The following is a 247017-nucleotide window of genomic DNA, read 5'->3' on the forward strand; positions in this document are numbered from 1 at the left end:
AAGTGAAAAATCACACAAACTTTTCTCTTTAACACAGATCCTTTAGTCTTCATATTCTGTTAGTTTTCAGTGTTATGGGTTAATTGGTTATTCAGTGGTTTTGTTAAAGCACAAACTATTTTTGAGAAAACATTCCACTCACACAGCTAAACAGACCCTGAATGGGTACTGATAGTGACCCTATCATTTAAAACAAGCAGGATCCACCGAGGTACTACGCTAATGTTAGCAAAACAACACAAAATAACCAGTGAGCTGAGGAGAAGAGGAACCCTGAGAATCTGTGAGATTCTTCAGTGTGAGCACGCTCACTTGACCTCAGCTGGGCTTCCTGCCTGATATAAGGACGGGGCTGGCAGTTCACACAGCGTTTGATTCGTTGGGTGCTCCAAACATTGATGACTTCTTTGACCAGATTTCAGAGAAATGACTTTCTGCCTTAATGGATTTTTCCTCACTGTGTTCCTCTGCATTATTATGCAAAGTCTTCCAAATGACGAGTCCAGATATTTTAACAGTAAGTCAATCTTTTTCACTGATATTTAACGTATAATATGTGGTGAAAAATGTATTTCAGTGACTAGTTTTCATTGCAGTCATGTAATGATGGAGGAGAGCAACAAACAACCATTTCAAAATAGAAGCAAAATTTCTTATACATTTCCAGGAACTACAAAAATGTGGGAATAGATAAAACCATGGAGAGGTCGACCAAAAAGTTGATCATTTTGTTTCCATTTCCATATTGTTTCAGTACTCAGTGTACAGTGTACAGTACTCATACCACAAACACTCAATCTAAATGAACAGGTATTCATGCAGTAAACTGGTTTGGCTCGTGTGAGTGAAAATGTCACAGGATCTAAACTTTGTATAAAGCAATGAAGCAACTAATCCAAGAGTGAGGTGAGGTTGAGTTAAGAATAGAGGAAATAGCAGGTAAAAAAAACTTGTGCAAATTATAATTATTTCTTTTGAATATGTTCAATTTGAAGCATTTAATCAAATTCAGTATGTAATTTGCAAGGCCAAAAATTTAGGGGAACATTGTTTTTCAATGTATATTCACGTTTATACCATTTATATTGGGACCTAATCTATAGACCACTGGTAAACTTATTCAAGGGTGTTTTAACCTATTTTTTCCTATCACTTTTTTTTTAAAATCCTTCTTCTTTACCACTGAATATCAATCTATAGATATGAAAATTAACCAAGTGCTTTTAACAACCATTGTACACAAACAGAGAGAGTGATAGTTGTATACAATGACAAAGTATTGAAACACTGAGTTAAATTATACAGTTGTAGTTGTCTCTGGTCCAATCCTGATGGTTTTCATTAAGTTTACAACTGGTTCCTCTTTACTTCTAATTGATAAAGGATTTTTTTTTTTTTTTTTTTTTTTTACCTTTGAATGACTTTGCTGTGCTTTTGGAGGTCTCATGATGTCATCCTGAGGTTGCTGAGTGACATTCAACCGAGACTAACGGTCATCCCAGTCAGAGGGGAGACATTTTTGACCTCAGCTGGTCTGTAGCTTTGTTGTCCTCCGCGTCTGCTGCTTGATATTGTTTGTAGGAACTGCAATCTTAGAAGTTTGAGGGATGAAAGCAGCCTGATGCTCATTATGTCCCTCTGTCAGTAAACCCAGTAATAAACCGGTTTCTTTTCTTTGTTTTCTTTCTCATTGTTTTATTATTACAAATAATCTTTAGGGTACAACTACAACTGTTCTTGCCACCCAACTGGTCCTGTCCCAAAAGACTAAAGCAGTGTTCAATCTGGACCACTTTGTCAAAATAATGTTAATTAACTTGCACAGTTTTATTTGGCGGTATGGTTCTGTTCTGGGACTCCATGCTCTTCCACGCACTTGAGTGGAAAGCCTGAGGCAGGAAGAGCACACCTTCCTGCCCATCATAAGCCATCGTGAACTGCATAAGCAGGGAGCAACAATAAAAACTTACGTAGAATGAGGTGTGCTAGAGTTCCACAGACACTGGATTAGAATGGCTGTAAAATGTGTAGAGATGGTGATTAGGGAAAAACACTGTGGTCTCTTAGTTTTTTTTCCAGAGCTGTACCAGGGTCCATGTTGACTGGAGGGAATGTTAAACATTATGAGTAAAACGTCAGTCATATTTCGATTCTATCTGGTAAGAATTAAATCATATTTAAGTTGCACAAGCTGATTAAGAAAATGGTCCAAGCTAGTAAAATAATTTTCCTCATCCCTGTCAGATCATACTTGTGAAGGGCCGAGAAAATCCAATGAAAAAGTGACTGTTTTTATGCTAGTGTGTGTGTGTGTGTGTGTGTGTGTGTGTGTGTGTGTGTGTGTGTGTGTGTGTGTGTGTGTGTGTGTGTGTGTGTGTGTGTGTGTGTGTGTGTGTGTGTACATCCCCAGCCACAGCTGTTGGAGAACTGCTTCTCTCCTCGTATCAAGAAAGCCTTCAAACTGTACATGAAGCAGCTCTGGCCCACTCAAGGCGACGGTAACAAGTCTTTACATAGAACCTGCTTCTTCTTTTGAACTGGAGTATTTATATTCAGAGAGGACAGAGGACACTAAAGCTTTACATTTGTGTGGATATTTTTTTTTATCCAGACGAAGCCCGTCCACAACTCCAGAAATGGTGTTTACTTTCTTCAGACAAATGGAGACGGAGACTCTGGAGATTTCTCAAGCCGCAGAAATTTTCCAGACAACTCTCCAAGTCTTAAAGAACAAAGCCAAACAAAGACGTGTAAGAAATGCCTCGCCACCAGGTAGGATTACTTTCCTTTATTAACCCAAAACATTTATATGCAACTGGACACCATACAATTACACATTTTATAATTTCTGGTCCACAAATAGCCTTACAGGCAGACAGTATTTACTCATCTACTTTAAATCATTCCAAATGAGTGATAAAGTTTTTATGGAGCTGAGTTCATAGGAACTGACTCATTCTCTTGTTTTTTCACCTTTTCAGCTCTGCTCTCATGGAAAGATGTGGAGATGATAGCAGAGCTGTCACAGTGTCCTCCTGTAACACACCCAACGATCTGCCAACACAGTCACCTCAACAACTACCGCTCCATGTCTGGTCTGTGCAACAACAGGTAGTGGAGTGAATCATAGGTTTTATAAATCAATAAAGATCACACTGACAGGGTGTAACTGTGAACGGTTTAAGGAGAAATCATTCAAGTAAACTTTGACTTTTACTATTCTCTCCTTATTTCTTCTCCTGAATTACATCAGCCATGCCTGTCAGTGGGTCATAGCTTCTTTGAATCAATCATCCAAGACTTTGATTTTAGGTTTATATTCTGCTAACCTGAAATGGAAGTTTATTTATTCCTTTCTGATGTAACTGCTAGGGGACACTTTGTTTTTTTAGGAAGTGTTTTTCATTGGGTAAGTTTACTTCTTAATTTCAATTTCTGCGGTGGAGATGCAATTTTAAAAATCTAAATTTATAACATTTTGTCTTGGAAATTGGGGATGTATACTATCTGATTCATTATTTGGTTAATGAATTAATTAATTTGTCGATCAATAAACAAATAGTTAACATGAAACCCAAAAAGTTCTTTGGAATTGTTTATTGAATGTTTATAAATGGCTTTTTTTTTTTTTTTTTTTTTTTTTAAATCATTTCACTGAACATTTCCACGGACAGTGATTTTAGACAAGGTAAACTGAACTTGTGATAGAAAATTAGCTTTTTTCCTCATTTAACTCTCCTTATCAACATTTTGCATTGGACACAGTTAAAATAAATGTTAAAAAAAAAAAAAAAAAAAAAAAAAAAAAAAAGGAAAGTTGTAACTTTTAGCACTGCTGCTATCATTACCACTACTCGTGCCATTTTCTTGGTAGCGTTTGATAACTTAAGTATGCACAGCAATTATCACACTAGCTTGGGTACTCTTGTCTGAATTGTGTATTAGGGTCTAACCTTACATTTCTATGCTATATTATCTAGAAAAATAGCATGCTAACAGAAACAAACAACTGAACATAGTTTTTTTTCTTCAATGCCAATATGTTTATTCAAACAGCTCAAAAACCTTTGTGGTTGAAACAAGCAAGGCCTTATCCTGATTGTCTTTTGGTTTCAACTGTGGCACCCTAAATGATACCTTCTGACAGGCAAAATCCTCTCTGGGGAGCAGCCAACATCCCTTTGGCCAGATGGCTTCCAGCTGAATATGAGGACGGAGTGGGAGAACCCAAGGGCTGGAACAGAGGACGACTTTACAATGGACATCAGCTTCCTCTGGTAAGCTACAGACTGCTGGTTCGATACACTCAAAAATCATTGGGGGGGGCTCTTCTGCAAAAGAAATAAATAAATGAATATAAAATGAAGTGCCCACTATCTCTGCAGTAAATTAAAAGTGAATCAGTCATAGAAATAATTTCTGCTGAATCAGAACAGAAAAGATGATCTGTGAAAGACATTTGTACTATTTTTTTGGTCCTGATTTTGTACTTTACACAGCGTGACTTCAACTGCAGAAAATTATATAAAAATAACAGTCTGTCATTGTTGCAAAAAATACTTAGAGCACCTCTAAGACTTTTTTTGCAGGTTATGTAACTGTCTGAAAATAATACTGATGCCTTAATAAGATAACTAACAACAAGAGTGAGTCTGTAGTTATTTTAATACATTAGTTTCCTGCAGTGTTATACAAGTTTTCTACAGGGGCTTTCTAAAAATATATTTTTTTGCACTTGATGATTATTTCAAGTTCTCATGACCCTTTGTGCTACACACTGTTGTTCCCTCTTTTTCACCAATGTAAAACATATATGTATATATTTCATGTAGTGCCATGTAAGGCATGTTTGACACATGTTAATGTACTAATAGCAGTGGGTTAAATTTGGAGTCCAGTATTATCCCTATAGTTTCAGTCTTGACTAGATTTTGTGTTGTATCATTTTTAACCAGATGACAACTTTGTATTGGGGGCAATTAGGAAATGAAAGAACATGTTTTGACAGAGCTTAGTCTTTTATAAATTCATGGAAATTTATGATTTTTTTTTGGCATAACTTGTTCATTGAATTACATATCAGCTCACAAAGTCAAGAAGCGATCTATTATACTGGCACTGGGACGTGATCAGCCTTGACCAGATTACATGTTACATGTTTAAACTTTCAAAAACAAGTCTACTGATATTTAAAAATCTCCACAGTGATAAGTAGGGAGAAATTAATGTTATGTTGTAAAGTGTGATTCTGTTATAATCCATATTAACCAAATCACTTGTCTCAACAGCCAAGAGAGGTCAGCATGAAAGTAATGAGGAGCTCGTCCACACAGGATGATGAAGCCTATTCTCACCTGCTGGTGGAGTGGGGCCAGTACATTGACCATGATATAACTTTCACACCACAAAACACTCAGAGTGCTGCCTTTTTGACCAGCGTGGACTGTTTGATGACATGTGAAAATATGCACCCGTGCTTTCCCATACTAAAGGTAAGTCACGAATACAATAGCAGATGGCTATTGAGATATAGCGCTTCTCTAGGCTTCAGACCACTTAAAGCGCTTTTATGTTCCAGGTCACATTCACCCATTTAACAATTCACACCACATCCATACACTGATGGTAGAGGATGCTGTACAGCTCCATCAATATTAACTAAACCCATTTACACACTGATGGCACAGTACTGGACAGGGGGCAGTCTGACTTTCTGAACTCTTCTCATATGGAGTTAAGAGACGACTGATTCTTCAAAATTTATAAAATGACACATATTTCAGAAGATCACTTATTCCCTTTCTTCTTGAATGCTAATGCTTATGACCTCATAAGTTTTCACTGATGTTGTTGATTTCCTAACGTTGCAAATGTAAATACTTGCCCATGTAAATCCAAACAGTTCTCTTCTCTATGATATGGCTCAGGAAGAGGGCTGCATGCCATTCGCCCGCTCCATCCCCGCCTGTTTCACCAATCTTGGGTCTGATATTGAACAAGCTCTGCAGAGACAACAGATGAATTCCATCACATCCTTCATCGACGCTTCAGTTGTGTATGGCAGCTCTCCAAAACTGGGTAGCTCCCTCCGTGACCTCGATGGTCGCAATGGAAAACTTGCTGTTAATACCCAATTCAAGGACCGCAGAGGAAGACCCTACCTCCCTTATGTAGCAATGCTTCCATCAGCTTGTCGCCAGGGCCCAGACGGGCAGAGAGTGGAGTGTTTCAGTGCTGGAGACAGTCGGGTCAACGAGGGTCTGCCCCTGGCTTCTCTACATATTTTGTGGCTGAGGGAGCACAACCGAATCGCAGAGGCACTGAAATACATCAACCAACACTGGAGTCCAGAGACGATATACCAAGAAACTCGCAAGATTGTCGGTGCTCTGCACCAGGTGAGTGACTAATTACTTAATTAACTTACCACTTGTGTTTCATGAGCACACTTATAAAGCCTAACGTATATTAATAGGGGCCCCTTGTTAAAGGCCCCATGTTCTGCTCCTTTTCTGCAGTTTAATATGGATTATTGTCATAGTTGCTATAGTCTTCATGAAATGGTAGTAACATGTTTTGGTCCAAAAAGTCAATAAATCAAGCACAGCAGCATTGTTTCCAGGCTCTCATAGCCCCTCTCTTCAGTACGGTCTGATTTAGTGGGCGTGGCCTTCATATGTAAATGAGCCACCTGAGCGGCACCACAAGCTCCGAGTGCACAATGTTTAGAAAACAGCGAAGCTCGTTTATCGTAACATTACAGGCTAAAACAACAGGCTAACCGCAGCTAAAGTTAGCATCCTGAAGCTAACACAGAGACAGGGGGGTCACTGAGGAAAAGCTCTTCCATCTGCTCTACAGCACAAGGCATTTAAAATACTCACATTTCCAGGGTCTGAGGTTTGTTGGCGGATGGTTGGTAATGCGCCTGGATTTAGGACCAGTCAATTCGCTCCAAAGTTAGTAAAGCAGTCGGCCGTGAAGTGACTAGCACACAAATGCACAGTTTTACTGAGTGTAGCTGGCACATTTCCTTGATAAACGAACTCAAGCCACTCAGACTTGTCTTCTTCCAAGATGGGAAGCTATGTGGCTGTTTACAGCCAAAAACAGAGCAGTGATGGCTTTTCAATTTTGGCACTCTCCTCCCCACTGCTGAAGAGATTTGTCTCTAGCAGCAGGGAGGGGCTTCGGGGGAATATACTCTGGTGGATCAATCAGGTCAGACTTGCTCCTGATTGGTCAAAAAAGGGAATCATTGACGTCGGCAAATCCCCAAAATCCAAACAGCTCGTTTTAGGTCAGGACTTTACATTCACAAGCACTAGTAAATACAGGTTTTGTCATTGAATATCACATTTTGTGGGCTGGGAGGAAAGCCAGAGACCCACAAATTTCACTAAAAGACTTGATAAAGTAGTTTTTGCATAATATGGGACCTTTAATGTAGGGGAGACTTACATTCTTTCATAACAACTTTAGCAATGATTATGGCGCAGTATGAGCAGTGAAAATAATCCCTTATGTGAGTTTTCTCTATCATGTAGTATAAATTAATGCAAACTAATACTTAATCTGAGTTTCAACAAATTTTAACTCCCACTTTGTAAGAAGGGGGACCCCTGGTGGTGAATAGTGGCCTGTGTTAACAATGATGAGGACACATAGGATTCTTTGCAGTGAGCTTCGAGGATCCAAATGTAGAATCACGTTATTGAACAATAATATAGAAATACCCATATGCACCTTAATATACAAAGGTTTATGAAAGACTGTCAGTGATTTCCAAGTACAGTCACAAGCTGCTGTCACAGTTTTTTCTTTGGATAACTGGATACTTCTTTGACATTTCTTGTCAAAAATATTTTTTCAGTCATTTAATGACCTCCTCTATTGTCCCTTACTTTTAGATTATTACCATGAGAGACTATCTTCCAAAAATTATTGGACCAATATCATACGAACACTACATTGGACCCTATCATGGATACGATCCCACCACTGACCCATCAGCGTCCAATGTGTTTGCCACGGCAGCGTTCAGGTTTGGCCATGCCACCATCTCCCCGATCGTCAAGAGGCTTAATGAGAGCTTCCAGGAACATGAAGAGTTTCCTTCTCTGAGACTCCATAACTCTTTCTTTAGTCCATGGAGGATAGTCAGAGAAGGTTAGTGTAATCAAACAGTTTTTCTTATTTGAGTCATCAGGTTTTTTTCAAGCACAAGGACTATGCTGTAAAAGGATATAGAACGACTGTGTTTTGGTCAGATTTCGTTTTGTCAGGTCTGTGCCCTAGAAGCATTTGTTTCAGTTCAATTAACCGGACATAAGGTAGCGTAATAGACTTTTTCTTTCTGTAATTTATGGACGAGACAGGCCGATATCAATATGCCTTGTTCCTTTTTTTTTTTTTTTTTTTTTTAAGAGTGGTTGTTTTCGGGCTTTTTATGCCTTTTTTGGGGGGAGTACAAGACAGTATGAAAAATAAAGCAGAAAACAGGTGGAGTGGAGAATAACATGCAGGAAACACAGGCTGGATTTGAACCCAGGCCCGAATCTCATGGGGGCAGCCAAGCCATCTGTGCCCGTGGGTTCCTTTTTAAAAAAAAAAAAAAAAAAAAATCAGTTAATCACTGGTTTTGTCACAAAAAGAAGCATATGGACTAAATTCTAATTCCCCGCTAAATAATTTGAGAGAGAAGCATTAAACCCTCTAAAATGCAACATATTGTTTTTGTGTTTTTAAAACCATCTGTAGTTCAGATTCACAGCATTCTAACTGGTTTTGTTGTGGTTTCGTTTAGGAGGAATCGAACCAATCCTGAGGGGTGTCATTGGAACTGCAGCACAGGCAGCGAGCCCGGACATGCTGCTGACAGATGAGCTAACAGAGAGGCTGGTAGTCCTCAGACTGCCCCCACAAATGGACCTTGCATCACTGAATCTGCAAAGAGGACGAGACCACGCTCTCCCTGGTAGGAAGTCCGTCAAATTAGATCCAATGAAATCCCAAATCCTTAAAAGCAAGGCTATTGCTGTCATTTCTTTATAAAGCTATCCAACAAGCGCCAAACATGGTTTTGTTTCAAGGAGCCAATCGCAAATTTTGTGTATTTACTCTTTGAAAACATGTTACCTGCAAGTTAACAGTTCAAATATTAGGATCCTACATATAAGACAGAATTATTCAAAGCCTTTCAGCTGCTTCTAAAACTGACCCACTTGTTGGGATACACTGCACACTGAATAATGTGGTGTCAGGGTTTGACATGGAATGAAAACAACCACATTCCCTGATCCAATGCATCCACTCTGATCCTTGTTTGAACTTGCATCACAGGCAGCTTTTATTCACCAAAACTGACATGCATTGTGCAAGCACTTCTTAAACTTGAGCAATCTTGTGGTTTCATGAAAAAATTAGGCACCAGTTAGTGCCTGTAAAAGTTGGAAAGCCTTTTTTTTCCTCAAGAGATTTCAAAACTTCAGCTGTGAGCTCACGTTGACTGGATGGCTGCTGTTTTCTGTGTGTGTGCATTCTGTTGGAGAATCAAGTTTGACAGGCACTCTGAAGGTGTACAATGTTGTCCTTGTATAACTCTAGTTGAAAAACTAAATGCAAATGTGTTTATTTTTAATTTTACTGTGTTTGAATTTACTTCTTAGGATTTAACGACTGGAGAGCGTTCTGTGGCCTGCCAACCATAAAAACACTCAATGATCTGAAGGAAGTCGTGGGCAATGACAAAATTGCTCAGAAGATCCTAAAAATATACAAACATCCTGATAATATCGATGTCTGGCTTGGAGGACTTGTTGAAAAAGTGTTGCCAGACTCAAGAACTGGTTCTCTTTTCTCCTGTCTGATTGGAAAGCAGATGAAAGCACTTCGTGATGGTGATAGGTAGATGTAATGTTTGTCAAAGTTCAGAAAATCTTTCAACCAGTTTTGATACAGTGGGGAAAATAAGTATTGAATGTGTCGACTTTTTTCTCATCACATTTATTTCCAAAGCTGCTATTCAAAAAAAATTTCTACCAGACATTGGTATTAACTCAAATAATCCACACATAAAAAGAAATCACAACGTTTAGGTTCATAAACAATGATTATGTAGAATTAAGTACAATAACACAGGAAAAAAGTATTGAACACGCTAAATGAGACTCATCTAACACTTAGTGGAGAAGCCTTTGTTTGCAATGACAGCTTCCAGAAGCTTCTTGTATGTTTTAACTAATGGCCTGCACTGCTCAGGTGTGATTTTGGCCCATTCCTCTGCACAGACTGTCTTTAAATCTGGAATATTCTTTGGTGCCCTCTGGTGAACGCTTTTCTTTAGTTCTTTCCACAAATGTTCAATTAGATTTAAGTCAGGTGATTGACTGGGCCATTCTAATAGATAGATTTTTTTTTAAAACCATTTGAGAGTCAACTTTGCCGTGTGCTTTGGATGGTTGTCCTGCTGGAAGGTCCAGCCATGCCTCATCTTCATCATCCTGGTAGATGGCAGCAGATTCATATCAAGAATTTCCCCATACATGGCTCCATTCATTGCTCCGTCAATTATACGAAGTTTGCCAACACCATGAGATGAGAAACAACCCCATGCCATGATGCTTCCACCTCCAAACTTCACTGTTGGTGTAGTGTTTTTTGGGTGATGTGCAGTGTCATTTCTCCTCCAAACGTGGTATGTACTATGACAGCCCAAAAGTTCAACGTTGGTCTCATGTGACCAGACAACATTCTCCCAGTATTCTACAGGCTTGTCAAGATGCTGTTTAGCAAACTTTAAACCAGCTTCAACATGCCTTTTCTTGAGGAATGGATTCTTGCGGGCTGAGTGTCCATAGAAGCCATGGCGGTGGAGTTTTCTCTGTAACAATTGTACCTGCTGCCTCCAAGTCTTTCTGGAGCACATTCAGGGTGGTCCTTGGCTCGTTGAGTACTCTTCTGACTATCTTTCTGACTCCCTGGTCAAAAATCTTGCAAGGAGCTCCTGTGCGTGGCCTGTTGATGGTAAGGTGGTGCTCCTTCCACTTGTGAATAATGGCCCTAAAGGTGCTGACTGGAATATTCAGGTGCTTTGATATTAGTCTGTAACCAGTTCTATTCTGATGCTGAGCAACAAGCAGGTTGTGAATGTCTTCAGAGAGCTCTTTGCCTTTACCCATCATGAGGTGTGTCATATTTAACTGCTTGGTGAAAAAACAACCTTTTTTATAGGACCATCAATTTGCTGTAGCCCAGCTGATGTTGGTTTGCACTAATGCGAAGTTCAAGTAATAATTACTGACAGATTTCAGGTGGTATGGTGTATTTCCTTGCCAAAGTATACAGCCTTTACATGGTGTGTTCAATCCTTTTTTTCCTGTGTTATGGTACTTAATTCCACATAATCATTATTTATGAACTTGAATGTCTTGATTTTTTTCATGTGTGGATTATTTGAGTTAATACCAATAGCTGGTAGAATCTTTTTTTGAATTGCATCTTTGGAAATAAATGTAATGAGAATAAAGTTGAGTTCAATACTTATTTTTCCCCACTGCTTAACCTTGTATAAAGAATGAAACACATTTGTCAGTTTACCTGTATAAAGGTTTACCTGTGGAATAAGATGTGGGTAATTTTTTTCTTTTTTCAGATTTTGGTGGGAAGCTGAAGGAATGTTTAGCCAGCAGCAAAAGACTGAGCTTCTAAAAGGATCTCTCTCGCGTGTCATCTGTGACAACAGCAACATAAAGGAGGTTCCTGCTGACTCCTTCAGGTTTAGGAAATATCCCATTGATTACATCCCTTGTAGATACATTCCATCAATAAACCTTGAGGCTTGGAGAGAGGAGAAAAGTCCAGGTGGGTTTAAGGCACTGTCAGCCTGTTTGCAGCCCTGATATTAAATTTCAATCCATTTGAAAATCGTCATCATCATTAACTTGTACAACTTTTATCGTTTAACCACAGACTTGAGACGATGTGGCTCTCCAAGGGAGATCCAGAATGGGGATTTTATTTTGTCCTCTGTTTCTGGTAAAGTGGTTGCCCTTTACTCTTGTTACCATGGCTACAAGATAAAGGGTGCTGCTGCTATAGCTTGTGAGGGGAATCAGTGGAGTGGTCAGCCTCCACAATGTACAGGTGAATTATTTTCTTTAGACATGTATGACTCACATGTTTGTAATGAGCTCTTTATTTTTGAAAACATAAACAAGAGCATTTGTTGAAAGGTATACAGGTTGTGGTTTTTATGGCTTTAGATGTGCCAGACACACATCTATTCTTGAGCATACTGTGCAGTTTTACATAGGTACTACTGGAACTTGACTGCTATTCAATGACATTTATAGAACGGAGGAAAACATGTACAACTTTGATTTTGACCTAATTGAAACCAGTAGATGATTTTTTAAAACCTTATCTTACACAAGAAGCAAAGGGTTAGGTGTACTTTTAATTCTTTGAAAGCACTTATAAAACAACAGCCATAAAAATATGTTTAAGAATAAATTTGAAAAAATAAAGAAACAGAATGGTGTAGTTTGTAGTTTGAGACTTTAAAATGACATTTTTTCTTGTGTGGGAGTGAAGGAAACAGATTGTAGTGTTCAAGTCAGAGAGCAGTGCTTGTTTGTTTTAACGTTTGCAATATTTGTAAATGAGCAGTAAACCAAAAAAGGCACTTTGTACTGATTATGGAAACCTCCAGGGTAAATAGACATCTATAGAAACTAATCAGATAAAAAAATGTGATAAGCATCCCAGTCAGGAAGAAGCCATTACAGTGTGGCAAGATCTCACTGCTAAGGCAAGAACTCCACCTGTTGGGACTCAGTACTTTTGTAACAACCCAACCTCCTTACACTGTTTAAATAACCGAATGAACTCTCAGACATGACAAGCTGTTTGTTTGATGTAGTTTATGAAACTGCAAACCCAGAACTTTTTTTTCTATCATTTTAATTATGACAAGGAAAACCCCTGAGAAAACATTCAACATGGTACTGAGTTGAGTATTAGGTCACTGATTTCCAAGATGAAATCACTATGAAGTCATTAATAAGAACAAAGCTGTTTTTACAACAGTATGCAAAATTAACTATGCTTTCTTCTTTTACCTTTTACAGACAATCATCCCTAATTCATCGACCAAGCTGGAGGTCCTGCTGCTTCGCACTCTTAAAACCAAGCACAGGGAGATAGTACTTAACTTCTTGATTGTATAGGTGCTTTTTATTTTGAACATGGAGACATTTGAAATAAAATTATATGGTTGTACATGTAATTCTTCAAATTCTCTGATTGTTTTTTCTCCCCTTTTTCGGACTAGTGTTAGCATTTCAATTCTGTCCTGTAGTTGTAGCTGTATTGGTGACTCAACAAAGTAGGTGGTAAGGCACCTAAAACTGCAGATGTTCATAATTCCTACAGTGTCAACAGTCAGTGGAGGCATCAGGAGTGGAGCTGGACTGCAGCAGAAGGGGGAGGGTGGATGTGTGTGTAAGAGTGTGCGAGCAGGCGGGACGGGAGACACCACAGGAGAAGAAAATAAGCCAAACATTCAGTCATTCTCTCTGTAACCCGTTGATGCCTGTCATCACGAATTTGCAACTAGGAATGGGTATTGATAAGATTTTATCAATGGGTATTGATAAGATTTTATCAATACCAATGCTCTTATCAATTCTGCTTATCGATCCAATTCTTTGTCAATTCCCTTATCAATTCCTCTTGTGAATTTTCTCTGTAAAAAAAAAAAAGACTTTACAGGTTTTCTGGGTCAACAACAGTACATTGATTTTATAATTGAATAAATATGTAATTGGTCACTGGATCTGGATATATCTGGACGTAAATATACAGAAATAAGTACCAATAGTTTGTCATGTGATATATATATTGTTGACTGAAGTAGGCCATCTAGTATCTCAAAGTGGTTAAAGCATTATTTTAAGTTCCTGTGAGTATTTGACATTTGGGGTTGTCAGTATTGTTTATATATTGGAAATTTAACACATATTGACTGTAGTGAATAGGAATCGCCTGTGAGAGAGTAATGTACATTTCTTTGTGAGTTCAGTTCTCTAAAATAAAAATCCTGAATCAGAGTTTTATTAGTAAAGTATTACAATTTGCTAGGCTAAGATAGCCGCGGCAGACTTAACATAAGGTCCTGCAGCTCTGCATAGTGTAAAGAATTGATAAGGGAATCGTTAAGCACAACGGCTAATGATATCAATGGATTGAACCATTTCTTATCGATTGAAGCAGTTGATTTTCGATTCCCATCCCTATTTGGGACATACCCTGTCAGATCCTGATGCAGCTGAAAAGACCTTGGTATCTCATTATTACCTGTTGATTCATGTTCTAGACATACCAAGAACTGTATCAAATGTACTATGTCCCATTATATTGGTTAAACAGTAAACTTAGAAAATCTACATACACAACTTATTTTCAACTGTTGTATGTGCTTTATTTAAATGTACAATCTCCACTGAATTTAGCAAGTGTAAAAATGCAAAAACACACAACACCATTTTTTTAATGTAACTGTAAATTAGTTCAGGCAGTGATGGGTTAACTTTAAGAGCTTGGCTGGGTGATGATTTTAAATGAGACTTTAGTTCAAAAAAGGTTAGTTAGCCCTCGACTTAAAAAAACAACAACAAAAAACCCAAAACTATATCTATATATATTTGTGTGTGTGTGTGTGTGTGTGTGTGTGGGGGGGGGGGGGGGGGGGTTGTTTGTATATATCTTCAGAGTGCCTCACAGTGACCAGCTTACAAGCACAAGTGTGGGTGGAGGGTATCACGCTCTATTTCCTGTGATTCTTGTTTTGGCCTTTCCTGTGTTTAAGAAAACTCCGGAAATGTTGTCTAGGCTAACACAAGTGTTCTGGGCTTTCAGCACTCAAAAACAAAACATCACGGCTTCTTCAGCATTTATAAAAAAAAAAAAAGTTATTCAAAATCCCTGAAGTATATACAAATATTAGTATTCTGAATATATTTCAAATAAAACACTTTTCACTTTTACTTCAGTGGATTAATAGACTGGCGGTTTAAGTGAAATATTTAGATAACCTTTTTTTACTCGACATATTTTTGTATTCTTTCAATCCCTGTTGAAATATCAAAGTGCTGTAAGACTGACCTCTGCTTGTGCATGTATTGTGCGGCACCACAATTTAGGGAGTCACTAATGTGCAGGGAACCTTTTGCGACCGGAGACATCTGGAGAAGCAATCAAAACACAGCAGAGTCTGCCATTGTTTTCTATTTCAAAACGGAACCAGTCAGCACAGTTGAGGGAGCAAACTGCTAGCAAACATGGTTTCCGTCTTCAGTTTGCCAGACAGGATACAAGAACATAAATGTAGGTTTCAGACTCACACTTGTTCTGGACATTGAATGGACGAGCACATAGAGGAGACCTTTCACCCAGAAGTCCCAGGAATCGTTTGGACATCGGCTCTTTTTTTGATACCAATGGCGGTTATGTTTGTGGTTTTTGTACTCCTGCTAATGAAAATCATTGAGGGTCTAACTGGAGCTGAACATGGGACGCTGTGCAGCTCTGATGCTTGCCTCACACTGCATATGGACAGGGTCAGCTTTGAGATGGCCAGTCAGAGCTGTATCGACAAGGGAGGTTATCTGATGTCCATCAGAGACAGAGATGAAGCAGATGTGCTACTCCTGCTCCTTTCACAGATCAAACATCTGGACAGGTCCCTTAAACTTTGGATTGGATTAAAATTGCATCGAGGGGACTGCGTGTTAGCCGATAAGGCTCTTAAGGGATTCAAGTGGGTATCTGGGGAGACAGATTCCCATTACGCCAACTGGGTAAAAGAACCCGTCACCACATGCACAGAGGAGAGATGTGCAAGTGTTCAGTTTACTTCATTAGGGCAAAAACAACTGGAGTGGACTGCTGGATCTTGCAAAACCAGAGCTTTTTATGTATGTAAGTTTTATTTTCAGGGAATGTGTAAACCTTTAGCTCTGTTGGGGTCTGGACAGATAACCTATACAGCACCATTCTCAGAAGACCCACAAAACAGTGAGATGGAATTATTTCCTTTTGGAACATTTGCCAAAATTGTGTGTGGTGACCTGAAGTCTCACTTCTCTGTGTGCAAAGGGGCAGACGACATCTATAGTTGGACTGTCCCGGGTCCATTTTGCAAAGCAAAAGAGGAAAACTGCACGGTAAACAATGGAAAATGTGAACATCTGTGCTTTCAGGATGCTGATGAGACGCGCTGCATTTGTGAAGAAGGATACATCCTGGATGAGGATGGACTCACTTGTAAGAAAAACGACTTGTGTGACTCTGAAATCTGCGAGCATCAGTGCGTTGTCGGGGAGTCTGGATATTCCTGCAAGTGCCCTGATGGCTTGAGACTGGACGTAAACCAGCACAGCTGCTCTGACATTGACGAGTGCCAGTCACAGATCTGTGAGCCTCATTTGTGCACTAATACTCATGGCAGTTACAGCTGTATTTGTAAAGACGGTTACCAAATGATCAAGGGTGAATGCAATGATGTTGACGAGTGTGCGCAGTCAAGATGTGAACACACCTGCTCCAACAGTATTGGATCCTTTTCTTGTGGGTGTAATGAGGGCTTTAGTTTATCTGAGGATGGCTTTTCCTGTGTGGATATAAATGAATGTGACAGCAATCTCTGTCATCACCAATGTGTCAACACTGACGGCAGCTTCTTGTGCACCTGCCAGCATGGCTTCCACCTGGAAACCAATGGTGTCACTTGTTCTCCAGATTACAGAGAAACATCAGAAACACCATCAGATGACCAAGCCGAAGACGAAACACAAGAAAACTTCACAGACGTTTTAACTATACACCAAGATGAGCTCCAGCACCAGTCCCCTCAGTCTTACACACCAAAGCCTCCAAACCTGTTGAACGTCACCGACAGTGATCAGCAGAGCAGCAACATATCCTTGGTGACAAGTTTTGCCAAGACGGCTAATTCCAGAGTGATCATTTGCGTCCTGGGTTCACTCATTCCACTGCTACTTTTGGTGGCGGTAACCATAGCGATTGCTATCTTTAGATGCAGTCACTCACAGAAAGAACTGAAGAAAAATACCACCACAGATGGCTACTGTTGGGTGTCTCCTGGTTTGGATCCACGTTTGGAGAAACTGTATGAATCGATCTTGACTGATGACCTATGACACGCCAGTGGTGGAAAAGACAACTTTGATAGTTATGCAACTTTTTAAGTGTTAATATACAATTTCTCTGGGATGGACCATGCAGAATTACTTTATGTGTGTTCATATAATTTGAAGGGTTTTGCTATTGTTAAGGGGCTGTTCTGGTGACATGAAGGCCTTTTTCTTATAGGATAGCATTTCATAAAAGACAAACCCCTCCAAGCGTATTTTACACACCGTTCACCACATTTTATGCTGGTGTGATTATGATGTAATGATAGGCATCAAATGAATAGGCATGCATGTTAGTTAATAAAATCAAGTTGTATGATAATTTTATTTTTTTCTCAAGAAGTTGTTTGCCATTTATTTGGGGAATTGTGAATATTGCCATTACTATCCCTGGAGAAAAATAAGTCCAGCTTTATCTGGTTTCCTTCCTGTCTTTGTCTGAAAGGGGTGTTGCCTCCGGAGTAGGCTGTCACAGACTAAATCCCCCATTTGTTTTCTCTGCTCACAGCATGAGTCTTTACTGCACTACATCACCAACTGCTTAAAACTGACCCTGTTTTTCCCAATGACGACTATCACAATGGTGATTTGGATTATCTTTTTGTTGTCTGTGAAGACGGGATCCAGCCACAGGCAGAGAAACATTTGTAGACCTTTTTGTTCTGGGAGTGACTGTGTTACTTTGAACCAAGAAAGGGTGGATTTTAAAGCAGCTGAAGAGGCATGCCATGACAGGAAGGGAGAGCTGGTGACTTTTCAGAGTGAGATAGATGAAAACATCCTTCTCTATTTGAATCAAGAATTCAATGGCAACTTCTGGATTGGACTCTATTTACCTCCTGGCACCTGCAGTAACCTTTCAGCTCCACTGAGAGGTTACACATGGACCTCTGGTAGTACGCAAAGCAGCTCTATCCCATCCCTCTGCAACTGGAATGAAGGCTTAATAGTCTGCTCCTCACGGTGTGTGTCTCTTTCACATGATCTAAAGTTGATAGAGAGGTTGTGTACCGACAAAACCGATGGGTATTTGTGCAAAACGAAGCACAAAGATGCATGTCAGGTTCAGAAATCTACAGATTCCAGTTTTTTCCAGAGCTCTAAAGGCTGCTCAGCTGGTCCTTGTGAACATCTGTGCACAGATGTTACAGGGGGATATAAATGCTCTTGTTTCCAGGGATACACCCCAGACAGTGTTGACCAAAGGCGATGCAAAATACACTGCTCTGAAGAGAAATGCCCTGCAGTATGTCTAACAAACTCTGATAGCGAGTGTTCCTGTCCTGTTGGCTATATAGCTACCGAAAAAGTCTGTGAAGACATGGATGAGTGTTCGATGGATGGGTGTGATCAAGAGTGTAAAAACACGTTTGGGAGCTTTGTGTGCTCCTGTAGAGAAGGATTTGTGCTTAAAGATCAAGTGAAATGCGTTAAAGAAGCACACAATAAAAAATTTATGGTTGCAACCCCTATAACGATAAATTTTGTTAAACCAGTTTCTAAGAATAACACGTCCAAGAGTTCTGCTACTGCTGGTGGTTTTCTGTGGATATGGATTTTCCTCGCTCTGGCTGTAGTAGCCTTTATAATTGTTATAAGATTTTATGCAGTCAAGAGGGGAAGAGATCAAAATTTAAATCAACAATCTGCAGCTCCTGTGGAAAATATTGAGTGCTAAAATAAATTTCAAATGAGGATGTATGCCTGTGCATTCATACTTTGAGATGTATTTCTAATTCCTTTGGATTTTTTCGGAGTTACACACAACATAGGGGAGCTTCTTAAAATTAGAAAAAATCCTCAATTTTGAATTTTTAATTCCGCATTTCTTAATACTCCGACACATTTTGTAAGAAAATTCTTACATATTTTATCACTTATTACAAAATGCAGGCTCCCGCATGTAATGAGTAAATCAAACAATTTGTCACAAAATGCGTCCTTAATACATAATGAAGTGAAAATGTATTACTTTATTACCTAATGTGGCGTTACAAGGTGTAACTAACACCACATTATTACTATCAGGGCTGTCATTATGTTAAAATGCTGAGTCAGCATTTCAACATATTGTTTTTCCACTTGTAAAAACAAACAAACAAACAAACAAACAAACAAACAAAGAACAATAAAAAAAAAAACAAAACAACAAAAACATTTTCTTACTCAGCAAAGATATCCTGCTACAAGCTGTAGCTTTTTTGTCGTATTGGAGTAGGGGGACTGGGGCACTCAGTTTCTTTTATGAGCAGAAATAAGGAGAAAATTTACCTTAAAAAAAAAAAAAATCTTAATTCAATTTATATTCAAAGAACTTAAATGTTGTTTTAGTCACAGGTTGAACAAAAAATTTTGTTGACTGATTTAAAATGACAGTCATTTGTTTGTTTTGACGGGTATAATTAAAAAAAACAACAACCAGCGAGTTAATCTGTCAGATGAACTATGCTCAGTAGATAAGGATTAAGTATGAAGTTGAAAATTCACCCAAATAACACTGGCAAAACTGTTTACTTCTTGTAATGTTATTTCTTGTTACAAAAATGTTGATTTTTTTTTTCTATAAAGACATTGATGTTTGTACAAATATTAAACAAACTGCTTTGTAAATGAGTTTCAAAATGAGAGTGATTTGTATTTTTCCATTTGCTGTAATTCCTGAAACTTGGATTTAAATTTGTTCGTTCTTGTCCTTAGAGTGCCACCTAATGTTCATTTGAACAATTTCAGGGAAGGCACGTGGCTCTAAGACTTTCAACTCATTTTCTGTAGGTAAACATCACATTTATGCACATATTGAGGCACGTTTTCAGTTAATACATTCCCAAACAGAAAATTGCCAGGTCAAATTTAAAAAGAAAAAGAAATTAAAATAAGTCTCATGAATCAAGTCAGAGCTTACCTGAGAGGAAAAGAGCTAGAATGCATGGCCAAAATAATAAAGAAAATTGCCCTCTTGCATGCATTCTTTTAGTATTTTGGTTTTTGTTTCTATATAAATAAAAAGATCTAGTGAGAGACTTTGAGAAAGTTATTAACAATTCTGTCACCTGTTGCACGTCAAACCTATTTTGTTCTTAAAGCAGATTATCTGTTGTTATATCCTAGCATTATCCAATAATGGTGCTGACAGGATTAACTGTAGCTGCAGGCAGCAATTAAAACTGAAACTAAAACAATAACAAAGTTACAAAGCTTGTTTAATGAATAGTTTGGGAAGCCAAGTCAGCGAAACAATAGTAAATGATACATATGCATTTTGGTTTAAGGTTTATTTACAAGCCCAGGCCTTGGACTCTGCCCTGCACTGAGTCGACTCATTCACTGAAGATGAAGGGTAAGAAAATTACAACCAGTTCAGCCTCATATCAGGCTTGTTAACCCCTTGATGGCGGTTGTTGTGAATTTGCAGCATTTGTGACATCAGTTCTCAATGCTGCTGAAATGACCTTTGTATCCCACTAATGCCAACTGATTCATATTCTGCATACAATATCACTTATTTATATCTGTTGTATTTACAAACGCCTCTCAATTAGTATCTTTAGATCGCAAAAACACACAAAAATATGATGTTATCCATTGGTAAATTAATTCCGGCAGTAATGGGTTAATTAAAAGTGTTAAGGATAATGATTCTGTAAGGTAATGAAACAAACCATAGTCAAACATTGACAAACAAGCAGAGGAGTCTGGGAGAAAAAGGAGCACAAAAGGTGAGGAGGCTGGCCTCCTGGTTCCACCCACCAGGAAGTGGGAGAGATGTAGGTGAAGCTTTGTTTTTCCTTTCTTAGGTAATCTGAGGTAAAGGGACAGCTCACTGAGGGGATTTTCACAGTAAACATATAAAAGTGTTGGTGGACATCTATAAGACAACACAACACTTGAAGTAAAAAATGCAACAACAAACTGCACACTGCTTCCGTATTTGTGATGATCTACGAGCTGCATAAGGTTGAACTGTCTGATCTTCTTTTCAGGGCAACAATCAATTAAGAAATTAAGGAAATAAGTAAAAAATAAAGCTGTATGCCAGTTTTCTTTAACTGTACGCTGAAACATTTTTGGGTCTGTTTAATCAGGTTTATGTGTTTCAGTTACATGACAAATTTCCCTCTAGTTGAGTTCAGTCATTGTTATAAAAAACAAAAAACAAAAATACACTTCATCTAATGGAATCTTAGAGATTTTATGAGAATTTAGCTCATAAGTTTACTAATTTTACTTTAACAGCTTTTTGGTAATACTTCAAATAAATTAAGTATATTTTGATGTAAAGTTTCATTACAACTTATCAAACTTAATATGTATAGTCATGCAGATTAAATTGCAAAAACACACACTTTTCAATCAAAACTCATTGATGACAACCCAAACAGTTGAAGACATTCATACACATTTAGCTGCTGAGCTGTAGTTTATTATATGAACTAGGAAAGCTGTCAGCATGGCCACAGAAAAGGAGGAAAATCTGTATAATTTCATAAACTGTAAGACTCCAGTATGAAAAAATCTCTCTATAGACGGTGAAAAGTTGTTTCTGAGCAAGACCCTGAGGTCTTCAACAGGAGATCCGCTGCCCCTAGTGGCCCATGGAGGATCTGCATGGGGTCTGCAAGAAGTTAAAAAGAAGTGGTATGTACACCCACGCATACGTTGCACTACCCCACTGGGCCTAATGATACTAAAGGTTGGTAAAGTGGAGGCATAATGTGTATGTGTAGCTGATTAACTGACTGTGATTTTGGTTCTCCTCTTCCTCACAACAATCCTGAATGGACAGGGGAGAGTACGATAACCATCATCTCTGTCTCCCACAAAGCAGTCACACACCTTTCTGACCTCAACAGTCCACCACCTTGACCTTTGAAAGGACTTGGCCCATCAGGAAAACACAGGACAGTGCAAACATGCTGGCCAAACCAGCAGTAGTACAGTGTGTTCATTTCCACTGCTGCGAGGCTGCTTTCCTGTTTTTTCTATCTACCAGTTTTTTGTGACGATTTTTAGTGGCCCCATAAATAAATGTACTTTGTTCAATAAAGCTGTACTCTATCTTTTATTAGCTAATTGAGAATGTATAATTAATGATTTACTGATAGTAATAATTAACATAACACAGATTATCCAGGTGAAAGAGGGTTTGTACCAGCACACTCTGGTTTTGTCTGACATTTGATAGTTAGGGTCCCTGCGGACATAATCAGCCAATCACAACAGGAGGAGTTCCCCATTGATAGGTGACCAAAAGATACAATAAAGGTTGCCCTGTAGTTGAACATGTTTAAGTGACTGATAACCTCTGGTTACACAACGACATGAGTGCATTTTTTTTCTCAGCGCAGTTTATCCTTTTATTTTTGTACACCCCGTCCTGTCTGGTTTTTGGTGACAATAATCCGTAAATTTTCCATTTTTAAATCTTCTTTCAACTTCCAACAACCATTTTTTCCCCTTTTACTTATAAATGATATTGCAAGTATTAAAACTGTATTTCAGAACAAATATCTGCAATAAATATCTGATAAAATGAGAGATTAAAAATGCAAAGGGTGGAGAGATATGTGCCACATTTTAAGTGAAGCTCCCTGGATACAGCCTATCACAGGCAACAATTTTGTCTACGTGTGTTAAATTCGTCTGTCTTCGTAAAACACTCTTCACCTGCTTCTGTAAAACCAATACTGCACATTTCTGATGTAACAACGTTTTTTCAGCATCAGAAACGTCTGCAATCAGTAAACACGGATGCGGGGCGTCTTCCTGTGCCCGGTCCAATCACAAAGAAGGCGTCAGTAAATTCTTTGGTGTGATTGGTTAAAAGTTTGCCCCACCACTCCCATTCACACTACGTTGCATTAAAACCAAGCATAGAGAAGCAACACCTGTCGAAGAATCAGCCACATATAGATATTAGATAGGAAACTCAGTTATTTTTTCAGTTTGTTTAATAAGCTGAAAATAACGGTTTTCCCCTGACAGTAAGCAGCAGCATGTCGGTCGACAGTGTCTTCAGGACCCGCTCGCTTGGTGTGGCCGCCGAAGGTCTGCCTGATCAGTATGCCGACGGCAAAGCGGCGAAAGTCTGGGAGCTGTACATCGGAGACACGCAGAGCAGGACGCAGGAATACAAAAGCTGGGTGGTGTCTTTGCTAAAAGAGCAAGGAGCACGGAAAGTCCTGGATGTTGCTTGCGGAACAGGGTAATGTTATCGGTTGTTGCATATCTGGGCTGGCATGGCAGTAAACGTCTCAACCAAACTTCCTTATGAAGCACGCGTTGCTATTGAAGGATATAAAACAGCAGTCTGTCCAATCAAAATAATAACAGAAAATGAGTGACTAGAGCAGCTCCACGTCGGAGGTTAGAAATCCGCTAGTTAATCATACCACATTGACATTTACTTTCTGCACGTTGCCACTTTTGCCAGTGGCCGAAAAAAAATATGGTTGAAGTTAAAACGTACACAAGCTAAACTGCGCTGTTTCAATCACAACGTACTGTTATAACGGTACGCTTATTAACTGTTTACTACAGTAAGAAAAAAAAAAAGAAGTATTTTAAATCAGCAGTAGAAACAGAAAATTACGTCCGCTGACACTTCACAATCTTAACAAAACCCGGATTAGGCTGGGGGGTTTGGAATGACAGCACAAAATGTCACTGTGCCAGCTCAGCTTTTAGCAGTCTGCTAATACCATGGTTGATAAAATCGAGAAAATAAATTAGGAAAGCAAATTGTCTACTTTTGTGCAGGTGTGTTGAATGGTTGTACGATGTTTGGGGTTGGTTTTCTTGCTTTGGGTTGCCTGGGGGTAGTTTTGACTGGTTCCCTTCAGTTTGTTTACCTCTGCTGATAGTTTATCTCACTGCAGGAATGGCAGCAAGGACACAGGCTGAACTCTGCAACTTCTTGTTTTTCTTAAGTAAATGTTAGATTAATATCTCAAAGAACACTAGCAGCAGGGATCATCCTTCACCAGCATAGTAGACCACATGGACTCTGACCTATTTCCAGTCTGTATAAGTGACAGTTGAATGGGGTTACAAATAGCCTCACTATTTTTGGCTATCTGTGTGGGCGAGACCAAGTTTTGCAGTAGTTTTGCCAAAGAGCCTACACTTAATGTGTGTGTGTGCATGTATATATATATATATATATATATATATATATATATATATATATATATATATATATATATATATATATATATATGTGTGTGTGTGTGTGTGTGTGTATTATATATATATATATTTATATATATATATATATATATATATATATATATATATATATATAGAGAGAGAGAGAGAGAGAGAGAGAGAGAGAGAGAGACAGACATTTCTTTTTAAGATTTTTCTTATCTGCTTCATCGTTTTGTTCTTCTCTTGTTCCTGCAAATAATAACAACAATAATAATAATAATAATAATAATAATAATTTTATTTAAAGAAAATCCAGAACTTCCATAATTAACTCCATAATCCTACTTTTATTTTATTTTTTTTCTCAGTTTGTTCAGATGATGTCATTGCATACACAATGTTTTACTTGTATTTCAGAAGTGCATTTCTTGGCATTGTAAATAAACTTGCACTAACCAAGTTTTTAGTGAGTGATAACTACCTTCTTTTTTAATTTTCATCTTTTTCTCACTCCTATGGTCCCTAAGGGTTTTAGCATGAGAAAGAACCAGGGCAAATTTGTACAAGAGACTAGATTAAAAGTAGTGTCCAAACAAAAGTAATCATCCAGGTCAGGTTGTGCTGATGTTATTTTCCCCTGATGTCATGTGTGTGTGTATTTTCAGAGAAATTATACACAGAACCCTTTGACTGCTGCAGGGGTTTTTCGGTTTTTCTCAAGTTCAGGATCATGTAATCTTCAATCATTTTACTGATAATTAATCCCAGAGCTTTTTTTCCCCTTTTTCTTCAGTGGCAATTAGCAAACAGATTTTAGATGTGCTACTGCCACTCTCTGGTAGTGCTCCTACATTACAACAAGGCAACAGCTTAAACTTTTGAGAAAAAAAAAGTCAAATGAACTATTTTTTATGAATGAATGAATGTTCAGAAATTAAAGTCCTAAAAAAATCCTTGGCTTATCAGAAGATCTTATTGGGTCTTACCTTAATTGAACTCCTGTAACATGGTATATATCTTTTTCCTTTATAGAGTTGACTCCATTATGTTGGTGGAGGAGGGTTTTAATATGGTGAGTGTGGATGCCAGTGACAAAATGCTCAAGTATGCACTGAAGTCAAGATGGGAGAGGAGAAAAGAACCGGCTTTTGACCAGTGGGGTACGGCCTTTTTCATGATGAGATCAAACTGTAACGTTTGTAATGCTCAGAACTTGGCATATTGATTGTGTATTATTAGACAAAATGTCCAAACCATGATTTCTTGTTGTGTTCTTTCTTTGTTTCCCCACTAAAGTGATTGAAGAAGCCAACTGGTTGACATTACCAGAGGATGTTCAAAAACCAGGAGCTGGTTTTGATGCTGTTATCTGCCTTGGCAACTCGTTTGCCCATTTACCAGACTTTAAAGGTAGAGTAAAGAACAAAGCTTTTAACCATGCTCAATGTTACTTTCCCCCTCTGTGTGTGTGAAGTATACATTTAAAGAAACACTTTCTACTTTTGAATGTCAAATAATATTATGCAATGCATTACGACAGTTTTCACTGTGATGATCTATAAAGTTATATTGTGCTGCTCTCAGGGGACCAGAGTGATCAAAAGTTGGCTCTACAGAACATTGCTAGTATGGTCAGACCAGGTGGGATCCTTATCATTGATCACCGCAACTATGACTACATCCTAGAGACCGGCCAGGCCCCACAAGGCAAAAATATCTACTATAAGGTACTGAGGTTTCTCAACACAGAAAGGACTTGTTTGCAAACTGTACTCCTTGTGCTTTTGCTGCTACATTTTTTCCCGACGGTTGTACGTGTTCTCATGTACAGTATAGTACTTGCACATTAATGCTGCATCCAGGGCCTTGTGATAGCATAGTCGGAAAGGTTTAACTTAAGAGTAAAAAAAAAATATCACAAGTATAAACGAATACTTATGACTGTGAACAGTGGCCTTATAGTTCATGATTCATCAACACATTTATCATAACTGCCTTGGTACATTTAATTATGCAAAATCATGCACATTTGCTGTTTTGGATCCAAAATATGTCATTTCTGAGAATCATGTAGATCTGCAATAAATACACCTCCTGCACAAGTTTGGATGTCATTAGGGTTGTCCCGATCAGGTTTTTTGCCCCCAAGTACAAGTCCCAGTCATTTCATTCTGAGTATCAGCCGATACTAAGTCCTGATCTGATACTTCTACTCCAAATAGAAAATACTGAGCTGTTATTTTTTCCATTCATGGCAATATGTTTCCCAAGCTTTTTTGGCCAGCACAGAAGCTTCTTTTAGTCTTTTTTTTTATATATATAGTGATGCCCGCATCTCTGTTAGTGCTCTGTTAGTCATGCTGATGTTGCATGACTGTGTAGTTCCCACTCTAATCCATTTAATTACTTCATCTCTTTAGTTCAGTTTGAAGAATACAGTCTGAGAACCCTCAATTGACACAAGAGACCCCTGCATGTAAAGGGACAGTAACTTCTGATTGATCTTTAACAAAGTCTCAAAATGAGCTTATCAGCACCAAAGTAAGTTACTCCTATACTATTTCTCAGCTTCCTGATCAGGTCGGACAGGACCGGGTTGATTTACAGCACATCTAAGTCTCTATGACAACTCGACGCAGGCCAAAAAAGTTTTGCCGGGGGAAGAAAGATCTATGTTTTTCTATACTTAAAATGAAAGATGGGATTTTATTTGAGTTGAAAAATGACTTTATCTCTTGCGTAAAAAGCATCCTTTGTTCTAGAGTCTCCTTAACTTTGATTTTAATCTGCAAACTTTTCATTTTCACAACCTCCCTTCGTATCAGGCTTTAACTTAAGCTCTGCATGTACTGATGAAAATAAGAACTCATCCACATGTTGAATATGTTTGTGCCAATGTGTGTTTCAGAGTGATCTAACTCAGGACATCTCCACCTCAGTGCTTTGGGTGAACAGTAAGCCTCATATGATCACTCTGGACTACACCATTCATGTGCCAAAAGCATCGCTGCACAACCTTCCTGAAGTGAGGTAAGTCTGCACTTTAGAAGCATTTAACATTTCCAGGGTACCAGGTTTGTTGGCAGATGGTTGGTAATGCGCCTGGATTCAGGACCAGTCTATTCTCTAGCCCTCTGTTGTACTGTCCAAAGTTGGAAAAGCAGTCGGCCGTGAAGTGACTAGCACACACATGCACAGTTTTACTGAGTGTAGCTGGCACATTTCCTTGATAAATGAACTCTAGCCACTTAGTCTTGTCTTCTTCTGAGATGGGAAGCTTGTGCATGGAACTCTGTGGCTGTTTACAGCCAAAAACAGAGCAGTGATGGCTCTCCAACTTCAGCATTCTCCTCCCCGTTGCTGGAGAGATTTCTCTCAGCAGCGGGGAGAGGAGTGGGCAGGGAGGAGTTTCGGGGTGTTCTGCTCCGGTGGACCAATCAGGCCAGACTTGCTCCTGATTGGTCAAAAAAGGGAATCCCTGATGTCGATTTTACATTCATAAGCACTACTAAGTACAGGTTTTGTCATTAAATATCACATTTTGTGGACTGAGAGGAAAGCCAAAGACCCACAAATTTCACTAAAAGACTTAATAAAGTGATTTTTGCACAATATGGGACCTTTAAGAACTACTTCTTAATATTTTAATCCCTACTGTCAAGGTTATTGAACTTTATTACATGTAATGAAAGGTACAATCTTTTGCTGAGTGTTTGGAGGAGTTATAATTAGTGTATTCTTGTGTTTTTCTCATCTGCAGTAAATTCCGTCTGTCCTATTATCCTCATCGCCTGGAAAGCTTCAAATCTTTGCTGAGCGAGGCTTTTAACAACAAACTGGAGCACAGTGTGTATGGAGATTTCAAAACATACACTCATGGCCAGACCCAGGCCCCGTGCTACTTCATCCATGTTTGCAAGAGGACAGCCTGAGAGCAACGCCCTCCATGGACACAAACACGCTTTTAAGAAAAAGGAAGCTCTCTCTACGTCTGTGTCGTAACGTGCTCCTACAATCTTTCAAATTGAGCCAAATTTGTATTTGAATGTTATGTTTAAAAGATATCAACATTTCTTGTATAAAAAAAGATAGAAATTTTATTCTCAGATGCTGGAAAGTTCATGAAAACATGTCTGTGTTTGTGTATGTACACACATACACACACACCGTGAGTTTACATCACATACTATTGCTCCACTCATACCTTGACCTTACAGATGTGCTGCTGCTGCTCTCATTTTCGCCTGTTACCCCCTGCTCTCTCCCCCTGCTCTCTCTCCCTGCTTTGCCTCGCACTTTCCTGAATTTTGATATCTACACTATCTTTGATTTATAAATGACATTGCCAGTAAAGTGCTCAGATACATTCATTGACAACGGTACTTTTTAGTTTACCTTTGAAGTCTTATTAACATAAACAAAGCATGTGTTTATTGTCAGTATGGTAGTTAGTTAAGACAAAACTTTCACAGTCCAATTCTGAAACCTTGAAGTGTCTTGACTACCTCGGCAAAGTTTGTTTTTAACTTAACCAAAAGCTTTTTTGGAAGCTGAAAATGATTTCTGGGTATTTCTGCTTGAGATTGCACACTTGAAAGAGCTTTAATAATTGAAAAGATTTTTTTTCTATCTGTACCTATTTCATGTTGCATTTTCTACAGCTGTTCTAATGTGTCTTAATTTGTACTTAATAAATCTTTCTCGTGATTATCACAGTAAACATAATCATAACAAGAAATGCTTCTGCAAAAAAAACTGACAGATTTCAATCCAGTGTTTTCAACCAAAGAGAGTTTAGTAAACTGAATTAAGAAAACTGACCATGTTCAAACATGTTTCTCTCAATTGTCAAACATGACATATTTTGTTATCTTTTTTTTTTTAATTTTCCTATGAGAAATACTAAAGAGAATGAATTTGGAAAAATCCTTTGCAAATATGTGGAAATGCTTGTAACCTAAAATAAAATGATCAAAGCTGCTGACATCCAATGCATATGATTAAGTGCTCCGCTTCTTCTCATTAGCTCCTGAACACACAGTCTTCTTAGAAGGGAGAGCAACTCACTGTGTTGTGAGCATAAGCACCTTGCATCAGATCAGCATCACCACTTTTTAATCACAACAGAGCATCTGGTGATCAATCTCCAAAGCTGAAGTCTAAACAAACCTCTCCTGGTATTTTTCTTCCTTGAATTAAGCTGAGGATATCTTTCTCAGGAACTCGCCCCCTGTAGGTTTCCTCTGCAGTTTTTCTTTTTAATGTAGTAGCGTTCTCACTGGGTGTCAAAGCTCCAAACCTTCAACACAGATGAAAACACTCTTCTTCTGCCAATCTGTAAAATACATTGCTATGAAAGAGCAGCAGCGTCACCTGTCAGCTCATTTCTTCCCTGAAAGAAAAAATGTGCTTCCTCTATCAGTTTACTTAAAAAAAAAACAAAAAAAAATAGGGATGCTGTTATCAGTTTTTGATACACTCTCATGTCCATGATAAAGTCTCTGCAGAGAGACGAAGCTGGATCAAACTTTTAGCCTGGATTTTTTTAAGGAAGCTGTATTAATTACAGGATTTACTGTGAACATTATTTCACTCCTCACAAAAATATCACATAAATGTGAACTGTGTGCGAAAACGTGACAGTTTCATAACAAAAGACGTTCATTTACATGAGATCACATCCCATGTGCTCGCCTCGTGGTACAAATAATCATAAAACTCTGGTCTACCTGTGTGTAATTGTGCATGATCAATACACATCTTGGTCAGGCACCAAAACGACCACAAATGAAGTTGATGAGATCAATTTATAGGTGAACAAGTTTGCAATATCAAAAATGTTTTATCTGTATCTGACACAGAGCAGGTTGGTGTGTCCCTCTGTCACTTCTACGTGAAACTGACGCAGACCTGGAAACAGCTCCACTCTTCCTCAGTCTATGACAGGTTCAGGCTTGAGTCTGCAGCTTCTTTCAGAGCTCAGACATATTTTATAAGCCAACTTTCCACGTTTCTGAACCTGAATGGAAAAAATTAATAATATTGGGGCTTCTAATAGTCAGACACCACAGTCAGATTAATTAATCACAGTATAAATGAAGAATGTTTAAATTACATATTTCAAACTCTGCTGTATTTTAGTTTGTCACATCCACACTGCTGAATCACTGCAGTGATTTCTTAAATAATAATAATAATAATGCTGCGCCATATCTCTCCACTGTTACTGTGGCGTTGTGGATTACCAGCATGGAGAAGTTTCCTTTTTCCCGTCAAGTGTCCCTCCATGTCGTAAATTCCCTGGGTCCTGCCAGCTGAACCTTGAATATTTCGGGGCGTGTTGTGTAAATTACGATTGTTTTCTGTTGCCACATTTACAAACACCATAAGCTCGTTTTTACACTCAGATCCAGGGGCGTAGCTACAATTAGGAAAACACAGGCAGTTGCCTGGGGCCCCAAGATTCCCAGGGGCCCCCAAAGCATCTCTTAAAAACCGACTTGCGAAGTTCTCTTCAATTGAAAACATTTCTTTTTTTTCTAAATCTTACTTCACATGCTTCAAAATACATCAAAAGGCTTAATCTTTAATGATGGTTTTCGGTACTCCCCCTCCCTTCTTATTCAATGGGCTATTCCATGTTACAACACATCTGACAATTTGATTCAGGAAGAAAGTAATAAAAAACACTTCTTTCTCCCCATTTTTTCTTATTTTCAACCAAGTTGGAAATCAAAACAATGTTGCTCTGAGATCTGAGATAAACATATAAGACTTTTAGGATTTTAAGGACTTTATCTAGCCCAAGAAATAGGATCATTTTCTCAAAATCAAACTTTTTGAGTTGGTGATACACATTATTGTACAAAATCTCTTTTTTTGGCTACATAACTCACTGGACAGGGGGTCAAATAAAAAAACATTAGCTTTAAAATAATAGTACCTAAAAGTATGGTAACTGTAAATATCACCTCTTTCAGTAGATTTTTTTTTCCAGTTTTATGTTGTGCTTTAAAATTACATATTTTTCTTTACTTAATTATTATTTTTTTCAATATTTACCTATTGTAATGTTTTTCACTTTATACTTTCTTGTTTGTTACTGTTACTCAGTAAATTCCTCACTGTGGGACAAATAAGCTGTCAATTGACCATAAACAATTTCAAATCCAGAACAAAGTGGGCTAAATTATGTAATCACTTTTTTCAAAATCAAACTAAAGTACAGAACTTGAGGAAATACATTTAGTTGCGTTATGTTACCATGTACAAGATTAGCACTGTCTCATGCCTTGATACTCGGACAGAGACAGTGGACCCAGGGAAGGCCAGTCTAGCTCAGAGGAAGATGAGTTACAAGGACATGGAGGGCCCCATTGACTGGGTTTGCCTTGGGCCCCCAAACCACTAAATACACCCCTGCTCAGATCTGAGCCAATTCCCACGCACGATTGATAAGTCAGATTCACAAAATTATCCATCCATATGTCACTCTGATGTGTTATAAAAGTCATTTTGGGGCTAAATATTCTTTGACATACAATCCCAGAGGCATGAATCAAGTGAAATAAGCTGATTTTTACATTGTAATGTCACTTTACTCATTTACCAAACCATATTGTGTTGTTTGGAATCTGTTTGGAATCTAATTAACCTGTTGAGGATCTAATGTAATTTTGGTGCAGAAAAAAGGGAAGCGCCCTTGGTGACAGGTTCAAGTCAGATTAAATTCACCAACTAGCCTAATAAACAGCAATATAAGACCCTGCTCTGATTTGATCCACTATTGAATTGTAGAGTGGCTTTTCTTCTGATGATGTATTGAAGCTTAAATGCGTGTGGTAAAAACTGTAAACCAAACATACAGATGTATACATGTATAGACATACCTGACAGAGAGACTTTTATTGTGAAGGGCACAGCACTGCCTGGTTTCAAAGCCCCGCCCACTAACAAAATGAAATATGAGGTGGAATTTTCATTTTTTGTGTGAAAACAGAAAAAAAAGCGGGCCGTTTCTTTTTGCGCAGAACACAAAAACAGATAAACGAGCCGTTCCCCCCCCCTTTTTTTTCTTTTTGCACAAAATGGAAAAACAGAAAAAATCTTGATTTCTCATTTCTGCTTGTGTCTTTCATACCCAGGACTGATCAAACAGACCTTGGTAGGCAGGTAATGGATTTGAATTTTTTTTATATTGAAATAATTCATCATGAACTGTAGTGTGTGGTTAAACTGTTTAGTTTATGGATTCACCCAAACTGTACCTAGAAATAAATAATTCATCAATTTTTATCTACATAACATCAAATCATGACAAATACAATCTCAGGTCGAGTTCTAAGATGAACAGGTCCAGGCCCATTAACATTTAAAAAGTAAAATTTTATTAACAGAGACCCATCATCAAGAGAAGAAAGTTTTATCTCATCTCAACCCACCAAGAGCACAGAGCTTTGCAGCATTTAGCAAGTTACAAAGGAGAGGAACAGCTTCCCTTTAACAGACAGAAACCTCGGACAGAACCAGACTCCATGTCAGTGAAGAAATGAGAGAGCCAAACTGTTTCTGAACCTGTAATCATGTTTATTTTTGCTTTACAATCAGACATCTTATCTGAAAACTGCTCTGTGTGGACACATGGGGAACTACAGTTTTTGCCCACTGCACTGGCTTCATTTTTCAACATGAAAAGTTCCAACATGTGCATAATTCAAAATACTCCAAATCATTTCACAGAGATTATAAAATCATTGTCAGATGATGTTGGGTTATACATTCAGGTATTTTTGGATTTAATCTATGGATTTCATCACACACACCTTCAGACTCATACAGTCAGCCATGTTGAGTCACACACACCTCTTCAGCAGAAATCTTCAGGTAATTAACAGCACAAAAGTCTGGAAACATCTTCTCAGTGAAAGTGTGTGTGAAGGTATGTATGTGTGTGTTGGTATCAGGATCAGAGAACGACAGCTCCCCTCTGTCGCAGTCCAGACTCACTCTGATCCTCTGGAGACGGTTCAGACCTGGGAAAGGAGTGTTTCGGTCAAATGGTGTGTGTATTGCCCATTTCCCTTTATTGCAGCTCATCCCCCACGTTCCTAAACTGTCCTTATCCCTCCTCGGATCAAGCTCTGAGGTCACACCCAGTAACCAGACTGTAGTGTCCTTAATCTCAACAACCCAGCTGTGCCTTCCTGAGGTAAAGCCTTCAGAGCCCAGGACACCAAAGTGTGTCTGTCTCTCTCGGTTTTCAAGAAACTCCAGTGTCTCTCCTCCGCTCACAGAGGTCAGATCATCAGACAGGATCAAAGATTGACCAACGGTGTTTGGGTCCAGGATCACAGGCCTGTAGGAGACCACGTCCTTCATCCTGATCCAGATGTTGTAGCTCAGGTTGCCCAGGTGTTTGGCCTGCTCTATCAGAGCTCCGAAGGGCAGCTTTGGATCCTCCAGCAGGGGGCGCTGCTGGACTCTTTCCACTGCAGCCTTGTAGTTTTTCAGGAGTGAAACGTCTCCGGCTCTCAGCTGCTCCTCTGTGTCTCTAACTGTGTCTGACAGAGCTGCTATCTCTCTGCTCAGAGCCTCCATCTGCTCCTTCATCCTCTGACTCTTCTGCTCCTCTTCCTCCCTCAGTGCAGACAGCCTGGCCTCCTCTTCCTCTTCTAGAAACTGATGAAGCTTCTTAAACTGCTCCTTAATCTGCCTCTCTGTGTGTCGGGCCTGGGCCTGAATGTGTTTTTGAGTCTTATCAAACTTCACTTGGGATTGTTTAAAAACCTTTAACCTCTTCTTTAAGGGCTCCAGACTTTCCTGCAGGATCTTTCTGGGCTCTCCAACAGCTTCATCCATGGGTCTGAATCTGTGGTTGCTGTGCTGTTTTGAATCTCTGCAGACCAGACACACTGGCTGCTGATGGTCCAGACAGAAGAGTTTGAGTTTCTCCGAGTGCAGACTGCAGAGGTCCTCTGGAGGTCTCTGGCCTCTCTCCAGTAAGAAGGACTCACACAGGTTCTTCAAGACCAGACTAACTGGAGGATCGGTGTCCAAAGATCTCTTCTGACAGAGTGGACACTCTCGTGTTGGTCTCTCTTTCCACCAGGTCTGCAGACAGACTTTACAGAAGCTGTGGCTACATGACAGAACAACAGGGTCTCTAAAGACCTCCTGACAGACAGGACAGCAGAGATCGTCTTGAAGTTTTGAAGCCATTTAGTCTGCCAGTGATTCTGAAAAACAAAGGACAGGATGTTAGAACAGGTAGTTGTTTATTCTCCCTGATGAACAAAGTTTCATTGATTTACCCTGACGGTGAGTCTGACAGGGTTCAAGTCCCAACAGTCCCCACTGAAGTCTAACCTTTGACCCTAATACTAATGTGTCTCATTAATATCATCATATGTAATCTGGATGTGAACTCCCCAAAGTGAACTGTGGAGTCCCAGCTCATGCTGAGACCTGCTGCAGTTAAAAACATAATTCAAACAATGAATAAAGGTTAATAAAACTACAGCAACACTACTAAGTTGTGTTCGTTTTAACATCTCAAGCAAGCAGTACTAGTACTGGAAAACTGGTTGTACTACCAGATACTTTGAATGGTTTTTGTTCAATGAATGTGTGTGTGTTCTATAACTTAAGCAGAAGAGTTGATCTCTTTTGAACTGAATATAGACCGAATATAGAGTGTGTAAATATGATTAAACATTCAGTGTATTCACAGTCATACAATATTACTCATCAATCATAAACATTAAATGATGATATTTATTGTTTATCTATAGCAGTAAAAGTGGAAGGTTCCCCACCCCAGATGTAACACAATAATCCAGAAGAGGCCAATGCTGAGTGAATTGCTAACCATTCACGGGAGATTTAAGTTTAGGCACTCTAACTGTTAAAACGGATAGGTCTGGGGAGTCAAGCCAATCAGATGTAGATGTGATTTTCATATACTAATGAGCCATTCACAGCTCTGCTGACGCGTAATGATACCCTGGAACTAAAGGTAAAAGACCTGCTAACAGCTCTGGTTTTTGGGAGTAACTGGCACAGGATCGTTAGAGGGCGGGACCAGTCACACACATGCAGAAGGTGTGGCATTCTGAAAGTGTGTTTGATGTGAACCCTGAGACGCTCCATTACCACAGATAAGAGATGGGTTAAATAAGATTTTATTGATACCCATGCCCTTTCCAACGAAAAGGGACCTTACAAGTTTTCTGTGTCAGCAACATTTGGTTGACTTCATAAGTAAATATTTTTGAAACTGGTCACTGGTATGGATATCTCTGGACATAAATAATAATAAGTAAAAAAATTGCACGTCTCGTGATGTTTATGTGCTGTTTGGTTATACATTATATGATATTGACTGAAGTAGTCCATCTAGTGTCTTGTAGTGGTTATATTATTACTCTGACTTGTTTGGAGTTATGAAATAAGCCATGGGCCTGCATATAGCCTTTCTTTTGTTTACCTGTTAGTATTTGGTTTTTGCTGTTTTCAGTTTTGTTTTAAAAAAACTACATGTAGTACGTTTCTGTGTTGAAAGCTGGAATCCTATTATGGAGTTAGTATCAAGCGAGCGCTAATTTGTGTATATCGTTATGGTAAATTCATTCATTCATTCATTCATTCATTCATTCTCTGAACCGCTCATCCTTTTCAGGGTCATGTTGGATGCACTGAATGGGAATCTTGGGGAGTAATGTTCATTTCTCTGTGAGTTCGGTTCTTCAGTAAAACTTCAAGCTGAAAATCTTGACACAAAGTTATCTCGGTACCTGTTATCTGCTAAGATAAAAGAGCTGCAGCAGACTAGTCGACGTAAAATCCGGCAAAGTGTACAACAAAGTGTAAAATATTGTTAAGGGAATCGTTAAACATAAAGGCTTATAATATCAATTCTCAATCTTAAGTGCCCTTCTCTGTGTTTATGTGGTTTTGAAATCCAACACGTTGCTCTCCCTCTCGAAAACTCACTGCGCCTTACTGGTTGCTAGATTTGAGGCTGCTGTGAGCAGAGGTGGAAACAGCCGCTCCGGAGTGCTCTGCTCCAGCTTTTTATCTCTACATGAACACATCAACTTCTCCCTAGTCTGAATGTATCTGAAAGGAATCTTACCGTCTTTCTGCCCCGGTGCCGTCCTCAGAGAGTCAGGGAATGGGCTCTATCCTTCAGCCTGCAAACCGTCTTCACTGATCCAGAGGAGAGCGCTGAAAGTTTTTATTTTCCCGCTTCTTCTTCTGTTTGATTCATTGGCGGTTGGCTAAGCAGATTAGGGCGCGTTAGCGCCACCTACAGGATTGGCGGATGGCAACGAAATAAGGCAGAAGAGCACATAAATTATCAGATCAGATCAGATAGATACATGGTCCTGGGAAGACAGCTCAGGGCTCTGTTGCCCTTTTCTGTCCATTTTTTGAGGGGGAGGGCAGAGGAAAGGGAGGCAGAGGACTCAAAAGGATAATGGCATAAAACAGCAACAATGACTTGCAGACACGAGGACCAAGGCACCAAAACACAATTGTTTTATAATCAATGTTTTAAAAAATCATGGAGAGAAAAGAATAGTTGACAGGTGTCTCTGTACAACTAGTGATTCTTTGGTTCTTTTTCTTTATTTTCATTATTATTATCATTATTTTAAATATTTGTTTTGTCAGTTTCCTAGTGTTTTTGGAATGATTTAATCTATTTTATTGTTTTGTTTTTTTTTTCTTTAAATTGATAAATAATTAAATAGGTATCTTAAAGGAAAGTCACTGAAAAATTAATAAAAACAAATAAATTAAAAATAAACTAAAGTAGAAAACTTGACACATAAATTATGTGTTTGTGTGTGTAAATTTGTGTGTGTGTGTGTGTGTGTGTGTGTGTGTGTGTGTGTGTGTGTGTGTGTGTGTGTGTGTGTGTGTGTGTGTGTGTGTGTGTGTGTGTGTGTGTGTGTGAATGCTATATGTGCTATAACAGAGTGTCAAAATTAAAACATTAATCAGGTAAATCAATTAACTCATCTGCTGTGCAGAACAACTCAAAATCCCTAAAATGTGTCTGGTGACGGATTTTGGGCAATTTGTTCAAGTAGATTTGAGTACAAATAAATAAATGAAAAAAATAAATAATTCAAGAATAGTCGACCAACTTAAAGTATTATGCACACTCTGCTGGAAGAAGCTCTCTTAAATGCTTTGGGGTTTCACTCAGACAAACTGACACAATTGCAAAGTGGTTTGCAACAAATTCAAGACTTATTGACATCGTCAAGGACGTGGTTTTTACAGAGCTTTTGCAAGTTGCTTTGCAAGATTAACAGTGTTTAAGAAAAACATTATCTATTTAAAAATTTATATAGTTATATTAATATATAATTTAAATTATCTCACGTGATGTAGTGAAATTAAACTATCACCTCTTTATAGTTTATTCAGTAGTCTAATTTGTACCATGTCCTGACACCTCACAAATTGGCACCATGATTGATATACCAGTCTAGGACCACAGTCTGTTTGCCCAGTTTTTGGGGACTATGGTACACATCTGTGTCATCTGTTGCCACCAAATATGTGGTGGGGACAGGCTCCTGTACAAGCAGGCTAGGAACACGCTGACAAAAGAAAATCAGAGCAGCTAAAAGGAGCTACTCTGAGAAGCTGAGAAGACAATTCTCTCAGCCAACGATCCTGCTTAGGTGTGGAAGGGCCTTCAAGAGGCCATCAGCTACAGGAGACCATCCTCCGCCCTGTCTATCTCTCTTCTGTTTATCTTTCTTCTACTCTTCTGTCCTTTTTCAGTCCAAAGAGTCCACCATCACTACAAAATTAATTACAGAAATCGTTTTCAGCAGATAAAAACACAGGTTTTCCTCTCACTACAAAACTCCTGGTGTGGTGTCACAGAGACTTCGACGTGCCGTAAATCAATCCAGACCTGCTTGACCTGATGGGGAAGCTGAGAAATAGCAGTTTGGAATAACCTTTATTGGTGCTGATAATCTAATTTGACATGTGGATAACGATCAGGCATACATCTAGAAGGGAGACTGTAGGTCAAGATCACTTATAGAAACTCCTCACAGCCCCTTCAAGGAAAGAGCTGCATTTACGTTGTCCCATAGTAGAAAAACTATATGCTCCAATCTCTGACAAAGTTTTGTCTCACTCTGCCGTTGGCTGCACCTCAATTACTTAAAGGGGAAGGTACACAATCATTGTTTACTCCTTGTGCACCAGATGTTTTATCTCTTTAACATTTGAGACATCACTTGACATAATGACCAAAAATTTACAAATTATGAATTAAGATCTGCATTTCATTCAGCCATTTATTCATTTTCTTAACCGCTTATCCTGTTCAGGATCGCGGGTGGCTGGAGCCTATCCCAGCTGTCATTGGGCGAGAGGCGGGGTACACGCTGGGCTGGTCGCCAGCCAATCACGGGGCTGATAGAGACAGACAACCATTCACTCACACATTCACACCAATGGGCAATTTAGAGCAACCAATTACCCTAATGAGCATGATTTTGGACTGTGGGAGGAAGCAAGAGTACCTAGTGAGAGAACCCACGCATGCATGGGGAGAACAGATCTTCATTTCAGTTAAACTTAATCACTCTTACTGTAGGTTTGAAAAAAAAACCTTTGAACTTGCTAAAATTTTGAATGGAAGAGAAAATTTCTATACATCAGAGACAAATTGTAAACCAAGTTAAAAACTTGCAATATTTTCTGTATGTATTAAAAAAGTACAGACTTGAGAGATGCTTAATAAAATATGTGCATGATTAAATGAAACCACACACTAGTGTTGAATAATAGACATCAGAGCAAATTTAATTTCAAAAGAAGTTTTCAATTAGAAAGTATCCAGTTACTTAAAAGAACATGGCACTTACGGGTCACGGTTGAGATGATGATATATAGAAAAAATGCATTAGGCTCTGTTAAAACCATACCACAAAAATGTTGAATCAGATATAATAAAGCTTATACAACACTATAAATAAATAAATAAATAAATAAATAAATAAATAAATAAATAAATAAATAAATAAATAAATAGAAACCTCAATAATTGGGGTTGCAGTCAGAATCGGGGAGAAGAAGAACTTCCACAACTGTCCGTGCAAACATAGTACTGACTTAGTGAAATAAAAGTGCTTCTTAAAAAAAAAGAGGTCCATTCCCAGGGACTCGAAGAGCAGATTTGATTATTTCTGATCCTGTTAAAATAACTCTAAAGCGAGCTGCTTCAGATGGAGGTATATTTTCAGTTAAAGAGTCGGGCAGCAGTCGCAGTTCAGCTCATTCAGCAGATAAAAAGGAGAGAGCCCTCCAAAGAAACTCAAAGGTAATGGAAAGTCATGAAACAAATGACCCAATATTACAAGCTGTACAACAAATAAATATTTGTTAGAACTTTCCAAACACTGCCACAAAAAAAAAAAAAAAACAGCATATAGACTCTGGGCATGGTTTACAGAAGAATTGCGCAGCTTTTGCATCTGCCAACCGTGTGTGAACGAGCCATAATGGCATTGTCTAAATGATAAAGCATGTGCAAAGGGTTCAATGCTGCGTAAACTGTGCTGCAGATTAGCACCACTGTGCACCAGTGTTGTTAGCATACATTGAAATGTTTCTTACTCGCTGAATGTGGCCAAGTAAGAATGACAGATGACCATGCACCTCTGTGCTGCACGGTGTTGACTTGATTGTGGCTTATCTTGGTCACAGACAGGTGCAAAAACTATGGCGTTCTTGTGCTTCAATATTATTTAAACAACTTGAATGGATTAGACCTTGAGACAGACTGGCAAACGTTGCACAATCCTTGGTGATAAATGCAGCCAGGATACACTATTAGTGATTCCCTCCTCTGTTGATGTTGTTTTTTTTGTTTTTTTTTTGATGATTACATTTTTTCATGAACACTGTCCTGTCCTCTGCTTTGCAACTATCAAACCAGTCTCCTCTCTAGTGTTTTTTTTTCAGCTAGGACTCCAACAGAGTGTGCCAGCGGCAAACCTGCTCTCCTTTAGACTCCTTCATGTGGATCCAGTGGGTGAGCTCCTCCTCTCCAGAGCTGTTGAGGCCAAGTGAAATCCAGCCAATCATCTCCTTGCGCTTCATGCTGCGCTTGTTGTAGACAGAGAAGATGAGAGTGACATCTGAAAGCTGGAAAAGGGCTACCTGGAAGACAAATGTCTCTTTGTAGGTTGGGTTGGTCTGACCTTTACAGATAGAAGTCTTGCACTTGGACATCTCGTGGCCCATGGAGTTCAGCAAGGTCAGCTTAACAAAAGTATCTGAGCAAGAGACATAGAAAGTAGACAGTAAAAAAGTCAGTCTTTATGTAAGTCTTTCTCTTTATTAAAAATGTGTTTTCAACCTTTGTTAAATCTGGAATCTGTTAAGTTTTATAAAGTTTTTTTTTCTTTTTGTAGTCACAAACAAAAACAAAAAAAAGAAGGAAACTGATTTAAATGAGATATCATTTGTGTAAACCTGTTTTATTTGTGTTAAAGACTAAGCCTATAACTTTTCATTTAAATTAAATGGTTGATGTTTGAGTTTATCAAGAACAATGTGACTGACTCCCTGGTGACAAAACATAGTGTTCAATTTAAAACAGAGTGAACTAATGAGGTTAAGTTTGGTTGCTATGCAAATACCATAGGGCTAACATATAGATGTACAGTAGGAGAAAAAAAAAGAAGCAGTCAGCCATAAATCAGCCAATGGGTCTGAATTATGACAAAATAAGAATTAATAAATGTACAAGTATGATTATAATCCAGGAATAGCAGCCCCCCCCCAAAATAAATAAATAAATAAATAAATAAATAAATAAATAAATAAATAAATAAATAAATAAAATGAAATCAACAAATAAATAAATACACAAGTAAGAATGTAAAAAATAAATATATAAATAATATCAAATTAATAAACACTATGCACACAAACACTTTCATGAAACAGCTGAGAATATGTACACATGGTTCAGCCTTATATCCTATGATTTCCACACCCACATTAGACCACTGATGGTGAATGAAAATGAAGGTAGAACTTCTCATAGTGTATCATTACAAAGTGGAAGGTGGAGAAATGTTGCATTTACATGTGTTTCTGACTGGAACTTTACCTCTTGGCAAGATGTCTCTGTGAGTTTTGCGTGTGTAATGTAGTTTTTGTTGTGATTACAGTCAGAGGGAGGTGTGCGTATGTGCATCCCTTTGAAAGTTAAACAAGAAGAAGCCTTATGAAAGCTAAAGTTGTAAAAATAGACCTTGCTGCTTAAAAGGAGGAAGAAGACTCATTAACTCGTGATTCCTGTTCAAATGCAACTCCTCTTTTCCTTTTCTGAGAGTTTAAATATCCCAGAATGAGCCATGCTGAAGTAACAACTCTCAAACAAGTGCTTCCATTATAGGGCTAAGTGGCTAACAAGTAGTAACACATATCCATGAGCAGTGCAGTGTATTAAAAGCTAGAATAAACAACGATTTGGGTGCTCAAAATGCCCATGGAATGAATAACCTACACATCTGGGAGTTAAACATTGATGCTGAATAATAGATTCACAGTTTGAAACACAATATGCTACTAACAAGACAGCTTTTTGGTTGCTTATTTTAGCTAGATAATGACATACCAAATTCTGCAGACCCAACTTGTCACCCATTGAAAACATTGTCATCATAAAAAGAAAAATATGAAATTCTGAAATGCTGAGCATCTGATATCATGTATAAAGTCAGAATGAAATAATATTTTCCTCTCAAAACTCCAGGAGCTGGTCTCCATGTGTCCCCATGCAACACAATGGTAAACATGCCCCTGCCCCAACTTTTTAAAAAAATGTTTTTGGCAAAACATTTAAAATGTCTTTTGAATAAAAAATGTAGTTTTGGGTTTTCACATTTGGTATTTTGTCTTAGTTCTGTTTTAAGATAAATAAATAATGGATTCAACTGCTACACACATCTAATTGTAGTTTTATTCACACTTAACACAGCGTGTTAGTAGAATAGGATAGATAGAAATGAATAGAATAGAATAGAAAGAATAGAATAGAAAAGAATAGAATTACTTTATTGATCCCAAACTGGGGAATCATGGTATCAACCCAGCAATTATCAGACCCGGTAGAACAATATGAAATAGACACATAAGCACTCAATGCATAAAAAATAGAATTGGAAGAGATATATATACCATAAACGTTACTGTTTGTAAAATTTAAAAATCTGGTTGCTATCTTCCCATAAATACAGTGATTAAGAAACACAGCAATAAGTATTTGTGTTGCTTCAATATGGATATTTATGCTACACTTTGTTATGAAGATTGATGATGGTAGAGGTATTGTTTCTGGTGATACATGCAGAACTGGACAATAGAAAATTAAACCTTTAGCATGCAAACTTGAACCACCAGTCAATTTTGCTCAGCACTTCCATTAAATTACCATAAAGTCTTTGATCAAACCAAAGTATTTCATCTTTTGGCAAATAAATAAAAGGTGGCCAGGCATCATTGACAAAAAAAAAACACAAGACAGGTTTGTAAGAATGCATGCATAATAGGACATACACATCCAAAAATCAAAGTAGTAAAACTCAGAAGCAGCATGCTACTATCTTCATGGATAAAATCTGCGTGTCTGTAGGAGTTAGAGGGGAATGGGAAATGTGAACATGCTTCTTTCTCTATAAAATTATTTTCTGTACAGGGCTCTACATTTCAGAAAACAAGCCTGTTGAATTTTTTATCAGGGATTAGATTTTAAGGATACTTAAGTCATGTCAGCTTTTTCTAAAATAAAACTGGAGTCACAAAACTGTCAGAAAAATGTTAGAAAGTGCTCGTCTTGTGACTATTTAAAGCATTATTTCCCTGTATGTCACATTCCTCTATTCATGATTGCAGAGGATACTGTGTAAAGTGCCTCCAAGTTCTTATTCATTCACATGTCACTGGCTGTACCACTCAGGGAAAGTGGGGGTGAATTGTCTTACTTAAGAACACTGACTCATGGACAGTAGTATCTGGGATCAAATAACGCTTAAAGTAACAGCTTTCTGCTTGTTTTGTTTTAAATTTCTCACTCTTACTTTCATTTACTGCGTGTAATGTGTAGTGATGCTTGTAGTGATACTAGTACTTCTAAGTACAAACTAGATGTGTGAAAATGTTAATTAAAAAAAGCCAACTAAAGGCAAAAAAGAGATGCTTTGCTTAATCCATGGAGATAGTTTGTAAAAAAAAAAAAAAAAAGTGAGGTCACGACGTGTTGAGGACAGAGACTCACCTCTAATTATATAAACCTGTCCACCTATCAAGTGTTTTAGACAACAGAATAGCCCATCTGTCAAAAAGGGTTGGACAGCAGGGAGAAAAAGCAGTGGATCGAGATGTAAGCAAGGCTGTAGAGTGACAGAAGTTTCTGAGCAGATAAAAAGACTCACAACAAGGCACAAAGTTTAACAACACACAGGTTTTGTTTGAACTTGCTGGTCTGACATTTTGAAATAGACTAAGTCCAGACCAGAAAATAAGCTAAAGGTTCCACACACAACCTCTCTTGTTTAAGAGGTAACATTATATTCCTGAATTCTTTCTAGCTTGATTGTGGTCAAAAGATGAAAACAACAGCACCCCCTGCTGCTGTGCAACCTGTTCAAGTCTGTGTGAGTCAAGCCCTGAACAGATCTGACAGTGACCTTTATGGCTTGGTGATTAGAACTGGAGTTCCTGAAAATTGACAAGTTTATTGCACAATCTTACTGGTTTCTATAGAAGCTGATTTGAGTACATAAAATCAGACATGCCTCTCCTTTTAAACATTGTTTTTTATCTCATTTGCACCTTTGGCACATAACCAGACAACACCAATTCGGAGTACTTACTGGGTGGCTTGTTGGCAGCCAGATTTTTGAAATGGATACCTTTGATGACCTCCACAGAGAGACGTCCTGTTGTGGCATTGTACACCAGGCCAACAAGGATCTCTGGTGCAGAAATCTGACTGACTGACTGGAACGACGAGGCGCTTTCACTGCATGTCAAATCTGACAGGCTGACCTGGGATTCACCACCCTGAAAATGTTTAGCAACAATCGGCAAATTTACTTAACTTACTTAACCTTGTGGTTCAAAATATGCCTCAACCATAAGACCAATTTCTTTCAAATTAAGTTTATATTTTCTTACAACTCAGTGTCTTCATGTTATAGAAAATGAGAAATGGAGAAACAAACAACCAAAGAAAATCAATAAATGTTCAAATGTAAGGAGTGACACATCTGTTTCTTGTAGGGGAAAATGGGGTTAGTTGTCACACTTTTTACTCTTGTGCGGATTGCTTATAAAAAAACATATTTCAATTGCCATTCCTAAATTAAATAAGAGCTCAAAGTGTTAACTTGAAATGCGTATCCCTTTCATTTTAACTCATTGTAAGAAAAAGGTGACACATGGGATACATATGTATTAAACAACCAAGCCCTAAGAAAATGTGACAACCAACCCCAACTAGAATTTCTTGCTAGCATCCAGGCTAACAACTGTATCACAACAAGTTATCTAGCTAATAACAATCTAAACTTTAGCTTTTCCTCTCACATTTTTTGAGGTTAATAGTTGTTTTGTAATTAATTAAATGTGTAAAAGCCGAGAAAAAAGTACCAAGGGGGGTTGAATTTTAAGAATTTGACATGAAAACACAAAAATTCCTTTCAACTCAAATTCAGCTGTCTTTCTTTATGTAGGTGAGTTCTGATCCCAATTCTGTAAAGTTCCATACCACAATCTGAGAGACAGCACCCTCTGGTGGCATGATGTACTAAGTGTGACATCTAACCCCATTTCCCCTAAATACCACAACATAGCAGATCCTGATTTGGAAAATCAGGTTATCTATATTCAAGCTATTGATGTACTGTCCATCTCAAAATTCTTTCCAAACATTGAAAAATCAGTAGATATATAGGTACATTTAGTAGTTTTAGGAAGGAGTTTAAGCGCCTGCTTGATCGTACTTACCAGGAGAGCACAGCAGGGGTCTAGTATGACAGGCACAGACACCCTGCCCTGAAGGTTGAGCTTGGTGAGGTGGAATATCTTTTCTCCGAGTGCCGCCTCTTTTTTCATCCGCCGTATACTATAAAGACGGAATCGGATGGCATAGTTACTTATCATCTCTGCCTCCACATGGCTAAATCGAAAGGTCTCTGTGAAGATGGGGCATGGGCCTTTGTGAATCCCTGTCTTTGCCCTCTGCTTCTTGGAGGGCAGCATCACTAGATGGACCTGCCAAGTCATGTTTCCAGTGTGTTGTAGGAGTGGGAGATCTGACACTGCCATGATTGTGACAGCTAGCTGTTGGTCCTCTGTATCATAGTCAAACACAACATCCAGAGTGCCATGTTTGGCAAGTGGATCTATGCCATATCCTTTCAGTAATTGAGCTGCTGACCCACGGGCTGACAAGTCCTAAGATACCAAGGAGATGGTTAATGTTTACTCCACAGCTCAACATGCATTTCAAGCCAGATCGTGTTTAACCACAACTTAATTTACCTCTGGACTGAGGACAGCTGTACTGTCACTGGGAACATCCTCCTCATAGCCTTTGTTAAGGTAGCTCTCAGTATCATCAGGATCATCACTGTCTTCACTCGGACACTTTCCAAAAGAAAGGTGTGGGCTTCCACTGGTATAGGATAAGTAACACTTGGTGTCCCCCAGGTCTGACAGTGTATAAGACATCCTCGGAGAGCCATTCTCATCCTGATAGGGAGGCGGCTGAAGCTCATCCAGTGGGGGGGTTCGCCTTATCCTTTGAATGCAGTTGGCTGGTTAGAGGAAAATCAGAGGAGTAAACGTGTAAATTCTGGTTTCTTTCTTGATTTTTTTATTCATTTACTTACATGAAAATATATTGAAAAAAGTTAACTTTGTCCTTTCCGTCTTTCTTCCAGCAGTGAAAACCAAAAAAAAAACCCTAAACTGCAGCCCTTTGAAAACGCTTGATAATTTTGTTTTTTTTACGCTGCAAAAATCTAAAGTCTTATCAAGTGTTTTTGTCTTATTTTCAAAATATGTGTCTTTCTAGACTGCTTTTGTATTTATTTGCATAATTTAAACAGCTCTAAATTAAATTATATACATGCCAATTAAAACAATATTTGTGTTTAGTGTCTACAGAACCTAAAGGATGAGGCATTATGGTCCCTGTATGTTGCTGTATAACTTACTATATCTTGCTAATATAACGTACAGCTGGAAACAAGTGACATTCCAAAATTTGTACAACTTACCAAATAATCCCGCCTCTTCGCTCACTTTTCTCCAAGTGAGCTCATATTATTTATGTTATGACAAAAATTCAAGCTCTTAACCTTAAGCACAGGGAAATCCACTAAATTTGTTCCAAACAAGCCCCTGCTGGTCTGTTTGTCAAATCATACACAGAACGGGGAAATCTCCATACCACCTGGCTATTGCAGTGAAAATGATCCACTGAAGATCAAGTTCTCAATTCTTACCTATGAAAGCTGTTCTACATATATGTTTTTTTTTCTCCTGTTTTACTATGTTGAAATGCTAAGCTTTATTATTTGTGATTCACCTAAACCTAAGGTGAGCTTACGTTTGCAAAGGCAGGGCCTCAATATCATCAAGAGGCAAGGGCTAGTTCATTATTTCTTGCACTAATTGATTATTTATATCATTATTTTTGGTTGTTTTTTTCTTGGTAGTTGTATTTATTATTTAGTATTACTTTGGCTAGACTTTACTTCCAATGAATGAGGGGGATAGGGTTGGGAAGTTTTATTACAGGGAAGGGGCATGAGATTATAACAAAAAATAAGACAATAAAACGAAATCTTTTATTTTCACAGATAATGTGTATGGAACTTAAAAAAAGTAAAATAAATCAACAGCACACAATTTCAACAAAGTGTTGTTGACTTAACAATGACAAACTCATCTCTGTCAGTATGTTTTCATTTTCCTGTGACTTGAAGCTATTTTTTTTTGAAGATTTGCATTCCTACATCGTAACTGTAAGTGTGGAAGATGGGAAACAGAAATATGTTCATTGAAAAAAAAGAAAAATAAAAGTGTCAAGCAGTGGCTGCATGGACTTTACAGAGTGTTTAGTCAGGGAATTCCTTTTTTTTTTACTTCACTGGATTAAGTGTAATTTGTGTCTGCTGAATTTGTGATTGGTGGTAAATTAGTGGAAGGTGCAGAAGAGTCTTTTTTTCTGTTCAATGCACTGGTACACTCAATCTGTGTTAATGTATTCTGTGTAAAGCTATTAAATGAGCGTAACTCGTAGTTGTACAATGACAATGAAATAATATTGCCCTCAGGAAAAACAAAACAAAACAACACAAAAATAATTGCCTTATTATATAATAATAATCTGGCTACAACAACATTGCAACAAATTCATGAATGCAAAACATACCATTGTCAGCCGAGGCTTCGCTGCTGTAGCCATCAAACTCAGCAGTCAGCAGGCTGTACTCCTGCAAGCTCTGCCAGCTGAAACCACCTGCAAGCTTCACATTAGCAGCTGTCTTGGCGCCTCCTCTGAGGCCTTGGGAGCAGCTAGCTGCTTCTTGATGCTGACCCATTAAGTCATCCTCACTGTCTGAAGATGAACCCTGCGGATTGGCGTCAGGATAGGCCACACCTGTTCAGGTTTGAGACATTTTTCTGGTTACTAAATACTTAAATAAAAACAGCACAAGCACTACAAGCCAACACTGAACTTAGTCCTGCATTTTATGTTTGTTTTCTTGCACTTGTAGGGGTGGGCTGAGAAACTTAAGTATAACTGTTTGTTTACATAATGAAGAAACAGTAATGGTATTAATTGCAGGTATTATGCTTATCTTGTGCACCCCCTCTCTGATGGTCATGTTGTCATCTTTCATAATTCACAACTCATTATTCACAATTTTTATGTCAACCTCGTATTTTAAACTGGCAATATATACGGAATGTGATTTGTGTCGTAACATTTTTTTTTTTTCAAAAAAGCATACAATTTACAAATATTAACCTTTTCATATGAGTTCTTTTGAGACAGCTCTTCCACTGCCACCCTCCTGTGACATTAGACAATTCATGCCTGCCCCAGATGTCGCTGCTTTTCCTACAGATGGCAATGTCATGCCACCTCCTATTCAAACCACGCATATATAAAGTTGTGCCTCAGTACAACGGCCTCAGATTTGTAGTGTTTTGAGATACTGTGTTTGGTTTATCAAACAATATTTAAATATTGTAATTCACTTTAAGCTAAATATCCATTACTGGTTTCACAATGATCCACTAGAGATTCATATTCACAGTTAATATATGTATATATGTGTTACATTATATTACAAATGCAAATTCTGTTTTATGAGACACAAGTCACAATTCACAGATACTAATTCAGATTAACACAAAATCATGCTGTACGGTAGAAAAACATGTTGCACTGTAGAACATTCTCAAAAGAACTGTCATTTATATGTTCATTAAAAATTCTAAGAGGACATACAAAGTCTGATTTGTAATATAGAGGCACTGATAAAAACTTTTTTTGTGACACAAATTACATTGCACAGATACAGATACAGAATTACAGACACAAATCACATTACAGAGACACAAACACTGAGTTACAGATACAAATGGCAGAGACACCTTACCCAAGATTTTACAGCTAGAAAAAATGTGTCTAATTTTTACATATAAAAGTGTCTGGGATGATTTAATGCAAATTTTATTTAACTGCTGTAACCAGCGTTGTAGAATAAAGTTATACCCCCCAGCACCTCATTACACAAATGTTTATGGTGAATAATCAAGTTTATTTCTTTGTCTGTATGTGAAACATGATTGGAGTGTTGTGACAAATCATGGAAGGTTAACCGAATCATCATGTAGGGAAGTTTAAGAAAAAAAAAAAAAAGTCCAATATTTCAAATCTTTACTGAATGTACTGCTGTCACAACCAAAATGATGCACAATGTAACAACAACAACAGCAACAACAGCAGCAATAATAATAATAATAATAATAATAATAATAATGATAATAATAATAATAATAATAATAATTTCTTTATACAGCACTTTCAATACAGGTCACATGACAGGCAGTAAACACAGGTAAAAATGAACAGCAAATAATAAAACCAGTCAAAAAAAGGAGCCAGGCAATAAAGTGAATGTATAAGTATAGATGAAAAAAATAAAATAAAATAAAATCACAGTTAAAATGAGATAATATCACAGAATAAAAGCTTTTCTTTTTTTTTTTTTTTTTTAGCAGTGAAATAAAACAAGGGACTTCTTGTGCAAGTCTGATCTCCCCTTTCATGCTGTTTCAGAGTTTGGGAGTGCTCACAGAATAAGAAGCCTTGTCACACTTGTTCTTCAATCTGGACATTATGAGTTAGAATTTCGAGCCACTCTGACAATTTATGAGCCCCAACTCTGGTCCCTTAGAAGTGGTACCAAGTGAAACCTGACATCTGTCATACTTCTATCTCATTCTCAACAGTGCCACTATCATCCGAAGCGCCACTCAAGCTGTCTCTTTGCTGTTGTTGTTTTTTCTCCTTTTTTTCCTTCTCTTTTTAGTCATCTCTGTTTGGGGTCTGTCATTAATTTAAATGGCTCATTTGTTGGCAATTGAAACCAAACTGGTTAGGTCTGCAGTGGTGTTTCTACCCTTTTCTTTGTTCCTGTGTGTGTCCAGAGTTCCTATCTGTAACCCTGGTTGCATTGTTTACACATAAGGTCAGCTGTTCGCAGCCTGTAGCATGTGGACGCTAACTGGTGCTAGGTCCAATGTTCCCAGCGGGCTAAGGAGAATGAGGTGAGGACAATGTGCTGGTGCTGAGGTGTGAGCTAAAAAAAGATGACAATAACCTGACCTTCTATCCTTCGATATGGGGAATGCAAGATCTATCTCCAAGCTAGCGGTGCTAACCCAGCACTAGAGGGAATACCAGAGGGCAGAATCACACTATTCAAAGAGACGTGGCTAGCAGAGCTAACACTGGACACAAAAACCACACTGGAAGGATTTTACTAGCTGTGAGCAGCCAGGATAAAGGAGAGTGAAACTGATCAGACTGGTGAAAGAGGCCAGCTCAGTCCTGGACCCTGTGGAGGTGGAGGCTGACTGGAGAATTATCTCCTCTGGTAGACATTTTCTTAAGCTGACTCTTATTGTATAATTCTATTTATATATTCTGGATTTTTTGCACTAAACACTGTCTTGTATTGCTGCTGTGACTCTAAATGTCAATAAAGTACAACTAATTCTATTCCATTTTATTCTCTAGTTACTCACCAGCTGTTAACATGATTAGTTGAACACACTAATGCCTCTATGTTGGACTCCTGCTTATGCTTTGAATGACATTTCCAAATATGGAGCCTGTTGTATTAATGGAAATTGTTTCAGACCATACAACTCAATGGTTGTCTGTTCCTCAGTTGCAGATGAGCTCTGTCCAAAACTGAACATCAGAATGGGGGAGGAAGGTAATTTAACTGACTTTGACTGTGGCATGGTTTTTAGTGCCATACAGGCTGGTCTGAGTATTTCACAATCTGCTGGAGTTTCTTCTTCTGTCAGACATGAATAGGAAACCCATGAAACCTATGAAAGCAAAAAGGCCCAACCCAATACTAGAAAGTTCAGAAAATAAAGTGGCCGTTGAGTAAAACTTTGTGGTAGAAAACTGTAAATCAGACAGCACAATAAATAAAGGAGTAAACTAAAGTTATAAAAAATAAATTGGTATTTCCCAATGCAAAAGAATTCTACAGAACATTAAACTGTATGTTTTGAATAACCTTACTACTGCTGGTTGTAATTCCATGTTTGTTCGTTCAGGTTGCAACCTGCTGGCTTTGACTAAACAGGAAGTACTGTATTTATACAAAAATAGATACCCTGTGCACAGCACTTTCAGTCCCTATAACCTGATGCAGGTGAAAGTGGGAATCATTAAACTTGTCAAAAGTTAGGGGATCTACTTTGCACAAGAGAAATGAGAAGCTCCTTTGTTTCATTAAACCCTCATTACCACACAAACAATGTCATAGGTGAGACAGCTTGAGTGAAAATAAGGACTGAAAAAAAGGGGAAGCTACTTAGTCCTTTTATGCGCAGTGAGTCTCCCCATTTTTTGTAAAATAGTTGATTGTGCAGTGATGTATGTTGAGTATAGATTATTATCTGAATTGTAGCATTCACTCAAATGCCCTGAAGTGCATTATCTATGAAAAAACGACAAGAGTCGCATTTAATGTTCAGCATGTAAACAGACTTAGACTTAGCCTTCCTTTTATTTGTCATTACACAAATCACACAGTGTCATCGTGCATTTGGAATGAATTTCTGTTGCATTTGGCTTCCTGAAATGTGAACAATGCAGTGTTTGAAGGTAAGTAGTTAAATTGGTAGCTTAATACTGTTGAAGGGAATAAATATGTAAGTTTATAGAATAAATACAAAGAGCTATACATGGATGGTGGCAAAGAGCTATACATAGACAGTGATAATAGAGTGACCTCTGACTATTGACCAAAATATTTACATGAAGTACTGCACTGACTGAAAGTGATACTCCGGGATGGAACAAGTTGGGTCCTTTCACAAGGTTTAGGGCAGAAATTACCACTACAGCAGTGTTTTTGTGCAGCAGAAGCCCAGAGCGCTCGCACCAAACACCCCCTCCCTGCTCCTCTGCTGGTTTCCTCTGCACTCAGACGGGGCCATTTTTTACTTGACCAAAAACACAAATAAACGGACTCCTACTGAAAAAATCTGATAGTCTGCATTCACGCTTTATTCAAAGTGAACGGCAGGTCGTCCTCGCTCTCATTATCACTCATCTTTACGTTGTTTTTGCATTATTTGTCCTGGCAGACTACCTGCGTTTGTTTATATATGGCGTGCGCGCGGACTGATACACTAAGCGGCGAGCGCCTCGTAGCCAGCTGTGGCTCTGCAGCGGAGGTAGCGCCGTTTTACGCCACGATGAGAACTAGAGCCTTATTTAGCGGTGTTTTTGTGTGAAAGTAACGCATTGAAAATTCTCTAAATAAAGCGTGAATGCAGACCGATATCAGATTTTTTCAGTGGGAGTCCGTTTATTTGTGTTTTTGGTCAAGTAAAATATGGCCCCGTCTTAGTGCAGAGGAAACCGGCTGATGAGCAGGGAGGGGGTGATTGGTGCGAGCGCTCTGGGCTTCTGCTGCACAAAAACACTGCTGTAGGGGTAATTTCTGCCCTAAACCTTGTGATAGGACCCAACTTGTTCCATCCCGGGGTATCACTTTAAGTAGCAGCGCTTGAGTTTAGTTATAGTAATTAAATGGCAGTTTTGAATATGAATGGATGTATACAAGAAAATAAAAGAAAATATTGTACTGACAAGACAGGACAGTATGAAATGCAATGATCAAGTATTTTCCATATATTTAATATATTATCAGAACTAAAAAAAAACAATGTCCGTGTAGAATGTGGGGTTGGATAGATGGAAGGGTAGAGGAAGAGAGGGTTATTTCTGATTGTTCTGAGGAGTGTAGTGTGTGTGACAGATTCAGTGTGTGTGGGGGGATCACAGCAGTGTATGTAAACATATGTGTGCACTTAGCAGTCTTCAAAAAGTCTTATCTGGAGGGGGTATTTGGCATTCAGCAGTCTGATGGCCTTGGGGAAGAAGCTGTTCCTGATGTGGCTGTTCTGCAACTGATGCTGCGGAAGCTTCTAGCAGACACCAGCAGAGAGACAGACCTGAGATCAGGCCCCTTACCTTCCAATTTGGAGGTGACAGACCCTACTACTGAAGCACAGTGGCCCTACTATGAAAATGTAATCTGAAGCAACTAACAGCCTACAAGTGGTAAGCTTTTTCAAATTTAGTTGTAATATATTTTGTTATATTAACGACACAATACTGATACTTCTTTGGCATTTAAGTTGATCTACCTAAGGTGATGGGATGTAATATTTCTGACTTTTTTGTATGATTAGAAAAATGTTGAGCAAATGTAATATGGAATATGGAAGGTGACCGTTCTTCTAAGTGCCAGTCCAAATGTAGGTGCATGCAAAGACTTGACATTTTCAGTGACATTTCAAACATTCTATGTTTATGAAATGCAATGAAATATGTGTGGAGTAAAAAATACATGTAAATGCTGGCTTACTTTGTAGTTCTGGTGTTTTCCTTAAATCATCGAGGCACTGAAAACTTCCCGGATTCTCTAGTGCCAATTTATTGTTGAAGTACCAGAAGAGGAGGGTCATGAGCATGATGAAGAGTCCGATTGCTGTCAGGAACCCCAGCACCTCTGGAGAGACTGTGACAAAGACATTTAAGCATGAGTAGTTTTTTTTCCATTTGGAGCATCAGCTAAATACAGCCAAACAACGGAATCAATTTAGCAAACAATAAAGACAAAAGGCCAACATGTGTGTACTTTCTATCCAAAGCCCTTTTGTTCTGCCAATTAGAGACAATATCTACACAGTAGGGGCACATGGAAGGATTGTTTTTTAACTTATTTCTGTCTTGGCTGCTGCCTGTTTTTTTTTTTTATATTACAACAAAAGAGAACAGCTACTGAGACAATATGATGAACTGAACTTGAAATACTCACCACAAACTGCAACAAGATTTTGACACTAAGGCGGGAAATGAAAAACTGAAGTTTGACTGCAAACCAACGTTTGGTTTCACTAGTGTGTATATCCACCAAGTGCAGCATTTTACAATTGATATTATTAACCAAGCTCACGCAAATCTCTGTATGGCTCATTAGAAAATCACAAGAGTTTACCAAAAGCTGTCTCTTGAGGACTATCTTTTGGCTGTATTGATGAAATTGATAGGCCTAAGCAAATGCTACAATGTGCATTTGAATACCTTAGGTAGTCACAATAAAAGGATTCCCTTTATTTTGCAAAAATAATTCAATGAAACATATTTGGTGTATGCTTTGATAGACTTAATACATAAAAACAAAAAAAATATCTTCTTTTTTTTAGAACTAAAGCTTTTTTAACACTCAACTGTCCATCTCCCCCTTTCTACAAGCAAACACAGTCCCTCAGGTATAGAGGTGCTCTGACTCAGGTGCGCAAACATCTCTTGCTCCTTGGCGTCTGATGACTTGCTGGATCTCAGAAGTGACTGGGGCTGTATCCATATGCAAGAGGTGCAGCTAGACACGCACCAATCGATTGGTGCCGATTTCTTAATTTTGGGGATCAGTGATCGGTGATTGGCCCAACCCAACCTTACATATGAAACTGATCTCATATACCTCCAGGAAGGTCTGGCAGCCAGTCATTGTTGCTTTTTGCTCTGAGACCTAAAATTAAGGACACTTTATTGGTTGTTTAAGTTAAAAAATAAAGACTTTTACAGGTAGTGTTCAATGATTTTCAATAAAATAAGATTGGAACATTGAAGGAATATGCTGCCAGTTAAAATAAATAAAAAAATGGTATCAGCAGGTCAGGCTTTTTAAAGATGGTGATTGGCCAGAAAATTGTGATCAATGCACCCCCAGGTGCAGCATGATAAGCAATGAAGGCAAGGTATGGATGCAGGACTAATATTCTGATGCTTCTGATGTTTTAAAAAATATATATGTGTTGCATTTGTGGGATGACTGTTTTAACAGCAAACCGGCACAGTGCAGAGAGACATTTCACGACGTGTCACAAAAGCTTAAATGCTAACTACCCACGGGCAGCACATTAAAGACTGAAAAATCCCGTGGGTGAATGGCACATTCAGTCAAACAATGGTCCCTTTTCATAAGGCCAGTAAAGAAAATCACAAAAAGTGCAGAAGCTGCAGTGCTAGAGCAGCCATCTTGCCCAGCAGTGGCGTACTCAGCCCTCTCACAACAGAAATGTCCTCCTGAGTGCTGAAACTGATTTTACTGAGAGTGGCTGTGAACATGGCTCTTACATTTAGACGTGTGTCTCCAGCTCCCTGTTCTGCTTTTAAAGGCTTCACGTGTGCCAAACTGACCCTGGATGTACTGTGTTTCTGGGGCTGCTGTTACGTCTGCTCCTGTCTCAGTTTTAAACACCTCACTTTGACTATATGCTAATTTAACTTCAACATCATTGTCTTCAGTCATGGTACCAGCATGCACTTCATATTATTTTTTTCTTCTGCAGTCTTGCATAATGTCTCTTCTTTTTGTAGTTCTTACGCTCTGCTTCTCTTGCTGGTCATAGTCTTCTCCTGCTGTGCCTTCACGTCTGTCTGTGTTGCAGCTCAGTTAGTTTGGGCTGCACGCCACTCGTGCATTATGTAGAGCTGAATCTTGGAAATGTCTGGCTCAAAGTTGGTCTTAAGCATTTCTTGTTGCTTCTTAACCTGCTCACTTTGTGTTTGCGGCTTTCTCTAGTGCCAATTCAGAGTCTACACACAACTGTTCTAGAGATCTGTCTCTCAACATTTTGTAATGCAGAGCTCTGTATCCACAGTATTCCATCACACAGTGCTGTGCTGTATGGAAGCTGTCAGCCGTCTCTCCCATCCCTTTCTGCCGCTGGTTTAACTTTGCTCCCTTAAAGTGATACTCCGGGATGGAACAAGTTGGGTCCTATCACAAGGTTTAGGGCAGAAATTACCCCTACAGCAGTGTTTTTGTGCAGCAGAAGCCCAGAGCGCTCCCACCAAACACCCCCTCCCTGCTCCTCTGCCGGTTTCCTCTGCACTCAGACGGGACCATTTTTTACTTGACCAAAAACACAAATAAACGGACTCCTACTGAAAAAATCTGATATCGGTCTGCATTCACGCTTTATTTAGAGAATTTTCAATGCGTTACTTTCACACAAAAACACGGCTAAATAAGGCTCTAGTTCTCATCGTGGCGTAAAACGGTGCTACCTACGCTGCAGAGCCACAGCTGGCTACGAGGCGCTCGGCGTGCCAGATATGAACAAATGCAGGTAGTCTGCCAGGATGAAGACACAATGAGAACTAGAGCCTTATTTAGCTGTGTTTTTGTGTGAAAGTAACGCGCTGAAAATTCTCTTAATAAAGCGTGAATGCAGACCGATATCAGATTTTTTCGGTCTAAGTCTGTTTATTTGTGTTTTTGGTCAAGTAAAATATTGCCCCGTCTGAGTGCAGAGGAAACCGGCTGACGAGCAGGGAGGGGGTGATTGGTGCGAGCGCTCTGGGCTTCTGCTGCACAAAAACACTGCTGTAGGGGTAATTTCTGCCCTAAACCTTGTGATAGGACCCAACTTGTTCCATCCCGGAGTAACACTTTAAGATGATGTTTCTGATGACATTTGATTGTACACTTGTACTCACTTGCTTCTTCTGGGCTTAGATGTAGAAAAACTAGTTTGTCCTCTACTTCCTCCTCCATGGTGTAGAGCCCGTGTAGTGCCTGATACTACATGTGTGTGACGCACAGACTGATGTTTCAGCCGATGGTAACAATACGAAGGGAGGGTCATCAAAAATAAAATCAACTTAGAAGGTTGATTTTACATTTTTTTCAAAAGCAATAAATACAAAGCAAAAACATAAACACCAGTGGCACGACACTGGGCAGTAGAGCGAGAGAACAAGGACTTATATTGAAAATTAAGAAAATATCTTGTATTACTGAAGGGGACAGACTAGGACAGGGGTCTGCAACCTGTGGCTCTGGAGCCTCATGCGGCTCTTTGACTCCTTTGCAGTGGCTGCTTGTTGCTTTAAAAATATCATTAAAATGGAGGTCTTTTAATATTTTTCTTGCAGAGGGTATTAATAATAACGACACAGACACTAAGTAAAAACAAAATTTTTTTTTTACTAAAAATGCATCACCTTTTGAAATTAGTTGTAATTTTTTGTGATTTTTTTTGCAGTTTTTTTTTTATTTTTTATTTCAATTTTTTGACATTTTTGCAAATTAAGAAAAAGAGTTCCACATTTTTTTAAGATTTAGCATTTTTTTTTTAAATAAAAATCTCTCTTTTTTGCAATTTTAGAAAGTTTCACAATTTTGGGAAATTAAGCAAAATTTTGAAATTGCATTAATTAGGTTTTTTTTTTGCAAATTTATGACATTTCAGCCTTTTTTTTAAAAAATGTTGCACATTTTTTAATTACATTTTTTTATTTTGCAATTTCTTTTTTTTTATTTCCAACTTATTGAAATTTCATACATTTTGCAAATTTATAAAATGTATGACACGACAATTTTTTTCTTTTTTCCCCTAAATTTGCAAATTTATTAAAAAGAAAAAACTAAGAAATCACCTGTACAAATTTATGAACACAAAAACTTCTCGTTTAGATAATTCTTCTCCTGATTATACACTTTTTTGTCTTGATGTGAAGATAAAGCAGATTTTGTGGATCCCGAATGACTTTTATTCAGGAGAGCTGAGGCAAAACAGCTCTTTGGAAAGTAAAGGTTGCAGACCCCTGGACTAGGAGAAGTCTTGTTAAGGCAAAAGGTTAACCTGATCTGCCCTACCTTTTCGGACACAGATCAGCTCATGTACTCCACAGTTTCGATCACCACCTGGAGAGACAAATCAGTTTCAGTGAGCTGTGCTGTGATAAAATAAAAGGATTATTTAACATTTATTTAAACACTTTCATAAGTGGGAGTATTTCATTTAAACAATTAGAAAATAAGGAGGACATGGATATATTCTGCTGACAGAGTGTATTCTTGATCTAAGACATGGCTGTTTTTTTTGTTCTTTGGACCAGGGGTCTTCGATGTTTCTTCGGATCAGTGCTTTCAGCTCACACACGCTTCTCTGTGTGCATCAGGGCACAGGAGGCTTCTGTTTGTTAGGAGATCCTAACTTTAACATACAACCGTCTTAACGTAACAAATACAGCAAGGCAGTGTCAATGTAGGCAGTGTTGGGGAGGGTGTGCTTGATTTATTCACCCAGTCTGCCCTGTTTGTGGAATAGCTCTGGATGGCATCACTTTTCATTAGGATAGGCATCAATTTTGTCAGTAAACGCTGCAGTATTAACTGTACTGTAATACAATAAATATGGTTGTAAATCCTAATATTACACCTATCTTTATTCTAAAGATGAGTGCAAGTAATGTCAGTCAGACATGAGAATAAATTCTTTGAGTAAATAGTGAAAAGACAAACGTCAAAAAAGTGCTGTGTTTTGCAATGTTAATCATTTCTGTGGTTTGATAAAAAGAGTGTTTTGTATCATGAGTATTCTGTATCTTGAGCCCTATATCGTATTTCCTTTCGTATCGTGAGTTGACTATTTCTGTACACCCCTGTCATTTACTTCAATTCAGGATAATTCTTTTACATTTAGATAAATCAATCTCAGCCCATGGTTAACATGACGTATTGAAGATAGTGTCAGGTGTAATTCAGTCTCTGAACGAGACAACCAACGCAAACTCTGTGAAAACAGTATTTCCAGAGCTGCACACAGACTGTAGAAGCTGTTTTATTCTGCATTTAGTGTTTGCTTTTGTGTCTGTGTGTGTTTAGGGTAAGGGTTCATCCATGCAATTCAAAACCCCCCGCGGTTTATGTAGATATTACTTTGAAAATGTTAAATTTCAAAGTAATTTTAACCCTTAAACTAAACGATAGCTCTCATATGCTCGTGTTTTCACTGTGAAGTCATCTGTATACCAACTCGTTTAAACATCATTCCGTTATATAAGCTATAACTGAAGTTTCTGATTAGCATACACCCCTAACATCACCGAGGATACACGAAAGCCCAGTCGTCTTTTAAGAACCAAATAGTAGCGTTTTTACAGTAAGAAAGCGTCAAGCAGCCATACTAACCCATGTTTAAAAACCAACGATTTAACGGAGGCGCTGTCCATTCAGCACCAGTGTTAAAATGGAGCAAGCGTCGAGTCCTCCCTCCCACACTCACACGGGAAAGAAAACCACCACTTGATATGAACGTGAAATAAACGTGTCTCAGACTTCAGTAAACACCGTTTACTCGTTCCCTTGCAATTAAACACCGTTTGTGTTAGCAAAAATTAAAGGTGTTATTTCAAGCGTAAGGTAAATAAGTAGGAAAAGAGAGACGTAATCAGCCCACTTACCATCAATCGCCATGATGCATTACTTGAGGCTTCGTCAGAGCAGGGGTGTAGGGAACGGCCTATTCCAACTTTAACGGGGGGCAGGGGGTTTATAGTGGTACCGTCCATAGTCAGCTTCGGAGAAACTGTTTGTCGTTTGATGAATATCAAAATATAAAAATTCGCACTGAAAGAGCCACATATAATAATTAATGATCATTTTATTTGTACAGCATCTGTGAATAAATCAGTTTACAATGTGCTTGGACAGTAGAGTCCTAGAACAAAAGAGATAACATACAATAAACAATCAGCAAACAAGCATTGAATAAAATACCTAGTCGGGAAAAACAAATTGATATGAACACGTTCATATCAAGGGGTGGTAAAACAAAATGTACAATGCAGAAAAACCTAACGGATGGAGGAGAAAACCCAGACAGCCCAAGAACCAAACATATATTGAAACCACAAGGACCAGAGGCAAGAAAAAGTAGAAGGACAAAGAAACGGTGAAAAACAGATGAAACAACATGAATGATAAAGTGGATATATAGATAAAGAAAGGTAAATGTTATGATAATTATAGTAAAAGCCACACGTTGAAATAGCTATATAATGTTAAGTTCATTTAAGTAATGAAAGACAAAATAATAATAATAATAATAATAATAATAATAATAATAATAATAATAATAATAATAATAATAATAGTAATAATGATAATGATGATTAATATCATCAAAAAATAATTGTAAAGATGAATAAATATATAAAGGGCCAAATTGTGACATTTAGACGACTAGTTCAGAGCATCTCCCAAACTGCAGCTCTTGTAAACCGCAGGATTCAGTAGGGGAGAGTGAGGTAAGATGAGCCAGTGGGTAAGCTGACCCACCCCTTGTATCTAGGAAACCGTGCACATGTTTTGTCATGTGACCATAAATTCAGGAAGCACCCATCATTTCCATCTTGCTGTGATGCAGAGAAGCACATGGGAGAAGGGGTAAGTATAATTTTACACAAAAAACTGTTTTTTGCTTGTCAAAGTAAATTTTTTGCATATCAGGTAAAATGACTGTGATGTCAAAGCAAATTTATCCAGGTCTAAAATTATATATTATACATGTTGGTGATTTGCCAACGTATAAACTCATGTGAATCACTTCACTAAAGATAAGCCTGAATTTCTAAGCTAGCCCATTTTTTCCAAAATGGTGGCTATGGGGCAAAATGAGCCAAAGGTCATGGGGTAAACTGAGCCAATGGTTGAACTTACCCCACTATAAGGCACTGAAATTCAGTTAAGTCTCTGACATATAAAATGGTATTTTAGTTGAGTATACTCACCTGGTTTGGTGTGTTTGTCATATGTTAACCATTGTAGAAAAGGTATCATGCCGAGGACCTACAAGAGGAAAACAAGCTGGGGCTCCACACCCCTTGAAGAGATGGAGAGAGCAGCCAGTGATGTCCAGGGTGGAAATTCCATTAGATCAGTGGCAAAAGAGAGAAATATTGACAGGTCAACATTGAGGAGGTACATTAAAAAGAGAGGGGCAGAGGGAGTAAAAACAGTAGGGTACGGTGGAACAGCAGAAGCAAAGAGAGTCTTCTAAGAGGAGGTAGAGAAGGAGCTAGCAGACCACATCAAGAAGCTCGCGGAGCAGTTCCATGGCCTTACTCCAAAGAAATGCTGTGAACTGGCACTGGAATTGGCAGAAAGAAACAATATTCCCACCCCCAGCAACTGGAGAGAGAAAGGTTTAGCTGGTAGGATGTGCAAGAAATAACATGACTTTAAAGGTTGGCACAGACTCGTTTATTTTTTGTAGTTCAATACAGTACCATTACTTTTTTTTAGGTAAAGAGTGGTTCAAGAATTTTATGGCACGCCACCATCTCTCCTGCCGTCTGCCTGAAGCGACATCTTTGGGAAGGGCTACAGCATTCAATAAAACTACAGTTGGGGAGTTTTTTGACAATCTGGCTAATGTGATGGACAGGTAACAGAATTCATATATTTGAAACATGAATAACTATTTACAACAGTTAAGTAAATAAAGAACAAACTGGCACATGTTTACTTACCATGGTATATTAAGGAATGTGTACTTGCTAATATTTTTTGCATCACTCAAGGTTTAACTATTCTGATTATCATCATTGCTCTTTTCTTTGTTTTACAGGAATAAATTCCCTCCAAACATGATTTATAATGTTGACGAAACAGGTGTAACAACAGTACAGACACCAAAGCAGGTAGTGGCAGAAACCTACCTACTAAAAGTGGTTTAAAGAAAAAAAACTGAACAAACAACATCATTGATACAGGAAGGGCTGTGGGATCTAATTTTGCACAACTCGCCTCGGTTTGAGATGTGAGCATGTGACCAGACTAAGACACTGTCAGTAGCTGCTTAAGAGCTGCAAACCTCACACATTTCTGAACAGCGCAGAGGTCATGAAAGAAGTTTTTTTTTTTTTTTGTAGCTGTTGTTATTGTTGATATGCAGTCCTGCAGTTTTCTAGTGAGAGTAGATTTCTTACCTATTCTCATTTCAGAAAGTCCGGATGATGATGGCTCTAACAGTGTACTGCTCAAACTTGCCTGCACCCTTTGCCCAGCCTCCCTCACTGTTACACCATGATCGACCACATGGTCAACCACAGTGGCTCAGATCTCAACAGAGATTATGGTCCTGGGCATTCCCAGTCCTCCTCCTCTTACTCTCACTCCTCTGGCTCTGCCTCTGTTTCCAATGTTGGCATGATTGCACCAAACAGAAAGCTCACCTGTTGTCCTTTAATGCTAACTGTGACAGGTGTTTGACCATGGGATGAGTCAGTATGCATAGTAGGGCAATGAGCTTGTGTGTAGCCTTTTGAGAATGAAAAGTGTGTTTTAGAACTGCACTTTGAGTGTAATGCAGGACTTGTGCTTGTAGTTTACCAGAATTGGTTTCAGGGGCTTAAGGGGCCAGTGCATGGACCATAAATGTTGTGGTCATTGTGTCTCATGTTCCAGGAAGTGTTTCAATCTGATGAGTTTGGTTATTGCTTTGTCATTCTGTCTGGTTAGAAGTTTTGGATCATCATCATACAATTATTGGACATCACCAGTTACAAAAGCTCCCTATGTCTTTTTTTTTGCGTGCCATATTGAAGATGAGTGTCCACTCTTCTAATGATGATTAACAGCATTAGCATTAGCATTAGGTAAACAATGTTACTAAAAGAAGCATGTCCATAACACAATTTATTCTACCTGTTGCAAACAATGGGAGGTCAATCTGATGAGATTATTATTATCATTATTATGGCACTAACTTCTCTTTCTTAGTTTTTGTGAAATGTGTTGAAATGTGAGAGTGTCGTCATCACTTGAACACAAAGTCAGTAAAAGCTGCTTTCCAGTTTAAAACATTCCTGAACAGACAAAAGCAGAAGTCATAAAGAGAGGATTTTTTTGGAGCTGCTTTAAAAACAGAGCAGGATATAGAAGAAAATATGAGCTTATGATTTAGTTTCCTGCAGGGCTGTGATGGTGTGAAACTCTAAGTGTCATGTAAATTATCATGTTTCCTGTTTGTCAGTGGCTCTGTGAATAACCACTCTGTGTTTTTTTTACTAAGAGGAAGTCTTTTCATTGGCTATTGTCTGAAGGGCTGAACTCTTTGACTCTGATAAACTCCTCTCCTGTTTCTATGCTTTTGTTATTCTGCTCTTTCTTCAGGGGTGAACTCAGACGGGGATCTGCTGTTGTCTCATCTGTTTCTACTGTTGGTGAGTAAAACCTTCATAATACAAAAGTAGTTTTTTCCTGTTTAGTTAACCTGGGAGTTATTTTAATAATTGCAGCACTTTATTTTCCATAACTGATAGAAAATACTCTTCACTGTGAAACTTCTTCTCTACGCACAGTTTTCAAGAAGCACCATGGAAAATCTGTTTTCAAGATCAGTTGACCCAGAAATTAGAGAAGCTCTACTAAACAATGATGAAGCCTCAGCTGCTGCAGTTCTACAGCAGTATTTGCAGGAACAAGAAAATATCCCTCTAAATATTGCTGTAACAGGAGATACTGGCTCTGGTAAATCCACCTTTGTTAACACCATCAGAGGGGTAGGTGATGATGCTGAGGGAGCTGCTCCAACTGGTGTGGTAGAAACCACCAAGGAGGTCACACCGTACCCCCATCCAAACTTTCCCAACATCACCCTGTGGGATCTTCCAGGTATTGGCACCATGAAGTTTCCTGCTGCAGAGTATCTGAAGAAGGTTGGGTTTGAGAGGTTTGACTTCTTCATCATCGTCTCAGCTGATCGCTTCAGAGAAAATGACGTGAAGCTGGCGAAGGAGATTCAGAGGATGGAGAAGAAGTTCTACTTTGTTCGCTCAAAGATCGACAACAACATAAGAGATGAGAGGAGAAAAAGGGACTTCAGTGAAGAAAGGACCCTTAAACAAATCAGGGACAACTGCACTCAGAGTAAGTGATGTATCCAAATGAAGACAGTAAAGAACAAAGTGTCTGTTTTTACCTCAGAGCTTACAAAGTTTATGTAAAAAAAAAAGTAGCTAATAGAAACTGACTCAATGTTTAACTTTGTAACTTTATGAACTTACAGCCTAAAGCTCCAGACTCAGAAATATTTGTAAAATGCATAAACTTAATGATCAAGCACCCTGACCAGTCAAATATAAATCAAAGACTGAGCTCAGGATCTGTTTATACTGAATGAAGTGTGAGTGTAGAGACAGTGCAGAGTTAATGTTCTGACAAAATAATGTGTTTTCTCATTTCTGTGTTTCAATGCATATAAATATCACAAACAGAGAGGTTTGATGAGACACTTAAGGCTGCAGACCAGGTTTTACTTCTAATGGTTCTCTGTTTAGGCAACACATAGGTGCAGTGAAAAAACTTGAAATTTAACCAAGTGTTTTTTAACAGGTCTTCAGGATCAAGGGTTCAGGTCTTCTCAGGTCTTCCTGGTGTCCGGCTTTGACCCCCACCTCTATGATTTCCCTGACCTTTTGAGGACCCTGGAGAGAGAACTTCCTGAGCACAAGAGAGACGCTTTCATGTTAGCCATGCCCAACACCAGCCTGGAGATGATTGACAGGAAGAAAGAAGCATTTCAGTCCAAAATTAAATATGTTGCTTCTCTCTCTGCAGCTGTAGCAGGAGTACCAGTTCCTGGTATCTCTGTGGCTGTTGATGCTGTCCTGCTGGTTAGTGTTTTCACTCGATATGTGTTTGGGTTTGGTCTTAACATCTCTTCACTAAAGAGACTGTCAAAACGCACAAATATTCCTTATGAGGAGTTGAAGAAAGAGATCATGTCACCATTGGCAGCAACAGAAATAACTACAAATCTTATTTTGAGGATACTAGTTCAAGTTGCTAGCCTACCTGTCCTGATGGCAGCAGAGGAAGTGTGTAGATACATTCCCATTCTCGGGATCCCACTTTCAATGGGCTTCTCTTTTACATTCACCTACAAAGCTCTCAACTTTTTCCTCAACGTACTCGCTGAGGATGCAAAAAGGGTGTTTGAAAAAACTGGTTTAAACAGCAGAGAGTGATGTTGTTGTTCTAAAGTGATGGTAGTTGTTCTAAAGTGATGGTAGCCTGGTTTTCTCAGGATTAAAAATATGAAATGAGAGCACTGATACATCATACATGTTTTAAAGATACTTAATTAAAATAGCATATATATATATATATATATATATATATATATATATATATATATATATATATATATATATATATATATATATAATAATGCATATATATATATATATATATATATATATATATATATATATATATATATATATATATATATATATATATATATATATATATATATGCATTTTTTTTATCTACAAATCAAAGTCTTACTTTTCTGAAGCTTACTTCTTTATTCTGATTAAATTGCAGGAGTAGTGGTGTAAAGCCATTATAGCTACGTTTAATAGATGTTCCTGAATCCTTTAAACAAAAAAGAATGAAAATCCGATGAGCTGTTATTTTTAATGCTTTGAGTTAACTGTACATCTTTCATGGGTAGCGTTTCATGTTTTTCTCTTGTACGTGTTGTAAATAGTTACAATGATAAATATATTTTTCCATGTTGATGTTGTAATTTGTTATTGTTTTCCTTCTTCTTCTTCCTTTTCTTCTTCTTCTTCTTATTATTATTATTCAGTAATAATAATAATAATAATAATAATAATAATAATAATAATAATAACAATAATTCTAAGCTGTGACTCTGCTTTGTCACGGAGCACCCTAACGCAAGGTTCACACAGGGCGGACAGGGCGTGACCGGTGCACTTTGCAAGTTTCCTGCAGTCCCAAGAGAGGGGCAGTCAAGGCGCAGAGGAGCGCAGAGCTGTGCGTCCACGCCACCCTCCGTGCAAATGGCAGAGAGGGAGGAGAAAAGCCGTGAGTGGGTTTAACACAGCCGAGCGCTGTTTCGCGGTTTCACCAATCAAAAAAGCACCTCTCCTCACCTTCAAATGCCCCGCTGCCGCGGCGCAGCGTCTGATTGGTCTGAGTGATTCCCAGCACCGCGGAAGGTATGCTGGAAAGTGGTGATGGTCAGAGCCGCCGTCCCTGCAGCAGGAAAATGGACAGCGGGGCGCATCGGAGGACACAGAGCGCGTCACCGTGTGGGCCAGCTCCCGGGACAGATTTAATCTGTTCCTTTGTCATTAATAGGAGTACAAAATGAAGAGACAGTTACACAGCTGGCTTATCCATTCAGAATACTTTTGATCCACCTGCACTCCTGGTTTGTCATCGCCAAGCAGAGCCTTTGGTGATATACTGTATACTCTCCCAGTGTCTCCACCTCATCCTCCTTACAATAATGTACTCCATCTTTTTAGATTATGTTAAAAATAAAGACTAAAACAGAGAAATATGGGAAATCACAGGTAAATCCTGAGTGACATACATTTAGTTTGTCTCTTTTTTTCTGCGTCTTTTCTCTCCCTCTTTTCTTTGAATTAAGTGAAATGAGAGAAGCCAGATATTTACTCTGTATCAGCTGTTAAGACTGTTTATTGTTTAATTGTAAGATGTGCATCAAACTTCCAGCTGCCGTCAGGTTAACTTTCCATTATGACAAACGGCTTTAATCTGACATCAGATGTGACGGGACAGTTAATATAGATATAAATATATATGCTGGTTCAGACAGTTACATTAAATAGTGATTGCTGTGATTGTTTACTGCATCAAAATGTGCCTGACACTCTGGAAACCTGCCCCTGAGGCTTTGTTGACATGTGCGCACATGTGCGCCTGTCACCAAATTACAGCTGCGGAGGGTGTGCTCCACTTTGTGCCGAGAATAGACCAGGTTGGAGCTGGCGAGCTTTCAGTGCACTTTCTGCGCTGTTTTTGGCATGAAATTGTCACTGCGCCAACATGAATCTGCTGACACCTCCCCCTGGTGCGCCGTCAACTCCCCCTGGCGTGCAGTCACACCCATCTCTGCGCAGACAGTCTATCAAATTGTCAAATTGGCAGCGCACGGCGGTGTGCTGCATGAAATGAACACTGCGCAGGGTGTGCCAGGCTTGCGCCCCCTGCGCTGTGCCACGCTATTAGAGCCCCCAGTGGTTGTTCCTAAGGACAAAGGTTTTTAAAATTTCTTACACCCAAAAAAGGATTTTGGCTTTTGTTTTTTCAATAACAATGAAAATTTGTGTTGACACATCCTACTGTTAAAACTAACCAAAAGCTGATCTAGCCATAATCAGCAGTCAGTTTTGACAGTAAATGGGATAGTTTCAAGTGAAATTCACTTTTGAAATCAAATTTTCATTGAAACATTTGTTATGTAAATTTCACCATCTTGATTTACTTGAACGTTTTCCCTTGGGGTTTTAGGGTGGAAGTTAAAACCAGTGGCACTATATTAATAACTAGAAAAGCACTCACAGAGCACAGACCTCCACCAAGCATATTGTGATCGTCAGCAACGCTTTTGTCCTTCTTAAATGTCATAATCCCTTTCAGCAGACTGTCTGCTACAATTTGGTGTTGGTTGCAGGTTTGTATGATAATTTGTTTCCTGACAGTGTTGAAAATGATGATGCCACAGAACACATTTCATATTCTGGATCTTAGTATCCAGAATATTGCCAGGATCTGGATCGTACTTTTACATCTGTCAGAAATGATGGAGACCTTGTCTTGTTTTGCAAAGTAATTCAACCATTTATGGTGGAGTTATATACACTTATGGTGAAAACGGCCCTATCTCAGTTAAAGAATCCTTTAAAAAAAATCCTGGATCCAGACAGTGATCCAGATCACCTCCAAAATGTAATCACTTCTTCCTTATCCCATTTTGAACATTCCCTAAAAATTTCATCAAGATCCGTTTGTTAGTGTTTGAGTTAGGTTGTTCACAGACAGACAAACAAACAGACAGCCAGACAGACAAACTCTCTCAAAAACATATCCTCCTTGGCGAAGGTAATGACAGTGGGGGATGTGTGGATGCAACCTAAAAGATATTTTTTTCTTCTCCTGAATTATGTCAACTAAGACTTCTTGTCTATAATCTGGTTATACCAGACATTGGAGCGATACTTAACAGGCCGGGGCAAAACTTCACACCCACTAGAAACGTCATCTTTGAGATGTTTTTGGCGACCTTGTTGCTAGGTGCCGCCCTGTTGGTTATTGCTGCCTTCTGCAGCAGCTCTCTCTTTTTTGTCCGTTTCTTGTAACTTTTTCTGTCTCTTTTTCGTAATCTTTGTATTTGGAGTGGAACATTACTTTGTTTGGCTCATTTGTTGGTCATAGACACCAAACTTTTTTTTTGTGGCTTCAGTGATATTTTTACTACTTTTTCTCCTGTGTTTGTCTGGAGATCCTACATGTAACCATGGCTGCATTGTTTACATGTGAACTCAGCTGTTAGCAGCCTGTAGCATGTCAATGCTATCTGGTGCAAGGCCTGATGTCTTCCCACAAGGTGAGGAGAAGGAGGTGAGGATGACGTGCCGGTTCTCAGGTGTGAGCTAAGAAGTGACGACATGGACCTGTCCTTCCATCCATTGTCATTGGGAACGTAAGATCTATCTCCAATAAGATGGACATGCTAGCCGTGCTAACCCAGCAACAGAGGGAATACCAGAGGGCAGAGTAGCATCATGCTATTCACAGACATGGCTAACGGAGCTAACATCTGCTGAGAGCAGACAGGATCCAGGAGACAGAGACTGAACAGACTGCTGAAGAAGCTCAGTTCTGGACCCTGTGGAGGTGGAGGCTGGCTGAACCGGACAATGATGGACAAGCTGTCAGCACCTATGTTCTTATGGTGTCTAGCTTTACCAAGCCCCTTCTCAGGGCACCAAAGCATCTGCAGAGCATGCTCCTTATACTTCAGAACTACTGCCTGTGGTACAGTGGTGTGCAAGCCAGGCCCTGAAATAAGTAACATGCTCAGCAGGCCCACCACCCCATCACAGTCTACAGACTCTCAGTACAGATGTGAAGTGGTAGAGTGCCAGACTATGTAAACATCACCAGCCAACACACGGATTCTGTGTTTGAAGACACACAGAAGAGGATGTGTGTCTTCAAACACTCAAGTCAGTTGTGTTGGGGGGAATGGCCAGAACACAAAGAGGAGAGTCCAAAAGTAATCAGAGATTACTGGGCCACCAGAGATGAACTTAGCGCTCAAGACGGTGTGCTTTTAGACGCCAGCATTTCATTGTTCTGAAAGCTATGAGTCCTGAGATGCTGGAACAGATCCACTACAACCATAACATCTGGCACCTCCCTGCAGGCAACAAGTGGAACTTTAAGAAGATAGTTAATTATCAGGAGATGCTGTACTGGATCAGGCAGCAGTGGCCTAACCTGGAAATGCTTCAAACTAGACAAGCTGACACAACCAAGGTTGGTTTAAAAACTAAGGTGTTAACCATAGACTGTATAAAACATGGACGTAGTCTCCCCGACATCACCCGTCTGTTTCTGAAACGGAAAATGAACCACATCGGCTATATTGGTAGTGGCAAGGGGTTTGTGAATAGCTAGGGCGCCTGTCAGTCACCTGACCCTGAGCTGTTCCTCTGATTGGGCAAGCTTGTGATCTTAACGTCCTCTCCTCTAATAACACCCCCCCCCCCCCTCCATACAGTTTGTGCTGATAGTAACATTAGTGACACAGACAGGAGACATTTTTTGAACCAGGCTTCAAGTGGACACTCGAGAAACAACAGATTTCAGCACGTCCGCATTGTCTCATATTTTTAGACCGGAGGTTGCTGCTTGGTATTAACACACAGATTCTCCTTTAGCTCTGTGTCATTGGTTTAAAGTCTTTTACAGAGAAGATCGCTTTACATTAGTTTGTTTGGCTTCAAACAGAGATTCAAAGTGCCCGGCTTCAAAGGTCAGGTCAGCTTCATCACCTCCATGTCTGACCACTTCTGGGGTTTCTGCAACAAATGCATCACAGCTCTGTTTACTTTACATGGCTAATAATATATATATATTTTTTAAACTTCTGGAAAAATATCTTAATGCCATGTATTTGAAGACAAAATACCGCTTGAGTTGCTTGCAAGAAACTTGACAAACAATTTTTTCCCTGTGCCATTCATTTTTGTCTTTTAATATCTTAAAATCAGGAATTTTCTTGACTTGTCAGGCAGCTTAAATAAAAGGCTCTAATTTTGTGGCGCAGCGCAGGGGGCGCAAGCCTGGTGCACCCTGGGCAGTGTTGATTTCGTGCGGCGCACCACCGTGTGCTGCCAATTCGACAATTTGGTAGACTGTCTGTGCAGAAATGGGTGTGACTGCGCACCAGGGAGAGTTGACGGCGCACCAGGGGGAAGTGTCAGTAGATTCATGTTGGCGCAGTGACAATTTCTTGCCAAAAACAGTGCAGAAAGTGTGCTGAAAGCTCGCCAGCTCCAACCTGGTCTATTCTCGGCACAAAGCGGAACGCACCCTCAGCAGCTGTAATTTGGTGACAGGGGCACATGTGCGCACATGTCAACAAAGCCTCAGAGGCAGGTTTCCAGTGTGTCAGGCACATTTTAATGCAATAAACAATCACAGCAATCACTATTTAATGTAACTATCTGAACCAGCATATACATTTATATCTATATTAACTGTCCCGTCACATCTGACGTCAGATTAAACCCGTTTGTCATAATGGAAAGTTAACCTGACCGCAGCTGGAAGTTTGATGCACATCTTACAATAAAACAATAAACAGCCAACATAAAGGAGCAGATTAAATCTGTCCTGGGAGCTGGCCCACACAATGACGCACTTCATGTCCTCCGATGCGCCCCGCTGTCCTTTCTCCTGCTGAGGGGACAGTGGCTCTTACCGTCTCCGCTACCGAGTCTTTCCAGCACACTTTCCGCGATGTCGGGTGTCAGTCAGACTAATCAGACGCTGCGCCTCGGCCGCAGCGCATTTAAAGGTGTGTAGAGGCGCTCATCTGATTGGTGAAAACAGCGCTCGGCTGTGTTAAACCCACTCACGGCTTTTCTACTCCCTGTCTGCCATTTGCGTGGAGGAAGGCGTGGACACGCACCTCTGCGCCTTTTGCGCCTTGACTGCGCCTCTCTTGGCACTGCAGGAAACTTGCAAAGTGCGCCGGTCACGCCCTGTCTGCGCAGCGAAGGCCGGCGCAGGGCAGGTGCACCTGCGCTTGCGCCTGGTCTACAAAATAAGAGCCCTATGTCTCAAAAGACACTTGTCCTAAAAATAAGACATGAAAACTTAGATTTCAGTTCAAGCAGTGTAAGCATATGAGTGACTTTAAAAGGGCCAAATTGTGACATTTAGACAACTGGTTCAGAGCATCTGCAAAACTGCAGCTCTTGTAAACTGCAGGGTTTAGTACCTACTAAAAGTGGTTTAAAAAAAGAAAACTGATTAACAATCAACAACATTGTTGCTAGCCAAGGTTCAAACTCCTCTGCGCTAGAGATAAAACCAAAAGACTGCCTCAGAAAGAGCTGACTGGCACTTGTGACATATTTTAGAGTCAAGGCAGAATCAAACAAAAGAACTGCCATGACGGTAAATACATCAACATTTTTATATTACAGAGTTTTGGTTTGTTTGTCATAACTTAGAGGGCAGTCACAAATGGGAGCTCTTACAGTTTTGGCTTCACTCTAAGAGGCTGTTGTCTGAAATGAGGTGCACCAAGTGAGGAGCCTCAAGCATTTTCCAGAGGGCACTCATGCATTACAGGAAGTAAAGAGCAGCCTGAAGCACCTTCAACTTTTTGAACATGTATATTTATTTTGGTACATAGGTATGAATTTTGGAGATGATGAATCTAGATTGAAGCCCAGGTAGACTTGTGAAGCTTGCAGCATTCTTTACTGCTTTGCTGCTCAGCTGCTGTGAACTGAACTGTTATCTGTTATGTTGTGTTTTCAGGGGGTTTGATAAAGCAAACTGTGAGTGAAACAAGTTGCACACACAGTGAGCAGGAAACAAAGAGACAAAGTTGTTTTGTGCATGAAGAGAGGTTTTGTGTGTTTGTGTTGATCATTGATACAGGAAGGGCTGTGGGATCTTATTTTGCACAACTCGCCTCGGTCTGAAATGTGAGCGTGTGACCAGATTGACACACTGTCAGTAAGAGCTGCTCAAGAGCCACAAACCTCGCACATTTTGAACAGAGCACAGACAGAGGTCATGAAAGAAAGGGTTTTTTTTGTAGCTGTTGTTATTGTTGATATGCAGTCCTGCAGTTTTCTAGTGAGAGTAGATTTCTTACCTATTCTCATTTCAGAAAGTCCGGATGTTGATGGATGATGGATGCTACAGTGTACTGCTCAAACTCAGCTGCACCCTTTGCCCAGCTTCCCTCACTGTTACACCATGATCGACCACATGGTCAACCACAGTGGCTCAGATCTCTATAGAGATTACGGTCCTGGGCATTCCCCATCCTCCTCCTCTATCTCCCACTCCTTTGGCTCTGCCTCTGTTTCCAATGCTGGCATGATTGCACCAAACAGAAAGCTCACCTGTTGTCCTTTACTGCTAAAGCTCTGAGAGCAAATTGTAAAACTGTGTGACAGGTGTTTGACCATGGGATGAGTCAGTGTGCATAGTAGGGCAATGAGCTTGTGTGTAGTGTTTTGAGAATAAAAAGTGTTTTAGAACTGCACTTTGAGTGTAATGCAGGACTTGTGCTTGTATTTTACCAGAATTGGTTTCAGGGGTTTAAGGGGCTGGTGCATGGACCATAAATGTTGTGGTCATTGTGTCTCATGTTCCAGGAAGTGTTTCAATATGACGAGTTTGGTTATTGCTTTGTCATTCTGTCTGGTTAGAACTTGTGTTTTACAGTATCTGAATATCATTGGACATTGCCAGTGACAAAAGCTCCCTATGTCTTTTTTTCACGTGCCATATTGAAGATGAGTGTCCACTCTTCTAATGATGGTTAACAGCATTAGCATCAGCATTAAGTAAACAATCATACTGTGTGAAACACGTTTATATCACAACTTATTCTACCTGTAGCAGACAAAGGGGTCTCCAATTTCGTGGCACAGCGCAGGGGGCGCAAGCCTGGCACACCCTACGCAGTGTTAATTTTGTGCGGAGCACCGCCGTGCGCTGCCAATTTGACAATTTGGTAGACTGTCTGCGCAAAGATGGGTGCGACTGTGCGCCAGGGGGAGTTGATGGCGCACCAGGGGGAGGTGTCAACTGATTCATGTTGGCGCAGTGACAATTTCTTGCGAAAAAGTGCGCTGAAAGCTCACCAGCTCCAACCTGGTCTATTCTCGGGGCAAAGCGGAGCGCACCCTCCGCAGCTGTAATTTAGTGACAGGCGCACATGTGCGCACATGTCAACAAAGCCTCAGAGGCAGGTTTCCAGAGTGTCAGGCACATTTTGATGCAATAAACAATCACAGCAATCGCTATTTAATATAACCTCCTGAACCAGCATATACATTTATATCTATATTAACTGTCCCGTCACATCTGATGTCAGATTAAAGCCGTTTGTCATAATGGAAAGTTAACCTGACGGCAGCTGGAAGTTTGATGCACATCTTACGATTAAACAATAAACAGCCTTAACATCTGATACTGAGTATATCTGGTTCTCTCATTTCATTTAATTCAAAGAAAAGAGAGAGAGAAAAGACAAAGTAAAAAGAGACTAAATAAATTTACCCGTGATTTCCCATATTTCTCTGTTTTAGTCTTTATTTTTAATGTGATCTAAAAAGATGGAGTACATCATTGTAAGGAGGATGAGGTGGAGACACTGGGAGAGTATACAGTATATCACCAAAGGTTCTGCTATTTGGCCATGATAAACCAGGAGTGCAGGTGGATCAAAAGTATTCTGAAAGGATAAGCCAGCTGTGTAACTGCCTCTTCATTTTGTACTCATGTACTCATTTTGTACTGCTGACAAAGGAACAGATTACATCTGTCCCGGGAGCTGGCCCACACGGTGACGCGCTTCGTGTCCTCCAATGCGCCCCGCTGTCCATTTTCCTCCTGCAAGGACAGCGGCTCTGACCGTCTCCGCTGCCAAGTCTTTCCAGCACACTCTCTGAATCACTCAGACTAATCAGACGCTGCGCCTCGGCCGCAGCGCATTTAAAGGTGTGTAGAGGCGCTCATCTGATTGGTGAAAACAGCGCTCGGCTGTGTTAAACCCACTCACGGCTTTTCTACTCCCTGTCTGCCATTTGCGTGGAGGAAGGCGTGGACACGCACCTCTGCGCCTTTTGCGCCTTGACTGCGCCTCTCTTGGCACTGCAGGAAACTTGCAAAGTGCGCCGGTCACGCCCTGTCTGCGCAGCGAAGGCCGGCGCAGGGCAGGTGCACCTGCGCTTGCGCCTGGTCTACAAAATAAGAGCCCTATGTCTCAAAAGACACTTGTCCTAAAAATAAGACATGAAAACTTAGATTTCAGTTCAAGCAGTGTAAGCATATGAGTGACTTTAAAAGGGCCAAATTGTGACATTTAGACAACTGGTTCAGAGCATCTGCAAAACTGCAGCTCTTGTAATCTGCAGGGTTTAGTACCTACTAAAAGTGGTTTAAAAAAAGAAAACTGATTAACAATCAACAACATTGTTGCTAGCCAAGGTTCAAACTCCTCTGCGCTAGAGATAAAACCAAAAGACTGCCTCAGAAAGAGCTGACTGGCACTTGTGACATATTTTAGAGTCAAGGCAGAATCAAACAAAAGAACTGCCATGACGGTAAATACATCAACATTTTTATATTACAGAGTTTTGGTTTGTTTGTCATAACTTAGAGGGCAGTCACAAATGGGAGCTCTTACAGTTTTGGCTTCACTCTAAGAGGCTGTTGTCTGAAATGAGGTGCACCAAGTGAGGAGCCTCAAGCATTTTCCAGAGGGCACTCATGCATTACAGGAAGTAAAGAGCAGCCTGAAGCACCTTCAACTTTTTGAACATGTATATTTATTTTGGTACATAGGTATGAATTTTGGAGATGATGAATCTAGATTGAAGCCCAGGTAGACTTGTGAAGCTTGCAGCATTCTTTACTGCTTTGCTGCTCAGCTGCTGTGAACTGAACTGTTATCTGTTATGTTGTGTTTTCAGGGGGTTTGATAAAGCAAACTGTGAGTGAAACAAGTTGCACACACAGTGAGCAGGAAACAAAGAGACAAAGTTGTTTTGTGCATGAAGAGAGGTTTTGTGTGTTTGTGTTGATCATTGATACAGGAAGGGCTGTGGGATCTTATTTTGCACAACTCGCCTCGGTCTGAAATGTGAGCGTGTGACCAGATTGACACACTGTCAGTAAGAGCTGCTCAAGAGCCACAAACCTCGCACATTTTGAACAGAGCACAGACAGAGGTCATGAAAGAAAGGGTTTTTTTTGTAGCTGTTGTTATTGTTGATATGCAGTCCTGCAGTTTTCTAGTGAGAGTAGATTTCTTACCTATTCTCATTTCAGAAAGTCCGGATGTTGATGGATGATGGATGCTACAGTGTACTGCTCAAACTCAGCTGCACCCTTTGCCCAGCCTCCCTCACTGTTACACCATGATCGACCACATGGTCAACCACAGTGGCTCAGATCTCTATAGAGATTACGGTCCTGGGCATTCCCCATCCTCCTCCTCTATCTCCCACTCCTTTGGCTCTGCCTCTGTTTCCAATGCTGGCATGATTGCACCAAACAGAAAGCTCACCTGTTGTCCTTTACTGCTAAAGCTCTGAGAGCAAATTGTAAAACTGTGTGACAGGTGTTTGACCATGGGATGAGTCAGTGTGCATAGTAGGGCAATGAGCTTGTGTGTAGTGTTTTGAGAATAAAAAGTGTTTTAGAACTGCACTTTGAGTGTAATGCAGGACTTGTGCTTGTATTTTACCAGAATTGGTTTCAGGGGTTTAAGGGGCTGGTGCATGGACCATAAATGTTGTGGTCATTGTGTCTCATGTTCCAGGAAGTGTTTCAATATGACGAGTTTGGTTATTGCTTTGTCATTCTGTCTGGTTAGAACTTGTGTTTTACAGTATCTGAATATCATTGGACATTGCCAGTGACAAAAGCTCCCTATGTCTTTTTTTCACGTGCCATATTGAAGATGAGTGTCCACTCTTCTAATGATGGTTAACAGCATTAGCATCAGCATTAAGTAAACAATCATACTGTGTGAAACACGTTTATATCACAACTTATTCTACCTGTAGCAGACAAAGGGGTCTCCAATTTCGTGGCACAGCGCAGGGGGCGCAAGCCTGGCACACCCTACGCAGTGTTAATTTTGTGCGGAGCACCGCCGTGCGCTGCCAATTTGACAATTTGGTAGACTGTCTGCGCAAAGATGGGTGCGACTGTGCGCCAGGGGGAGTTGATGGCGCACCAGGGGGAGGTGTCAACTGATTCATGTTGGCGCAGTGACAATTTCTTGCGAAAAAGTGCGCTGAAAGCTCACCAGCTCCAACCTGGTCTATTCTCGGGGCAAAGCGGAGCGCACCCTCCGCAGCTGTAATTTAGTGACAGGCGCACATGTGCGCACATGTCAACAAAGCCTCAGAGGCAGGTTTCCAGAGTGTCAGGCACATTTTGATGCAATAAACAATCACAGTAATCGCTATTTAATATAACCTCCTGAACCAGCATATACATTTATATCTATATTAACTGTCCCGTCACATCTGATGTCAGATTAAAGCCGTTTGTCATAATGGAAAGTTAACCTGACGGCAGCTGGAAGTTTGATGCACATCTTACGATTAAACAATAAACAGCCTTAACATCTGATACTGAGTATATCTGGTTCTCTCATTTCATTTAATTCAAAGAAAAGAGAGAGAGAAAAGACAAAGTAAAAAGAGACTAAATAAATTTACCCGTGATTTCCCATATTTCTCTGTTTTAGTCTTTATTTTTAATGTGATCTAAAAAGATGGAGTACATCATTGTAAGGAGGATGAGGTGGAGACACTGGGAGAGTATACAGTATATCACCAAAGGTTCTGCTATTTGGCGATGATAAACCAGGAGTGCAGGTGGATCAAAAGTATTCTGAAAGGATAAGCCAGCTGTGTAACTGCCTCTTCATTTTGTACTCATGTACTCATTTTGTACTGCTGACAAAGGAACAGATTACATCTGTCCCGGGAGCTGGCCCACACGGTGACGCGCTTCGTGTCCTCCAATGCGCCCCGCTGTCCATTTTCCTCCTACAAGGACAGCGGCTCTGACCGTCTCCGCTGCCAAGTCTTTCCAGCACACTCTCTGAATCACTCAGACTAATCAGACGCTGCGCCTCGGCCGCAGGGCATTTAAAGGCGAGGAGAGGCGCTCATTTGATTGGTGAAAACAGCCCTCGGCTGTGTTTAACCCACTCACGGCTTTTCTACTCCCTCTCTGCCATTTGTGTGAAGGGAGGCATGGATGCGCACCTCTGCTCTTCTCTGCGCCTTGACTGCGCCTCTCTTTGCACTGCAGGAAACTTGCAAAGTGCGCCGGTCACGCCCTGTCTGCGCGGCGTAGGCTGGCGCAGGGCAGGTGCGCCTGCGCTTGGTCTACAACCTTAGAAGTCAATCTGATGAGATTATTATTAACTTTTTAATTATTCTTTTATTATTATTTGCATCATGAAAAACGGGAAATACCTTTTTCCTGCATTACCACACTTCTGTTTCTTAGTTTTTTTAATGAAATGTGTTGAAATGTGTGGGTGTCATCATCACTTTAACACTAAGTCAGTAAAAGCTGCTTTCCAGTTCAAAACATTCCCGAACAGAAAAAAACAGAAGTCAAGAGCAGAGATTTTTTTGTTGTTGTTGTTTATTTTATTTTTTATATTTTTGGAGCTGCTTTAAAAACAGAGCAGGGTATAGGAAAAAATAAGAGCTTATGATTTAGTTTCCTGCAGGGCTGTGATGGTGTGAAACTCTAAGTGTCATGTAAATCATCATGTTTCCTGTAAGTCAGCGGCTCTGTGAATTACCACTCTGTGTTTTTTTACTAAGAGGAAGTCTTTTCATTGGTTAGTGTCTGAAGGGCTGAACTCTTTGACTCTGATAAACTCCTCTCCTGTTTCTATGCTTTTGTTATTCTGCTCTTCCTTCAGGGGTGAACTCAGACGGGGATCTGCTGTTGTCTCATCTGGGTCTACTGTTGGTGAGTAAAACCTTCATAATACAGAAGTAGCTTTTTCTGTTTTGTTAACCTGGGAGTTATTTTAATTAATTGCAGCACTTTATTTCTCATAATTGATAGAAAATACTCGACAGTGTGAAACTTCTTTTCTACTCACAGTTTTCAAGAAGAACCATGGAAAATATGTTTTCAAGATCAGTTGACCCAGAAATTAGAGAAGCTCTACTAAACAATGATGAAGCCTCAGCTGCTGCAGTTCTACAGCAGTATTTGCAGGAACAAGAAAATATCCCTCTAAACATTGCTGTAACAGGAGATACTGGCTCTGGTAAATCCACCTTTGTTAACACCATCAGAGGGGTAGGTGATGATGCTGAGGGAGCTGCTCCAACTGGTGTGGTAGAAACCACCAAGGAGGTCACACATTACCCCCATCCAAACTTTCCCAAAGTGATATTTTGGGATGTCCCTGGTATCGGCACCATGAATTTTCCAGCTGAAAAGTACCTGGAGCTGGTTGAATTTGAGAGATTTGACTTCTTCATTATCATATCTGATCGCTTCAGAGAAAATGACGTGAAGCTGGCAAAAGAGATTCAAAAGAAGAAGATGAAGTTCTACTTTGTTCGCTCAAAGATCGACAACAACGTACGAGACAAGAGAAGATCTCAGAGAGAGTTCAGTGAGGAAAGGACTCTCACACAAATCAGGAAAACCTGCATCCAAAGTAGGTGTGATTTATCCTGGAACACACACACACACACACATACACACACAAAGACACACACACACACACACACACACAAAGACACACACACACACACACAAAAGACACACACACACACACACACACACACACACACACACACACACACACACACACACACACACAAAAACGTATTTAGTTTGTTTGATTTTTGTTTCTTTATGTGTCACAGGTCTTCAGGATCAAGGTTTTGAGTCTCCTCAGGTCTTCCTGGTCTCCAGCTTTGACCTCCACCTCTATGATTTCCCTCTCTTAGCTGAGACCCTGGAGAGAGAACTTCCTGATCTCAAGAGAGAAGCGTTTCAGTTAGCCATGCCCAACACCAGCCTGGAGATGATCGACAAGAAGAAAAAAGCTTTCAAGTCCAAAATTAAATACTGGGCCACTCTCTCTGCAGCTGTAGCAGGAGTACCAGTTCCTGGTCTCTCTGTTGCTGTTGATCTAAGTCTTCTGGTTGGTGTTGTCACTCGATTTGTGTTTGGGTTTGGTCTTGACATCTCCTCACTCAAGAAAATTTCCCACTACACAGGTGTTCCTTATGAGGAATTAAAGGCCATCATTAAGTCACCTCTGGCAGCAACAGTAGTAACTCCTGCTCTTGTTTTAAACCTTCTAGCTCAAACAGAAAGCCTTGTTGCATTAATGACAGCAGAGGAAGGGTCTAGATTCATTCCCATACTCATCCCAGTAACAATGACTCTCTCTTTTCTCACGATCTACAAAGCTCTCAACATTTTCCTGGACGTGCTCGCTGATGATGCTCGAAGAGTGTTTGAAAAAACTACTTTAAACTGCAGAGGGTGATACTAAAAATAAAAAGAGAGAGATGACACATTTAACAAGCTGTCCCCTCTAAATCAACAGTTCATATGTTCTTCAAAAACACATCAGTGTTTTAGCTCAGTCTTTTAGAAATCATGCATCATGCCTCTTACATTTTTTTACACACGTCAGTTTTACGGAATAACCTGAAGCTTAAAATCATACATAAAAATGCACTTTTCTTCTTGTCATTGTTATTGTTATATTTTTGTATAGAGAGTTCAGAATAGGAAGATCTTGAAGTTTTTTATTTTCAAATCATTGATATTCTTTCTGCTTAAAATAACCTGCTAATTATTCCTGTAAATATGAATACTGTCTTCCAACTTAAAAAGATTTTAATCATGTTCAAATAAAATCAACGTTATGAGCTGAATTTGGTTCTTTTGTCTTTTTTACGAAACACTTAATTTATGTTCATATAGGGGAGAACGGGGTAATGTGAGACAGTTTTTACATTTGCTCCCTCTTAGTGAGTTGAAATGATGTATCAGTAAAATTTTCACATTTCCCATTAAATTAGGCTGTGGTCTCATGAAGCCATCATATCTACAAAGAACAAGTGGAGTGATCTGAAATAAAATGTCATAAAACTCAGAGTCAGTTAGTGCGTCCCAAATCGCATACTTCCATACTCAAATACTCAAAATTTTGAGTATACTGCGTCGAAATGAAAAACAGTATGCATAGTATGCGAAAATTGAGTTTGCAAAAATACCAGGATGATGTACTCAAATCGTCCCAGATTTTGAGTATGCAGCTGTGGACACTTAACACACTCATTTCCTCCTCTGACAGCAATGTATAAATGTAACTTATTGATGTTGTTTTTTACACGTGTTGTTTCCACCAAGCACCATCAGCTGTTGACGTTGTGTATGTGGTGTAACTTGTTTTTGTTTGTTTTGTTCTGCGAATGATAGGCTATGCCAGTGTTTCCCAATCCTGGTCCTGGGGGACCCCCCTGCCCTGCATGTTTTAGATGTTACCCCACTCCAGCACACCTGATTCAAATGAATGGCTCGTTATCAGGCTCGAGCAGAGCTTGATGTCGAGCTGGTCCCAAATAAATGTAGAAGAACAGTTCGACATCATGTCGTCATTCCCGGTTAGTACGGCGCTGGGCAGTATGCGATTTGAGACAGCACTACACCCTCAATATTTGCACACTAAGCCAGTAAGTATGTAGTATGCTTAGTACTCTCAATTTGAAAATTTTGAGTACACAGTATGGAAGTATGCGATTTGGGACACACCAAGTGTCTCATCTGGAACTGTTTTTCATTTGTTACACAGAAACTCTGTCTTTTTTTTTTTGTTTTGTTTGTTTCAGTAATTTTTTTTTTTTTTTACAAATCTGAAACACTGTCTATACAAGCTGCCGCCATCATTTTACTAATGAAACATCACAGCTAAATTATTAAATGGCTTTGAAAGGTGGAGGTGTCACACAAAACATTCAATATTTAACGTTTTTAAGCCAGCAGGGGGTGAGAGTGTACAACTTGAACTGTTTCTTCTAAATCAGGATGTTTCTTGTAAGTCAGCTGCTCTTCAACAACCAATCAGAGGTCTTTAACTGACAGAAAGACTTCTGGTTGGTTACTGCTCAAAGGGCTGGACTCTCTGATAAAATTATGTTGAACTAAATCTCTCTGTGGGTGTTTTTCTAATAGTGCTTTGGTCTGATCTGTTTCTCCGTCAGGACTCCAGGGTGAGGAGCTTCAAATCTTCAGCACAAGTCCACGAGCTGCTGATCACAGTGAGAAACAGGTACAGGTAGGTCAGAGATGATGAGGATTCATGAGACTTTAAATCAGCTGATTATTCTGATGGCTCAGCTTTTTACAGAGAGGAGGAATTTATGTCAGTCTGCACAGATTTGAGTTTAATGAATCATCGTGTAAAACTTTAATGAAAGAGAAAATTTTATTCTTTCTGGTTGATCCTGGTGTCATGTAGTTGAAGGCTGAGCCTGCAGGTGTCTCTGCTGATATCAATGTTGAACTTGTTTTTCAGGAAGCTTGTATGAGCTGTTGTACCACACACTTTATTTATAATGCAATCATAAATTTTCAGTGCAAGTCGTCAGATTATCACAGAATGATATTTCTGCATGTTTACCAGAAGATAACAGTGACTGTTTGACTTCTCTTTCACTCACAGTGATCAAGAAGCTTCTTGGAGAATCTGTCTGATCGTGAAGGGAGACAAATAAAGAACCTCCTCCCGTTACAGCTGCTTCAAAGAGTCAGGAGTATTTGGACATGGAGGAAAACTGTCCTCTAAATATTGCTGTGACAGGAGAGCACGGCTCTGGTAAATCCACCTTTGTTAACGCCATCAGAGGAGTGGATCACAATGATGAGAGAGCTGCTCCTACTGGATCTGTAGAGACAACTGATGATGTCAGATCATACCCCCATCCAAACTATCCCAAAGTGATATTTTGGGATCTTCCTGGTGTTGGTACCTCCAGTTATCCTGCTGCAGAGTATGTGAAGAAGGTTGGGTTTGAGAGGTTTGACTTCTTCATCATCGTCTCAGCTGATCGCTTCAGAGAAAATGAAGTGAAGCTGGCGAAGGAGATTCAAAAAATGGGGAAGAGGTTCTACTTTGTTCGCTCAAAGATTGACAACAACGTACGGGACAAGGACAGAAAGCAGAGAGAGTTCAGTGAGGAAAGTATTCTCACACAAATCAGGAACAACTGTGTTCAAGGTAGGTGAGAAACCATCAAAAGAACAGCTCTGTGTGGTCAGGGGTTTAGATGAAGTGTTTTATTAGCAGAGTTTGTTTTTGAATATCAATAACTGATATAAAAACATGACTTTTAAGATTATTCAGGACTTTAATCTGGTAGAATCAGATTAAAAGCATGTTGTTTGATCTTTGTGGGTAATATTTATCTCCATCTTTCTGTGACACAGGTCTTCAGGATCAAGGTTTTGAGTCTCCTCAGGTCTTCCTGGTGTCCAGCTTTGACCTCCACCTCTATGACTTCCCTCTGATAGAGGAGACCCTGAAGAAAGACCTTCCTGATCTCAGGAGAGAAGCCTTTCAGTCAGTCATGCCCAACACCAGCCTGGAGATGATCGACAGGAAGAAAGAAGCTTTTCAGTCCACAGTAAAATACTTTGCTGGTCTGTCAGCACCTGTGGTAGCTCTACCACATCATGGTTTCTCTGGTGTTGTTGATTTAGGTTTGCTGGTTGGTGTTGTCACTCGATATGTGTTTGTGTTTGGTCTGAACCTCTCCTCACTAAGGAGAGTGTCCTGGTACACAGCTGTTCCTTATGCAGAGCTGAGGAAAGTCATCTCTCCATCTCTGGCAGTGAAAAGACTAACTCCTGTTCTTGTTCTGAAGGTTTTAGTTCATTGTGCCAGCTCAGCTGTTTTAATGAGAGCAGAGGAAGAGTCCAGATTCATTCCACTGCTTATATCCTCAGCAGCAGTACTCTTCTCTTTTCTCACAACCCACAGAGCTCTCAACATTTTCCTGGACATGCTCGCTGACAGTGCTCAAAGAGTGTTTAAAAAAGCTGTGGTTTAAGCTCCGCAGTGAGACACTGAGAGAGTGTAAGAGGGACAGAAAGTCATCTTCAGGAAAGTTTTTCAAACTGCAGAATAAATAAATAAAAAAAAAAAAAATCTTAAAGATATTTTAATGTTTAGTTGTATTTTTTACAAACAGCCTTAGGTGATCTGTGTTTGTCTTTTATTTGAAACACTAATGTTTTTTGTCCTTTATATGAAACTGTTTTTTAATCCTGGTCAGAGGATTGATCCTCATTAAAGACTTCGATAAAATTCAAATAAAATCATCACAATGAGCTGATTTTGGTTCTTTGTCTTAGTTTGTGATTTATGTTCACGGTGAAGGTTTGAGTCATTTTGAACAGCTTTATTTCAGATTTTAAAGTAAGCAGAGGTTTGTTACCAGCTCTTTTTTGCACCTGTGTTATTGGTGAAGAGTGTTTCCTGCCCTTTGGTGGTCACAGTACAGAGTTCTGTCACACCATAATTCAACAGACATGTTTAAAGCACAAAATCTCAGTTTTTCAAGATCCAAGTTGATCTGTTTATATATATATCTATATCTATATCTATATATATATATATATATATATATATATATATATATATATATAGATATAGATATAGATATATATAGATAGATAGATATACATATATATATATATATATATATATATATATATATATATATATATATATATATATATATATATATATATATATATATATATATATATATATATATACATATATAGATACATAAATATATATATATAGATACATACATAAAGGTGTGGAAGTAAGAAATTACAAATAGGGGAGTTCCCACATTTGTTGACTACAAATGGCACCAGTTCAAAGCTCTGCAAGAATATCACAGACCTCACTAGGTGATGTCAAATACATGGTGGTCCTTTGCTACAACCATACCACTTCTAGGGTAGGTTGTAAAAGTTAGACAGTAAAAGCAAAAAAAGAGATCACTTGCCTCAAAAAGAGGTTTATTGAAATAGAACAATCCAGAACAATGGGCTCTAATTTCATGGGGCAGCACAGGAGGTGCAAGCCTGGCGCACCCTGCGCAGTGTTAATTTTGTGCTGCACACCGCCTTGCGCTGCCAGTATGACAATTTGGTAGACCATCTGCGCAGAGATGGGTGTGACTGCGCGCCAGGGGGAGTTGACGGCGCACCAGGAGGAGGTGTCAGCATATTCATGTTGGCGCAGTGACAATTTCGTGCCAAAAAAGTGCGCTGAAAGCTCGCCAGCTCCAACCTGGTCTATATAAAGGGGAGCACACCCTCCGCAGCTGTAATTTGGTGACAGGGGCACATGTGCGCACATGTCAACAAAGCCTCAGAGGCAGGTTTCCAGAGTGTCAGGCACATTTTGATGCAATAAACAATCACAGTAATCGCTATTTAATGTAACCTCCTGAACCAGCATATACATTTATATCTTTATTAACTGTCCCGTCACATCTGATGTCAGATTAAAGCCGTTTGTCATAATGGAAAGTAAACCTGACGGCAGCTGGAAGTTTGATGCACATCTTACAATTAAACAATAAACTGCCTTAACATCTGATACTGAGTATATATCTGGTTCTCTCATTTCATTTAATTTAAAGAAAAGAGGGAGAGAAAAGACGAAGAAAAAAGAGACAAAATAAATGTGTGTCACTCAGGATTTACCTGTGATTTCCCATATTTCTCTGTTTTTGCCTTTATTCTTAACGTGATCTAAAAGATGGAGTACATCATTGTAAGGAAGATGAGGCGGAGACACTGGGAGAGTATACAGTATATCACCAAAGGCTCTGCTATTTGGTGATGACAAACCAGGAGTGCAGGTGGATCAAAAGTATTCTGAATGGATAGGCCAGCTGTGTAACTGTCTCTTCATTTTGTACTCCTATTAATGACAAAGGAACAGATTACATCTGTCCCGGGAGCTGGCCCACACGGTGATGCGCTACGTGTCCTCCTATGTGCCCCGCTGTCCATTCTCCTGCTGCAGGGACAGCGGCTCTGACCAACTCCTCTACCAGGTCTATTAGCACACTTTCCGCGGTGCTGGGGATCACTCAGACCAATCAGACGCTGCGCCTCGGCCGCAGGGCATTTAAAGGCGAGGAGAGGCGCTCATTTGATTGGTGAAAACAGCACTCGGCTGTGTTAAACCCACTCACGGCTCTTCTCCTCCTTCTATTTGCGCGGAGGGAGGCGTGGACTCACAGATCTGCGCTCCTCTGCGCCTCTCTTGGCACTGCAGGAAACTTGCAAAGTGCGCCGGTCACGCCCTGTCCGCATGGCGAAGGCCGGCGCAGGGCAGGTGTGCCTGCGCTTGCGCCTGGTCTACGAAATTAGAGCCCAATGTCTCTCTCTGTGACTGACCATAACCCACTTCCTGTTTGACTCAAGAGTTCAACCCTTACAGTTTGTATGCTCAAACACTACAATGTAGTTGAAACCACATAGGTCTAACAAAAGCAATGTTTGTGTGTGTGTGTGTGTGTGTGTGTGTGTGTGTGTGTGTGTGTGTGTGTGTGTGTGTGTGTGTGTGTGTATTTTTAATCAAAGTTACAATGGTGACAAATGGTTGTTTGTAACCCTGAGTGGTGGTTATTATTATTCTTTTTTGAGGTGTAAAATCTCCTTGTGTACCTCAGAAAAAAACCTTTCTGTTTCTCCAGTAACCTACACTTGGACATCATTGGGTCCAGTAACCTACACTGGGGTATCACTGGACCCTCAGCTTCTGCAGTGATTTGCAGGAACATGGCAGATCCCTTGTGCCATTGTGACTGATCTGACTGGCGTACTGTACTTTGTGACTTCATCAGATGCTTTTTTAAAAACATCTGCAGGCACACCTGTCAGTCCTTTTTTTTCTACCACTGCCTAGGCGTAATGTAACGTTATCAAAATCAAGAAAATGTTCTTAGTTGTACATTGAGGGATGATTCTGACACTTTTTAAAGATGTATTACGACCACCCCCACCCCTGTCAGCCAGTGTTTTGCTAGCTGTATTAGCATAGTGAACTGAAATTAGCATGGAAAAAATGCATCACATTTAGCCTTAGAAACCACAGTTTATTCTGACACAAGTCAGAATTAGTCAGTCATGGTTTTATCTAGAATAGTATAAAGACCAAACAAAATATAATCTTAGTCAAAAAGTTTACTTTGTACCTCAAAATCATTGGTAACGCTTTATAATACAGCCCAGTAATAGTGCTGCAATAGCACTGCAATAGCGGGGTAATAGCGCTGCAATAGCGGAGTAATATCGCTGCAATAGCGGGGTAATAGCACTGTTATAACACTGCAATAGCTCTGCAATTGACTGAAGTCAAGCCAGCCCACAAGTTTTTTTTGCGATGCGCGCACATATGGCACGTTACGATAATAGCCACAAATACCCCACTTTAAGGTAAAAGAAACCTTCCACACAAACAGAGGGGACCTCAGATAGTAGGTGACCTCACTCTTATGTGGGATTTCAAAATAAAAGCCCTAATATTATATATTTAATATTTAAATTCCACTGTATTTGTCATTATATATTTATATATATATATATATATATATATATATATATATATATATATATATATATATATATATATATATATATATATATATATATATATATATATAAATCATGGTAGTTATTACTGGACCATTCCACTTCAGACTGATAGTAGTTGACCCCAGGATGACAATCAGGAAAATTCAGCTCATTTTGATGTGGAATTTCAAAATAAAAGCCCTTGAAACTTTCAAATTTCACTGTATTTTATCAATAATTACATTAATTAAAAAACCTCTCATCATAATTGGACCATTCCACTTCAGACTGATAAACTTGATCTCAGGATGACATTTAAAAAAAATCTGATGCAGAATTTCAAAAATAAGGCCCTCTAATCTTTCAAATATCACTTTATATTTTCAATATATAGATATGTATTTAATTTTTAAAAAAGAGTGAGATTTGAACGTTTAAAGGGCTTTTAATTTTAAAATTAAACATCAGAATGAGCTGTTTTTTTTATAAATGTCATCCTGAGGTCAAGTACTATCAGTCTGAAGTGGAATGGTCCAGTAATGAGGACATGTTTTTTAATTAATGTAATTATTGATAAAATACAGTGAAATTAGAAAGTTTAGAGAGCTTTCATTTTGAAATTAAACATCAGAATAAGCTGATTTTTTCTGAGTGACATCCTGGATCAAGTACTATCAGTTTGAAGTGGAATGGTCCAGTTATAATGACAGATTTTTTAATAATAATTTATCTACATATTCAGGAAATACAGTGAAATTTGAAAGTTTCAAAGGCTTTTATTTTGAAATTCCACATCAGAATGAGGTGAATTTTCCTGATTGTCATCCTGAGGTCAACAACTATCACTCTGATGTGGAATGGTCCAGTAATAACTTCCAGTTCTTTAATACATAAATCTATATATTGACCAAATATAGTGAAATTTAAATTAAAGAGAACTTTTATTTTGAAATCCCACATGAGATTTAGGTCACCTACTATCTGAGGTCCCCTTGGATTGTGTAGAAAGTTTCTTTTACCTTGAAATGAGGCATTTGTGGCTATAACCCTAACGTGCCAAATATGCGCACACCACAAAACAGCATGTGGGCTGGCTTGACTTCAGTCTATTGCAGTGCTATTACAGCGCTATTGCAGTGCTATTGCAGTGCTATTGCAGCACTATTGCAGCGCTATTGCAGCACTATTGCAGCGCTATTGCAGCACTGTTGCAGCGCTATAGTAGCGCTATTACCCTGCTATTGAAGCACTATTGCAGTGCTATTGCAGCTCAATCACAGAGCTATTGCAGCTCTATTACAGTGCCATTACCCCCATATTGCAGTGCTAATTCAGCGCTATTGCAGTACTATTGCACTACTATTGCGGCTCTCTTGCAGCGCTATTAAAGTGCTATTGCAGCGTTATTGCAACCTATTGCAGCACTAATGCAGCACTAATGCAGCGCTATTGCAGTGCTTTTGCAGCGCTTTTGCAGCGCTATTGCAGCGCTATTACCCCGCTATTGAAAAGCTATTGCAGTGCTATAGCAGTGCTATTGCAGCACTATTGCAGCGCTATTACCCCACTATTGTATTGCTATTGCAGCGTTATTGCAGTGCTATTGCAGTGCTTTTGCAGCACTATAACCCCACCATTGTAGTGCTATTGCAGCGTTATTGCAGCACCATTGCAGCGCTATTACCTCACTATTGCAGTGCTTTTGCAGCACTATTACCCCACTATTGTATTGCTATTGCAGCGTTATTGCAGCGCTATTGCAGTGCTTTTGCAGCACTATAACCCCACCATTGCAGTGCTATTGCAGCTCTATTACCTTGCTATTGCAGTGCTACTGCAGCACTCTTACCCTGCTATTGCAGTGCTATTGCAGCACTCTTACCCTGCTATTGCAGTGCTACTGCATTGCTACTACTTGGCCATATTATAAAGTGTTACCTCATTGTGTTTCCTGTTATAGTTTTCATTATAAGCTTGTGTACACCAGAGAATTATCCTTGACACCATGAGATAAGCCAGCTTTAACAGACACTCTGAGGAAACAGCTGTGATCTCATGAAGCCATCATATCTACAAAGAACATGTGCAGAGCTGTAATGATAAGGCAGGCAAACCAGGCAATTGCCTGGGGCCCCCTGCCGGCCTGGGGCCCCAAGACAACAACTGTTATGAATAAAATGCAACGACAAACTGTGTGCGTGCCCCCTGGCAGCCAAGGTGCACTGACACTGTTATTGGGAGTCGGGATCCCCCCTCAAGGGGGCCCCTCTCAGTAGTAGCTAACAGCACACAGCAGCCAGTTTCATGATCCCTGCAGCCAGTAACTTTACACAATGTGTGTGTAGTTTTTTTTTATATTGTACTATTAAATTAATATGCAACCTGCACTTTTTCATGTTGTTTTGAACAATGTGTCCTATTGCACGTGATGCCTGAAACGTTAACCGTACTGTATGTGTGTGTAATTTTTTTTATTTTTTACCTGCACTCTTTACATGCTGTTTTTGAATAACGTGTCCTTCGCAGTGTTTTATTCCAAATGTAATGATTGTTGAATGAAAATTTTGTATTTAGTTACTGTACAACTGTACTTATTGGTTGAAGTTGTTTTTGATATAAAGTGTGAGTGAACTGAAACCGTAGGGCTGGACTGATCGGCTCAGGGGGGGTCTCAATGTCCATCTTGCCTGAGGCCCCCAAATTCCTTGAAACGGCCCTGAACATGTGGAGTGATCTGAAATGAAATGTCATAAAACTCCGAGTCAGTGTCTTATGTTTTTCATTTGTTTCACAGAAACAAGTTCTTTTAGATTTTTGTTTCAGTTATAACATTTGTGAAAATCTGAAAACTGTTTCTTCTAAATCAGGATGTTTCTTGTAAGTCAGCTGCTCTTCAACAACCAATCAGAGGTCTTTAACTAACAGAAAGGCTTCTGAGTGGTTACTGCTCAAAGGGCTGGACTCTCTGATAAAGTTATGTTGAACTAAATCTCACTGTGGACGTTTTTCTGACAGTGTTTCTGCTTTGCTCTGATGTGTTTCTCCGTCAGGACTCCAGGAGCTTCAAATCTTCAGTACAAGTCCATGAGCTTCTGATCACAGTGAGAAACAGGTACAGGTAGGTCAGAGATGATGAGGATTCATGAGACTTTAAATCAGCTGTTTATTTTGACAGCTCAGCTTTTTACAGAGAGGAGGAATTTACGTCAGCCTGAACACATTGGTACAGTGCTCTGGTCTGTTGAGTTTGAATATAATGAATCATCATGTGAAACTTTAATGACAGGGTTAACATATATATTTCATGTGTTCTGAAGATGGTTTGTCTGTGTGATGATATATTTTTTAGTTGATTGTGGTGTCTTATGGACAGAGGAGAACTCATGTCTGCCTGTGCTAATATTAGGCAGGCAAGGCAAGTTTACTTATATAGCATATTTCAGCAAGACAATTCAATGTGCCTAACAGAGAAAACATATTAAAAGGAAACAATTAAAACTCAACTAAAAAGCAGATCAACTGAACTCAGAACTGGACTGATGTGATCCACTTCCTTGGTCTTAGTGAGGAATCGAGAAGCAGCGTTCTGAACCAGCTGCAGCTGTCTGACTGATTTTGTATGGAGAGCTGTAAAGACACTGTTACAGTAATCAATCTAACTAATATTAGATTCATAAATTAACACCAGCTCTGCTGTGCAGGCAAGCTTGGTGTGTTGCTGTGCTAACATATTCTACTGTTTTATTCTGTGATATTTGTTTTTGAACGAGATATTTAGCAGTTAAATATCAATAGTTGAGAATAATCTCAAACTGCCAAACTGTTTTTATTCACAGTTTTCACAAAGCATCATGGGAAATCTGTTTTCAAGGAAATCACTTGAAGATGAAGTTAAAGAAGCTCTAGAGAGAAAAGATGAAGCTCTGGCTGCTGCAAAGATCCAGGAGTATTTGGAGAAAGAGAAGAATGTTCCTCTAAATATTGCCATTACTGGAGAGACTGGATCTGGTAAATCCTCCTTTGTTAACGCCATCAGAGGAGTCGATGATGATGATGAGGAGGAAGCTGCTCCTACTGGTGTTATAGAAACAACAAAGGAGGCCACACCGTACCTCCATCCTAACTTTACCAATGTCAAACTGTGGGATCTTCCTGGTGTTGGCTCCTTGAAATATCAAGCTGCAGAGTATCTGAAGAAGGTTGGATTTGAGAAGTTTGACTTCTTCATCATCATCTCATCAGAGCGCTTCTCAGAAAATGATGTGAAGCTGGCAAAGGAGATTCAGAAGATGGGGAAGAAGTTCTACTTTGTTCGCTCAAAGACTGACCAGGACATGGATAATGGGAAAAGAAAAAGAGGCTTTGATGAAGCAAGGATCCTTGGACAAATCAAGAACAACTGCACTCAGGGTAACTGACTCAATGTTTCAATTTGTAACTTTATGAACTTACAGCCTAAAGCTCCAGACTCAGGAATATTTAAAAAATAAATAAACTTGGTAACCCTAAACAGTCAAATATAAATCAAAGACTGAGCCCAGGTCCTGTTTAAACTAAATGAAGTGTGAGGGTAGAGACAGTGTAGAGTTAATGTTCTGAAAATTTAATGTTTGTTTTCATTTTTTTTTGTTTCAACACACATAAAAATTAAAAACAGAGAGGTTTGATGAGACACTTGAGATCCACAGATCAGAACCTGGTTTCAATTCCAGTGGTTCTCTGTTGAGATCACACATACAGAAAAGAAGTTAAGTTGTAAAAATAACCCTTCAGTCTATTTATTTATTTATTGTGACAGGCCTTCAAGATCAAGGTTTTCAGTCCCCTCAGGTCTTCCTGGTCTCCAGCCATAAGCCCCACCTCTATGATTTCCCTGACCTGTTGAGGACCCTGGAGAGAGAACTTCCTGAACACAAGAAGAACGCCTTCCTGTTAGCCATGCCCAACACCAGCCAGGAGATGATCGACAGGAAGAAAGAAGCTTTTCAGTCTAAAATTAAATATGTTGCTACTCTCTCTGCAGCTGTCGCAGCTGTACCAGTTCCTGGTCTCTCTGTTGCTGTTGATTTGGCCCTGCTGGTTGGTGTTGTTACTTGATATGTGTTCGCGTTTAATCTGGACATCTCCTCACTACAGAGAGTGTCCAACTACACAGGTGTTCCTTATGAGGAATTAAAGGCCATCATTAAGTCACCTCTGGCAGCAACAAAAATAACTCCTGATCTGATCTCAAAGATATTATTTCAAACTGCTGGCATGGCCCTACTGATGGCAGCAGAGGAAGGGTCCAGATTCATTCCCATACTTGGGATCCCAGCATCAATGGCCCTCTCTTTTACCTTCACCTACAGAGCTCTCAATATTTTCCTTGACGTACTTGCTGACGATGCAAAAAGAGTTCTCCAGAAAGTTGTCTTGTACAGCAGAGAGTGATACTGATGTTCTGAAGGCATAAACTTTATTTAAAAAACTTGTAGTCATAGCAGCTGTTTTTTCTGTTTTTTCCCTCCTTTTATTGAGCTTCAGCACTTTTAAATTGTACAAGATATATATATATTTTAAAGGGATAGTTCAGTTTTTTTGAAGTGGGGTTGTATGAGCTCTATGTGACCACTAAGGACATTAGATACATTAGAAAGTTGTCTCCTCTCCCTCAGTAAGACACAAACTGTAATCGCTGGTGACAAGGAAATAGGCGCTAACAGGGAAATACCGTACTAGATTCAAAAGCTATTTTCTCTGCCTACAAGAACTAAAATCAAAAAGTAATACCACAGTTTAAGAGTACGCTACATAAAATATTTTTTAAGTGCATCAAGTCTTCGGACCTAAATAACTGGTCATGTATCCTTCCACGCAGCTCCAGTGCGCTCCGTCCCCCCTCCTCCTTTCAGCTGTAGGGACTGTAAACAAGCTATGCTTCGGGCGTCGGTTTTAGCCTCGTGTAAGTTTGATCAAGTATCGTAATTCTTTTGTTTGTACTCTAAGGATTGTGAGGCAGCGTAGGAAATTCAAAATGAGTGACTATGACAGCGACGATGAAGTTTCATTCACTTTGGAACCAAAAGGATACCTGTATGAACCGGAGCACACAGAAGAAGAGCTGCTACAGATGGCGACTGAAAGGAATACAGAGGACACATCCATGGACACTACAAAGATACAAAGAGTGTTTAAAAAAGCTCTGGTTTGAGCCCCACAGTGAGAAACTGGGACAGTAAGAGGGATAGAAAGTCATCTTGTCAGGGCTTCTAGCTCTGCTTAGTGGCAGCCTCCTTTTTTCCCCCCTCCCTTCTCTCTTTTCCTTTTCCCAGGTGGGCGTGAGTGAGGTGTGTGGAGTGCAACCAGGTGCAGGCAGTTGGTAATCACCAGCAGTTCCCCTCCTCTGCCTTAAAGTCAGTCTGCAGTCACCACTCGGAGCCAGACCGTTGCATACCCCGGTCAGTTAAGCTTGTCGCCAGTTTTCCACATTACGCTTTGGAATGCTAACACTTGTCTCCAATATCACAGCTTCTGGACCCACTCTGCCTGAATCACCTGTTTTGGATCTCTCTAACCTGGGCCCTGTTCTACGAAGCAAGTTCAGCCTAGCGAGATAGCCTTGGAGCTACCTCGCTGAACTGAACGCGGTAGCCGGCGGTCTCGCCACACAGTTTTACGACGCTGGTTATCAACCTCATAAGTGGATCCTGCTAGGCAATGAGCGCGTGCACGCATATAAGGCGGAGCCCGCTGCATCTGACCAATCGCGAACATGGAGCAGTCTGGAGCGTCAGAGCAGGCCGGAGACAGAAGGACCGCATACTTCACACAGGAGGAGCAGGAGGTGATCATGAGGAAGTATGACGAGGTGAAACATGTAATTAACGTAAAAAGCAACACCGTCGCCGCTGCTAAAGCACGGAAGGAGTGCTGGCAGAAAATTGCTGACAGTCTAAATGCGTAAGTGTAGTGGTGTAGTGCAAAAACAAAAATCTATTGTGCCATTATCATCCTGAAATAGCACTGTTCACCATGCACTTTTACTGTAACATGCAACACACTTCTTGGATGAATTTATTCATTTGTTCATTCCTATCGTGTTAACATTTTTTTGTGAGACATGTAGCCCACATGAGCCCTACATGAATTCCTGTCACAATTTTAATACGGGCAATAAAATATTGTCATGGAACAGAAGTGTTGGCATTGAAGATCTTATTACGGCATTGAGAGTTCTTCATTCCCTTTAACTACCTGTAGAAAGTGTCATGTACTACCAACCCCTCCCTGGAAAAGCGGTAACTTTCATAAAGGTGGTCATCAGAAAAAGAGAGTGGGTCGGGCTCCGATGTCCACGGGATCCTCTAAGAACGGACAAGCCATTTTTTGGTGAGGGCTCATTGGTCAGTGGGCGGGGTTTTAATAGTCCGCGAGTTCGATCTGGAACCTAACCTGCCCCGGAGCAGGTTAGCCGTTCAGCGTACATTGCCATGGAGACTCGCCTCGCTGAGGAGTGATCCTGTGTCGTAGAACAGGGAATCCGGAACCTATCCTCAAAGCTACCTCGCTAGGCAGTAATTCTGCTTCGTAGAACAGGGCCCAGAAGCCTCTCCTGCCTCGCCGCACACCTCCTCAGCCTGCCTCCCCTCAAGCTCTCCTCTCGGTCAGGCTGTCCTCCAAGGCTGCCCCTCTCTTCCTGGGTCGGCTACTCTCTCGGGAGAACTCAGTAGTGAGGTAGTGTAGTTAGTTTTGCCCCAGTTTGGCTTTTATCACGCAGGTTGCGTGCTTCTTTCTTTAGCTTCATTCTAGTCTCAGTTTGGGTTCTCATTTAATCTTCTTTTGAATCTCAGCACAGCCTCAGTTAGCCAGTTAGTTTCCTGTGTAGCTTCTTAGTTAGCCTGACTCCTAAGTTGTTACCCTCTAGTGGCCAGTGCCTGTTTTGTGTCCTCAGTTTTGTAAATAAACTTTTTGTTGTGGATTTTCTGGTCTGCTGTGTCTCCTTGTTGTCCTGCATTTGAGTCTCTGATTTGCTCCGTGACACATCTTCAGGAAAGTTTTTCAAACTGCAGAATGAATATCACAAATAATGAAATTTTCTTAAAGATACTTCTATGTTTATTTGTACTTTTTTTTTTACGAACAGCCTCAGGTGATCTGTGTTTGTCTTTTATTTTGAAACACTGAAGCTTTTTATCCTTTATATGAAACGGTTTCTTTCAGGCTCAGTAGCTGGTTATTTGTTTCTCCTGTCTGTAGTCATCTGTTCAGTTGTTGTGGTTGTTCTCTACTGTTGTTTTGTTGTCTCTCTCTCCCCCCTGTCTAGTCTCTTCTCTACAATCTTTTCCTTTTTCACTGTTTCTTTCCTGATATCACCTTGTTCTGGTTAAGCAGTAATCTTCAAACTTGGCAATATACGGGAGGGAAACTGTATGGATACATGTATGCGTATGTATATATATGTGCATACATACGTATGTGTGTGTGTATGTATATATATGTATGTGTATTTATGTATAAAATATATATATATAATTTAAAAAAAAAAAAAAAAACACTAATAAAGAGTACCATTTTAACACTCAAGGGCAGCTCTATACATTAACGGCTCCCTTTGGAAAAGCAAATGTGTTCTGCACAATACGGCAGCCAGACCATAATTCTGTTGTCGTGACGCTGAACAGGACAAGGGAAAAAAAAAAAAAAAAAATATGAAACGGTTTCTTAATCCTGGTCAGAGGATTGATCCTCTTTAAAGACTTTATAATATTCAAATAAAATCATCACAATGAGCTGATTTTGGTTCTTTGTCTTAGAAATATGAACATGTTCATATCAAGTGGTGATAAAACAAAATGTACAATGCAGAGAAACCCATGGAGGATGGAGGAAAGAACCCAGACAGCCCAAGAACCAAACAACATATGAAACCACAAGGACCAGAGGCAAGAAAAAGTAGAAGGACAAAAAAACGGTACAAAACAGATAAAACAACATAAATAATAAAGTGGATATATAGATAAAGAAAGGTAAATGTTATGATAATTACAGTAAAAGCCAGACATTAAAATAGCTCAATTATGTTAAGTTCATTTAAGTAATGAAAGAAAGAAAGAAAAAAAATATATTATTAGTATCAAAAAATAATTGTAGAGATGAATAAATATAAAGGGCCCAATTGTGACATTCAGACCACTAGTTCAAAACATCTCCAAAACTGCAGCTCTTGTAAACTGCAGGGTTCAGTACCTACTAAAAGTGGTTTAAAAAAAGAAAACTGATTAACAAAAAACAACATTATTGCTAGCCAAGGTTCAAACTCCTCTGCGCTAGAGATAAAACCAAAAGACTGCCTCAGAAAGAGCTGACTGGCACTTGTGACATATTTTAGAGTCAAGGCAGAATCAAACAAAAGAACTGCCATGACGGTAAATACATCAGCATTTTTGTATTACAGAGTTTTGCTTTGTTTGTTATAATTTAGAGGGCATTCACAAATGGGAGCTCTTACAGTTTTGGCTTCACTCTAAGAGGCTGTTGTCTGAAATGAGGTGCACCAAGTGAGGAGTCTCAAGCATTTTCCAGAGGGCACTCATGCATTACAGGAAGTAAAGAGCAGCCTGAAACACCTTCAACTTTTTGTACATGTATATTTATTTTGGTACATAGGTATGAATTTTGGAGATGATGAATCTAGATTGAAGCCCAGGTAGACCTGTGAAGCTTGCAGCATTCTTTACTGCTTTGCTGCTCAGCTGCTGTGAACTGAACTGTTATTTGTTATGTTGTGTTTTCAGGGGGTTTGATAAAGCAAACTGTGAGTGAAACAAGTTGCACACACAGTGAGCAGGAAACAAAGAGACAAAGTTGTTTTGTGCATGAAGAGAGTTTTTTTGTGCGTGTTTGTGTTGATCATTGATACAGGAAGTGCTGTGGGATCTTATTTTGCACAACTCGCCTCGGTCTGAAATGTGAGCGTGTGACCAGATTGACACACTGTCAGAAAGAGCTGCTCAAGAGCCGCAAACCTCGCACATTTTGAACAGAGCACAGACAGAGGTCATGAAAGAAGTTTTTTTTTTGTAGCTGTTGTTACTGTTGATATGCTGTCCTGCAGTTTTCTAGTGAGAGTAGATTTCTTACCTATTCACATTTCAGAACGTCCGGATGTTGATGGATGATGGATGCTACAGTGTACTGCTCAAACTCAGCTGCACCCTTTGCCCAGCCTCCCTCACTGTTACACCATGATCGACCACATGGTCAACCACAGTGGCTCAGATCTCGATAGAGATTACGGTCCTGGGCATTCCCCATCCTCCTCCTCTATCTCCCACTCCTTTGGCTCTGCCTCTGTTTCCAATGCTGGCATGATTGCACCAAGCAGAAAGCTCACCTGTTTTCCTTTACTGCTAAAGCTCTGAGAGCAAATTGTAAAACTGTGTGACAGGTGTTTGACCATGGGATGAGTCAGTGTGCATAGTAGGGCAATGAGCTTGTGTGTAGTGTTTTTAGAATAAAAAGTGTTTTAGAACTGCACTTTGAGTGTAATGCAGGACTTGTGCTTGTATTTTACCAGAATTGGTTTCAGGGGTTTAAGGGGCCGGTGCATGGACCATAAATGTTGTGGTCATTGTGTCTCATGTTCCAGGAAGTGTTTCAATCTGATGAGTTTGGTTATTGCTTTGTCATTCTGTCTGGTTAGAACTTGTGTTTTACAGTATCTGAATATCATTGGACATTGCCAGTGACAAAAGCTCCCTATGTCTTTTTTTTTTTGCATGCCATATTGAAGATGAGAGTTCACTCTTCTAATGATGATTAACAGCATTAGCATTAGCATTAAGTAAACAATGTTACTAAAAGAAGCATGTTCATAACACAATTTATTCTACCTGTTGCAAACAATGGGAGTTCAATCTGATGAGATAATAATAATAATAATGATGATAACAATAATAGTAATAATAATAATAATAATAATAATAATAATAATAATAATAATAATAATAATTATTATTATTATTATTATTATTATTATTATTATTATTATTATTATTATTATTGAAGACAGGAAATACCTTTTTCCTGCATTACCACACTTTTGTTTCTTAGTTTTATTTGTGAAATGTGTTGAAATGTGAGAGTGTCGTCATCACTTGAACACAAAGTCAGTAAAAGCTGCTTTCCAGTTTAAAACATTCCTGAACAGACAAAAGCAGAAGTCATAAAGGGAGGATTTGTTTTGGAGCTGCTTTAAAAACAGAGCAGGATATAGAAGAAAATATGAGCTTATGATTTAGTTTCTTGCAGCGCTGTGATGGTGTGAAACTCTATGTGTCATATAAATCATCATGTTTCCTGTAAGTCAGTGGCTCTATGAATAACCACTCTGTGCTTTTTTCTTTTTTCTTTTTTTTTTTTTTTTTACCAAGAGAAAGACTTATTATTGGCTGCTGTCTGAAGGGCTGGACTCTTTGACTCTGATAAACTCCTCTCCTGTTTCTATGCTTTTGTTATTCTGCTCTTCCTTCAGGGGTGAACTCAGACGGGGATCTGCTGTTGTCTCATCTGTTTCTACTGTTGGTGAGTAAAGCCTTCATAATACAAAAGTAGATTGTCTCTGTTATGTGATCCTGGGAGTTATTTTAATTAACTGCAGAAATTTATTTCTCAAAATTGATAGAAAATAGTCTTCACTGTGAAACTTCTTTTCTACTCACAGTTTTCAAGAAGCACCATGGGAAATCTATTTTCAAGATCAGTTGATCGAGAAATTAGAGAAGCTCTACTGAACAATGATGAAGCCTCAGCTGCTGCAGTTCTCCAGCAGTATTTGCACGAACAAGAAAACATCCCGCTAAATATTGCTGTAACGGGAGAGACTGGCTCTGGTAAATCCACCTTTGTTAACGCCATCAGAGGGGTAGGTGGTGATGCTGAGGGAGCTGCTCGAACTGGTGTGTTAGAAACCACCATGGAGGTCACACCGTACCCCCATCCAAAGTTTCCCAACGTGATATTTTGGGATCTTCCTGGTATCGGCACCACGGATTTTACAGCTGCAAAGTACCTGAAGCTGGTTGAATTTGAGAGGTTTGACTTCTTCGTCATCATATCTGATCGCTTCAGAGAAAATGATGTAAAGCTGGCAAAAGAGATTCAAAAGAAGAAGAAGAAGTTCTACTTTGTTCACTCAAAGATCGACGACAACATACGAAATGAGAGAAGATCCCAGAGAGAGTTCAGTGAGGAAAGGACTCTCACACAAATCAGGGAAACCTGCATCCAAAGTAGGTGTGATTAATCCTGGAACACACACACACACACACACACACACACACACACACACACACACACACACACACACACACACACACACACACACACACAAACACACACACACACACACACACACACACACACACACACACACACACACACACACACACACACACACACATTTCATTTGTTTGATTTTTGTTTCTTCATGTGTCACAGGTCTTCAGGATCAAGGTTTTGAGTCTCCTCAGGTCTTCCTGGTCTCCAGCCCTGACCTCCAACAATTTGACTTCCCTCTCTTAGCTGAGACCCTGGAGAGAGAACTTCCTGATCTCAAGAGAGAAGCGTTTCAGTTAGCCATGCCCAACACCAGCCTGGAGATGATCGACAGAAAGAAAAAAGCTTTCAAGTCCAAAATTAAATACCTTGCCACTCTCTCTGCAGCTGTAGCTGGAGTACCAGTTCCTGGTCTCTCTTTTGCTGTTGATCTCAGTCTTCTGGTTGGTGTCATCACTCGATATGTGTTTGCGTTTGGTCTTGATATCTCCTCACTCAAGAAAATGTCGTACCACTCTGGTGTTCCTTATGAGGAATTAAAGGAAGTGGTCACTTCACCTCTTGCAGCAACAGTACTAACTCCTGCTCTTGTTTCAAACCTCTTAGTTCAAACTGCAAGCCTTGTTGCATTGATAGCAGCAGAGGAAGGGTCTAGATTCATTCCTATACTTGGGATCCCAGTATCGATGATTCTTTCTTTTGTCACGATCTACAAGGCTCTCAACATTTTCCTGGACGTGCTCGCTGATGATGCTCGAAGAGTGTTTGAAAAAACTACTTTAAACTGCAGAGGGTGATACTTAAAATAAAAAGAGAGAGATGACACATTTAACAAGCTGCCCCCTCTAAATCAACAGTTCATATGTTCTTCAAAAACACATCAGTGTTTTAGCTCAGTCTTTTAGAAATCATGCATCATGCCTCTTACATTTTTTACACACATAAGTCTTACAGAATAACCTAAAGCTTAGAATCATACATAAAAATGCACTTTTCTTCTCATCATTGGTATTGTTATATTTTTATATAGAGAGTTCAGAATAGGGAGATCTTGAAGATTTTTATTTTCAAATCACTGATATTCTTTCTGCTTAAAATAACCTGCTAATTATTCCTGTAAATGTGAATACTGTCTTCCAACTTAAAAAGATTTTAATCATGTTCAAATAAAAATAATGTAATGAGCTGAATTTTGTTCTTTTGTCTTTTTTATGAAACACTTTATTTATGTTCATATAGGGGAGAACGGGTTATGTGAGACAGTTTTTACATTTGCGCCCCTCTAAGCGAGCTGAAATGATGTGTTAGTAAAATTTACATATTTCCCAATACTTAAGGATGTTTCCTAGCAATAGAAATCATCAGAACATATTCAGGATGAAGGGCAGGGAAAATATGATTGTTTTTTAAAAAAAAAACGTAGTGACTTTACCTCAGCTTAGGGGTAAACTGAGACAGACCAGAGAAATCAAGGGCGTAAAGTGAGCCAGCTGGGGGTAAACTGATCTACTGACTTTTCCGCTCTGAAACAACGATAACAACACATGTTGTAATAGTAAGAATCCTGACAGTTGGCTTGACAACCACACATTCTACAACTAATATCAGACTAGTAACAGAATCATGGGGTTTGGTCAAAAAAGTGTGTGTTTTTTCCTCAATACTTAAAAGTAACTCTGAACAAAATCAACTACAACATAATATAATTGCTGTGAATGCAGTAATGCATTCACAGCATATGTTCTTCTGTGTCAAAAAAATTTATTAGGGGCTCGGGCTTCGAACGAGCCCCTCTCCTGCATAGCAAGCTATGCAGGAGAGGGGCTCGTGGCGAAGCCACGAGCCCCTAATGCTCTTCCGTTCGCCTCTTTTTTTTTCTTCTTCATCTTCCGGCCAAAATTTCGGCTCGCTACTCCTCCAAGGGCTTTGAGAAAACCCACACAAATCATACATCAAAATGTGCGGCTCGGCCGGGAATGGTGTGCTATTATTTTTTTCAGCGATTCGCCAAATTTTGGCCGACTTATTGGCCAAAAACGGCAAAAAATCCCTCATAGAGAATGAATGGGGAACCTAGGAATCTCTCCCTCTCGCTGCCCAAAATTTCCACTTACTTTGAGATGCTAAGACTTTGGCATACTTCCACTTACAGGCACCATTTTTGCTTTAAAATGTTCACTGATCTTTCAGCTCTAAGAGTATGACTGTACTTGTTTGATATCTATTACAGTTTTTGAGATTTTACTGTTGAAGCAACATAAACTTTTTGGTTTTTGCCCTGAAACCTTAGCTCCTCCAGTGCGGAATGTCTGAAAGTAGAGTGAGCGAGGCGGCTGATGACAGGTTGCAGCATTCTCCAATGAATTGTCATAACTTCCAAAATCTTCACAGCAGATAAATAAAAACTACATTACGAAGTTCCCTGACATCTCCTGCTTCTTACAAAGGGAGTATTTTACCCCAAAAATGTACTGTTTTGCCAAAAAACGCCTCAGTGTGAGTGAAACCGTCAAATCCCTGTAATCTGAAGTAATGTTAAAATCTGACCTATATTTCTCATCAACTTGATTCCTAACTACTTTTATACATCACCCTCCTGCGGTCAGTTCTAATCCTACCAGCTTGTAAAGCATATCATCTTGTTCATCAGAGTCTCCAGATTCTCACAATGTTTTTGTTTTTCTTCTAGCCCTTAGGGTTTCAGCGTAAATGCAGTTTGTTCGGACCTATGTCTAGCCAAAAAATCCAGCTTAAGATCAGTGGATACAAAGGAGTTCCAAAGTTCAACTGCCACTTCACACTCATTATGACATCATGATGATCACCATGGTAACCACACAGCTGTGGGTAATCACTGATTAGGTCTTTGAGGGACAGTGAAACACATGTGTTTCTTTATTATGCCTAAACAGCCAACCCAAACTTTCTTCTACACACATACACACGTACAGCCAACCCATACACACACACACACACACACACACACACACACGTGCGCGTGCGCACAAACACACACACACACACACACACACACACACACACACACACACACACAGTTTTTTTTCTGGGATTGTAAAATATGTCAGGACGTAGAGTCAAGAAGTGATTAGACTCACAAAAGAAAAATGAAGTTATTAGTTTTGATACCTAGCGCCACTCAGATTCTCCCAGAATCCCTCACAGTCTGTACTGCGCAGACTCTGGCTGCACAACTGCTGCCAATGGCTGCGCCTTTGACGGAGGTATTTTGGCTTAAGAACTGTGCATTTGTAAATGGCGGAGCCACGCTATCCACTATACAGTCTATGTTTGTGACGTATTGCTTTGAAACTAGAACAGTTTAGATATGAAAGTGTACACACACACACACACACACACACACACACACACACACACACACACACACACACACACACCCACACATGAACCCCCTTTCCTTTCAATACTCTCTTTCTCTCTCTCACCCTCGCGCTTTGTCTCCCTCTCGCTGCCTCTCGCTCCCTCTCGCTCCCTCTCTCCCTCACACACACACACACACACACACACACACACACACACACAAACACAAGTACTCTAACAAGTTCTTAAGAGCTTATTTGGGGTTAAGGCTTTATAACCAGCCACTCTCCCATGTCTTGTGATATGTAGGTGTATGTTTGTGACATAATGTTTTGGGGCTTGAACAGTAAAGATATGAAAGTGTGCGCGCAAAGCGCGCATCACTGTGCATGAGGTTATTTGATACCTGTTGAATCAGAAACAAGAAATGTTAAGAAGTGTTTTGCTATGTCAGTCCGAAACAAGATCTGGTGACATCTGTGTTTCTGAACATTTTCAAGATATGAAAGTGTGCGCGCGAAGCGCGCTCCATTGTGCATGGGATAATTTGACACCTGTTCATTCAGAAGTCAGTACAAAACAAGGTCTGGTCATATCGGTGTTTCTAAACTATTTAATGACTGCAAAAAGCCCAGCCGCCGCCCGAGCCCCTCTCACGATTTCCGTGGAAATTGTCTAGTTAGGGGCTCGGGCTTCGAACGAGCCCCTCTCCTGCATAGCAAGCTATGCAGGAGAGGGGCTCGTGGCGAAGCCACGAGCCCCTAATGCTCTTCCGTTCGCCTCTTTTTAGGGGCTCGGGCTTCGAACGAGCCCCTCTCCTGCATAGCAAGCTATGCAGGAGAGGGGCTCGTGGCGAAGCCACGAGCCCCTAATGCTCTCCCGTTTCGCCTTTTTTCTTCATCATCTTCCGGCCAAAATTTTGGCTCGCTACTCCTCCAAGGGCTTTGAGAAAACCCCCACAAATTATACATCAAAATGTGCGGCTCGGCCGGGAATGGTGTGCTATTATTTTTTTCACCGATTCGCCAAATTTTGGCCGACTTATTGGCCAAAAACGGTGAAAAATCACTCATAGAGAATGAATGGGGAACCTAGGAATCTCTCCCTCTCACTGCCCAAAATTTCCACTAACTATGAGATGCTAAGACTTTGGCATACTTCCACTTACAGGCATCATTTTTGCACTAAAATGTTCACTGATCTTTCAGCTCTATGAGTATGACTTTACTTTTTTGATATCTATTACAGTTTTTGAGATTTTACTGTTGAAGCAACATAAACTTTTTGGTTTTTGCCCTGAAACCTTAGCTCCTCCAGTGCGGAATGTCTGAAAGTAGAGTGAGCGAGGCGGCTGATGACAGGTTGCAGCATTCTCCAATGAATTGTCATAACTTCCAAAATCTTCACAGCAGAGAAATAAAAACTACATTTTGACGTTCCCTGAACTCTCCTGCTACTTACAAACTAAGTATTTTACCCCAGAAATGTACTGTTTTGCCAAAAAACGCCTCAGTGTGAGTGAAACCGTCACATCCCTGTAATCTGAAGTAATGTTAAAATCTGACCTATATTTCTCATCAACTTCATTCCTAACTACATTTGCAAATCGCCCTCGTGCGGTCTATTTTAATCCTACAATCGTGGGAGGCACATTATCTTGTTCATCAGAGTCCCCAGATTCTCACAATGTTTTTGTTTTTCTTCTAGCCCTTAGGGTTTCAGCATAAATGCAGTTTGTTCGGACCTATGTCTAGCCCAAAACTCCAGCTTAGATCAGTGGATACAAAGGAGTTCCAAAGTGTAACTGACAGATCACACTCAGTGTGACATCATCATGATGATCACCATGGTAACCACACAGCTGTGTCTACGGACTGATGAGGTCATTGAGGGACAGAGAAACACAGGTTTTTGTTTACTAAGCCTAAACAGCCAACCCAAACTCTCTTATACACACACATACACACATACAGCCTACCCATACACACACACGCATGCACATGCGCACGCGCACAAACACACACACACACACACACACACACACACAGCCAACCCATACATACCGACGTGCACACACACACACACACACACACACCCACCCACACACACACACACACACACACACACACACACACATAAACCCCCATCTCTTCTCTCTCACTTCTCTCTGTCTCTTTCTCTCTTACTCTCTCCCTCCCTCTCCCTCCCTCTCCCTCAGGCACACAGAGGTGCATGATTTTGAACATATAATTTGGCTGCCTTGTATTTAAGTCTTTTTTTTTCTTCTGAACAGTTACATTTCCATTAGTTATGAGAGGTTAAAAACAAGGTACTATGTCACATTTTATGATAATTGACAGCTGCCGTTCTTGTGTATTTTTTTCTGGGATTGTAAAATATGTCAGGACGTAGAGTCAAGAAGTGATTAGACTCGCAAAAGAAAAATTAAGTTATTAGTTTTGTTACCTAGCGCCACTCAGATTCTCCCAGAATCCCTCACAGTCTGTACTGTGCAGACTCTGGCTGCACAACTGCTACCAATGGCTGGGCCTTTCACAGAGGTTTTTTTGCTTCAGAACTGTACAATGGCGGAGCCACGCTGTGACTCTATACAGTTTATGTTTGGGACGTATTGCTTTGGGGCTAGAATAGTATAGATATGAAAGTATGTACACACACACACACACACACACACGGACCCCCTCTCATTTCAATACGCTCTTTCTCTCCCTCACCCTCTCTCTTTCTCTCCCTCTCTCTGGCTCTCTCTCTTTTCTCTTTACAGCTCTCCCTCTGTCCCTCACACACACATACACACACACACACACACACACACACACACACACACACACACACACACACACACACACACACACACAAGTACTTTAACAAGTTCTCAAGAGCTTATTTGGGGTTAAGGCTTTGCAACCAGCCACTCTACCATGTCTCATGACATGTAGGTGTATATTTGTGACATAATTTTTTGGGGCTAAAACAGTAAAGATATGAAAGTGTGTGCGCGAAGCGCGCTTCATTGTGCATGAGGTAATTTGATACCTGTTGAATCAGAAACAAGAAATGTTAAGAAGTGTTTCGCTATGTCAGTCCAAAACAAGATCTGGTGACATCTGTGTTTCTGAACATTTTCAAGATATGAAAGTGTGCGCGCGAAGCGCGCTTCATTGTGCATGGGATAATTTGACACCTTTTCAATCAGACGTCAGTCCAAAACAAGGTCTGGTCACATCGGTGTTTCTTAACAATTTATTGAATGCAAAAAGCCCGGCCGCTGCCCGAGCCCCTCTTACGATTTCCGCGGAAATTGTCTAGTTAGGGGCTCGGGCTTCGAACGAGCCCCTCTCCTGCATAGCAAGCTATGCAGGAGAGGGGCTCGTGGCGAAGCCACGAGCCCCTAATGCTCTTCCGTTCGCCTCTTTTTGCTGTGAATGCAGCAATGCATTCACAGTATATGTTCTTCTGTGACAAAAAAATTTATTGCTGTGAATGCAGCAATGCATTCACAGTATATGTTCTTCTGTGACAAAAAAATTTCTTCTTCTTCTTCTTCTTCTTCTTCTTCTTCATTCTTCCGCCCGCTTTTTTGGACCGCTAAAACTCAGGCAAACTTCAACCGATTTTCACCGTTCAAACTTCAAAACGTGTGTTTCAGTGGGGACAAGGGGGCTATGACTTTTCAGAAACTTTTCACGAATAATTTCCGAGATATACGACGATTTACGAAATTTTGGTCACATAGAGATGAATGGGGAATTTTCAAAATTTTCTCCCTTCAGGACATTTTCTCAGCCTGCTTCAAACCCTCCTCATTCAGTCATACATTCAGCTACAAACTCCATTCAAACTTCAAAATATTCAGCTATCTTTTGGCTTCATTCAGTGGGTTTCAAATGTTTCCTAGCATTCATAGTTTCTTCACAATGACCCTTCAAAGGTCATGATGCATTTCAGCTCTTCGAGCCGTTTAACATTGGTGTGTATTGGACGGAATGTTTTGGCTCAGAGTGGGAGATTCAAACGACAGAGCAGGGAGAGGGGGAAACAAGACCTGAGAAACTTCTGGGTAAACTGCTCTCTTGGCCATATTTTTTGAGCTATCAACACAAATAAGCCCTCAGCATGTAAGTAGTCTTGTCCTGCTTCTGACAAAGTGGTTTTTAAAGCAAAAGGATGGAGCACTTTTTCACAAAATGGCCAACTGTCATGAGAAGTTCAAAAAAATCCCCATATACCTCCATGTTAATTCCTGAGGGGTTTTCTCAGAGATCAGTAAATTTTCCCTCATCTATCTATCGCTCTCGTGGGTTTGTTTCTTGACCTCCATGCATGAAATTTAGATCAACAGCTTCCTCTGGGTCTCAGGATTCCTACGGTGTGTTCATTTTTATTCTAGCCCTCACGGTTTTGGCAAGGTGACAGGAGATTCGGACTCTTGCTTTGCCACAAAATCTTCATAAAATTACTGTAACAAGGGCAAAGTTGTGCACCTGCACCTGCTGCCCTTGACGAGCTGGTCACCGTGGAAACCTTTCATCTCATGCAGCTGTTTTTAGTAACTCATCAAAACATCCAGGAACAAAGACAAGCATGTGTCTGTTAATTTATCATTGATCACCAATATAAAATCTGGCTTCAGATAAGCCTCAGCAGACAGGTTGACATGATTGAACACACACACACACACACACACACACACACACACACACACACACACACACACACACACACACACTCACACTCACACACACAGGGCAGAAAGTATCACACTTTAACAGCATTTGACTTCCATTTCCCTGAGTCAGCTCCTTATTTTCCTAGATTTTTTTCTTTAAATTTAAATTCCTTCCTTTAATTTCTGAATTGATTCAGCCATTCAAACTTTTAAATCCAATTTTAGATTACACTGATTCATGCTTCATGATCATTCTTTTTGTCAGAATTGCAAGCACCTTTACACCCTGATTTCAAAAGGGGTGTTGGGAATCAACCGACTCCACCAGCTCTCTGATGGCAGTTGGTAAACAATGATCACCATGGCAACATCTGGCTTCAGATGGGCCTGAGCCTACAGGCTTACATGGTTAAAAAACTAACACATAGGACACACAGGATTACATTTTAACAGGGTTTAAGATAGCAGACTTACATTTTCCCTCAGTCAGGTCATTATTTCCATAAATGTTCTTTAAAATTTAATTCATTCCTTTAATTTTTGAATACACGCAACCATTTCAACTTTAAATTCCTTCATCCATTCCATTTATTCGACCATTTATTTCCTTTCATCCAACAGTTCATGGCAGGCTAATTCAGCATTCTGCATTAGCAGTTGAGCACAAGCTTTTCAAGACTTCATTCAACCATTTTAAGACAAATCTTCAGTCATTCATGTTCAGGGTTCTGCATTAGCATTTCAGTGAAAGCCTTGCATGACTTCATTTAACCATTTTCAGACACATCTTCAGTCATTCATGTTCAGCTTCTGCTTTAGCATTTCAGCATGAGTTATTTAAGACTTCATTTAGCAATTTTCAGACATATCTTCAGTCATCCATGTTCAGCATTCTGCATTAGCAGTTCAGCGCAAGCTGCTTCAGCATTCTGCATTCACAGCGCAATTTCTTCAGAAATTGCTTTTCTAGTTAGGGGCTCGGGCTTCGAACGAGCCCCTCTCCTGCATAGCAAGCTATGCAGGAGAGGGGCTCGTGGCGAAGCCACGAGCCCCTAATGCTCTTCCGTTCGCCTCTTTTTTTTTTTTTTTCTTCTTCATCTTCCGGCCAAAACTTTGGCTCGCTACTCCTCCAAGGGCTTTGAGAAAACCCCCACAAATTATACATCAGAATGTGCGGCTCGGTCGGGAATGGTGGGCTATTATTTTTTTCACCAATTCGCCAAATTTTGGCCGACTTATTGGCCAAAAACGGTGAAAAATCCCTCATAGAGAATGAATGGGGAACCTAGGAATCGCTCCCTCTCACTGCCCAAAATTTCCACTTACTCTGAGACGCTAAGACTTTGGCATACTTCCACTTACAGGCACCATTTTTGCTTTAAAATGTTCACTGATCTTTCAGCTCTACGAGTATGACCTGCCTTTTCTGATATCTATTACAGTTTTTGAGATTTTACTGTTGAAGCAACATAAACTTTTTGGTTTTTGCCCTGAAACCTCAGCTCCTCCAGTGCGGAATGTCTGAAAGTAGAGTGAGAGCAGCGGTTGATGACAGGTTGCAGCATTCTCCAATGAATTGTCATAACTTCCAAAATCTTCACAGCAGATAAATAAAAACTACATTACGAAGTTCCCTGACATCTCCTACTTCTTACAAAGGGAGTATTTTACCCCAAAAATGTACTGTTTTGCCAAAAAACGCCTGAGTGTGAGTGAAACTGTCTCATCCCTGTAATCTGAAGTAATGTTAAAATCTGACCTATATTTCTCATCAACTTCATTCCTAACTACATTTATAAATCACCCTCGTGCAGTCAATTTTAATCCTACAATCGTGGGACACACATCATCTTGTTCATCAGAGTCTCCAGATTCACACAATGTTTTTGTTTTTCTTCTAGCCCTTAGGGTTTCAGCATAAATGCAGTTTGTTCGGACCTATGTCTAGCCCAAAACTCCAGCTTAGATCAGTGGATACAAAGGAGTTCCAAAGTGTAACTGACAGATCACACTCACTGTGACATCATCATGATGATCACCACGGTAACCACACAGCTGTGTATACTAACTGATGAGGTCATTGAGGGACAGAAAAACACAGGTGTTTGTTTACTATGCCTAAACAACCAACCCAAACTCTCTTATACACACACATAGACACATACAGCCTACCCATACACACACACGCGTGCACATGCGCACGCGCACAAACACACACACGCACACACACACACACACACACACACACACACACACACACATACAGCCAACCCATACAAACCCATGTGCACACACACACGCACACACACACACATACAGCCAACCCATACATACCCATGTGCACACACACACACAGACACACACACACATACACACACACACACACACACACACACACACACACACACGCACACACACACATAAATCCCCATCTCTTCTCTCTCAATTCTCTCTGTCTCTTTCTCTCTTACTGTCTCCCTCCCTGTCCCTCACGCACACACAGGTGCATGATTTTGAAGATATCATTTGGCTGCCTTGTATTTAAGTCTTTTTTTTCTCTTCTGAACAGTTACATTTCCATTAGTTATGAGAGATTAAAAACAAGGTATTATGTCACATTTAATGATAATTGACAGCTGCCGTTCTTGTGTATTTTTTTTCTGGGATTGTAAAATATGTCAAGGCGTAGAGTCAAGAAGTAATTAGACTCGCAAAAGAAAAATAAAATTATTAGTTTTGTTGCCAAGCCCCACTCAGATTCTCCCAGAATCCCTCACAGTCTGTACTGCGCAGACTCTGGCTGCACAACTGCTTCCAATGGCTGCGCCTTTGATGGAGGTGTTTTGGCTTGCAGTCTATGTTTGTAACGTATTGCTTTGGAACTGGAATAGTAAAGATATGAAAGTGTGTACACACACACACACACACACTAACATGAACCCATTTTCCTCTCAATACTCCCTCTCTCCCTCACCCTCTCTTTCTCTCCCTATTTCTCCCTCTCTCTCTCTTATCTCTTTACAGTTCTCCCTCTCTCCCTCACACACACACACACACACACACACACATACACACACACACACACACACACACACACACACACACACACACACACACACACACACACACACACACACACAAGTAATTTAACAAGTTCTCAAGAGCTTCTCTGTGGTTAAGGCTTTGCAACCAGCCACTCTCACATGTCTTGTGATATGCAGGTGTATATTTGTGACATAATGTTTTGGGGCTAGAACAGTAAAGATATGAAAGTGTGCGCGCGAAGCGCGCTTCGCTGTGCATGAGGTAATTTAATACCTGTTAAATCAGAAATAAGAAATGTTAAGGATTGTCGTTATGTCAGTCCGAAACAAGATCTGGTGACATCTGTGTTTCTGAACATTTTCAAGATATGAAAGTGTGCGCGCGAAGCGCGCTTCATTATTCATGGGATAATTTGACACCTGTTCAATCAGAAGTCAGTACAAAACAAGGTCTGGTCACATCGGTGTTTCTGATGTTTGATGACTGCAAAAAGCCCGGCCGCCGCCCGAGCCCCTCTCACGATTTCCGCGGAAATTGTCTAGTTGCTGTGAATGCAGCAATGCATTCACAGCATATGTTCTTCTGTGACAAAAAAATTTATTCTTCTTCTTCTTCTTCTTCTTCATTCTTCCGCCCGCTTTTTTGGACCGCTAAAACTCCAGCAAACTTCAACCGATTTTCACCGTTCAAACTTCAAAACGTGTGTTTCAGTTGGGACAAGGGGGCTATGACTCTTCAGAAACTTTTCACAAATACTTTCCGAGATATTCGACGATTTACGAAATTTCGGTCCCATAGAGATGAATGCGAAATTTTCAAAATTTCCTCTCTTCAGGACATTTTTTCAGCCTGCTTCAAACCCTCCTCATTCAGTCATACATTCAGCTACAAACTCCATTCAAACTTCAAAATATTAAGCTACCTTTTGGCTTCATTCAGTGGGTTTCAAATGTTTCCTAGCATTCATAGTTTCTTCACAATGACCCTTCAAAGGTCATGATGCATTTCAGCTCTTCGAGCCGTTTTAACATTGGTGTGTATTGGACGGAATGTTTTGGCTCAGAGTGGGAGATTCAAACGACAGAGCACGGAGAGGGGGAAACAAGACCTGAAAAATTTCTGGGTAAACTGCTCTTTTGGTCACAATGTTCGCTCCACATAGGCATTTTATATATCAAAATGGAGGAGGGCTTGTCCTGCTTCTGACAAAGTGGTTTTTAAAGCAAAAGGATGGAGCACTTTTTCACAAAATGGCCAACTGTCATGAGAAGTTCAAAAAAATCCCCATATACCTCCATGTTAATTCCTGAGGGGTTTTCTCAGAGATCAGTAAATTTTCCCTCATCTATCTATCGCTCTCGTGGGTTTGTTTCTTGACCTTCATGCATGAAATTTAGACGGACAGCTTCCTCTGGGTCTCAGGATTCCTACGGTGTGTTCATTTTTGTTCTAGCCCTCACGGTTTTGGCAAGGTGACAGGAGATTCGGACTCTTGCTTTGCCACAAAATCTTCATAACATTACAGTAACAAGGGCAAAGTTGTGCACCTGCACCTGCTGCCCTTGACGAGCTGGTCACCGTGGAAACCTTTGATCTCATGCAGCTGTTTATAGTAACTCATCAAAACATCCAGGAACAAAGACAAGCATGTGTCTGTTAATTTATCATTGATCACCAATGTAAAATCTGCCTTCAGATAAGCCTCAGCAGACAGGTTTACATGATTGAACACACACACACACACACACACACACACACACACACACACACACACACACACACACACACAAACACACACACACACACACACACACACACACAGGGCAGAAAGTATCACACTTTAACAGCATTTGACTTCCATTTCCCTGAGTCAGCTCCTTATTTTCCCAGATTTTTTTCTTTAAATTTTAATTCCTTCCTTTAATTCCTGAATTGATTCAGCAAGTCAAACTTTTAAATCCTATTTTAGATTACACTGATTCATGCTTCATCATCATTCTTTTTGTCAGAATTGCAAGCACCTTTACACCCTGATTTCAAAGGGAATGTGTTGGGAATCAACAGACTCCACCAGCTCTCTGATGGCAGTTGGTAAACAATGATCACCATGGCAACATCTGGCTTCAGATGGGCCTCAGCCTACAGGCTTACATGGTTAAAAAACTCACACACAGGACACACGGGATTACATTTTAACAGGGTTTAAGATAGCCGACTTACTTTTCCCCTCAGTCAGGTCATTATTTCCATCAATGTTCTTTAAAATTTGATACATTCCTTTAATTTTTGAATAGACGCAACAATTTCAACTTTAAATGCCTTCATCCATTCCATTTATTCGACCATTTATTTCCTTTCATCCAAGAGTTCATGGCAGGCTAATTCAGCATTCTGCATTAGCATTTCAGTGCAAGCTTTCCAGGAGTTCTTAAAACAATTTTCAGACATATCCTCATTCATTCATGTTCAGCATTCTGCATTAGCAGTTGAGCGCAAGCTTTTACAGGAGTTTTTAAAACAATTTTCAGACATATCCTCAGTCATTCATGATCAGCATTCTACATCAGCAGTTGAGCACAAGCTTTTCAAGACTTCATTCAACCATTTTAAGACAAATCTTCAGTCATTCATGTTCAGCGTTCTGCATTAGCATTTCAGCGCGAGTTATCTAAGACTTCATTTAGCCATTTTCAGACATATCTTCAGTCATTCATGTTCAGCATTCTGCATTAGCAGTTCAGCGCAAGCTGCTTCAGCATTCTGCATTCACAGCGCAATTTCTTCAGAAATTGCTTTTCTAGTTGCTGTGAATGCAGCAATGCATTCACAGCATATGTTCTTCTGTGACAAAAAAATTTATTCTTCTTCTTCTTCTTCTTCTTCTTCTTCATTCTTCCGCCCGCTTTTTTGGACCGCTAAAACTCAGGCAAACTTCAACCGATTTTCACCGTTCAAACTTCAAAACGTGTGTTTCAGTGGGGACAAGGGGGCTATGACTTTTCAGAAACTTTTCACGAATAATTTCCGAGATATTAAACAATTTACGAAATTTCGGTCACATAGAGATGAATGGGAAATTTTCAAAATTTTCTCCTTTCAGGACATTTTTTCAGCCTGCTTCAAACCCTTCTCATTCAGTCATACATTCAGCTACAAACTCCATTCAAACTTCAAAATATTAAGCTACCTTTTGGCTTCATTCAGTGGGTTTCAAATGTTTCCTAGCATTCATAGTTTCTTCACAATGACCCTTAAAAGGTCATGATGCATTTCAGCTCTTCGAGCCGTTTAACATTGGTGTGTATTGGACGGAATGTTTTGGCTCAGAGTGGGAGATTCAAACGACAGAGCACGGAGAGGGGGAAACAAGACCTGAAAAATTTCTGGGTAAACTGCTCTTTTGGTCACAATGTTCACTCCACATAGGCATTTTATATATCAAAATGGAGGAGGGCTTGTCCTGCTTCTGACAAAGTGGTTTTTAAAGCAAAAGGATGGAGCACTTTTTCACAAAATGGCCAACTGTCATGAGAAGTTCAAAAAAATCCCCATATACCTCCATGTTAATTCCTGAGGGGTTTTCTCAGAGATCAGTAAATTTTCCCTCATCTATCTATCGCTCTCGTGGGTTCGTTTCTTGACCTTCATGCATGAAATTTAGACGGACAGCTTCCCCTGGGTCTCAGGATTCCTACGGTGTGTTCATTTTTATTCTAGCCCTCACGGTTTTGGCAAGGTGACAGGAGATACGGACTCTTGCTTTGCCACAAAATCTTCAGGAGATTACAGTAACAGGGGCAAAGTAGTGCACCTGCACCTGCTGCCTTAAACGAGCTGGTCTCCGTGGAAACCTTTGATCTCATGCAGCTGTTTATAGTAACTCATCAAAACATCCAGGAACAAAGACAAGCATGTGTCTGTTAATTTATCAGTGATCACCAATGTAAAATCTGGCTTCAGATAAGCCTCAGCAGACAGGTTTACATGATTGAACACACACACACACACACACACACACACACACACACACACACACACACACACACACACACACACACAAACACACACACACACACACAGGGCAAAAAGTATCACACTTTAACAGCATTTGACTTCCATTTCCCTGAGTCAGCTCCTTATTTTCCTAGATTTTTTTCTGTAAATTTAAATTCCTTCCTTTAATTCCTGAATTGATTCAGCCATTCAAACTTTTAAATCCAATTATAGATTACACTGATTCATGCTTCATGATCATTCTTTTTGTCAGAATTGCAAGCACCTTTACACCCTGATTTCAAAGGGAATGTGTAGGGAATCAACAGACTCCACCAGCTCTCTGATGGCAGTTGGTAAACAATGATCACCATGGCAACATCTGGCTTCAGATGGGCCTCAGCCTACAGGCTTACATGGTTAAAAAACTCACACACAGGACACACAGGATTACATTTTAACAGGGTTTAAGATAGCCGACTTACATTTACCCTCAGTCAGGTCATTATTTCCATCAATGTTCTTTCAAATTTAATTCATTCCTTTAATTTTTGAAAAGACGCAACCATTTCAACTTTAAATTCATTCATCCATTCCATTTATTTGTCCATTCATTTCCTTTCATCCAAGAGTCCATGGCAGGCTAATTCAGCATTCTGCATTAGCAGTTGAGCGCAAGCTTTTCAGGAGTTCTTTAAACAATTTTAAGACAAATCTTCAGTCATTCATGTTCAGCATTCTACATTAGCAGTTGAGCACAAGCTTTTAACGAATTCATTCAACCATTTTAAGACAAATCTTCAGTCATTCATCTTCAGTACTCTGCATTAGCATTTCAGTGCAAGCTTTTTCACACTTCATTCAGCCATTTTCAGACATACCTCCGGTCATTCATGTTCAACATTCTGCATTAGCATTTCAGCGCAAGCTGCTTCAGCATTCTGCATTCACAGCGCAATTTCTTCAGAAATTGCTTTTCTAGTTCTTCTTCTTCTTCTTCTTCTTCTTCTTCATTCTTCCGCCCGCTTTTTTGGACCGCTAAAACTCAGGCAAACTTCAACCGATTTTCACCGTTCAAACTTCAAAACGTGTGTTTCAGTGGGGACAAGGGGGCTATGACTTTTCAGAAACTTTTCACGAATAATTTCCGAGATATTCGACGATTTACGAAATTTTGGTCACATAGATATGAATGGGGAATTTTCAAAATTTTCTCCCTTCAGGACATTTTCTCAGCCTGCTTCAAACCCTCCTCATTCAGTCATACATTCAGCTACAAACTCCATTCAAACTTTAAAATATTCAGCTATCTTTTGGCTTCATTCAGTGGGTTTCAAATGTTTCCTAGCATTCATAGTTTCTTCACAATGACCCTTCAAAGGTCATGATGCATTTCAGCTCTTTGAGCCGTTTAACATTGGTGTGTATTGGACGGAATGTTTTGGCTCAGAGTGGGAGATTCAAACGACAGAGCACGGAGAGGGGGAAACAAGACCCGAGAAACTTCTGGGTAAACTGCTCTCTTGGCCACATTGTTTGAGCTATCAACACAAATAAACCCTCAGCATGTAAGTAGTCTTGTCCTGCTTCTGACAAAGTGGTTTTTAAAGCAAAAGGATGGAGCACTTTTTCACAAAATGGCCAACTGTCATGAGAAGTTAAAAAAAATCCCCATATACCTCCATGTTAATTCCTGAGGGGTTTTCTCAGAGATCAGTAAAATTTCCCTCATCTATCTATCGCTCTCGTGGATTCGTTTTTTGACCTTCATGCATGAAATTTAGACGGACAGCTTCCTCTGGGTCTCAGGATTCCTACGGTGTGTTCATTTTTATTCTAGCCCTCACGGTTTTGGCAAGGTGACAGGAGATTCGGACTCTTGCTTTGCCACAAAATCTTCATAAGATTACAGTAACAAGGGCAAAGTTGTGCACCTGCACCTGCTGCCCTTGACGAGCTGGTCTCCGTGGAAACCTTTGATCTCATGCAGCTGTTTATAGTAACTCATCAAAACATCCAGGGACAAAGACAAGCATGTGTCTGTTAATTTATCATTGATCACCAATGTAAAATCTGGCTTCAGATAAGCCTCAGCAGACAGGTTGACATGATTGAACACACACACACACACACACACACACACACACACACACACACACACACACACACACACACACACACACACACACACACACACACAAACACACACACACACACACACACACACACACACACACACACACACACACACACAAACACACACACACACAGACACTCACACACACTCACACTCACACACACAGGGCAGAAAGTATCACACTTTAACAGCATTTGACTCCCATTTCCAGCTCCTTATTTTCCTAGATTTTTTTCTTTAAATTTAAATTCCTTCCTTTAATTCCTGAATTGGTTCAGCCATTCAAACTTTTAAATCCAATTTTAGATTACACTGATTCATGCTTCATCATCATTCTTTTTGTCAGAATTGCAAGCACCTTTACACCCTGATTTCAAAGGGAATGTGTTGGGAATCAACAGACTCCACCAGCTCTCTGATGGCAGTTGGTGAACAATGATCACCATGGCAACATCTGGCTTCAGATGGGCCTCAGCCTACAGGCTTACATGGTTAAAAAACTCATACACAGGACACACAGTATTTCATTTTAACAGAGTTTTAGAAAGCCGACTTACATTTACCCTCAGTCAGGTCATTATTTCCATCAATGTTCTTTAAAATTTGAATTATTCCTTTAATTTTTGAATAGACGCAACCATTTAAACTTTAAATTTCTTCATCCATTCCATTTATTCGACCATTCATTTCCTTTCATCCAAGAGTTCATGGCAGGCTAATTCAGCATTCTGCATTAGCAGTTGAGCGCAAGCTTTTACAGGACTTCTTTAAACAATTTTCAGACATATCCTCAGTCATTCATGATCAGCATTCTGCATCAGCAGTTGAGCACAAGCTTTTCAAGACTTCATTCAACCATTTTAAGACACATCTTCAGTCATTCATGTTCAGCGTTCTGCATTAGCATTTCAGTGCAAGCCTTGCATGACTTCATTCAACCATTTTCAGACACATCTTCAGTCATTCATGTTCAGCTTCTGCTTTAGCATTTCAGCGCGAGTTATTTAAGACTTCATTCAGCCATTTTCAGACATATCTTCAGTCATCCATGTTCAGCATTCTGCATTAGCAGTTCAGCGCAAGCTGCTTCAGCATTCTGCATTCACAGCGCAATTTCTTCAGAAATTGCTTTTCTAGTTAGGGGCTCGGGCTTCGAACGAGCCCCTCTCCTGCATAGCAAGCTATGCAGGAGAGGGGCTCGTGGCGAAGCCACGAGCCCCTAATGCTCTTCCGTTCGCCTCTTTTTTCTTCTTCATCTTCCGGCCAAAATTTCGGCTCGCTACTCCTCCAAGGGCTTTGAGAAAACCCACACAAATCATACATCAAAATGTGCGGCTCGGCCAGGAATGGTGTGCTATTATTTTTTTCAGCGATTCGCCAAATTTTGGCCGACTTATTGGCCAAAAACGGCCAAAAATCCCTCATAGAGAATGAATGGGGAACCTAGGAATCTCTCCCTCTCGCTGCCCAAAATTTCCACTTACTATGAGATGCTAAGACTTTGGCATACTTCCACTTACAGGCACCATTTTTGCCTTAAAGTGTTCACTGATCTTTCAGCTCTAAGAGTATGACTTTACTTTTTTGATATCTATTTCAGTTTTTGAGATTTTACTGTTGAAGCAACATAAACTTTTTGGTTTTTGCCCTGACGTCTCAGCTCCTCCAGTGCGGAATGTCTGAAAGTAGAGTGAGAGAGGCGACTGATGACAGGTTGCAGCATTCTCCAATGAATTGTCATAACTTCCAAAATCTTCACAGCAGATAAATAAAAACTACATTACGAAGTTCCCTGACATCTCCTGCTTCTTACAAAGGGAGTACTTTACCCCAAAAATGTACTGTTTTGCCAAAAAACGCCTCAGTGTGAGTGAAACCGTCACATCCCTGTAATCTGAAGTAATGTTAAAATCTGACCTATATTTCTCATCTACTTGATTCCTAACTACTTTTATACATCACCCTCCTGCGGTCAGTTCTAATCCTACCAGCTTGTAAAGCATATCATCTTGTTCATCAGAGTCTCCAGATTCTCACAATGTTTTTGTTTTTCTTCTAGCCCTTAGGGTTTCAGCATAAATGCAGTTTGTTCGGACCTATGTCTAGCCCAAAAATCCAGCTTAAGATCAGTGGATACAAAGGAGTTCCAAAGTTCAACTGCCACTTCACACTCATTATGACATCATGATGATCACCATGGTAACCACACAGCTGTGTCTGCTGACTGCTGAGTCATTTAGGGACAGAGAAACACAGGTTTTTGTTTACTATGCCTAAACAGCCAACCCAAACTCTCTTATACACACACATACACACAAACAGCCTACCCATACACACACACGCGTGCACATGCACACGCGCTCAAACACACACACACACACACATACAGCCAACTCATACATACCCACGTGCACACACACACACACACACACACACACACACACACACACACACATACAGCCTACCCATACATACCCACGTGCACACACACACACACACACACTCACACACACACATAAATCCCCATCTCTTCTCTCTTAATTCTCTCTGTCTCTTTCTCTCTTTCTCTCTTACTGTCTCCCTCCCTCTCCCTCACGCACACACAGGTGCATGATTTTGAAGATATCATTTGGCTGCCTTGTATTTAAGCCTTTTTTTTTCTTCTGAACAGTTACATTTCCATTAGTTATGAAAGGTTAAAAACAAGGTACTATGTCACATTTTATGATCATTGACAGCTGCCGTTCTTGTGTATTTTTTCTAGGATTGTAAAATATGTGAGGACGTAGAGTCAAGAAGTGATTAGACTCGCAAAAGAAAAATAAAATTATTTGTTTTGTTACCAAGCGCCACTCAGATTCTCCCAGAATCCCTCACAGTCTGAACTGCGCAGACTCTGGCTGCACAACTGCTGCCAATGGCTGCGCCTTTGACAGAGGTGTTTTGGCTTCAGAACTGTACACTGGTTAATGGCAGAGCCACGCTGTCCACTAGGCAGTCTATGTTTGTGACGTATTGCTTTGGGGCTAGAGTAGTATAGATATATAAGTGTGTAGACACACACACACACACACACACACACACACACACACACACACACACACACACACACATGAACCCCCTTTCCTTTCAATACTCTCTTTCTCTCTCTCACCCTCGCTCTTTCTCTCCCTCTCTCTCTCCCTCTCTCCCTCTCTCCCTCCAACACACACACACACACACACACACACACACACACACACACACACACACACAGACACACACACACACAGTACTTCAACAAGTTCTCAAGAGCTTATTTGGGGTTAAGGATTTGTAATCAGCCACTCTCCCATGTCTTGTGATATGTAGGTGTTTATTTGTGACATAATGTTTTGGGGCTAGAACAGTAAAGATATGAAAGTGTGCGCGCAAAGCGCGCTTCACTGTGCATGAGGTAATTTGATACCTGTTGAATCAGAAACAAGAAATGTTAAGAAGTGTTTCGCTATGTCAGTCCGAAACAAGATCTGGTGACATCTGTGTTTCTGAACATTTTAAAGGTATGAAAGTGTGCGCGCGAAGCGCGCTTCATTGTGCATGGGATACTTTGACACCTATTCGATCAGAAGTCAGTCCAAAACAAGGTTTGGTCACATCGGTGTTTCAAAACTATTTAATGAATGCAAAAAGCCCGGCAGCCGCCCGAGCCCCTCTCACGATTTCCGTGGAAATTGTCTAGTTTTTTCTTCTTCATCTTCCGGCCAAAACTTTGGCTCGCTACTCCTCCAAGGGCTTTGAGAAAACCCCCACAAATTACACATCAAAATGTGCGGCTCGGCCGGGAATGGTGGGCTATTATTTTTTTCACCAATTCGCCAAATTTTGGCCGACTTATAGGCCAAAAACGGCGAAAAATCCCTCATAGAGAATGAATGGGGAACCTAGGAATCGCTCCCTCTCACTGCCCAAAATTTCCACTTACTTTAAGAGGCTAAGACTTTGGCATACTTCCACTTACAGGCACCATTTTTGCACTAAAATGTTCACTGATCTTTCAGCTCTATGAGTATGACTTTACTTTTTTGATATCTATTACAGTTTTTGAGATTTTACTGTTGAAGCAACATAAACTTTTTGGTTTTTGCCCTGACGTCTCAGCTCCTCCAGTGCGGAATGTCTGAAAGTAGAGTGAGAGAGGCGGCTGATGACAGGTTGCAGCATTCTCCAATGAATTGTCATAACTTCCAAAATCTTCACAGCAGATAAATAAAAACTACATTACGAAGTTCCCTGACATCTCCTGCTTCTTACAAAGGGAGTATTTTACCCCAAAAATGTACAGTTTTGCCAAAAAACGCCTCAGTGTGAGTGAAACCGTCACATCCCTGTAATCTGAAGTAATGTTAAAATCTGACCTATATTTCTCATCAACTTGATTCCTAACTACTTTTATACATCACCCTCCTGCGGTCAGTTCTAATCCTACCAGCTTGTAAAGCATATCATCTTGTTCATCAGAGTCTCCAGATTCTCACAATGTTTTTGTTTTTCTTCTAGCCCTTAGGGTTTCAGCGTAAATGCAGTTTGTTCGGACCTATGTCTAGCCCAAAAATCCAGCTTAAGATCAGTGGATACAAAGGAGTTCCAAAGTTCAACTGCCACTTCACACTCATTATGACATCATGATGATCACCATGGTAACCACACAGCTGTGGGTAATCACTGATTAGGTCTTTGAGGGACAGGGAAACATGTGTTTCTTTATTATGCCTAAACAGCCAACCCAAACTTTCTTCTACACACATACACACGTAGAGCCAACCCAAACACACATACACACACACACACGTGCGCGTGCGCACAAACACACACACACACACACACACACACACACACACACACACACACACACACACACACACACACACACACAGTTTTTTTTTCTGGGATTGTAAAATATGTCAGGACGTAGAGTCAAGAAGTGATTAGACTCACAAAAGAAAAATGAAGTTATTAGTTTTGATACCTAGCGCCACTCAGATTCTCCCAGAATCCCTCACAGTCTGTACTGCGCAGACTCTGGCTGCACAACTGCTGCCAATGGCTGCGCCTTTGACGGAGGTATTTTGGCTTAAGAACTGTGCAATTGTAAATGGCGGAGCCACGCTATCCACTATACAGTCTATGTTTGTGACGTATTGCTTTGAAACTAGAATAGTTTAGATATGAAAGTGTACACACACACACACACACACACACACACACACACACACACCCACACATGAACCCCCTTTCCTTTCAATACTCTCTTTCTCTCTCTCACCCTCGCGCTTTGTCTCCCTCTCGCTGCCTCTCGCTCCCTCTCGCTCCCTCTCTCCCTCACACACACACACACACACACAAACACAAGTACTCTAACAAGTTCTTAAGAGCTTATTTGGGGTTAAGGCTTTATAACCAGCCACTCTCCCATGTCTTGTGATATGTAGGTGTATGTTTGTGACATAATGTTTTGGGGCTAGAACAGTAAAGATATGAAAGTGTGCGCGCGAAGCGCGCTTCATTGTGCATGAGGTAATTTGATACCTGTTGAATCAGAAACAAGAAATGTTAAGAAGTGTTTCGCTATGTCAGTCCAAAACAAGTTCTGGTGACATCCGTGTTTCTGAACATTTTCAAGATATGAATGTATGCGCGCGAAGCGCGCTTCATTGTGCATGGGATAATTTGACACCTATTCGATCAGACGTCAGTACAAAACAAGGTCTGGTCACATCGGTGTTTCTAAACTATTTAATGAATGCAAAAAGCCCGGCCGCCGCCCGAGCCCCTCTCACGATTTCCGCGGAAATTGTCTAGTTTCAACTTCTTCATCTTCCGGACAAAACTTTGGCTCGCTACTCCTCCAAGGGCTTTGAGAAAACCCCCACAAATCATACATCAAAATGTGCGGCTCGGCCGGGAATGGTGTGCTATTATTTTTTTCAGCGATTCGCCAAATTTTGGCCGACTTATTGGCCAAAAACGGCGAAAAATCCCTCATAGAGAATGAATGGGGAACCTAGGAATCTCTCCCTCTCGCTGCCCAAAATTTCCACTAACTATGAGATGCTAAGACTTTGGCATACTTCCACTTACAGGCATCATTTTTGCACTAAAATGTTCACTGATCTTTCAGCTCTATGAGTATGACTTTACTTTTTTGATATCTATTATAGTTTTTGAGATTTTACTGTTGAAGCAACATAAACTTTTTGGTTTTTGCCCTGAAACCTCAGCTCCTCCAGTGCGGAATGTCTGAAAGTAGAGTGAGAGAGGCGGCTGATGACAGGTTGCAGCATTCTCCAATGAATTGTCATAACTTCCAAAATCATCACAGCAGATAAATAAAAACTACATTATGACGTTCCCTGACATCTCCTACTTCTTACAAAGGGAGTATTTTACCCCAGACATGTACTGTGTTGCCAAAAAACGCCTCAGTGTGAGTGAAACCGTCACATCCCTGTAATCTGAAGTAATGTTAAAATCTGACCTATATTTCTCATCAACTTCATTCCTAACTACATTTGCAAATCGTCCTCGTGCGGTCTATTTTAATCCTACCATCTTGTAAAGCACATCATCTTGTTCATCAGAGTCTCCAGATTCTCACAATGTTTTTGTTTTTCTTCTAGCCCTTAGGGTTTCAGCATAAATGCAGTTTGTTCGGACCTATGTCTAGCCAAAAACTCCAGCTTAGATCAGTGGATACAAAGGAGTTCCAAAGTGTAACTGACAGATCACACTCACTGTGACATCATCATAATGATCACCATGGTAACCACACAGCTGTGTCTACTGACTGATGAGGTCATTGAGGGACAGGGAAACACATGTGTTTCTTTATTATGCCTAAACAGCCAACCCAAACTCTCTTATACACACACACACACACACACAGCCAACCCATACATACCGCTGGCACACACACACACACACACACACACCCACACACACACACACACACACACACACACACACACACACACACACACACACACATAAACCCCCATCTCTTCTCTCTCAATTTTCTCTGTCTCTTTCTCTCTTACTGTCTCCCTCCCTCTCCCTCCCTCTCCCTCACGCACACACAGGTGCATGATTTTGAAGATATCATTTGGCTGCCTTGTATTCAAGTCTTTTTTTTTCTCTTCTGAACAGTTACATTTCCATTAGTTATGAGAGGTTAAAAACAAGGTACTATGTCACATCTAATGATAATTGACGGCTGCATTTTATGATAATTGAAAGCTGCTGTTCTTGTGTATTTTTTTCTCGGATTGTAAAATATGTCAGGACGTAGAGTCAAGAAGTGAAGTAGAAGTGATTAGACTCTCAAAATAAATATGAAGTTATTAGTTTTGTTACCAAGCGCCACTCAGATTCTCCCAGAATCCCTCACAGTCTGTACTGCGCAGACTCTGGCTGCACAACTGCTGCCAATGACTGCCCCTTTGACAGAGGTATTTTGACTTCAGAACTGTACAATGGTAAATGGCAGGGCCACGCTGTCCACTATACAGTCTATGTTTGTGTCGTATTGCTTTGGGGCTAGAGTAGTATAGATATGAAAGTGTGTAGACACACACACACACACACACACACACACACACACACGAACCCCCTTTCCTTTCAATACTCTCTTTCTCTCTCTCACCCTCGCTCTTTCTCTCCCTCTCTCTCTCCCTCTCTCCCTCACACATTCACACACACACACACACACACACACACACACACACACACACACAGACACACACACACACACACACACAGACACACACACACACACACACACACACACAGACACACACACACACACAAGTACTTTAAAAAGTTATTGAGAGCTTATTTGGGGTTAAGGATTTGTAATCAGCCACTCTCCCATGTCTTGTGATAAGTAGGTGTATATTTGTAACAAAATGTTTTGGGGCTAGAACAGTAAAGATATGAAAGTGTGCGCGCGAAGCGCGCTTCATTGTGCATGAGGTCATTTGACACCTGTTGAATCAGAAACAAGAAATGTTAAGAAGTGTTTCGCTATGTCAGTCCGAAACAAAATCTGGTGACATCTGTGTTTCTGAACATTTTCAAGATATGGAAGTACGCGCGCGAAGCGCGCTTCATTGTGCATGGGATAATTTGAGACCTTTTCAATCAGACGTCAGTCCAAAACAAGGTCTGGTCACATCGGTGTTTCTTAACAATTTAATGAATGAAAAAAGCCCGGCCGCTGCCCGAGCCCCTCTTACGATTTCCGTGGAAATTGTCTAGTTCTTCTTCTTCTTCTTCTTCTTCCGCCCGCTTTTTTGGACCGCTAAAACTTCTACAAACTTCAACCGATTTTCACCGTTCAAACTTCAAAACGTGTGTTTCAGTGGGGACAAGGGGGCTATGACTCTTCAGAAACTTTTCACAAATACTTTCCGAGATATTCAACGATTTACGAAATTTCGGTCCCATAGAGATGAATGCGGAATTTTCAAAATTTCCTCTCTTCAGGACATTTTTTCAGCCTGCTTCAAACCCTCCTCATTCAGTCATACATTCAGCTACAAACTCCATTCAAACTTCAAAATATTCAGCTATCTTTTGGCTTCATTCAGTGGGTTTCCATAGTTTCCTAGCATTCATAGTTTCTTCACAATGACCCTTCAAAGGTCATGATGCATTTCAGCTCTTCGAGCCGTTTAACATTGGTGTGTATTGGACGGAATGTTTCGGCTTAGAGTGGGAGATTCAAACGACAGAGCAGGGAGCGGGGGAAACAAGACCTGAGAAACTTCTGGGTAAACTGCTCTCTTGGCCACATTTTTTGAGCTATCAACACAAATAAGCCCTCAGCATGTAAGTAGTTTTGTCCTGCTTCTGACAAAGTGGTTTTCAAAGCAAAAGGATGGAGCACTTTTTCACAAAATGGCCAACTGTCGGGCAAAGTCAGCTCCGGCACCCATGTACTCCAATGTTAATTCCTGAGGGGTTTTCTCAGAGATCAGTCAAATTTCCCTCATCTATCTATCGCTGTCATGGTCCTATTTCTGCATCTTTAGACATGAAATTTACACAGACAGCTTCCTCAGGGTCTCAGGATTCCTACGGTGTGATCATTTTTCTTATCGGCCCTTTGGTTTAGTCACAGTTGCAGGCAGTTTGACACCCTGATTTCGGTGAAATGTGTTGGGAATCAACAGACTCCACCAGCTCTCTGATGGCAGTTGGTAAACAATGATCACCATGGCAACATCTGGCTTCAGATGAGCCTCAGCTAAAAGGCTTACATGATTAAAAACTTACACACAGGACACACAGAATTTCATTTTAACAGCGTTTCAGAGATGAGACTTGCATTTTCCCTCAGTCAGGTCATTATTTCCATAACTGTTCTTTAAAATTTAATTCATTGCTTCAAATTTTGAAAAGATGCAGCCATTTCAACTTTAAATTCATTTATCCATTTAACTGATTCATCCATTCATTTCCTTTCATCCAAGAGTTCATGGCAGGTTAATTTAGCATTCTGCATTAGCAGTTGAGTGCCAGCTTTTCATGAATTATTTCAACCATTTTCAGACATAAATTCAGTCATTCAGGTTTAGCATTCTGCTTTTGCAGTTGAGCACAAGCTTTTCAAGACTTAATTCAAATGATTTCAGACATAACTTTAGCCATTCTTGTTCAGAATTTTGCTTTAGCAGTTCAGCGCAAGCATTTTAAGACTTCATTCAGCCATTTTCAGACAAACCTTCAGTCATTAATGTTCAGCATTCTGCATTAGCAGTTGAGCGCAAGCTTTTCAAGACTTTTTCAACCATTTTCAGACATATCTTCAGTCATTCAGGTTCAGCTTTCGTTGCATTAGCAATTCAGCGCAAGCTGCTTCAGCGTTCTGCATTCACAGCGCAATTTCTTCAGAAATTGCTTTTCTAGTTCAAAATATTTTACAGTTTTTTTCAGTTGCTTTGGTTCATTCCTCAGATCAGAATTGAAATTCTCAAAACTACTTGTTCAATCTTCACATTATTGTGTCACTTGTGCTCATCAAAAAAGCAGTTTCTCATTTCTTTGAACGAGTTGTAAATGGTTTGGGACATCTATGAAAATGATTATGTACAATTCTCTGCTGTTTCCTACAGTATCTACTGCTTTTGTCATGTTGGTCAAAATGGATTATCATAGGTCTCTGTTGAATAGTCTCACCCACCACAACATTTAGTCATGAGTTAATCTTATAAGTCTTTACATGCAAAAAAAAAAAAAAGTTGAACAAGTTACCATAATATGCCAAACATCTCTCCACACAATTCCAGTAGAGGTTTTTTTTTTTTTTTTTCTAAATCTGTCTGGATTGGTTAATTACTCCCTGTTCAGCCTCGACTAATTATAACAAATGGAAATGTGTGAAGTGTGAGATCAACCAATGATCAACCAGTTTTCTGAAACAGCTCAAAGCTTCATCTCATGAACCGTCAAATGGGAGTTATGTGTGTGTGTACTTTCCTTTGCACAGACAGTGGCATCAAATTTCCTGTAAAGGACAACGAAGATCAATCACACTTGTGGACCATGTTCTCAATCACAAGCTTGCAATGGCCCAAAGAACTCCCCAACTGTAGTTTTATTGAAGGCTGTAGCTCTTTTCCAGGGATGTTGCCTCTGGAGCTCAGACAGAGAGATGTCCTGGGAAGCTGCCAAACCAATCTCTACCTACAGTTTAGGTTTGTGGTAAGATCAGTTGGCCTTAGTTAACCTAAATAATTATGTGATCACTGTCTCACTTTACCCCACTGCCACAATGTTTGGAAAAACAACCTTTTTTAGTAATTCAGACCAATCTTCAGCAAGCATCATCACATGGTTTTAAATGCTGATAGTTCATCAACACATATGATATAAGTTTTTCTACCTGAATCAATTTGCTTTGGCACAACAGTTGATTCAGTTGATAGCAAGAAAATTACTTTTACACGCAAAAAAAATTATTTCCTTAAAAAAAAAATCATGCTTAACACTGCACCATGAGGTCCTCTGCTTCATGGTCAAGTGGAAATGAAAGGGGATTGAAAACATAATGGTCAGATGACCATGACCATGACCATGACCATGATACAGGGGGTGTCTCACATTACCCACTGTCCCACACTGCCCCATTCTCCCCCTTTGTTAAAGTATTTTCTGTTATAGTTTTCACTCTAAACTTATGTAGTTATCAAACAGTGACCAACTAGACAAACTACTGCATTCTGAAGAGCTCCTCTGTTCATGTCACTGCTTCATAAATGAGCTCTGATAAAAGTTAGCTGCAGCAACATCTCCAACAACACAAACACATGAAGAAAAGAAGAGAAACAGAGTGTGAGGAGAGAGCAGCACTGAGCACATCAGAGAATCATCCCTGACACAAGCAGATAAACCAGCTTCAACAGACACTCTGAGGAAACAGCTGTGGGAAGTCATCATATCTACAAAGAACATGTGGAGTGATCTGAAATAAAATGGTATAAAACTCAGACTCAGTGTCTTATCTGGAAATGTTATTCATTTGTTTCACAGCAACACTTTCTTTTAGTCTTTGTTTGTTTCAGTAAAAAAATGTGTGCAAATCTGAAACACATTATATTTAATAATAATAATAATAATAATAATAATAATAATAATAATAATAATAATAATAATAATAACAATAATAATTTATTTATATATTGCTTTTCAGGAACTCAAATACACTTTACAACTGTTAAACTCAATACAAGCAAGGAACAGAAGTCAAACAGAACAAAACAACAGTACAATCATAAATTAAAAGCTAATTTGAAAAGGTGAGTTTTTAACAGAGATTTGAATGTAGAGAAGTCAGAGCAGTTTTTGATGTGCGTGGGGAGAGAGTTCCAGAGAGTGCGTGCTGCTATGAAAAATGCTCTGTCCCCCCAGGTTCAGTGCTTGGTTCTTTGAGGGGAAGACAGGAGGTTGGTGTGTGAGGAACGAAGGTTACAGGAGGGAATGAATGGTTTGAAATGCCTTTAAAAGAAGGTGTCACACAAAATAATTAATATTTTTTTAAGCCAGCAGGGGGTGAGAGTGTACAACTTGAACTGTTTCTTCTACATCAGGATGTTTCTTGTAAGTCAGCTGCTCTTCAACAACCAATCAGAGGTCTTTAACTGACAGAAAGACTTCTGGTTGGTTACTGCTCAAAGGGCTGGACTCTGATAAAGTTCTGTTGAACTAAATCTCTCTGTGGGTGTTTTTCTGACAGTGTTTCTGCTTTGGTCTGATCTGTTTCTCCGTCAGGACTCCAGGGTGAGGAGCTTGAAATCTTCAGCACAAGTCCACGAGCTGCTGATCACAGTGAGAAACAGGTACAAGTAGGTCAGAGATGATGAGGATTCATGAGACTTTAAATCAGCTGATTATTTTGACAGCTCAGCTTTTTACAGAGAGGAGGAATTTATGTCAGTCTGCACAGATTTGAGTTTAATGAATCATCGTGTGAAACTTTAATGAAAGAAAAAAAAAAAATTCTTTCTGGTTGATCCCGGTGTCATGTAGTTCAAGGTTGAGCCTGTAGGTGTCTCTGCTGATATCAATGTTGAACTTGTTTTTCGGGAAGCTTGTATGAGCTGTTGTACCACACACTTTATTTATAATGCAATCATAAATTTTCAGTGCAAGTCGTCAGATTATCACAGAATGATATTTCTGCATGTTTACCAGAAGATAACAGTGACTGTTTGACTTCTCTTTCACTCACAGTTATCAAGAAGCTTCTTGGAGAATCTGTCTGATCGTGAAGGGAGACAAATAAAGAACCTCCTCCCGTTACAGCTGCTGCAAAGAGTCAGGAGTATTTGGACATGGAGGAAAACTATCCTCTAAATATTGCTGTGACTGGAGAGCACGGCTCTGGTAAATCCTCCTTTGTTAACGCCATCAGAGGAGTAGATCACAATGATGAGAGAGCTGCTCCTACTGGATCTGTAGAGACAACTGAGGATGTCAGATCATACCCCCATCCAAACTATCCCAAAGTGATATTTTGGGATCTTCCTGGTGTTGGTACCTCCAGTTATCCTGCTGCAGAGTATGTGAAGAAGGTTGGGTTTGAGAGGTTTGACTTCTTCATCATCGTCTCAGCTGATCGCTTCAGAGAAAATGACGTGAAGCTGGCGAAGGAGATTCAAAAAATGGGGAAGAAGTTCTACTTTGTTCGCTCAAAGATCGACAACAACGTACGGGACAAGGACAGAAAGCAGAGAGAGTTCAGTGAGGAAAGTATTCTCACACAAATCAGGAACAACTGTGTTCAAGGTTGGTGAGAAACCATCAAAAGAACAGCTCTGTGTGGTCAGGGGTTTAGATGAAGTGTTTTATTAGCAGAGTTTGTTTTTGAATATCAATAACTGATATAAAAACATGACTTTTAAGATTATTCAGGACTTTAATCTGGTAGAATCAGATTAAAAGCATGTTGTTTGATCTTTGTGGGTAATATTTATCTCCATCTTCCTGTGACACAGGTCTTCAGGATCAAGGTTTTGAGTCTCCTCAGGTCTTCCTGGTGTCCAGCTTTGACCTCCACCTCTATGACTTCCCTCTGATAGAGGAGACCCTGAAGAAAGACCTTCCTGATCTCAGGAGAGAAGCCTTTCAGTCAGTCATGCCCAACACCAGCCTGGAGATGATCGACAGGAAGAAAGAAGCTTTTCAGTCCACAGTAAAATACTTTGCTGGTCTGTCAGCAGCTGTGGTAGCCTTACCACATCATGGTTTCTCTGGTGTTGTTGATTTAGGTTTGCTGGTTGGTGTTGTCACTCGATATGTGTTTGTGTTTGGTTTGAACCTCTCCTCACTAAGGAGAGTGTCCTGGTACACAGCTGTTCCTTATGCAGAGCTGAGGAAAGTCATCTCTCCATCTCTGGCAGTGAAAAGACTAACTCCTGTTCTTGTTCTGAAGGTTTTAGTTCATTGTGCCAGCTCAGCTGTTTTAATGAGAGCAGAGGAAGAGTCCAGATTCATTCCACTGCTTATATCCTCAGCAGCAGTACTCTTCTCTTTTCTCACAACCCACAGAGCTCTCAACATTTTCCTGGACGTGCTCGCTGACGGCGCTCAAAGAGTGTTTAAAAAAGCTATGGTTTAAGCTCCACAGTGAGACACTGAGAGAGTGTAAGAGGGACAGAAAGTCATCTTCGGGAAAGTTTTTCAAACTGCAGAATAAATAAATAAATAAATAAAAAAATCTTAAAGATATTTTAATGTTTAATTGTATTTTTTACAAACAGCCTTAGGTGATCTGTGTTTGTCTTTTATTTGAAACACTAATGTTTTTTGTCCTTTGTATGAAACTGTTTTTTAATCCTGGTCAGAGGATTGATCCTCATTAAAGACTTCGATAAAATTCAAATAAAATCATCACAATGAGCTGATTTTGGTTCTTTGTCTTAGTTTGTGATTTATGTTCATGGTGAAGGTTTGAGTCATTTTGAACAGCTTTATTTCAGATTTTAAAGTAAGCAGAGGTTTGTTACCAGCTCTTTTTTGCACCTGTGTTATTGGTGAAGAGTGTTTCCTGCCCTTTGGTGGTCACAGTACAGAGTTCTGTCACACCATAATTCAACAGACATGTTTAAAGCACAAAATCTCAGTTTTTCAAGATCCAAGTTGATCTGTTATATATATATATATATATATATATATATATATATATATATATATATATATATATATATATATATATATATATATATATATATATATATATAGATAGATATATAGATATATAGATATAGATATATATATATATATATAGATCAGAGATGTCAAACTCGTGCCATGGAGGGCCAAGAGGCTGCAGGTTTTCCTTCCAACCAAACACTACACCAGCTGATTCCACTGATTACCTCACCTTCAAGCAGAGAGCAGGGACTAATCAGTGAAACCAGCTGGTGAAGTTTTTGGTTGGACAGAAAACCTGCAGCCACTTGGCCCTCCATGGCACGAGTTTGACATCCCTGATATAGATAGATAGATAGATAGATAGATAGATAGATAGATAGATAGATAGATAGATAGATAGATAGATAGATAGATAGATAGATAGATAGATAGATAGATAGATAGATAGATATATATATATAGATACATAAATATAGATATATAGATACATACATAAAGGTGTGGAAGTAAGAAATTACAAATAGGGGAGTTCCCACATTTGTTGACTACAAATGGCACCAGTTCAAAGCTCTGCAAGAATATCACAGACCTCACTAGGTGATGTCAAATACATGGTGGTCCTTTGCTACAACCATACCACTTCTAGGGTAGGTTGTAAAAGTTAGACAGTAAAAGCAAAAAAAGAGATCACTTGCCTCAAAAAGAGGTTTATTGAAATAGAACAATCCAGAACAATGGGCTCTAATTTCATGGGGCAGCACAGGAGGTGCAAGCCTGGCGCACCCTGCGCAGTGTTAATTTTGTGCTGCACACCGCCGTGCGCTGCCAGTATGACAATTTGGTAGACCATCTGCGCAGAGATGGGTGTGACGGCGCGCCAGGGGGAGTTGACGGCGCACCAGGAGGAGGTGTCAGCAGATTCATGTTGGTGCAGTGACAATTTCGTGCCAAAAAAGTGCGCTGAAAGCTCGCCAGCTCCAACCTGGTCTATATAAAGGGGAGCGCACCCTCCGCAGCTGTAATTTGGTGACAGGGGCACATGTGCGCACATGTCAACAAAGCCTCAGAGGCAGGTTTCCAGAGTGTCAGGCACATTTTGATGCAATAAACAATCACAGTAATCGCTATTTAATGTAACCGTCTGAACCAGCATATACATTTATATCTATATTAACTGTCCCGTCACATCTGATGTCAGATTAAAGCCGTTTGTCATAATGGAAAGTTAACCTGACGGCAGCTGGAAGTTTGATGCACATCTTACAATTAAACAATAAACAGCCTTAACATCTGATACTGAGTATATATCTGGTTCTCACATTTCATTTAATTCAAAGAAAAGAGGGAGAGAAAAGACGAAGAAAAAAGAGACAAAATAAATGTGTGTCACTCAGGATTTACCCGTGATTTCCCATATTTCTCTGTTTTTGCCTTTATTCTTAACGTGATCTAAAAGATGGAGCACATTATTGTAAGGAGGATGAGGCGGAGACACTGGGAGAGTATACAGTACATCACCAAAGGCTCTGCTATTTGGTGATGACAAACCAGGAGTGCAGGTGGATCAAAAGTATTCTGAATGGATAGGCCAGCTGTGTAACTGTCTCTTCATTTTGTACTCCTATTAATGACAAAGGAACAGATTACATCTGTCCCGGGAGCTGGCCCACACGGTGATGCGCTACGTGTCCTCCTATGTGCCCCGCTGTCCATTCTCCTGCTGCAGGGACAGCGGCTCTGACCAACTCCTCTACCAGGTCTATTAGCACACTTTCCGCGGTGCTGGGGATCACTCAGACCAATCAGACGCTGCGCCTCGGCCGCAGGGCATTTAAAGGCGAGGAGAGGCGCTCATTTGATTGGTGAAAACAGCGCTCGGCTGTGTTAAACCCACTCACGGCTTTTCTCCTCCTTCTATTTGCGCGGAGGGAGGCGTGGACTCACAGATCTGCGCTCCTCTGCGCCTCTCTTGGCACTGCAGGAAACTTGCAAAGTGCGCCGGTCACGCCCTGTCCGCATGGCGAAGGCCGGCGCAGGGCAGGTGTGCCTGCGCTTGCGCCTGGTCTACGAAATTAGAGCCCAATGTCTCTCTCTGTGACTGACCATAACCCACTTCCTGTTTGACTCAAGAGTTCAACCCTTACAGTTTGTATGCTCAAACACTACAATGTAGTTGAAACCACATAGGTCTAACAAAAGCAATGTTTGTGTGTGTGTGTGTGTGTGTGTGTGTGTGTGTGTGTGTGTGTATTTTTAATCAAAGTTACAATGGTGACAAATGGTTGTTTGTAACCCTGAGTGGTGGTTATTATTATTCTTTTTTGAGGTGTAAAATCTCCTTGTGTACCTCAGAAAAAAACCTTTCTGTTTCTCCAGTAACCTACACTTGGACATCATTGGGTCCAGTAACCTACACTGGGGTATCACTGGACCCTCAGCTTCTGCAGTGATTTGCAGGAACATGGCAGATCCCTTGTGCCATTGTGTAAAAACATCTGCAGGCACACCTGTCAGTCCTTTTTTTTCTACCACTGCCTAGGCGTAATGTAACGTTATCAAAATCAAGAAAATGTTCTTAGTTGTACATTGAGGGATGATTCTGACACTTTTTAAAGATGTATTACGACCACCCCCACCCCTGTCAGCCAGTGTTTTGCTAGCTGTATTAGCATAGTGAACTGAAATTAGCATGGAAAAAATGCATCACATTTAGCCTTAGAAACCACAGTTTATTCTGACACAAGTCAGAATTAGTCAGTCATGGTTTTATCTAGAATAGTATAAAGACCAAACAAAATATATTCTTAGTCAAAAAGTTTACTTTGTACCTCAAAATCATTGGTAACACTTTATAATACAGCCCAGTAATAGTGCTGCAATAGCACTGCAATAGCGGGGTAATAGCGCTGCAATAGCAGAGTAATATCGCTGCAATAGCACTGCAATAGCGGGGTAATAGCACTGTTATAACACTGCAATAGCTCTGCAATTGACTGAAGTCAAGCCAGCCCACAAGTTTTTTTTGCGCTGCGCGCACATATGGCACGTTACGATAATAGCCACAAATACCCCACTTTAAGGTAAAAGAAACCTTCTACACAAACAGAGGGGACCTCAGATAGTAGGTGACCTCACTCTTATGTGGGATTTCAAAATAAAAGCCCTAATATTATATATTTAATATTTAAATTCCACTGTATTTGTCATTATATATATATAAATATATATATATATATATATATATATATATATATATATATATATATATATATATATATATATATATATATATATATATATAAATCATTGTAGTTATTACTGGACCATTCCACTTCAGACTGATAGTAGTTGACCCCAGGATGACAATCAGGAAAATTCAGCTCATTTTGATGTGGAATTTCAAAATAAAAGCCCTTGAAACTTTCAAATTTCACTGTATTTCCTGAATACTTAGATTATTTATTATTAAAAAATCTACAAGTATAACTGGACCATTCCAGTTCAGACTGATAGTACTTAACCTCAGGATGTTACTCAGAAACAAATCAGCTCATTCTGATGTTTAATTTCAAATTAAAAGCCCTCTTAACTTTCAAATTTCACTGTATTTTATCAATAATTACATTAATTAAAAAACCTCTCATCATAATTGGACCACTCCACTTCAGACTGATAAAACTTGATCTCAGGATGACATTTAAAAAAAAATCTGATGTAGAATTTCAAAAATAAGGCCCTCTAATCTTTCAAATATCACTTTATATTTTCAGTATATACATATGTATTTAATTTTTAAAAAAGAGTGAGATTTGAACGTTTAAAGGGCTTTTAATTTTAAAATTAAACATCAGAATGAGCTGTTTTTTTATAAATGTCATCCTGAGGTCAAGTACTATCAGTCTGAAGTGGAATGGTCCAGTAATGAAGACATGTTTTTTAATTAATGTAATTATTGATAAAATACAGTGAAATTAGAAAGTTTAGAGAGCTTTCATTTTGAAATTAAACATCAGAATAAGCTGATTTTTTCTGAGTGACATCCTGGATCAAGTACTATCAGTTTGAAGTGGAATGGTCCAGTTATAATGACAGATTTTTTAATAATAATTTATCTACATATTCAGGAAATACAGTGAAATCTGAAAGTTTCAAGGGCTTTTATTTTGAAATTCCACATCAGAATGAGGTGAATTTTCCTGATTGTCATCCTGAGGTCAACAACTATCACTCTGATGTGGAATGGTCCAGTAATAACTTCCAGTTCTTTAATACATAAATCTATATATTGACGAAATATAGTGAAATTTAAATTAAAGAGAACTTTTATTTTGAAATCCCACATGAGATTTAGGTCACCTACTATCTGAGGTCCCCTTGGATTGTGTAGAAAGTTTCTTTTACCTTGAAATGAGGCATTTGTGGCTATAACCCTAACGTGCCAAATATGCGCACACCACAAAACAGCATGTGGGCTGGCTTGACTTCAGTCTATTGCAGTGCTATTGCAGCACTATTGCAGCGCTATTGCAGCACTATTGCAGCGCTATTGCAGCACTGTTGCAGCGCTATAGTAGCGCTATTACCCTGCTATTGAAGCACTATTGCAGTGCTATTGCAGCTCAATCACAGAGCTATTGCAGCTCTATTACAGTGCCATTACCCCCATATTGCAGTGCTAATTCAGCCCTATTGCAGTCCTATTGCACTACTATTGCGGCTCTCTTGCAGCGCTATTAAAGTGCTATTGCAGCGTTATTGCAGCGCTATTGCAGCACTAATGCAGCACTAATGCAGCGCTATTGCAGCACTTTTGCAGCGCTATTGCAGCGCTATTACCCCGCTATTGAAAAGCTATTGCAGTGCTATAGCAGTGCTATTACCCTGCTATTGAAGCACTATTGCAGTGCTATTGCAGCTCAATCACAGAGCTATTGCAGCTCTATTACAGTGCCATTACCCCCATATTGCAGTGCTAATTCAGCGCTATTGCAGTACTATTGCACTACTATTGCGGCTCTCTTGCAGCGCTATTAAAGTGCTATTGCAGCGTTATTGCAACCTATTGCAGCACTAATGCAGCACTAATGCAGCGCTATTGCAGTGCTTTTGCAGCGCTTTTGCAGCGCTATTGCAGCGCTATTACCCCGCTATTGAAAAGCTATTGCAGTGCTATAGCAGTGCTATTGCAGCACTATTGCAGCGCTATTACCCCACTATTGTATTGCTATTGCAGCGTTATTGCAGCGCTATTGCAGTGCTTTTGCAGCACTATAACCCCACCATTGTAGTGCTATTGCAGCGTTATTGCAGCACCATTGCAGCGCTATTACCTCACTATTGCAGTGCTTTTGCAGCACTATTACCCCACTATTGTATTGCTATTGCAGCGTTATTGCAGCGCTATTGCAGTGCTTTTGCAGCACTATAACCCCACCATTGCAGTGCTATTGCAGCTCTATTACCTTGCTATTGCAGTGCTACTGCAGCACTCTTACCCTGCTATTGCAGTGCTATTGCAGCACTCTTACCCTGCTATTGCAGTGCTACTGCATTGCTACTACTTGGCCATATTATAAAGTGTTACCTCATTGTGTTTCCTGTTATAGTTTTCATTATAAGCTTGTGTACACCAGAGAATTATCCTTGACACCATGAGATAAGCCAGCTTTAACAGACACTCTGAGGAAACAGCTGTGATCTCATGAAGCCATCATATCTACAAAGAACATGTGCAGAGCTGTAATGATAAGGCAGGCAAACCAGGCAATTGCCTGGGGCCCCCTGCCGGCCTGGGGCCCCAAGACAACAACTGTTATGAATAAAATGCAACGACAAACTGTGTGCGTGCCCCCTGGCAGCCAAGGTGCACTGACACTGTTATTGGGAGTCGGGATCCCCCCTCAAGGGGGCCCCTCTCAGTAGTAGCTAACAGCACACAGCAGCCAGTTTCATGATCCCTGCAGCCAGTAACTTTACACAATGTGTGTGTAGTTTTTTTTTATATTGTACTATTAAATTAATATGCAACCTGCACTTTTTCATGTTGTTTTGAACAATGTGTCCTATTGCACGTGATGCCTGAAACGTTAACCGTACTGTATGTGTGTGTAATTTTTTTTATTTTTTACCTGCACTCTTTACATGCTGTTTTTGAATAACGTGTCCTTCGCAGTGTTTTATTCCAAATGTAATGATTGTTGAATGAAAATTTTGTATTTAGTTACTGTACAACTGTACTTATTGGTTGAAGTTGTTTTTGATATAAAGTGTGAGTGAACTGAAACCGTAGGGCTGGACTGATCGGCTCAGGGGGGGTCTCAATGTCCATCTTGCCTGAGGCCCCCAAATTCCTTGAAACGGCCCTGAACATGTGGAGTGATCTGAAATGAAATGTCATAAAACTCCGAGTCAGTGTCTTATGTTTTTCATTTGTTTCACAGAAACAAGTTCTTTTAGATTTTTGTTTCAGTTATAACATTTGTGAAAATCTGAAAACTGTTTCTTCTAAATCAGGATGTTTCTTGTAAGTCAGCTGCTCTTCAACAACCAATCAGAGGTCTTTAACTAACAGAAAGGCTTCTGAGTGGTTACTGCTCAAAGGGCTGGACTCTCTGATAAAGTTATGTTGAACTAAATCTCACTGTGGACGTTTTTCTGACAGTGTTTCTGCTTTGCTCTGATGTGTTTCTCCGTCAGGACTCCAGGAGCTTCAAATCTTCAGTACAAGTCCATGAGCTTCTGATCACAGTGAGAAACAGGTACAGGTAGGTCAGAGATGATGAGGATTCATGAGACTTTAAATCAGCTGTTTATTTTGACAGCTCAGCTTTTTACAGAGAGGAGGAATTTACGTCAGCCTGAACACATTGGTACAGTGCTCTGGTCTGTTGAGTTTGAATATAATGAATCATCATGTGAAACTTTAATGACAGGGTTAACATATATATTTCATGTGTTCTGAAGATGGTTTGTCTGTGTGATGATATATTTTTTAGTTGATTGTGGTGTCTTATGGACAGAGGAGAACTCATGTCTGCCTGTGCTAATATTAGGCAGGCAAGGCAAGTTTACTTATATAGCATATTTCAGCAAGACAATTCAATGTGCCTAACAGAGAAAACATATTAAAAGGAAACAATTAAAACTCAACTAAAAAGCAGATCAACTGAACTCAGAACTGGACTGATGTGATCCACTTCCTTGGTCTTAGTGAGGAATCGAGAAGCAGCGTTCTGAACCAGCTGCAGCTGTCTGACTGATTTTGTATGGAGAGCTGTAAAGACACTGTTACAGTAATCAATCTAACTAATATTAGATTCATAAATTAACACCAGCTCTGCTGTGCAGGCAAGCTTGGTGTGTTGCTGTGCTAACATATTCTACTGTTTTATTCTGTGATATTTGTTTTTGAACGAGATATTTAGCAGTTAAATATCAATAGTTGAGAATAATCTCAAACTGCCAAACTGTTTTTATTCACAGTTTTCACAAAGCATCATGGGAAATCTGTTTTCAAGGAAATCACTTGAAGATGAAGTTAAAGAAGCTCTAGAGAGAAAAGATGAAGCTCTGGCTGCTGCAAAGATCCAGGTGTATTTGGAGAAAGAGAAGAATGTTCCTCTAAATATTGCCATTACTGGAGAGACTGGATCTGGTAAATCCTCCTTTGTTAACGCCATCAGAGGAGTCGATGATGATGATGATGAGGAAGCTGCTCCCACTGGTGTTATAGAAACAACAAAGGAGGCCACACCGTACCTCCATCCTAACTTTACCAATGTCAAACTGTGGGATCTTCCTGGTGTTGGCTCCTTGAAATATCAAGCTGCAGAGTATCTGAAGAAGGTTGGATTTGAGAGGTTTGACTTCTTCATCATCATCTCATCAGAGCGCTTCTCAGAAAATGATGTGAAGCTGGCGAAGGAGATTCAGAGGATGGGGAAGAAGTTCTACTTTGTTCGCTCAAAGACTGACCAGGACATGGATAATGGGAAAAGAAAAAGAGGCTTTGGTGAAGCAAGGATCCTTGGACAAATCAAGAACAACTGCACTCAGGGTAACTGACTCAATGTTTCAATTTGTAACTTTATGAACTTACAGCCTAAAGCTCCAGACTCAGGAATATTTAAAAAATAAATAAACTTGGTAACCCTAAACAGTCAAATATAAATCAAAGACTGAGCCCAGGTCCTGTTTAAACTAAATGAAGTGTGAGGGTAGAGACAGTGTAGAGTTAATGTTCTGAAAATTTAATGTTTGTTTTCATTTTTTTTGTTTCAACACACATAAAAATTAAAAACAGAGAGGTTTGATGAGACACTTGAGATCCACAGATCAGAACCTGGTTTCAATTCCAGTGGTTCTCTGTTGAGATCACACATACAGAAAAGAAGTTAAGTTGTAAAAATAACCCTTCAGTCTATTTATTTATTTATTGTGACAGGCCTTCAAGATCAAGGTTTTCAGTCCCCTCAGGTCTTCCTGGTCTCCAGCCATAAGCCCCACCTCTATGATTTCCCTGACCTGTTGAGGACCCTGGAGAGAGAACTTCCTGAACACAAGAAGAACGCCTTCCTGTTAGCCATGCCCAACACCAGTCAGGAGATGATCGACAGGAAGAAAGAAGCTTTTCAGTCTAAAATTAAATATGTTGCCACTCTCTCTGCAGCTGTCGCAGCTGTACCAGTTCCTGGTCTCTCTGTTGCTGTTGATTTGGCCTTGCTGGTTGGTGTTGTTACTCGATATGTGTTCGCGTTTGGCCTTAACATCTCCTCACTAAAGAGAGTGTCCAAATACTCAGGTGTTCCTTATGAGAAATTGAGGGAACTAATTGTGTCACCACTTGCAGCAACAAAAATAACTTCTGAACTTCTTGTAAGGGTAATTTCTCAAACTGCTGTTCTTGTAGGATTAATGGCAGCAGAGGAAGGGTCCAGATTAGTTCCCATACTTGGGATCCCAGCATCAATGGCCCTCTCTTTTACCTTCACCTACAAGGCTCTCAACTTTTTCCTTGACGTGCTCACTGACGATGCAAAAAGAGTACTCCAAAAAGTTCTGTCTTAAACAGCAGAGAGTGATACTGATGTTCTGAAGGCATATACTTTATTTTAAAAAAAACTGTAGTTATAGCAGCTGCTTTTTCATCCTTTTTTTGAGCTTCAGCACTTTTAAATTGTACAAGATAAACATTTTATTATAAGCTAAGTAACTTTAAGCTTAAAGTGATGGATGGATGGAACAAGTTGGGTCCTATCACAAGGTTTAGGGCAGAAATTACCCCTACAGCAGTGTTTTTGTGCAGCAGAAGCCCAGGGCGCACACACCAAACACCCCCTCCCTGCTCCTCTGCAGGTTTCCTCTGCACTCAGACAGGGCCATATTTTACTTGACCAAAAACACAAATAAACAGACTCCCACTGAAAACATCTGATATCTGTCTGCATTCATGCTTTATTTAGAGAATTTTCAGAGTGTTACTCTCACACAAAAACACTGCTAAATAAGGCTCTAGTTCTCATCGTGTCTCTTCGTCCTGGCAGACTACCTGCGTTTGTTTATATCTGGCACGCCGCACGCGTGGACTGATACACTAAGCAGCGAGAGCCTCATAGCCAGCTGTGGCTCTGCAGCGGAGGTAGCACCGTTTTACGGCACGATGAGAACTAGAGCCTTATTTAGCCGTGTTTTTGTGTGTAAGTGAGTAACGCACTGAAAATTCACCAAATAAAGCATGAATGCAGACCCATATCAGATTTTTTCAGTAGGAGTCCGTTTATTTGTGTTTTTGGTCAAGTAAAATATGGCCCCGTCTGAGTGCAGAGGAAACCGGCAGAGGAGCAGGGAGGGGGTGTTTGGTGGGAGCGCTCTGGGCTTCTGCTGCACAAAAACACTGCTGTAGGGGTAATTTCTGCCCTAAACCTTGTGATAGGACCCAACTTGTTCCATCCCGGAGTATCACTTTAAGGCTGATTAAAAATGCATTTTATTTTGTTTGAAGAAATGAATTCATAATTTTTATGTAAAAGATTTGACGATACAACATAATTATGATAATAAAAATGTGTTTAAAATAGCATTCATTCATTAGTTCATTTGTTTATTCGATGATCTTCAACTACTTATCCTGATCAGGGTTTCAAGTGGATGGAGCCTATCCTGGATGTCAGGTACACCATGAACTGGTTTTGTTTTGGTTTTAAACAATTTACATTTCATGAGTTTATATCGAAGATTACTATGGTTTCTCTTTATGTGTTTTAACAACAACAACAAAAACATAACAACAACAAAAAAAACCCAACAATAATAATAATAACAATAATGATAATGTCATATTTTCTTTCTTCTTATGATGCTGAAGTTACCAAACCAACAGATCATTGCAAAGGTTAAAATGGACTTGATAAAATAGAAATAAAACATTTTAAGAAGCTTTTAGTTAATTTTAAAACACCTCAGTTTCCTCAGATAAAACAACCTCTGATTTACCTTTCTGATGATGGCATCTGTGTTGGGCTCAAAAGTCTTTTTTTGTCATAAAAGATGGTTCCTAGATATTTATACTGCCTGACGATTCAACTGTTTTACTGTTGACAAAAGTTTGAGCTGCCCCAAGTGGATTCCCCCGGAAGTCAATAATTGTGTTTTCCGTTTTAGACAAGCTAAGTTGAAGATAAGAATCCTCACACCATCTTAGAAAACTGTCAAGGACCATGTCCATCCTCATAATCCTGCAGGAGGCTAACAAGCACAGAGTCGTCTACAAATTTTAAGACGTGCCGAGATTCTAACATGCTATTGCAGTCATTAGTGTGTAGCATGAACAGCAAGGGTGACAGGACACAGCCCTCAGTTAATGTGCAGAGCTGTCACAGCTTAATTGGACTGCCTTGCCACCTTCTGGGCGGGAGTATCACGCACACAGTTGTAAAAATGTGGCTTTTAACAAGGTGTATACAGATTACAGACTGTGTACAAAAATATGTTTTTTTGCAGTGATCTAAAATTTGTTTTCTCTTGACTTTATACAGTAATATATCTACAAAGTAAAATCAAATTGACAACTCAGTCATACAATGCTGAACAATCAAAAATAAGCTGAAATTGTTTCCCTGGTTGAATGAGTTTTTAAAAATCTGTTTTCCTTCAGTGCTAATGGCAGAGATGTGATGAAGTAATTTTTGAACATGATGTTTGATAGTTTACTTATTTCCACAGAGGAAATATCCATCAAAGACTGAGCAGCACCATGAATTCAATCTGGTAGTAACATCTTGTCCAAGCAGTTCAAGTCTTCTACACACACACACACACACACACACACACACACAAACATATATATATATATATATATATATATATATATATATATATATATATATATATATATATATATATATATATATATATATATATATATATCCAGGAGACAGAGACTGAACAGACTGCTGGGGAGGCTCAGTCCTGGACCCTGTGGAGGTGGAGACTGGCTGGGCTGGAGAGTGGTGGACGAGTGGTGGACGGGACGTCGTCATCTAATTTCTTATGGACCTTTTTGCACTTTCTATACTCTTTCTTACTTTTGTTTTCTTGACTGCTGCTGTGACTCCTGAATTTCCCCTCGGAAATAAATAAAGTATTTTTCTATTCTATTCTATTCTGTTCTATATATATATATATATATATATATATATATATATATATATATATATATATATAGTTAGGGGGTATAAATATTAAGGCACCATCTTGATGACAAACTGTCTTTTGAGCCCAACACACAGGCTGTAAGTGTCATTTTTAAGAAAGGTAAACTCGCTGGGGAGCAATAAAGCCTCCGGATCAGTCCAGAACAAGTAAATGTAGAACTCAGAAGATGCTCCTGTGGAGGGTCATACTACAAGATCTCTGACTGGCTCATTTCACTGTCAATCAAAAAGGGATTCGGCCTCAGACAGATCATCCAATCATCATGCAGAAGCCCAGCGTCCAGGCCAGCCCACTGCCTCATAGACCCCCAGAGACGCTGAGCGTCCGATGGGCAGGACAAAGCCCAGCATTTATCCAATGACCGTCCAGTTTCCACAGTGGAACAACCCACTCTACACTTCCCCGCTGAATTCAGAAGACGCTCAGCGTCTGACTGTGTTAAAGCGCTGAGACGCTGTGGGGATGAATGAGAAGGAGGTGGAGCCAGTTACCTGTGATAGGAGCTGATTCTGAACAAAAGATGAAGGAAGTCAAGCTCAGATTTTGTCAATAAAATGTACACACAGCAGTAAATATCACCACTTTTTTGGGGACATTTTAGGGGAAGCTGAGCTTAGAGCAATCCCCAACTACACAAGACCAAGTATGTTTAAATACTTCTAATTAAAAAAATACTTTAAATATCCTTTTGCAACAAAAAAAGGAAAAGGGAGAAAAAAAGGTGTGATGATTTTTTCTCAGGACCATAACCCTTTTTCCTGTATGAAGGAAGCATTTTAAATTGAATAAATTTGGTTTAATGCTTATTCATTGTGTCTGGGTACAAACCACAGAAACACGGACAGTTAATTTTATAAAAATTCCCCGACATAAGTTTCCCACCAAAAAAGGAAGACATGTCCGGGCAAAAGAGGAAGCATGGTCACCGTAGTCAGCACTAAAGACAGAGCAGGTTACAGAAAAACAAATAAGTGAGCTTGTGATTTTAGAGACATTTAGGGGGTGTGATGGTGTGAAACTCAACGTTTCAAACAAATCAAGAACTTTATTGTAAGTCAGCTGCTCTCTGAATGACCAGTCTGTGGTTTTTCACTGACAGGAAGACTTTTCATTGGTTAGTGTCTGAAGGGCTGGACTCTTTGACTCTGATAAACTCCTTTCATGTATCCATGCTATCATTAGACTGTTTTCCCTTCAGGTGCCAACTTGACAGTGATCTGCTGTTGTCTCATCTGTTTCTGCTGTAGGTGAGTAAAGCCTTAAAAATACACAAGAACAGTTACAGTGGTGATGTCTTTGGTCAGTGGTGTACAGGGCGTTTATGTTGATGAAATGTCTTGAGTTCACCCTCACTCTGCTGGGAAGAAAAGTGTTTTTTTTTGTTTGTTTGTTTGTTTTAAATCCAGCTTTTTCACTCAGTCTTCATCTTTAAATTATCTGGACTATTATTGCACTCTATTTTTTAGACTAACTGGTGAAAGTTCACTGTGTTGCTGTTCTACCACACAGTAATGTTTTTTTTCTGTTTGTAGGGCTTTATTTTCCATATTTGCTTAAGAATGTTCTTTATTACCAAACTTCTCTTCTACTCATAGTTTTCACAAAGAACCATGGGAAATCTGTTTTCAAGATCATTTGACACAGAAGTCAGAGAAGCTCTACTAAACAATGATGGAGCCACAGCAGCTGCAAAGATCCAGGAGTATTTGGAAATCCAAATAAACATCCCTCTAAATATTGCTGTTACAGGAGAGACTGGCTCTGGTAAATCTACTTTAATCAACGCTATCAGAAGAGTAGGTAAAAATGATGAGAGAGCTGCCCCTATTGGTGAAGAAGAAACCACCATGGAGGTCACACCGTACCCCCATCCAAACTTTCCCAACGTGACATTTTGGGATCTCCCTGGTATCGGCACCATGAATTTTCCAGCTGCAAAGTACCTGAAGCTGGTTGAATTTGAGAGGTTTGACTTCTTCATCATCATATCTGATCGCTTCAGAGAAAATGACGTGAAGCTGGCAAAAGAGATTCAAAAGAAGAAGATGAAGTTCTACTTTGTTCGCTCAAAGATCGACGACAACATACGAGACAAGAGAACATCTCAGAGAGAGTTCAATGAGGAAAGGACCCTCACACAAATCAGGGAAACCTGCATCCAAAGTAGGTGTGATTTATCCTGGAACACACACACACACACACACACACACACACACACACACACACACACACACACACACACACACACACACACACACACAAGTATTTAGTTTGATTGATTTTTGTTTCTTCATGTGTCACAGGTCTTCAGGATCAAGGTTTTGAGTCTCCTCAGGTCTTCCTGGTCTCCAGCCGTGAGCTCCACCTCTATGATTTCCCTCTCTTAGCTGAGACCCTGGAGAGAGAACTCCCTGATCTCAAGAGAGAAGCGTTTCAGTTAGCCATGCCCAACACCAGCCTGGAGATGATCGACAGAAAGAAAAAAGCTTTCAAGTCCAAAATTAAATATGTTGCTCTTCTCTCTGCAGCTGTAGCAGGAGTACCAGTTCCTGGTCTCTCTGTTGCCGTTGATCTCAGTCTTCTGGTTGGTGTTGTCACTCGATATGTGTTTGCGTTCGGCCTTGACATCTCCTCACTTAAGAAAATTTCTCACTACACAGGTGTTCCTTATGAGGAACTGAAGGCCATCATCGAGTCACCTCTGGCAGCAACAGTAGTAACTCCTGCTCTTCTTCTGAACCTCTTAGTTCAAACTGCAAGCCTTGTTGTATTAATGGCAGCAGAGGAAGGGTCTAGACTCATTCCTATACTTGGGATCCCAGCATCAATGGCCTTCTCTTTTCTCACGATCTACAAAGCTCTCAACATTTTCCTGGAAGTGCTCGCTGATGATGCTCGAAGAGTGTTTGAAAAAACTGGTTTGAACAGAAAAGGGTGATATTCAAAATAAAAAGGGAGTATTTATATACACACACACACACACACACACACACATATATATATATATATATATATATATATATATATATATATATATATATATATATAAACTCAGGATTAGTTAATCAATTAATTAAGTGATTTATCCTGTAAATATGATTTACAGGTCAGATGATTGTCAATCCAAAAGTATTCTAATCATGATCAAAAAATAATTATCATAATGATCTGAACTATGTTGTTTTCTTTTGTTATGAAACACTTTATGATTTCTGTTAATGCATGTTGAAGGTTACAGTAGTTTTTTGTCATAGTTTCCATGTAGTAATTGAACAGTGACAAACAAAATCACCCTCTGCTTTTTGAAAAGCTTTTTCTAAAATGTTAAACCAACTGGCTTAGTTTTTGCATTCTGTTACAGTCTACACAGCTCCACCATTAAGTTTCATGCTGTCAACTCTGTATACAGTCTATGGCTTTGACACGGGTGTTAGAGGGCTGTGTCCGACCAGAACAACTTACCATAAACCAAAAAGTCTCTAAAGCTGTAGCAGTGTTCTCTGTGTCTCATTGTGCTAACTCTGATAACATCATGCTTTATGTAAATAGATGCTTCAAGATGACCTAGGTGGACCATGCATTTGCCTAAAGTCTGATTCATGTTAGAGTAGTGTGACCGCTGGCTGTACTCTTCAGCGGGGGAACAACAACCTGCCTGACCAGGTGCAAACCCATTTTTGGAGACAAAGAGACAAATATGTTGCCCCTTCGGGTGCATGAACTTTTGGGACGCAAAGTGAATACATTCTGACACAAGGTGAAGAGACCAACAGTGAGCCCATATAGTGGTGGCCGAAATTATTGGAACACTTGGCAGATTTAATAGGTTTCGGTTGTCTTTTTTGTTGTTTTTGCTGAAATAGAAATAGAAATAGAAATAGAAAATACTTTATTTATCCCCAAGGGGAAATTCAGGAGTCACAGCAGCAATCAAGAAAACAAAAGTAAGAAAGTGTGTAGAAAGTGCAAAAATGTCCACAAGAAAATAGATGATGACATCCCGTTCACCACTCTCCAACCCAGCCAGTCTCCGCCTCCACAGGGTCCAGGACTGAGCCTCCCCAGCAGTCTGTTCAGTCTCTGTCTCCTGGATCCTGTCTGTTCACAGCAGGGGAAGCTCCTCCAATGTTGCTTGGTGTCTGATGTCAGCTCCGTCAGCCACGTCCATGAACAGCACGATGCCACTCTGCCCTCCGGCAGCCCCTCTGCCGCGGGGCTAGCACGGCTAGCTCGTCCATCCCACTGGAGATAGATCCCACGTTCCCAACAACGATGGATGGAAGGACAGGTCCACGTCGTCACCTCCCAGCTCACACCCGAGAACCAGCACGTCGTCCTCACCTCCTTCTCCTCACCTCGAGGGAAATCATCAAGCCCTACACTAGTCAGCATTGACATGCTACAGGCTGCTAACAGCTAATTTCACATGTAAACAATACAGCCATGGTTACATGTAGGATCTCCAGACAAACACAGGAGAAAAGTAGTAAAAATATCGCTGAAGCCACAAAAAGTTTGGTGTCCGTGACCGACAATGAACCATACAAAGTGATGATCCACTCCAAATACAAAGATTACGAAAAAGAGACGAAAAGACTTACAAGAAACGGTCAAAGACGAGAGAGCTACTGCAACAGGCAGCTACTTGGGCAGCGCCTAGCAACGAGAAAAAGCGAAATGGTCGTTAAAATATCCATAAGTCAAATAAAAGTATATTTACAAACCAACAGAGTCATCATTATTCTGTATGAACTGTAGAATAGAGCCGTCATGAGGAGATTTTGGTCTTTTCCTTCATAATGAAGAACACTAAAAATGATAGACTGGCCTCAGCTCCTGACCTCAACCTGATACAGCAAGTTAGGGCCAGTTGTAAAATAAAGTGAACTGATCTATTGTACACTCAAAGCAAAACCCTTAGCTTGAGTTGTAGAAGTCAGGGGATAACATTTGTTGAAGTTCTTAGGGACATATAAGACCCTTTCAGTCCCCTAACACAGCCCCTGAGGTTAGGGGCTGATCAATGCACAGGCTCACCTCCGCTGCAGGGGCTCGATTTGTACAAACCTCACGTGATTCTCTCTCAGCTCTCAAAAACTACAAGATACATTAATCATTATTCATTTAATTTAATTATTTCTATTTGTTTCAGTTTTTTATATTGACTGTTTATTGTCAATTTGCAGTTATTTATGCATTGTGTGAATGCATTTTCTTTGATCAAACTTTTAAAATAAGTTGTTCAATGTTTTCATGTTGTCTGTGTTTACTGCAAATTTACTACAAACAAAAATAAATATTTTTCTTCTGTTATCAAGAGGTCTGTTGTTTTCACAATGTGGCGAGTCACCTGGGGCTGGGTTGGGCTTGTTTGCTCAGAGCTGGTCACTATTTGTATCATGAAATCTGGCCTTGCTATGCATTGCCTGGAGTTTGTGCCTATAACACAGATCAAGCCCCAGAGAAGGTTTGAACCTTTTCCATACTGACCTGCTCAGATCCTTTGTCTCTGACACATGAGCTTCTCTTCCCCTCGAGTGTAAAAACAGTGAGTGACTTCCTGGAAGTTTAGCTCTGAAGGTGTGGCTCAGAGGCTGCAGGAGGAGGCACAGGTAAGGGGGAAGGTATTATAACACAGCCGATGCCTGCTGATCAAAAACATGAAACACATTTTGTACCACATCAACAAGCTTCTGTTTCTTTATTTTAAATGTATTACTGATGGTGTTGAAATGTGAGGGTGTCACCAAAACACACTATTAGTAAAGGCTTTAAGTAACCTGCAGGGCTGTGATGGTGAGTTACACTGAGTTTCATATAAATCGTCAAACTGTTTCCCCTAAATCAGGATGTTTCTTGTAAGTCAGCTGATCTTCAACAACCAATCAGAGGTCTTTAACTGACAGAAAGACTTCTGAGTGGTTACTGCTCAAAGGGCTGGACTCTCTGATAAAGTTATGTTGATCTAAATCTCTCTGTGGGTGTTTTTCTGACAGTGTTTCTGCTTTGCTCTGATGTGTTTCTCCGTCGGGACTCCAGGGTGAGGAGCTTCAAATCTTCAGCACAAGTCCACGAGCTGCTGATCACAGTGAGAAACAGGTACAGGTAGGTCAGAGATGATGAGGATTCATGAGACTTTAAATCAGCTGTTTATTTTGACAGCTCAGCTTTTTACAGAGAGGAGGAGTTTGTGTCAGTCTGCACACATTGGTACAGTGCTCTGGTCTGTTGCGTTTGATTATAACACACTTGCTAACATTGGAGTGTTGAAAATAGGGAGGTTTTATGGGAGTTGGATAATTGCCCTGTTCCAAGCAACGCTACCTACTTATGGCTCCAACAACTGATTGATTAGTGAATGAAACAGATCATTTTCTGTATCACACTACATTAAGATGTTTTGTTACTGCAACTGAAGTTAACTATGTTAATTTCATTTGATAAATTTGGTCCCTTTCCTTCTCTGAGCACGTTCTTTTACTATTTCCTCTTCCTCCTTCTCCTCCTTTGTGGGTCTCCCCTCTAACTCTCAATCTTCTCCTGGCTCCATACAATTTGGCTGAAGATAAACAAACACACCCACTGCATTTTTATAGCCCTTAAGGCCTTGTACGCATGTAGCTGAGTCAAAAACGAATATCTCCCTTTCATTCGTTTTTAAAAATACTCTTGTCCTCATGCACCAGACCCATATTTGGCTGTTTTTCAGATATGAAAGCTGTGCCATCCAATCAGAATGAACCCCCGTCATTCATCTGTGACATTTGAGAACCAGAACAAAACACAAAAACACAAAACCATCAAACCAGAGTTTTCTAAAATCTTCACTTTGGTCGGAGTTGTCAGAAAACATAGTTTTTAGTGTTGAAAACTGTTTGCATTCTACAGCAGGTTTCTATCTAAAGCATTTGATTCTGTTGTTACTGCTGTTTCTTTTCTTATAGAAAGAGGACTAAAAATAGATGTTCAGTGAGCACAAATGAGGTAGTTCTTCATTTCAGCATTTTCTGGTTGAACCAGTCAGGTTGTCATGTTGTCATTATGATTAATCCTGCAGAAAACAGCAAGGCTACAGCTAAATGTAGGTCTTGGGGATAAACCGAGATTTGCATTGTGGACGATTTTAAAAAAGAAAAGTTCAAATTTTTCTCCCTGCTATTGCTCACCTTTTATACCGCAAAAAGTGCTGACTCTGCGTGTATGCAATCTGATTTAACAGTTCAGTTACAAAACAACAGAAACCTGATGGTCATAAAAATCTTCTTGTGCATCTTCGACACCTTGCACCTTGACGGACACATGTTCCTTATGGTCTGAATCAACAGCACAAAGAGCAATACAAACTAGACCGCTTATCAGTTAACGTTTAAACCCATTTCCTTCAGTACTTTGTTTTCTAAAGGTCACTTTAAGGAGTTTAAGATCTTTGAAACAGTTTTGAAGCCGGGACCCTTTTAAGTTCACCTGCAGATTATTAATGATGTGATTGACAGGCGTAAAACCTGCTGCTCTTTTAAGATACTCTGATTATTGTTAGATTTAGACAGTGGAGAAATATACATTAGCATGATTTGTGAACATAGACTGTGGGAGGGAGACGGGGCGACGACGGGTGATCGACTGGAGCGGCGTGTTGCTTGGACATAAACACCTGAGAAGTTGTTTGACCTTTACCTGGGGAAAACGGATTCCTGTCGTTCTCCGAAACTATCTCTACTCCACAAACTGAACCCTCCGATCAGCAGAAATCCATCCGCTGACAAGCAGGGGCGGGTCCAGACTTTAGAATGGGGTGCCTTGACCAGGGCACTGACTTATGCAGGGAGCCCACACAAGAATAAATAATGTTCATTCACTTATTATTATTATTTTTATTATAATTATTGTTTTCTTTTTTTACCAAAATTACATATTAATAAGCTATAGCTTTAAAAAAAAAAAAAAAAATAAAAGGAAAAATAAACTAGACTAGAATAAACCTTTTTTTTTTTTTTTTTTTTTTCAAATCATTGAAAGAAGAATATGACTCTACAATGCTTTAGTGCACTGAAAACAGTACTGTTAAAGCTTTTTTAGCTGGAGTTTTGAATTCAAAATGTATAAAATGGTGCAGCTTTCAATGTGAATGCTGCATGTGAATTGGGGGGGGGGTTTAAAAATATTCTTATCTTCAAAAAGGGGCTCCCGGTAGCAAAACTTTGGGAACCACTGGTTGAAACAATTCATAGTGAATTTCTGTGTAATTGTCAGAAAAAAAAGACAAGATAAGATGATCCTTTATTGTCCAAAAACAGGAATTACAGTGTTACGGCAGCAAAATGTACAGAACTATTAACTATGGTAGATTAGGACAAAAATAATACTAAAGTAAGAAAGAGCACAGGCTAAAAACAAGAGATAAAGTCTATGTCCTTAACTTTAAGAGGTATTTCTGTTAAGGGGTGAGATGAAGTTAAAAATGCAGCAGTAAATAAAAAATAAATATTGCTGGTTTGGTTTACAGAGAGAATACAGATCCTTTAACTCTGGTTTCCCTCACAGATTAAGAAGCATCATGGAGAACCAACCTGACGCCGAACAGATACCGATGAGAATCAGAGGAGTTTTCCAAAATGGTCAAGCCTTGGCCACTGCAATTATCCAGGAACATTTGGACAGAGAGAAAAATGTCCTTCTAAATATTGCTGTTACAGGAAAGACTGGCTCTGGTAAATCCACCTTTGTCAACGCCATTAGAGGAGTAGGTGATGAGGATAAAGGAGCTGCTCCCACTGATGTTGTAGAATCTACAGAGGAGGTCACACGGTACCCCCATCCAAACTTTCCTAATGTGGTACTTTGGGATCTTCCTGGTGTTGGCACCCCCAATTATCCAGCTGCAGACTACATGAGGCTGGTTGGGTTTGAGAGGTTTGACTTCTTCATCATCATCTCATCTGAGCGCTTCACAGAAAATGACATGAAGCTGGCGAAGGAGATTCAGAGGATGAAGAAGATGTTCTACTTTGTTCGCTCAAAGATCGACATTGACATCGAAAATCAGAAAAGAAAAAAGGACTTCAATAAGGAGAGTACCCTTAAGCGAGTTGGAGAATACTGTACGAAGCGTAAGTGACTTATCCCAACAAACACAGGAAACAACAGTGTCTGTTTTCACTTCAGTGCTTGAAACATTTTTTTCTGACAATTAGCATATACATTTTCTGTCAGGGGCATTCATTTCCAAAGTTTCTCAAATTTATCTAATGAAACCCACCTTAAACTTTAGACCAACACCTCACACTCCTTATCCCAAAGGTTAATCATATTCCTCTTCTTCTCTGCGTGTTGAAAAGTCTGTTAATGGCACATGGTGTATGTTTGACACACACAGAACCACATTGTATACAAATACAAATACAGTAACCATAAAATTATGCACAAGTGTGGTATTTCTTAATTTTAAAGCATTTGCCATCCTCTTTCCACATCATATGGCCATAAAAGACATCAAGTGAGATGACATACTGTCATCACCATAGACAAAAAAAAAAAAAAAAAAAAAAAAAGACGCCATTTTACTCTGCTTGTAGTGAGGTTACCACACAAGCTGCTCCCCCTGTTGGCTGGCAGTATAGGTCAAAAACTCTGTCTCCCCAGTCATTCCAGATGGGCTGTGGTCAAACTTTAAAAAAACAAAAACACTACATCGAAATGTTTTTCACACCTGTATGCTGTGGTGATGTGAAGATATTAACAGGTAGCATTGTGTTCAATTCCTCTTTTTCCTGAAAAGTTTCTTTTTTATTAGTGATTAAAGGCTAAAACAGGGTTTTACATCACGTTTAACAATGATTTACAGCTGCTGTTCTTGTTTAGTTTTTTTTTCAGGATTAGTTAAACATATCACAAGGGAGAACCAAGAAGAGATAAGACTTTTGAAAGAAACAAAATAAACTATTTTTGTCACCTTGTGCAGACTCTGGCTGCAGGGTGACCAGGGTATTTTTGGCTTCCAAACCGTACAATGGTCAAAAACAATGGAATCTCTATACACAGTCCATGGTCATCACATGGGGAGGTTAAACAAATCAAAATTCTGGATCTAATATAATGATCTTTTTAAATTCAATGTCAATAATCTTTGTTGATTCTGGAGAGTCTCCTGAGTTTGTCACATATCTGCTTTAATGAAATTCTGTTGAATATTAATTGGGAAGCAACTAATTGTATCATAGATCCTAATAGATAGAGTTTACAAGTAAATTTTCACTGTTACTGTTTTGACATCCTAATGTGAAACAGATCATTGATGAAAATTATTTATTCACTATGATACGCTCTACATCTATAACATATCTTGTGTCTCAGCCTAATTCGTTCTTTCCTGTGACACAGGTCTTCTGGATCAAGGTTTTGAGTCTCCTCTGGTCTTCCTGGTGTCCAGCTTTGACCTCCACCTCTATGACTTCCTGCTCTTGGTACAGACCCTGGAGAGAGAACTTCCTGAGCTCAAGAGAGAAGCCTTCCTGTTAGCCATGCCCAACACCAGCCTGGAGATGATCGACAGGAAGAAAAAAGCTTTTAAAGCAAAAATAAAATACTATGCTGCACTGTCTGCACTCATAGCAGCTGTACCAGTCCCTGGCCTCTCTGCTTCTGTTGATGTAAACTTGATGGTTAAGGTCATAAACGAATATAAAATCGGGTTTGGGCTTGATATCCCATCAATGCAGAGGCTGGCTGACAGAAAAGGTGTTCGTATTCAGGATTTGATGGTTGGCATGACTTCCCCACTGACCACTAGAGAAGTAACTTATGACGTTGTATTTAAAGTCATAGTTCAATGCGTCAATATGGCTGCTCCCATGGTGGCAGAGGAAGGGTCCAGATACATTCCACTACTTGGAATCCCAGCAGCAATGGCCCTCTCTTTTACCACAACCTACTATGGTCTCAGCTCTAACCTCAACATGCTAGCTGAGGATGCACAGAAGGTATTCAGAAGGGCTTTGGATTTGACCACATGAGTGTGAGACTGTGGCAGAATTGCATAGGATAGGATAGGACATCCTTATTTTCTACATCGTCTGATTTTTTCAGGTTTTAATTACAGGGGTTTTTATTATTTTATCAAAGTACAGGTGGTCCACGAGTTATGAACAAGTTCCGTTCTTACGATGCGTCGTAACCCGAAATTCTGTGAAAGTCGAAATTTTACCCTAAATACCCCCTACATCTCTAAATAACTATGGAAATACATGTATTATACCTCATATCCATGGGAAATGATATGAAAAAAGTGAGGATACCAAGGAAATTACGGAGCACAAACACAGATAATCTACACTATGACACCACTCGAGACAAAGGGGACGATGCCGATGACCACATAGCACTGCATAGCTGAGTATTCATACGCACTCTGCTTCAAAAACTAGGACGCGTTTTAAGAGCTTACGGGCAGCACTTACGGGCAGCGTGGCGTAACCTTGAAACCTTATATATTTTCTTAAGTACATATATTTATTGGCGTCATAAAGTCGAAACAATGTTAGTCCAGAACCACATAAGTCGAAGACCTCCTGTACCACTTTTTTGTTTCTGTTGTTTGTTATGTTGACCATAAAACTGTTTGTAAATATCTTTCTCACATTGGTTCTTTCTGATGATTTTTTGATGCGGAATAAAAAAAGGGAATCCATCATAACATTAAAGTAAAGCCTCATTGAATAAAAACCTTTATTTTCATGAGTACATTTCTTTTCAATGACGATGGCAGCCAACTGTGACTTGTAGAGGGGGGTCATACATGAACAAAAAAAGAGACAAAGAAACTCAGTGTTGGTGTAAAATATTAAATAAAGCTGTAATAATGGAAAGTTTGTTCAGTTCATTTCTGGTGAACATAATTAAGAGTTTCACAGAACAACTGTTAACATCATTATGAGACTGTAACCTGAAAGCACCTGAAAATTAACATAAACCTAAACCATGAATTTTTTTTACATATATTAAGACTAAGATGTTTTTATCTAAATACACAACTTTTTACATCAGCGACCTCTGACCTGATTTAACAAAGTACTGATATTTACAACAGTTTTAGAAAGCCTCAAAACATGGCGGAGTTAAGAAAACATTCAGACACTTTTTTTAAACTTACTTTTATTTTTATTTATTTATTTATTTTTTCTTTTAAAGCAAAAAACTATGGTGGTCCTGTAAGGCAATGGGAATAAATATTCCAAAAGCACAAAATACATTTCAGAAGTACTAATAAATTTCACAAACCACAAATATATATTAAAAAAAAAAAAAAAAAAAATTCGAAGGATGCAAATAGAAATCACGGATCACAAAATAAATGTCACCAATCACAAAATATATCACACCCTTAAAAAATAAATTACACCTATCCTAAATTAAGTTTCACTGATCACAAAATAAATTTCACCAATCACAAAATAAATTTCATGAAATCGAAATAGGTAGGACCATTCTTCTTGTCTCTGACTGGCTAATCGAAGCATGTCAATCACATCAGCCTTCTATCATTTCCTGTTTACATTGGATACCGGCTGTAGCAGAGCCAGCGCAAAGTTTCAAGTGTTTATCAGGATGGAAGAGGAGCTAAATTTGTTAAGGCAGTACTTAAATGAGGGACATACATAAAGTGTGATTATAGAAATGCTTTCCATTTACCATGATATACACATATCACTATGGACCCTAAAGTCACGCTGGCAAAATCAGCCAGGCAGGTGGGACCTGGACAACTGTTTGGGTACCGAACAATGTGGCCCACGCACAAGCAGAAGAAAGGTCTCATGAATCTACACAGGACCCTCTTGTGGGCACGTCGCAGGTTTATCCGATTTAGGTACTACTGACCGAGTTCTGTCAAAAGTACCGGGTATCAATTCATGTAAAATCAAAAGGTACCATGTTTAGGTACCTAAATGCATCTTTGTGACTGTGAAGGGGTGAAAGAGAAGGCGATTTTACATGCTGGACATGAACACAGCATTGCAAGGTTAAATATTGAAAAATAAATATGTTGAATTGAAAAAATATATATTTTATTATTACACAAATTGATATTTTTCACCACATAAACACCAAAAAGTACCGATAATTGGTACCGTTGAGTACCGGTACTAATTGCCAGGTACCGGGCATTGGTACCGTATTGTTTCAAATGTGAAAGGTACCCATCCCCAGGTCTTACCGCCAAGCTTTTCTATGCATTTATTCATTAAATCTGTTCATTACTCTTTCTGTTTTTACATTTTTACCATATGAAGCAGATGGAAAAAAAAAAAACTTGTGCTGCTTCTTCAATATCAGAATCATCATGTGACATTTGAGCCCAGAGCTTTTTTAAACACTCTTTGAGCATCCTCAGTGAGCCTGTTGAGGGAGAAGCTGAGAGCTATGTAGGTGAAGGTAAAAGAGAGGAGCACTGATGCGGGGATCCCGACCATTGGAATGAGTCTGGTCACTTCCTCTGCTGCCATTAAAGCAGCTATGATGATACACAGAAGAGACATTTTTAATAAGAGATCTGGAGTTACTTTCTTTGCTGTGAGCGGTGAAGCAATGACTGTCACTAACTCCTCATAAGGAACACCTGTGTATCTGGAAACTCTCTTTAGTGAGGCGATGTTCAGACCAAACCTGAATACATAAAGAGTGACAACACCAACCAACATGCCCAAATCAGCAGCAATAGAGAGACCGGGAACTGGTACACCTGCTACAGCTGCAGAGAGAAGAGCAACGTATTTCACTTTGGACTGAAAAGCTTCTTTCTTCCTGTCGATCACCTCCAGGCTGGTGTTGGGCATGGCTAACTGAAACGCTTCTCTCCTGAGATCAGGAAGTTCTCTCTCCAGGGTCTCCTCTAACAGAGGGAAGTCAAAGAGGTGGAGGTCAAAGCTGGACACCAGGAAAACCTGAGGAGACCTGAAACCTTGATCCTGAAGACCTGTGACACGAAAAGAAAAGAATTTGGTCACGAGCTGTTTTCATGCAAAAGTGACCTTAACAAAGGCTGCATGCAGGTAACAAAACTTAACCTCTGAGTAAACATAGAAATCAGGATATAATAAAATAAAATAAAATAAAATAAAATAAAATAAAATATACACAACACAAACACTTACAGGAACTCAAAGGAAGCACTTTCCCCTTTTTTCAGAATAAAAACACTTATAATTCCTGACTTCTTTTTAATGAGGCTTTGAGGCCACATTATGCTACATGTTTTCATTTCCAAACTGCTGTAGGAAGTCATATCCATCAACATTTATTTGTTCTAATGAAGAGTGGCTCCTCCCCTCCTTCACACTCTCCTTGGAGCAGCTGGAGGGATAGTTTCTTCACTCAGAGGATTAAATTACAAAGTGATTATGTTTCCTTATCCTATAGGGCAGAGGTTGTGGGTTGAGAGTGGTCCAGAGACACTTTTTTTCTGGCAATATACCTTAATTTGAATGGGATTTGATAACACACAACTTAAAGTAGCTTAGTAGTTGAACAAGCAACAGCAGGGAATTTGGTTTCTGTAGTTCCAACAATTAAAATCCCAAGTTAAAATTACTGAGTGCATAAAAGGCACCACAGTGAAACCTTTACTCTATTCTGTTTGATGTCACCTACCTTGAACACAGTTGTTCCTGATTTGTGTGAGAATCCTTTCTGCACTGAACTCTCTCTGCTTTCTGTCCTTGTCCCGTACGTTGTTGTCGATCTTTGAACGAACAAAGTAGAACTTCTTCCCCATTTTTTGAATCTCCTTTGCCAGCTTCACGTCATTTTCTCTGAAGCGATCAGCTGAGACGATGATGAAGAAGTCAAACCTCTCAAACCCAACCTTCTTCACATACTCTGAAGCAGGATAATTGGAGGTACCAACACCAGGAAGATCCCAAAATATCACTTTGGGATAGTTTGGATGGGGGTATGATCTGACATCCTCAGTTGTCTCTACAGATCCAGTAGGAGCAGCTCTCTCATCATTGTGATCTACTCCTCTGATGGCGTTAACAAAGGTGGATTTACCAGAGCCGTGCTCTCCTGTCACAGCAATATTTAGAGGATGGTTTTCCTCCATGTCCAAATACTCCTGACTCTCTGCTTCAACTGAAACATATTCTTCATTTAGTAGAGGTTCACTTATTTGTCTCCCTTCACGATCAAACATGTTCCCCATGGTGCTTCTTGACAACTGTGAGTGAAAGAGATATTAAACAGTAACTGTTTTATTCTGGTGAACAAGCAGAAATGTCATACTGTAACAACTCAAATGATTTATGACAGCATGATCAATTTAGTATGTGGGTAAATCAAAATATTTTGTTTGTTTCAAACACTGTGCATGGAAAATGATTAAATTCTACATCAGACAAGTAAAGGGTGTTTTGGGTGATAAAGAAAAATAAGAAACCAGCAGGGTGGGATTTAAAGCCTGATGTCAGCACACCACTGATCATGAGACACCATCAGCTACAAAGTATATCATAACACAGACAAATCATCTTCAGGGTTACGTTAAATATTTCCCACTCCATTAATGTTTCACATGATAATTCATTATAATCAAACTCAACAGACTGACATAAAATCCTCCTTTTTTTAAAAAGCTGAGCTGTCAAAATAAACAGCTGATTTAAAGTCTCATGACTCCTCATCATCTCTGACCTACCTGTACCTGTTTCTCACTGTGATCAGCAGCTCGTGGACTTGTGCTGAAGATTTGAAGCTCCTCACTCTGGAGTCCTGACGGAGAAACAGATCAGACCAAACAGAAACACTGTCAGAAAAACACTCACAGAGAGGTTTAGTTTAACATAACTTTATCAGAGAGTCCAGCTTTTTGGACATTCACCAATAAAAGGTCTCAATGCTGACAGTCAAAGATTACTGATTGGTTACTTGAGGAGCAGCTGACTTTCAAGAAAACACTCATCTCAGCCCCTGCCGGTCAGTAAAGTCATGACCTCATATTTATTGTGTAAATGATCCTATTTTTTTCCATAGCCTTCCTCCATACCTCTTATCCTTAAAATGTTTGGTTTGATCATAAACGTTTATATTTAAAGCCTCTATGAGCCTCTATAAGGCTTGAAGGATAATGAATCTTAAAAGTTTCGTCTGATTTACTCAACTTTAACAACATGTCTATTTTGCAGAGTGTCTGTTAAAGCTTGTTTATCTCATTGTTTTATTTCTAGCTCTGTGTTTGTTGTTTTAAAAGTCTTGCAGATAAATTAAGAACAACACTCTTTCTCAAGGTCTGTATACTGTCACAAACCCAATGGTTTCATCAATGATAAATGCTGGCCCCATGTGTTTATAATCTGGGAGATAGCAAAAGGATCCAAGGAGCTTCGTATCATCCAAAGATTTCAAACAGCACTTTGAATGGCTGATATTTGAACACATCTGAGTTTTTTCACTCAGTTATTCTATCAGTGATTTATTATATAGTGTGAATTAAAAACAAATGTTATCTCAAGATGTTCTTTATAACTAAGAGCTGGTCCAGGCCTGATCCATCTCCAAGAGTTATCTTTGTTAAAAAAGAAATCTTAAAGCCTAATCTTAAAAGAAGAGATGGTGTCTCCCTCCTTGACCCTGACTGATTTATGACTCTAAAGAAGAGGTGTGTGATAACTGAAGGCTGTGTAGGTGTGGGAGTTACCCATATTACACTCAATTTTGCACGAGTTCAGATGAGCCAACTGCCAACTGATAACTACTTTGCCAATAGACTGGTACTACTCCCATCAGCTGCTCTCACATGCTTCCCTCCTGCTGATGAGTCTAAACCACACCCTCCAACTATAGGACACTGAGTGCTACATCATGCTGTCTGTGGAGGAAAAAACAGAACTTTGAAAAAAGAGAATATATATATATATATATATATATATATATATATATATATATATATATATATATATATATATATATATATATATATATATATATATATATATATATATATATGTATGTATGTATATATTGCGTACACAAACTCAGACCTGGCATGTGATTTGAGGGTACTCGACACCCACGTTCAGCTTGATAAATGCCGATCGGTGCGTGGAAAGGATCATACACCCATTTTTCAGGCGTACGCACGTTTGATAAATGAGGGCCATTGTGTGGCTGAACTTACCATTGCCAATAGTAACTTAGGTCTGCAAAGGAACCCTGCTATGTAGCTAGTGGTACTACTAACTATACCTTTTTAACAATAATACCTGTATTTGCCTTAAAGTTATCTGCACCCAGAGACAGTGTTTTTCTTAGTCTGGGTTGGATCCGATTCACACGTTCCTGTCTCCTTGAATGTTGTTTCTCACATTGAGTTCCCAAGCTAAGCTGAACTCCCCTTTCTGATAGATAGACATAACAATCCCAATCTCAAGAATACTAAATACTGAGCACACAGACTGCTCTGTTAGAACTGACTTTGCATTACACTGGGCACCATATGTACTGTCTGTCATATTCTCCTCGATCGAGCTATATAAACTATTTCAACTTAAGCCATCTGAGTCTCCTGAGTCTTCTTCATTAAGTGTCAAGATTCCTGAAATTTCTTTAACAGTAAGATGTGTTGGTAATGTGATAGGTAAATAATAGTGATGTTACAAGATGTGCCGAGGCTTCGAAGCGTGTATCGAGTAATGGAGGGGGCGTTCTGGCGAAGCGCGTATCAAGGCTTGCTTCATTAGGAGGAGCAGCCAAAAATTATGACGTTCAAAGCCTCGTTGCCTGACTGTACCACATGACTGCTACGGAAAGTGGTTCAGAGCTTACCGCGAGGTTTGACAGCAGTATAAGCCCATCAGGCTCCATTCAAAATGTAGGCTTTTGATAGAGTTGATCAGTCACTGATAGTGTTGATACTAGAGTTGAGATAGCGCTTTTAGTTTGAAAATAGTTATAAACATTTGAAAAACTGTTAGTTCAAAATGAAAATGAAATGAAAATCTCCCCTGTACTGTACATATTATATTGCCCATATATAAGCATATTCACTACTCCCTAGTTCCACACTTTCACTGTGCTCTGCCTGTTCAAGCTCATGCAATTTTCCTAAAGCAACAGAAAAACATTAATACACCACCTATTTCATTGATACTACCATTTATGGGAAATTTACACACAGAATATTCAAAAATGCTGTTTTATATGAATATGTGATCATTTATGTAGAGAAATTATTTGGTTGAACATTTTTTTATTTTTATTTTTGTAAGTACATATACACGAAGCTTGATGACAAAGTAGTTTCATTTAAAGCTTTATAAACAACAACAACAAAAATAAAAATGAAGTAAAATAAAAAAAAGTTAAAGTGATTTCTACAACATCAAGAAGCTGTTTTATTATGGACTCTTTCACACAAGAAATATGACTTTAAGTGTAGAGCCATGAAAGATAAATGTTTCTGAGTTTGTTCAAGGAAAATAATTCTGTTAATACATATTTTTTTAAAAATGGGACTTGCATTTTAATTTGCCTTAGTTTTGTTGGAGCAGCTTGCTGCTTTGAGTACATTCTGAGCATCCTCTGCGAGCATGTCAAGCGAAATGTTGAGACTTCTGTAGGTCAGTGTAAAAGAGAGGGCCATTGATATTGGGATCCCGAGTATGGGAATGAACCTGGACCCTTCCTCTACTGCCAGTATTGCAGGAAGGCGTGCAGTTTGAACTAATGTCTTTACAATAAGAGCAGGAGTTATTGCTGTTGCTGCCAGCGGTGAGGCGATGACTTTTATCAATTCCTCCAAAGGAACACCTGTGTAGTTCGCTACTCTCTTTAGGGAGGAGATGTCAAGACCAAGCCCAAACACATATTGAGTGACAACACCAACCAACATGCCTAAATCAGCAGCAATAGAGAGACCAGGAACTGGTACACCTGCTATAGCTGCAGATAGAGTAGCAAAGTAGTGTATTCTGGATTTAAAAGCTGCTTTCTTCTTTTCAATCATCTCCATGCTAAAGTTTGGCATGGCTAACAGGAAGGCTTCCCTCTTGAGCTCAGGAAGTTTTCTCTCCAGGGTCTGCTCTAACAAGGAGAAATCATAGAGGTGGAGGTCAAAGCTGGACACCAGGAAGACCTTAGGAGACCTGAAGCCTTGTTCCTGAAGACCTGTGTCACAAAAAGAAACAAGAATATTACAACAAACTTTTGGTCCTCACTTGGTTGAGGAGGACTGCAAGAGATGGAAACCACTGTACTGGTCTATTCTTTGAAGTGGGTCTCTCTTTAAAAACTGCAACCAATAACATATATATATATATATATATATATATATATATATATATATATATATATATATATATATATATATATATATATATATATATATATATATATATATATATATATATATATATATGACTTTATATATATGACTTTAAGAGCACAGATTCATTACATAAGAAGACATAATGAGAAATAAAAACACAAATCAAATTCTTTAGACCAAAAAGTGAGTTAAAGTTTAGAGAGAAACAGAAGCTACCTTTAATGCAGTTCTTCCTGATTTTTGTGAGAGCCCATTCTGGACTCAGCTGCCCCCCCTGACATCTTCTCTCATCTCGTATGTTGTTATCAATCTTTGAGCGAACAAAGTAAAACTTCTTTTTCATCCTCTTAATCTCCTTCGCCAGCTTCACGTCGTTTTCTCTGAAGCGATCAGATGAGATGATGACGAAGAAGTCAAACCTCTCAAATCCAACCTTCTTCAGATACTCAGCAGCAGGAAACTTCATGGTGCCAACACCAGGAAGATCCCACACTGTAATATTGGGGAAGTTTGGATAGGGGTACGGTGTGACCTCCATGGTGGTTTCCACAGATCCAGTAGGAGCAGCTTCCTCATCCTTGTTGTCCACTCCTCTGATGGCGTTAACAAAGGTGGATTTACCAGAGCCAGATTCTCCTGTGATGGCAATATTTAGAGGAATATTCTCTCCTTTCTCCAAATAACCCTGGATCTTTGCAACAGCCAGGGCTTCATCGTTTCTCTGTAGAGCTTTTTTAATGTCATCTTCAAGGGATTTCTTTGAAAACCTATTTCCCATGATGCTTTTTAAACTGTGAGTAGAAAAGAAGTTTATTGTTAAACACTTGTTGGTTTTATTGGTACACTACAACCATTTCATATATTGGACAAACTAATAAGGTCCCCTCAAATGTACAATGTGGTAGCCCAGCAACATTTATCAAACAATGAGATAAACCAGCTATAATCAACAACAACAACAAACAAACACCTGTGATATGTAACCCATTAAACCAATGCCAGAGGAGACCTTATTAACAAAGACACCCAATGCAAACCTGGGCCCATATGCATGTCCAGTCATTAAACAAATGGGACCATTAGTCCTCTCGTTCTGTAATGTTAGCGTTAGCCGCAGGCACAACTCAGTGTGACTGAGGGAGAAGATCGTGAAAAACATATTTCAGCCGGAGAAAAGGAGATTTTATTACAAGAATACACAAACACCTGTTGTTAGTGAGTTAATCAGGTAAACAAAGAGAAAGAGAAAGTTTGGTGATCTTGAACAGAGTAAATGTGTGTGGTGTTTCTGAGCGCACAGTTGAAAACCTCAATAATAAAATCAGTAATATGAAAGCTGCTTTGTGGAAGAAGCACCGCAGCAATGCCCCAGTACCTTGATGAATAACTCTCAAAGCAGTTTATGAACTCCAACATTTCTCCACACACATCTTGGAAGGACTGAAAACTTGCAAAACTGGCGGCAACGAGCCTCGCCGGTTTGAGACTTGGATTGTCTCCCATGTTGCCTCTCTTATTTCATTTGTTCACTAAAAAAAATGTTGTGTCTCCTAAATTTAAATTAGCTGTATGGCTACACATCGCCACCTTTCAAAGTATTGTCCACTGTCTTTGCATATTTCGTCTTATACAGGAACGCATTACACAATGTCTGCCTTTAAACAGCTGAATGTGCACTGTAATCCTGCTGTTAGCGCCTGTAATGGTGAGGTATACCTCCATTAAATCTAACGCTCTTTCAGCCCATCAACCTGGCTCATGCATACCACTAAAAAACTGTTTTTTCACCGTCGGTACAAACGGTCTGTTTTCCCCGCCAATGGCTTGTTGTGCATATGGACCCAGAGCAGTAGACTCCACAATCAACAGGAAAAGACATACATGGAAATATAAAAAGTGGATAGATTTGACAATATATAGACCGTTTTTTGACTACCATTAAAGTTTTACATAATGATTCATTATATTCAAACTCAACAGACCAATGCACCGTACCAATGTGAGCAGACTGACATAAATTCCTCCTCTCTGTAAAAAGCTGAGCTGCCAAAATAATCAGCTGATTTAAAGTCTCATGAATCCTCATCATCTCTGACCTACCTGTACCTGTTTCTCACTGTGATCAGCAGCTCGTGGACTTGTGCTGAAGATTTGAAGCTCCTCACCCTGGAGTCCTGACGGAGAAACAGATCAGACCAAAGCAGAAACACTGTCAGAAAAACACCCACAGAGAGATTTAGTTCAACATAACTTTATCAGAGAGTCCAGCGCTTGGGAAAGTTGCCAATGACAGGTTTTACTCTCAGTTAAGGACCACTGGCTGGATATTTGATCCCCCTACTGGTGACCAAAGTCCTGACTTCAGAACTGTTTTGTTTTCAACTTAATCTTTCTTGTGGCTGCTACAAGAAATCATATTTTGATGTTGATTTATTGAATTATTTCAGGTAGCTTACTTTTCATGACGAAATCTATACCTTCCTACATAAATCCTCTTCTTCTCCTACAATTTCTTTCTCTTCAGAAATGTGTCACATCAATTTGACACAGTTTTACATCCAATGCCCTCCCTGACAACACTTACCATTTATCAGTTCTTGGAACCAGAACGTGAGAACTCTAGCTTGAGACCCTCTTGGTGGCCATACATTACAGTTGTAACCAATAATGGATAAACTTTTAGATGTTTTATTTTCACTTTTATCAGAATGTATTTAGTAAGTTACTTACTAACTTCCTTACTTACTTACTTACAGTGGTAGACTCATCTTTTCTCAGTCAGAAGGTCAGGAGTTCAAACCCAGCTATAGTCACTTCCTGAAGTGTCCTTGAAAGTGACTAATAGTGTAAAGCACTTTTAATGGTCAGAAGTACTGGTCCATTTACTGTATATTTTTAGATTTTCATCAACACTTTCACTCATACAACATTTGCTATTAGAATGATGTAAATTATAAAATTATGTAACTCACTGCTTGGACCACTAGAGGTCAGTGTTTCAAAGTATCTAGAAGAGGAAGAGGAAGAAGGAAAAACATATTCTTACTATAGTTAACATAAACATACATAAATTTAAAATGTTTGATACCAAAACTTAACAACCAAATACAGCTCATTGTTATGATTTTACATGATTGAAATTGTTTCAGAGCAACAGTTACCTAATGGAAGAAAGTACAGATGAGCGTATCTACAATCTGTGGCAGACCCCAGCCTGAACCTGTCACAAACTTTAGGAGCACATTAAGTTCTTACTAGTGGTGGGAAGTTCGGATCTTTTTGGTGATCTGGTTCTTTTGGGTAGCTCTCAGAGAACAGCTGGCTCTTTCAGCTCCAAAACAGCTCCTGAATCAGTATCATGTGTAGCCTCACTTTTTACTCCAACCTGGCAAATGTGAATGATTTGTGTATTGATTAACCCTTTTGCATTCAGGTTTTTTTTTTTCATAGGAAGCCTGATAATTTCCCCATTTTGTGCATTTATTTCTGTTACAAAAACAGGCAGTCTTACTAAGGACGGGCGAGCACCGGTATCTGTAGCGGGCCAATAACAGCCTTTTTTCAAGGTATCGGTACTCATGAAGGCTGCAGATACCAGCAGACAATACTCAAGCCAAAAAATCTTACGTCTATACCACGGAAAACGTGCATCAGGTCCTGTCCAGAAAGCAGGAATGAACCAGGGAGAGTTAACAGTTAAACTGTTTTATCTTGCACTTCAGTTTATTTAAATTAAAGAATAAAAAAATGAATCCTGGCAGTTGTTAGATTTTATTTGGACTTTTATAAATTCAATTTTAAAAATTATAAACTGAGAGAACTGTTTGTTTTATTTTTGACTTAATAGCAGAGTGACTGTGCTCTCTTTGATCAAACTGATGTGTCACTGTTCATTGAAATTTTATGTATGAACAGTACTAGGATCAGTACTCAATATCAGAGAGTACCCGAGAAGAAGTACTTGTAGTGGTATCGGTCTGAAAAAAAAGGTGGCTTCACACATCCCTAATTCTTACTTTAGTTTAATAATTTAACTAAACTTTTTTTGCACATGAACAAAACACTGCAAAACCCCAAGTACAGAAACAGAACCAAACTCAGTGTTCATACAGCATAAATGTCCTCAGTGCAGGTTGGCTTGCAGAAAAATCACTGAAAACAGCCACTCTTATTTTAAAGTGGAGTCACAAAGAACAAAGTTGTAAACATGTCTCTGCCCCTTTACTTTAATTGTATTTCTTTAATTTCACCTCAACATTTTTTAAATGAATTACACAGTCATAAAAACCAAAACCTCTGGTTTTCATTATTGTCTGAAGTGACACTCTTACATTTAGGAAAATGTGTCCCTCCACAGGAAGCATGAGGTGACATGAAGTGTCCTGGTTTTAAATTCTGTGGTTGGAGGGTTCACACTCATCTGGAGGAAAGAGTGTGTGAGAGCAGCTGATGGGAGTAAGACCAGTTATTTAGCACAGGGGTAATCTGATTGGTTACTGCTCAAAGAGCTGGACTCTCTGATAAAGTTATGTTGAACTAAATCTCTCTGCGGGTGTTTTTCTGACAGTGTTTCTGCTTTGGTCTGATCTGTTTCTCCGTCAGGACTCCAGGGTGAGGAGCTTCAAATCTTCAGCACAAGTCCACGAGCTGCTGATCACAGTGAGAAACAGGTACAGGTAGGTCAGAGATGATGAGGATTCATGAGACTTTAAATCAGCTGTTTATTTTGACAGCTCAGCTTTTTACAGATACTGTATTTCTAGCTAAAGTGTTGCTCTACAGTCAGTGGTGTGCATATGGTGTCTGTGCTGATATCACTCTTTAAAGTAACTGAATCAAGCTTCATGTGTTGCTGTTTTATCACATACTGTTTTTGCATCTTGTGGTTTGTTTGTATGAGGTTAACTAACCCAGTGCTACATTTCTGCATGTTTACCAGAAGATAACTGTGGCTTTGTCACTTTTCTTTTACTCACAGTTTTCAAAAAGCACCATGGGAAATGTGTCAGCTCTACAGAAAAATGATGGAGCCTCAGCTGCTGCAAAGAGTCAGGAGTATTTGGACATGGAGGAAAACTTTCCTTTAAATATTGCTGTGACAGGAGAGACTGGCTCTGGTAAATCCAGCTTTGTTAACGCCTTTAGAGGAGTAGACAACAGGGATGAGAGAGCCGCTCCTACTGGTGTTGTAGAAACCACCATGGAGGTCACACCGTACCCCCATCCAACGTTTCCAGATGTCACACTGTGGGATCTTCCTGGTATCGGCTCCAAAATGTTTCCAGCAGATGGTTACCTGAAGCTGGTTGGATTTGAGAAGTTTGACTTCTTCATCATCGTCTCAGCTGATCACTTCAGGGATAATGATGTGAAGTTGGCGAAGGAGATTCAGAAGATGGGGAAGAAGTTTTACTTTGTTCGCTCAAAGACTGATGTTAACATATGTTTGGAGGAAAGCCGTCAGAGGGAGTCTAACATGGAGATGTACCTCACACAAACCAGGGAGAGCTGCATTCAGGGTATGTGATGTATTTAAAAAAAAGAAGAGAGTTAATGATCTATTTTACTTTACTTCTTAAAATGTTTTCAAGAAAAAAGGCCTTGAATTTTATTTGAATTCCAAAATCCATTTCTCAGATCACAAAGATCAGACACCTTTCTTCTCACTGTTAGCTTGCAGCGAGCTTAGTCACAGCCTGAAAGCCTCAGATCCATGATCCAGTGCATGAGAAAGCACATGGTGTGTCTCTGACACATGATGCAAGAAACAAATACAGAAAAAAATACAATGACCATGAGATTATGATTTTTGACATTTTGACAATGTACAGGTAAAAAGGGAAAGACATTAAAAAAACCTACATATTTACTTTTCAAAGAGATGTTTTATTGAATGTATAAAAAAAATAATCATTCCATACTTTTATTCTGAAAGAAAACATACCCAGGTAGTTTTTCCTCTTACTCCTCTGAATTTGAGTTAATTTGTTAACGTCCCAGCATTAATACTTTATAGTACAGCTAGTAGGACTTTTTTCTTGCCTTTCTTGGTCCCAACCTGTAGACTGCTATTGTCTTAGCACACACACTGTTCTCCTCTCACATTTGTCCCAAATAATGTCCTGAATCATCAGCCCAGGAAGTCAGCAACATGGTGAACATAGTTAGTGCTTTTAAACTGCTAGTCTCATTTACCCATCCACACAACGTTCACACACTGATGGCAGAGTTTTTTTTCTGTTACAGGAACCATTAGCTCATCTACCACATTCACACCCATCTACACACCACTAACCAACAGAGGGAGCAGTTTGGGTTTCAGTGGCTGTTTTCCAAACCACCTACTACATACTACATGTGAATGTAGTATGTAGTAGGCACTACATACATTTTTTTTTGCCTTCAATATAAATATACAAACAAGAAATTAGCAGATATTGGCATTTAGTTATTTTGTTAATCAAATCAAACAGAATCATCAAACTTGATTTCTAATCTTGCACAAAAAGTTATATCATTGACTGAAAACAAATCTGAAAGGGATTTTTATTTTTTACAGCTGATGTAAAAAAAACACTTCCATATAATCCACGCATGGTTGAAAAAAAGTGAATAAGTGGTTTATACCGGCTAATGAATTTGTAGAAGTAAACACCTCTTTAACGACTGGAAAAACAAGATTTACTGGTGTTTCTCTTCACTTCACTCCTATCTCACAAACTGTCTAACCTTAGTGTTGTGTTGTTATTATAATGCTGACTCATTCCAGTAGATGGCGGTAATTCACCCAAACCTGTCACCACATGGACAAACAGTGTTAGCGCCGTGCATTGTGGGAAACAGTATGCCAGGTTGACTGGTCCGTTGCATACTGAGAAATTTTCCTGGATCAGAATGACATCTGGGGATTTTCAGTATACTTCAGATTTTGCAAGTTTTCACACACTGACTACTATGTACTGAATTTCAGCCAAAATGGTGGGCACTGCTAGTGTAGTAGGCAGTTTGGAAAACAGCCAGTGTCTTGCTCAAGGACACTTCAGCATGTGACTTCAGGAGCTAGAATTGAACCCCCAACCTTCAGATTGAGAGGAGACGACTCTACCACTGAACCACATGTGCCCTGAAAAACAACAACAACAACAAAAAACAACAACAACAACAACAACAACAACAACAACAACAACAACAACAAAAAACAATTTAAAAAAACATTTAAAAAAACAAAATACAATAAAAAAAAAACAATTAAAAATAATTAATTAAAAAACAATTAAAAAAATCAATCAAAAACCAATTACAAAAATTAAACTTAAAATTATATCATAAAAAGAAGAAGAAGAAAAAAGATTACATAATAATAATAAAAAAGAATCTAAAAATACTTAAATGACTGTTTTAAACCTTAACTTCATGAGACACTGGGGTGTTGGATGCGGTTGAGTTTTTCATACCTTGTCATGAAGTTGAGTTAGGGTTATTTGAATGAATGTAAAAACATTAGAGCTGCACAGAGCCAGTGCACCTGTGTGTTTGTTGCGCACATGGACACAATAAAGAGTGGGTTATTAAAATAATTTACTCCAGCTCCCCATAATTACAGAAACACAAGCACAGACGTTGTCTTTTCTAGCGAGCAAAACACGACAGTTGTGGCACATCAAAGACTACGAACTCGCAAAACCTCAACATGAAGTCACCTCTTTGCATGAACAGAAGTCTGGTTTCTCTTAAAAACATAATCCATTTGTGTTGCTGCACTGACACTCACATTTTTATTACTTTTGCTCACCTGCTAATACAGAAACACAAGCACATCAGCTCATCGTTGCATAGTATTCATTTGTATTAAACTGCTGCTAAGCTCAAACCACTGAAAAGAAAGAAGCATGTGTTTTTATTTATTTATTTTTTTGTCTCTTTGTTTGACACAGGTCTTCAGAGACAAGGTTTGAAGTCTCCTCAGGTCTTCCTGGTGTCCAGCTTTGATCCCCACCTTTATGATTTTCCTGTCTTGGTGGAGACCTTGAACAGAGAACTTCCTGAACTCAAGAGAGACGCCTTTCAGTCAGCCATGCCAAACGTCAGCCCTGAGAATATCGATGGGAAGAGAAAGGTTTTTGATGCAAAGATAAAATACTTTGCTGTGCTGTCTGCAGCTGAAGCTAAACCACTGCCCATGCTTTCTGCTGCTGTTAAATTTTGCTGGTGCTGTCACTCAATATGCATGTGTTATTCTCTATGACAAAACCACCATTTAGATCCATTTATTCATGTTAAAAAAATACCTTTATCAATGAAACCCTGAAATGATGTTACAGCCAGTTGTCTGTTTTTAATGCAGAAGTAAAATCACATAAAATGACTCCAGAAGTAACTTTAATATATGATGTCACACATTTTATTGAATGAAAACTTTGAATTGATGCACTACATCCTGTAAACTGCAGTTTAAACATTTATTTAACTACTGAATTGCAGATAATAGTGCCTGAGAACTTTTCTGTTACTTTCAGATGTCAGGAAGCATCACAACAGATTTACGCAACAGAGAACAAATTGAAGAAGAAATAAGAGAAGCTTTACAAAACAATGATCGGGCCTCAGCTGCTGCCAGGATCCAGACGTACCTCAAAAGGGAAAAAGATATTCCTTTGCATATCGCTGTCACTGGAGAAAGTGGTGCTGGTAAATCTACCTTTGTTAACGCCATCAGAGGCATAGACAGCAGGGATGAGAGAGCTGCTCCTACTGGCACAACAGAGACAACGAAGAACGTCACATCATACCCTCATCCAAACTTTCCAAATGTAGTGTTCTGGGATCTCCCTGGTGTTGGCACTATGAAGTTTCCAGCAGCTGAGTACCTCAAGCTGGTTGGGTTTGAGCGGTTTGATTTCTTCATCATCATCTCGGCTGATCGCTTCACAGAAAATGATGTGAAGCTGGCGAAGGAGGTTCAGAGGATGGAGAAGAGGTTCTACTTTGTTCGCTCAAAGATCGACAATAACATACGAGATGAGAGGAGAAGTCAGAGGGAGTTCAGTGCAGAGAGGACTCTCCGACAAATCAGGGAGAAATGCGTTCAAGGTGAGCCACATCTCTCGTGAAAACAGAATAGAGACAACACAGGATGAAAGAGTAATGGTCTATTTTTACTGCAATGGTTTTATTGTTTTTAAGAAACCAGTTCTGTCAGCTTTGATTTTAAAGGGGCTGTGAGGAGTTTGTAAGTGATCATGGTAAAGTCTCCCTTCTATTTATATGCCAAATCTTAACCCACTCTTTAAAATGAGATTATCAGCGCCAATACACGTTACTTTGAAATGTGTCTTTCGAGTGGGACACGTCCCGAAGTCGAGAGTCTCTATGACAGCACCACGCTGGCTGACAAAGTTTAGTGGTGAGGAGAGTGATCTGTGTTTTTCTCTGATGACAACATTTTTTTTATTGATTTTGTAGAAATCATGTACACAGGAGCCTAACTGTCAGACAGAAAAAGGACAGGAGAGCAGAGGAAAGTTAAACAGAAGACAGATAGAGCACGAGCTAAAGGCTAACACAGGTGCTGAACTGTGATAGTGTTGACCTCATAAAACCATAATTAAAACTTTTTCATACTTTTTAAGGGCCCTACTTTTCCCACAGTTGATTTATCAGCCTTTTAATACTTTTGAAGACTCCGTGGACACCCTGTCCAACCCACAGTCAGCAGTTATTCTGCATTGGTCTGTTCAAACTTGAGAGTCTATCAATAAAATAAAGAGTGAGGTTACGTTAGCTCTGATTGGTAGATGACTGGCAGGACATGACGAGGAATCACTAATGTTACACATTACAGACATGTCTTAGAGCACCAGGCTGCCAGTAACACTTAATATAGCAGGCTAATAAACTAAGGCACAAACTGACAAAGTCTGTTTGTTGTCGCGTTTTAAAAAACAGTTACAAAACTGTTGATAAATATCTTAACTTGTTGAAACACGTCTTCACGAGAGTGTGTGTGAGACACCGAGCCAAAAGGTGGCGTTGCAGTCCAATTTAAACAGATCCTCCTCACAGCACAATTAAGTATTGGTTCATCAAATTACGGTGACCGGTCAAACATCAATTTACACATTACTTGAAGCATGCTCAGCAGATAGAAACAGCTTTCATGTAAAACTTGAGAAATCTAAAACCCCAAGGCCTCAGACCAAGAATGATAACTTTTCACTTGGCCTGCACATGATCTTCCTCATCACGTAGCGGATTACTGGGTGATAAAGCAAAAGTTAAGTCGTCAGAGCAACTCTAACCTGCGCCAACAAAAACACCTTTTCATAAGAAAGAGCCTAAACGGGAAAACAAAAACAAGCTTCTCTTCTAAGCTTCTCTTTTTTCTTTCTTTCTTTTTCTCAACACAGGTCTGGAGGAACTTGGTGTGGAGTCTCAGGTCTTCCTGGTGTCCAGCATTGACCTCCACCTCTATGACTTCCCTCTCCTAGCTGAGACCCTGGAGAGAGAACTTCCTGAACTCAAGAGGGACTCCTTCCTGTTAGCCATGCCAAACATCAGCCTAGAGGTTATCAAAAGGAAGAAAAAAGCTTTTACTGTCAAAGTCATTTTAGCTGCTACTCTCTCTGCAGCTGTAGCAGCTGTTCCACTTCCTGGTCTCTCTGTTGCTGTTGATGTACCCCTGCTGGTCAGGATTATCAAGGAGTATGTAAGCGTGTTTGGTCTTGACACCCCATCACTGCAGAGGTTAGCCAACCACACAGGTGTTCCTTTAGATGATCTGATGAAAGTCATAAAGTCGCCACTGGCAGCAAACGATGTGACTTCTGATCTTGTGTCAGGTTTGCTTGCTCAGCATCCCAGCATGTCTGCTCCAGAGATACCAGACGGATTTTTCCCAGACGTGACCACTGTGATAAAAGTTCTTGGGATCCTCACATCGATGACGCTGTCTTTTACCACAACATACAGAGCTCTTAAAAGTTGTCTCAGTGAGCTTGCTGATGATGCACAGAGAGTTTTCCAAAGGGCCCTGAGTTTGAACACCACAGAGAGAGAAAGGCAAAATGAAAGTTAATGTGTAAATTTAACTTTCTGTAACCCTTTGGGATTTTGAGACATCGCTTTTTTATTCCATAACTTTTACCTTTAAGAGATAGAGATGAGTTGTTTAAAGTGGGATCGTACAAAGTAAATTCAAACAGAAATGCTCTGGGCTGAACAATCAGTGGATCAACTTCACTTCTGACTACAAACAGCAAACACACCTGATGTCACCAAGTTTCTGCTACTGAGAATCTGTGAAGGGAATATGGTCGCTGACAGACCAACAAAACTTCCCACTAAGCGTAGCTACTGTTAGCCAGTTAGCTTGAGACACGACCATAGACTGTCCTAAAATGAGGTCGCCTTAAAAACTGCTCCCCCTGGTGGCTGGCTGCAGTATAGGTCAAAAAGTCCATCTCCCCAGTCATTCCAGATGGGCTGTGGTCAAACTTAAAAAAATTGATACACCTCTTGGAAATGTTTCTAACATCCGATTGATGTGGTGATTTTGAAGATATCATTTGGCTGCCTTGTATCGAAGTCCTCTTTTTTCTGAAAAGTTTCGTTTTCATTAGTTATATGAGGTTAAAAACACGGCTTTACGTCCCGTTTAACGATGATGGACAGCTGGTGTTCTTGTGTATTTTTTTTCGGGGATTGTAAAATATGTCGGGGGTAGAGTCAAGAAGTGATTAGACTCTTGAAAGAAAAAAAAATTATTATTTTTGTCACCCGGCACCACTCAGTTTCTCCCAGAATCCCTCATTGTCTCTACTGCACCGACTCTGACTGTCTATGGGCATGACGACCAAGTGGTACAGAAAAAGTACCTCAAGTTTATGTTAGTGCATATTGTTTTAAAGCAGTACATGCTAACCAAAAGTGCCCAACCAGCAAGACAGAAAACATTTACAGAAGCTTTCCCTCATAACCTCTCATTTATACTTCTCTGTGTTTTTGTCTCCTCCTTGAACAGCCAATGTAAAGCTCCTGTTTGTGTTGATTTTGGTGCCCCCCGTGGAAAAACTGGTACGTCAAATCTCTTTAATGATTTAGTCCTGTATGAGTCATTTTTTGTTTCTAAAACAGCTGTTTTTAGAAATGTACTCAAGGTTGCAAAATCTGCTGTTCCCATTGGAATTGAGACACTTTTTAGTCACAACTATGACTAGATGTTATCATCTGCAGGTTAAATGGACCAGTCTTGCTGTAAAGTAAATAAATGATAAAAATGAGTATCATGAACAAACTACTTTACTTTACATCTGGATGGAGTAGGTAGTGCATACTGTCTACACCTTTTGAATGTAGTATGTGGTGTGACTGTTCTGTATGAAGCTTTGCTGGTTTTCAGTTTCAGGGAAGCTGAAGCTGAAAGAAAAACTGCTTCTTTCTCAGTAACTTTTGTAACTTCTGTTTTATTATTATTATTATTTTTACTTAACCGTTTTTTTCTGTCATGAATCCATATTAGTTCAGCTATTTCATTATCTTAGATAATGTGTGTGTATTGTTGCTCAAGTGTGTTTTGATTGTAGTTGTTTTTCTTAAGAAAGGTGAGGTCCTTGTGTATTAGGCTGGTGGCTCATTGACCCCCCTGACACACCCTTTGTATTTCTTTAAAATCAGATCTTTTGCAATTTTATACGTGATAAATAAAAGTATAATCTATTCATGGTTTGGAAAAAAGTGAATAAGTGGTTTGTATTGAATTTTGTAACTTATTTAGGAGTAAACAGTTAATTATAAGATGGTCTTTTTTATGACTGGAAGTGATAAGATTTACCAATCTTTCTTTCACATCACTTCTCTTCTATCTCACAGATTAACGTTATACATTTTGCAATATTGTAATTGTAATGTTAACTCATTCCAGTGGGTGGCAGTAATGTGCAGCAAAAGAAGACAAACAACTTAAGCACCTTATATTGTGGGAAACAGGATGGTAGGTATGGCTCGAGGTAGACAAACACATGTACAAAAACAACAGCCAGAGCTCCAGAATCCACTTCTCAGTCCAGCTGCTGAGTTCATTTGACCCTTATTTTCCTAAACAGTTCACAGAGAGAAAAACTTCATCTGAGATGAAATAATACAAATATTGGATTAACACTCACCACGCTTCACTTTCCTGCTCTGTTCTCTGACACTAAAGAAAGACTAAACTGACTTAAAGGCAGGGTTGGCAGTCCTGAAGAACTATGAATCTGAATGTAGCATCTGGTCAGGACTCCGCTGAGCCCCTCCTCCCACCCCCCTTGCAGCTCCTCCAAAGCTTGCATGAGAGCTGCTGATTCGCGGCTATGATTGTTAATGACTGAAAGACGGACTCAGCACATCATTTTCTGTTTTGCACTACATCAAGTCATGTCTCATTTAGAGGTGGGGAAACACCAAAATGTTAAAACGTAAAAACGTAAATCTAAATAATGAACAAACTTGACTTTTATTAGTACTCACAACTGTCATGCTTGCATTACCCACTTATACCTGTGACACGATACCAGGAGTGAAGCTATAATACAAATAGCACATGTACATTTTCTGTAGGACTTACTAAATATCACGATTTTTGCTTGTCAGAGCCCCTGAGGTGAGAGTTTATTAGACTCTGATCCAGACTACAGCCCAGAGCCAACCTGTCAACTGAGCGGTCCTAGTGCCCGTAGTGTACAGCTGGCCATGCAGACAGGCAGCCACACACACAGAGGGCCTTTTTCAAACCGCCCCCTACACACTCCCCCTCCACGACCGAGTGCACTCTGTCACGGAGTCACACTCGCAACTGAATGAAGTTCACTTCATCAGGGTGTAGGGTATAAATACAGCTTTGGGACAGAAACTTCACTCGATCTCAGGCGGAAACAGATAGACAAAGATAAAAAAAAGAAAATATAACGTAGAAAATACAAAAGAAACTTACTCCCACGGTTCTTTGGCTGCATTTATTTTTTTATTGAAGAGTTTTTCATGTTTCACTCTCACTTGAATGAATTCTTTTGTTTTCGTGAAAGTCCCTGTAAATATTAGACACTCAAATACACACAAAGGGCCTTTTTCAAACCGCCCCCTACACACTCTCCCTACCCACTAACCCTCCGTTTGCGCATTCTCGCGGAGGGTCCGCCACATTAAGGGCCATCCCAAACTGATCCGCGGGGAGGGGTAGTGGGCTCTAAAACCCTCCACAAGCGAGTCTGCATCGATGCCGACTCGCTGAACACGTGCAGCGCTGAATTGTGTCCGGTGTCAGCCATGGAGGAAGCAACATACAAATGTAAGTTCCACGCACATGTGCCTGCACAAATACTGTAAAACTAACAGAAATATTTAATGAGTGCAGATGTTCACAACTTTAGATGTACATGTCATTGATTAAGGCCTGCCTTGCATTTGTTCAGACAGTTCGTGTGTATTTGAGTGTCTAATATTTACTGGGACTTTCACAAAAACAAAAGAATTTATTCAAGTGAGAGTGAAACATAAAAAATTCTTCAATAAAAAAATAAATGCAGCCAAAGAAGCGTGGGAGTAAGTTTCTTTTGTATTTTCTACGTTATATTTTCTTTTTTTTCTTTGTCTTTTTCCGCCTGAGATCTAGTGAAGTTTCTGTCCCAAAGCTGTATTTATACCCTACGCCCTGATGAAGTGAACTTCATTCAGCTGCGAGTGTGACTCCGTGACGGAGTGCACTCCGTCGTGGAGGGTGTGTGTGTAGGGGGCGGTTTGAAAAAGGCCCAAACTGTCTGAACAAATGCAAGGCAGGCCTTAATCAATGACATGTACATCTAAAGTTGTGAACATCTGCACTCATTAAATATTTCTGTTAGTTTTACAGTATTTGTGCAGGCACATGTGCGTGGAACTTACATTCGTATGTTGCTTCCTCCATGGCTGACACCGGACACAATTTTGCGCTACACGTGTTCAGCGAGTCGGCATCGGTGCAGACTCGCTTGTGGAGGGTTTTATTGCCCACTACCCCTCCCCACGGATCGGTTTGGGATGGCCCTTAATGACCCTCCGCGAGAACGCGCAAACGGAGGGTTAGTGGGTAGGAAGAGTGTGTAGGGGGCGGTTTGAAAAAGGCCCAGGGGGTGCGTCTCAAAGCTCCAAAGTTCAATCCTTCCTTCCTCCACTTGCGTCGTTCTCTTGCGTCTTAGTCCCTCCCACCAGAGATGCATGGGAGAGACGCGAGGAAATAAAGAGAGGAGAGAGGAACGGAGGAGATTTATTTTTAGAGCAATGGGACATCCTCTCCTTCGGAACGTCACATGAAGCCACGTGTTTCAGTGATGACGGCATCAGCTGATCACCTCTGGATCATCTGTCAGTCAGCTCTAACAGCTGTTTGTTCGTCTGCATATGTGCGCTGTAATAACTCTGATCAAACAGAAACAGTAACAGAGCTTTGTCTATTCCTTTAACCAGTTAAAAAAACACGTTACCATGAAGAAAACCTACTCTGTGTTTATTCTGTGTGCTGTTTAGAAGCACACGGATCACTTTTCCGGTAAAATGCGTAATTGTGAGATTATTTATGAATTATTTACCCTTTATCTTGAGCCCATCTGATCGTGAACTCAGAGTTCACGATCAGATAAAGTGGGTTATATTACTATCAATATGACCCACCTTATTGTGTCTCAGGAAGATATTATTGATCAGTCAGTTTTCTGTATTAATCCGCTGTTATATTGATTTGATGATGGTTGTGTTTAGTGTTTTGTGCTTTAAACTCACAGCGAACACTTAATTACCTGATTTATGATGAGTTTCTGAACGATCCTCTGTGCCTGTCCTCAGCTCGTTTTTTCCTCTCATTAAACTCCGTTGTGTGTTTGTGAAGTTGAAATATCTTCACTCCAGTGGACTGTATGTAAGAATATAAGCTGTCATCGGCCTGTGGAGGGCAGCATTACGCGCCCGCGTACAGCCTACCGGAAGCCAGAAGAAGAAGAAGGAGGAAGTTTTCCCTTAAAACGAGCCGCTCCTCGTGGGGAACTCTGAAAATCCGCTCGGAGAAAGACACCTTCGACTAGTGATCTTTTTCTTCTTTGACTCTTGGGTTTCAGAAGATGTTTAGATTTAAAGAAGTTAAAGATTTATTCGAGCGGCGGCTGCACGCTGCGGTCATCAGAGACCTGGGAGGACGAAGAACAGTATCTGGATACGAAGAGGAGCTCCAGCGCCAAAGAAAACTACTGGATGTGATTTTAATCCCTGAGATAAAGCTGCACAGAGCAGGTGAGTTTCTGAAAATGTGTGTGTGTGGTATTGTTTCAGGGAATAGCGCCAGTAGCTAAGGTTCATTGACTTAAGCTCTGACCAGGTAATGCAAAAACCACCATGAACACCCCTGGAAATGTGGAATCTACTGTTGATTCATTTTGTGGAAAAGGAAGGCTGATGTGAGCTTTGTGGTGTTTTGGTGATCGTACTATTTCTTCTAATTGATCATTTATTTTTAAGCTTTAACACGAACACAACACGGTAGTCTAACTGCGATCAAGCCAGCCGCACTTTCCACGTTCGCGGTCAAATGAGCCACGCTTACATTTCGAGTGCGCAACCGTTAACAGCATTACGTAGATGCGTCACGCTGTTTGTACTTCCGCTTTTCAAAATAAAGGGATACAAATGAATGTCGTTCATATACCTTTTTTACTGCAACAACGAGGAGACAGATACTCGACAGGCTATGCTAAATAAAGTTCTGATTCAAATATAACACAGAGGCTTTGTTTTCTTAGATTTTGTGTGATGCACAACACTTTTGATCATTAAATCATCAAGTTTTTTACTGCACCAATCTGGAAAAAGAAAATAGCAAAGTATCATATTTATTCCAGGAGAATGCATATTTCACCATTTTTGACTGACTGTAAATACAGTTTGATCAATAATTCCTGGCTGGGGATGGTATATTTGACTTTTACTCATCCAACACTACAGTTGCACTTTGAGCCTGCGTTTGTTGTCTGATGTCCGGTCTCTGGGGCTCTTTCTAATTGTCTGTTGTCATCCTCAGTGAGAATGAATGTCGTAATCATCAAGATAAATATCAAACATGTTTGAAAATTATCGGGGCGGCCCCGACGAGTCTGTGAGACGATCGTGGGGCTAAAGATTCATCTGTCAATTGCTCACACTAGAAGATAATCTTGCCTGAAAGTCGGGCCGATTTTAGCCCCCGACCAGATTTCTTCCCCAATTGTCGGGAGGACCGAATCTGGGTTAAATCGGGGCGAGAGTCCTGTAGTGTGAGCCAGGCTTTAGAGACGGGGCCCAGTAGGAGCGCAGGCTGCTCTAGCATGCATTGAAATGTGTGTGATGCGTTGCTATGGTAACAAGCGGAGTGATACAATGGTGATTTAACTTGCCGAACTAACTGTCAACTGGCGTGCATTCCACCAATCTAATGCACGCCAGAGAACCAAGTAGGGCTCTCAGGTCTGCAGGTAGTCGTCTTTAATGGTACCTAAAGTTAGAACTAAAACATATGGGGAAGCCTCTTTATATTATTATGGCCCCGGTCTGTGGAACAGCCTACCTTAAGACCTGAGGGTCGCTCCTACTGTTCATATTTTTTCAAGTAAACTCAAGACCTGCCTTTTTAGTCTGGCTTTTAGCTGATTGTATTTAGTATAAATTTTTGTTCTCATTTTATTCATTTAAATCCTCTTAACCTGTTTTATTTCTCCTTTGAAGACAAGATCTATTACTTTTAATTTAATGACCTGCTCTGCTTTAGCTGTTTTTATTACCCATCGAGTGTAAGGCTATCTCATTTTACAATATTACTTATTCAAATTGTATTTTATTTATTTTCCATGTCCTACAGACAAATTACTCTATCTTTAGACTCACCCTGTGCTCCTCTGCCCTGACTCATACATATCAATAGGGATGGCGAAGTGACTATTGTTAATTTATTATTATCGTTATATAAAAAATCAATAATCATAAACTACTGTTAGCGAGGGCTAGAGTTAAATTTTAACTACCATCAGTAATAAAAACTTACTTTTTGGAAAAACTTCCTGATATCTATTCTTTATTGATGGTTTAAATAAGGACTTCTTGTGTCTTGCTTTACTCCCAAGTCCATGACAAGAAGATAGCCTCCATCATTTTGACTTTCTGTCCAGTAACAAGGAGGAAGAGACGGATAAAGCCTGTCCACCGCTCCTAGCTTAGCTCAAACACTGGGAGTCAATATGAAAGTTTAACCTGTCTCTGCCTCATCATCAGATAAACTTTTCAGCCCTCCAAACAGTCTTGTGTGCCCTTTGTGAGTTGTTCTTACCTCATTAGTTAAGCTAGCTTCTACTATCAAAGTATTATCTTCTTCCACTACTAAACAGATGCTTTGTTTCGCAACTTTTGTTGTCCTAGTACCACAATGGTTTTCACCGGAGATGGGACGTTCTCGAACGAGTCGACTCTTTTGAACAGCACTTTTAAACAAAAAGAACCAATTTGCTGTTCTGTGTCAGCCCTTTGTTTCCAAGCCATTACTGAATGCAAACAGAACAAACTGTAACTGTGAATCAGTTCTCACTGTTCATTTGTAAAAGCTATTCTAAAGACTAGACTTGTTCGGGATTTAACATCTCCCACGAAAACCACCGCAGGTGTGAGTAGTATGTTAAATAGAATTACCTCAAATTATTTAGGGGGCTTAATGATATTTTAGGGGGGCTTCAGCCCCTCAAATTAGGCCTAATGACGCCACTGTTGGGTACAATGTTGCGAGCAGAATTTCTGTGTTTACACTCCTAGTAGATACTGTAGCCTGAGAACCTGGAAAATATATATACATAAATATATATATGATAGTGTATGGCAGTAATGTGACAATCAATCAGTGTTTCTTCCATTCTTTTAACTATTATGCTGTTTATACCTGGAATATGGCAACACCCCAACACTCAACTTCCCTTGAGTCTTTCTTCTCAAGAACACACTGGCACGCTGCCTCTCTTGTGGTTGGAGGAGGCTTTGCCAAAACAGACAACAGTAAAAGTTACATGTCTTATAAATCATAGCATCATGGCCTGACATAACAAGTGTTTCTCACAGAACAGAAAGACAACAAACATATGTGATCTTTGGAGTAACTTTAGTTATGAATAAACTGAAACATGTATGCTGCATGCGCACAGAAATTGACATCTGACGCATTGCCTCCGTATGAGCCCGCTGCTCCCTTCTCTCAGTAATGGCGCTCATTTCTGGTGTCCCTCAATCCATGTTCACCGTCACACACAAACGGAAAATCCCAGTCTACACATAATCCCTTGTCATAGCTATATTGGTGCGCATGAAATATTACCATCGGATTACCACAGTGTTTTCAGATGGACTCAGCCCAGAGAACGAGGCTACATCGTGCCGTGTGACATACAGGGACACTGCTAACATTACATGGGTGTGATCCGAGATGTATAATCACTCTCAGGATTTGTACCTTCAGCACAATGCGCTTAATTGCTCAAATTTACAATATTAGCAACATAAGCACATACTTACACTCTCTGGCGGACACTTAATGCCAGTGGCGGAGAAGATAGCACCTGCTGTAGGCGGGATGCAGAGGGTCTGCGGCGGACACGTAATGCCAGTGGCGGAGAAGATAGCACCTGCTGTAGGCGGGATGCAGAGGGTCTGTGGCGGGCACGTAATGCCGGTGGCCGCGGTGGTGGCACCTGCTGTTGGCGGGATGGGAGGATCCAGGCATTGAAGAGTCGGTTCTGCCCCACTGACCAGCGTCAGTGGACTCTTCAGAAATCCAGACTTTACCTGCTGATAGTTGCTGTAACTATCAGGGGTAAAGTGGACACTGCAGAGACGGGTGTTGGTGGTGATTTTGAACTCGCCACAGTAGCTCCTCTTCACAAAATGGATCCACCGTTTCCTTACTTTTTCATCCGTTGGGAACTTAAACAAGCTAACCGAGCCGTTACCCTGCACACTGTGGCATCCAGGAAAGATGCACGAGCGACGTGGAGGTGACATGTCTGATTAGCTAGCTGCAAACTGTGTTAAGTGTAAGAGATGCGATCCAAAACTCAAGTACGAGCGGGAAGACCGCCGATTCTAATGCGCCGAACGTATTTATACCCCTTCTGCATCAGGGGCGGGTTTATGCTAATGATGGCCGCGTTACGTAACGCGGCTAGCCTTTCTGACCCGCCCATTAAATCCTGGAAACTGAAACTCTGAAATGAGTTCGTGAGGCCTAGCTCCACAATTGAACTCTAAATGGTGGAATGGCTTTTATATGTTGTAAGGCACTTCATTTAGGACCTATTAAAGGTGTTAAGAAGAAAATGTCTGATTTTGCTTTACACGGCCTTTAAAGGAGGTGAGGATGCTGAACGGTGAAGCGCTTCATCATGTTTGTAGTGTTTCCTCCATGTGTGTGTGTGTGTGTGTGTGTGTGTGTGTGTGTCGGTAGTAAGCTTTATAGATGGGCTTTGAAACGTGTATTAGCTTTTAAAGCCGCTGCTTTGCAAACAGAGTAATGCCAAATTTAGTTCCATGCACCGGCTTTTCCGACGAGCTGCGGTCGGTTCACAGGAGCGCTGGAACTGGAAGCTATGTCTGTTACTGAATCTGTACGATCGCATGCTGCTTAAGAAATCAAACAGTGAGCTAGCCAGCAAGAGATTGGATAATTAAGATGCTCGTTAACAACTTTGTCGGACTGAAAACGGCCCAGCATCAACACACGTAGCTCATACAGGCTCACTGTCTAACTTTGCAACAACACACACACTTTGGAAAGAGAACAAGTCTCTGTCCACTCCTCAGAGAGGGGAGAGGACCCAGCTCAGTGGCTGCAGGCTCACAAGTTGCGGGAGTCAAAATGTCTCTGATTCAGACGAAAAATTGACTTGGAGTATCGAATCTTAAAACACATGGTAATGTTTACTGTTTGAAAACAGGGAGTATCAATATTTTCTCAGTATCCGTATATCGTGCAACCCTACAGGAAACCAACACCCCTGACCGTTCTCACCTGTCCCTAAACAATGCAACAAGCATCCCATGAAAACATGCAGAACCTGTTTCTGTCTACAGGAATGCAACAAGCAGCTATTTGGGCAAAAAAGAAAGCCCAGAAAACAAGTCCAGGATCAGTTAGATGATATATTTATTTCACAGTTCAGCCCTTTTTAGGTAATAAGACATGGAGAGAGTATTAGTAACTAAAACCAGAAATATTTATGTTTTAAATCTAAAAATCTGCTATGTGAAAAGAAGAGACATTTAGAGTAAGTAACAACAGTAATCTTCAAAGACATTATATATTTCTCAGTCTGTATCTGTCCATTTATTGGGAAAACAGCAGAGCTGATGATGAAGATCCTGAGTTTCTTTTCTTACAGGTTTGCGTTTCAACAAAGGTAAAATGATCTGATATCTGATTAATATTTGTTCACTGTTTCCTGCAGATGTTCAGCTACTTAAGGTGAAGAAAGAGGAGCTTCCCCCTGAGCAGCAGGAGAGGAGCCCCTATCCAGACCAGGAGGATAATGAGTCCCCACTCATTAACGAGGAGCAGGGGGAAGTGTGGATCGGTCAGGGAAGGGAGCAGCTTCAAGGTCTGGAGGAGGCTGATACCAATGTCCTGTTCACTAATGAAAATGATGAAGAGATACCTGAGTCCTCATTGCTTCATCAGAGAGGAACTGACCATATGGACACAGCAGCTGGTGGAGAGGACTGTGGAAGACAAAGCCCAGCAAAGACCTCAGATTCAGAAGCACCTGCCTCAAACAATAAGGAAGATACTGTAGAGTTGCACAATCATCCCAAGCCTGGTAAAACCAATCATGAGGTTTCTCTGACAATGGAAAAACCTTTCAGCAGCTCTGAATGTGGAAAAGGATTTTTCCAGAAAGGAAGTCTAAAAGCACACATGCTTGTTCACTCAAAAGAGAAACCTTTCAGCTGCTCTGAATGTGGGAAAAGATTTTCCCGAAAAGGACATCAGACCACACATATGCTTGTTCACTCAAAAGAGAAACCCTTCAGCTGCTCTGAATGTGGAAAAAGATTTCCCATAAAAGACACACTGAACAAACATATGCTTGTTCACTCAAAAGAGAAACCTTACAGCTGCTCTGAATGTGGGAAAAGATTTTCTCAAAAACGATATCTGACCAAACATGTGGTTGTTCATTCAGGTCAGAAACCATTCAGCTGTTCTGAATGTGGGAAAAGTTATACCCAGAAAGGAAGTCTGAAAGAACATATGCTTGTTCACTCAAAAGAGAAACGTTTCAGCTGCTCTGAATGTGGAAAAAGTTTTTTCCATGAAAGAAGTCTGACAACACATATGCTTGTTCACTCAAAAGAGAAACCCTTCTGCTGCTCTGAATGTGGAAAAAGATTCCCCAGAAAAAACGCAGTGACCAAACATATGCTTGTTCACTCAGGTGAGAAACCCTTCAGCTGCTCTGAATGTGGTAAAAGTTTTTCTCAAAAACGAGATCTGACCGCACATGTGCTTGCTCACTCAGGTGAGAAACCCTTCAGCTGCTCTGAATGTGGGAAAAGTTTTTTCTATAAAGGAGGTCTGAGAAAACATGTGCTTGTTCACTCAAAAGAGAAACCCTTCAGCTGCTCTGAATGTGGAAAAAGATTTCCCAGAAAAAACGCACTGACCACACATGTGCTTGCTCACTCAAGTGAGAAACCCTTCAGCTGCTCTGAATGTGGAAAAAGATTTCCCAGAAAAGACAAACTGACCCAACATATGCTTGTTCACTCAAAAGAGAAACCCTTCAGCTGCTCTGAATGTGGAAAAAGATTTTCTCAAAAACGAGATCTGACCGCACATGTGCTTGCTCACTCAGGTGAGAAACCCTTCAGCTGCTCTGAATGTGGAAAAAGATTTCCCAGAAAAGACACACTGACCACACATATGCTTGTTCACTCAAAAGAGAATCCTTTCAGCTGCTCTGAATGTGGTAAAAGATTTGCTCAAAAAGGAAATTTGACCGCACATAAGCTTGTTCATTCAGCTGAGAAAACCTTCAGCTGTTCTGAATGTGGGAAAAGATTTTCTCGAAAATATACACTGACTGCACACATGCTTGTTCACTCAAAAGGGAAATGTTTCAGCTGCTTTGAATCCGGTAAAAGTTGTTTCCATACAGAAGATCTGATTAAACATATGCTTGTTCACTCAAAAGAGAAACGTTTCAGCTGCTCTGAATGTGGGAAAAGATTTTCTCGAAAAGATACACTGACCAAACATATGCTTGTTCACTCGAAAGAAAGACCTTTCACCTGCTCTGAATGTGGGAGAGGATTTAATCAGAGACCAAATCTGATAAGACATATGCTTGTTCACTCAAAAGAAAGACCTTTTAGCTGCTCTGAATGTGGGAAAGGATTTATACAGAGACAAAATCTAGAAAAACATATGCTTGTTCACTCTAAAGAAAACCCTTTATTGCCTTGAATGTGATAAAGAATTTACTCTTATTAGAGATTTGAGCAAACACATGCTTGTTCACCTAAAAGAAAAACCTTTCAGCCTCTCTGCCTGTGAGAAAAGATTTTCCCCAAAAGGAAATCAAACCACACAAATGCTTTTTCATTCCAATGAATGACCTTATGTATGTTTGTTTAGGAATTTGACTTTACATGTTTCTTTCATTAGTAGAAAAACAGGCTTATCTGAATTTTTTTAAAATATATTTATTCTTTATATTTGTCCCGAACATACAAGATGTAAAGTGCCATAATTATCAGTCTCAAGTTCCCAATTGTACTATACTGCACTTTGAATAAAAGTTTAAAAAATACACTCTCAAAGTTGACATTTCTTCACATACATTGAAACGTTATCTGTTGGTTTCCAAAGGGGGTCCCCGGCCAGAGGCAAATGCTGTTTGTGGGGGCTTGTTATATTAAAGTTTGGGAACCCCTGGGTTAGACCACCTGTCATAAAAACCAGAAAACCATCCAGCACCATGAAGAGCTTTAATCCAAACTCTTTCTCAGAGTTCTCTGCACCTTACCATTTTGGACAGGAGAGGAGAGGAGAAACATATTTCTGTGTTTTGGACTGAAAGTCACTGAAATCTGGAAATAAAAGACAAATGAAAATAATGTCCTGAGCTATTTTTTTCTGCTGTTTTTTTCAAATACTTTGTTTTAACGTTCACAAATAACACCAGTAATTATATTCTTTGTAACACAGATATGACATAGACTGAATTAGTTAACCACTGTTTGTATTTTGGTTGGAAGATTAAGATGTGAGTCACAGTTCAGTTTTGTTGCATATTTACTGTTTATGGATACATGGTTAAAGATTAAAAGTTGTTTTTAAAACTCACCTCGTGCCAGAAATAATGATGCATTAAAATCAATACTGTCATCACTTAATGACATGGTTCAAACATTTCACCTCATTATTACAAATGAAGCACATTTTGTGTTTTTCCTGATCAAAAAAGAGGGTTAAGGATCTCTAAACAGCAAAACAAAAAAAGTAGATTTTAAGAATAGAAATACAAAGGCGCTCACAAAGTCAAGTAAATTTTAGGTGGATTTCTTAAGAAATGCACAATAACGCATGCGTGTGAACAAATAAACAGCTAGACTTTAGGGACGCCAAACTACTTGCTCACAGTCGCCCATGTGCATAAATGGTCGCCATGGAAACACATCAGTCCATATATAAGCCTTACACTGTTCTTCGTTCCCTTTGCAATTGAACTTTGACCCAAGTTGACCTTTTGCAAATCCTAGCTGTGGAAAGATGACTCTTTTGAAAGCGCTGGATAGATATCTTCAACAGAGAAAGAAAAAGGAGAAAGAGCTGCTCTAAAAACTCTCTGGTGGACCTCGAGCAGCTCTGAAATGGCCCTCAGCAGACCGCTGATGGACAACAAACACCTGTGGGTGTAAGTGGCCTGTGTGTTGATGAATAACCATACAGGTGTAACATATTTTAGACTGTCTATATAAAATATCTCCCCACAATGTGCGTCAGTGAAACCTTATAAACTAAAAGTGGAGGCTTCTTCAAATGGAATTAGCCTGTGAGGAAAACACAGGTTTGGCTAACATGCCCGTCACATTTTCTTTGTGTAGAAATGTTTGATTAAGATTCTTGTCTGGACAATTTCTGAGGCTAGGTGTAGGATTTACTTAAAGTTAAGATATAAATATAGAACTTTTCTATTTTGATGTGAGGGAATCAAGATGTCAACCAGACCATGTTTCAAACAAAGCTAACTCTTGGCTAGCTAACTGTTTTTATACAGAGATGCTACATTTCATTCTCAAAGCTTGACATGAAGATCCATTTTTATATTTCCTGTTATTCTGAATCCTATTTACTCATTTATCCTTTATTTATGGTTTTGTTAAAATCACTTTGTATCAGTAGTATGAAACAATATTGAAAGAATAATATGGACCACTGCCGTGCTGATCGAAACCATGCAGTCAAACAGGCCTGTGTCATGTTGGATTCTTATTTGTATCTAGCTACAAATGAACATTTCTACATCATCAATTTCCTTGTAAGAAACGTTTTCCCTGGAAAAAGTGAAAACAACAATGCTGTCAGCCACAGGTACTCCATGAATGCATCATACAGTTATTCTCTGCACACAGTGGCACAAACAGAGCTGTAAAGTCAGTGAAATGACCGTTACAAAGGGTCATTTTGTGAAGCTAGCTAATTGTTGTTTGTATTACAGTTACAGTTATAGTCTTCTCATTGTCTGATGAGGTGGTGATCAGGTAGCATTGGTTTCATAGTTGAACGTCACACCTCCAGGTAGAAGATCCTCCCCTATCTACAGGATCAGAAGACTGTGCTCCCTTGTGACAGTGTTACCAAAAACTAAAGTTTGATTGAATGAGGGAAGTGTTATTGTGAATGAAATGAATGAAAGTGCGATTAATGAAATTAAAGGAAATTTTTAGTACGATGAAAATAAATCCCTGTTGTAAAAAATGTAAGATAGGATGGGGTACAATGTTTTGTGTGTGGTTTATGGTTCAAAAGATAAAAAAAAAATACAGGACAAAATTATAAATGGAGGACTTAGGAAGATTTACTGTGGCTTTCGTTTGGAAAGTGGACCCAAAAAATGCGTGAAAGACATTTTAAAAGGACAAGCTGGTTAATTTTCGCTGGAAGGGAATCTTTGCATTATTTAGAGTGGGAAAAGACTGTGTTTGGGGTTCTATTTGAGAAAATATTTCGGTTTGAGTCTCATTACACACCGGGTGTGCAGGAGAGGCGTTCTTTGATTTTTTTATTAAATGGTCAATTTTGTTGGATTTAAACTCCGTCTCGTGAGAGTTCATTGATTTCATTTGTTTAACCTCTCTTATTTGGGTCTGCTTAAATACGCTTTGTTGGCAGAATTTATCAGTTTCCTAAAAGTTTCCCCCTTGAGTGTTTTAACTCTACTCGAGAAGGATCGTGTCGTTACACCCTTATCTCCAGGCCTCAGCTGAACAGGGGGGAGAGCGTCACAGAGCAGGTAAGTACAAAGAGGCCCAGGTAGGACTGTGAGGAAAACCCTGAGGAGAGTGCTCCCTCTACTTCAGGACGCCACACCTCCACCACCAGTGCAGAAGACTACAGGAGCTCTGCTCCATCCACATCAGGCTCCTCCAGAGGAAGAGGACCAGTGGAGAACTGGTTCATGGTGATGGATGACAGCGACTCTGATCAGCCTGTTTCCTCCAGGATGTAAAACCTTTGGACCTGGCAGGACTTTGTTTGAAGCCTCACAAACCGTCCCACGTGTCAGGTGGAATTTGGTAGCATCTAGCTCCATGGCCTCTAGTCTCTGTCTTTATGAAAGTGTTCCTTTAAAAGAGGATTCCTCTTAATGCTAAGTTTTAGGACACGTTTATGAACTGTGCTTTTATCCAAAGCACCTCTGTTTAACATCATCTCTGTTTGATAAGAAAAAAGGTTTAATGAGAGAAACGACGAGCTGAAATCAGGCACTAAAGACCGTTTCTGGATCATAAAGTAAGTAATAAGTAATAAAGTGTTTGTTGTTAGTTTAAAACACAAAACAGTGAACACAACCATCATCAAATCAATATAATGGAGGATTAATGCTGAAACTGAAATCTAATAAATAATATCTACCTGAGACACAGTAAACTGGGTTATATTAATTAGTTTCAGAGTTCATGATCAGATGGGCTCTAGATAAAGGCTAAATAATTCATAAATAATCTAACAATCACGCATTTTACCAGTAAAGTGATCCATGAGCTTCTAAACAGCACACAGAATAAACAGAGAGCAGGTTTTCTTCATGGTGACATGAACAGGTTAAAGGAACAGACATAACTCTGTTACTGTTTATGTTTTACCAGAGTCATTACAGCGCACATGTGCAGACACACAAACAGCTGTTAGAGCTGACTGACAGATGATCCAGAGGTGATCAGCTGATGCCGTCATCACTGAAACACTTGGCTTCATGTGACGCTCCGGAGGAGAGGATGTCCCATTGTTCTAAAGACAAATCTCCTCCATCCTCTCTCCTCTCTTCATTTCCTCACGTCTCTCCATTTCTGGTGGGAGGGACTAAGATCAAGTGAACGACGCAAGTGGAGGAAGGAAGGATGGAACTCTGGAGCTTTGAGATGAAACCATGGACAGACGAAGGAGCTCCACAGGTGAAGCTGAGGCCATAATCAGCAGCAAAACAGAGTCTCCTCCCACCAGTGACTCTCACCCTCCCCACTTTAAACAAATTCACAAATAAACAATATTTACAATTAACTAACACAATGCACATAAACACCAAACAAATACAGATAAAAGAAAAACCCTAATTACCCCATTTCCCCCTAGGGATGGGTACTGAATCAGGTACTTTTATGGGTACCGACCGAATTCTGTCAAAAGTACCGGGTACCGATTCAGGTGAAATCAAAAGGTACCATGTTTAGGTACCCAAATGCATCCTTGTGACTGTGATGGAGTGGAAGAGTAGGTGATTTTCCGTGCTGGACATAAGCACGGCATTGCAAAGTTATATATTGAAGAGGAAATATGTTAAATTGAAAAAGAAAGTGTACTGTATTATTAAAATAATTAATATTTGTACCACATAGACACAAAAAAGTACCAAAAATTGATACCGCTGAGTACTGGTACGGATTGCCAGGTACCGGGCATCGGGGCCGTATCATTTTAAATGTGAAAGGCACCCATCCCTATTTACCCCCTCCTCTCTCTCATCCCTGATCACTAAACTCTGCCTACACTCTGCTGGAGTCCTGCAGCTAATGTGTGCACCCATGCAGCCTGCATGCTTACTACAGCGTTTTCAGTCCCTCAGTATTTTTGTGTACACACAGATTTTTTTTCACTGCGTTTTAAGTGATTTTGGATCAAATTTTGTTGTGTGGGGCCTTAAGCCCTGATCCATCATCGAGGAAAGACACACATTCCCAGCCCCTGCTGGGAGCTTGAGGGTGGGTCAAACCAGTGGAAACTGCCCCTCCTATGCCCTGTATGGAGGAGCAGCACACACTCAGCCTGGAAGAGGTGACAGAGAGAGTGTATCAAGGTTGAGCTTGGTTCATGCTTCACACATTCATGAGGTCCACGTGTCTTCATGTAAATAACCTCATGTTTGCAGCCTTGCCCCCTGGCAGGGTCCTTTTCAGGTGGAAAATTTACATGTTGCATATCTCTGGAAATTTCCAACTTCTGTACTGTGACAAATTTTAGGGTTTAAAACATTTTCTACACATTCAACTAAATTCACACAATAGTGTCTGGACAGCCTATCACACTCTGTACTTATCATCCTTAAAGAGAACTCTTCACAGCCCAACACTCCTGATCGTTCTCACCTGTCCCTGAACGATGCAACGAGCATCCCCCGAATTCATGCAGACCCTGTTTCTGTCTACAGGAATACAACCAGCAGCTATTTTGGCAGAAAACAAGTCCAGGATCAGTTAGATGTTGTGTTTTTTCCACAGTTAAATATTTTCAAGCGTTGAGACAAGAGGAACGTTTCAAACACTATTACAGATAGAGTTTCAAACACTGATGCTCTGCTTTTTTTGCTACCAGATTCACACATAACATGTTTAAAACTCAGTTCATTTACTGTTTATTTCACATGTCTGAGGAATAATTTGTTAATATTGATATTTTAAACATCAGTAAAACGATATTTAGGGCGTTTTTCACACTCAAACCTTGAGAAATCCAGTCCAGTAAAACAAAAAGTTGAGTAAAACAAGTATGAAGGTTGTGCGAGTTAGTGTCCTGATGATTGGAGCCAAAGTAATATCATTCACTAGATGGCGGTAATGCAACGATGGCGTGTGACAACTACCATAAAACACCACAGAAGAAGATGAAGTTTTCCCCTGGAGGAGGAGGACCCGGATGTTGGCGGAAGTCCGAACGCAGAGCTTGAAAGTTGGCGCGTGAAGTCCGTATTGTATCAAGAACTTTTCCAAACAATCAAGTTTTACTATTACATAATATAGGGTGTGATAGATATCCTGTCTACTGTGGTTGGTGGGGAGCGGCAGGGGAACGCCTGCCGACGGCCTGTAAGGTCCGGTAGCGGTGGTTTCGCGCTGCTTGCCGTCTGCCGGAGTCCTGTGTAAAGTGATGGAGAGGATGGTCACCAATAGATTAGTCTATGTCCTGGAAACAACTAACTACTTTGTGAATTACCAAAATGGTTTCAGAATAGGGAGAAGCACACTGGAATCTACTGCAGTGTTGGATCAAGACACCAGAAAAGAAGGTATTAACAAAGAGAGTGTTATAAGTGTATTTCTAGACATTGAGAAAGCATATGATTCCATATAGAAGGATGGCCTGCTCATCAAGCTCCATGGTGCAGGCATTAGAGGCAAAATGTTCTACTGGATAAAGGATTTTATTAATAACAGATCAATTCAAGTCAGAGTTGGAGGGGAGTTGTCTACGGTAGTGGGCATTGAGAATGGTACTCCTCAAGGCTCAGTTATTTCTCCAGTTTTATTCAACACCATGAAAAATGACATTTTTCAACAAGTCCCCTCTAGTTTTGGGAAGTCTCTATTTCCGGACGATGGGGCTTTATGGAAGAGAGGGAGAAATATTAACTATATCTTTGAGCAGATGCAAGGGGCAGTGGATCAGGTTGTCCTGTGGGCAAACAAATGGGGATTTAGAATTTCTACTGCCAAGAGCAATTTCATGATATTTGGAAACAAGAGGAAAATCCCAGAGCTAAGTATCTCTATGTATGGGTGCCCATTGGAAAGGGTTAAGGAAAGGGTTAAGGAATTTAAATTTTTGGGGCTATAGATGGATGTAAGGCTCACATGGAACTATCACATTCGTAAAGTTATAAGTAAATGTGAAAAAGTAATCAATATCCTCCGTAGCCTAGCTGGGAGTGATTGGGGTGCTGAGAGGGAGACATTGTTAATGTTTTATCAAGCCATGATAAAATCAAATTTTGACTATGGATGTGTTGGGGTGGCTGCCAAAACGACTCCCTCCAGGTAAATCGGGTCCAGGCTAAGGCCTTGAGAGTATGCTGTGGAGCCTTCAGAACGACTTCTATCCCAGCTCTATTGGTCAAGATGGGGGAAGAATCCGCAGAGACAAACTGGGGTTCCATTACTGGGCAAAGTTAAGGGGCACCATATGTAGCTCAGCAGTTAAATGTATTTTGGAGGATTCATGGAAGTTCTCAGAGGAAGATAAGAAGACTAATTTCTTCCACCTTGTAAAGCAAAAAGCAGATAGTATTGGGTTAGCCCAGATTGAGGTGTCTGGAAGTGTGTGGTCTCCACAGCCGTTCTGGCAGCTCCGTGAGCCGGTGGTTGATTCGTCTCTTGAAAGCAGTAAAAATATCTCGAATGAACAAGTGGACGAGTTCCTTAATGATTTTAATCAGCATGTTCATATTTTCACAGATGGCTCTAAGGACCCTGTATCAGGGAAGACAGGCCTAGGGGTGTATGTGGCCGGGGGACAATTCCAGCGGAGCATCCGTATTTCAGACAAGGTGGCTGTGGTCACAGCTGAGCTAAAAGCAATCTTATGTGCTCTGGAGTGGATTGAGCATTCAGCTACGTGACAATAGCTATTTTTATTCAAGCGCCTGGTCTTTTTGTCTATTTTTGTCAATAATTTTGTCAAAAAATGCCCTATGTGTAAATCATTTACACCCCTTTTCCAGGGGAAGTAGAAGTTTCAAACTCTGTCAAGTATTTACCATTCTTATTTATGTATTAAAATACCTAAAACTGAGTGTTAAAGGAAAAGGACGAAAACAGAATCGAATTTTCTTCCATTTTCTTTATATAAATTCTTGAAAAGTGCAGATTGAACATTTCTGAGATTGCAAATATTTAATTCAAACTATTTTTCAACAACTCAGTTTCACATTTCTGGAGCTGTCTGAGTCCAAGTTGTCAAAAAGCCAGGCATTTTTTTATTATTATTATTTTAGCAGTGGTAGACTCTGAAACAGTTCCTGTCCACCTGAAGACAGAGACCCACTTGACAAACAATGGCAATAACAATACACAATGGCAAAACTACAAAAACATGGCGACACACCAAAAAACTAGCAAAAATGCGGAAAAAAAACAGTGAAGAACTCGATCAAAAAACACACAAGAATTGCAAAAACATGACAAAATCACTTCGAGGCAAACTATCATTTACAAGATTCGTATTTGTTTACACAGATCACACCTCTAAAACTCTCCTAAACTCCAAGAAAGTGAACCGAAAGTTGATTTGAGCACTCCGCTCTCTCACACAAGCGCCGCCCACTCCTCCTGCTCGTTCCCACTCCCTCCACACGAAGCACTCAGTCATTACCGTAATGTATGTAATACCACCAGAAAGCCCCGTTTCACCGCTTTCAGGGGCACTTTGAATTATTAAAAACTGCACGAGGTAGCGAGGAGTTACGGTAATTTGAAAAACACTTGTGCAGCGGTGTCACCGGTGATCCCGTGGTTTTAGAAGGGTTAAATAGTAAATCTGTTCTGATTCTGCGGCTGCTCTCATGTCTCTGAAAGATGGGAGGTCCAGGGCCCGTCCTGACATTTTGCTGGAGTGCTTGTGCTGCCTTTCTAGAGTCGAAAGATCAGGATGTCTGGTGTGCTTTGTGTGGATGCCCAGACACTCAGGTGTTGAGGGCGATGAAATGGCTGATGCATTGGCTAAGGAGTCTCTGCTTAGGGAAAACATAGAACTAAATATCCCACTGGGAAAGTGTGAATGTTACAGCATGTGTAAGGATAAGCTTGAAGCCCAGTGGCAGATAGAATGGGCAGAGGCGCTTAAAGGTCGACGTTTCTTCTCTTTGCAGACCTCAATTAAAAGCAAGAGGTGGAAATTAAATTCTGGTCAAAGGGGTGACATTGTCTTAACAAGACTCAGACTTGGGCAGTGATTTAAAAGGTGGTTGGAAAACACCCGGATGGGTTATGTCAGCGTGGCAGCCCGGAAACAGTTCAACGTGTCATTTTATCATGGAGCCACTATAAAAGAGAACGACAACAGCTGTTTGTCTGACCTGGGTTTATCAAGCTTTTCTATCCAATCAATTTTCGGTACAGAACGGAACAGAACTGAACTAGTGGCTAGAGCAGTGCTGAAATATCTTCACTCCAGTGGACTGTAGGTAAGAATATAAGCTGTCATCGGCCTGTGGAGGGCAGCATTACGCGCCCGCGTACAGCCTACCGGAAGCCAGAAGAAGAAGAAGGAGGAAGTTTTCCCTTAAAACGAGCCGCTCCTCGTGGGGAACTCTGAAAATCCGCTCAGAGAAAGACACCTTCGATTAGTGATCTTTATCTTCTTTGACTCTTCGGTTTCAGAAGATGTTCAGATTTAAAGAACTTAAAGATTTATTCGAGCGGCGGCTGCACGCTGCGGTCATCAGAGACCTGGGAGAACGAAGAACAGTATCTGGATACGAAGAGGAGCTCCAGCGCCAAAGAAAACTACTGGATGTGATTTTAATCCCTGAGATAAAGCTGCACAGAGCAGGTGAGTTTCTGAAAATGTGTGTGTGGGATATTGTTTCAGGGAATCGAGCCAGTAGCTAAGGTTCACTGACTTAAGCTCTGACCAGGTAATGCAAAAACCACCATGAACACCCCTGGAAATGTGGAATCTACTGTTGATTCATTTTGTGGAAAAGGAAGGCTGATGTGAGCTTTGTGGTGTTTTGGTGATCGTACTATTTCTTCTAATTGATCATTTATTTTTAAGCTTTAACACGAACACAACACGGTAGTCTAACTGCGATCAAGCCAGCCGCACTTTCCACGTTCGCGGTCAAATGAGCCACGCTTACATTTCGAGTGCGCAACCGTTAACAGCATTACGTAGATGCGTCACGCTGTTTGTACTTCCGCTTTTCAAAATAAAGGGATACAAATGAATGTCGTTCATATACCTTTTTTACTGCAACAACGAGGAGACAGATACTCGACAGGCTATGCTAAATAAAGTTCTGATTCAAATATAACACAGAGGCTTTGTTTTCTTAGATTTTGTGTGATGCACAACACTTTTGATCATTAAATCATCAAGTTTTTTACTGCACCAATCTGGAAAAAGAAAATAGCAAAGTATCATATTTATACCAGGAGAATGCATATTTCACCTTTTTTGACTGACTGTAAATACAGTTTGATCAATAATTCCTGGCTGGGGATGGTATATTTGACTTTTACTCATCCAACACTACAGTTGCACTTTGAGCCTGCGTTTGTTGTCTGATGTCCGGTCTCTGGGGCTCTTTCTAATTGTCTGTTGTCATCCTCAGTGAGAATGAATGTCGTAATCATCAAGATAAATATCAAACATGTTTGAAAATTATCGGGGCGGCCCCGACGAGTCTGTGAGACAATCGTGGGGCTAAAGATTCATCTGTCAACCGCTCACACTAGAAGATAATCTTGCCTGAAAGTCGGGCCGATTTTAGCCCCCGACCAGATTTCTTCCCCAATTGTCGGGAGGACCGAATCTGGGTTAAATCGGGGCGAGAGTCCTGTAGTGTGAGCCAGGCTTTAGAGACGGGGCCCAGTAGGAGCGCAGGCTGCTCTAGCATGCATTGAATTGTGTGTGATGTGTTGCCATGGTAACAAGCGGAGTGATACAATGGTGATTTAACTTGCCGAACTAACTGTCAACTGGCGTGCATTCGACCAATCTAATGCACGCCAGAGAACCAAGTAGGGCTCTCAGGTCTGCAGGTAGTCGTCTTTAATGGTACCTAAAGTTAGAACTAAAACATATGGGGAAGCCTCTTTATATTATTATGGCCCCGGTCTGTGGAACAGCCTACCTTAAGACCTGAGGGTCGCTCCTACTGTTCATATTTTTTCAAGTAAACTCAAGACCTGCCTTTTTAGTCTGGCTTTTAGCTGATTGTATTTAGTATAAATTATTGTTCTCATTTTATTCATTTAAATCCTCTTAACCTGTTTTATTTCTCCTTTGAAGACAAGATCTATTACTTCTAATTTAATGACCTGCTCTGCTTTAGCTGTTTTTATTACCCATCGAGTGTAAGGCTATCTCATTTTACCATATTACTTATTCAAATTGTATTTTATTTATTTTCCATGTCCTACAGACAAATTACTCTATCTTTAGACTCACCCTGTGCTCCTCTGCCCTGACTCATACATATCAATAGGGATGGCGAAGTGACTATTGTTAATTTATTATTATCGTTATATAAAAAATCAATAATCATAATCTACTGTTAGCGAGGGCTAGAGTTAAATGTTAACTACCATCAGTAATAAAAACTTTTTGGAAAAACTTCCTGATATCTATTCTTTATTGATGGTTTAAATAAGGACTTCTTGTGTCTTGCTTTACTCCCAAGTCCATGACAAGAAGATAGCCTCCATCATTTTGACTTTCTGTCCAGTAACAAGGAGGAAGAGACGGATAAAGCCTGTCCACCGCTCCTAGCTTAGCTCAAACACTGGGAGTCAATATGAAAGTTTAACCTGTCTCTGCCTCATCATCAGATAAACTTTTCAGCCCTCCAAACAGTCTTGTGTGCCCTTTGTGAGTTGTTCTTACCTCATTAGTTAAGCTAGCTTCTACTATCAAAGTATTATCTTCTTCCACTACTAAACAGATGCTTTGTTTCGCAACTTTTGTTGTCCTAGTACCACAATGGTTTTCACCGGAGATGGGACGTTCTCGAACGAGTCGACTCTTTTGAACAGCACTTTTAAACAAAAAGAACCAATTTGCTGTTCTGTGTCAGCCCTTTGTTTCCAAGCCATTACTGAATGCAAACAGAACAAACTGTAACTGTGAATCAGTTCTCACTGTTCATTTGTAAAAGCTATTCTAAAGACTAGACTTGTTCGGGATTTAACATCTCCCACGAAAACCACCGCAGGTGTGAGTAGTATGTTAAATAGAATTACCTCAAATTATTTAGGGGGCTTAATGATATTTTAGGGGGGCTTCAGCCCCTCAAATTAGGCCTAATGACGCCACTGTTGGGTACAATGTTGCGAGCAGAATTTCTGTGTTTATCCTAAAAGAAATACACACAACAATGAAGTAGTGTGCTTTAGAGTTGAGTGCTTATGCTGCTCCATAACAGTCTTCATCATGAACAGTAATTACATATCAGTCATGTTAGGTTATTCAGTCACTTATTCATAATAAAACACTGTGTTAACAAAACTGAAAATATAATGATGACAGGAAACTAGTGATGTCACGATACCAAAATTAGGAATCGATACGATACCTGCCTAAAAAATTTTGATACCAATACTTCGGTATCTATACCAATAGTCTTCTGTGTTAGATCTGTTATTAAAACTCTTTCACAGATACAACACTTTTAGTGTCATCGTAGGTTTCTAAAGTGAAAAAACTACTCGTCACTTAGTTAAACTGTGTCAACACCACACAGCTCTGTGACTCAGGGCTGTGTGTGCTCCACAGCTCATGTGTTTACGACATTGATCATATGTTGTATCAACTACAAGCAGTGGTGAACTAGTTTGCTTGTCACAAAGTAACTGAAACTCGTTTGACTTTTGTGTTTGTGCATGTTGTTTGAATCTGTCACTCTTGCTCTTAAAGTCCGTGTAAAGCAGAAACAAATTTGTGTTATTAGTTTGTCACAGCAAAGAAACATGTGTCATTAACCACTGAGCCAAATTTGAAAGTTTAAAAAAATTGTTTAGTATATAAAATTAGGTCTCAAAATCATGGAAAAACAAGCACTTCTCTCTGCTGTGAGACGCTGGGGGCGTGTCAGTTAGCAGCACTGAAACCACGCCTACACGCGGGAGGGAGCCGCCTCCGTGTAACTGTGACAGTGACAGCTACACTTACAATGGAAGCTAGCGCTAGCAGCCTCATCGGACGGATCCAGCCCTACCTGTTTGAGCCATCAGAGCCAGAAACTGACTCTGAGTCAGACACTGATAGTGCTCAGCCTCGTTCCTCTCAGTCTCCAACAGAATGGTAAATTATTTCTCACATTTATGCAATTTAGAAAATCTGTATTACTGACTAATAACGTTGTAGCCTAGCCAAAAACAGGCTTTCACTATGTAACAATGAAGAACTAAACGCATTTTTACACTCCACCAGATACTTGTCTGGTCACAGATAAAAAAAAAAAAAAACACATATGTTTATATATATATATATATATATATATATATATATATATATATATATATATATATAGCTTGCCTTTTAATTTATTACTATATTTTCTGCATAAACCTTGTAAAAGTAGTATTAGTATGACTACTACTCAGTTACACTTATCTGTCTTCTGATTAATTTGTGGATTGCTGAATGTCATTACAGCATAGGCTGAGTAAGACAATATGCTTCAGCTGCTTAGGTCTTGTAGTAGCATGCATAATACAGAACTGACAACTGAATTACATGGGTGTGATCCGAGATGTATAATCACTCTCAGGATTTGTACCTTCAGCACAATGCGTTTAATTGCTCAAATTTACAATATTAGCAACATAAGCACATACTTACACTCTCTGGCGGACACGTAATGCCAGTGGCGGAGAAGATAGCACCTGCTGTAGGCGGGATGCAGAGGGTCTGCGGCGGGCACGTAATGCCGGTGGCGGAGAAGATAGCACCTGCTGTAGGCGGGATGCAGAGGGTCTGCGGCGGGCACGTAATGCCGGTGGCCGCGGTGGTGGCACCTGCTGTTGGCGGGATGGAAGGATCCAGGCATTGAAGAGTCGGTTCAGCCCCACTGACCAGCGTCAGTGGACTCTTCAGAAATCCAGACTTTACCTGCTGATAGTTGCTGTAACTATCAGGGGTAAAGTGGACACTGCAGAGACGGGTGTTGGTGGTGATTTTGAACTCGCCACAGTAGCTCCTCTTCACAAAATGGATCCACCGTTTCCTTACTTTTTCATCCGTTGGGAACTTAAACAAGCTAACCGAGCCGTTACCCTGCACACTGTGGCATCCAGGAAAGATGCACGAGCGACGTGGAGGTGACATGTCTGATTAGCTAGCTGCAAACTGTGTAAAGTGTAAGAGATGCGATCCAAAACTCAAGTACGAGCGGGAAGACCGCCGATTCTAATGCGCCGAACGTATTTATACCCCTTCTGCATCAGGGGCGGGTTTATGCTAATGATGGCCGCGTTACGTAACGCGGCTAGCCTTTCTGACCCGCCCATTAAATCCTGGAAACTGAAACTCTGAAATAAGTTCGTGAGGCCTAGCTCCACAATTGAACTCTAAATGGTGGAATGGCTTTTATATGTTGTAAGGCACTTCATTTAGGACCTATTAAAGGTGTTAAGAAGAAAATGTCTGATTTTGCTTTACACGGCCTTTAAAGGAGGTGAGGATGCTGAACGGTGAAGCGCTTCATCATGTTTGTAGTGTTTCCTCCATGTGTGTGTGTGTGTGTGTGTGTGTGTGTGTGTGTCGGTAGTAAGCTTTATAGATGGGCTTTGAAACGTGTATTAGCTTTTAAAGCCGCTGCTTTGCAAACAGAGTAATGCCAAATTTAGTTCCATGCACCGGCTTTTCCGACGAGCTGCGGTCGGTTCACAGGAGCGCTGGAACTGGAAGCTATGTCTGTTACTGAATCTGTACGATCGCATGCTGCTTAAGAAATCAAACAGTGAGCTAGCCAGCAAGAGATTGGATAATTAAGATGCTCGTTAACAACTTTGTCGGACTGAAAACGGCCCAGCATCAACACACGTAGCTCATACAGGCTCACTGTCTAACTTTGCAACAACACACACACTTTGGAAAGAGAACAAGTCTCTGTCCACTCCTCAGAGAGGGGAGAGGACCCAGCTCAGTGGCTGCAGGCTCACAAGTTGCGGGAGTCAAAATGTCTCTGATTCAGACGAAAAATTGACTTGGAGTATCGAATCTTAAAACACATGGTAATGTTTACTGTTTGAAAACAGGGAGTATCAATATTTTCTCAGTATCCGTATATCGTGCAACCCTACAGGAAACCAACACCCCTGACCGTTCTCACCTGTCCCTAAACAATGCAACAAGCATCCCATGAAAACATGCAGAACCTGTTTCTGTCTACAGGAATGCAACAAGCAGCTATTTGGGCAAAAAAGAAAGCCCAGAAAACAAGTCCAGGATCAGTTAGATGATATATTTATTTCACAGTTCAGCCCTTTTTAGGTAATAAGACATGGAGAGAGTATTAGTAACTAAAACCAGAAATAATTTACGTTTTAAATCTAAAAATCTGCTATGTGAACAGAAGAGACATTTAGAGTAAGTAACAACAGTAATCTTCAAAGACATTATATATTTCTCAGTCTGTATCTGTCCATTTATTGGGAAAACAGCAGAGCTGATGATGAAGATCCTGAGTTTTTTTTCTTACAGGTTTGCGTTTCAATAAAGGTAAAATGATCTGATATCTGATTAATATTTGTTCACTGTTTCCTGCAGATGTTCAGCTACTTAAGGTGAAAAAAGAGGAGCTTCCCCCTGAGCAGCAGGAGAGGAGCCCCTATCCAGACCAGGAGGATAATGAGTCCCCACTCATTAAAGAGGAGCAGGAGGAAGTGTGGATCGGTCAGGGAAGGGAGCAGCTTCAAGGTCTGGAGAACGCTGATACCAAGTTCCTTTTCACTTCAGTCCATATGAAGAATGAAAATGATGAAGAGAAACCTGAGTCCTCATTGCTTCATCAGAGAGGAACTGACCATATAGACACAGCAGCTGGTGGAGAGGACTGTGGAAGACAAGAACCTGCAAAGACCACAGATTCAGAAACATCTGCCACAAACAATAAGGATGCTGTAGAGTTGCACAATCATCCCAAGCCTGGTAAAACCAATCATGAGGTTTCTCTGACAATGGAAAAACCTTTCAGCAGCTCTGAATGTGGAAAAGGATTTTTCCGGAAAGGAAGTCTAAAAACACACATGCTTGTTCACTCAAAAGAGAAACCTTTCAGCTGCTCTGAATGTGGGAAAAGATTTTCCCGAAAAAGACATCAGACCACACATATGCTTGTTCACTCAAAAGAGAAACCCTTCAGCTGCTCTGAATGTGGAAAAAGATTTCCCATAAAAGACACACTGACCAAACATATGCTTGTTCACTCAAAAGAGAAACCTTTCAGCTGCTCTGAATGTGGGAAAAGATTTTCTCAAAAACGATATCTGACCGCTCATGTGGTTGTTCATTCAGGTCAGAAACCATTCAGCTGTTCTGAATGTGGAAAAAGTTATACCCAGAAAGGAAGTCTGAAAGAACATATGCTTGTTCACTCTAAAGAGAAACGTTTCAGCTGCTCTGAATGTGGAAAAAGTTTTTTCCACGAAAGATGTCTGACAAAACATATGCTTGTTCACTCAAAAGAGAAACCCTTCAGCTGCTCTGAATGTGGAAAAAGATTCCCCAGAAAAAACGCACTGACCAAACATATGCTTGTTCACTCAAAAGAGAAACCCTTCAGCTGCTCTGAATGTGGAAAAAGATTTCACAGAAAAGACGCACTGACCACACATGTGCTTGCTCACTCAGGTGAGAAACCCTTCAGCTGCTCTGAATGTGGTAAAAGATTTTCTCAAAAACGAGATCTGACCGCACATGTGCTTGCTCACTCAGGTGAGAAACCCTTCAGCTGCTCTGAATGTGGAAAAAGATTTCCCAGAAAAAATGCACTGACCCAACATATGCTTGTTCACTCAAAAGAGAAACCCTTCAGCTGCTCTGAATGTGGAAAAAGATTTCCCAGAAAAAACGCACTGACCAAACATATTCTTGTTCACTCAAAAGAGAAACCCTTCAGCTGCTCTGAATGTGGAAAAAGATTTCCCAGAAGAGACCCACTGACCGCACATAAGCTTGTTCACTCAGGTGAGAAACCCCTCAGCTGCTCTGAATGTGGTAAAAGATTTTCTCAAAAACGAGATCTGACCGCACATGTGCTTGCTCACTCAGGTGAGAAACCCTTCAGCTGCTCTGAATGTGGAAAAAGATTTCCCAGAAAAGACACACTGACCACACATATGCTTGTTCACTCAAAAGAGAAACCTTTCAGCTGTTCTGAATGTGGTAAAAGATTTGCTCAAAAAGGAAATTTGACTGCACATAAGCTTGTTCATTCAGCTGAGAAAACTTTCAGCTGTTCTGAATGTGGGAAAAGATTTTCTCGAAAAGATACACTGACTGCACATATGCTTGTTCACTCAAAAGGGAAATGTTTCAGCTGCTTTGAATCCGGTAAAAGTTGTTTCCATACAGAAGATCTGATTAAACATATGCTTGTTCACTCAAAAGAGAAACGTTTCAGCTGCTCTGAATGTGGGAAAAGATTTTCTCGAAAAGATACACTGACCAAACATATGCTTGTTCACTCAAAAGAAAGACCTTTCACCTGCTCTGAATGTGGGAGAGGATTTAATCAGAGACCAAATCTGATAAGACATATGCTTGTTCACTCAAAAGAAAGACCTTTTAGCTGCTCTGAATGTGGGAAAGGATTTATACAGAGACAAAATCTAGAAAAACATATGCTTGTTCACTCTAAAGAAAACCCTTTATTGCCTTGAATGTGATAAAGAATTTACTCTTATTAGAGATTTGAGCAAACACATGCTTGTTCACCTAAAAGAAAAACCTTTCAGCCTCTCTGCCTGTGAGAAAAGATTTTCCCAAAAAGGAAATCAAACCACACAAATGCTTTTTCATTCCAATGAATGACCTTATGTATGTTTGTTTAGGAATTTGACTTTACATGTTTCTTTCATTAGTAGAAAAACAGGCTCATCTGAATTTTTTTAAAATATATTTTTTTTCATTCCAGTTCTTTATATTTGTCCTGAACATACAAGATGTAAAGTGCCATAATTATCAGTCTCAAGTTCCCAATTGTACTATACTGCACTTTGAATAAAAGTTTAAAAAATACACTCTCAAAGTTGACATTTCTTCACATACATTGAAACGTTATCTGTTGGTTTCCAAAGGGGGTCCCCGGCCAGAGGCAAATGCTGTTTGTGGGGGCTTGTCATATTAAAGTTTGGGAACCCCTGGGTTAGACCGCCTGTCATAAAAACCAGAAAACCATCCAGCACCATGAAGAGCTTTAATCCAAACTCTTTCTCAGAGTTCTCTGCACCTTACCATTTTGGACAGGAGAGGAGAAACATATTTCTGTGTTTTGGACTGAAAGTCACTGAAATCTGGAAATAAAAGACAAATGAAAATAATGTCCTGAGCTATTTTTTTCTGCTGTTTTTTTCAAATACTTTGTTTTAACGTTCACAAATAACACCAGTAATTATATTCTTTGTAACACAGATATGACATAGACTGAATTAGTTAACCACTGTTTGTATTTTGGTTGGAAGATTAAGATGTGAGTCACAGTTCAGTTTTGTTGCATATTTACTGTTTATGGATACATGGTTAAAGATTAAAAGTTGTTTTTAAAACTCACCTCGTGCCAGAAATAATGATGCATTAAAATCAATACTGTCATCACTTAATGACATGGTTCAAACATTTCACCTCATTATTACAAATGAAGCACATTTTGTGTTTTTCCTGATCAAAAAAGAGGGTTAAGGATCTCTAAACAGCAAAACAAAAAAAGTAGATTTTAAGAATAGAAATACAAAGGAGCTCACAAAGTCAAGTAAATTTTAGGTGGATTTCTTAAGAAATGCACAATAACGCATGCGTGTGAACAAATAAACAGCTAGACTTTAGGGACGCCAAACTACTTGCTCACAGTCGCCCATGTGCATAAATGGTCGCCATGGAAACACATCAGTCCATATATAAGCCTTACACTGTTCTTCGTTCCCTTTGCAATTGAACTTTGACCCAAGTTGACCTTTTGCAAATCCTAGCTGTGGAAAGATGACTCTTTTGAAAGCGCTGGATAGATATCTTCAACAGAGAAAGAAAAAGGAGAAAGAGCTGCTCTAAAAACTCTCTGGTGGACCTCGAGCAGCTCTGAAATGGCCCTCAGCAGACCGCTGATGGACAACAAACACCTGTGGGTGGAAGTGGCCTGTGTGTTGATGAATAACCATACAGGTGTAACATATTTTAGACTGTCTATATAAAATATCTCCCCACAATGTGCGTCAGTGAAACCTTATAAACTAAAAGTGGAGGCTTCTTCAAGTGGAATTAGCCTGTGAGGAAAACACAGGTTTGGCTAACATGCCCGTCACATGTTCTTTGTGTAGAAATGTTTGATTAAGATTCTTGTCTGGACAATTTCTGAGGCTAGGTGTAGGATTTACTTAAAGTTAAGATATAAATATAGAACTTTTCTATTTTGATGTGAGGGAATCAAGATGTCAACCAGACCATGTTTCAAACAAAGCTAACTCTTGGCTAGCTAACTGTTTTTATACAGAGATGCTACATTTCATTCTCAAAGCTTGACATGAAGATCCATTTTTATATTTCCTGTTATTCTGAATCCTATTTACTCATTTATCCTTTATTTATGGTTTTGTTAAAATCACTTTGTATCAGTAGTATGAAACAATATTGAAAGAATAATATGGACCACTGCCGTGCTGATCGAAACCATGCAGTCAAACAGGCCTGTGTCATGTTGGATTCTTATTTGTATCTAGCTACAAATGAACATTTCTACATCATCAATTTCCTTGTAAGAAACGTTTTCCCTGGAAAAAGTGAAAACAACAATGCTGTCAGCCACAGGTACTCCATGAATGCATCATACAGTTATTCTCTGCACACAGTGGCACAAACAGAGCTGTAAAGTCAGTGAAATGACCGTTACAAAGGGTCATTTTGTGAAGCTAGCTAATTGTTGTTTGTATTACAGTTACAGTTATAGTCTTCTCATTGTCTGATGAGGTGGTGATCAGGTAGCATTGGTTTCATAGTTGAACGTCACACCTCCAGGTAGAAGATCCTCCCCTATCTACAGGATCAGAAGACTGTGCTCCCTTGTGACAGTGTTACCAAAAACTAAAGTTTGATTGAATGAGGGAAGTGTTATTGTGAATGAAATGAATGAAAGTGCGATTAATGAAATTAAAGGAAATTTTTAGTACGATGAAAATAAATCCCTGTTGTAAAAAATGTAAGATAGGATGGGGTACAATGTTTTGTGTGTGGTTTATGGTTCAAAAGATAAAAAAAAAATACAGGACAAAATTATAAATGGAGGACTTAGGAAGATTTACTGTGGCTTTCGTTTGGAAAGTGGACCCAAAAAATGCGTGAAAGACATTTTAAAAGGACAAGCTGGTTAATTTTCGCTGGAAGGGAATCTTTGCATTATTTAGAGTGGGAAAAGACTGTGTTTGGGGTTCTATTTGAGAAAATATTTCGGTTTGAGTCTCATTACACACCGGGTGTGCAGGAGAGGCGTTCTTTGATTTTTTTATTAAATGGTCAATTTTGTTGGATTTAAACTCCGTCTCGTGAGAGTTCATTGATTTCATTTGTTTAACCTCTCTTATTTGGGTCTGCTTAAATACGCTTTGTTGGCAGAATTTATCAGTTTCCTAAAAGTTTCCCCCTTGAGTGTTTTAACTCTACTCGAGAAGGATCGTGTCGTTACACCCTTATCTCCAGGCCTCAGCTGAACAGGGGGGAGAGCGTCACAGAGCAGGTAAGTACAAAGAGGCCCAGGTAGGACTGTGAGGAAAACCCTGAGGAGAGTGCTCCCTCTACTTCAGGACGCCACACCTCCACCACCAGTGCAGAAGACTACAGGAGCTCTGCTCCATCCACATCAGGCTCCTCCAGAGGAAGAGGACCAGTGGAGAACTGGTTCATGGTGATGGATGACAGCGACTCTGATCAGCCTGTTTCCTCCAGGATGTAAAACCTTTGGACCTGGCAGGACTTTGTTTGAAGCCTCACAAACCGTCCCACGTGTCAGGTGGAATTTGGTAGCATCTAGCTCCATGGCCTCTAGTCTCTGTCTTTATGAAAGTGTTCCTTTAAAAGAGGATTCCTCTTAATGCTAAGTTTTAGGACACGTTTATGAACTGTGCTTTTATCCAAAGCACCTCTGTTTAACATCATCTCTGTTTGATAAGAAAAAAGGTTTAATGAGAGAAAAGACGAGCTGAAATCAGGCACTAAAGACCGTTTCTGGATCATAAAGTAAGTAATAAGTAATAAAGTGTTTGTTGTTAGTTTAAAACACAAAACAGTGAACACAACCATCATCAAATCAATATAATGGAGGATTAATGCTGAAACTGAAATCTAATAAATAATATCTACCTGAGACACAGTAAACTGGGTTATATTAATTAGTTTCAGAGTTCATGATCAGATGGGCTCTAGATAAAGGCTAAATAATTCATAAATAATCTAACAATCACGCATTTTACCAGTAAAGTGATCCATGAGCTTCTAAACAGCACACAGAATAAACAGAGAGCAGGTTTTCTTCATGGTGACATGAACAGGTTAAAGGAACAGACATAACTCTGTTACTGTTTATGTTTTACCAGAGTCATTACAGCGCACATGTGCAGACACACAAACAGCTGTTAGAGCTGACTGACAGATGATCCAGAGGTGATCAGCTGATGCCGTCATCACTGAAACACTTGGCTTCATGTGACGCTCCGGAGGAGAGGATGTCCCATTGTTCTAAAGACAAATCTCCTCCATCCTCTCTCCTCTCTTCATTTCCTCACGTCTCTCCATTTCTGGTGGGAGGGACTAAGATCAAGTGAACGACGCAAGTGGAGGAAGGAAGGATGGAACTCTGGAGCTTTGAGATGAAACCATGGACAGACGAAGGAGCTCCACAGGTGAAGCTGAGGCCATAATCAGCAGCAAAACAGAGTCTCCTCCCACCAGTGACTCTCACCCTCCCCACTTTAAACAAATTCACAAATAAACAATATTTACAATTAACTAACACAATGCACATAAACACCAAACAAATACAGATAAAAGAAAAACCCTAATTACCCCATTTCCCCCTAGGGATGGGTACTGAATCAGGTACTTTTATGGGTACCGACCGAATTCTGTCAAAAGTACCGGGTACCGATTCAGGTGAAATCAAAAGGTACCATGTTTAGGTACCCAAATGCATCCTTGTGACTGTGATGGAGTGGAAGAGTAGGTGATTTTCCGTGCTGGACATAAGCACGGCATTGCAAAGTTATATATTGAAGAGGAAATATGTTAAATTGAAAAAGAAAGTGTACTGTATTATTAAAATAATTAATATTTGTACCACATAGACACAAAAAAGTACCAAAAATTGATACCGCTGAGTACTGGTACGGATTGCCAGGTACCGGGCATCGGGGCCGTATCATTTTAAATGTGAAAGGCACCCATCCCTATTTACCCCCTCCTCTCTCTCATCCCTGATCACTAAACTCTGCCTACACTCTGCTGGAGTCCTGCAGCTAATGTGTGCACCCATGCAGCCTGCATGCTTACTACAGCGTTTTCAGTCCCTCAGTATTTTTGTGTACACACAGATTTTTTTTCACTGCGTTTTAAGTGATTTTGGATCAAATTTTGTTGTGTGGGGCCTTAAGCCCTGATCCATCATCGAGGAAAGACACACATTCCCAGCCCCTGCTGGGAGCTTGAGGGTGGGTCAAACCAGTGGAAACTGCCCCTCCTATGCCCTGTATGGAGGAGCAGCACACACTCAGCCTGGAAGAGGTGACAGAGAGAGTGTATCAAGGTTGAGCTTGGTTCATGCTTCACACATTCATGAGGTCCACGTGTCTTCATGTAAATAACCTCATGTTTGCAGCCTTGCCCCCTGGCAGGGTCCTTTTCAGGTGGAAAATTTACATGTTGCATATCTCTGGAAATTTCCAACTTCTGTACTGTGACAAATTTTAGGGTTTAAAACATTTTCTACACATTCAACTAAATTCACACAATAGTGTCTGGACAGCCTATCACACTCTGTACTTATCATCCTTAAAGAGAACTCTTCACAGCCCAACACTCCTGATCGTTCTCACCTGTCCCTGAACGATGCAACGAGCATCCCCCGAATTCATGCAGACCCTGTTTCTGTCTACAGGAATACAACCAGCAGCTATTTTGGCAGAAAACAAGTCCAGGATCAGTTAGATGTTGTGTTTTTTCCACAGTTAAATATTTTCAAGCGTTGAGACAAGAGGAACGTTTCAAACACTATTACAGATAGAGTTTCAAACACTGATGCTCTGCTTTTTTTGCTACCAGATTCACACATAACATGTTTAAAACTCAGTTCATTTACTGTTTATTTCACATGTCTGAGGAATAATTTGTTAATATTGATATTTTAAACATCAGTAAAACGATATTTAGGGCGTTTTTCACACTCAAACCTTGAGAAATCCAGTCCAGTAAAACAAAAAGTTGAGTAAAACAAGTATGAAGGTTGTGCGAGTTAGTGTCCTGATGATTGGAGCCAAAGTAATATCATTCACTAGATGGCGGTAATGCAACGATGGCGTGTGACAACTACCATAAAACACCACAGAAGAAGATGAAGTTTTCCCCTGGAGGAGGAGGACCCGGATGTTGGCGGAAGTCCGAACGCAGAGCTTGAAAGTTGGCGCGTGAAGTCCGTATTGTATCAAGAACTTTTCCAAACAATCAAGTTTTACTATTACATAATATAGGGTGTGATAGATATCCTGTCTACTGTGGTTGGTGGGGAGCGGCAGGGGAACGCCTGCCGACGGCCTGTAAGGTCCGGTAGCGGTGGTTTCGCGCTGCTTGCCGTCTGCCGGAGTCCTGTGTAAAGTGATGGAGAGGATGGTCACCAATAGATTAGTCTATGTCCTGGAAACAACTAACTACTTTGTGAATTACCAAAATGGTTTCAGAATAGGGAGAAGCACACTGGAATCTACTGCAGTGTTGGATCAAGACACCAGAAAAGAAGGTATTAACAAAGAGAGTGTTATAAGTGTATTTCTAGACATTGAGAAAGCATATGATTCCATATAGAAGGATGGCCTGCTCATCAAGCTCCATGGTGCAGGCATTAGAGGCAAAATGTTCTACTGGATAAAGGATTTTATTAATAACAGATCAATTCAAGTCAGAGTTGGAGGGGAGTTGTCTACGGTAGTGGGCATTGAGAATGGTACTCCTCAAGGCTCAGTTATTTCTCCAGTTTTATTCAACACCATGAAAAATGACATTTTTCAACAAGTCCCCTCTAGTTTTGGGAAGTCTCTATTTCCGGACGATGGGGCTTTATGGAAGAGAGGGAGAAATATTAACTATATCTTTGAGCAGATGCAAGGGGCAGTGGATCAGGTTGTCCTGTGGGCAAACAAATGGGGATTTAGAATTTCTACTGCCAAGAGCAATTTCATGATATTTGGAAACAAGAGGAAAATCCCAGAGCTAAGTATCTCTATGTATGGGTGCCCATTGGAAAGGGTTAAGGAAAGGGTTAAGGAATTTAAATTTTTGGGGCTATAGATGGATGTAAGGCTCACATGGAACTATCACATTCGTAAAGTTATAAGTAAATGTGAAAAAGTAATCAATATCCTCCGTAGCCTAGCTGGGAGTGATTGGGGTGCTGAGAGGGAGACATTGTTAATGTTTTATCAAGCCATGATAAAATCAAATTTTGACTATGGATGTGTTGGGGTGGCTGCCAAAACGACTCCCTCCAGGTAAATCGGGTCCAGGCTAAGGCCTTGAGAGTATGCTGTGGAGCCTTCAGAACGACTTCTATCCCAGCTCTATTGGTCAAGATGGGGGAAGAATCCGCAGAGACAAACTGGGGTTCCATTACTGGGCAAAGTTAAGGGGCACCATATGTAGCTCAGCAGTTAAATGTATTTTGGAGGATTCATGGAAGTTCTCAGAGGAAGATAAGAAGACTAATTTCTTCCACCTTGTAAAGCAAAAAGCAGATAGTATTGGGTTAGCCCAGATTGAGGTGTCTGGAAGTGTGTGGTCTCCACAGCCGTTCTGGCAGCTCCGTGAGCCGGTGGTTGATTCGTCTCTTGAAAGCAGTAAAAATATCTCGAATGAACAAGTGGACGAGTTCCTTAATGATTTTAATCAGCATGTTCATATTTTCACAGATGGCTCTAAGGACCCTGTATCAGGGAAGACAGGCCTAGGGGTGTATGTGGCCGGGGGACAATTCCAGCGGAGCATCCGTATTTCAGACAAGGTGGCTGTGGTCACAGCTGAGCTAAAAGCAATCTTATGTGCTCTGGAGTGGATTGAGCATTCAGCTACGTGACAATAGCTATTTTTATTCAAGCGCCTGGTCTTTTTGTCTATTTTTGTCAATAATTTTGTCAAAAAATGCCCAATGTGTAAATCATTTACACCCCTTTTCCAGGGGAAGTAGAAGTTTCAAACTCTGTCAAGTATTTACCATTCTTATTTATGTATTAAAATACCTAAAACTGAGTGTTAAAGGAAAAGGACGAAAACAGAATCGAATTTTCTTCCATTTTCTTTATATAAATTCTTGAAAAGTGCAGATTGAACATTTCTGAGATTGCAAATATTTAATTCAAACTATTTTTCAACAACTCAGTTTCACATTTCTGGAGCTGTCTGAGTCCAAGTTGTCAAAAAGCCAGGCATTTTTTTATTATTATTATTTTAGCAGTGGTAGACTCTGAAACAGTTCCTGTCCACCTGAAGACAGAGACCCACTTGACAAACAATGGCAATAACAATACACAATGGCAAAACTACAAAAACATGGCGACACACCAAAAAACTAGCAAAAATGCGGAAAAAAAACAGTGAAGAACTCGATCAAAAAACACACAAGAATTGCAAAAACATGACAAAATCACTTCGAGGCAAACTATCATTTACAAGATTCGTATTTGTTTACACAGATCACACCTCTAAAACTCTCCTAAACTCCAAGAAAGTGAACCGAAAGTTGATTTGAGCACTCCGCTCTCTCACACAAGCGCCGCCCACTCCTCCTGCTCGTTCCCACTCCCTCCACACGAAGCACTCAGTCATTACCGTAATGTATGTAATACCACCAGAAAGCCCCGTTTCACCGCTTTCAGGGGCACTTTGAATTATTAAAAACTGCACGAGGTAGCGAGGAGTTACGGTAATTTGAAAAACACTTGTGCAGCGGTGTCACCGGTGATCCCGTGGTTTTAGAAGGGTTAAATAGTAAATCTGTTCTGATTCTGCGGCTGCTCTCATGTCTCTGAAAGATGGGAGGTCCAGGGCCCGTCCTGACATTTTGCTGGAGTGCTTGTGCTGCCTTTCTAGAGTCGAAAGATCAGGATGTCTGGTGTGCTTTGTGTGGATGCCCAGACACTCAGGTGTTGAGGGCGATGAAATGGCTGATGCATTGGCTAAGGAGTCTCTGCTTAGGGAAAACATAGAACTAAATATCCCACTGGGAAAGTGTGAATGTTACAGCATGTGTAAGGATAAGCTTGAAGCCCAGTGGCAGATAGAATGGGCAGAGGCGCTTAAAGGTCGACGTTTCTTCTCTTTGCAGACCTCAATTAAAAGCAAGAGGTGGAAATTAAATTCTGGTCAAAGGGGTGACATTGTCTTAACAAGACTCAGACTTGGGCAGTGATTTAAAAGGTGGTTGGAAAACACCCGGATGGGTTATGTCAGCGTGGCAGCCCGGAAACAGTTCAACGTGTCATTTTATCATGGAGCCACTATAAAAGAGAACGACAACAGCTGTTTGTCTGACCTGGGTTTATCAAGCTTTTCTATCCAATCAATTTTCGGTACAGAACGGAACAGAACTGAACTAGTGGCTAGAGCAGTGCTGAAATATCTTCACTCCAGTGGACTGTAGGTAAGAATATAAGCTGTCATCGGCCTGTGGAGGGCAGCATTACGCGCCCGCGTACAGCCTACCGGAAGCCAGAAGAAGAAGAAGGAGGAAGTTTTCCCTTAAAACGAGCCGCTCCTCGTGGGGAACTCTGAAAATCCGCTCAGAGAAAGACACCTTCGATTAGTGATCTTTATCTTCTTTGACTCTTCGGTTTCAGAAGATGTTCAGATTTAAAGAACTTAAAGATTTATTCGAGCGGCGGCTGCACGCTGCGGTCATCAGAGACCTGGGAGAACGAAGAACAGTATCTGGATACGAAGAGGAGCTCCAGCGCCAAAGAAAACTACTGGATGTGATTTTAATCCCTGAGATAAAGCTGCACAGAGCAGGTGAGTTTCTGAAAATGTGTGTGTGGGATATTGTTTCAGGGAATCGAGCCAGTAGCTAAGGTTCACTGACTTAAGCTCTGACCAGGTAATGCAAAAACCACCATGAACACCCCTGGAAATGTGGAATCTACTGTTGATTCATTTTGTGGAAAAGGAAGGCTGATGTGAGCTTTGTGGTGTTTTGGTGATCGTACTATTTCTTCTAATTGATCATTTATTTTTAAGCTTTAACACGAACACAACACGGTAGTCTAACTGCGATCAAGCCAGCCGCACTTTCCACGTTCGCGGTCAAATGAGCCACGCTTACATTTCGAGTGCGCAACCGTTAACAGCATTACGTAGATGCGTCACGCTGTTTGTACTTCCGCTTTTCAAAATAAAGGGATACAAATGAATGTCGTTCATATACCTTTTTTACTGCAACAACGAGGAGACAGATACTCGACAGGCTATGCTAAATAAAGTTCTGATTCAAATATAACACAGAGGCTTTGTTTTCTTAGATTTTGTGTGATGCACAACACTTTTGATCATTAAATCATCAAGTTTTTTACTGCACCAATCTGGAAAAAGAAAATAGCAAAGTATCATATTTATACCAGGAGAATGCATATTTCACCTTTTTTGACTGACTGTAAATACAGTTTGATCAATAATTCCTGGCTGGGGATGGTATATTTGACTTTTACTCATCCAACACTACAGTTGCACTTTGAGCCTGCGTTTGTTGTCTGATGTCCGGTCTCTGGGGCTCTTTCTAATTGTCTGTTGTCATCCTCAGTGAGAATGAATGTCGTAATCATCAAGATAAATATCAAACATGTTTGAAAATTATCGGGGCGGCCCCGACGAGTCTGTGAGACAATCGTGGGGCTAAAGATTCATCTGTCAACCGCTCACACTAGAAGATAATCTTGCCTGAAAGTCGGGCCGATTTTAGCCCCCGACCAGATTTCTTCCCCAATTGTCGGGAGGACCGAATCTGGGTTAAATCGGGGCGAGAGTCCTGTAGTGTGAGCCAGGCTTTAGAGACGGGGCCCAGTAGGAGCGCAGGCTGCTCTAGCATGCATTGAATTGTGTGTGATGTGTTGCCATGGTAACAAGCGGAGTGATACAATGGTGATTTAACTTGCCGAACTAACTGTCAACTGGCGTGCATTCGACCAATCTAATGCACGCCAGAGAACCAAGTAGGGCTCTCAGGTCTGCAGGTAGTCGTCTTTAATGGTACCTAAAGTTAGAACTAAAACATATGGGGAAGCCTCTTTATATTATTATGGCCCCGGTCTGTGGAACAGCCTACCTTAAGACCTGAGGGTCGCTCCTACTGTTCATATTTTTTCAAGTAAACTCAAGACCTGCCTTTTTAGTCTGGCTTTTAGCTGATTGTATTTAGTATAAATTATTGTTCTCATTTTATTCATTTAAATCCTCTTAACCTGTTTTATTTCTCCTTTGAAGACAAGATCTATTACTTCTAATTTAATGACCTGCTCTGCTTTAGCTGTTTTTATTACCCATCGAGTGTAAGGCTATCTCATTTTACCATATTACTTATTCAAATTGTATTTTATTTATTTTCCATGTCCTACAGACAAATTACTCTATCTTTAGACTCACCCTGTGCTCCTCTGCCCTGACTCATACATATCAATAGGGATGGCGAAGTGACTATTGTTAATTTATTATTATCGTTATATAAAAAATCAATAATCATAATCTACTGTTAGCGAGGGCTAGAGTTAAATGTTAACTACCATCAGTAATAAAAACTTTTTGGAAAAACTTCCTGATATCTATTCTTTATTGATGGTTTAAATAAGGACTTCTTGTGTCTTGCTTTACTCCCAAGTCCATGACAAGAAGATAGCCTCCATCATTTTGACTTTCTGTCCAGTAACAAGGAGGAAGAGACGGATAAAGCCTGTCCACCGCTCCTAGCTTAGCTCAAACACTGGGAGTCAATATGAAAGTTTAACCTGTCTCTGCCTCATCATCAGATAAACTTTTCAGCCCTCCAAACAGTCTTGTGTGCCCTTTGTGAGTTGTTCTTACCTCATTAGTTAAGCTAGCTTCTACTATCAAAGTATTATCTTCTTCCACTACTAAACAGATGCTTTGTTTCGCAACTTTTGTTGTCCTAGTACCACAATGGTTTTCACCGGAGATGGGACGTTCTCGAACGAGTCGACTCTTTTGAACAGCACTTTTAAACAAAAAGAACCAATTTGCTGTTCTGTGTCAGCCCTTTGTTTCCAAGCCATTACTGAATGCAAACAGAACAAACTGTAACTGTGAATCAGTTCTCACTGTTCATTTGTAAAAGCTATTCTAAAGACTAGACTTGTTCGGGATTTAACATCTCCCACGAAAACCACCGCAGGTGTGAGTAGTATGTTAAATAGAATTACCTCAAATTATTTAGGGGGCTTAATGATATTTTAGGGGGGCTTCAGCCCCTCAAATTAGGCCTAATGACGCCACTGTTGGGTACAATGTTGCGAGCAGAATTTCTGTGTTTATCCTAAAAGAAATACACACAACAATGAAGTAGTGTGCTTTAGAGTTGAGTGCTTATGCTGCTCCATAACAGTCTTCATCATGAACAGTAATTACATATCAGTCATGTTAGGTTATTCAGTCACTTATTCATAATAAAACACTGTGTTAACAAAACTGAAAATATAATGATGACAGGAAACTAGTGATGTCACGATACCAAAATTAGGAATCGATACGATACCTGCCTAAAAAATTTTGATACCAATACTTCGGTATCTATACCAATAGTCTTCTGTGTTAGATCTGTTATTAAAACTCTTTCACAGATACAACACTTTTAGTGTCATCGTAGGTTTCTAAAGTGAAAAAACTACTCGTCACTTAGTTAAACTGTGTCAACACCACACAGCTCTGTGACTCAGGGCTGTGTGTGCTCCACAGCTCATGTGTTTACGACATTGATCATATGTTGTATCAACTACAAGCAGTGGTGAACTAGTTTGCTTGTCACAAAGTAACTGAAACTCGTTTGACTTTTGTGTTTGTGCATGTTGTTTGAATCTGTCACTCTTGCTCTTAAAGTCCGTGTAAAGCAGAAACAAATTTGTGTTATTAGTTTGTCACAGCAAAGAAACATGTGTCATTAACCACTGAGCCAAATTTGAAAGTTTAAAAAAATTGTTTAGTATATAAAATTAGGTCTCAAAATCATGGAAAAACAAGCACTTCTCTCTGCTGTGAGACGCTGGGGGCGTGTCAGTTAGCAGCACTGAAACCACGCCTACACGCGGGAGGGAGCCGCCTCCGTGTAACTGTGACAGTGACAGCTACACTTACAATGGAAGCTAGCGCTAGCAGCCTCATCGGACGGATCCAGCCCTACCTGTTTGAGCCATCAGAGCCAGAAACTGACTCTGAGTCAGACACTGATAGTGCTCAGCCTCGTTCCTCTCAGTCTCCAACAGAATGGTAAATTATTTCTCACATTTATGCAATTTAGAAAATCTGTATTACTGACTAATAACGTTGTAGCCTAGCCAAAAACAGGCTTTCACTATGTAACAATGAAGAACTAAACGCATTTTTACACTCCACCAGATACTTGTCTGGTCACAGATAAAAAAAAAAAAAAACACATATGTTATATATATATATATATATATATATATATATATATATATATATATATATATATATATATATATATATATATAGCTTGCCTTTTAATTTATTACTATATTTTCTGCATAAACCTTGTAAAAGTAGTATTAGTATGACTACTACTCAGTTACACTTATCTGTCTTCTGATTAATTTGTGGATTGCTGAATGTCATTACAGCATAGGCTGAGTAAGACAATATGCTTCAGCTGCTTAGGTCTTGTAGTAGCATGCATAATACAGAACTGACAACTGAATTACATGGGTGTGATCCGAGATGTATAATCACTCTCAGGATTTGTACCTTCAGCACAATGCGTTTAATTGCTCAAATTTACAATATTAGCAACATAAGCACATACTTACACTCTCTGGCGGACACGTAATGCCAGTGGCGGAGAAGATAGCACCTGCTGTAGGCGGGATGCAGAGGGTCTGCGGCGGGCACGTAATGCCGGTGGCGGAGAAGATAGCACCTGCTGTAGGCGGGATGCAGAGGGTCTGCGGCGGGCACGTAATGCCGGTGGCCGCGGTGGTGGCACCTGCTGTTGGCGGGATGGAAGGATCCAGGCATTGAAGAGTCGGTTCAGCCCCACTGACCAGCGTCAGTGGACTCTTCAGAAATCCAGACTTTACCTGCTGATAGTTGCTGTAACTATCAGGGGTAAAGTGGACACTGCAGAGACGGGTGTTGGTGGTGATTTTGAACTCGCCACAGTAGCTCCTCTTCACAAAATGGATCCACCGTTTCCTTACTTTTTCATCCGTTGGGAACTTAAACAAGCTAACCGAGCCGTTACCCTGCACACTGTGGCATCCAGGAAAGATGCACGAGCGACGTGGAGGTGACATGTCTGATTAGCTAGCTGCAAACTGTGTAAAGTGTAAGAGATGCGATCCAAAACTCAAGTACGAGCGGGAAGACCGCCGATTCTAATGCGCCGAACGTATTTATACCCCTTCTGCATCAGGGGCGGGTTTATGCTAATGATGGCCGCGTTACGTAACGCGGCTAGCCTTTCTGACCCGCCCATTAAATCCTGGAAACTGAAACTCTGAAATAAGTTCGTGAGGCCTAGCTCCACAATTGAACTCTAAATGGTGGAATGGCTTTTATATGTTGTAAGGCACTTCATTTAGGACCTATTAAAGGTGTTAAGAAGAAAATGTCTGATTTTGCTTTACACGGCCTTTAAAGGAGGTGAGGATGCTGAACGGTGAAGCGCTTCATCATGTTTGTAGTGTTTCCTCCATGTGTGTGTGTGTGTGTGTGTGTGTGTGTGTGTGTCGGTAGTAAGCTTTATAGATGGGCTTTGAAACGTGTATTAGCTTTTAAAGCCGCTGCTTTGCAAACAGAGTAATGCCAAATTTAGTTCCATGCACCGGCTTTTCCGACGAGCTGCGGTCGGTTCACAGGAGCGCTGGAACTGGAAGCTATGTCTGTTACTGAATCTGTACGATCGCATGCTGCTTAAGAAATCAAACAGTGAGCTAGCCAGCAAGAGATTGGATAATTAAGATGCTCGTTAACAACTTTGTCGGACTGAAAACGGCCCAGCATCAACACACGTAGCTCATACAGGCTCACTGTCTAACTTTGCAACAACACACACACTTTGGAAAGAGAACAAGTCTCTGTCCACTCCTCAGAGAGGGGAGAGGACCCAGCTCAGTGGCTGCAGGCTCACAAGTTGCGGGAGTCAAAATGTCTCTGATTCAGACGAAAAATTGACTTGGAGTATCGAATCTTAAAACACATGGTAATGTTTACTGTTTGAAAACAGGGAGTATCAATATTTTCTCAGTATCCGTATATCGTGCAACCCTACAGGAAACCAACACCCCTGACCGTTCTCACCTGTCCCTAAACAATGCAACAAGCATCCCATGAAAACATGCAGAACCTGTTTCTGTCTACAGGAATGCAACAAGCAGCTATTTGGGCAAAAAAGAAAGCCCAGAAAACAAGTCCAGGATCAGTTAGATGATATATTTATTTCACAGTTCAGCCCTTTTTAGGTAATAAGACATGGAGAGAGTATTAGTAACTAAAACCAGAAATAATTTACGTTTTAAATCTAAAAATCTGCTATGTGAACAGAAGAGACATTTAGAGTAAGTAACAACAGTAATCTTCAAAGACATTATATATTTCTCAGTCTGTATCTGTCCATTTATTGGGAAAACAGCAGAGCTGATGATGAAGATCCTGAGTTTTTTTTCTTACAGGTTTGCGTTTCAATAAAGGTAAAATGATCTGATATCTGATTAATATTTGTTCACTGTTTCCTGCAGATGTTCAGCTACTTAAGGTGAAAAAAGAGGAGCTTCCCCCTGAGCAGCAGGAGAGGAGCCCCTATCCAGACCAGGAGGATAATGAGTCCCCACTCATTAACGAGGAGCAGGAGGAAGTGTGGATCGGTCAGGGAAGGGAGCAGCTTCAAGGTCTGGAGAACGCTGATACCAAGTTCCTTTTCACTTCAGTCCATATGAAGAATGAAAATGATGAAGAGAAACCTGAGTCCTCATTGCTTCATCAGAGAGGAACTGACCATATAGACACAGCAGCTGGTGGAGAGGACTGTGGAAGACAAGAACCTGCAAAGACCACAGATTCAGAAACATCTGCCACAAACAATAAGGATGCTGTAGAGTTGCACAATCATCCCAAGCCTGGTAAAACCAATCATGAGGTTTCTCTGACAATGGAAAAACCTTTCAGCAGCTCTGAATGTGGAAAAGGATTTTTCCGGAAAGGAAGTCTAAAAACACACATGCTTGTTCACTCAAAAGAGAAACCTTTCAGCTGCTCTGAATGTGGGAAAAGATTTTCCCGAAAAAGACATCAGACCACACATATGCTTGTTCACTCAAAAGAGAAACCCTTCAGCTGCTCTGAATGTGGAAAAAGATTTCCCATAAAAGACACACTGACCAAACATATGCTTGTTCACTCAAAAGAGAAACCTTTCAGCTGCTCTGAATGTGGGAAAAGATTTTCTCAAAAACGATATCTGACCGCTCATGTGGTTGTTCATTCAGGTCAGAAACCATTCAGCTGTTCTGAATGTGGAAAAAGTTATACCCAGAAAGGAAGTCTGAAAGAACATATGCTTGTTCACTCTAAAGAGAAACGTTTCAGCTGCTCTGAATGTGGAAAAAGTTTTTTCCACGAAAGATGTCTGACAAAACATATGCTTGTTCACTCAAAAGAGAAACCCTTCAGCTGCTCTGAATGTGGAAAAAGATTCCCCAGAAAAAACGCACTGACCAAACATATGCTTGTTCACTCAAAAGAGAAACCCTTCAGCTGCTCTGAATGTGGAAAAAGATTTCACAGAAAAGACGCACTGACCACACATGTGCTTGCTCACTCAGGTGAGAAACCCTTCAGCTGCTCTGAATGTGGTAAAAGATTTTCTCAAAAACGAGATCTGACCGCACATGTGCTTGCTCACTCAGGTGAGAAACCCTTCAGCTGCTCTGAATGTGGAAAAAGATTTCCCAGAAAAAATGCACTGACCCAACATATGCTTGTTCACTCAAAAGAGAAACCCTTCAGCTGTTCTGAATGTGGAAAAAGATTTCCCAGAAAAAACGCACTGACCAAACATATTCTTGTTCACTCAAAAGAGAAACCCTTCAGCTGCTCTGAATGTGGAAAAAGATTTCCCAGAAGAGACCCACTGACCGCACATAAGCTTGTTCACTCAGGTGAGAAACCCCTCAGCTGCTCTGAATGTGGTAAAAGATTTTCTCAAAAACGAGATCTGACCGCACATGTGCTTGCTCACTCAGGTGAGAAACCCTTCAGCTGCTCTGAATGTGGAAAAAGATTTCCCAGAAAAGACACACTGACCACACATATGCTTGTTCACTCAAAAGAGAAACCTTTCAGCTGTTCTGAATGTGGTAAAAGATTTGCTCAAAAAGGAAATTTGACTGCACATAAGCTTGTTCATTCAGCTGAGAAAACTTTCAGCTGTTCTGAATGTGGGAAAAGATTTTCTCGAAAAGATACACTGACTGCACATATGCTTGTTCACTCAAAAGGGAAATGTTTCAGCTGCTTTGAATCCGGTAAAAGTTGTTTCCATACAGAAGATCTGATTAAACATATGCTTGTTCACTCAAAAGAGAAACGTTTCAGCTGCTCTGAATGTGGGAAAAGATTTTCTCGAAAAGATACACTGACCAAACATATGCTTGTTCACTCAAAAGAAAGACCTTTCACCTGCTCTGAATGTGGGAGAGGATTTAATCAGAGACCAAATCTGATAAGACATATGCTTGTTCACTCAAAAGAAAGACCTTTTAGCTGCTCTGAATGTGGGAAAGGATTTATACAGAGACAAAATCTAGAAAAACATATGCTTGTTCACTCTAAAGAAAACCCTTTATTGCCTTGAATGTGATAAAGAATTTACTCTTATTAGAGATTTGAGCAAACACATGCTTGTTCACCTAAAAGAAAAACCTTTCAGCCTCTCTGCCTGTGAGAAAAGATTTTCCCAAAAAGGAAATCAAACCACACAAATGCTTTTTCATTCCAATGAATGACCTTATGTATGTTTGTTTAGGAATTTGACTTTACATGTTTCTTTCATTAGTAGAAAAACAGGCTCATCTGAATTTTTTTAAAATATATTTTTTTTCATTCCAGTTCTTTATATTTGTCCTGAACATACAAGATGTAAAGTGCCATAATTATCAGTCTCAAGTTCCCAATTGTACTATACTGCACTTTGAATAAAAGTTTAAAAAATACACTCTCAAAGTTGACATTTCTTCACATACATTGAAACGTTATCTGTTGGTTTCCAAAGGGGGTCCCCGGCCAGAGGCAAATGCTGTTTGTGGGGGCTTGTCATATTAAAGTTTGGGAACCCCTGGGTTAGACCGCCTGTCATAAAAACCAGAAAACCATCCAGCACCATGAAGAGCTTTAATCCAAACTCTTTCTCAGAGTTCTCTGCACCTTACCATTTTGGACAGGAGAGGAGAAACATATTTCTGTGTTTTGGACTGAAAGTCACTGAAATCTGGAAATAAAAGACAAATGAAAATAATGTCCTGAGCTATTTTTTTCTGCTGTTTTTTTCAAATACTTTGTTTTAACGTTCACAAATAACACCAGTAATTATATTCTTTGTAACACAGATATGACATAGACTGAATTAGTTAACCACTGTTTGTATTTTGGTTGGAAGATTAAGATGTGAGTCACAGTTCAGTTTTGTTGCATATTTACTGTTTATGGATACATGGTTAAAGATTAAAAGTTGTTTTTAAAACTCACCTCGTGCCAGAAATAATGATGCATTAAAATCAATACTGTCATCACTTAATGACATGGTTCAAACATTTCACCTCATTATTACAAATGAAGCACATTTTGTGTTTTTCCTGATCAAAAAAGAGGGTTAAGGATCTCTAAACAGCAAAACAAAAAAAGTAGATTTTAAGAATAGAAATACAAAGGAGCTCACAAAGTCAAGTAAATTTTAGGTGGATTTCTTAAGAAATGCACAATAACGCATGCGTGTGAACAAATAAACAGCTAGACTTTAGGGACGCCAAACTACTTGCTCACAGTCGCCCATGTGCATAAATGGTCGCCATGGAAACACATCAGTCCATATATAAGCCTTACACTGTTCTTCGTTCCCTTTGCAATTGAACTTTGACCCAAGTTGACCTTTTGCAAATCCTAGCTGTGGAAAGATGACTCTTTTGAAAGCGCTGGATAGATATCTTCAACAGAGAAAGAAAAAGGAGAAAGAGCTGCTCTAAAAACTCTCTGGTGGACCTCGAGCAGCTCTGAAATGGCCCTCAGCAGACCGCTGATGGACAACAAACACCTGTGGGTGGAAGTGGCCTGTGTGTTGATGAATAACCATACAGGTGTAACATATTTTAGACTGTCTATATAAAATATCTCCCCACAATGTGCGTCAGTGAAACCTTATAAACTAAAAGTGGAGGCTTCTTCAAGTGGAATTAGCCTGTGAGGAAAACACAGGTTTGGCTAACATGCCCGTCACATGTTCTTTGTGTAGAAATGTTTGATTAAGATTCTTGTCTGGACAATTTCTGAGGCTAGGTGTAGGATTTACTTAAAGTTAAGATATAAATATAGAACTTTTCTATTTTGATGTGAGGGAATCAAGATGTCAACCAGACCATGTTTCAAACAAAGCTAACTCTTGGCTAGCTAACTGTTTTTATACAGAGATGCTACATTTCATTCTCAAAGCTTGACATGAAGATCCATTTTTATATTTCCTGTTATTCTGAATCCTATTTACTCATTTATCCTTTATTTATGGTTTTGTTAAAATCACTTTGTATCAGTAGTATGAAACAATATTGAAAGAATAATATGGACCACTGCCGTGCTGATCGAAACCATGCAGTCAAACAGGCCTGTGTCATGTTGGATTCTTATTTGTATCTAGCTACAAATGAACATTTCTACATCATCAATTTCCTTGTAAGAAACGTTTTCCCTGGAAAAAGTGAAAACAACAATGCTGTCAGCCACAGGTACTCCATGAATGCATCATACAGTTATTCTCTGCACACAGTGGCACAAACAGAGCTGTAAAGTCAGTGAAATGACCGTTACAAAGGGTCATTTTGTGAAGCTAGCTAATTGTTGTTTGTATTACAGTTACAGTTATAGTCTTCTCATTGTCTGATGAGGTGGTGATCAGGTAGCATTGGTTTCATAGTTGAACGTCACACCTCCAGGTAGAAGATCCTCCCCTATCTACAGGATCAGAAGACTGTGCTCCCTTGTGACAGTGTTACCAAAAACTAAAGTTTGATTGAATGAGGGAAGTGTTATTGTGAATGAAATGAATGAAAGTGCGATTAATGAAATTAAAGGAAATTTTTAGTACGATGAAAATAAATCCCTGTTGTAAAAAATGTAAGATAGGATGGGGTACAATGTTTTGTGTGTGGTTTATGGTTCAAAAGATAAAAAAAAAATACAGGACAAAATTATAAATGGAGGACTTAGGAAGATTTACTGTGGCTTTCGTTTGGAAAGTGGACCCAAAAAATGCGTGAAAGACATTTTAAAAGGACAAGCTGGTTAATTTTCGCTGGAAGGGAATCTTTGCATTATTTAGAGTGGGAAAAGACTGTGTTTGGGGTTCTATTTGAGAAAATATTTCGGTTTGAGTCTCATTACACACCGGGTGTGCAGGAGAGGCGTTCTTTGATTTTTTTATTAAATGGTCAATTTTGTTGGATTTAAACTCCGTCTCGTGAGAGTTCATTGATTTCATTTGTTTAACCTCTCTTATTTGGGTCTGCTTAAATACGCTTTGTTGGCAGAATTTATCAGTTTCCTAAAAGTTTCCCCCTTGAGTGTTTTAACTCTACTCGAGAAGGATCGTGTCGTTACACCCTTATCTCCAGGCCTCAGCTGAACAGGGGGGAGAGCGTCACAGAGCAGGTAAGTACAAAGAGGCCCAGGTAGGACTGTGAGGAAAACCCTGAGGAGAGTGCTCCCTCTACTTCAGGACGCCACACCTCCACCACCACTTGGGGTGCAGAGGACTACAGGAGCTCTGCTCCATCCACATCAGGCTCCTCCAGAGGAAGAGGACCAGTGGAGAACTGGTTCATGGTGATGGATGACAGCGACTCTGATCAGCCTGTTTCCTCCAGGATGTAAAACCTTTGGACCTGGCAGGACTTTGTTTGAAGCCTCACAAACCGTCCCACGTGTCAGGTGGAATTTGGTAGCATCTAGCTCCATGGCCTCTAGTCTCTGTCTTTATGAAAGTGTTCCTTTAAAAGAGGATTCCTCTTAATGCTAAGTTTTAGGACACGTTTATGAACTGTGCTTTTATCCAAAGCACCTCTGTTTAACATCATCTCTGTTTGATAAGAAAAAAGGTTTAATGAGAGAAACGACGAGCTGAAATCAGGCACTAAAGACCGTTTCTGGATCATAAAGTAAGTAATAAGTAATAAAGTGTTTGTTGTTAGTTTAAAACACAAAACAGTGAACACAACCATCATCAAATCAATATAATGGAGGATTAATGCTGAAACTGAAATCTAATAAATAATATCTACCTGAGACACAGTAAACTGGGTTATATTAATTAGTTTCAGAGTTCATGATCAGATGGGCTCTAGATAAAGGCTAAATAATTCATAAATAATCTAACAATCACGCATTTTACCAGTAAAGTGATCCATGAGCTTCTAAACAGCACACAGAATAAACAGAGAGCAGGTTTTCTTCATGGTGACATGAACAGGTTAAAGGAACAGACATAACTCTGTTACTGTTTATGTTTTACTAGAGTCATTACAGCGCACATGTGCAGACACACAAACAGCTGTTAGAGCTGACTGACAGATGATCCAGAGGTGATCAGCTGATGCCGTCATCACTGAAACACTTGGCTTCATGTGACGCTCCGGAGGAGAGGATGTCCCATTGTTCTAAAGACAAATCTCCTCCATCCTCTCTCCTCTCTTCATTTCCTCACGTCTCTCCATTTCTGGTGGGAGGGACTAAGATCAAGTGAACGACGCAAGTGGAGGAAGGAAGGATGGAACTCTGGAGCTTTGAGATGAAACCATGGACAGACGAAGAGCTCCACAGGTGAAGCTGAGGCCATAATCAGCAGCAAAACAGAGTCTCCTCCCACCAGTGACTCTCACCCTCCCCACTTTAAACAAATTCACAAATAAACAATATTTACAATTAACTAACACAATGCACATAAACACCAAACAAATACAGATAAAAGAAAAACCCTAATTACCCCATTTCCCCCTAGGGATGGGTACTGAATGGGTACCGACCGAATTCTGTCAAAAGTACTGGGTACCGATTCAGGTGAAATCAAAAGGTACCATGTTTAGGTACCCAAATGCATCCTTGTGACTGTGATGGAGTGGAAGAGTAGGTGATTTTCCATGCTGGACATAAGCACGGCATTGCAAAGTTATATATTGAAGAGGAAATATGTTAAATTGAAAAAGAAAGTGTACTGTATTATTAAAATAATTAATATTTGTACCACATAGACACAAAAAAGTACCAAAAATTGATACCGTTGAGTACTGGTACGGATTGCCAGGTACCGGGCATCGGGGCCGTATCATTTTAAATGTGAAAGGCACCCATCCCTATTTACCCCCTCCTCTCACTCATCCCTGATCACTAAACTCTGCCTACACTCTGCTGGAGTCCTGCAGCTAATGTGTGCACCCATGCAGCCTGCATGCTTACTACAGCGTTTTCAGTCCCTCAGTATTTTAATGTACACACAGATTTTTTTTCACTGCGTTTTAAGTGATTTTGGATCAAATTTTGTTGTGTGGGGCCTTAAGCCCTGATCCATCATCGAGGAAAGACACACATTCCCAGCCCCTGCTGGAGGGTGGGTCAAACCAGTGGAAACTGCCCCTCCTATGCCCTGTATGGAGGAGCAGCACACACTCAGCCTGGAAGAGGTGACAGAGAGAGTGTATCAAGGTTGAGCTTGGTTCATGCTTCACACATTCATGAGGTCCACGAGTCTTCATGTAAATAACCTCATGTTTGCAGCCTTGCCCCCTGGCAGGGTCCTTTTCAGGTGGAAAATTTACATGTTGCATATCTCTGGAAATTTCCAACTTCTGTACTGTGACAAATTTTAGGCTTTAAAACATTTTCTACACATTCAACTAAATTCACACAATAGTGTCAGGACAGCCTATCACACTCTGTACTTATCATCCTTAAAGAGAACTCTTCACAGCCCAACACTCCTGATCGTTCTCACCTGTCCCTGAACGATGCAACGAGCATCCCCCGAATTCATGCAGACCCTGTTTCTGTCTACAGGAATACAACCAGCAGCTATTTTGGCAGAAAACAAGTCCAGGATCAGTTAGATGTTGTGTTTTTTTCCACAGTTTAATATTTTCAAGCGTTGAGACAAGAGGAACGTTTCAAACACTATTACAGATAGAGTTTCAAACACTGATGCTCTGCTTTTTTTGCTACCAGATTCACACATAACATGTTTAAAACTCAGTTCATTTACTGTTTATTTCACATGTCTGAGGAATAATTTGTTAATGTTGATATTTTAAACATCAGTAAAACGATATTTAGGGCATTTTTCACACTCAAACCTTGAGAAATCCAGTCCAGTAAAACAAAAAGTTGAGTAAAACAAGTATGAAGGTTGTGCGAGTTAGTGTCCTGATGATTGGAGCCAAAGTAATATCATCCACTAGATGGCGGTAATGCAACGATGGCGTGTGACAACTACCATAAAACACCACAGAAGAAGATGAAGTTTTCCCCTGGAGGAGGAAGACCCGGATGTTGGCGGAAGTCCGAACGCAGAGCTTGAAAGTTGGCGCGTGAAGTCCGTATTGTATCAAGAACTTTTCCAAACAATCAAGTTTTACTATTACATAATATAGGGTGTGATAGATATCCTGTCTACTGTGGTTGGTGGGGAGCGGCAGGGGAACGCCTGCCGACGGCCTGTAAGGTCCGGTAGCGGTGGTTTCGCGCTGCTTGCCGTCTGCCGGAGTCCTGTGTAAAGTGATGGAGAGGATGGTCACCAATAGATTAGTCTATGTCCTGGAAACAACTAACTACTTTGTGAATTACCAAAATGGTTTCAGAATAGGGAGAAGCACACTGGAATCTACTGCAGCGTTGGATCAAGACATCAGAAAAGAAGGTATTAACAAAGAGAGTGTTATAAGTGTATTTCTAGACATTGAGAAAGCATATGATTTCATATGGAAGGATGGCCTGCTCATCAAGCTCCATGGTGCAGGCATTAGAGGCAAAATGTTCTACTGGATAAAGGATTTTATTAATAACAGATCAATTCAAGTCAGAGTTGGAGGGGAGTTGTCTACGGTAGTGGGCATTGAGAATGGTACTCCTCAAGGCTCAGTTATTTCTCCAGTTTTATTCAACACCATGAAAAATGACATTTTTCAACAAGTCCCCTCTAGTTTTGGGAAGTCTCTATTTCCGGACGATGGGGCTTTATGGAAGAGAGGGAGAAATATTAACTATATCTTTGAGCAGATGCAAGGGGCAGTGGATCAGGTTGTCCTGTGGGCAAACAAATGGGGATTTAGAATTTCTACTGCCAAGAGCAATTTCATGATATTTGGAAACAAGAGGAAAATCCCAGAGCTAAGTATCTCTATGTATGGGTGCCCATTGGAAAGGGTTAAGGAAAGGGTTAAGGAATTTAAATTTTTGGGGCTATAGATGGATGTAAGGCTCACATGGAACTATCACATTCGTAAAGTTATAAGTAAATGTGAAAAAGTAATCAATATCCTCCGTAGCCTAGCTGGGAGTGATTGGGGTGCTGAGAGGGACACATTGTTAATGTTTTATCAAGCCATGATAAAATCAAATTTTGACTATGGATGTGTTGGGGTGGCTGCCAAAACGACTCCCTCCAGGTAAATCGGGTCCAGGCTAAGGCCTTGAGAGTATGCTGTGGAGCCTTCAGAACGACTTCTATCCCAGCTCTATTGGTCGAGATGGGGGAAGAATCCGCAGAGACAAACTGGGGTTCCATTACTGGGCAAAGTTAAGGGGCACCATATGTAGCTCAGCAGTTAAATGTATTTTGGAGGATTCATGGGAGTTCTCAGAGGAAGATAAGAAGACTAATTTCTTCCACCTTGTAAAGCAAAAAGCAGATAGTATTGGGTTAGCCCAGATTGAGGTGTCTGGAAGTGTGTGGTCTCCACAGCCGTTCTGGCAGCTCCGTGAGCCGGTGGTTGATTCGTCTCTTGAAAGCAGTAAAAATATCTCGAATGAACAAGTGGACGAGTTCCTTAATGATTTTAATCAGCATGTTCATATTTTCACAGATGGCTCTAAGGACCCTGTATCAGGGAAGACAGGCCTAGGGGTGTATGTGGCCGGGGGACAATTCCAGCGGAGCATCCGTATTTCAGACAAGGTGGCTGTGGTCACAGCTGAGCTAAAAGCAATCTTATGTGCTCTGGAGTGGATTGAGCATTCAGCTACGTGACAATAGCTATTTTTATTAAAGCGCCTGGTCTTTTTGTCTATTTTTGTCAATAATTTTGTCAAAAAATGCCCTATGTGTAAATCATTTACACCCCTTTTCCAGGGGAAGTAGAAGTTTCAAACTCTGTCAAGTATTTACCATTCTTATTTATGTATTAAAATACCTAAAACTGAGTGTTAAAGGAAAAGGACGAAAACAGAATCGAATTTTCTTCCATTTTCTTTATATAAATTTCTGAAAAGTGCAGATTGAACATTTCTGAGATTGCAAATATTTAATTAAAACAATTTTTCAACAACTTAGTTTCACATTTCTGGAGCTGTCTGAGTCCAAGTCATCAAAAAAACGGGCATTTTTATTATTATTATTATTTTAGCAGTGGTAGACTCTGAAACAGTTCCTGTCCACCTGAAGACAGAGACCCACTTGACAAACAATGGCAATAACAATACACAATGGCAAAACTACAAAAACATGGCGACACACCAAAAAACTAGCAAAAATGCGGAAAAAAAACAGTGAAGAACTCGATCAAAAAACACACAAGAATTGCAAAAACATGACAAAATCACTTCGAGGCAAACTATCATTTACAAGATTCGTATTTGTTTACACAGATCACACCTCTAAAACTCTCCTAAACTCCAAGAAAGTGAACCGAAAGTTGATTTGAGCACTCCGCTCTCTCACACAAGCGCCGCCCACTCCTCCTGCTCGTTCCCACTCCCTCCACACGAAGCACTCAGTCATTACCGTAATGTATGTAATACCACCAGAAAGCCCCGTTTCACCGCTTTCAGGGGCACTTTGAATTATTAAAAACTGCACGAGGTAGCGAGGAGTTACGGTAATTTGAAAAACACTTGTGCAGCGGTGTCACCGGTGATCCCGTGGTTTTAGAAGGGTTAAATAGTAAATCTGTTCTGATTCTGCGGCTGCTCTCATGTCTCTGAAAGATGGGAGGTCCAGGGCCCGTCCTGACATTTTGCTGGAGTGCTTGTGCTGCCTTTCTAGAGTCGAAAGATCAGGATGTCTGGTGTGCTTTGTGTGGATGCCCAGACACTCAGGTGTTGAGGGCGATGAAATGGCTGATGCATTGGCTAAGGAGTCTCTGCTTAGGGAAAACATAGAACTAAATATCCCACTGGGAAAGTGTGAATGTTACAGCATGTGTAAGGATAAGCTTGAAGCCCAGTGGCAGATAGAATGGGCAGAGGCGCTTAAAGGTCGACGTTTCTTCTCTTTGCAGACCTCAATTAAAAGCAAGAGGTGGAAATTAAATTCTGGTCAAAGGGGTGACATTGTCTTAACAAGACTCAGACTTGGGCAGTGATTTAAAAGGTGGTTGGAAAACACCCGGATGGGTTATGTCAGCGTGGCAGCCCGGAAACAGTTCAACGTGTCATTTTATCATGGAGCCACTATAAAAGAGAACGACAACAGCTGTTTGTCTGACCTGGGTTTATCAAGCTTTTCTATCCAATCAATTTTCGGTACAGAACGGAACAGAACTGAACTAGTGGCTAGAGCAGTGCTGAAATATCTTCACTCCAGTGGACTGTAGGTAAGAATATAAGCTGTCATCGGCCTGTGGAGGGCAGCATTACGCGCCCGCGTACAGCCTACCGGAAGCCAGAAGAAGAAGAAGGAGGAAGTTTTCCCTTAAAACGAGCCGCTCCTCGTGGGGAACTCTGAAAATCCGCTCAGAGAAAGACACCTTCGATTAGTGATCTTTATCTTCTTTGACTCTTCGGTTTCAGAAGATGTTCAGATTTAAAGAACTTAAAGATTTATTCGAGCGGCGGCTGCACGCTGCGGTCATCAGAGACCTGGGAGAACGAAGAACAGTATCTGGATACGAAGAGGAGCTCCAGCGCCAAAGAAAACTACTGGATGTGATTTTAATCCCTGAGATTAAGCTGCACAGAGCAGGTGAGTTTCTGAAAATGTGTGTGTGTGGTATTGTTTCAGGGAATCGAGCCAGTAGCTAAGGTTCACTGACTTAAGCTCTGACCAGGTAATGCAAAAACCACCATGAACACCCCTGGAAATGTGGAATCTACTGTTGATTCATTTTGTGGAAAAGGAAGGCTGATGTGAGCTTTCTGGTGTTTTGGTGAGCGTACTATTTCTTCTAATTGATCATTTATTTTTAAGCTTTAACACGAACACAACACGGTAGTCTAACTGCGATCAAGCCAGCCGCACTTTCCACGTTCGCGGTCAAATGAGCCACGCTTACATTTCGGCTCAATCCCAAACCACCCCCTACACACTACCCCTTCACTACCGAGTGTCACTTCAAATGAAGTCACACTCCTGGCTGTGGAGGGCACTTCAATTGAAGGGGGAGGGTATAACCATTACCGGCAGGAATGGGAGGCCCTCTTCACTTCACCGGAACACGGAAAACCTCGTCGCCATGGAAACAGAAAGACGCTCCCCGTGAATGAATGTTACGTTGTGGCACAGATTGCGAGTCGCTATATCGCTGTCCAGGGTTGATAAGGTTGTATGTTTCCAAAATACGCTTAGATTGACACAGAGATAACAGTGAAACATGTGGATTTCATTGGGATAGGGCAGATACCTGCTCCCATGCCTACTGCGTGTGTGAAATGAGAATCATTGCCTGTTTGGAGCTGCACCGTCTGTCTCGTTTTCCTTCCTCTTTACAATCATACAATCGGAGGCCGTTTCAATGACAGGAGATATATTATACTCTTAATAATTTGAAGTGATCCCACATGTCTTTCAATGCTATCACCATCTGACATTTCCAGTTAAACAAATGAATTAATACTGCAAACTGCTCACATTTTAGGTGCCAGGGCTTAATGATCAAATCAAACGTCAGCATAGAGTAAGATTTGCTTGTTTCGTTTAATCTCTCTAAACCACGCTTCTTGTGAGTTTCTGTTAGTGTGATAGAGGTGTGGGGAACATATTTTACACATGTGGCACTTGTTTCCTCCTCTATTTCGCTGTTGCACTTCCTGTCAAAGTGAGCATCGATGCAGGCTCGCTGTTGAAGGGCTGAACAGTCCACTCCCCCTCCGCACTACGTGGTTTGGGATGGCCCTTAATGTGGCGGACCCTCCGCGAGAACGCGCAAAGGGAGGGTTAGTGTGTAGGGAGAGTGTGTAGGGGGCGGTTTGGGATTGGGCCTTCGAGTGCGCAACCGTTAACAGCATTACGTAGATGCGTCACGCTGTTTGTACTTCCGCTTTTCAAAATAAAGGGATACAAATGAATGTCGTTCATATACCTTTTTTACTGCAACAATGAGGAGACAGATACTCGACAGGCTATGCTAAATAAAGTTCTGATTCAAATATAACACAGAGGCTTTGTTTTCTTAGATTTTGTGTGATGCACAACACTTTTGATCATTAAATCATCAAGTTTTTTACTGCACCAATCTGGAAAAAGAAAATAGCAAAGTATCATATTTATACCAGGAGAATGCATATTTCACCTTTTTTGACTGACTGTAAATACAGTTTGATCAATAATTCCTGGCTGGGGATGGTATATTTGACTTTTACTCATCCAACACTACACCTGTACATAAATCAAACATTTTTTCTGTACCGATCTGAAGAAATTAAACAGCAAAATCTCATATTTGTACCAGGATGTTGCACATTTCTCAATTTTTTTCTTACTGTAAATACAGTTGGATTAATAATTCATGGCTATGGGTGGTATTTTTGACTTCTGCTCATCCAAGACTACACCTCTGCTTGATATCAAGCATTTTTGCTGTAGAAATCTGGACAAATTAAACAGCAAAGTCTCATATATTTATCTGGAGAATGCATATTTCAACATTTTCCACATACTATTAATACACTTTGATTAATTATTCCTGGCTATGGGTGGTAGTTTTGACTTCTGCTCATCCAACACCACACCTCTGCTTGATATCAAGTAAGGATTAAACAACGAGGAAGCGTGCATTAGACCGTTCTAAGGCACGACGTGGAGTGGTGTTACTCCGCAGAGTGCCTAAGAATGGTCTAATGCACGCTTCCTCGTTGTTCAATCCGCTTATACCATGGTTCCACAAACTGTAAACTTTAAAAGAAATAACGAATAATTGCTGTAAACTTGATAAATGTGCTCAAATATAGTAACTGTTTTTTTGTTGGTCAGCCAAAAAAGTTCTTTCGTCTTAGCGATCGTTGTCAAGATAAAAGCAAAGTTTAACTGAATATTCCCGTTGATTGTGCAATTATTTAAAGACACTGGCGCGTTTTCCTTGCTGGAATTTTTCTGTGGCAGGGATGCTGCTGAGTCATTTGCTGAGCCCGTAGACAGAATTTTGCCCCAATTCTTCCTGTCATTTAAGCCTGGCTCACACTACAGGATTTTAAAAATCCCAAAAGATTCTGAGATCGGGTATCTCACACATAAGGAGAATCTTCACAGATCATCTTCTCCTAAATCTTAAGCACGCACTACCTACAAGATTTGAAAATACTGACCACCACACACTACAAGATTTCAACAAGATTATTTGACCAGAGAGAGTGATGGACCACATTTGCTCAGTTGTTTGATCTGAGGTTTTTAGCGCACTGGTGGGACAGGAGGAGAGAGAAGCGGAGCTGTCTGCAGCACGCAGAGGGACAGAGGTGAAACTGTTGCTGTATCAGCCAATAATGGCATGATTTCACACCCATCACTGATAAAACAACAGTTTGCACTGCATGAAAATGGCGTGATTATGTGTTATTTTTAAAAGCATTATTGAAGTGGCTCGAGTGGGCCAGTGGAGCGCGCAGTCAGCTGACCTGGAGCCTTTCAGTTGCACTTTGAGCCTGCGTTTGTTGTCTGATGTCCGGTCTCTGGGGCTCTTTCTAATTGTCTGTTGTCATCCTCAGTGAGAATGAATGTTGTAATCATCAAGATAAATATCAAACATGTTTGAAAATTATCGGGGCGGCTCAGATGAGTCTGTGAGACGATCGTGGGGCTAAAGATTCATCTGTCAAATGCTCACACTAGAAGATAACCTTGCCTGAAAGTCGGGGCCGATTTTAGCCCCCGACCAGATTTCTTCCCCAATTGGTGGGAGGACCGAATCTGGGTTAAATCGGGGCGAGAGTCCTGTAGTGTGAGCCAGGCTTTAGAGACGGGGCCCAGTAGGAGCGCAGGCTGCTCTAGCATGCATTGAAATGTGTGTGATGCGTTGCTATGGTAACAAGCGGAGTGATACAATGGTGATTTAACTTGCCGAACTAACTGTCAACAGGCGTGCATTCGACCAATCTAATGCACGCCAGAGAACCAAGTAGGGCTCTCAGGTCTGCAGGTAGTCGTCTTTAATGGTACCTAAAGTTAGAACTAAAACATATGGGGAAGCCTCTTTATATTATTATGGCCCCGGTCTGTGGAACAGCCTACCTTAAGACCTGAGGGTCGCTCCTACTGTTCATATTTTTTCAAGTAAACTCAAGACCTGCCTTTTTAGTCTGGCTTTTAGCTGATTGTATTTAGTATAAATTATTGTTCTCATTTTATTCATTTAAATCCTCTTAACCTGTTTTATTTCTCCTTTGAAGACAAGATCTATTACTTTTAATTTAATGACCTGCTCTGCTTTAGCTGTTTTTATTACCCATCGAGTGTAAGGCTATCTCATTTTACAATATTACTTATTCAAATTGTATTTTATTTATTTTCCATGTCCTACAGACAAATTACTCTATCTTTAGACTCACCCTGTGCTCCTCTGCCCTGACTCATACATATCAATAGGGATGGCGAAGTGACTATTGTTAATTTATTATTATCGTTATATAAAAAATCAATAATCATAATCTACTGTTAGCGAGGGCTAGAGTTAAATTTTAACTACCATCAGTAATAAAAACTTTTTGGAAAAACTTCCTGATATCTATTCTTTATTGATGGTTTAAATAAGGACTTCTTGTGTCTTGCTTTACTCCCAAGTCCATGACAAGAAGATAGCCTCCATCCTTTTGACTTTCTGTCCAGTAACAAGGAGGAAGAGACGGATAAAGCCTGTCCACCGCTCCTAGCTTAGCTCAAACACTGGGAGTCAATATGAAAGTTTAACCTGTCTCTGCCTCATCATCAGATAAACTCTTCAGCACTCAAAAGAGTCTTGTGTGCCCTTTGTGAGTTGTTCTTACCTCATTAGTTAAGCTAGCTTCTACTATCAAAGTATTATCTTCTTCCACTACTAAACAGATGCTTTGTTTCGCAACTTTTGTTGTCCTAGTACCACAATGGTTTTCACCGGAGATGGGACGTTCTCGAACGAGTCGACTCTTTTGAACAGCACTTTTAAACAAAAAGAACCAATTTGCTGTTCTGTGTCAGCCCTTTGTTTCCAAGCCATTACTGAATGCAAACAGAACAAACTGTAACTGTGAATCAGTTCTCACTGTTCATTTGTAAAAGCTATTCTAAAGACTAGACATGTTTGGGATTTCACATCTCCCACGAAAACCACAGCAGGTGTGAGTAGTATGTTAAATAGAATTACCTCAAATTATTTAGGGGGCTTAATGATATTTTAGGGGGGCTTCAGCCCCTCAAATTCGGCCTAATGACGCCACTGTTGGGTACAATGTTGCGAGCAGAATTTCTGTGTTTATCCTAAAAGAAATACACACAACAATAAAGTAGTGTGCTTTAGAGTTGAGTGCTTATGCTGCTCCATAACAGTCTTCATCATGAACAGTAATTACATATCAGTCATGTTAGGTTATTCAGTCACTTATTCATAATAAAACACTGTGTTAACAAAACTGAAAATATAATGATGACAGGAAACTAGTGATGTCACGATACCAAAATTATGAATCGATACGATACCTGCCTAAAAAAATTCGATACAGATACTTCGATATCGATACCATGGTAAAACCTAAAACATCAGAAAATGAATAAAATAAGCAGCTTGACAGGAAGGCCGCCTCCAGTGAGTTTTCTACATCTGTTTGTGTGTCTGTGTGGCTAAGGGAGATTTTTAAATTGTGCTAATATTTCACAAACAAACACACACACACACATTAAGTTTTATAGTTTACATGCAGAATCAAGTCCTGGAGGGAACCTGAACTCATTTATTGTTCTCAAGTATAATTTAACTAAGAAGAAAACCAGAGAATAATAATTGTTGTACAGTAAAGAGCAGGTAAAATAATCCCGTGACACTTTAACATACATCTATTGTTTTCATGCTCAGCACACTGTAGTTTAGCCTACACTATGTGGTGAGACACTGAATAGCACACTTTTAACATGAATACTCTTCTGTGTTGGATCTGTGTTATTAAAACTCTTTCACAGATACAACACTTTAGTGTCTCCTGTAGGTTTCTAAAGTGAAAAAACTACTCGTCACTTAGTTAAACTGTGTCAACACCACACAGCTCTGTGACTCTGGGCTGCGTGTGCTCCACAGCTCATGTGTTTATGACATTGATCATATGTCGTATCAACTACAAGCAGTGGTGAACTAGTTTGCTTGTCACAAAGTAAGTGAAACTCGTTTGACTTTTGTGTTTGTGCATGTTGTTTGAATCTTTCACTCTTGCTCTTAAAGGAGGTGAGGATGCTGAACGGTGAAGCGCTTCATCATGTTTGTAGTGTTTCCTCCGTGTGTGTGTGTGTCGGTAGTAAGCTTTATAGACGGGCTTTGAAACGTGTATTAGCTTTTAAAGCCGCTGCTTTGCAAACAGAGTAATGCCAAATTTAGCTCCGTGCACCGGCTTTTCAGACGAGCTGCGGTCGGTTCACAGGAGCGCTGGAACTGGAAGCTATGTCTGTTACTGAATCCGTACGATCGCATGCTGCTTAAGAAATCAAACAGTGAGCTAGCCAGCAAGAGATTGGATAATTGAGATGCTCGTTAACAACTTTGTCGGACTGAAAACGGCCCAGCATCAACACACGTAGCTAATACAGGCTCACTGTCTAACTTTGCAACAACACACACACTTTGGAAAGAGAACAAGTCTCTGCCCACTCCTCAGAGAGGGGAGAGGACCCAGCTCAGTGGCTGCAGGCTCACAAGTTGCCTGAGTCAAAATGTCTCTGATTCAGACGAAAAATTGACTTGGAGTATCGAATCTTAAAACACATGGTAATGTTTACTGTTTGAAAACAGGGAGTATCAATATTTTCTCAGTATCCGTATATCGTGCAACCCTACAGGAAACCAACACCCCTGACCGTTCTCACCTGTCCCTAAACAATGCAACAAGCATCCCATGAAAACATGCAGAACCTGTTTCTGTCTACAGGAATGCAACAAGCAGCTATTTGGGCAAAAAAGAAAGCCCAGAAAACAAGTCCAGGATCAGTTAGATGATATATTTATTTCACAGTTCAGCCCTTTTTAGGTAATAAGACATGGAGAGAGTATTAGTAACTAAAACCAGAAATATTTATGTTTTAAATCTAAAAATCTGCTATGTGAACAGAAGAGACATTTAGAGTAAGTAACAACAGTAATCTTCAAAGACATTATATATTTCTCAGTCTGTATCTGTCCATTTATTGGGAAAACAGCAGAGCTGATGATGAAGATCCTGAGTTTTTTTTCTTACAGGTTTGCGTTTCAACAAAGGTAAAATGATCTGATATCTCATTAATATTTGTTCACTGTTTCCTGCAGATGTTCAGCTACTTAAGGTGAAGAAAGAGGAGCTTCCCCCTGAGCAGCAGGAGAGGAGCCCCTATCCAGACCAGGAGGATAATGAGTCCCCACTCATTAACGAGGAGCAGGAGGAAGTGTGGATCGGTCAGGGAAGGGAGCAGCTTCAAGGTCTGGAGAACGCTGATACCAAGTTCCTTTTCACTTCAGTCCATATGAAGAATGAAAATGATGAAGAGAAACCTGAGTCCTCATTGCTTCATCAGAGAGGAACTGACCATATAGACACAGCAGCTGGTGGAGAGGACTGTGGAAGACAAGAACCTGCAAAGACCACAGATTCAGAAACATCTGCCACAAACAATAAGGAAGATACTGTAGAGTTGCACAATCATCCCAAGCCTGGTAAAACCAATCATGAGGTTTCTCTGACAATGGAAAAACCTTTCAGCAGCTCTGAATGTGGAAAAGGATTTTTCCGGAAAGGAAGTCTAAAAACACACATGCTTGTTCACTCAAAAGAGAAACCTTTCAGCTGCTCTGAATGTGGGAAAAGATTTTCCCGAAAAAGACATCAGACCACACATATGCTTGTTCACTCAAAAGAGAAACCCTTCAGCTGCTCTGAATGTGGAAAAAGATTTCCCATAAAAGACACACTGACCAAACATATGCTTGTTCACTCAAAAGAGAAACCTTTCACCTGCTCTGAATGTGGGAAAAGATTTTCTCAAAAACGATATCTGACCGCTCATGTGGTTGTTCATTCAGGTCAGAAACCATTCAGCTGTTCTGAATGTGGAAAAAGTTATACCCAGAAAGGAAGTCTGAAAGAACATATGCTTGTTCACTCTAAAGAGAAACGTTTCAGCTGCTCTGAATGTGGAAAAAGTTTTTTCCACGAAAGATGTCTGACAAAACATATGCTTGTTCACTCAAAAGAGAAACCCTTCAGCTGCTCTGAATGTGGAAAAAGATTCCCCAGAAAAAACGCACTGACCAAACATATGCTTGTTCACTCAAAAGAGAAACCCTTCAGCTGCTCTGAATGTGGAAAAAGATTTCGCAGAAAAGACGCACTGACCACACATGTGCTTGCTCACTCAGGTGAGAAACCCTTCAGCTGCTCTGAATGTGGTAAAAGATTTTCTCAAAAACGAGATCTGACCGCACATGTGCTTGCTCACTCAGGTGAGAAACCCTTCAGCTGCTCTGAATGTGGAAAAAGATTTCCCAGAAAAAATGCAATGACCAAACATATGCTTGTTCACTCAAAAGAGAAACCCTTCAGCTGCTCTGAATGTGGAAAAAGATTTCCCAGAAAAAACGCACTGACCAAACATATTCTTGTTCACTCAAAAGAGAAACCCTTCAGCTGCTCTGAATGTGGAAAAAGATTTCCCAGAAGAGACCCACTGACCGCACATATGCTTGTTCACTCAGGTGAAAAACCCCTCAGCTGCACTGAATGTGGTAAAAGATTTTCTCAAAAACGAGATCTGACCGCACATGTGCTTGCTCACTCAGGTGAGAAACCCTTCAGCTGCTCTGAATGTGGAAAAAGATTTCCCAGAAAAGACACACTGACCACACATATGCTTGTTCACTCAAAAGAGAAACCTTTCAGCTGTTCTGAATGTGGTAAAAGATTTGCTCAAAAAGGAAATTTGACTGCACATAAGCTTGTTCATTCAGCTGAGAAAACTTTCAGCTGTTCTGAATGTGGGAAAAGATTTTCTCGAAAAGATACACTTACTGCACATATGCTTGTTCACTCAAAAGGGAAATGTTTCAGCTGCTTTGAATCCGGTAAAAGTTGTTTCCATACAGAAGATCTGATTAAACATATGCTTGTTCACTCAAAAGAGAAACGTTTCAGCTGCTCTGAATGTGGGAAAAGATTTTCTCGAAAAGATACACTGACCAAACATATGCTTGTTCACTCAAAAGAAAGACCTTTCACCTGCTCTGAATGTGGGAGAGGATTTAATCAGAGACCAAATCTGATAAGACATATGCTTGTTCACTCAAAAGAAAGACCTTTTAGCTGCTCTGAATGTGGGAAAGGATTTATACAGAGACAAAATCTAGAAAAACATATGCTTGTTCACTCTAAAGAAAACCCTTTATTGCCTTGAATGTGATAAAGAATTTACTCTTATTAGAGATTTGAGCAAACACATGCTTGTTCACCTAAAAGAAAAACCTTTCAGCCTCTCTGCCTGTGAGAAAAGATTTTCCCAAAAAGGAAATCAAACCACACAAATGCTTTTTCATTCCAATGAATGACCTTATGTATGTTTGTTTAGGAATTTGACTTTACATGTTTCTTTCATTAGTAGAAAAACAGGCTTATCTGAATTTTTTTTAAATATATTTTTTTTCATTCCAGTTCTTTATATTTGTCCTGAACATACAAGATGTAAAGTGCCATAATTATCAGTCTCAAGTTCCCAATTGTACTATACTGCACTTTGAATAAAAGTTTAAAAAATACACTCTCAAAGTTGACATTTCTTCACATACATTGAAACGTTATCTGTTGGTTTCCAAAGGGGGTCCCCGGCCAGAGGCAAATGCTGTTTGTGGGGGCTTGTTATATTAAAGTTTGGGAACCCCTGGGTTAGACCGCCTGTCATAAAAACCAGAAAACCATCCAGCACCATGAAGAGCTTTAATCCAAACTCTTTCTCAGAGTTCTCTGCACCTTACCATTTTGGACAGGTGAGGAGAAACATATTTCTGTGTTTTGGACTGAAAGTCACTGAAATCTGGAAATAAAAGACAAATGAAAATAATGTCCTGAGCTATTTTTTTCTGCTGTTTTTTTCAAATACTTTGTTTTAACGTTCACAAATAACACCAGTAATTATATTCTTTGTAACACAGATATGACATAGACTGAATTAGTTAACCACTGTTTGTATTTTGGTTGGAAGATTAAGATGTGAGTCACAGTTCAGTTTTGTTGCATATTTACTGTTTATGGATACATGGTTAAAGATTAAAAGTTGTTTTTAAAACTCACCTCGTGCCAGAAATAATGATGCATTAAAATCAATACTGTCATCACTTAATGACATGGTTCAAACATTTCACCTCATTATTACAAATGAAGCACATTTTGTGTTTTTCCTGATCAAAAAAGAGGGTTAAGGATCTCTAAACAGCAAAACAAAAAAAGTAGATTTTAAGAATAGAAATACAAAGGAGCTCACAAAGTCAATTAAATTTTAGGTGGATTTCTTAAGAAATGCACAATAACGCATGCGTGTGAACAAATAAACAGCTAGACTTTAGGGACGCCAAACTACTTGCTCACAGTCGCCCATGTGCATAAATGGTCGCCATGGAAACACATCAGTCCATAAATAAGCCTTACACTGTTCTTCGTTCCCTTTGCAATTGAACTTTGACCCAAGCTGACCTTTTGCAAATCCTAGCTGTGGAAAGATGACTCTTTTGAAAGCGCTGGATAGATATCTTCAACAGAGAAAGAAAAAGGAGAAAGAGCTGCTCTAAAAACTCTCTGGTGGACCTCGAGCAGCTCTGAAATGGCCCTCAGCAGACCGCTGATGGACAACAAACACCTGTGGGTGGAAGTGGCCTGTGTGTTGATGAATAACCATACAGGTGTAACATATTTTAGACTGTCTATATAAAATATCTCCCCACAATGTGCGTCAGTGAAACCTTATAAACTAAAAGTGGAGGCTTCTTCAAATGGAATTAGCCTGTGAGGAAAACACAGGTTTGGCTAACATGCCCGTCACATGTTCTTTGTGTAGAAATGTTTGATTAAGATTCTTGTCTGGACAATTTCTGAGGCTAGGTGTAGGATTTACTTAAAGTTAAGATATAAATATAGAACTTTTCTATTTTGATGTGAGGGAATCAAGATGTCAACCAGACCATGTTTCAAACAAAGCTAACTCTTGGCTAGCTAACTGTTTTTATACAGAGATGCTACATTTCATTCTCAAAGCTTGACATGGAGATCCATTTTTATATTTCCTGTTATTCTGAATCCTATTTACTCATTTATCCTTTATTCATGGTTTTGTTAAAATCACTTTGTATCAGTAGTATGAAACAATATTGAAAGAATAATATAGACCACTGCCGTGCTGATCGAAACCATGCAGTCAAACAGGCCTGTGTCATGTTGGATTCTTATTTGTATCTAGCTACAAATGAACATTTCTACATCATTAATTTCCTTGTAAGAAACGTTTTCCCTGGAAAAAGTGAAAACAACAATGCTGTCAGCCACAGGTACTCCATGAATGCATCATACAGTTATTCTCTGCACACAGTGGCACAAACAGAGCTGTAAAGTCAGTGAAATGACCGTTACAAAGGGTCATTTTGTGAAGCTAGCTAATTGTTGTTTGTATTACAGTTACAGTTATAGTCTTCTCATTGTCTGATGAGGTGGTGATCAGGTAGCTTTGGTTTCATAGTTGAACGTCACACCTCCAGGTAGAAGATCCTCCCCTATCTACAGGATCAGAAGACTGTGCTCCCTTGTGACAGTGTTACCAAAAACTAAAGTTTGATTGAATGAGGGAAGTGTTATTGTGAATGAAATGAATGAAAGTGCGATTAATGAAATTAAAGGAAATTTTTAGTACGATGAAAATAAATCCCTGTTGTAAAAAATGTAAGATAGGATGGGGTACAATGTTTAGTGTGTGGTTTATGGTTCAAAAGATAAAAAAAAAAATACAGGACAAAATTATAAATGGAGGACTTAGGAAGATTTACTGTGGCTTTCGTTTGGAAAGTGGACCCAAAAAATGCGTGAAAGACATTTTAAAAGGACAAGCTGGTTAATTTTCGCTGGAAGGGAATCTTCGCATTATTTAGAGTGGGAAAAGACTGTGTTTGGGGTTCTATTAGAGAAAATATTTCGGTTTGAGTCTCATTACACACCGGGTGTGCAGGAGAGGCGTTCTTTGATTTTTTTATTAAATGGTCAATTTTGTTGGATTTAAACTCCGTCTCGTGAGAGTTCATTGATTTCATTTGTTTAACCTCTCTTATTTGGGTCTGCTTAAATACGCTTTGTTGGCATAATTTATCAGTTTCTTAAAAGTTTCCCCCTTGAGTGTTTTAACTCTACTCGAGAAGGATCGTGTCGTTACACCCTTATCTCCAGGCCTCAGCTGAACAGGGGGGAGAGCGTCACAGAGCAGGTACGTAGAAAGAGGCCCAGGTAGGACTGTGAGGAAAACCCTGAGGAGAGTGCTCCCTCTACTTCAGTACGCCACACCTCCACCACCACTTGGGGTGCAGAGGACTACAGGAGCTCTGCTCCATCCACATCAGGCTCCTCCAGAGTGGAGAACTGGTTCATGGTGATGGATGACAGCGACTCTGATCAGCCTGTTTCCTCCAGGATGTAAAACCTTTGGACCTGGCAGGACTTTGTTTGAAGCCTCACAAACCGTCCCACGTGTCAGGTGGAATTTGGTAGCATCTAGCTCCATGGCCTCTAGTCTCTGTCTTTATGAAAGTGTTCCTTTAAAAGAGGATTCCTCTTAATGCTAAGTTTTAGGACACGTTTATGAACTGTGCTTTTATCCAAAGCACCTCTGTTTAACATCATCTCTGTTTGATAAGAAAAAAGGTTTAATGAGAGAAACGACGAGCTGAAATCAGGCACTAAAGACCGTTTCTGGATCATAAAGTAAGTAATAAGTAATAAAGTGTTTGTTGTTAGTTTAAAACACAAAACAGTGAACACAACCATCATCAAATCAATATAATGGAGGATTAATGCTGAAACTGAAATCTAATAAATAATATCTACCTGAGACACAGTAAACTGGGTTATATTAATTAGTTTCAGAGTTCATGATCAGATGGGCTCTAGATAAAGGCTAAATAATTCATAAATAATCTAACAATCACGCATTTTACCAGTAAAGTGATCCATGAGCTTCTAAACAGCACACAGAATAAACAGAGAGCAGGTTTTCTTCATGGTGACATGAACAGGTTAAAGGAACAGACATAACTCTGTTACTGTTTATGTTTTACTAGAGTCATTACAGCGCACATGTGCAGACACACAAACAGCTGTTAGAGCTGACTGACAGATGATCCAGAGGTGATCAGCTGATGCCGTCATCACTGAAACACTTGGCTTCATGTGACGCTCCGGAGGAGAGGATGTCCCATTGTTCTAAAGACAAATCTCCATCCTCTCTCCTCTCTTCATTTCCTCACGTCTCTCCATTTCTGGTGGGAGGGACTAAGATCAAGTGAACGACGCAAGTGGAGGAAGGAAGGATGTAACTCTGGAGCTTTGAGATGAAACCATGGACAGACGAAGGAGCTCCACAGGTGAAGCTGAGGCCATAATCAGCAGCAAAACAGAGTCTCCTCCCACCAGTGACTCTCACCCTCCCCACTTTAAACAAATTCACAAATAAACAATATTTACAATTAACTAACACAATGCACATAAACACCAAACAAATACAGATAAAAGAAAAACCCTAATTACCCCATTTCCCCCTAGGGATGGGTACTGAATGGGTACCGACCGAATTCTGTCAAAAGTACTGGGTACCGATTCAGGTGAAATCAAAAGGTACCATGTTTAGGTACCCAAATGCATCCTTGTGACTGTGATGGAGTGGAAGGGTAGGTGATTTTCCATGCTGGACATAAGCACGGCATTGCAAAGTTATATATTGAAGAGGAAATATGTTAAATTGAAAAAGAAAGTGTACTGTATTATTAAAATAATTAATATTTGTACCACATAGACACAAAAAAGTACCAAAAATTGATACCGTTGAGTACTGGTACGGATTGCCAGGTACCGGGCATCGGGGCCGTATCATTTTAAATGTGAAAGGCACCCATCCCTATTTACCCCCTCCTCTCTCTCATCCCTGATCACTAAACTCTGCCTACACTCTGCTGGAGTCCTGCAGCTAATGTGTGCACCCATGCAGCCTGCATGCTTACTACAGCGTTTTCAGTCCCTCAGTATTTTAATGTACACACAGATTTTTTTTCACTGCGTTTTAAGTGATTTTGGATCAAATTTTGTTGTGTGGGGCCTTAAGCCCTGATCCATCATCGAGGAAAGACACACATTCCCAGCCCCTGCTGGAGGGTGGGTCAAACCAGTGGAAACTGCCCCTCCTATGCCCTGTATGGAGGAGCAGCACACACTCAGCCTGGAAGAGGTGACAGAGAGAGTGTATCAAGGTTGAGCTTGGTTCATGCTTCACACATTCATGAGGTCCACGAGTCTTCATGTAAATAACCTCATGTTTGCAGCCTTGCCCCCTGGCAGGGTCCTTTTCAGGTGGAAAATTTACATGTTGCATATCTCTGGAAATTTCCAACTTCTGTACTGTGACAAATTTTAGGGTTTAAAACATTTTCTACACATTCAACTAAATTCACACAATAGTGTCTGGACAGCCTATCACACTCTGTACTTATCATCCTTAGCGAGAACTCTTCACAGCCCAACACTCCTGATCGTTCTCACCTGTCCCTGAACGATGCAACGAGCATCCCCCGAATTCATGCAGACCCTGTTTCTGTCTACAGGAATACAACCAGCAGCTATTTTGGCAGAAAACAAGTCCAGGATCAGTTAGATGTTGTGTTTTTTTCCACAGTTTAATATTTTCAAGCGTTGAGACAAGAGGAACGTTTCAAACACTATTACAGATAGAGTTTCAAACACTGATGCTCTGCTTTTTTTGCTACCAGATTCACACATAACATGTTTAAAACTCAGTTCATTTACTGTTTATTTCACATGTCTGAGGAATAATTTGTTAATGTTGATATTTTAAACATCAGTAAAACGATATTTAGGGCATTTTTCACACTCAAACCTTGAGAAATCCAGTCCAGTAAAACAAAAAGTTGAGTAAAACAAGTATGAAGGTTGTGCGAGTTAGTGTCCTGATGATTGGAGCCAAAGTAATATCATCCACTAGATGGCGGTAATGCAACGATGGCGTGTGACAACTACCATAAAACACCACAGAAGAAGATGAAGTTTTCCCCTGGAGGAGGAAGACTGGGGGTGCTTCTCAAAGCTCCAAAGTTCCATCCTCGCCTCCTCCACTCGCCTCCTCCACTTGCGTCTTAGTCCCGCCCACCAGAGATGCATGCCAGAGACGCGAGGAAACGAAGAGAGGAGAGAGGAGACGAGGAGGTTCATTTTATGAGCATTGAGATGTCCTCTCCTCCGGAGCGTCACATGAAGCGACGTATTTTAGTGATGACGGCGTCACAGCTGGATAAACCGGTCTGAACGCACGGGAGAAACTAAATTAAGGAAAATAATGTTAACAACAGGCGCTCGACCATGGAAAATTCATATTCACTTTTAGATCAGTTTAACATGAATATGTTCATGAATGAAAAAGAAAAATGTCACGTTTTCCCAGGCCCAGAGTGATAGTTTTTAATGCTTATATTGGGGCCACTTTGTGTTCATAAATAATGTGTTTATTCTGCTATAAGCACTGCTTAGCGCACTGGTGGGACAGGAGGAGAGAGAAGCGGAGCTGTCTGCAGCGCTGCCTTTCATCCATTACGCGCACGCAGAGGGACAGAGGTGAAACTGTTGCTGTATCAGCCAATAATGGCATGATCTCACACCCATCACTGATAAAACAACAGTTTGCTACTGTATGAAAATGGCGTGGTTATGTGTTATTTTTAAAGACATTATTGAACTGGCTGGAGTGAGCCAGTGGAGCGCGCAGTCAGCTGACCTGGAGCCTTTCAGTTTCACTTTGAGCCTTGTTGTCTGTTATCCGGTCTCTGGGGCTCTTTCTAATTGTCTGTTTTCATCCTCGGTGAGAATGAATGTTGTAATCATCCAGATAAATATCAAACATGTTGGAAAATTATCGAGGCAGCTCCGACGAGTCTGTGAGACGATCGTGGGGCTAAAGATTCATCTGTTAACCGCTCACACTAGAAGATAATCTTCGCCGAACGTCGGGGCTGATTTTAGTCCCCGACCAGATTTCTTCCCTGATTGTGGGGAGGACCGAATCTGGGTTAAATCGGGCGAGATGCCTGAAGTGTGAGCCAGGCTTTACCCTTAAACAGCGTATCTTGCTCCATGGTGCTCACGTTTCACACATGTGGACAGCTGACGCTTTGTGGCCGGCTCTGATACGTCACAAGGGGGCGTGTCTGGCAGTGAAAAGACTTCCGCGAAGCCTGCACTTGTGTTTCCTCGATTATGCCTCCTCCAGCTCAGTCTCCTCTCTCCTCTCTCCTCTCTCCTCCGAGCACATTTGGCGCTTTGGAATGTCCTCCAATATGGCTGCTCACAAAGTACTTCCGGTGTCGCGGAGGAGAGAGGAGATAGGAGACTGCATTTTGGCACATTGGGAAGCACCCCCGGATGTTGGCGGAAGTCCGAACGCAGAGCTTGAAAGTTGGCGCGTGAAGTCCGTATTGTATCAAGAACTTTTCCAAACAATCAAGTTTTACTATTACATAATATAGGGTGTGATAGATATCCTGTCTACTGTGGTTGGTGGGGAGCGGCAGGGGAACGCCTGCCGACGGCCTGTAAGGTCCGGTAGCGGTGGTTTCGCGCTGCTTGCCGTCTGCCGGAGTCCTGTGTAAAGTGATGGAGAGGATGGTCACCAATAGATTAGTCTATGTCCTGGAAACAACTAACTACTTTGTGAATTACCAAAATGGTTTCAGAATAGGGAGAAGCACACTGGAATCTACTGCAGTGTTGGATCAAGACACCAGAAAAGAAGGTATTAACAAAGAGAGTGTTATAAGTGTAT

The 247017-nt window shown here is 40.1% G+C and overlaps 21 protein-coding genes and 1 pseudogene across 26 annotated transcripts; 18 read left to right on the plus strand and 4 right to left on the minus strand.

Annotated features, from left to right (window-relative positions):
- Positions 1–297: 297 nt before the first annotated feature.
- On the plus strand, positions 298–13562 carry tpo (thyroid peroxidase). Its single transcript, XM_074692583.1, has 13 exons — positions 298–517; positions 2411–2498; positions 2612–2772; positions 2982–3111; positions 4148–4277; positions 5289–5492; positions 5928–6398; positions 7911–8169; positions 8807–8977; positions 9669–9906; positions 11654–11862; positions 11971–12144; positions 13131–13562. The coding sequence occupies exons 1-13, from the start codon at positions 427–429 to the stop codon at positions 13142–13144; spliced, it is 2340 nt and encodes a 779-aa protein (XP_074548684.1). The 5' UTR covers positions 298–426; the 3' UTR covers positions 13145–13562.
- A 1769-nt stretch (positions 13563–15331) lies between these two features.
- On the plus strand, positions 15332–17223 carry cd93 (CD93 molecule). The gene has a single exon (XM_074692585.1). The coding sequence runs from the start codon at positions 15423–15425 to the stop codon at positions 17220–17222; it is 1800 nt and encodes a 599-aa protein (XP_074548686.1). The 5' UTR covers positions 15332–15422; the 3' UTR covers position 17223.
- Positions 17224–17781: 558 nt separating this feature from the next.
- LOC141806886 (thrombomodulin-like) lies at positions 17782–19713 on the plus strand. Its single transcript, XM_074692587.1, has one exon. It carries the CDS (start codon positions 17782–17784, stop codon positions 18892–18894), a length of 1113 nt encoding a protein of 370 aa, XP_074548688.1. The 3' UTR covers positions 18895–19713.
- A 3366-nt stretch (positions 19714–23079) lies between these two features.
- gnmt (glycine N-methyltransferase) lies at positions 23080–29238 on the plus strand. Its single transcript, XM_074692140.1, has 6 exons — positions 23080–23418; positions 25395–25522; positions 25659–25772; positions 25947–26089; positions 27271–27392; positions 28123–29238. Exons 1-6 carry the CDS (start codon positions 23210–23212, stop codon positions 28292–28294), a joined length of 888 nt encoding a protein of 295 aa, XP_074548241.1. The 5' UTR covers positions 23080–23209; the 3' UTR covers positions 28295–29238.
- A 3704-nt stretch (positions 29239–32942) lies between these two features.
- Positions 32943–36606, minus strand: LOC141806854 (nuclear factor 7, ovary-like). The gene is made up of 2 exons (XM_074692541.1): positions 36496–36606; positions 32943–34597 (listed from the first exon to the last, which is right to left on the minus strand). The coding sequence occupies exon 2, from the start codon at positions 34578–34580 to the stop codon at positions 33201–33203; it is 1380 nt and encodes a 459-aa protein (XP_074548642.1). The 5' UTR covers positions 34581–34597; positions 36496–36606; the 3' UTR covers positions 32943–33200.
- Positions 36607–39239: 2633 nt separating this feature from the next.
- On the minus strand, positions 39240–59598 carry syt14a (synaptotagmin XIVa). Of its 2 annotated transcripts, none has more exons than XM_074692748.1 (9): positions 59524–59598; positions 57935–57982; positions 53630–53782; positions 47863–48090; positions 45963–46237; positions 45426–45875; positions 44291–44480; positions 43693–43749; positions 39240–40681 (listed from the first exon to the last, which is right to left on the minus strand). In XM_074692748.1, the coding sequence occupies exons 1-9, from the start codon at positions 59534–59536 to the stop codon at positions 40368–40370; spliced, it is 1728 nt and encodes a 575-aa protein (XP_074548849.1). In that variant the 5' UTR covers positions 59537–59598; the 3' UTR covers positions 39240–40367. The 2 variants fall into 2 exon arrangements, with proteins under 2 accessions (XP_074548849.1, XP_074548850.1); XM_074692749.1 differs by lacking the exon at positions 59524–59598 and adding an exon at positions 56773–56879 and having other exon boundaries at positions 57935–57955.
- An 863-nt stretch (positions 59599–60461) lies between these two features.
- LOC141806747 (interferon-inducible GTPase 5-like) lies at positions 60462–65094 on the plus strand. The gene is made up of 6 exons (XM_074692413.1): positions 60462–60508; positions 61367–61508; positions 61692–61764; positions 63239–63288; positions 63427–63994; positions 64460–65094. Exons 5-6 carry the CDS (start codon positions 63442–63444, stop codon positions 65092–65094), a joined length of 1188 nt encoding a protein of 395 aa, XP_074548514.1. The 5' UTR covers positions 60462–60508; positions 61367–61508; positions 61692–61764; positions 63239–63288; positions 63427–63441.
- Positions 65095–78340: 13246 nt separating this feature from the next.
- On the plus strand, positions 78341–79736 carry LOC141806748 (interferon-inducible GTPase 5-like). Its single transcript, XM_074692414.1, has 2 exons — positions 78341–78893; positions 79105–79736. The coding sequence occupies exons 1-2, from the start codon at positions 78341–78343 to the stop codon at positions 79734–79736; spliced, it is 1185 nt and encodes a 394-aa protein (XP_074548515.1).
- Positions 79737–81426: 1690 nt separating this feature from the next.
- On the plus strand, positions 81427–83453 carry LOC141806619 (interferon-gamma-inducible GTPase 10-like). Its single transcript, XM_074692229.1, has 3 exons — positions 81427–81533; positions 81921–82475; positions 82685–83453. The coding sequence occupies exons 2-3, from the start codon at positions 82022–82024 to the stop codon at positions 83305–83307; spliced, it is 1077 nt and encodes a 358-aa protein (XP_074548330.1). The 5' UTR covers positions 81427–81533; positions 81921–82021; the 3' UTR covers positions 83308–83453.
- LOC141806618 (interferon-inducible GTPase 5-like) lies at positions 81452–154463 on the plus strand. 3 transcript variants are annotated; one of them, XM_074692228.1, is made up of 3 exons: positions 81452–81527; positions 151336–151901; positions 153172–154463. In XM_074692228.1, exons 2-3 carry the CDS (start codon positions 151349–151351, stop codon positions 153801–153803), a joined length of 1185 nt encoding a protein of 394 aa, XP_074548329.1. In that variant the 5' UTR covers positions 81452–81527; positions 151336–151348; the 3' UTR covers positions 153804–154463. The 3 variants fall into 3 exon arrangements, with proteins under 3 accessions (XP_074548329.1, XP_074548326.1, XP_074548328.1); XM_074692225.1 differs by lacking the exon at positions 81452–81527 and adding an exon at positions 148795–148899; XM_074692227.1 differs by lacking the exon at positions 81452–81527 and adding an exon at positions 148820–148893.
- On the plus strand, positions 89945–92299 carry LOC141806750 (interferon-inducible GTPase 5-like; annotated as a pseudogene).
- On the plus strand, positions 98378–100112 carry LOC141806917 (interferon-inducible GTPase 5-like). The gene is made up of 3 exons (XM_074692633.1): positions 98378–98431; positions 98571–99138; positions 99347–100112. Exons 2-3 carry the CDS (start codon positions 98586–98588, stop codon positions 99979–99981), a joined length of 1188 nt encoding a protein of 395 aa, XP_074548734.1. The 5' UTR covers positions 98378–98431; positions 98571–98585; the 3' UTR covers positions 99982–100112.
- On the plus strand, positions 129162–130634 carry LOC141806819 (interferon-gamma-inducible GTPase 10-like). Its single transcript, XM_074692500.1, has 2 exons — positions 129162–129714; positions 129924–130634. Exons 1-2 carry the CDS (start codon positions 129261–129263, stop codon positions 130544–130546), a joined length of 1077 nt encoding a protein of 358 aa, XP_074548601.1. The 5' UTR covers positions 129162–129260; the 3' UTR covers positions 130547–130634.
- LOC141806818 (interferon-inducible GTPase 5-like) lies at positions 137730–140399 on the plus strand. Of its 2 annotated transcripts, none has more exons than XM_074692499.1 (3): positions 137730–137846; positions 138565–139138; positions 139526–140399. In XM_074692499.1, the coding sequence occupies exons 2-3, from the start codon at positions 138580–138582 to the stop codon at positions 140146–140148; spliced, it is 1182 nt and encodes a 393-aa protein (XP_074548600.1). In that variant the 5' UTR covers positions 137730–137846; positions 138565–138579; the 3' UTR covers positions 140149–140399. The 2 variants fall into 2 exon arrangements, with proteins under 2 accessions (XP_074548600.1, XP_074548599.1); XM_074692498.1 differs by having other exon boundaries at positions 137785–137840.
- Positions 144405–145732, plus strand: LOC141806752 (interferon-inducible GTPase 5-like). The gene is made up of 2 exons (XM_074692424.1): positions 144405–144957; positions 145098–145732. Exons 1-2 carry the CDS (start codon positions 144405–144407, stop codon positions 145730–145732), a joined length of 1188 nt encoding a protein of 395 aa, XP_074548525.1.
- Positions 154464–156067: 1604 nt separating the features above from the next.
- On the minus strand, positions 156068–157990 carry LOC141806754 (interferon-inducible GTPase 5-like). Its single transcript, XM_074692425.1, has 2 exons — positions 157438–157990; positions 156068–156763 (listed from the first exon to the last, which is right to left on the minus strand). Exons 1-2 carry the CDS (start codon positions 157988–157990, stop codon positions 156129–156131), a joined length of 1188 nt encoding a protein of 395 aa, XP_074548526.1. The 3' UTR covers positions 156068–156128.
- Positions 157991–161226: 3236 nt separating this feature from the next.
- Positions 161227–164303, minus strand: LOC141806658 (interferon-gamma-inducible GTPase 10-like). 2 transcript variants are annotated; one of them, XM_074692284.1, is made up of 3 exons: positions 164216–164303; positions 162326–162900; positions 161227–161949 (listed from the first exon to the last, which is right to left on the minus strand). In XM_074692284.1, exons 2-3 carry the CDS (start codon positions 162885–162887, stop codon positions 161306–161308), a joined length of 1206 nt encoding a protein of 401 aa, XP_074548385.1. In that variant the 5' UTR covers positions 162888–162900; positions 164216–164303; the 3' UTR covers positions 161227–161305. The 2 variants fall into 2 exon arrangements, with proteins under 2 accessions (XP_074548385.1, XP_074548384.1); XM_074692283.1 differs by having other exon boundaries at positions 164210–164290.
- Positions 164304–166714: 2411 nt separating this feature from the next.
- LOC141806657 (interferon-inducible GTPase 5-like) lies at positions 166715–173368 on the plus strand. Its single transcript, XM_074692282.1, has 5 exons — positions 166715–166785; positions 167088–167628; positions 170044–170225; positions 170626–171199; positions 172516–173368. The coding sequence occupies exons 2-5, from the start codon at positions 167103–167105 to the stop codon at positions 173181–173183; spliced, it is 1950 nt and encodes a 649-aa protein (XP_074548383.1). The 5' UTR covers positions 166715–166785; positions 167088–167102; the 3' UTR covers positions 173184–173368.
- Positions 173369–178092: 4724 nt separating this feature from the next.
- On the plus strand, positions 178093–185761 carry LOC141806672 (uncharacterized). Its single transcript, XM_074692301.1, has 2 exons — positions 178093–178399; positions 183616–185761. Exons 1-2 carry the CDS (start codon positions 178231–178233, stop codon positions 185631–185633), a joined length of 2187 nt encoding a protein of 728 aa, XP_074548402.1. The 5' UTR covers positions 178093–178230; the 3' UTR covers positions 185634–185761.
- Positions 185762–194887: 9126 nt separating this feature from the next.
- LOC141806671 (uncharacterized) lies at positions 194888–203416 on the plus strand. Its single transcript, XM_074692300.1, has 2 exons — positions 194888–195212; positions 201156–203416. The coding sequence occupies exons 1-2, from the start codon at positions 195044–195046 to the stop codon at positions 203267–203269; spliced, it is 2283 nt and encodes a 760-aa protein (XP_074548401.1). The 5' UTR covers positions 194888–195043; the 3' UTR covers positions 203270–203416.
- A 9114-nt stretch (positions 203417–212530) lies between these two features.
- LOC141806670 (uncharacterized) lies at positions 212531–221076 on the plus strand. Its single transcript, XM_074692298.1, has 2 exons — positions 212531–212855; positions 218816–221076. The coding sequence occupies exons 1-2, from the start codon at positions 212687–212689 to the stop codon at positions 220927–220929; spliced, it is 2283 nt and encodes a 760-aa protein (XP_074548399.1). The 5' UTR covers positions 212531–212686; the 3' UTR covers positions 220930–221076.
- Positions 221077–230186: 9110 nt separating this feature from the next.
- Positions 230187–239493, plus strand: LOC141806669 (uncharacterized). The gene is made up of 2 exons (XM_074692297.1): positions 230187–230502; positions 237230–239493. The coding sequence occupies exons 1-2, from the start codon at positions 230334–230336 to the stop codon at positions 239344–239346; spliced, it is 2286 nt and encodes a 761-aa protein (XP_074548398.1). The 5' UTR covers positions 230187–230333; the 3' UTR covers positions 239347–239493.
- Positions 239494–247017: the final 7524 nt, after the last annotated feature.

The sequence above is a fragment of the Halichoeres trimaculatus genome, unplaced genomic scaffold, assembly GCF_033239565.1.
Source record: "Halichoeres trimaculatus isolate MK-OKI-2021-1 unplaced genomic scaffold, fHalTri1.1 fHalTri1_scaffold_17, whole genome shotgun sequence".
In the NCBI taxonomy this organism is placed as follows: Eukaryota; Metazoa; Chordata; class Actinopteri; order Labriformes; family Labridae; genus Halichoeres; species Halichoeres trimaculatus.

Bases quoted from the DNA above. Each gene is read 5' to 3' on its own strand.
- LOC141806854 (XM_074692541.1), bottom strand. From the start codon at position 34,580: ATGGCTTCAAAACTTCAAGACGATCTCTGCTGTCCTGTCTGTCAGGAG.
- LOC141806752 (XM_074692424.1), top strand. From the start codon at position 144,405: ATGGGAAATCTGTTTTCAAGATCATTTGACACAGAAGTCAGAGAAGCT. The intron at 144,958-145,097 runs GTAGGTGTGATT...CATGTGTCACAG, and splicing joins CAGGGAAACCTGCATCCAAA to GTCTTCAGGATCAAGGTTTT.
- LOC141806657 (XM_074692282.1), top strand. From the start codon at position 167,103: ATGGGAAATGTGTCAGCTCTACAGAAAAATGATGGAGCCTCAGCTGCT. The intron at 167,629-170,043 runs GTATGTGATGTA...TGTTTGACACAG, and splicing joins CAGGGAGAGCTGCATTCAGG to GTCTTCAGAGACAAGGTTTG. The intron at 170,226-170,625 runs GTTTTTGATGCA...TGTTACTTTCAG, and splicing joins ATATCGATGGGAAGAGAAAG to ATGTCAGGAAGCATCACAAC.
- LOC141806917 (XM_074692633.1), top strand. From the start codon at position 98,586: ATGGGAAATCTATTTTCAAGATCAGTTGATCGAGAAATTAGAGAAGCT. The intron at 99,139-99,346 runs GTAGGTGTGATT...CATGTGTCACAG, and splicing joins CAGGGAAACCTGCATCCAAA to GTCTTCAGGATCAAGGTTTT.
- LOC141806671 (XM_074692300.1), top strand. From the start codon at position 195,044: ATGTTCAGATTTAAAGAACTTAAAGATTTATTCGAGCGGCGGCTGCAC. The intron at 195,213-201,155 runs GTGAGTTTCTGA...TGTTTCCTGCAG, and splicing joins GATAAAGCTGCACAGAGCAG to ATGTTCAGCTACTTAAGGTG.
- LOC141806819 (XM_074692500.1), top strand. From the start codon at position 129,261: ATGGAGGAAAACTATCCTCTAAATATTGCTGTGACTGGAGAGCACGGC. The intron at 129,715-129,923 runs GTTGGTGAGAAA...CCTGTGACACAG, and splicing joins CAGGAACAACTGTGTTCAAG to GTCTTCAGGATCAAGGTTTT.
- tpo (XM_074692583.1), top strand. From the start codon at position 427: ATGACTTTCTGCCTTAATGGATTTTTCCTCACTGTGTTCCTCTGCATT. The intron at 3,112-4,147 runs GTAGTGGAGTGA...ACCTTCTGACAG, and splicing joins TCTGGTCTGTGCAACAACAG to GCAAAATCCTCTCTGGGGAG. The intron at 8,978-9,668 runs GTAGGAAGTCCG...TTTACTTCTTAG, and splicing joins ACGAGACCACGCTCTCCCTG to GATTTAACGACTGGAGAGCG.
- LOC141806748 (XM_074692414.1), top strand. From the start codon at position 78,341: ATGGAAAATATGTTTTCAAGATCAGTTGACCCAGAAATTAGAGAAGCT. The intron at 78,894-79,104 runs GTAGGTGTGATT...TATGTGTCACAG, and splicing joins CAGGAAAACCTGCATCCAAA to GTCTTCAGGATCAAGGTTTT.
- syt14a (XM_074692748.1), bottom strand. The intron at 48,091-53,629 runs GTAAGCCAGCAT...AAACCTGAACAG, and splicing joins GAAAACACCAGAACTACAAA to GTGTGGCCTATCCTGACGCC. The intron at 45,876-45,962 runs GTAAATTAAGTT...TTGGTATCTTAG, and splicing joins CAGCTGTCCTCAGTCCAGAG to GACTTGTCAGCCCGTGGGTC.
- LOC141806818 (XM_074692499.1), top strand. From the start codon at position 138,580: ATGGGAAATCTGTTTTCAAGGAAATCACTTGAAGATGAAGTTAAAGAA. The intron at 139,139-139,525 runs GTAACTGACTCA...TTATTGTGACAG, and splicing joins CAAGAACAACTGCACTCAGG to GCCTTCAAGATCAAGGTTTT.
- LOC141806886 (XM_074692587.1), top strand. From the start codon at position 17,782: ATGACGACTATCACAATGGTGATTTGGATTATCTTTTTGTTGTCTGTG.
- LOC141806619 (XM_074692229.1), top strand. From the start codon at position 82,022: ATGGAGGAAAACTGTCCTCTAAATATTGCTGTGACAGGAGAGCACGGC. The intron at 82,476-82,684 runs GTAGGTGAGAAA...TCTGTGACACAG, and splicing joins CAGGAACAACTGTGTTCAAG to GTCTTCAGGATCAAGGTTTT.
- LOC141806670 (XM_074692298.1), top strand. From the start codon at position 212,687: ATGTTCAGATTTAAAGAACTTAAAGATTTATTCGAGCGGCGGCTGCAC. The intron at 212,856-218,815 runs GTGAGTTTCTGA...TGTTTCCTGCAG, and splicing joins GATAAAGCTGCACAGAGCAG to ATGTTCAGCTACTTAAGGTG.
- LOC141806747 (XM_074692413.1), top strand. From the start codon at position 63,442: ATGGAAAATCTGTTTTCAAGATCAGTTGACCCAGAAATTAGAGAAGCT. The intron at 63,995-64,459 runs GTAAGTGATGTA...GTTTTTTAACAG, and splicing joins CAGGGACAACTGCACTCAGA to GTCTTCAGGATCAAGGGTTC.
- gnmt (XM_074692140.1), top strand. From the start codon at position 23,210: ATGTCGGTCGACAGTGTCTTCAGGACCCGCTCGCTTGGTGTGGCCGCC. The intron at 25,773-25,946 runs GTAGAGTAAAGA...TGCTGCTCTCAG, and splicing joins CCATTTACCAGACTTTAAAG to GGGACCAGAGTGATCAAAAG. The intron at 27,393-28,122 runs GTAAGTCTGCAC...TCTCATCTGCAG, and splicing joins CACAACCTTCCTGAAGTGAG to TAAATTCCGTCTGTCCTATT.
- LOC141806754 (XM_074692425.1), bottom strand. From the start codon at position 157,990: ATGGGGAACATGTTTGATCGTGAAGGGAGACAAATAAGTGAACCTCTA. The intron at 156,764-157,437 runs GTAGGTGACATC...TTCGTGTCACAG, and splicing joins CAGGAACAACTGTGTTCAAG to GTCTTCAGGATCAAGGTTTC.
- LOC141806669 (XM_074692297.1), top strand. From the start codon at position 230,334: ATGTTCAGATTTAAAGAACTTAAAGATTTATTCGAGCGGCGGCTGCAC. The intron at 230,503-237,229 runs GTGAGTTTCTGA...TGTTTCCTGCAG, and splicing joins GATTAAGCTGCACAGAGCAG to ATGTTCAGCTACTTAAGGTG.
- LOC141806658 (XM_074692284.1), bottom strand. From the start codon at position 162,887: ATGGGAAATAGGTTTTCAAAGAAATCCCTTGAAGATGACATTAAAAAA. The intron at 161,950-162,325 runs GTAGCTTCTGTT...TTTGTGACACAG, and splicing joins CAGGAAGAACTGCATTAAAG to GTCTTCAGGAACAAGGCTTC.
- LOC141806618 (XM_074692228.1), top strand. From the start codon at position 151,349: ATGGAGAACCAACCTGACGCCGAACAGATACCGATGAGAATCAGAGGA. The intron at 151,902-153,171 runs GTAAGTGACTTA...CCTGTGACACAG, and splicing joins TGGAGAATACTGTACGAAGC to GTCTTCTGGATCAAGGTTTT.
- LOC141806672 (XM_074692301.1), top strand. From the start codon at position 178,231: ATGTTTAGATTTAAAGAAGTTAAAGATTTATTCGAGCGGCGGCTGCAC. The intron at 178,400-183,615 runs GTGAGTTTCTGA...TGTTTCCTGCAG, and splicing joins GATAAAGCTGCACAGAGCAG to ATGTTCAGCTACTTAAGGTG.
- cd93 (XM_074692585.1), top strand. From the start codon at position 15,423: ATGGACGAGCACATAGAGGAGACCTTTCACCCAGAAGTCCCAGGAATC.